This window comes from Canis lupus, chromosome 22, assembly GCF_048164855.1.
Source record: "Canis lupus baileyi chromosome 22, mCanLup2.hap1, whole genome shotgun sequence".
In the NCBI taxonomy this organism is placed as follows: domain Eukaryota; kingdom Metazoa; phylum Chordata; class Mammalia; order Carnivora; family Canidae; genus Canis; species Canis lupus.
This window is the reverse complement of record NC_132859.1, coordinates 40,341,491-40,626,522: the sequence shown is the minus strand read 5'-3', so window position 1 is coordinate 40,626,522 and position 285,032 is coordinate 40,341,491. Positions and strand designations below refer to the sequence as shown.

The following is a 285,032-nucleotide window of genomic DNA, read 5'->3' as shown; positions in this document are numbered from 1 at the left end:
CCGGCATGGGGATTCTAGGGAACTTTATTCATAGCTTGGGGCTCCATTTTTCTTTTTGGTATATAAATCCTCTATCCATCCCTACCCCCAGGCCCTGTCTCCTTTCCTGGCTATTCTCCTGTGATTATGGATCTGGATTCATGGAGTCTACAGTTTTCTCAGGCTCCTTTCTAGAATGATATCTGCTTTGTCTCAGCATTTTGATCTGTGCCTGTAATCTTCCTCTTGCGAGCAGAGAATCATGCTGCCCAATATAAACAATGTTAATATTAAAAGCAGGACCTGGGGTAGCAGGTCTACACAAGAAATTGTGGTCAGTCCCATCTTGCTAATGTATCTTTCTGTGCCTTAAGTTCCTGAGAGCTTTTCTCCATAAGAGGAATTAAATAAGCTAGGGAATACACCCCTCATAGCTTAGCCTCAGGTGAGCTTTGGTTTCTTTGATCTTCTGTCCACTTGAGTTTTGGGATAAACCAATGCAGGCACTTCAGTGAAACTGTGTCTGAAGGTGAAGATGCATCTATCTGTATTCACCAGCAGAGTAACCTCTGAGAGATTTCAGATAAAATAAGAAAGATAGGAGAAGGTGTACACCTGGCCTGAGAGGACAGGATGAATCCTGGGAGTGGGGCAGTGGCAGCAAGAATTACCCTCAGGACATGGAAATACGGTTTAGCCCTTGAACAATGCAGGAGTTAGGGGCACTGGTCCCTGCAATCAAAAATTCATGACTCCCCTAAAAGTTAACTAATAATAGCCTACTGTTTACCAGAAGCCTTGTCAATAACATAGTATATTAACACATATTTTGTATGTTATACATATTATATGCAGTATTCTTACAATAAAGTAAGCTAGAGAAAGGAAAATGTTATTAAGGAAATCATATGGAAGAGAAAATACATTTATAGTACTGTACTATATTTATTTTAAAAATCCATTTATAAGTGGTCCCGTGCAGTTCAAACCCCTGTTGTTCAAGGGTCGACTGGACTTGAAGGGCAGGCACAAACTAGTTATGGAGACTCATTCCCTTATTCTATTTTGTTATTCTACTAGCTGACATTTGACTATACTGGCGTAACACCAAAAATGTGGGAGTGTTTTAACCAACATGTATAGATTGTGTGATTGATGGGATCCCTGGGTGGCGCAGCGGTTTGGTGCCTGCCTTTGGCCCAGGGCATGATCCTGGAGACCCGGGATCGAATCCCACATCAGGCTCCCGGTGCATGGAGCCTGCTTCTCCCTCTGCCTGTGTCTCTGCCTCTCTCTCTCTCTCTGTATCTGTCATAAATAAATAAAATATTAAAAAAAAAAAAGATTGTGTGATTGATGTTTGGCATCCATCGATCACAACGCCAAACTAATAGCCAGAGTTGTTTACATCTCCCCTGTTGTCTAGCTTTCATGGGTGTGCAGGAATCATGTTACAAATGCTCCAAATACAGACTCAAACATCTGTGTTTTGCTTCCTGCCCAGTAGACCATACCCACCTGACAGCTTCCCACCACCATAGTAATAAAGGCTTTTGTCTATGTTTGCTGCTCACTCCTTTTCCTGACCGACCCTGGTACTTCCCCATGTGGCTCTGTGTGGTGTGGCATGCCACCTATCTTTTCAGGAGTTATAAATAATAAATTCTTCTTTCAAATGCAGTTATATCCTTTCCTTTCACCTTCCTATACCTGATTTTTAAAAATCCTGAGTACATTTTAAACACAGGATGAGCCCCACAATATATAAATTTTTATGCCAAGTCATGGCAAATGCCATGAAGGAGAATAAAACAGGGAAAAGGTATAGCAAAGGGTAGATAGAGTGACTGGGGACAGATTCCAGTGAAAGGACATTTGAACAAGAGATCAGACTAAAATAGGGATCAAGATGTCCTGATATTTAGGAGCATAGCATTGTAGGCAGAGGGAATAGCAAAACACTAAGGGCCTGAGGCAGGAGAGAACATGTTTGGAGTGTGTAAATAGGAAGGCAGTGAGGCAGCATTGCTTAAGAGTCAGGTGGCTTCAGAGCATAGGAGGTGGACTGATCTCCCCAAATTTCTCTGTTGAAGCCCTAACCCCCAGTACTTCAGAATGTGACTGGAGATGGGGTCTTTAAAGATATAACTAAGTTAAGATGAGGTTGTTAGAGTAGGCCCTAATCTAATCTGATGGGGGTCCTTATAACAAGAGATTAGAGATACCAGGAGTGCACATGCACAGAGGGACATCCATGTGAAGAGGCATGGGAGGATGGCCATCTACAAGCCAAGAGGAGGTCTCAGAGGAATCCAACCTGCCGGTACCTTGATCTTGGATTTTTGGCCTCCAGAACTGGAGGAAAATAAATTTTTAAGTCACCCAGTCTGTGGCATTTTGCTATGTCCTAGAGAGAAGTCACTGGAGAAAAGTCCTAGGAGTAAGGATCATGGCAAAGACTTTGCCTTCAACTCTACTTCTATTCAGACACTTCACTGAAACTGTCTGAAGGCAGAGATGCGTTCACCTGTTTTCACCAGCAAGGTGACCCCTGAGAGGACCCACCACAGGAGAGCGGTCCTATGTGTGCAAAGAATGTGGCAGGGCCTTTAGCTGCAGCTCCCATTGCACTGCACACCAGAGAATCCACAACAGGAGAAGCCTTCTGAGTGTAGATGTGGCAAAGGCTTCAGCTTCAGCTCAGGACCAGCAAGTCCACACTGGAGAGAAACCTCTCAGATGCAGGGACTGTAGCAAGGCTGTCAGTCAGAAAATTACCTGTCTTCTAATTCAGAGGACATCTACTGGAGAAAAATCCTTAAGATTTTAGTTTGAACTCACAGCTCATTCACCACCAAGTACTGCATGCTGGGGAAAGATCCTACCTTTGCAAGAGGTGTGGGAAAGGCTTCCCTCAGAACTCACATCTTCAACAGCACCAGAGAAAGCTTATCAGTGTAAGGACTGCAGCAAAGCCTTCAAGCAGAAAGTCAGCTTGAATCCACATCAGTGGATCCACCCTTAGGCAAAACCCCATGAGTATGAGAAGAGCTTCAGTAAGAGTTCATGATGAAGCAAGACCAGAGGCTCCACATTGGAGAAAAACACTATGAATGTAAGAAATGTGGGAAGTCTTTGTTTGGAACTCAAATTTTATTCATCATTGGTGAATTCATCCTGGAGAGAAATTTCTAAATGTAATCATTTGTTTTTTATGTATCCCCCCAAGTGCAAGTTAGCAGGCCCTCCCCTTCTTGGCTTGACAATCCCAGTCCAGCTGTACTTTCTGCCCCTCCCCAGAGTGCTCTTTCTGCTCCAGCCATTCCTCTCTGTTCACTGTCTGCAACACATACTGTTTCATTTTCCACCTCTGAGCCTTTGCCTTTTCTGCTCCCCAGGTACCCTCTATCCACTTCTGCCCCTTTCTTTGATCCTGCCTAGCCTTGAGACCTTCTGGAACTTATCACTCTGTTGCTGCCTCTCTTACCACAGCCTCTTTCATCTCTGTTTTCTTTTTTTTTTTTTTTTTTTTGAACTCATCTCTGTTTTCTTAAAGAAACATTTATTCTATTTAAAATTTACATGCTAGATTTTTTTATTGTTGTTTTGTATTTTTGTTTTTATTTTCCCTCCAGTTGACTCAATATCATTTCCAACTCTGCAGTGATAAGCTTCTTCAGAGCAGGATAGGTCAGGAAGTTGTGATGTCCCAAAGGAGATAAATGAATGGAGTTGTACAGTTGCTACAGTTGAAGATTGTATCAACCTGTGTCCAATAAGGAGACAGAAATTCAGTGATTTTAAACAAGCAAGGTTTAATAAAAAGAATTATTATTATTATTTTTAGAGAAAGAGAGACAGACAATGAGTGGGGAAGAGCAGAGGGAGAAGAAAGAGAGAATCTTAAGCAGGCTCCACGCTCAGCATGGAGCTGGATGTGGGGCTCAATCTCATGACATGAGATCACGACCTAAGCCCAAACCAAGTGTCAGCTGTTTGACTGAGCCACCCAGGTGCCATAATAAAAAGAATTATTAAGTTATGATGAAAGAGCAGCCTATTAAGATGTAAGAGAATGCTATGTGGTACCTTAGGGCTGATGGAGTTACCAAAGGAAGGACAAACTTAGAAGGGAGTTTTCTCCCCAAGGCTGAGGTGCAAACCTTGTTGGAGAAGGTATAGCTGTACTCCACTAGGTGGCAGAGTATTATCTGGTTTGCTCAGGCCAGCACTGGTTTATAGTTGGTGGGCAAGCAAGAAAGAACCCTCTAGGGCATGAGTAATCATCTATAGTCATTGCACAGGTACACAGATGGCACCATTGTGGGCCAGAGTACATTGTGTTCACATTGGGAGAATCATTAGGGACAAATCTGGGGTGGAGATGTTTACTGAAGATTGACATGTATATTGATGATTAGGATTAGGATTGAATACACATTGAAGTAGTTATGATCACCAGGCATATATGCAAAGAGGAAAGTGACCACCTGGACTCACAAAGATTACACTAATATTTGCCATTGATATGTGTCAGTAAATGAGTGTTTGACTTTCAGATTTATTTATCTATGACATGTGGTTTAGCCCTCTGAGATTGTTCATCTAGTATGAATTTTCTTGAATACCATGAGAAAAATTATCACAGGCTTGCACAAGTTATGAAAGCAAAATGTTTCTGCCATCTCACTATCTCTAGATATACTTTCATTTTTTAAAGTCTACGTTTAGTCCTTGTCCCATGTATATACATAATTTTTATAATCTTAATCATAACAAATTAATTTTTAATAACTGTTATCTTAAGCAACTTCCCTCTTCCCATTTGCGTATGATTTTCATGATTACTAATTGTCAGTGAGTAGCTGTATCTTTATTATCTATTCCCCTCATCAAATGTGAAAATTTTGAGCAGTGGCTTTGTCTTAGTTTTTGTTTTTTTAATTCGACAGCCATCATAGTGTCCTGTACCCTATAGGCAGTAACTTCTTGTTTTTCGAAATAGTTTGATGGACATTTAGGATAATTCTTGTTGTTAGCTGTTAATAATAATGTTGCTATAATCAACTTGGTGATTTTCTTCTTTTTTATTATTTCCTCGGGATAAATTGTCAGGAATGAGAATACAAATCCAAAAGTATGAAGATTTTTGGTTTTGAAACGTCATGAAATAATCATTGTAAAAATTCATACCAATTTATTTTGTTTCCCAGCAATGTAGCAAGTTTGCATTTGCTTGCAACCAGCAGTGGATATTACAGTTCTTTTTAGAGATTATTAGTTTAATAAGTATAAAATGGAATCTCAGGGTTTGAGAGAGTTTTTTTTTACACTTTTTTGATATAAATTCTAAGATTGAATGTTTTTTCATGTTGGATTATCAATTCTATTTCTTATAGTGTCAACAGTCCATATCATGTACCTTTTTATATGTTGGATTTTAAATATTTTTTAAAAAGAACCTGAGCTCTTTCAAAAGACAGTTGTCATCCACATAAGAAATTGGAGAAAAATGTTGGTATCAATGTGACTGTTTTTCCTTAGATTTCAGGTAAATTGCCCTAAAGTTTCAACTTTGATGTATTCAGGGGAATTTTTCAGATTATCTGGCTATTTTTTGTTATAAGGGTAGGACCATCCTCTTTAGTTTTCAACCTCTAGAGAAGAGGTGGATTTCTTGATTTTTTATTTTTCAAAGTGAACCACACTTAAAACAAACTACTAACTGTTTGCAGATAATCCCTAGCAACTAGTGCAATGTGATGATTTTTGAGAAAGAGGAGGCAGTTAACATGAATTTCACATTCACCCAGACTTTTTCCCTGAGAATATTTGCCTAGTGGCACAGAGAGTTAGAGCTTTTCTCAGTGTGTAGAGGAGGTAGAGATCAGACCCTCTATATGTTTTGTACATATTGTATTAATATGGGGAAATGTGTAGGAAGAGCACCAAGCAGTTGACAAGGGATTGGAATGTGTGACATTACTGGTTGGTTGACCTCAGAACCATTTAGGGTCTGTCCTATATGGTTGTGATAATTGTGTCATAACAAGAGTAACTGGCCTAAGGGGAAACTGGGGAGTTGAAATCTTGCCCTTGTTCCACTTGGCGTGTCACACATCCACAAGATTGTATCTGTTTAGGGGACACTCTTTCCTAATGGACCCTCAGGTGCCAGATGGGCTATTCTGGCTATGCCCAGCACCTTTCTCTCTTGCTGTCTTTCACTATACAGTACAGAAAAGCTAAAAATTCAGTTTTCTAATCTTTCATCCTATCTTACAGTGATCATGGTACGGACTGTTACTTGTCTCCTAGTCTCCATTCTCCTTTGCTTTTATAGAAATTGTTAAATTTCCCAGTTTCTCCTATAGGTATGTTTGGCCATGTGACCAACTTCGAGCCATTGTGATAAAATGGTATGTGCGACTCTCTGACCATGAACTTAAATCCATGCCCAGTACCAGCATTAGACAAAGGAAAACAGAGTCCTACCCCAAGGCATACAGGGGTTCTTACATTTTCTAGTTCCTTCCTCTACATTTTTTGTCATCTACTGCTCTGCCTGGGGGTGGTTAGCTCTAACAGTGCTATTAAATAGGATGCTCCAAGAATAGATTGACATGAGTAGGTCCTGGGCTCTGTTTCTCCCCTTTGGGGCACTCTCTGGCCTTTTACTCATCGTGTGGAGTTGGCCAGGTACACACCTTTGGGGTTGTCCCAGGGTCCTGTGGCTCAGCTTCAGTTTTAGGAGGGTGGTTGGCATGGTTTTTCCTTCACAAGATTGCATAAGACTGAGCCATCAGAATGATGGTGACAGTGATTTTGGGTGCTTGTTCATGTCACCCTCAGGTTGAATTCAGGGCTACTGTAGGTCCACTGCTAGCCCTTGGGTGTGAGCTGCATGTGGGCTTTTGTATTAGGTCTTATTCAACGGTGTTCCTACAGCAATGCTGCATATGTCTACAACACCCAAGGGCAATGGAGGCAGTAGCAAATGTCCTTCAGCTTATGTCCCTCCATGGTTAGCATCCAGGGTGGTCACTTTTCCTCCTCCACAGGCTCTGGAACCACAGTGCCCTGGGGGTAGCCCACTCCTGTCTCCTCTGGGGCTTTCTTTCTTTCTTTTTTTTTAAGATTTTATTTACTTATTCATGAGAGACACAGGGAGAGGGAAAAGCAGGCTCCATGCAGGGAGACCGACGTGGGACTCGGTCCCAGGACTTGAGGATCAGGCCTTGGGCTGAAGGAGGCGCTAAACCGCTGGGCCACCCGGGCTGCCCTCCTCTGGGGCTTTCAACAGGCTTTCTGAAAGATGTCCTCTCATCTTTAATGTACTGATGCCATGTTGTCCTGGGTCTGTCTTAAACTGTGCTGGATGGAGATGGGCATGTCTTAGGTAAACTTGAACTGCTCTTTTCACTCTGCTTATAAGCCCACTGCTTATCCCTCCGCTGGCGGTGGTGTGTGGGAGAGGTATGATCAACACTGAAGGACATCCTACTCTAGGAAGGCAGTGATTATAGCAGTTGCTGTGGTCTGAATGTTTACGTTCCCCTCAAAATTCAAATGCTGAAATCCTAATCCCGATGTGATGTATTAGGAGGTAGGGCCTTTGGGTAGCCTGGGTGGGAACTAGACATATGAGGACACCGAGCAGTGGTGGACAAATGAAGCTCACTGAGCCAATCACGATAGTCTAAGAAAGGTATGCAGGACTGTAGCTTCTAGACGCACTTCGTCCTGCTTCTGACCCTCCCCTCCCTCCTTCAAGGCGGCTCTCTCTACCATGCGGGACCGACAAGCACCGCCTTCGCACTTCTCTAATTCTCGGCTTCCATTCAAACCAGCAAACGTTTCGGGGGCTCCTCTGCGCAGAATCTCTCCCCCGTCCAGGCCAGCTCGTAGCTTTGGTCTGATCTCCCACCAGGCCGACTGCTCTTCCAGGCTCTGAAGAGACTCACCTCCAGGCGGGAAACCTGCCAGGCAGGGGGCTCCACCAGTCAGGATAGGGAACAGGCTGCGGCCGCCGAGCCCCTGGGCGACCCCAGCGGGATCCACTGCTCATTGGCCTGGCTGGGCCCCGCCCCCTCGCCTGATAGCCAATGGAATGAGTTGCCCGCTTCTTGCTTTAGCCTTAGGCTCCGCCTCCTGCTGGAGGTCCGTTAGATCAGCTCGGTACGGTGCTTGGGCTCTGAACCTGAGGCAGGGAAAGAGGCTACCTCCTCGCTAGCCCTCCCTTCTCCTCAGGCGTGTCTCGCGGGAACTAGAAGACGGGACCACCGAGATGTGGGGTCCTCCAAGCTTACTAGAGAGAATTTCAGAGAGGGTATAAGTTGGTGGGACAGTGTGATGACGTACTTCCGGCGCAGCCATATTTTCTTTAATGTGTGAGCGTTTGGTTTGTGAGGACCCGTAGTGGTTCCCCAAACCTGTTAGCTAGAAAGCGGTAGAGGCCGCCCGGAGCCCACGGTGAGTGGGTCTGGCTTGGCCTGAGGAAGACGCGAAGGACTCCGCGGGAAACGGGCGCGGTTACTGGGATCCTCACCGACCCCGTGGGCTCCGCTGGATTCCGGCGTTCTGGCCTCGGGGCTTGCCCGCTGGTCTCTCGTCCCCACGACGACTGTGTGGCCTGTTTAGATTCTGGCACTGACACAAATTCGAGTGTTGACACCGAGGTCCTCGAAACGTTTCAAATGTCTTTGCTCCGGGACACGTTATCAATAGAGAACACAACCTCGCGGTCGCTGCAGGCCCCTCTTGCCCGAGCCGTGGAGACCTCAGCCCTACCCCTCGGCCTGTACGTCTTCATGCTCTTTCCCCCCTTTTCAGGTGGTTCCAGGAAATAGGTCTGTGATCACGTCACTTACTTTATTTGCCCGGCCTGGTGTAAACCTAATCTGGAAGCTTATTACTGTCCGTAGAGCAGAGTTTTTGAGAATATTGAAATGGTAGGGCCTTTTTACCCTCGAATGGAGACTATTTACTTAATGCACACAGCGGGGAACGGGGGAGCCCTGAGTTTGGATGGTCCCACGTGAATGTTTAATCTAGAAATCTCATGACGAGTCACATCCACCAAGCACCTGGTAGGTGTCCACTGTTTAGCGTACAATTTCACGTGTACACTATTAAAGAAAATGGAGAGCTTTCTTACCCTCTTCACGTCGTTTGCCACTCTTCTCATTACGTTCTCTTAACTTTCCCTTATTGTCATAACCTCATTGTTAGGGTTTCTATCAATCAGATTAAAAAGTTGGACCCGGCTGTTAGTGAAGTGTGTTGGGTTGTGATTAGTTCTCAGCCTGAGCTTGTTACCTATGCTTCAACTCCGTAGTTTTGGTTTTCTTCGTAGGCAAGTAGGAAGGAGTGTTTTGTAGGGTGGCCTCTGCTACTGTTCTACTTCCAGAGGATTTACTTTTTACAGATTGTCAGCTGTGCAGATCGGACCTTTCTGCTTAAGCCCTTTTGCTTCATATGTCAGTATTAAGTATCCACTGTAAGGGACATTTATTACAAAGATATGATGACAGCATGATTTAAGGGAACTAGAGTACAACCACAAGGATACCTATTTACTCAGTATGAATCACTGATTTTTGTTAACTGGGACAAAAACCATCCATGAATTTAGCAGTATTACTTGTGTGGGTTTGCATTGTTTTTTTGCACATCCTGCATTTAATAACTACTCTTTCTCCGTTTTGGAATTCCCTGTAATTGCCAGAATGTGGATTTTTATCCTGTCCTGACAGCTCTTTTTCTCTGAGAGCCTCAGCTTCTTCTACCTTTATGCATGACTTTTTGGATTCACTAAGACGGGTCAGTGGAGGAATGGGCAGTGTTCTGGGTATCTAAAGTCTTGTCTGATGCTATTGTAGGATCCTGAGACTTAGAGCAAACTGCAGCTAGGGAATTGAAGTGGAAGTTGTTTTTAACATTTACAAGTCCATGCACTTTTATACTTATTAAATACTTCCACCTGATAGCAGCTATTTGCATTTAGGGGGTTACCTTTAACGTGTAAACCTTGCTGATTCACTGTACTGAATGGCAGAAGGCTTACTTCATAATGATACACTATTAACTGACCCAGAAAGGTAGTTGGAACTACTTTATGAATTTGGTTTTGCTTTTCTTATAATATTTGGAACTTGGGAGTATTTGAGATACGTCATGAAGTTAGTGGACCATTTAATATGTTTCTTCTCACGTGTTTCTTCTCACAACCTATTCCCAACATTTATAAAATTGAATGAAGATCTTATAATCAGTCTATGTATTTAGAGGAGAAACTAGTAGTGGAAGACATAAAGACATTCCTAAAAAAAGTTTTTTTCAAATTATGTTTTTGCTTACTGCTTATGTAATAAAACTGCCCTATTCTAATATTTTAAAGCACAAAAGGAAAAGCAGATCCTGAGATCTTGTGTTTGATGGATTCTTTGTACGTAACTCATTCCTAATTGTACTGTGTGGATTCTAGGGATCTTAACTGGAGCACCAGCTTTCTTTTCAGCACATGACATTCTAACCACTGACTACCCTAGTTTCCTTTTCTGTCCTCTTTCTATGATGTCTTCTCTGGATTACTGAAAATTATACTTTTCTCAGCCCACCTTCTCATCCTACATTCTTGGGATGATTTCTGTTACCTTTCTATGTTCACATCTATGCCTGCTATTTCATCATTGTGAGATGAGAATTGCCACTGATACAAGGCAGTAACTGAGAAGTAGTAGTAATTCACATAGCCTCAGAGGGGTCAGATGTTGTGTGCAGGAGTTATGGTCAGTAGAGTTATTGTTACTAATGTTTCTTTCATTACCTTTTGCTCCTGAGACTTACTTTTCCCCAAGATGGGAATAAAAGAGATCAGATGATGACAGCAGTGTCCTCAATAGCCAAGCCTCAGGTAAGCTGGGTTTCCTCTGCCTCTGCACATATGCATGTGTGTATATACATATGGATATTTCACACAAAAACCCCTCTGGTACACGAGGGACACGATGCTAAATACTTACCACTGTAGGTGCCCTTTCTATGCCTCTCAGTGATGGTTTTAACCATCACCAAAGTCCTGAGGCCCAAGAGAGCAGGAACTTGTCCTTTCGGGAACCAGTAACTTTTGAAGATGTGGCTATGTACTTCACTGAGAAGGAATGGGCAAACCTTGCCTGTTTATAGGGCCTTGTACAAAGGGTTTGATACTGGAAAGCTATGGGACTGTGGCTTTCTTTGGTAAGGCGTCTCTGCTACTTTGTCTGCCTGGGCCCTCAGAGGTTAAAGAATTCTCTTATCACTATTAGCTGACCCCAAATGGCAATGTCAAGGCTCGCCAGGCAAGGAGAGCCCTCCATAACTATTTAACCTCCAATAAAATTTTCCTTCTTTTTACTTCATAAAAGTTACCCTCTCTCCCTACCTTTTAGAGGTGATATTCTGGGTACAGTAAGGTTGGAGCCAAATCTTGGTATCTTCTCCCTAGTATTGAATCTCCAGGTGATCTTGAGAGAACTCAGCCTATTTGTTTACCTGTGGGAGATGCTCTACCATGTGTCTGTTTCCCCACAGTGGGAATTTTCTATCCTCTAACAAAGAAAGAAAGAAATTTTGTTTCTCTTTAAGTAGAAATTTGTCTCTCAGGGTGTTTCAGGCTTCCTTGGGAGCACTATGCAGACAGAGACTTCTTCCAGGACACTTCCCTGTACCTCTTTAGGGTACCTCTTGCTCAGTCCACCCTGGAATTACTCTCCTCACCTTGGCTCATTTTGCAGCCAGAGGCTGTGATTGACTGCTATAACTCTGGTTATCATAGGATATATTTCAAAAATAAGAATATTTATCTCTCACCATCTTCTTTCCTTCAAGTAGTATCACCAACTTCCAAACCAGCCCTCATCCATCAGCTGGAGCAAGGAAGAGAGCTGTGTTTCACCAGCCACAGGGAGCACTAAGCAGGAGGAGCAGGAGAGCTGGCTCAAAAGGTAAGTCAAACAAAGGATGCCCTTTTTTTTTTTTTTTTTTTTTTTTTTTAATTTTTATTTATTTATGATAGTCACAGAGAGAGAGAGAGGCAGAGACATAGGCAGAGGGAGAAGCAGGCTCCATGCACCGGGAGCCTGATGTGGGATTCGATCCCGGGTCTCCAGGATCGCGCCCTGGGCCAAAGGCAGGCGCCAAACCGCTGCGCCACCCAGGGATCCCAAGGATGCCCTTTATAACTTTTTCTCTTCCTCTTCATTTTGATGAAATGAAAGATACGTGTTCTCTGTGTCTGGTATCAGGGAGTATACTGGTACCCTTGATCACACTCTGACTGATCTGTTATTCATTGCTTCCAATCCCTTTAAATGATTAGTACATGAAAACCTGCTTCAGTGTTGCACACACTGGACATATGGAACAATTTTTCTAAATACTGGTTATATGTGATCACCTTTTTCCAGTTTTCCTCAATTTTACAAAATTGATAAGCTCAGTGCAGTATTATCTTATGCATTAACCAACAGAACATACAGAGTTTATTTTGGCTTTTCAAGATAATTAATATATTACTAATTTAAAGTAATTTATTATATTGAGATACTTCAGGGTAGCTTACAGATACGATTTTCCTTCCCTTTAGGATACATCTCAAAAATAAGAATATTTACCTACTTGAGTAAAATAATATTGTAAGCAATAAAATTAAAAATTCCTCAGAATCAGTTCTGGGGAAACAGGACAAAGGCTTCTTTACTTTTAAACACCAGTTTTCAAAATAAGTATTGAAAATCCATCTTAAAAGCTGTTAAATGCACGCTTTCGTTTTCTGTAGGCTTACGAATTTCTGTAGATTTAATGTTTTTTGATTCATTAAAATTACTCATTTTGATATACAAAACTGGCTCTCATGTCTTTTTTTTTTTAAAGTAGCTTTATTGAGGTACAACTCACAAATTATGTACAGGTACAACTCACATTTCACCCATTTAAAGTATACAGTACAGGGGTGCCTGGGTGGCTCAGTGGTTAAGTATCTGCCTTCGGCTCAGGTTGTGATCCTGAGGTCCTGGGACCGAGCCCTGTATCAGGCTCCTTGCTCAGCTGGAAGTCTGCTTCTCCTTCTCCCTCTGCCCTTCCCCCTACTCGTTCTCTCTCACATGTGTGTGCTCTCTCACTCTCAAATAAATAAATACAATTTTTGAAAAATAAAAAATAAAGCATACAATTCAGAATGGGAGAAGATATTTGCAGATGATATATTTAATGAGGGGTTAATATTCCAAAATATAAAAAGAACTTATGCAGCTTATATACTTTCTTTTTTTTTTAATTTTTATTTATTTATGATAGTCACAGAGAGAGAGAGAGAGAGAGTGAGAGAGGCAGAGGCCCAGGCAGAAGGAGAAGCAGGCTCCATGCACCGGGAGCCCGACGTGGGACTCGATCCCGGGTCTCCAGAATCGCGCCCTGGGCCAAAGGCAGGCGCCAAACCGCTGCGCCACCCAGGGATCCCACTTATGCAGCTTAATACACACAAATAATCCAATTCGAAAATGAACAGAAGACCTGAACAGACATTTCTTCAAAGAAGATCTACAGATGCTCAAAAGATGCATGAAAAGATGCTCAACATCATTAACTAGGAAAATGCAAATCAAAACCACAATGAGATATCACCTCACACCTGTCAGAATGACTAAAATAAAAAACACAAGAAACAAGTATTGCTGAGTATGTGGAGAAAAAAGTGAAACTCTCTTGCACTATTGGTGGGAATGTAAACTAGTGCAATCAATGTAGAAAACAGTATGGAAGTTCTTCAAAATGTTAAAAATTAAATTACCATGTAATTCAGTTATTCCACTACTGGATATTTACTCCCCTCCTCTAAACATACTAATTTAAAAAGATATATGTACCCCTATGTTTATTGCAGCATTATTTACAATAGCCAAGATATGCAAGCAACCCAAGTGCCTATCCACAGATGAATGGATTAAGAAGATGTGATATACATATACAACGGAATATTACTCAGCCATATAAAAGGAGATCTTGCCATTTGCAGCAACATAGATGTATCTAGAGGGCAAAATGTTAAGTGAAATAAGACAAAGACAAATACAATATGATTTCATTCAGAGGTGGAGTTTCAGAAAAAATTAAATGAAAAAGAGACAAATAGACTCTTAAGCACAGAGAACAAATTGGTGGTTGCCAAAGGGGAGGTGGGAGGGAGAAAGAGCTAAAATAAAGGGGATTAAGAGTACTCTTATTATGATGAGCACTTAGTAATGTATATAGAATTGTTGAACCATTGTGTTGTACACCTGAAACTAATATAACACTCTATTAATTATACTGCAATAAAAAATTCAAATTCGATTTAAACTAAAATAACAAAGTGTACAGTTCAGTGGTATTTAATATACTCACAGATTACCACAACTTGCTTTTAGAACATTTTTGTCACCCGAAAAGGAAACCCTATATCCATTTGCAGTCAGTCTTTATCCCTCTCTCACCCACAGTTTCAGAAAACCACTTATCTACTTTCTGTTTCTATAGATTTGCCTGTTGTGGATAGGCATGTATTTATTTTAAAAAGACTTTACTTATTTATTTTTATATTATTATTTGAGAGAGAGCGCAAATGTGAGGAGGAGGAGAGGACCAGGGAGAAGGAGGAGGGGAAAGAATCTTAAGCAGACTTTACGCTGATCTGGAGTCAATGGAGACAGTGTGGGGCTTGATCTCATGACCCTGAGATCATGACGTGAGCTGAAGCTGAATCGGATGCTTAACCGACTGAGCCATCCAGGTACATTTATTTATTTACTTACTTATTTACTTACAAATTTTATTTTTAAGTAATCTCTATACCCAACATGATCCTGAGATCAAGAGTTGCTTGCTCCACTGACTGAGCCAGCTAGTCTATTGTGGTTATTTAATTAATAGGCTCATAAAATATATGGTCTTTTGCTTTTACCTAACATGTTTCAAGGTTAGTCCATTTTGTAACATGTATCAGAACTTCATTCCTTCTTTTGTGTGAATAATATCCATTGAATGAGTAATACCACATTTTTATTTATCATTCATCAGTTGATGAGCATTTGGGTTGTTTCTGTTGTTTGGGCATTTTAAATAATGCTGCTATGAACATTAGTTAGTGTACAAGTGTTAATGTAGACATATGTTTTTGTTTCTCATGGGTACTTACTCTAGTTATATACTTGCTAGATCATATGTTAATTCTCTGTATAATATTTTGAGGAGTGACAATTTTTTTCCAAAGTGGTTAAGCCATTTAAATTTCCCACACAGCAGTGTATGAGGGTTCCAAATGCTGCATATCTCACCAATTCTTATTATTGTCTATCTTTTTTATTATAGCCATCCTAGTGAGTGTCAAGTGATATCTCATTGTGGTTTTGATTTGTATTTCCTTAATTACTAATTATGTTGAGCATATTTTCATGTGCTTTTTGGCCATTTGTGTATCTTTTTGATAGAAATGTCTATTCAAATATTTTGCACATTTTTAAATTGGGTTGTTCATTTTTAAGATTTTTGAGTTGTAAGTACTCATATTTTAGATACTAAATCCTTATCAGACACATGATTTGTAAAAAATTTCTTCCCATTCTGTGGATTGTCTTTTCACTTTCCTAGCAATCTTTTTAAAAGATTTCATTTATTTATTCATGAGAGACACAGAGAGAGAGGCAGAGGCAGAGGCAGAGGGAGAAGCAGGCTCCCCACAGGGAGCCCAATGTGGGATTCGATCCCAGAACTCTGGGATCATGACCTGAGCCAAAGGCAGACACTCAACCATTGAGCCACCCAGGTGTCCCCTTTCCTAGCAATTTTTTTGAAGTGCAAAAGTTTTTAATTTTGGTGAGGTTCCTTGGGATTGTCTATATATAAAATTATGCCATCTGCAAGTAGAGTTTTACTTCTTTCATTACAATTTGAATATCTTTTACTTCTTTTCTTGCCTAATTACTCCAGCTAGAACTTCTAGCACAATGGTATAATGTAAGTTGCAAGTGTGGACATCCTTATCTTATTTTTGATCTTGGGGGAAAACTTTCAGTCTTTCACGATTAAGTATCATGTTAGCTGTGGTTTTTCTCTTAAGTGTTCTTTATCTGGTTGTGGAAATTTCCTCTATTCCTAAGTTTTTAGTGTTTTTTAGAGTTTGTGAACTGATTTTTCTGTGCCTATGAAGGTGATAATGTGGGTTTTTTTGTCCCGTTATTCTATTAATGTGATATATTACATTGATTGATTTTTGTATGATGAATTAACCTTGCATTCCTTGGATTTTGCAATTGCTAATATTATACAATCCTTATATGTTGTAGTTTCAGTGTGCTAGTGGTTTTTTGGAGAGTTTTTGCATTTATATTAATAAGGAATATTGGCCTGTAGTTTTCTTACAATATTTTTGTCTGTTTTTTTTAATAAATTTATTTTTTATTGGTGTTCAATTTGTCAACATACAGAATAACACCCAGTGCTCATCCCGTCAAGTGCCCCCGTCAGTGCCCATCACCTATTCACCTCCACCCTCCGCCCTCCTCCCCTTCCACCACCCCTAGTTCGTTTCCCAGAGTTAGGAGTCTTTATGTTCTGTCTCCCTTTCTGATATTTCCCACACATTTCTTCTCCCTTCCCTTATATTCCCTTTCATTATTATTTATATTCCCCAAATGAATGAGAACATACACTGTTTGTCCTCCGATTGACTTACTTCACTCAGCATAATACCTTCCAGTTCCATCCACGTTGAAGCAAATGGTGGGTATTTGTCGTTTCTAATGGCTGAGTAATATTCCATTGTATACATAAACCACATCTTTATCCATTCATCTTTCGATGGACACCGAGGCTCCTTCCACAGTTTGGCTATTGTGGACATTGCTGCTAGAAACATCTGTCTGGTTTTGATATTAAGGTAATAGTTGGCTTCATAGAATGAATTTGGAAGCTCCTTCTTGTATTTTTTAAAAAATTGTGAATGGTTAGTAGTAAATCTTTAAATGTTGGATAGACTTCACAGTGATAACGTTTAAATGTTAGGTAAAATTCACTGCCATCTGGGTCTGGGATTTGTTTGTGGGAAGTTTTTAAAGTATTAATTCAATCTCCTATTCTAGGTCTGTTCTGATTTCTCGTCAGTTGTGGTCGTTTGTGTCTTTCTAAGAATCCGTCCATTTTATGTCAGTTACCAAATTTGTTGACAGTTATTCATACTATTTTCTTACAATCTTTTTATTTTCTATAGTGATGTTACTTCTTTCATTTCTGATTTTGATCATTTGAGTCTTTTCTCCTTTTTTTGGTCAGGCTAGTATATCTTTCTCAGTATTGTCAATCATTTCAAAGAACCAACTTTTATTTTTGTTCGTTTGTTTATTTATTTTAATCTCCACTGCTTTTCTGAAGATTTTATTTCTTTCCTCTTTAGTCTTTATTATTTCCTTCTCTTCTCTTGCTTTGTTTGTGGTTTGCTCTTGTAGTTTGCTCCTGTGCAAAACAAGTAGTTTTCTACTTTCTTAAGGTGGAAGTTTAGGTTATTGATTTGAGATTTCTCTTCTTTTTTAATGTAGGCATTATCATTTAAAACTTTCTTCTAAACACTGTTTAGATATATCCCATGAATTTTAGTGTGTCATGTTTTCATTTTCATTCATCTTGTATTTCTAATGTCATTTTTGAATTCTTCTTTGATCCATTGGTTGTTTACTGACATTTGCTTCATAGCCTACTATTAGGGTTTGTACTGGAGAATGTTTCATATGTGTTTGATGAATGTGTATTCTGTTGTTGGCTATAGATATCTGTTAGGTTTATAATGTTCAAGTTTTCTATTTCCTTCTGAATCTTCTGCCAAGTTCTGTCTATCATTGAAAGTGGGATATTGAAGTCTTTATCAGTAATTGCCTTCTTCCTTCAATTCTAATGGTATTTGTTTCATGTATTTGGGGTCTTTTAAGGTATATGTATGTTTATGGTTGTAATCTTTTCCTAATAGATTTACCTTTCTATCATTTTAGTGTATCCCTTTTACCTCTAATAACATATTTTAAAGTCTATTTTCTCTGATATTAGTATAGCCATTCCAGCTCACTTATAGTTGTTGCTTTCATGGTATATCTTTTTCTTCCTTTTACTTTCACCTTGCTTGTACCTTTGAACCTGATGTTAGCATGTAGTTTGATCTTATTTTTATAGCTAGTCCCACAGTCTTTGCTTTATTATTAAGTTATTTAACCCAGTCACATACTATTGCTGATATGGTTGGATTTATGTCTTCCATTTTGTTTTTTGTTCTCAATATGTCTTGTGTCTTTTATGTTCCTCTGTACTTAATTTACTTCTTTTGCATTAAGCAAATATTTTCTAGTAGGACATTTTAATTCCTCTTATTTTTTAAAGATTTTTAGTTTATTTATTTATTCATGACAGACAGAGAGAGAGAGGCAGAAACACAGGCAGAGGGAGAGGGAGGGAGAGAAGCATGTTCCATGCAGGGAGCCCAACGCGGGACTCGATCCCGGGTCTCCAGGATCATACCCCGGGCCAAAGATGGCACCGAACCGCTGGACCACCGGGGATGCCCCCTCTTATGATTTGTTAAAACTATGTTTTGAGTTATTTTTCTAGTGGATTACTCTAAGGCTTACAATGTACATCTTAACAGACTCTACTTCAGGTTTACACTAGCTTAATTCCAGTAAGATATAAACTCTACTGATCTTTTTTCTATTCCCTTCTCCCCCAACTGCAGGTTATTAGGCCCTCCTCTCTTTGGTCTGGTCATACCAATCCAGCCCTACCTCTTGCCTCTCCCCAAAGGGCTCCCTCTGTTCCAGACAGTTCTTTCTGCCCACTCTACACCATACACACTCTCACTTCCTACCTTACAGCCCTTGGAATGGCCTGGAGTGGCCTCTTTGGTTATGTGGCTGCAATGTCAGATGTCCATTTGTGATGGTATCAGCAACTCTGCCTTCAGTTGGTGGCCTTAAGTATCCTTGTGGGGTATAGTGCATAGCAGATGAAGGGGAAGTGGGAGGGCATGTTTGGAGAATGCTCAGAACAAATTGTTAGCATGGCCTACTCTTTCCTACCAAGACCCACATGATATTTTGATGCCTCCCTTATGTGAGTAGAGAGCCTTTTCTGGAAAGTAGGACTATGTAGGAAGTCCTCTTCTTAGCAACAATTGAAATAACGATAGTCATAAGTACTATTTATTGACCATTTACCATGGACTAGGTACTATGTTATAGACTTCATATGCTTTATCTCAATCTTGTCATTGTTTTGTGAGGTGAAGAGTTGTTATTGCCACCATTTCATAGATGAATACATTGGGGTTTACTGGTAAGTTGGAATTGAAACCCAGAGAGCATGACTACAGAACCCTTGCAAGGAGGTGGTTGTACCACCTCCTTTATATTCATCTACCCCTATTGGTGCTTTGTGCTTCAAGCTAAGATCTTTGAGGTCAGGGATCCTAAACTTCTCTCTTTTCCCTACTCCTGACCCATGCCACTGAAAGACCTCCCTTGATCCAGCTCTCACATATGAAACCTATGGAAGGGCTAACCACAGCCTCTGTCTATCTTCTTCAGGACTAGAAGCAGCTGAAGATCTTGCTCAAGTGCCTTCCTGCTGCAGAAGAAACTTGAAGAAAATGGGAGTAAGAGAAATAAGGGTTGGGGAGAGCAGCTGCAGCCTTGATCACAGCCTGGGCATGGGGAAGAAGGTTATAGAGAATTGTGTTGGTTGGAAACCAATGGTACATAAATGAAAATATTTATGAGGACCTGACTGTGTATGTAGCATAGCCAACTGTTGAAATAGATAAATGTGCCAAGGAGATGATAGCCACCTAGACTTATTAAAAATTAAATTAATTTTAAAGCAATACACATGGGTCTCACTTTCATTTTGATGATAAGACTGGTATTATGTAGGCTGAGCTTACATAATTCAAAGGTTGCTCATGTATTATGAATATTGCCATAAGACATGTTAAAAAGTTATTACACTGTTGTCCAAATAAATTATAACTATTTTAAGAAAAAATGTACCTCCCAATCCCATTTTAATTTATCATGTTCTTCATTAGCCCTTGTCCATATGCACATATAATTGATCATAACAGATAAAAGGCTATGCTTTGCTTTTCTTCCATTATTATTGTCTTAAGCATTTTCTCTCTTCCCCAGCTTTGTATACTTTTCATTATTACTGTTTGTCATTGAGCGAGTGTACTCTTCTTATCCTCTCTGAGTTGTGAATGTTTCTAGGGTAGAGACTATGTCTTAATCATATTTTCCCTTCTACCATCCATCCAGTAGGTGGTAGTTCATTTTTATGGAAGTTCATTAATGAAATTAGGAAATTTCTATTTGTGAACTTTGTAAATGATGTTATTGTCAACAGTACCACAAATACAGTTGTTTCCCCCTTCTTTTGAATGATTTCCTCTGAATAAATTCTCAGATTCACCAGATCCAAGGATATAATCTTTTTATGTTTTAAAAACATGCCTTCATATTGCCTTAAAAGATTGTACTAATTTACTCTAATAATAGAAATGTATAAATACTTGATTTCAGTCTTATCGGCAGTAGGTATTACAATTTTAAAAATACTTTAATTGGCATAAACTGTGACTTCTTCTTTATTTATATTTTTTATATTTGTTACTATAATTAGTAAGGCTGAATATATTTCTATATTAGTTTGGTAATTTTAATTCCTGTTGTGAAAAATTTGTTTTTATATCATGTGCCTTTCAATCCACTGACTTCTTAATGTTTTGCTTAAGAATTTAAGATCTTGAATGCAGTATATAAAAATTCATTGTTATTCAACCTCCAGAGAGGTGATATTTACTACTTTAGTAAATTCAAAATATTTTTCTAACTTATATTGTGATATATTCTTTGACTTGCTAATTATTTAAAAGTATATTCTTTAATTCCGAACACATGAGAATTTTTTAGTGGTCTTTTGTCGCTGAATGCTAGCTTGGTTGAATAGTTGTCAAAGAACATACTCTGCATTTAAGTCCTTTGGAATATCTTGATACTGCACAGTAAATACTCAATTTTGGGAAATGTTCCAGACTTTAAAAAGAACGTCTATTTTGTAATTGCAGGGTACAGTATTATACATAGATCCATTAGGGCAACTTTGTTTGTGTATTCTTTAAATATTTTATACCTTGACTTGCATATTTTGCCAGTTACTGAGAGGCATATTTTAAAATTTCATACTGTGCTTCTGGATTTGTCCATTTTTCCTCATTGAGGCACTATATCCAGGTGTGTATAGGGCCTTATGGGTCTGGATAGGCAGTAATGTGTGGATGGGTGGGCAGACCCCACTCCACTGTGGTCCTAAAATAGTGCGCTCCAGCTCCTTTTTTGCCTCTTAACCTGGGGCAGCAGTACTTTCCCATTGACTCTTGCAGGGATTCTGAGACTGAGGAAAGTTAAGTTACAAGTTGGTTAGAGAATAGAGACAGAGAAACAGAAGAGGGGTCAGGAAAGCATAGCTGCCAAAAGGTTGCCAGGGAGGAAGAAAAGAGGCTGTTATTTTGACAATATTTTTGAATATTCCCAGTTGCCAAGAAAGAAATTATTACTTTTTGGGGAAAAGTTTTGAAGGCCTTTCCCTATCACTTCCTGCCATGCTTTCAAATGCTACCCATATGCACATGGGCCTTTTGCGTCCTTCAAATCCAACATAAAGCCAATTTTCTTCTCTGCAAAGTCCAGATCCAACCCCATACACATCATTTCAGTTCCCTTTGACTAGAATGCCCCTCTTTCCCCTGTTGCTCACTTGGAAAAGTGCTATTCATCCTAAACACTCAGCTGGCCACAAGTCCTGGAAGCATTAGCTCATCTATTCAGGCAGGTTTAATATTTCCTCTTTCAGGTGTCAAGAGCAGCCTGCTCATTTCTTTCTGATAGCTCTAGTCATATTACTCACTTCCACACTCTCTCTCTCATCTGGAGATCCTTCTGGGCAGTGGACTGTGTTCTAGTCATCTTTGTCACGTTGGCCACTTACACAGTTCTTGGTATATAGGAGATACTTAATACATATAGAATCAAGAAATGAGTGAGTAAAGTGATTTCTGCAATCAGTAGATGAGGTACATATTAGACAATTCAATCACTTTAAGATTAGTTCACCCAGGAAACATTTATTAAGCTCACTCATTCTTTGTACCAAGATTACATCTGTGAATAAGTTAGTCAGGCATCTTGTCCTCATATTGCTCAGGAAAACCACAGAAGATAGGCAGCCATCTCTGGGGGACAGCAAGCACTATGGTAAGTAATACATTTTTGTGAATCCCACACTGAAAGATCAGCTAGTAGTAAAAAAACAGTGGGGTGAGGCTTGCTCAGGATAAGGTTTGTGAGATGCCTATGGCAAAGGGTTGGTTAAGTTAGAGCCTATTAAAAGGTAGAAGGCCCTAAAGACACCATGAGCACACAGCCACAGATCTTCTCAGTGAGGTACAGACTGTGGGGTCAATTGTACTCATTGCCCTAATTTGTCTTATTTCTGTCTCCACCCTTGTGAGACCAGGATATTATACAGGAGCTAGGAAAAACCCAAGACTGTGAAAAACCCACAGCTTCCCATGGAAAATTGATCATAGAGTAGAACTATTTTACTTCTTCAAATCCTTATTATTTAAAACATTTCTCTCTTATTCTTGATTCAGGGACTAGCCTGGCTGTGTCAAATCCTCCCTGCCAGCCTTGAAGCTCAGTGCATTGCCCCCTTTTCATTGGTTGTGGGGGAATTGCTATCCATGATTGGTGAGAGCAATTCAGGATACTGATTACTATGAATTCTCAGAATTTATCTTCAGATCTTAAAGGTGTGGTCAGCTCAACAGTATCTCTTGAACTTGAAAAGAAGTGATCGGCATTAGGAAGCATGTTGAGCTGAAGCTGCCCTTCATTTATTCTCTACATTGCTGCTTGGGTACAAGAACAAGGTAGGAGAATCATCATTGTTTTACTGAGGGCTCTATAAGCAAGGCCTGGGGAAGTGTGTAAGAGAAGATCCTGATGTGGGGCTCAATCCCAGGACTCCAGGATCATGACCTGAGCCAAAGGCAGATGGTTAATGAACTGAGCCACCCAGGCACCCCACAAAATTCAGTTTTAAACCTAGATTTGACTATCTCCACAGCTCCACATTCTCTTCATGTGGTTTGCAAAATGAAATTCCCACACCTGTAGCATTTATAATTTACTTAGGGAGATAAGATTCCTAAAAGTACGTTTAATAAAAAGTGACAGCAACTTAAAATAGATAAAACAGAGGCCTTTTAAATAGATAAAACAGGGATCCCTGGGTGGCGCAGCAGTTTGGCGCCTGCCTTTGGCCCAGGGCGCGATTCTGGAGACCCGGGATCGAGTCCCACATCGGGCTCCCGGTGCATGGAGCCTGCTTCTCCCTCTGCCTATGTCTCTGCCTCTCTCTCTCTCTCTCTCTCTCTGTGACTATCATGAATAAATAAAAAAAAATTAAAAAAAATAAATAGATAAGACAGACTTTCATTGACATGGAAATGTTCATAATATATTGCTAAGTGAGGAAAAGCAGGCTTGAGAATAGCAAGGTAGTCTTCACTGGAAGCAAAGAGTAAGATGGATTGTCCATCACCCAGATCAAGATGGTGCAGAGACTTCCTTGTGGTTCTTACTGGTCAACTTCCTCCCAAGGGTTAACTATTCTAATGATTTCTATTACTATAAATTAGTGTTATCTGTTCTACATACAAATAAAATAATTTAGTATAAACTTTTTAATGTTTAGATGCTTTCATCACATTTTGTCTGTGAGATTTATCCATGTTGTGTGTAACAAAAGGCTCTTAAAGTTGCTGAGTACTATTCAGTTAATGGACTATACCACTGATTGATGGATATTTTTGTGGTTTCAGATTTCATGCTATTGTGACTAAAGCTCTATGAACATTGTTTTACATGTCTTTGGCTTCCCTATTTGCTCATGTCTCTTGAATATCTATTGATCAATCGATACTTTATAAATGTGTATTAGTTAATTACTGTAGAGGTGGAATTGTTGCCTCATAGATTGGACATATGTTTAGCTTTAATAGGTGCTGCCAAAGTTTACAAAATAGTCATAATGATTTATACTGTTTCCATCAATGTATGAGAGTCTTTGTTGCTCTGCATTCTACTCCTAGCCATCTGGTGGCAGTATAGAGGTAGCTTAGTGATTTTAATTCATATTTCCCTAATGACTAATGACGTTGAGTACCGTTTTCATATCCTTTTGGTTATGTGGATATAGTTGGGGTGAGAGTTCCTAGTCTGCCTCAGGGGCTTGCAGAGTTTGAACTTCTCATTGGCACTGAGAAGAGGCCTGACCAAATGCAGGGCAATAGGAGAAGAGGAAGGGATGGGGCCTGAAAGCTGTCAGCAATGAAACATCGATAATGGAGTGATGCTTCTTATTACTTTTATTTTATCTTAGAAATATCTCTAAAATCTGTAATGGTGAGAAAATAATAAACCTACATATTTATTGAAATAATATTTACCTTGTTGCATGCACTTGGAACACTAGATAAAGAAGTATGAAAACATGATACTTAAGATGATTTTAACTCTTTGGGTTAGGCCAGGGAATTAGCCTTTAAGTGTGATTATATTTTGCTTGGTTGTACTGTGACTGTTTTATGAGCGAGAACTAGATTTAGAATTCCAGAAAAAAATACAATTTTTTTCTCTGTTTTGTTTCTTAAATTCCACATATGAATGAAATCATGTGATATTTGTCTTTCTCTAACTCATTTCACTTAGCATTATACTATCAACATCCATCCATGTTGTTGCAAATGGCAATGTTACATTCTTTTTATGGCTAAGTAATATTCCATTGTATGTATGTGTACCACATCTTCTTTATCCATTTGTTTGTGGATGAACACCTGGGTTGCTTACATATCTTGACTATTGTAAATAATGCTGCAATAAACATGGAGGTGCATATATCTTTTCAAATCGGTGTTTTCATATTCTTTGGGTAAATACTCAGTAGTGGAATTACTGAGTCATGTCATAACTCTATTTTCTTTAACTTTTTGAGGAGCCACCAGTTTTCCATAGTGGCTGCATCAGTTTGTATTCCCAACAACAGTGCAATAGGGTTCTTTTTTCTCCACATACTCACCAACACTTGTTTCTTATGTTTTTTATTTTAGCCATTCTGATAAATGTGAAGTGATATCTCATTGTGGTTTTGATTTTCATTTCCCTGCTGATCAGTGATACTGAGCATCTTTTTTATGTGTCTGTTGGCAGCTTCTTTGGAGAAATGTCTATTCATATCTTCTGCCCATTTTTAAATTGGATTATTTTTGTGTTTGTGTTGAGTTGTATAAGTTCTCCATAAATTTTGGATATTAACCCCTTATCATATATCTCCCTTGCGAATATCTTCTGAAGTAAAATAGAGATAAAAAAACACAGTTAAATGTAGAGCACAAACTGGTGGTTACCAGAGGGGAAATCGGGGGTGGTGGTGGGTGAAACAGGTGATGGGGACTAAAGAGTATACTTATGATGAGCACTGTGTATGTCTAAACTTGTTGAGGATGCCTGGGGGGCTCGGTTAAGTGTCTGCCTTCAGCTCAGGTCATGACCTCAGGGTCCTGGGATCAAGCTCTGCATCAGACTCCCTGCTCAGTGGGGAGTCTGCTTCTCCCTCTTCCTCTACCCACCCCCCAACTCATGCTCTGTATGTGTGTGTGTGTCTCTCTCTCTCTCAAATAAATAAATAAATAAATAAGTAAATAAATAAAATTTGTTGAATTACTATACTGTACACCTGAAACTGATATGACACTTATGTTAATTATGCTGGAATTTAAAAAATAAAAAATAAATGTAATTATTGACAATTTATCCATAGCAGTAAACTAAGTATGGATTCTTGGCTATCTCAACAGTTATAAACTTTTTTTTAAAAGATTTTATTTATTTATTCATGAGAGATACAGAAAGAGAGAGGCCAGAGACACAGGCAGAGGGAGAAGCTGGCTCCATGCAGGGAGCCTGACGTGGGACCCGATCCTGGGTCTCCAGGATCACTCCCTGGGCGGAAGGTAGGCGCTAACCACTGAACCACGCAGGGATCCCCCAATAGTTATAAACTTAAAGACTATGTCTTATGTAAATTATTTCCTCTCAGTTTTCACAAAGACTGTGGAATAGAGAGGGAAAGCATCCTTTCATATTTGCTTTTATAAGAAATGCAGGCTTATAAATGTGAAATGGCTTGCCCAGTTATTGCTTTCTGGAGCAGTCATTTTAGACAAAGATTTTGAAACACAATGTCAGAAAGGTATTTCAAACATTTTAATAATGATTTAGTTACTTTGACATTAAAACAAACACATTCTACCTGTGAGGCAGCTTAAGGCCTCATCCTTAGTCATGTGGCTTGGGCCTAAATCCTCTCTGGTTTGCCATTAGGGAAAAAGTTCAAGGACTACTGCATAAGGTATATAACTCTTAATAAAACAAGGTCCTAATATTCCAGGAATAAAAAGCAGTCACCTGATGATAGGGAAGGATAGATCGTAGGACTGACAGGTCCTAACTTATCCCCACTATAATTTGTTCTTTCTACTAGCTACCTAATTCTCTCCTCTTTGCCAGCGTGTCTGACCCTTAGTTTACTCAGATATGGCTTCTCTCTAGCCAAGGCAAGGACAAAAATCCATTTCTACTTTTTCTAAGTCCATAAGTGGTGGGGTTCTGGATTTTGAACCTCAGTTTCTCCATCTATAAAATGAAGACTATAAGGGCTACTTCAGGGGTTGTTGTAAATATAAATATGTATTTATATACTAAATCATATAAATATATTTATTAAATATTTATAAAACTTAAATATTTATAATATTTAATATGTAAATATATAAACTAATATATTCATATATTATCTTATACATTTATATATTATATATTATATATAAACATAATATATGAAATATCTGGATAGATTTAATATAAATATTAAATATATTTATTAAATATATTAAAAATAAACATGTATATTAAATTAAATATCCATGTAAAGACCTTGCACTATCCCTGGTGATTTTGGATACTCAGTAAGTATAGTTAGTTGCTAATTGAATTCCTCCATTCTGGAAGTGGATATAACTGATATAGATCTGAGCTTCCTTTGGGTAAGGGTTACTGTATCCCTGGTTTGCTCAGTGTTGTCTTGGTTTTAGCACTGAAAATCCAGCATTCCAGGAAGCTTCTTACCAGGTCACGGAAAAGCCTGCCTAAAATCATATTTTCAAGGTATGAAACAAGAAGGATGTCTGTTTTGGTCCATATGGGTTGTCTTGGTTTTAGCACTGAAAATCCAGCATTCCAGGAAGCTTCTTACCAGGTCACGAAAAAGCCTGCCTAAAATCATATTTTCAAGGTATGAAACAAGAAGGATGTCTGTTTTGGTCCATATGGGTTGTCATAATACCATAGACTGGGTGGCTTAAACAACAGAAATTAATTTTCTTACAATTCTGGAGCCTAGAAGTTCAAGATTAAGATGCCAGGAGGTTGCAGATTAGTCACCTCTTTGTACACACATGACATCTTTGTATGCATGTGGACAGAGAGAAAGCAAGCTCCCTGGTGTCTCTTCTTATAAGGCACTAATCCTCTTGGGTCAGGGCACCACCTATGACCTCATTTAACCTTAGTTGCTTCTTAGAGGCTCTGTCTGCACATACGGCCACATTAGGGGTTAAATCTTCACCATATGAATTTTGGGAGGACACAAATATTCAGTTGATAACAGTGTCCTTCTTAATTTGGAAATATATTGATAAGAATGGAGAAAAGGATTACAGTGAAACAATTTATATGCTGTTTCTCTGAAACAGTTTGGTTATCTTTGAAGAGGTCACAAGGAGCCTGTAAAGGCATGAACTGATTACACCTGAGTCATTTGATGTTGTGGGTGGGTTGCATCAAAAACTTCTACAGCAGGGTACCTGAGTGGCTCAGTAGGTTAAGCGCCCAACCCTTGATTTCATCTCAGGCCATGATCTCAAGTTTGTGAGATTGGGCTCCACACTGGGCATGGAGCCTGCTTAAGATTCTATCACTCCCCCCCAACCTTGCTTACTCTCTCAACAAACCAGCAAAAACCTTCTGCAGAAAAAAAAAAAAAAAAAAAAAGACTTGATTTTTGGAAGTAAGATTGCATTAGAACTCTAAAAAGTATCACCACAAAAGGGCAGCAAGGTTAAACAGGGCTTTCTCAATTTCTTTATTAAGGACTGTAACAAATTAGAATTAATTTCACAATTTCAAATTACCTGTGTGCTTTAAATCTACTTTTCCTGAGAAAGAGAGGTTTCATGTATGATGACAGCTAACTTGCTTCAGATTACTTTAAAATGATAGACATTTCAGACATAGTTCATCTGACGAATTTATAGATGCAAAGTACCTGATTGACAAACAGCTCATTTACCAAAACAAACTTGTAAATACAAAGTTGATAGACATTTTTGGAGAGCTGAAAACTAATTCCTACAAATCTATAAGCCTGATGTTACAGGTATAAGATAAACCAAATAAAATCCTCAGTATCCCATTTTCAAATGCTTTCGTTAAGAGGATATTTAGCTTCATATCATCACATTGGACTGACACTACAAATCAATAAAACATATACTTGCTAAGAGCAGAGTTATAAGTCAAAGTGAGGTTTACATGTGACTGTATTTGGTTTTACTATTACATATAAGACAAAGAAGGATGTCCTAAAGGTTGCAGGCAGTTCAGAGAAATGCCATTGGGAAAAGAACAGGAAAAGTAAAAAATATCCTACTGTATCATGGGATAGAAATATATTGCCCCACTGAACTCCCTTTTAGCAACCACCAATCTATTATTATTATTTAAGAGTCTGGTTTTTTATTTGTCTCTTTTTTTCTTTGTTTTGTTTTTTAAATTCTACATATGAGTGAAATCATATCATATTTGTCTTTCTCTGACTTATTTTACTTAGGATAATACCCTCTAGGTCCATCCATATTGTTGCAAATGGCAAGTTTACATTCTTTGTATGGCTGAGTAATATTCCATTGTGTATACCATATCTTATTTATCTATTCGTCTATAGGTAGACACTTGGGTTGTTTCCGTATCATGGGTATTATAAACAATGCTGCAATAAACATAAGAATGTAGATTATCTTTTTCAATCGGTATTTTTGTTTTCTTTGGGAAGAACTTTCTTTCAAAAGTCAACCAAATGTTTCAGACAGGTCCTCTGGAAATCTAGTTAATGTCTGTTGCAGCAACGAACTCAATCTTATTCTTCCATTTCTTGACAAAAACCTCTTGAAATAGTGTATCATCCCTGGCTCTCAGGAGATTGACAACATTTGTAGAAATAGATACAATTTTTTTCAGGATGGCCGGTAGAGTCATTGATACCAGGAGACACCACTGAATGTTGAGATGAGAAGCATATTTCTTCACAAAAGCAGCACAACCAGATGTGTTGCCAAGCATCACAGATGCTGTGTCTGAGCCCAGAGTACTAAGATTTTTATTCTGCCTGAGTTTGGCAAAGAAATTCTTTACCATGTTAAAGACATTGACTGCAGATTCTAAAAGAAGTTCACAAAGCAGCAATTCTCTCTTGATTATAAGAGCTTGCAGACAGGAGTTGGCTTTGGCTATAAAACAGAGTATCTCTTTGTATTGTTATATGCAAAAGAGAGATATTAAATAAATGTCAGAAAAATAGCATTTATGAAATAAAAGTAAATAACACAGAATAATAAGTAATTCTAAAGAACATTTATTTCTATATTTTTATGTTGAAGTGATAACACCTACATGTATAATAATTTGTTATATATTATATTATGGGATTTGGGGAATATAACATGGCTCTTTTTTTTTTACGTTTTTGTTTTTGTTTTTGTTTTGTTTTTGTTTTTTGCCTGGCAGCCCTTTTGTCCTGGATTGGCTCTCTAAAAGCCTAAGCATCCTAGCTGTATCACTCAAATTTTATCACAATAATGCTCTGTAACAAACCTCTCCAAAACTCAGTGGCTTCCAACCATAAGCATTTCTTCTCATGCCTGTGGATTGACTGGACTTGGCTCTAGACAGTGAGTTGAACTTAAGTCTGTCCCATGTGTCTTGTTTTGGGGCTCAGACTGGAGGGTAGTGGTTACCCAGGGCTTGTTCTTTACGTGGTGAATCACCAGAAAGAAAGCCATGTGATACTGCAAAATACATACAGGGCCTCTGTTACTTACATTATAGTGGTCAAAGTGAGTCCATGGCCAAGCCCAGCAACAGTGGAGCAAAAATACTTGCTGTGCTCACAGTAGAAGAAAGGGGAATGAACATTTGCTGAATAATAACCTAAAGTACACTCCCTTTAAGATCTTTTGGTGGGTCCCACTCAAAGACTTCCATTTATTTTTCATTGGTTATCCCTTTTTGCAGGGGAGGTTGTTAACATAAAATTTTTTTTGGCTGAGTACACTGCTGCCCCTTTAAATATAGGGGTTCCATGAATGAAGAGAAAAGAGAGAAGGTAAATTGGATGCTAGCATTCTTCACTGCAAAGGAATTTTCTTTCTCATATATTCATTCATGATTAAGTATTTTTCAGATCTTACCATGAGAGAAGTAATATTTGGATAATGTAATTTACACGAGCATGTTACATGATTGCAGAAGCCCAGAGAGGTGGGCTAGACAGGAATGAGGGTTCTTTGTCAGATGAAGGAAAGAAGCCAGGGGAGAGAGAAGTTGCTTTCCTGAGTACCTATGCTTTCTGAGCAGTAGATTCAGCACTGAACCCCGGTCATTTGTCCTATTTTTTCATTTAGAACCATTACTAAATAGCTACTTGCTCCTAGGCAAATGGAAACAGAAGGCCCCAGAATGGTCCCTTCCTCTAGGGAGTTCAAGGTCCATGAGAGAGATTAACAAGACCATACTGGCACTAGAATAACTTCAGGGAACATGCTGTTCTGGGTCTTCAGGATAGAGAAGATTCAGGGGCGGGAGTGAAAGTGTGGGAGGTGGAGATATGTCAGGTTAGAAGCAAGAGTGTGTTGAGAAAAGGTTTTGGGATGGAGGAAACCACTTAAAAAGTTTTAGAAGTGTGTAAGAGGCCTATAAAGGTAATTAGGAGTCAGACTTTGAAGGACCTTGAAAGCCATGCTGAAGAACTTGCATTTAATCCTGAGAGTTACAGGGAACCGGCCAGTAGCAAGTCCACATTTCAGCCATGATGTGCAGGATAGATTGGAGGGAGTAAAAGCAGATCCTGGGACTCTAGTTTGGGGTTCCCTCCTAGAGTTTTGTGAATAAGACATAAGTTTGGGCCGAAGAAGTGACAATGAGAATGGATAGAAGGAGAGAGATTCCAGGGTCATTTAGAATGGCCATTTGGACATGAGAACCAAGGAAGAGGAACTGCTTAGCTTAACATTTGTCAGTCCTGACGGTGCTTTAGAATTAAGTATGGTGTTAAAAAAAATACAGGTTCTCAAGCCTTGGAAATTATGATTGTATGTCTGGGATGGAGCCAGACAAGGACCCAGAGTAAAGAGTGAACCAGTTGGGCAGCTGCCTAGGTTACAAATTTACAAGGAACCTAAAACATCATTAGAACAAATTGGAAATCTGACTTCTTAGAACTGGCAAAGGTAAAGATAGACTCACTCCTGATAAAGTAGGAAGGGCCCTCTCATAGAAATAGTAAAATAGTCCCTGCTAGCACCAACCTATCTCAGCTAAATGTTTCCTACTTGCAAAGTCCACTGTGTAATCAGAGGCCCTACCAGCACCGTGGGAGTAGCCAATTGCCAAGCAACTTAAATTCTGAAAGAGGGTAATGCAGGAGTGCCATTTTCTAGAGAGGAGAGGTTTATTGGTTATCTAAATTTAAGAACTCTGAACATAACATCCAACAAGTTGCTCAGAAAAAAATCACAAGATAAAACTGAATGGGGATGAAGTATGTAGTCTTAAATACAGAAGTCAGGGAAGGCTTCACTGAGGGGGTGACACTTAAGCAAAGACCTGAAAGAGATGAAGGAACAAACATAGGACATTTTTTCAGTCAGAGGGAATAGTAAGTGCAAAGATCCTGAGGTGGCATAGTGCCTGGAGTTTGCAAGAAACAATAAGTAGCATAGGCAGTGAGAGAGTGCAGGTAGTGATGAGAGATAAGCAGAGTGTAGAAGGACTTGTGGAACTCCTGTAAGACTTGGGATTTCTTACTCTGAGGGGGGATGTGAAGCCTCTGGGAGGTTCTGAGCAGAGGAGTGACAAAAATCTGATTTATGGTTATTCTCAAGCAACTCTTCTCAAAGTAATTTTATTCATGTGATTCAAATGGATTAAGTTATGCTATAGCAACAATGTTTGAATCTTGATGGTTAAATACATAAATCTATTTCTCATTCACTCTCATATCTAGTGAGGTCTTGTTAGATGCTCTGCTCATCATAGTCACCCAGAGATCCAGGCTGATGGAGGCTCCATCTTTACATAAGCTTTTCAGTCCCTGCATAAGACAAGGAGCATGGCCAATCTTGCATTGGCTTTTATAGCTTCCACCCAGAAGTGATAGCACTTATATTTAACATTTCATTGGCTAAAGCTGGTAACATGAACACAGCAAACCGCAAATGGCAGGAAGACATACATCCTACTCATTGTCTGAAAGATTGGGTACTAGATGTTTGTGAATAGCTTTAGCAGCTACCATAATCCAGCTTCCTGGAAACACAACCTTACAAAATTTTCTCCCTTTCATTACAGAGTTCTGCATGACTAAGAGTTCTATGGGTACATACATGTGGGACAGTGTGTGTGTGTGTGATTGAGGGGGGTGGAGTGTAAAGTAGGTCCTGTTTTCCTGGAAAAAAAAGAATAGTTAGACCCAAAGTTATAAATCTCCACCTCTTACAATTTTTTTTTTTTTTGCCCTCATCAAATCTTCAAAGCCCACAGGGCTGAGTCTGATTCAAGTCTCAACTTCAAGGTAGGAGAAGCTGCCTGCATTCCTAGCAGCAATTGAGGAAAGTCACATCCCCAAGCACAGCCCTGAGGTGTGGGCAGTTTCCCTGGGTGTGGGAGAAGGCACAGGGCCGTCTACTTCACAGCTTCCATATTTTCTCCTACTTACTTTTTATTGCACTAATATGTTCGCCTGTCATTCTCTCCTATCACTCTGGCCACTGGTTTTCAGAATGAGACATGAACAGCCCAAACATGGTACAGGAAGACCCCTTCAGATATGGAAAGAAACATTTCAATTTCTATTTCTGCTCCCTTAATCTCACCCTTTCAAAGTTTTGTAGTTATTATTGGATATTTTATAATAGGTAGAAAATAAGATGGTATGCTTAGGTAACTTGTAAATATGTAATTCATATATTGGGGAATATCCTCAAAAACTTACTGCTACTGAGGTGAATACTTTAAAAAGTTTGGGGCCTGCTAGAATAGATTATGAGTCCTTTGAGGCTAGAGATAGGATATGCTAATTTTTGTTTCATGTATCTTATTATTGAAGTTTCTCATCATAGTCATAGACTATTGAACAGAAAGAGGCACATATCCTAAGTATTACAGCTTGATTTCTTGTCATCAGTAATTGGTACTCAAATTAGTAGCCAGATTGACAAACAAAACACTAGCAGCACCACAAAAGCCCTCTTCATATCTTCTTTTCAGTCATGACTTTCCCATGGGTAGCTACTCACCTGACTTGTAACAACAGAAGTCAGCATTGCCTATTTGTATGCTGCATATAAATGAAAGCACATGTAGGCCCATTTCTGTGGCTGGCTTCTTTCCTCCACAGAATGTTTGTGTATGGCTGTAGTTCATGAATTGACATGACTGTAAAACACTCTATTGTGTGAATACACCACAATCTACTTATTGTTTCTACTGCTGATGATGTTTGGGTTGGGTTGTTCCTTGTTTGTGACAATTGCAAATAATTTGCTGCAAAGAATTTTCTTGTATGTACATGGCTTTTGACACCCATATGTAGACATTTCTGTTGGGTAAAGGTCTAGGATTTGCTGGGTCATGGGGCACATGTATATTTAGCTTTAGTAGATAGCCTGTTTTCCTTTTTTTTTAAAAAAAGATTTTATTTATTTATTCATGAGAGACACACAGAGAGAAAGGCAGAGACACAGGCAGAGGGAGAAGCAGGCTCCAGCAGGGAGCCTGATGCCAGACTTGATCCTGGGACTCCAGGATCACACCCTGGGGCAAAGGCAGGCGCTCAGCGGCTGAGCCACCTAGGTGTCCATAGCCTGACAGTTTTGCAATGCAATGCTACTTCTTACTTGTTCTTGACATTAACACCAATCACAGAGTGTGATGCAAAAAATACATGGAAAGTCGGCAAATGGGGACAGGGAACAAAAAAGTGCATGTCAAAGATTGTCACCATGTAGACCTGTTGAGTCACAGCCACGGGCATGGCCCTATGCAGGAGGATGTTGTCAGGGAAGCAAATGATTACATCTGAGATATTATGGACAAGTGGTCTGAATCATAGCACTGCAGGGCTGGAAGGAAGTAGGAGGCAATAAAGAAAAGGGAGTTGCTTTTTCTAGGCAGGATTCTGCAAAGGGCAGGTGGAGTCATTGCAGGCAGATCCAGGTGTCTCCTCAGTTCGGCCATTCCAGAACTCAGTTTTATCTGCCTACCCAGCTGTGGTCATTCCTGGGATACTGACTGCTCACATTCAACCTGGGTTACAAAAGTGGCAGTTGTTCACTTACAAATGGAGTCCCTATATTCACCATCTGGGCACCTCTTTGCTGAGCTGGGAATCAGGTGAACAAAATGATGCTGAACTTGGGAGTCTGGCTTCAGAATGCAGGATTTTGACTCTGTTCTGATGTTGACAATTCACCTGGCTGGGCCAGGTCCTAGAACAGCTTTCCCCAAGCAGGTCCCATGAGACCTCAGAAAAAGAGGCTAGCATCCAGTAAATCTGGGAAACACTGGGCACTTTACAACTTTCTCAGGAAATCTCAATGCACATTAGCATTGATGACTCTGACAAGTCCTACTGCTAAAGAGAAAGAGAGTCTGTTTAACTGTGCTCAGTGTTCTCAAACTTGGCCAACAGAATCGCTACCTCTTTTTAAGATTTTATTTATTTATTCATGAAAGACATAGAGAAAGAGGCAGAGATATAGGCACAGGGGAAGCAGGCTCCCTGTGGGGAGCCTGATGTGGGACTTGATCCCAGGACTCCAGGATCTTGCCCTGAGCTGAAGGCAGATGCTCAACCACTGAGCCTCTCAGGCATCCTGAGTAACAAGCCTCTTAAATTCTTTTTATACATACAGATAAATTCTGCAGAATGCCACAAAACCCTTTGAAAACATTAATTTTAAAAAATATATGTCTGCTCCACTCTCCAGTGTAGTGTTTTTCAAACTGCTCTTATTAGTGGGTATTATTGAAATAAATTTAATGATTTGAGACCATCACTACTAATAATTAAAATGAAATATAATGGTAAATATCAGAGTGTGTCACATGTAATAATGTTTTATAAAACTTGGTTTTAGGGACTTTTAGACATAGATGTTTGTGTAAAGGGTCATGGCATAGAATGTACATCTTATGTGGGTCACAGGCAGAAAAGGAGGCTCAGAAGACCACACTGTTTCCTCAGATGTCTGAATGAGACAGTCTGCAGGGTCCACTTCCTCCTCCATAAGTGTCCACATCCAGTATTCGCTTAGATTCTTCTGTGCTCTCCCTACACCCTAATCCCAGGCAAGCTACAGTTTATAGCACTGCATTCTGCTTCCCTTTCCTGGTTTATCAATTTCTTCCTCTTTCTCTCCTGTTTTAACAAATAGGCCTTTTGATTTGCTAAAACTACTTACTATCTGACTTGAGGAGAGTCAATCAACTCCCTATTCCTGTTTCTTCATTTGCAAAATGATGATAACAAAATTTCCCTCTTAGGATTGTTTGTAATGTTGAAATGAAATAACCTATGGAAAGCATCCAGAACATAATAAGGACTGAAGAAATGCTTTCCCTTCCATCTGTCTCCCCACCCCCATACACAATTTAAGGAAACCTCGGTATATTTGTTCTCCTTGAGAAGTACTATCATCTCAACCTCAAATCCTTCTGTAGCAGGTGACTCCCAGAAAGATGATTTCTGTCCATCTAGTGATGATTCTTGTTAATTTCAACTTCAGAGAGTAATTTTTCAGCCTGATTCCCAGATCCTCTCAGGGTACCCTACTGCTGACTCTGCCCTCATCTCTACCTTTATGTCTATAGACTCTTAAGAATCCTGAAATTCAAACATTGGACTAGTTAGGAACATAGGTCTCAAAAAGGTCCAATCACTGGTTGAAGGTGACACAGCTGTTAACAGTTCAGCCCCCAATTCCAGGACTATGGACTCCAAGCCCAGCCTTCTCTCCAGCAAGGAGCACGCAGATCCTTAGGTCCTGCCTCAGCTGTGCCATAGCCAACTATAGGTGACCCAGGGGACACAAACATTCCATGCATCCCTAGCAGAGGGGTCGGTATCAGCCACTTAGTCCAGCGACTTAAACTGATTAATTCTCAAGGGGGGAAAAGATCCATTGTGACTGACCTTAGGTGGTAAAAGGATTTTCCTACTGTATTTCCTTCCAAATAGCCTTTGGAGACCGAACCCAAATAAGGTTACTGAGATGCCAGTGAAAGACTTCTCTTTCTGTGCTTTGCGTGGGAGAGCAATAGTTTCGGCGACCCTCGGCGGGCCAGCCAGCCCCTCCTTCCCCTTCGCCGTTCCTCCTCTCTCCAGATTGCCGGGGGTTCACCTTCACACCTTCCCACCCAGCGGGACCCGGGCGAAGGCCCTGCTGCCCGGCCCTGGCCGCCCGGCCTCAGATCTTCCCCCGGCGGGCGGACCCCTTCCTTCCTAGCACCTGGGCCCCTGCTCCGGGCGCCTGTGGCTGCCTGAGCCCGGGGCAGGGCTTTTATTGTGAAAGGAGCTCCCTCCTCCTTCGCTTTCGGGGAAGTGGGGAGGCTGGGCTGGGACGCGCTGCAGGGACCTCGCAAACGCTGCGAACGTCCCTGACTGATCGTGGAGGCTCCTGCAGAACCGCAGATCCGCAGACACGCGGATCCCCCGTGGCCTGGGGATCCCAGACGTCCTCTAACAACCCCACCTGCAGAGCATCCCTGAGCGCACCGCACACCCAGCAGTTGTGGGGCCCCTTGGCCGCCGGGAAGCTGTGGACACTCGGTCCGGGAAACCCGCGTCCTGGGAAGCCTCGGAGAGTCACGGAGCAAGGGGCGGCCCCGGGGGCGGTGGGATGAGCTGGCGAGCCGGCTGAGATCGCCGAGAAACGGGTCCAGCCACCGCAGGGGACATGGTAGGAACCTCGAGAGGGGACGCTCGAGTGGGCGGATCGGGTGGGCATCCAGACAGGTGGCCGCAGACATTGCGCGAGGCTCTGGGTGCGCCGAGCCCGCGCAGCTTCCGCGAGCCAGAATAGTTCTAGAACTTGGTGCGGCTTTTATTTCTGCACCTAGGAGGAAGTATGGGGGGCAAGGGGTGAGCGACCAGAGTTGCCACATTCCTTGACGGGGATGACCAAGGGCGCTTTCATTATGGACCCGTACACCCTGGCTGAAGCTTAATCCACTAGAAATAAATTGGTTCTGGTAAAGGTCCAGTGCCTGGCTCCATCTTCTGGACCATAGGGCAGATGTGGGAGTGCTGGTTGGTCTAGGATGTTATTCAGGATGTTGGAGAACTTGTGAACCGTTGCCTTTCCATTGATAAAAATCACAGACACCAGCAAGCAGAAAAGATAGACCCTTTGAGCATGACCCAGGCTACATGTGTAGCCTCAGGAAAGGGGCTTCCCTCAGGCCTGGCTGCAGATTAACTCTGCTTCTAGGTAGAAGCTACCTGCAGCCTCCACCCACTGCTCCTATATATAGTACACTGCCCTACCCTGAGTGAGTGGGGTGAGGGGAAGGTGTCAGACACCAGAATGAGTTTGAACTATGAAGGAACCACAAGGTTCTTTCTTCTGCTTCTATGACCCACTCTCTCTCCCTACTCCTAGGCTCACAGAAGCCAGATTGGAGTTCACTGGAGATACTTATCCGGGGAGCTTAGCTGCTGGCCTGGAGTTCAGAAGGGTGCCTTGGGATTCTCCTGTAGGATGGAGGGTCTCCAGGAGAACAGTTCCTTGGGTCCAAAGGTGTTCTGCCCTTGTGGGAGCTAGAGGCCATGAGCTGGTCAATAGGAGCTAGGGGTTCAGGGAAGGGTACCTATGAGGCTATATGTTTCACCTTCCCCTCCTAATAATGTCTCTCCAGTCCTCATAGGTGTCTTTCTCAGTGCTGCTAAAGAGAAGGAAATAATGGAATTTTAGGGTTGAAAAAGAGGGGTGATCAGAGGTATAGGATGTGAAACTGAGAACTATGGAGATTTTTTACTACAAAATTTCATGTTCAGGAGCAAGAGTATTGCCAGAAGAGGGTAGGGGCATCAACCCAGAAGGTTGTTACCAGTATGAAGGAGTCTCTTGATTTTAAAGGTGTCTCGGTGTCTCGGGCCTCCTGCAATGGAGATAGAATGCACAAGGGAGAAAGTACCTGCTTTCTGCTTTAGCAGCCTAAAGTGTGTGGATATGTTTGCTCTACTGCCAGCATGGGCTTCCTGTCCTCATAAGCCTGCAGTTTCCTGGCTCCTCATCCTTAGTTCTGGTGTGTTAGGAAGAAGACTTGAGTCAGAATTTCACTTGTGTCAGGGTACACTTGCCAGAGAGAGGGGCAGCCTGATAAGCGAACTCTGACGGCAGAATGGCCCTGGAGGTCTGAAGGTTTCCTTTGCTTCTCCCTCTGAATGAAGAGTCCTGTGGGCCAGAGGCCTGGGGGCCCAAGGTACAGCCAGATACTGACTGGAACTAGCATAGGAAGAGGTGAGGGGTCAGGAATCTTGACAGGGCTGTGGGTGGGTGGGGGGGAGCTTTAGTTTCTTCCTCTATAAAATGAGAGATTGAACTAGATGTCCTTTCAAGTTACATTTAGCTTCAAAAATGGATGATACATGAATGATTCTGAGGCTGGACCCCAATCTGGTGTTGACTTCTTAGCATAGACAATTATGATGGTGTGAGGTAGAAGTGGTTCTCAGCCCTGGCTCGCACTTCCCCCCAGACCAGACCTAGACCAAGGGATTTATTTTTCAGGCCTCCCAGGTGACCCTAGTGTGCAGCCAGACTGAGAACCACAAGGCTAGAAGGCTGAGGGAATAGGAACTGCACTTCCCCAGATCCCCCTGAATCTGTAGAGCTCCCACCCCTTGAGATAGTCCTAAAATAGAAAGTGTTGGTGATCTCCATCTGCAAATGATACATCTTATATGGCCCTCTTGCAGGATAATTTCACAGAGAAACCTCTCTTTATTCATTAAAACTGAGATGTGAACTTCCCCAACTTGTCTGAATATGGTGGCCTTTATCCAGTAATTCCTCAAGACTGTCATATTACTGATCTGAGGACATAAAATGAGAAACCAGGGGTTAGAAATATAAAGCTAAAAGTCTGGAATCCTTGGATGTCTTTCTGCAAACTGAAGGCAGAGCTGTGGGACCTGTGAGGGTATTTCTGATCATCCTGGAGTGGGTGTGGGTCTCTGATCGGGCTTGCTGTGTGTATTTCTGAAGCTAAGATTGGGACACTTGCCAATCATGGCAGGAGACTTGATGTGTGCCAAGACTTAGAACTCAGATGAAGAATATGGACAGAAGAAGTTAAGACATTATTGCCAACTTTAAAAAAAGTCTTCTTCCTGATTCTTAAAAAGACACAATGTTTTCTTCCTAATCACCTATTTGGCCACACTGCCACCTTCTATAGGTAACCATAGGTAACATTTTGGCATATTTCCTATTCTCTTTTAGTATTATTTTAAAGAGTTGAGATTATGCTGAACATGCAGTATTGTAGTCTGATTTGTTTTGCTTCACTTTTTGTGAAAGCATGTTCCATGTCTGCATCTCCAAAAAATATCCATAGCCATACTTTTAATGCTCAGTACCATGATTTTGATAATCATCTCTCTGCTTGTGGACTTTAGGTCATTTCCCACTTTGGAGCTGTTTTCAGTGGCATGCGGCCAGCTTCTGATTATCCATGGAAATGGGGATCTGAGTGCCTGGCTAAGTGGAAATCAGACAAGCTCACAAGAACAAATTGCTTCAGCCTCTTTATAAAAGATTTTACTGCAGTTACCTTCGAAGGCCCAAAGTGTGGGTGTGGGAGGGGTTTCCTCTTGTCTGTCTTCACTCTATGCTGTGGGCATGTCATCACACAGGAGGGAAGGGGGTCCCAAGAGAACCCACACACAGGGCAGTTATTCTCTAAAGAACTAAGAGCTAATAAAATCCGTGATGGTTAAGACAGAGGGGAATCTTCAGGAGAAGGAGATGAAATCATAGAAGGGATGTGACCTTCCCAAGGTCACTCAGAGCTGGGTTAGATAGAATTCAGGTCTCTGAGGTCTTTTCCTCGCTTCATGTAGGTCCCATCACAGACACTATTGCCTCTTTATAGACTTGAGGCATTTGGTGCAGGTTAGAGTGGCAAAAGAAAGGCACAGGATTTGATATCAAAATGAAGTTTGTGCCAGACTAGGCTCCCACATGGCTCTGGGTAAGCGCTCCAGTACTCTGAGCTTTACACCCCTCTGTAACGTGGGGTTATGATAATGGACTGTTATAAGGAGCAAATGCAATCATGGAGATGAAAACACTTGGTGCCCCAAAGGTGCTATAAGAATAGCACCTTCTTTACAGAAGACCCACAAAATAGGTTTTCTTTTTGTCAGAACCTAAAACAAATGGTAAGGAAGTCACTAATGCATTTTCATTCACTACCAGTCAAGGGGGGGCTTCTGGGACTCTCCTCTCAGTATGGATCACATGCAGATAGATTCTAGTCTAAAACAATTTTCTTGCTCCTTTAAATATTTCTTCTCAGCAGGCAGGAAATGCCCAGCCTCCAGATGTTTGCCCAGTTTGTGTGCTCTGGGCATCCTTGCTGAACACTGGATGAGAATGCAGCCCCCACTCAGCCACAGAGGACCCTGAAATCTAATGCTGGGGTCCTCCAGCCAATCACCTTGCCCAAGTGTGTTAGGCTTAGCTGAAGGAAAGAGGTTAAACTGGTTTTGGAATCAGAACTGGGAACCATGACATCCAGCCCTTGGAGCCCATAGGGAATTTGATATCCTTTCTCTTGTGGGCACCCCCCTTGACCTGCTGCATATGAGAGCCAGGCTCTGCACGGGACTAGCCAGGGAGCAGAGGGTTTTAAATAATCTACTGGCCCTAACCAGCCCAAGCAGGAGTTGGTTCAAAAAGCAATGGGTAGGTTGTGGGGGCAGTTAATAGGCCTCACAAGGAAATGAGTTCCTTAGCTATTTCAGGGGCTAGTGAAAGAAATGTATTTCACGTGGGCCTCAAAGATGCTGACAGCCCTCTCAGAACAGAAGGAAGACCCAGCCCTCCCCCACTCCCCACCCCTCCCCACCCCTCCCCACCAATTTAGAAACAGAGTACATTAGGTCTCCTTGAGACCCAGGTGCTGTGAGCAACCTGGGCTATCTTTGCTTGGATCCTTTTTTGATATGACTGTGGAAGAAGTATTTCCATCTGGGGAGTTTGGAGTGCTATCCCTGTATTGTCTGGATATGTCTACATAGGTCAGCATCTGAAGGATCGTGTGGCCCAAGAGTGAGGATGGAACAGTGGCTTGTGGGTAATCCCTGGGCTGCCCTTCTCTGCGTGGACCCTCATCTCCAGCACACACATATAGATACAGACACATATACTTAGAAGTGGCCTGGGATCTGGCTGTATCCCCCAAGGGCCCAGCCTGGTGCCCCTGGACCTGCTCACTGAATGGATATGATAGCAGTTGGTGAATTCCATGGTGAAGGGGTGTTAAGGGTGAAAGGGAGGGAGAAGAGGAAGTGGAAGATGAGGAAACAGTAGGAGCCTCACACTGCTCCCCAGCCTTTGACTGATTCTAAATGAACACGTGTCTCTTTTAGGCAGGGCTTAAGTCTACTCTCAGTGGCTTTGGAATTCTCGAGTAGCACATCTAGAAGACCACGAAAGGGGAATTCACAATCTATGTATAAGTATGTGGAAACAAACCAAATGTCCTCAACTGTAGATGGGACTAACAAGGTGGGATCCAGCCATACTGTGCAATCTACTGATACACCCAACAGCATGGAGGAATCTCAGAGACATTTTGCTTCATGGAAGAAATCAATCTCAAAAGGCTGCCTACTGTGTAATTCCATTTATATGACATTCTGGGCAGGGTGAAGCTATAGGCATTGAAGAATGAGTGATGGCTGTCAGAGGAGGCATGTAGAGGCTATGACTCCACAGGGAGGACATGAGGGAGGCTTTTGGAGTGATGGAACTGTTGTATCCCAGTTGTGGTGGTGGTTCTATACATGTGTGTGAAAACTCCTAGAACTATTCACAAAAATTTTAATTGTACTGTATGTAAGTTAAAATAATACAAGAAGAAGGGGGAAAGGTAGTCTAGCAGAAGGAACAGCATGTGCAAAGCCCTGGAGGCAAAAATGAGCTGTCAAAAGTTGGCTGGGAGGAGATTAGGGGGAACTTCCTAGAAGTGAGGTTGGAAGCAGAGCTTGGCATGGGTGGTTTCCCAGCTGTGGATTTGAGTTACTATACTGAGGGCAGTGGGGGCACTGGAAGGGTTTTGAGCATGGTGAGGTGGGATGTGTTTACATTTTAGAGAACAGTTTCAGAGGGAGGGGAGGCTGCAGGGGGTGGAGGGGAGTGTCTGGGAAATGACGGTGATCTGGCAGACGTGATGGGGGAATTACTTAGAAGTAATCGTGATATAGAAGTAACTTATTTAAAAATGATACTAGTCATTTTAACTCTATAAAATAGATTATCATGTTATATTCTAAAAAGCCACAGTGAAGTGTTTGACATTTCTCCCTTAATCTTCTAAATTGGTTTTGCCCTCACTATCACAAAAATGGGTTAGGGATAATTGCAATAATAAATGAGTGCAGCATTGGTTATGTTACCCTAGCCACCTTGCCTGTGGGCCCTAGTGCTCTCTGCCAGCCAGCGTGTGGCTCCTCATCTCTCTACCCCCATCTTCCCCGCCTGCCATGGGCTTCAGTTTGGGTTTCTGCTAAGTGGCCGCAGGAAGGGGCTGTGTCACATACTGTTTACTTGTGGGCAGTTTTTGTTTGGTTTTCGAGGGTGTTTGCTTGCAATGAGCAAACAGCCTCTTCCAGAACCACCTGGAGAATTCAAATCCTTTCTTTCATCCTGGCTCAGGCAGCAGGTTCATGGTTCCATGTATGGGAGCCAAGTCAGGTAGGGATTTTTTTTTTCAGAAATGCTATCAGCCAAAGAACTGGTGGAAGACATCAGAGGGGAGAGAGCTAGAAGAGAGAAAGGGAGAGAAAGAGAAGAGTCAGAGCCGGAGATGTATGGATGTGAGATGAGGAGACTGAGGCTCAGAGACAAAAAAGGTGGCCCTTCTCCCCACAAGCCCCTGCGCAGAAGGAGGAAGAGTTCCTCACAGCCTGTGAACATGGCACTCACTCAGGGGATGCAGGGCTCTAGGGCAGTACTGGGCACAGTGTCCTGGGCTGGTTTTAGCAGTGTGTTGCCCTCTGGCAGAGCAGTGATGTTTTCCACTGTCCTGACTAGCAAGGGCTCACTGCCACAGCTTCTCTGTGCTTCACATGCCCTGTGTCTCCCGGTGCTCCTGCCAGAGGAGTATTAGCCTTGCCTGTGTCCAGACTGATTTTGCACCAGTGCTGTGAAGTCACTTCTAATGCACCAGGCACTGGCAAACTGTCAAGAAATTCTGTCTCTTATATCTCATTTTCCACATTTCCTGGAAGGAGATTATCCATGTGAATCTACTCCTTCATATACATAAACAAGCAGCATATACCCCCTTCAATAATTCCTGTAATCCAGCTAAGTACTTCGGTGGGCAGTGTTGTCTATGATCGGCTTTGCATTTGGACTGTAAACTTGAGGGCAGAGGCCATGCCTCTCTTCTTCGTTCTGGCAACAATTAAAAAGAAATACTTTAGTACTTATAAATGCTTGGTGCATGCTTGAGGTAGGAATTGAAGACCCAAATAGAGTCAAACCTGTAATATCAGAGGGTCATAATTTCAAAAAGTATGGGATCCATAACCTCCTTCACTCTTTTCCCCAAAGGAGATGCCTGATCTCCAGCACCAAGGATCACGTGATAACCCATGACCACCCAGATGGAAGGAAGTGGGTTGGGTGGCAGGGAGGAGTCAAAGGCTCAAGCTGTGCCCAGGCTGGGATGGGGCTCTGGGTTGTGCTGCCTGGGATGCCTGAATCCATGAGAGGTGGAGGCTGCAGGCAATGTGAGGACTAGAAGCGGGCTGGCTAGTGAATGGGCCATTTGGATGTCCATCCCTGTGCTCTGAGGAAGGTGGGCAGGACACACAGGCTTCTTTCTCTAGGACAGAGTGGCTCTGTTGTCTGTCCACACAGAGGCTCAGTGTGTACCTCCTGGGGGAACTGGACCCCAGCTCAGGGGCTGGCGGGCAGCAAGGGTGGCCTCCTGCATGAACACTCCCTCCCAGCCTCCCCATACACCCAGCCACTGTCTGCAGGCCCCGTCCCAGTCAGCTCATATAGTCAGCCACCAAATTCTGTCTCCCCATCCTCCCCCCAACTACCCTCACTTCTCCTGGCGCTCTAGAGCTCCGGTTGCAGCTACAAAGATGCTATTGTATTCCTTTTTTTTTTTTTTTTTCTCAGAACATTTTCTCTTGAAAGTCTAGTTAAAATCCTTTCATTTCCCATTGGGGAGGGGGTGTGGATGGCTGACCGGGCAATGCTGCTCTGTTTAGTCACCTCACTGAGAGTTAGGAAAGGCTCCTGGCTCCTTCTTCACCTGCACTCATCTACCTGGCAGTGCCACTCACTCTCAGGGGTGAATGGGTTTAAATTGCAATTGTTACAGTAGCTTACCTGGTGCAGTTTTTTTTTTTTCTGGTGCAGTTTTAAAGCATGAAGCATTCGAAGGGTGATTTGTAATCAGAACTAAAGTCAAACCCTGCTTACTACCTTGAACAAGTCACTGAACCCTTAACCCCTCAGCCTGTTTCCTCACAAACATAACACTGTCCCCTTGTGAGGTTGTATGTTCCATACTATATAATGAGCATAAAGCACCTCATACAATGGTCATCATGATATACCAAGTGTTCAATTAATGGGAGCTGTCGCCAGACAACAGGGCTGCAGTTGCAGCAAGGCCTAAGCCTCTAAGTTTATTAGTAGAATCCTTCAGTGCATCAAGGGGAACAGTAGTTGGGGGTAGCCTTGGACCCTAGTTCCTATGCATAAGGGGTTTTAGAATCAGGAAATATATGCTCTAAAAGGGGTCTCCATTGTATCAGCTATGGGGATCCATCTCTACACTGGTAAGCTAGAGAAAAACAGAATCAAATGGCAGAGATAGAAGGGAAGGGAGCCTAGTTCAAGGGTTCTTGATCTGGAGTCCATATGTAAAAATTGAGTGGAGCCCTCAACTTGGTTGAAGAAAAGTTACATCTTTATTTTCCCTAATCTCTCACTGAAATGCAGTGTTTCTTTAATAATGAATGTAGGCACTCACCACAGTAGTGTTAGTAGGACGTGTTACTTTTTCATCAGCAGGAATCATAGATATTTTATTTTTTAAAGAAGACTTATCTATTTATTTTAGAAAGAGAATGCTGGGATGAGGGATATGGGGAGAGGCAGAGGGAGAAAGAGAGAGAGTATTAAGCAGACTCTGTGCTGAGCAAGGGACCTGACACAGGGCTCAATCTCAGGACCCTGAGACCACAACCTGAGCCAAAACCAAGAGTTGGATGCTTAACTGACTGCACCATGCAGGCGCCCTAGGAATCACAGGTGTTTTATATCATAACAGTGGAAGAACAGACTTTGAAATAATAGTCTTTACTCCTTACTACTTTGAAAGTGCATTTATTGTTAGAGGTGCTATTAGATCTTATTATCTAATGTATTATTAAGGAGCACATATATTATTATACCATAAATTTATTTTTTAGGATATTTTCATAACTGTAATTCAGTATATAATAAATTGAATAGAATGTATTCAATTTAATTAATCATCTTTGGAATCCTGTGTCTTTTATTTGACACATTTAAGAAAAGCATCCTGACAAGGAAACATGGATTCTCTGGGTGGCTAGAATAGTCTTTGGTACTGAAAAGATTCAGAACCCCTACTTCTGTGTAGGTATTCATCTGTGTGATCTGATCTTGAGAGCATGCCAAAAGCCCCCTTTGCCTAAAGTGTCTTTCCTCAGCCTGTAGTCCAGGATCATTTAAAAAATAGTTTTTAACAAACTTTTAGTGGGTGTGAGGTACTGTGCCGGCTGCAAGAATATAATTTCTCCTCAGTACTAATAACAGCATGTATTTGCATTGGGCCTTGTGGCTTTCTTATCTGTTATCTCCTTGAATCCTTTATCCATCAAAATTTTTTTAAATCCATCAACTGTTAAGGCTGAGATCAGTAATAGAGTAATTTAGAGATTACTGATGCTGAGTAATGGCCAGGTCACACAGTTTAAATATGCAAGACTTAAAAAAATAAAAAAAATAAAAAATAAATAAATAAATATGCAAGACTTCAAGGTGGGCCCTCCAACCATGTATGTGATGCTCTTTGCAATCAATTGGCCTGAAAATTTCCACAACTTAGATGTAGCCCTTTCATCTTGATATCTACTCTTTGGAAATTTTCTATTAAAAGTAAATATCCTTGGGAGTGCCTGGGTGGCTCAATTGGTTAAGTGTCCAACTCTTAATTTCAGCTCAGGTCATGATCTTAGGTGAGATGGAGCCCTGCGCTGGGCTCTGTGCTCAGCGCAGTCTACTTGCCCTTCCCCCAAAATAAATAAGTAAAATCTTAAAAAAAAAAAAAAAAAAGTAAATATCCTCGGATATTAGTTCATTGTTAGAGTGTTGTTCTGAGGATCTGGGTGCCAGGTGTATTTTGTTCAGATATAGGAGAAGGAAGGGCAAGGAGTTGGAGAGCCCTAGAAGTGGGCTGGATGTGGGTTTGGGAAGCCCTGGGAAGATGACAGCCTTGGGGAGTGGTGCATGGAGGCAGGAGAGATAGATGATGGGGTGTGTTGAAGCAGGATGTAGGGATAGGGGAGGCCAGGGCTGAGGGGAGAAGCCCTGATGGGGAGGGAGAAGTCTTAAGCCCAACTTGAATCTCTCTGTGTGTTTTGCTTGAAGAGCATCCACAACGTGGGGCTGAATACCAGGCATCTAAAGCAACGTCCCTTGAGGAAACGGGGAGTCCCTGTTTCTGGAAGCTTCTGACAGGACTGCCTGGAACTGGGCCAAGAGCACAGTGTGATGGACAAGCAGAGCATTTTCTTTGTATCATGAGAACAGAGACCTGCTCCCTTTCTTGGACTCTGAGAGGGTCCTTGTGGCAATACTGGGCACTTCCATTGTCTCTTGTCTTTGCCTATGGCTTTCCACCTTGTTTGTGGACCCCTGGAAGATAGCAGCCTCACCACAGAGCCCAGTGTAGATGCAGAGGATGTACTCAACAGGTGTTTTTTTGTTTTTTTGTTTGTTTTTATGATAGTCATACAGAGAGAGAGAGAGAGAGAGAGAGGCAGAGACATAGGCAGAGGGAGAAGCAGGCTCCATGCACCGGGAGCCTGATGTGGGATTCGATCCCCGGTCTCCAGGATTGCGCCCTGGGCCAAAGGCAGGCGCCAAACCGCTGCGCCACCCAGGGATCCCAACAGGTGTTTTAATTGGTTGGTAGCCTCCCATGTCTTATATTTAAATCTTCCCAGAGTTCTCCAATATAACTTTCCCAGGTGATTAAAATACTCTATTTCGTGCTGTACATCATGGTAGCCACTACTTACAGGTGGCTACTGAGTACTTGAAATATGACTAGTGGACCAGGAGTGGAAATTTCAAATTTTAACTAATTTAAATGTAAATAGTCACATGTGGATAGTGACTCTTATAGTGACTCAAACTGAAGTGTTGATAGAACCTGGGCTGCTGGCATAGTGAGTGGAGTAAGCTGGGTATAGCAGGGGAAAAAAATAAGCTGTGTTTTGTTTTCTCAAGTTTTATTGAGCCTTGGTCAAAGAAGTGTTTATCTTCTATGAAAAACAATAAAGTTAATGAGATCCCAAAGGCAAATCGCTTTCCTACTTGGTGTTGGGAGACAATAGGTGGTGGGGCCTATGATGAACTTAGAGAGCATGTTGTTGAGAGAGAGCCAAACTCTTCTCCAGCCATGTGAGAATATGGGCCCAAGCTGTGGCCAGAATGTCCTTTTTTTAAGGGAAGCAAGAAAACTGGATTTTTTATGTGAAATATCTTGATTTTTAAACATTGGCTTGAAATTATTAAAAATACTTCGGGCAAAAGTATTTTGCCTGAAGCAAAACACATTTGTAGGCCGGATTTGGCCCATGATCCCAGTTTACAAAATCTCCTCTAGGCTTTATCCTAAAGAAGTCCATATGACCTGCTATAACTGGGGTGGATTTAAGGCAAGAGCGAGGGGGAAACTTCCCTTAGTCTTGATTGGTTCAGTTTCCCCTGTTGTCTTGGGTTTGGTCAGTAGAGGGGAGAAGTGTGTCTGAAAGACAACTTTGCCCCTCCGCCTCTTCTCTCGGGTTGTGTCCTGTCCTCTGAGCAGCCAGGAAGTAGAGTACTCTTGAAGGTGGGAATGGAATGGCCCAGAGAGAAACTTGCTGGACTTTTTAAGCAGCAATCCCTATTCCTTTCCCACCCCAGCCCCACTCCTGGGTCTGAGAGCAAAATATATGGCTGTAAATACAAGGGAAGCCAGAGAAAATTTCCAAAAAATGACAGGGTCTCCAAAATTCCATCTGGCCTGTGGTGTTCCCACACTGGTGCTCTTGTGAGCTGGAACAAAATGGTAATTCAGTTATGGATATAGAGAGGACTCCTGGGGCCAGCAGGACTGCAAAAGCCACAATGTATAATCAATGTAGAGATGGCAGCAGAACAACCACCAAACAGGGAGTGAGAGATAAAAGTCAGATGTTTAACTCTCTCTCATCTCAGGAGCAGCAGAGGGTTCACATGCCCACCTATAGGAGATGCATTCTCAATGCAGATTCCAGGAGCCCTATCATGGAGGCAATCCCATGGGTGTTGCTAAAAAATTATGACCAAAGTAATAATAAGAATACTGATGCTGACTGAACATAACTATGTCAGGCCCTGTTTCGAATGCTTTACCTACAACAGCTCATATAACTCTTGCAGTACTTAGTGGAGTGTTTTTATTTTTATGAATGATGAGTCACATTATTTTCCCACCAGAATGTCACCATCACAAGGGTAGTGACTTTTGTCTGTTTTGTTCACGATGTACCTCTTCTCTCTGGAGGAGTGCTTGGCTCAGGAATATCTGCCAAATGCACTAGGGAATACTTTATCTTACGAAGGAGGCACTATTCTTATTGCCATCGTACAGATGAGGAAACTGAGGCCCAAGTTGACACAGCAAAGACACAGTGGAGCTGGACCTAACATCCAGGCAGCCTAACTCTGAGCCCATGTGTTACTAATGGGCTAGTGAGGATAGGTAAGCCTGGCAAGCTTCTGCTTCCTTCTGGGCCTAGAGATGAAGCTTGTCAAACAGTCTGGGGACTAGAGAAAGGTCATGGTTAAGCAGATATGTCTTGGGGGCTGGTCCTATGGTCAAGGGCTGAGTGGGGCTTTCAGGGGCCATTTGGATGTGGGGTGCTCAGTCCCTTGCTTAGCCTATGCTTGTGGGCTGTGGCCATCCATACTAAGCTTGAAGACTTGTGGCCTCCCTGGAGAGGGTACACAGACCCTTAGGAGATTGTTTGTCTTTCTGATGACAGGTCACTCTGTCCCTGGAACAGAGACTCAGCAACTGCTTGTCCTTCCTGCCCACCCTCCACCCTTTGAGACATATACCTTGGGTGATACCTGCAACTCCCCTTGGGAGAATCACAGGAAGAATCATTTTGTCTGTGATCTACAGAGATGGGAGACTCTTCAGATTGAAAAACAATACTTTCTTTTCCAAAAATACACCTCCCTTGGGCTTTTTGTCTATGGGCTGCTCTGATCCTCACTGCACAGACTCTTCCCTCTCCAGCCAAACCTCACATGACACTGCCCAGGGAAAACTCCTCCTCCCAGCTGACGTGTACTGAGCATATACTAGGAGACTGGAGTCCTTGTAAGCATTTGACATTTGCTTCATTTAATTGACCTGTCTTATAAAGCTGTGTCTTAGGTTGGCTTTTCCCAAAAGTAGACCTTGAGACAAGGATTCCAGTGTGAGTAATATTTTTGGAGGATGTCACTATAAGACAGCAGTGAGTGGTTCTGGGATGGGGTGTGTGGGCTAGAAAGGGAGACCAGGAAGGCAGCTGATGCGGAGTGCATGAAGGATCAGCTTTCCACTGCAGGATAGAGCTCATTCCTGCTGGGGATTTTAGGGAGACTGTGTAGAACATGCCGCAGAGTTGGCCTACCTGAGGCGTAAAGCAGATGGAACCTGTACCCAACGGTTGCTGTTTGACAGGGGTCGGGGGCTGATCCTGGGGGTATTAGCAGGCATGTCCAGCATCTAAAGCAAGCCTGAAGGTAGAGAGCCAAAGCTGCTTGTGGGAGGATATGGGCAGGGCACAGATAGCACCTACTGGGTCCTACTGCAGGTAGGTGTGTCTATTTTCCCCAATTTACAGGTGAGGAAATTGAGGCACAGTCTATATTAGTGGGTCACTAGCAGATTATTATTTTAAGAGAAGGGAAAGGAAGAGAAGGAAGAAGAGAGAAAGAAAATATGAGTCATTCTGTCTGTTGAGGATGTCATTTCATGAAACTTTAACCTCAGTTACACACACACACACACACACACACACACACACACACACAGAGCATCTGGTAGGTCAAATGTATTCCTGTGCATATTGGTAAAAAGAAGGTTTGAAAGCCAGTGGTTAAACATAGCTGTGGCAGTCAGGACCTGGCAAGAAGCAAAGAAGGTAAGTAACTTGCCAAGCGTCACATAGCAAGTACATGGTATTGCTGGGATTTGAACCCAGGTGGTCTGATTCCAGAGCCTCTGTGCCAAACTGCTACACTGTTATTGACCACTTCTGAAGTCCTTTAAGTGGTCCTGGTCATGTCCTGATTATTCATCTGTATGGGAGGATATCAGCTATGAGCGAAATTCTATAGAAGGAATACCTAGAAGAATTCAAAATTGAAGGGGTCTTTGCCCACAAGTTGTTTGGTTGAAGAACCAGCTATGGACTCTCCCGGGGACCTCAACCTTAGAGCAAGAGGAAGCTGAAGGAGAAGAGGTGGGAGTGGGGATGGGGAGAAGTAGGGACAGCAGAACAGGCTTGCTCACAACCAGTCCTCCTGGAAGAGGTAGTGGCTGGTACATGATGTCTAGGGGTTGGCCCTACAGATGGCTTCTCAGTCCAGTTTGTCCTTTGCTGTAGTTTATTCTTCATGGGATAACAATGATGGCAGCTACCATCTTTAAAAAAAAAAGATTTTGTTTATTTATTAGAGAGTAAGTGAGCGAGAGAGTACAAGTGTAGGGAAGAGAGGGAGGGGGAGGAAGAATCAGACTCTCCACTGAGCAGGGAACCCAACATGGGGCTCAACCCCAGGAACCTAGGATCATGACCTGAGCCAAAGGCAGATGCTTAACTGACTGAGCCACCCAGGTGCCCTGGCAGCTACCATCTTTTGAAGACTTGCTATGTCCCTGCAACTTCTTTATGAGTTTTATGCACATTAACTCATTAAACACTCCCATCAATCCTGGGAGGTAGGTGCCATTGTTTCTATGTTGTAGAAATAAGTGAAGAGCTAGGACACCTGCTCTGGATGTCTCCTCCAGCTGGGCCTGAAGGTTGCTGTGATGGGCATGGCCCTGTAGGGCAGCCCTCCTACTTATGGCTCTTCCTCTCTACTGCTTCACTATACCCTCCCCATGACCTTTGTCTTAATCTGGGGTTTGCTGGTGCGAGTTTACCTGATACCAGCTCTTTGGTCATGACTGGCACTGATTTGATCTCTGTGGCCACTGATGATGCCCAGATTTGCAGGGAGAAGTCTCTTCCATCAGTGTTAGCTTTCTTAGGATGCATAATCAGGGGAAAACCTCTGGTTTCTTATCAGGTCCTGACTGTCATTTAACCCACTGGCTTTCAGATGTTCTTTTACTGATGTGCTTAGCAATACATTCTGTATTGGGACTCAATAGGTGTGCATGTAACTCAAATAAAGTTTTCACGAAATGATACTTATCCCTGTGACATATAGTAACTCTGTTTCCTTTCTCACTTTTCTTTTCTCTTCTTTTCCTTTCCTTTCCTTTAAAATAAAAGTCCGGTAGTGCCCCAAATACTGCTAATGGGTTTCAAACCAAAAGGTGACAACTGACTGAACTCCCCTCTCATTTTAATAAAGCTGATCCACTTTCTTGAGCTTGGTTCATTTTCCTAGGAATGGGGTCTGTTATGGAGGCAATGTGCCTGTTACATTTTCAAATCACTGTGTTACCCTGCCAACATATACTCTGCATTCTGGACGGAGCTGGTGCACACCGGTGCTTCTCCATCGGCCAGTGCCCTCCACAACCAGCCAACTCCAGGGTGAATGTGCTCAGGAGCCCCTGACTGGACCAGCTGGGGTAGGGCTCAAGGGAGGAGCTGATTCTTTGAATCTTCCAGGCTGCCTCCACTGACTGCCCACCCTGACATAGACACTCATATTCCCAAGATGGGCTTGCTGGACATGGCCTTCTTAGAATCCTTGCTGCTGGGGTGCCTGGGTGGCTCAGTGGTTGAGTGTCTGCCTTCGGCTCAGGGTGCGATCCTGGTTCTTGGATTGAATCCTGCATCAGGGTCCACACGGGGAGCCTGCTTCTCCCTCTGCCTTGTCTCTGCCTCTCTCTCTCTCTCTCTCTCTCTCTCTCTCGGTCTCTCATGAATAAATAAATAAATAAAATCTTAAAACAAAACAAACCCTTTCTGCCCAGGGGTTCCTGCAGTGGGAAGACATCTAAAAGGAGGCCATATGGCCAATCTCTGCAGCTGGCAGGGTAGGGGTTATATTAGTTTCCTCTCGCTGCTGTCACAAATTACCACAAACTTGGTGGCTTCAAACAACATTAGTTTGTTCTCTTACAGTTCTGGTCAGAAGTCTGAAAGCAGTTTCACTGGGCTAAAGTCAAGGTGTCAGCCGGGCTGGTTCTTTCTGGAGGCACTAGCAAAGAATTTCTTTGGCTTGTGGCCCCTTCCTCTACCTTCAAATAGCTTTGCTCTAATCTTCTTCCCTCATCACATTGTCTTGTCCTCTTCTGTAGTGAGTTCTCCCTCTGCCTCCCTCTTATAAAATGACACTTGCCATTATAGTTAAGGCCCATCAAGTGATCCAGGATAATCTCTCCGTCTCAGGATCCTTAACTTAGTCATACCTGCAAAGTCCCCCCTTTCCACATAAATTTCACAGCTTCAAGGCATTAGGTCCTGGGTATCTTTGGAGGTTGTTATTCAGTTTACCATGAGAGTCATCCAGCCTCTGCTTTGAGGCCATAGTGTTACTCCTGTTCATCAGTTGGCTGAGTCCTATGAGGTCAGGCTAGGACTCTGCACTCCTAAGTGTTGAGTGAGACCAATGTGACCTTCAAATGCTTTCCCACTCCAATCTAGTAAAACAAAGCAAATCAGTAGTTACTTAACAAATAGCTGCTGTGTCCTACCATATCCAGAGTAGGTTTATAGCTCTTCAATGAAGTTCCTTTTTGGGTCTGTGAAAATACAAGGAGCTGCAGACTTTCAGAAATGGGAGGAACTTAGAGCTCACATAAACCCAGGGCATCAAACTGGGGCCAAGTCAGCTAGATTCTCCAGGCTTGGCCTTTGATGCTAAAGAGAGAGATGAAGGAGACTGGGAAATCTCTCAAGACAGCAGCTGTGCATAGCTATGCATACAAGTCCATGAATTTCCATAATTCTGTTTTGTATATCAGAGGGTGAACATTGGTCTAACCCTTTGCGTGTCTTTTGTAACATTCATTTTGTAACATTTATCCCAGGTAGATGGATATGCTTCAGCACAAGTTCTCAGGAGTGCAAGTAGGAAGACCACATTAATACTTTGTAAATTCTACTCTTCTTACATTAACAAATTTTACATTGCTCCTCCCATGAGGTTAACTATATAATCATCCAGCAAGTGGCTGGGGTTATGAGCAAATTTAGGTTCAGTTATATTGGGGAGCAAAATGGGGCATAGAGGACACCAAAGACTACTTTCTTCTACTTCTTAGATTTGTCTTTTAAAGTCTTGCTCAGGGGGCTCCTGGGTGGCTCAGTCAGTTAAGCATGCCTGCCTTCTGCTCAGATCATGATCCCAGAATCCTGGGATGGACCCCCCTGTGTCTGGCTCTCTGCTCAGCAGAGAGGCTGCTTCTGCTTCTCCCTCTGCTTGCTGCTCCTCTAGCAGCAAGTAAATAAATAAATCTTTAAAAAATCAAATAAAAGGACAAACATTATATGGTCTCATTCATTTGGGGAATATAAATAATAGTGAAAGGGAATAGAAGGGAAGGGAAAAGAAATGTGTGGGAAATAACAGAAAGGGAGACAGAGCATAAAGACTCCTAACTCTGGGAAACGAACTAGGGGTGGTGGAAGGGGAGGAGGGCGGGAGGGTGGGGGTGAGTGGGTGACGGGCACTGAGGGGGGCACTTGACGGGATGAGCACTGGGTGTTATTCTGTATGTTGGCAAATTGAACACCAATAAAAAACAAATTTATTATTTAAAAAATCTAATAAAATCTTGCTCTGGACCCATTTCCTGAACTGAATTTTACATTTTTCTTGAAGACAGGGAGATTTTCGTTCCTTTGGACCCCCACAGCACTACAGTGTATCAGTAGATGCCATCATGGGAAGCAAATGGAGTTTAGCCCACATTTTCCTGCCTGCGTAAACTTTCTCATTGGCTCTTCCTCCCCATTTCCAACTCTGCCCCTCCCCTGTGCACCAGACGCACCATTCCACATGCCCCAGTATTGGAAACACCCAGCACCAGATCTTCACTTTAGCAGAACTCTGTCTAACCAGAGCTCTGACATTGTGGAACCAATTCAGAAAGCCTGCCCTGGGTCATCTGCAGAAAGAAGTTGCACTTCATGACCCAGAAGAGGAGCAGAACCTTTCCAGCCTCTTCTCTTGGTGAAACTTGGTGATACATAGTCCAGGATAAGGGATCATTCCTTCTAACACTCGATGCAACTTAATCCAAACAGCATGTGGTCACATCCAGCCTGAAATGAGTTTGGCCCAGCCAGACCAGGGCAGGAGGCCAGAACAGAGGAAAAGGAGCCAGATGTTATGAAATATTGCTCTGTGCTCAGAGGGCTCACATAGCCCTCAGCAAGTATGTGGACAGGGATGCAATGCTTGCTTATTTGTTCCTGAACAGAAAGCTGCAGATGGGGAAATGTTGATTGACTTGATCCCTTTCAAAAGGGAAGAACTGAGATTCAAGGTGGGAGGCTATAGCTACTGCCTTCCAGGAACACCTAATTTTGCCAAGAGCCTTGGTGAGGAATTGGAGGAAGTGAGGAAGGCAGGGGTAAAGGTGGGGGCAGGTGAGCTTCTGGGGATATAATTAGAGCACTGGCATTGGACACCTCTAGGGCAACAATACATCTGCTTTAAAAAGTTTGTGTGATAGAGGGCAATCAATCTCACTTTGGAGAAAGAATTTCTGAGAGCTAGGGAGGCTTTCTACTCATTGGGTTCTCGACTCACTTCTTCCTCTTGACTTGTAGATTCCAGGGACCAGGCCTGTTGCTCTCTTCAACTGCCCTCTCTCCCACCTGAATTGTGCTTCCTGCTGCATTTGATGCAGCTCCCTGAGCCCCTTTTCTCTCATTACACACACCCTCCTTTCCATTTTGGATTCTTTTTACTACTAGAAACTTTGCTGATTAGAAATCTGGTGCCAGTTATTGCTAATCTCCTTCCAAATGTTCATGGAACTAGGTAGGCCTGTGTTTCAAACTTTCTTCTCCCCGAATCCCCTGTTAGATAGTCTGATGTGTTTCTCAAGATTGACAGTGTCAGAGGCTGAGTGTGCTACAAGAATTTCCCAACTTGAGACAAAAGACTCAACATCTGTTCTAAGGTTGGAGGAAAAACTGACATGTATCAGCTTCCTTTTTGAGGGATTTTCAGGGGTAATTTTGATCAAGACTTAATTTGTGCCTACTTTATTAGAATCTAACCTTCCTGTAATTTAGAACTCCACTATACTATAATTTTTATGCTTGCCTTTGTGTTTGTATTTACAGTTATATTGATCTAAGTGATCTGGTGTCATTTATCCTTTAGCATAGCATGTCTCAAACACTGTGGAGTGACTCCTGGGGTTCCAAGGATCTATGCGTCAGTTTTAGATCTGCGCCATTCAGGATGGTAGCCACCAGCCACCTACTGAAACATGGCTGGTCTGAACTGTGATGTGCTAAACTGTGAAATACACATTGAATTTCAAAAACTTATTAGAAAAAATGTAAAATATCTCAATTTTTATAATGACATGTTGAAATGATAATATTGTGGATATAGTTGGCTAAATAAAATTATTAAAGTCAATTTCACCTAGCTTTTTCCCCTTTTTAAAATGTGGCTACTAGAAAGTTTAAAATTTAGTATGTGGTTAGCATTATATTCTTATTAGTCAGTGCTGAGTTAAATAATCACTGGCTCAGAGCAGAACCTCATTCTTCAGTTCTTTTATTCTTGATAGTCAAGCTCAACAATTTCCAATTTCTTGTTTCCTGACCTTTTTTCTGATTTTTACTTCTGAACATTTAGGGACTATAAGAATTCACTGGACTCTGATTTTCTCATTCAAGTGTACCTGGACTCTATTTGATTCATTTATTTCTGAGAATAGTCTCTAGACTGTTGATCTCAATCTTGACATTTTTCCTAACTTACACAAGAAAATATTTATTCTACTTGGTCCTGTATCCCCTTCAAATCATCATTGTGGTTACCCACAATACATTTAAAAAAAAATAACAGATGAGCACAAACTCAGATTACTCTTTACCAGAGTCATTTTGTGTATGAAGAAGCAGACTGTTTCTAGGTTAAAGGTCTTCAAAGTGAGGCTCACTTACTTCAGCAGTACCCTAGACAATCCACTAGGTTACAGTATAAAAATATTAGAAATTCTGTTTACATTTGCTTTACACAATCCTTTTCTGACTTTTCATTTCTTGTCCATGCTTTATGCTGAACATATTCATATACAATAATCTGTAAATATTGGAGAAAATAATGTGTATTAGAGGGATGTGCTCACAAATTTTATTAGTAAGAATATGTCATCAGAGATTTTGAGACTCCTAGTCCAAAAAAGATAATCCCCCCTCCCAGTTGTAAATTGAATCCCACCACTGTGTTACTCTTTTGAATACATGCAATTCATTCTTTCCTTCATGCCTTCATATACTATTGAGGATCTACTAGGTGGCTGTTGCGTTGGTGGCATTTACCTGACCTCAGAACCTGGATTCTGAATCTGTTGTTTTCCTGCCTGCCTCATGGCTGGAAGAAGTTTTGGCAGGCTTGAGGTGTATGGGGGTAGAAGAATGAGTGATGGAGGCCTTTTTTCTTGGGCTTGCCAACATAGTCTTTTAATACTTAGCATGTCTTCACTGGGGAGAAATGTCTGCTGTCTCTAGATTTAACATTTTTCTCTTTATTGTGTTTAAAACTTGTACTTCCTAAGGCTCTTCTCCCTGTTTTAATTCTTTTCTAGACTGAGAACCATCTCTTTTTAGGACTTCTTTGGTCTTCATTCCCATTCCGAGCACCAGCTATTGCCATTTGTTCAACCAGGAATTTTCTGTCACATCACAAAGTGACTGTATCCCTGTAGTTATGTTCTGGAAGCTAGCAGGAGAACATGGCCAGACATTCATGGAATCATTTGCTTGGGGTATATGAGATTCAAACCTGAGCCTCAGGAGAACTTCAGATTATCCCCGTCATGAACCTTCAGTCTGCATCTCTGCCATAAATCCCCCAAGGTCAATATCTGTAGTGCTTTTAGCTGTTCAAAGATACTTTCCTGACTCCTAACTCTGGGAAACGAACTAGGGGTGGTGGAAGGGGAGGTGGGCAGGGGTGTGGGGGTGACTGGGTGGCGGGCACTGAGGTGGGCACTTGATGGGATGAGCACTGGGTGTTATTCTGTATGTTGACAAATTGAACACCAATAAAAAACAAATTTATTAATAAAACAAAACAAAACAAAGATACTTTCCTTAAAATGTGCCAAGGAGAGCATTTACTTGGGCAGGTTAAGGAGGAGTGGGGGAAATGAAAAGAGATTTTCATTTTCAATAAGGACTTTTTCTCATCCTTAAGAACCCACTGTGTCGACCACCATTTACAAGACTCAGCTGGCTTCTTGGACATAGCACCCACCAAATTTCAAGTAAAAACCCTGTGAAGCCATAGGAAGTTGTTGAAAGGAGCAGCAAAATCCCAGGTCCCTTTACCATGCTTAGCCACTCCTTAAACTCACCCCTGCCTCCCCAGGCTTTGTTCATCATTCTGTGATGGTGTGAAAAAATACGTGGACTCTGGGAAAAATTTAAACCCTGCCTGCCACTGACCACCTCTGTGAGCTTGAGTAAGATACTTCTCTAAATCCTTCTGGACAATACTGTATAATTTAATTGTAGAAATGGTCATAGTAGCACATACATTGTGGGATTTTGAGGGTGCCTGCCTGGCACATGGTATGTGCTTGGTAAGTGGCTATTATTAATAGCATCTGCTGTATTCATCTCTCAGGTCAGGTATGTTCAATTTCCAGGTTAGAGTCTTTTATTTTTTTTGCTTGAAGTTCAGTTGACACACAATGTTACATTAGTTTCAGGTGTACAACATAGTGATTCAACAAGTCTATGCTGTATGGTTTCCTCACCACAAGTATATTCCTGGCTTCCCTCCTAAGAGTGCTTGAGCTGAAAGGAACTTAGGCAGCATCTGGTTCTGGAAGGAGTAGGAGGCATAGAACCTGTCTGGTTTTGAGATCAAGCCCTAGACCTCATTTGAGGATAACAGATCATAAGAAACTGCTTCTGAAGTTACCCCTCAAGTATGCCCAGATTTGAGTGGGCCTAATGGCAGTGTTCTCTCATTGATATTCTTTTATTTAATTAAGTAAAACATGAGACAAAACAGTTATTTTTATAAAATAAATGTAGCCCAAAAATGTTTTTTATTTTCCCTCAATTTTCCCCTTTGCAAAAAAACTGCCACCTATCCTTGATCTCATGCAAGCTTCATTTTCCAGATGAACTGACCAGTCCCAAAGAAGTAAGCCTCCTATGAGACAAAGTGCAGTCTTTTACAATCAGGGCTGGAGCAGGGGCTTTGGGTGGCAGCCCCTTCCCAGATTAGGTCACTGGCTCTGGAACCAGACTGCCTGGGTTCATGTCTTGGTGCTACCCTTGTTAGTATACTTGTTTCCATTACCTGTAAAATGTGATGATAATATGAATACCTATCTCATAAAACTGGCATATAGATTAAATGAGTCAAGAGAAAGAAGTTCTTCAAACAGTCCCAGGTACATAGTGAACACCAAATAAGTTATCATTGTGTGTGTGTGTATGTGTGTTTCTTTTTCCTGGAAATTAGCTAGGTTTAGAAGTTACAGGGGCAAAAGTCCTTTCTTGTCTTGAAGTTGCTGATGTGGAAGGAAAATCACAACTCTCTAATCAAGCCAAGCAAGGGAGCCTCGCTAGGTGGTGGCTTAGAAGACAGGCAGCCTGGGATTCTGCCCACAGTGGGACAAACAGCTCCAGTCTCCCAGGACCCAGCAGATCTTACTTGGAGAGGGACACTGTGTGCCTGGAAGTTCTAGTGGTCTGTGCCTGTCACCTTTGCCCCCAGGCTTATGTCAGACCAAATTCCACTGCCTGGAGCCTGACTCTGGATTCAGCCAAGGAAAGCAGAGTTTGACCAGGTCTAGCATGCAGTGTTACTCACAGGACTGACATGTGGTTTTAATCCAGCCCTCTGAAAATATGCGTATGTATTCCCTTTTACTCTAGTCATGCTTTTGTTATGAAAATTATTTAACTGATCTTTAAAAAATGGAACAGAAACTCCAAATTCAAAATCTCTGCCAGTCTCACTCAGAGCCTGAGTAGTGATGAATCTGTGATCAGCCAGTGGGGATTGTTTAGTTTGAAAGAGAGCAGAGGTTGGGGGACAAAGTGGAAGGGCCTTTGACACCTTTAGTGATTACTCCAGAACCAAGGCCAAATATGAGTTTTATTATACACACACACACACACACACCACATGGCTTCCCTCTGCCCATTCTCCCACCCAGAAAACTCCCACCAAGAAACACTTTGCAAATGCTTTGTAATGTTATCTGTTTTGTTGGAAGAGGAACCTATGACCTGTGTCTTCTCTCCACCTGCCCTGCCCAGCATGTTATCCCATTATCCATGGCAGTTTAGTGGAGGACCAGGGTTTTGTCATCCTTCTGACACCTCAGAGTTGAGAAAAGATGGCTTTGCTTTGCCTCTGTCTCCACCACTACATTCCTACGCAGCAGTCAGTGAGAATCACAGCTGTTAAGCACGGGGATGTCAGGGTTCAGAGCAGGGCATTCTGGAAGGTGGTCTGGAGAAGGGAGATCTAGGGCCCAAAAGTCAATCCTGACTGGATTTTCCCAAAGTGGATGAACATTCCTTTCCCTGTGATCCTTTATAAATGAAAAAAAAAAAGTCTCCTGCTGGCTGGTACAATACAAACTGTAATCAAGTTCTTTCCTCCAACTTTTTTGTTTCTGAAATTGTCTTGGTGCAAAGGCCACCGGGTTTCTGTTGGAATTCTTCAAAAAAGTCCTTCTCAAAAGACCTCTCTGGTTTCCATTTAACAGAAGTCTCTTTGATGCCATCTGCCCATCTTATGAAAATAACTTGTTCATGGGATATATTTGTGAACAGGGTGCAGTATTAGTATCTTCATCATAACCTGAGCCTATCTGTAGTGACAACGCTATGCCCTTATTAGTCAAGGGACGGGCACTATATTTCATTGCTAAACTGCCTTACTGTTACCTGACCAAGGGCACACATTGAGCCCAACAGAAACCATCAAAGGATCTGTATTAAGTTCTGCTATGATAATGCTGCATAACAAGCAACCTCCCAATCTCAACATCTTACAATATACATCTATGCCTATGTGTAGGATGAGCCCAGTGGATGTGGCTGGTTTGGCTGCAGGCTGGGGATTGGATTCTGGTTCCCTCCAGGTGCCCAGCCTGGGGCATATGCCTCCGTAGTGGAGGATGGGTTTGCAGGGAGGCAAGTCAAACCATACAAGCATATTCAAAGCCTCTAGTAGGATGTAGCATATGTGATGTCTACTAACATTCCATTGGCAAAAGCAAGTCATATGGCCAAGGTCAACGCCCGTGGAGAGGTCTATTCTATCTTCAGTGAAACCACGGCAAAATGAAGAAGAAGGAAGAATAGTGAACAAATAATACCACCAATGACACTGACCTTTACTTCATGTTGAAGAGTGGTCCTCCACCCTCTGTGGAGGCAATGATAGGGAGTTTGGTGGTGGCTATCTCCAGCCCAGCACAGGTCCCCGGGTTCTCAGTGGGCTGGGCTCTTTTCAACTCTCCTGGCTCTCCTTCTCACAGTTGCTAAGGAACCCAAATCCAACTTTTGTCAAAATCTCAGTCTTAAAAAAACAAAACAAAACAAACAAACAAACAAACAAAAAAACCTCAGTCTTTTTCTTTTGTCCCTCCACATATTTCCTTTCTGGCTCCTACTTTTTCTCTCCTCACCTTCCAACATGCTTTTTTTTTTTTTTTTTTTTTTTTTTTTTTTTTTTTATGATAGTCACAGAGAGAGAGAGAGAGAGAGAGAGGCAGAGACATAGGCAGAGGGAGAAGCAGGCTCCATGCACCGGGAGCCCAATGTGGGATTCGATCCCGGGTCTATCGTGCCCTGGGCCAAAGGCAGGCGCCAAACCGCTGCGCCACCCAGGGATCCCCCAACATGCTTTTAAGCCAAGCAAATGCTTCCTTGATATCTTGATATCTTGGATGGAACCTCTGTAGGATGAAACCCCTTCCACTGCCAAGGGGTCTCCACTTGGCTTACACTTGAAGTTTTATTATAAAAGAGTTTCTTGTTCCACCTCTACCTTGAGCTGTGCTCCCAAATACACCATTTTTTACTCTGACATTACAACATGCCAAACCCCGAAAAGGAGGGGGCATTTTTCAGATCCCAGAAAGGTAAAGGGAGTTCAGAAAGAGAAGGCAGAAACATTGATCCCACTGCTTATTTAAATGTACCAAACCATGTGGTGGATGGACCCTTTACATATTTTAACTTCACTTACTTCTCATGACAATCCTTGGAGGGAGGAGTTATCTCATTCTCTCCCTGCCCATTTTATGACTGAGGGAATGGTCCGGAGAGGTTGTGTAACTTGCCCATTGTCACACAGCTCAGCAGGGCAGAAGCTGATCGAGAACTCCGCTATGTTTTCCCTAAATCCCATTTTTTTCTAGCTACCCTCTTCTTCAGACCTCTTCCTCTGCAGGTGTAGGTGGATGTGACTGCCAGGCCAGTGGGCATCTTCTCTGAGGAATTATGGGAGGAGTCTTGGGGAAAGGGTGGGTGCTGGGGGTTAGAGGAGGGGAGGAGAAATAGAGAAGCTATAGAAATAGACAGTGAAGGTCACACCACTCCTCTTCCCTGCCTGCCAGTGTCACTGCAGGGCAGAAAAGATAGTGTGAATGTTTTGGATGGGGAGAATGGGGGTGGGTTCAGCTGGCAAGGGTGTGGTGATGGAGTCTGTTGGATCTCATAAGCAAACTATCTAGTATATCATGCATCACTCCCCTTTCCCCTTCTCTAATGTCCTCTTTGTTATTCAGCTGAATATTTCTCTTCAGAGGATGTTTTTTTCTTTCAGTTTGATCAAAGCTGCTTTTCTTTTCCTAAAGCTTTACTTGGGTGGCCCCGTGGGGACAGCTGCTCGTGGCAGGTCTGAACCTTTCTCTCTGCAGAACTGCACAATTGCCAACTTTCACCAGGTTGTCTGAAGCCAAGTAAGGCCAAGAAGAGGATCAAAACAGTCTGTTTTCTTCAAGCATTTTAAAAAAGATGATTAATTTTTCCCTAGTGGTATCCAAAAGTTTGAGAATACAGATTATGAATCCAACATGAAAGCATATTTTTCTTTTTAGAAGAAAAAAAAAACCCCAAACAGATTTCTTTCTCTATGGCCACTTATCCTTTTAGTTTTAATTCAAAATATTGGAATTCTTGCCAGCTGTGGAACCTTGGGCAAATGTTAGCACTCTGGACCTTTAAGTTTTCTCAGCTATAAAATAGGAATGAAATCATTTCCATTTCCCTCATATGCGTGAAAATTAAATGAGATAATACCTCATATTCTATGAAAAGTTAATATCAGTAAGGAATGGGACCCAACGACTTCATCTCTCGGTGTCTCCTGTATAGAAATCCTCACAGTTATCTCCAGAGCTGCATGTGTTGCATCTTCAGTGCAACATTATTTGTTGTAATAAAAATTGGGAATGATTGAAATATTCTTCCTGTAGAGGAATGGTTATAAATATTATGGCATATTCCTACTGTGAGCTATTAAGCAGCAATTAAGTAACTCCATATAGACAGATACAGAAAAAGCTTCAGGACATCTTGGTTCTCTCTTTTATGCTAAAAGTAATTACTGTGTAGTATAAGTGAACAAATAATCTCCCAAAAGACATCCATATCTTAATCCCTGGAACCTGTGAATGTTACTTTATTTGGAAAAATCAGTCTTTACATATCTAAATTAAGGATCTTGAGATGGGGAGCTTATCCTAGATTATCCAAGTGAGCCTTAAATGCCATCACTCCTGTCCTTATAAGAGGGGAAACAAAGAGAATTCTGATGCACACAGAAAAGGAAGAGGCATTGGAGCACCTGGGTAGCTCAGTAGGTTAAGTGTTTGCCTTTGTCTCAGGTCATGACCTCAGGGTCCTGATATGGAGCTCTCTGCTCAGCAGGGAGTCTGCTTCTGCTTCTGCCCCTCCCACCACTCATGCTCTCTCTCTCTCTCTCAAAAAAATAAATAAAATCTTAAAAAAAAATAATAAAATTCCCTACCCTAAACAATTAAAAAAAAATAAAGAGGCACAGTGACCACAGATTGGAGGGATGGAGACTGAAGCCAAGGAATGTGTGCAGCCACCAGAGCTGGAAGATTCTTCCCTAGAGCCTCCACAGGGTGCATGGCTCTGTTGGCACCTCGATTTTGGCTTAGTGAAACTGATACTGAACACGTTTCTGTTGTTTTAAGCCATTGGGTCTGTGGATATTTATTATGGCAGTCACAGGCAATTAATACATCGTGACAAATGTGCATGTCTTAATGCAAAGAAAAGAAACAGGCCTGGAAAGATGTACATCCAAATTATTGATGGTGGCTCCCGCTGAGGAGGAGAAAAGATGTTCATATTTTGTTTGATTTTCTTAATATTATTTGGATTTTCCACTGTGCTTATTTATGCATGTATTCTGTGTGTGTATGTCTTTTAAATAGTAATAAAGGCCAAATTAAAAATATATCTAAGGACAAAATTTAGAATCTCACTTCAAAAGGATTATCAGGTAAAGACATCTTAGGGGGTGGTAAGAATCATCTGTTTTATAGAAGGGAGGCTCATTTCCACACTTCTCAGAATTGTCCCTCTGAAGGATGGTGACTGAGCATTTACCCACTGACTTTTGTCCCCTTTGGGCTGAGGATAGTCACCAAAGGTATTGACTTCCCCTGTGCCTCCCTGCAGAGCAGACAAGAAAGTAAAGAGTGAATCAAACACTTTAGGTGTGAAGCTGGCAGTGTGCCAGGGACTGTCCACTGTGGGGGCAGCTAGAATCAGTTGGGGGCCAAGAGGACCAAACATGGAGCACAAAAAGCATCAGAGAAAGCTCCTGCAACCTCAAAGAGGGAAGAACCCTAGAACTGGAGGAGCCTTCTCACAAGCAGACTTGTAGCGCCTTAGGCCAGGGAACAGTGTTGGTCCCTTTCTGAAAATCCCTCTTATCTAACAGCTTGTTTCATACAGAGCTTTCTGTGTGGCAGGCACTGAGATAGTCCCAAGACACAACAGCAAGTGAGCCAGTGTCCCACCCGTGTGAATCAACAGACTTTAAATGATCATATAGTAAAGCGTGAAAGGGCATGCTCAGGGAGAAGCAGCGTGTTGTAGGAGCACATAGCTAGGGCATCCAGCCCATTGAGGGGCCTCTGTGGAAGGCTTCCTGGGGAAGACCTAAAGAATGAGAATAGGGGGAAAGGAATGTTCCAGGCAGAGGAAACAGCATATGGGAAGTGGAGAGGGTCTGGTGCTGTCCAGGAATTAAAAGAAGATCAGTATGGCTCAAGCACTTCAGGCATTTAGACTTTCTCCAAAGAGGCTTTGAGGGATATGATCCTGTGTGTGGTGAGTGGATTGTAGAGGAGCAGGGACTAGAGGAAGAGACCAGTTAGGTGTCTAGTAGAGAAGGAGGCACTTCAGCCTAAGTAGACACAGAGTGGCTAATGAGAAATAAATGGATTCCAGAGATGTTTGGGAGGAAAAATTTGCAAGACTTGGGTGTATGGGGCAGAGGGAAGGGTGGAATGGAGATCAGGCCCAGATTTCTGGCTTGGATATGTGGATGGATGGTGCTACCTTTCAGTGGATTGGAAATAGAAAGAGGAGCATGTGTAGAGGTGAGGGAGATGGTGAGAAATTAGATAAAGTAGAGAGTGTCGGGTGGATCTAGTTATCGGTTGCCCTCTCTCTGACTCCTAGAAATCTCACTCTGATTGGTGGGCCACCACTCTTCCTGCTCCATGACACTCTTTAAGGGTGGTCTGTCTCTTGGGAGTGTTAAGTGGCCAGCATACCTGGAGGCTGCACTCAATTCCCACAAAGCTAGTGAATAGATCTTCTGAAAATGTACACAAGGAGCACTCTTGGACTTCCCAGAACTGTATGGGGGTTGTGGCTCCAGACCACAGAGGTTGGAAAAAGTTGGTTGTTCTGTGGCCTGGCCTAGTCACTGCATTCTGTAAGGGCATGTTCCTTTCTTCTTAAAAATGTGCCACTAAGGACTATTTCTATGAACATGGCTACATAGAAAGAACTCTGCATTCTTGCCACTGTCTCCTGGAAACCATCTGAAAGCAACAAAGAGAATGGAAGACAAAATGCAAATTCCTTTTCCTCTTTTTGAGGCAGAAGAGAGGATACATGGAGAACCTGGTCACAAGCCAGATTTGCAGGAAGCAGCCTGGCCACTATTTCAAATGCAACTTAGGCCCTTCTATAGGAACCTCATTCAATTGACTCATCTAACTCATAAAAGGAGTTGAGCATCCACAAAGAGACACTCTAAGAAAAAAAAGGAACAATGAACCGCAGAGTTTATGAACAGATGAAGGTCAGTCACCCTTTGAAGTAGGTGAAAATTTTGAGCAGTCGCTTCACTATGAATTTTTTTATAATAAATTTATTTTTTATTGGTGTTCAATTTACCAACATACAGAATAACACCCAGTGCTCATCACCCTCAGTGCCCGTCACCCATTCACCCCTACCGCCCGCCCTCCTCCCCTTCCACCACCCCTAGTTCATTTCCCAGAGTTAGGAGTCTTTATGTTCTGTCTCCCTTTCTGATATTTCCCACACATTACTATAAATTTTTAAAGTTTAATGAAAAAAGACCCTCTATGAAAGAGCACCAACAAAAAGAAATGCAAGAACTCAAGAAAAAAAATGGTAACATAGCCAGAAGAGGTGAAATACGAGCTGGAAAGAAATAGGGAAAAGTAGAAATTAAGAGGAATTTGGTAGAAATGAGAAAGTACACAAAGGTGAATGAATATTGGGGAAAACAATCTGCCAAGTAGAATATAAAAATAAGCAAAATGAGCAAATAAAAATGGTTAGAAAGGATTAGAGAGAAGATGAAAGATATACACAGGGCAGATAAGACACCCAACACATGTAATTCAAGAGCCTAAAGAACAAATAAAACAGTGGAATGGAAAATATTTAATATTTAGTCTAAGAAAACTTTGGTGAAATAAAATATTTAAATAAGGTATTCTAACAAGGTATGCCCAGAAAAATTGACCCAGGAAAGTCAACACTGAGATATATTCTATAACATCATTGGACTTCAGAGAAAACAAGATCACCTCAAACCTGTCAGAATGGCTCATATCAAAGAGACAAGAGATAACAAGTGTTGGCAAGGATGTGGAGAGGAGGGAACCCTTGTGCACTGTTTGTGGGGATGTAAATTGGTGGAGCCACCACAGAAAACAGAATAGAGGTCCCTCAAAAAACTAGAAGATAGAACTATCAAGTGATCCAGCAGTCTCACTTGTGGGTATTTATTTGAAAGAAATGAAATCAGTGTCTCAAAGAAATGTCTGCACTTCTATGCTCATTGCAGCATTATTCAAAATAACCAGGATATGAAAACGATGTAAGTGTCCACTGATAGATGAATGGATAAATATGTATATTTGTGTATATATATATCAATGTATTTATATATGTATTTGTATACATATATATAATTTGTATACACATATGTGTGTGTGTGTATATATATATATATATATATATATATATATATATATATATATCAATAGCATAATATTCTTCAGCCATAAAAAAGAGAAGGAAATCCTGCCATCTGTGACAACATGGAAGAACCATGAGGACATTATGCTAAGTGAAATAAAGCAAACAGAGAAATACTATCTGGTATTATACGGTACCATTTGTATGTGGAATCTAAAAAAAAAAAAATGTCGAGCTCATAGAAACAGAGAGTAGAATGGTGGTTGCCAGGGCCTAGGAGGGGGCAGGGGGAATGGGGAGATGTTGGTCAAAGAATATATAGACTTTCAGTTATTAGGTGAATAAGTTCTGAGGATCTAATGTACAGCAGGTGACTGTAGTTAATAATACCATATTGTATACTTGAAATTTGCAGAGTAGATCTTAAGCATTCTCAACACATACATAAACGTAACTACGTGAGGTGATGGGTGTGCTAAATAACTTGATTGTGGTGATCATTTCATAAAGTATACACATATCAAATCATCACATTGTATACTTCAAATGTGTACAATTTAATCTGTCAATTATATTCAATAAAGCTGGAAAAAGAATGTAAAGAAAAATAAAGAATTCTTACGGCAACTAGGCAGGGTACAAAGTCCCATCTATTCAGTGGAGCAGGATCCACAAGTGAGTCAGAGAAAGAAGCCGTGCCAAAATATTTTCTTTCTAGCTAAACTTCCCTTCAGGTATGAATGCTACGGAAAAATAGTTTTGAACATGCAGGAACTCAGAGAATTCTGTTCCCATGCGTACTTCTTGAGAAAATTATGCATTTCTGGCTTCAGTCAACCAAGAAATAATGAAAAACTAGGGCAAAAGGGACAGGAGTATGCAAAGAATGTACTTCACTGAAGAACCAAGACCTAAACAAATATGAGCATTGGACTAATGGGCTAGAATGTATAAAATTTTATATCCTAACAATATAAAAATGATACAAATTTGGAAGGGGAATCAGGGAAAAGGTGGGAGAAGGAAGAAACTTGCTACTCATTAATAATATTTAAGAAACAAAGATTATCTTTTCCAGATGAAACCCAAGTTTTCAGAGCCCACATTTACGAGGAAGATCTTCTCTAGGCTTTGTCTCCCTGCCCTGTGGCCCTGGGGGCCTTGACTGGAGTGGAGGGGTGGGGGTGCTGGGGCTCCACGAAGTATGCTATTCAGCATACTGTTTCTGTCTGCCTACCCCTCTGCCCTACTTCAAGCAGGGTGTTCAAGGTTGGGTCTCACAGCTGCATAAGCACCTTATAGTCAGGTGTGAAGAGGTGAGGCCTAAAAATTTGCTTTTCTGACAGACTCCCAGGTGATACTGATGCTACTGATCCAGGCACAACATGTTTAAAAGTCACTGCCCCAGAGCGTGCCCTTGCCAACACATGTGGAGCTGGTGCTACCACATCTGTGTGCTAAGAAAGGCCAGGGCATCCAGCTTCCACTTGAGCAAGTGGGGCAGACAAAAGTACCCAGGCACAGACTTAGTCACATGGCCACACCTGGCTACAAGAGGAACTGGGCAAGGTCATCTGTAGCTGAGAGCCTTGTGCCCTGGAAAATGGAAAAGCGTGCTTGTGGGAGACAATTAGAGACCCACGGAGAGGGCCCTAGAACTCACATGGGGATGAAAAGAGAACGGCCAGCATTCAGTGATGAGGGACAGATGTTAAAGGGATGCCTATGGTGTCTGGTGACAAGTGTCATAATGGCGGTTTATTCAAGGGGAAGAAACCCAGGCCGAACTGCAAGTATCAGCAAAGGCTCCCCTGGGAGGCAAAGCTCAGCTTTGAAGCAGGAGCATAGTTAGCTGTGGTTGCCCATTCCTCCCTTGAAGGCAGCTAGGTGTATTCCACCATCTCGTCTCTTTGTATACACCCCAGATGTTCATTCACTGTCCCAGTTGTTTTGTGGATTGGGTCTGACATTTTTCCCAGGTCTCAAACTTTCTTTTTCTATCTTGTCCCCCAGGCGTCTTGGCTCTGGAGAAAACTACGTGGCAAGAGGCGGTTGGTGATAGCATTCTGCCTCTTGATGACTCTGTCTGTGGTGACTGTCACCCGCTTCCCCCCGCAGCATCCAGCTACTGGCCCAGACTCTGGTCCCATGGAGCTCCAGGAGGTCATGGAAGCCCCTGGCCCCCACAATCGGCAGGCTCTGAGCTCCAGCTGGAGGCAGCAAGCAAGAGACCTAGGGTTCTGGAAAGGCTGGGCCTTGCCCAGGAATTCCATCCCAATGTGTGCTGAGGAGCAAGGCCACAGAGGGACAGTGGACAGAAGCAGGAAGTCCCCAGTAGGGGACAGTAGGCATCCAGGGAGGGTCAGGAGGGACATTACTTTGGCCTCTCTAGGAGATTTGAGACTCAGTACTTCACGTCTTGTGCTCCTGAGGGAGGATGAGGTCAGGAGTCCAGGAACCAAAGACTTGGGTCCTCCCTGGCATGATGATCCTATCGGAGAGGCACAGAATGACACTGGCACCCTGGTTGGCCCCCTCACAGGACCTGACATGACAGCTTTACAGGCTTGGAGAGCTGCTGCTGGACTAACTCTCCGGCCCCGCCCAGTGGAAGGCAGGAATCTGCCAGGAGCTAGGAACAGAGCTGTGACTGGTAGGCCACAAGCAGGGCATCCCACCCCAACTGCAGAGGCTCGTCGGTGGCCTGGCTCTGTTGGGGAGCTGCAAGGATCTGTCTGGTGTGATGCGGAGAGCCCTGGGATGTTGACCAGCTTGAGGACCAGTGGGCAGGTTCCCCCATGGTTCACAGAGCACGATGTGCAAATGTTCCAGCTGTTGGCCAAGGGAGAGGTGGTGGGCAAAGCCAGGATTCCTGGCCATGGGCAGGTGCTGCAGGTTGCCTTCTCCAATGAGGGTGTTCTTCAGAACATGTCTTCTGGGCTCAGCCATCTCTGCTCCCAGGGGCTCTGTGGCCTGATCAAGAGGCCTGGGGACCTGCATGAGGTCCTGTCCTTCCATGTGGACCGAGTGCTGGGGCTGCGCCGGAGCCTGCCTGCTGTGGCCCGAAAGTTCCACAGTTCCCTGCTGCCCTACCGCTACACAGATGGTAGCACAAGGCCTGTCATCTGGTGGGCGCCTGATGTGCAGCACCTGGGGGACCCAGAAGAGGACCAGAACTCTCTGTCCTTGGGCTGGCTGCAGTACCAGGCCTTGTTGGCACGTGGCTGCAGCTGGCCAAGCCAGGCCTCCTGCCTGGGCATCCACTACACTGAGTGGGCACGCCTGGCACTCTTCGACTTCCTGCTGCAGGTAGGTGGAGCTGGACAAGGGGAAGGTGGAGAGCAGTGGAAGTATGGGGTTGGGGATGAACCTGGGACTGAGGAATTGCCCTCCTGAGGATGGTTGGTGACTCCCCCTCCAATCCTTGTCTTTTGACCACCAAATACCTGTTTTTGTTATTTTTTCTGCCTCGTGTTTATCCATCCAGTGGTGGGCTAGAACCACCTCAGATGGGCTTACAAGAGCTGATTGCCAAAATTTTCAGGAATATTGTGACCCAGTTGAAAAACACAAGTATTATTAAAAGTGGAATAAAATCAGCTAATAATATAATATATTAGAAAAAAGTAATAAATACTCAGAATTCATTAATTCCTAATGATTTCACTATTATCTGTGCTTTTTAGGTTACTTGCATTTACATAATAAATATTATATAATGATGAGCTATTGCACATCTCCTGTCAACTCCATATTCAGTCATATTGGTAACTTGAAATTGGCCCAAGGTGGCAGTATTTACACCATGGGAGTCAGCAAATGCTGCAAATCAGGACTCCCCACTATTTCCAAGAGGTAGTTATTAAACATTTATCAGCACGTCACTGTGGATAACATTTTATCCTTGAATCAACAAGGATTCAGGATGGGTACCTAATTTTAAAAAGAAAGCAAGTGTGGTAAGAAGGAAAGACTCAGGAAGATAAAGAGATGATTTTTGGACACTGGAAAATGAGAAAGAATTCAGCCACAAAGCCAGCTGAGGTCCCTGCTGTGCACGAAGTTAACCCTGAAGTTTCTGAGGATCCCAGGAAAGGACTGGGCAGGCAGGGCACAGGGTTAACTGGGGGCTGCAAGCATTGGCTGTTGACTAACTAAACAGTGTGGTTGTTCTGGGACCTGTGCATTGGATGTCAGCCATGGAGGCATGTGTGCAAAGATGTCCAGAAAGGCATAAAGGCAAAAAAAGGGGAGAACAAGCTCAAAATGGGTGGGTATGTGTACTAAGTGCAGACTGAGCCAGCCCCCATTTCTGTAGGGATGCTTATTGAAGAAAGACACCAAGAGGAGCCCTTAGATTCACCAACTAGGGTGAGTGGATGAGCCACAAGACAGGATTCAGGCAGCCACAGGCTGATATACTGTATTCGGTCCATACAGGGTTGGTTCACAATGTGTTTTTAGAAGATTCTTAGACAACATGTAATAGTTTGGATATTTCCCATAAAAATCTAGCTTCCTTTGAAACATTGGATGGTTGAATAACATTAGGCATCCATTCCCATATGGCAGTCATCAGCCTAGGCTGAGTAGCCGTGTCTGATTCAGAGGCTGCCATGCTCTCTTTTGGGGCATATCCTCTATCTCCTTATTTTCTAACATCCACCTGCTGCCCTATCCCCAGAACCATGAATGCTACCTGTCAGCAGCTGGATGTTTGTTTCCAGTTAGTGGGCTAGCCGGTCCCCTGAGGTCCTCCAGTCTGTGTCCACAAAGGCAGTTTTGTGGAAAGAGGAGTGTAGAGCCTAGTGGTCAGCATGGGCTTTGGTATCTCCCAGACCTCTTCCTGCTGTATGACTCTGAGAAGATTCCTTTGCCTCTTGGAGATTCACTTTTCTTACATCTAAAATGGGACTGGATGTCCTGCCCTCACCCCCTTGGGTCTGACCATTATAATGTGTGGTAGCTTCTAATGGCCAGTGCCTGCATCTGTGGGCTTGCTCTGAGTGACCTGTGACAGGCTGGGTGCTGGGGAACTAATGCTCTCCAGGTAGTGTGACCAACCACCCAGCTTGGGGAAAAGTTTCTCAGACTTACACCCCTGGGCAAACAGAGAAGGCTGGTTATCTCCTTGCAGGAGCAGCCTCCAGTGACTGATGGGAGCCAGTATATAAAAGCCCTGGTTTCTGGCTAGATTAGTGCATGTTGTATGTGTCTTTCAGAGTCCCTTACTAAGAGTGAGCCCTGATTACTCGGAGGGTAGCACATGCACAATAATATGCAGGCACAGTCCCCAAAACTTTATAGGAATTAACTCATCCAATCCTCATGGCAACCTTACAAGTGAGATACAGTATTTATCCCCATTTTAAAGTTGAGAAATTAAGGTCAAGAGAGGTTAAATTACTTGCCCAAGGTCATGGCTGCTGGAGCTGAGATAAAGCCTTGGTCTGACTTCAGAGCTCACCTCTTAATCACAGAGTTACTATTCAGTTGGTCATGAATGAGTCAGGAAATGGGGACTCTTGTAGGGATGCCTTGAAGCCTTAAGAATGGATGCATTTCCTTGCAAAGTCCCAGTCTAGCTGATGTGCACACCGCAGTTTTCTGCTTCACACAGGGCCCCTCTGTCCATCCCCCAGAGTTGCTGTGTGGGACTCTTCTCTTCCTCAGGTACCAAGCCCTTGTGGGGACAGAAGCCTCAGCAGCCAAGGCACACGCAGGTTGGGTGTGTGGTCAGACACTACTTGGCTGGCCTTGTGCCACCTCTTCCTTGTTTGCTGAACACCAGTGAAGTCAAACACCCCTGTCTGGCTGATGCTGCCTTCCTAGAAGCCACTAGTAAGTCACAGAGAGGCGAGGTTTCAGGATGTGGGTTTCCCAGCCAGGAACCCAAGGTGTCTTCTGACTAGGAACTGAGTACAAATTCAGTTTGTATACAGCTCACTCTGTGCTAGGCTTGCTCATTTGCTTTGTGTTATCCAATATAAACCTTTTCTCTATTGTGTTTGTGTATCACAAATACCATTTCCCCAACACAAAATACACAAGCACTACACACATACACATTCTTTGTACTCCCCGCAAATCTTATCCTATGCTTTGCAAATCCCATCTAATACCTTGTACTAGTTAGTGAGCTGAAATGCTAACAAACCTCTCTGAAGCTCAGTAGCTTAAAATACCAGTTATTTCTCGCTCCAGGGTCTGTGGATCAGTGGGACTCAACTGAGCTTAGCTCCACGCTGTGATTTGGGTTCAGGTCTGCCTTTTGTTTCTCATTCTGGAGCCCAGGGTGAAGGGGCAGGAGTATCCAGGACAAACTCTTCTCATAGGAAATGGAAGAAGCCCAAGAGCTCGACCAAACTGCTAAAGCACATTTAAGGCCTCTCTACCAATGTCACTGCTAGTATTCATTGGCCAAAGCAAGTCAGTGCCAGGAAGGAGAAGTACAGTTTGCTCAGATTGGAAGGGGGAGAGGAGCAAATATTTGTGGGGCAATAACGAAATCAGTTACATACACCCAAACACACACATTGCACACTTATACATGAGCCCTATGTGCCCACGTATGTCACAGCCACCCACACATGCATACCATTCACCTGAACCATACACCCACATATACTCCATATCATGCCCAAACACTGTTGTGGGCAAGGGGAGCTCAGTCCTCCTGAGACCTTTGAGGGAGTGTGTAGGACATACACCAGAGTTGTCTCACCTGAGGGCCAAAGCTGGGTTATTTACCCACTAGCTCCCAACTGTCAGTGGTTGAGACTGCTCATGAGGGCGTTGACCTCCTGGCACTGGTAGCCTGGCCCACGTGCTTGCCAGCCAAACCAGATCCTTCAGCCAGAAAGGGGCTAAGGCAGAGAGCTGCAGCACTTGTAGAAAGCCATTGGTATGTACAGGAACAGTGAGTGCCAGGGGAATAGGGGTGGGGTACTAACAGCATCTGCAACTCATTATGAATAAGTCAAGAACAATTTTTGGCAGGCCAATATGACCAAGATGGTGCTCTCAGTTAATAAACTGGTTTCTCTACGAAAGATAAATTACTAATTGTGAGTAGGTATCTCCACCCCACCCCACCCCCAATCCAGGCTGTATCATAGGAAGAAGTAGGACCAAGAGAGAGTCCACTACTTCTTGATAGATCAGTGAGAAGCTGGTTCTACTCAGGGGGACAAAATGGGTGGGAGAGTGTGTATGTGTGTTTGTTGGATAGGGCTCATGAAACAGCTTAATATCACAGGCCACCTGTAACCAGGGTTGCATTCACTCTGGTAAAAGGTAGAAAGTCCCTCTCCTCTTGACAGTGATGATGACACAGCCAAGGCATGGGCAAGAAGAACTAATGACCATCACATTCACTGTAAGCCAAATCCAACCTGAGAGGAGTTGGGTCTTTGACCCAGAGGCCAGAGTGAGAACAGGAAGTGCTGGGGGGTTAGGCACATTTCTGTTTTTTCTCTTTTAAAGGGGCCTCTTTCTTCACATGGTGCTTCCTCTTAGAGGGCGTGTGATTGGCTATGTGGTGGGTGAGATGTGGAGAATTCAGACAGACTGGGAGTTCGTGATGTTGGCTCATAAAAGTCTTTCTGTAACTTCTGCTTATGAAGGGCCTTCACATCCCCAAGAGTTGAGATCCAGGAAGCTTTACCTGCCACCATCCTGGCCCAGGTCATCATCTTTTCTTACCTGGACTAGCCCGACAGCCCCTTGATTTGTCTCCCTGCCTCCACTTATGTCCCCTCCAATCCAGTCTCCTTACAGAAGACATCCCCCAGGCAGACCCTCAGTCCAGGATTCTGGTGAGGTCTTTTATCTGGGAGACGATCTCAGGAAATACCTGAAGGAACATGGGAATTGAAATGGAAGGACAGGCAGCCAGTAAAGGGCATGCTATCAAGCAGGTCACCATGCAGGTGACTCGGGCTTAGTTCCACAAGAAAATTTCTGAGAAATAGTATAAAATACATGCTCTTAGTGCACCAAGAGGTGAGGGACTCAAGGTATTTATAGCCAAATATCCCATCAATCTTTGGTTGAGGGCTGGAGGTATGGATTCCCTGGAATTTGGAGAAAGCCCCCAGACAAAGCAATATAGCAGCTGGAAGTTGGAAGGTGAGCTATGAAGTTCAGAACTGTTCAGACACAGATAGCACACTTCTACTATCATGAATCAGATCATGTCACGCTTCCCCCCATTAAAATAAGGTAAAATAAGATAAGGCCTTCTCAATGCCCTCAATATCAAGTTCTTCAGGGACCTTCAAGGATCTGTTCCCATTTCCATCTCTTGGCACCTGGCCTTGGTCAGTTTCTAAACACACCCAGCTTCTTCTGGTACAGGGTCTCTTGCTTGGACTTACTTCTGACTCCTTCTCCCCAGGCTTCAGCCCTCCTGACCACCCCTCATTATTTTTCTCTTTCTCTTTCATGGCATCCTGTCAGTCCCTTCCTGATTCCCAGCACAGTACATAAATATTTTATTTATCATATGCCTCGGTCTTGTTCATCACCACATCCTCAGCACCTAGACAGAGCCAAGCTCTTAGTTTGATCCTAGAGAAGTACTTGTTGAATGAATGAATGAATGAATGAATGAGTGATGAATGAACTTCCAGTGTCTCTGTATGATTTCCTATCTAGGCGTTGCTGTGTTTTGCTTCCTCAAACACCACTTCTTCCTCTAGACTGAAAAGAATCCCAAGGCCTTCTATATTTCTTACAGGATCCAGAATAGAATCATAGAGGTAGGGCAGCCCGGGTGGCTCAGCTGTTTAGCGCCACCTTCAGCCCAGGGCCTGATCCTGGAGACCCAGGATCGAGTTCCACATCAGGCTCCCTGCATGGAGCCTGCTTGTGTCTCTGCCTCTCTCTCTCTCTCTCTCTCTCTCTGTGTGTGTGTGTGTGTGTGTGTGTCTCATGAATAAATAAATAAAATCCTAAAGAAAATCATAGAGGTAGGAAACATTTGTATGCTCTTGCCTTCTGGCTGTTAATTAACTTAAACTTCCAGGACAGATGACAAGGTCTAGTGCTTCCTGATGTCCTCAACATATTCTTAGCTTCATTCTACATATGGGAAAACTGAGTTTTAGAAGAGCTAAGGAACTTGCCCACAGTCACAGCCTTGTTTCATCCAGTGCAGTCTGGCCACAGAGTGCATGCTCTTGCCCTCTTTGCTGTACCTAACTGGCTCCAGAAAAAAATATTTATTAAGTTTCTTCTGGGTGGGACTGACCCATTTCCTTTCCAAGGAAATTTTTCAATTATTTGTGATCCTGTGTGCATCCCTAATTTTGAGTTCAAATCTATGGCTTCAATTCATGTATATCGCCTCTAGTTTAGCCTCTTTGGGATATCAGGTGTTCAATCAATTAGAAAGGATCTCAGAGGGGATCCTTGGGTAGCTCAGTGGTTTGGCGCCTGCCTTTGGCCCAGGGTGCAATCCTGGAGTCCTGGGATCGAGTCCCACATCAGGCTCCCGGCATCAGACTCTCTCTCTCTCTGTCTATCATGAATAAATAAATAAATCTTAAAAAAAAAAAAAGAAAGGATCTCAGATCTGCCATCAATGCTGACCTTTCAGGCTTCCTATTACAGACATGACGTGTCATAATAGCCACCATTTATGAAGTGCCTACACCTATCTGGCAATGTCTGGCTGAGACCACACATATGGACTCATGTAAGTCCTATGACAGGCCCAAGTGATGGGAGCTGTATGTCCCCCATCCCCAGTTCACAGATAGTGCAGCCAACTCTGGAGATCTGAAATACCTGCCTGGGCAAGGGTGTTTAAAGGGTGATAGTGAGTACCTTTACATATATTTAAAAGCAGGGCCTCCATCAGGGTGAGGTATGAGGGGCAGAATTCTAAGATGACCCCCACAGTTCCCATCCCACTGGCATCAAACCCTGCTCTTGAGAATGGGTGAGACCTGCAAATATGATCGACTAGCATTCCAGTAATTAATTAAGTTACCAATCATTTAACTTTGAGTTGATCAAATGAAAGATTATCCTGGACGGGTCTGACCTAATCAGGGAAGTCTTTCAAAGGAGAGGAAGCATCTGAAGAATTTCCCGCTGGCTTCAGAAAGCAAACAGCCATGGTCTGAATTGCCTGATGAAAGCGGGGGGGGGGGGGGGGGGGGGGGGGGGGGGGGGGGGGTGTTCCTAGGAAGACTCTGAGATCCCTGGGATCTAGTCCTACAACCACAGGAATACTTTCTGCCAACAACCTTAAGGAGCTTAGGGGATGACCCTGAGCTACAATGAGACACCGCCCCTGGCTAAAATCTGGAATTCAGCCTGGTGAGACCCTGAGCAGAGAACCCAGCAAAAATGTGATGGATTCCTGATCCACAGAAACTATGACATAATAAATAGGTTCTTTGCAGCCACTAAAGCCCTGGTCATTTGCAGTGCTGCAATAGAAAATGAATTTATGAGCCCAATGTGCAAACATTTTAAGGAGGTGTACTGCCTTGTACTACACGACTTGGACAGTGAGTGCCTCCCTTGGTTTCTTCAGCCCCACCCTAGCCCTGTTCAGATATTTTTAACTTTTTTTAAAATTGTCTATTCATTGCCTTTGCCCCATTTCCTTCTTGATTGTTGGTCTTTTTCATAATGATCTTAAGAGCTTTTTATAGATGACAGCAATTAGTCTTTTGTTTTACTGTATTATAGTATTTCAGGTTCAGTTGTCATTAAACTTTGTTTATGGTCTTTTTGCTATGCAGAAATTTTTTAAATGTTATGTTGTTAAAATTATCAAGCTTTTCTTTCATGATTTCTAGGTTAGTATACATTTTAAAAGGTCATCCTTACTTTAGGACTATTTTTGAAAGTTTCCCATGTGTTTTCATCTGTCTTTGTTTTTTGTTTTTTGTTTTTTGTTTTTTTTTTTTCATCTGTCTTCGATCCATCTGGAAGTTATTTTGGAGTAAGGGATAAGATGCAAAAAAACAACGATTTTTTTTTTCAGATGGCAACCAAAATGTCTCAGCACATTTGTTGAATAATCAACCTTTTCCTCCATCTGAAATGTTGCCTTTACCATATAGCCAATTTCCATATGTATGTAGGTGTATTCCTGGGCTCTTTTCTTTTCCAGTAAAGGTTCTGTCTATTTATATGCCAGAATCACAGTTTTAATTGCTGTGCTTTATATTTTATGTTCATGACCAGTAGGGCTTGGTCTTTCTCATTGCTCTTAGAATTTTCCTGATATTCTTGCATACTATTCCCATAAGAAATTTAGAGTCAGCTTGTCACTTCTACTTCTCAAGTCCTCTTGGTTTATTGGGATCCAATTAAATTTGTGCGGACCATAGAGAAAATTTACATCCTAAAATATAAAGTCATTCTAGACAAGAATTGTATATTGTCAGTTCATCACCCACTCTGAACCTTCCCAGGTATAATCTGACACAGGCTGCTCTATGCAGAGGGCAGTGAGAGACCAAAGAAAGAAGCAGTCACTCCAGCGTGGTAGGTGGTAGGCTTAATAAACAAACAGAACTTACATTCAAGACTTGCCTTGGGTGGCAGCAAGACAATACATCTTGGTAGCCACCCAACAAATCTTAGAAGTTTATAAAGTGGCCTTAACTGGGTTCAGTCATGTATACCATGCAGGTGTTCTCCCCATCACATCACCATCTCAGAGCCATGTCCCTGGAGCAGCCTCTGGGAGCAGGGAAGACAAGCCAAACCCATATTCCAAGGACGGGGGCAAGGGTGAGAGCCCCCACCCCCACCCCAAGTGTCCTGGGTCCTGCTCTCAAGTCAATAGGCAGTCATGTCCTTACAATGACCTTTCCCAGCACATATGTCTCTCCATTTATTCATCTTCTCAGAAACATCTTGATGTCTTCTTCACTGTCATGTGGGGTTAGTCCTGGGCAGTTCATCTTCCTGTGGCCATTGAAAATGGGATCTTTTCTTCCATTATATGTTCTGGCCTGTTGCCCCCAGTCTATGTGGAGGCTATTATTTCTGTGTATTAATGTGGTTGCTGGCCACACACTAACTCTGCGTTGCTTCTAACACTTGCTCAGTTTATCCTCTGGGTTTTCCAGGTATACCAGCGTATCATCTGTAATGAATGCCCTTGGTCTTCTCATTGCCTCTTCATTCATTCATTACATTTGCTGACGGCTCCAAGGCAATGGTAAATATTAATGGGCTGATGGACATGAGTTGTTGCTCCAGATTTGGGACAGTTCCTGCTGTTTCACCATGAAACAGCATACTGGTTTTTGATTGAAGATCTGTTGAGGAACTATTCATTATTCCTGCTTTATTAAGAATTTCTTTGGTCAGGAATGGATGCAAAATTTTATCAAATGCCTTTCAAGTATCTGTGGAAGAGGTCACAGGATTTCCCCTCTAATGTATTGTGTTGGGGACTTTTGTGGAAGGTGTTCTAAGGGTGACTCACCCTAGCCTTCTCAGTTGGAAACTTTTCTGCTGTGGTGGATTTATCTTTTGACAGCTGTGGTTTCTGTGTTAATGTTACAATTAGGACTGTCTTTTTAGATAAGATCTAGTTCTTTTCAGTGCATCTCCTTAAAGCCCGTTAGCCACTCTATTCTCACTTCCTAAGCTGGTGTCACAACTTCTGGCTGCAGGCTTGGGGCAGATGCAGCATCCAGATGTTCCTCCTGGAAGATTGCCCTTTTTCAGGACACATGGGGAGCACTCCGAGATGAGTCTTCAGAGGAAAGTGGGAGCAGTGCCCATTTTCTTAACCCACTCCTCTCCCACTCTGACCTCCCCAAAGAAGCCTCAAGAATTCTCTAATCACTAGCTGGTTAGGGTGGGACCAGACATTGCCCTCTGTGCAGGGAGATGCTGCCACCCTGTGGCAATCTGATCCCCAGGCAGCGAGTCTGCCCAGGTGAGAGCTATCCTTTCCACCCAGAAGGACCCAGGTCTGTGACTGCTCCTAGCTTGGGAGAAGGAAGGTCCCTGAATGGGCGGGATGGGCCACCAGGGAAAGCAAGTGGCCCTCTGGAACCCAGCAGACCCAGATAAGGCACTGGCTGTGGAACCTGTCTTGCCCCAGCGGCCTGATGTGATCAGTCAGAGGACTCTGGCCACCCGTCCTGCCCTGTGCTGGCTCCTCCCACACCTCCCCTCTCCCACAGCTGGACCTGCTGTCCCTTCGTGGCAGACTACTGTGTCTTGCCCCATCCAGCTGTCCTCTTTGGGGGGCCACAGAGCCAGGCCTCCCCCTGAAAACTTCCGGGGTTGGCATCTTGGGCAGGGAGATAGGGTGTGGTGGGCAGGCGTTAAGTGATCACAGTCCCTGTGTGGTCAGCCAGCCACGCACTGCAGTCACTAATTTGTTCACTCACAAAACAAAACAAAACAAAACAAAACCCTCAACTAAGTCTCTGGTTGTGCTAAACAAGTGCTGGGTGCTGGGGATCAGACTAAACCATGGCTTCATCTTTGCCATCAAGGAACGTGGAAGCTCTGGTGCCACAAAACATGTGCTGGCCACATAGCCCCACTTACTGGTCAGAGCCAGACTGCTCAGCTCTGAGTCTAGGCACTACTTCCTTGCTCTGGGATCTTCGGCACATTACCCCAGCCTCTGTGACTCAGTTTCCACATCTTTGAAGTGGGGGTGGTAGTAATGGTATTTACATCTTGGCTCCTGGGAGGGAGTAAACGAATTGTCATGTGAAAGCACTGAGTGGCACCCAGCACAAAGTAAGGGCTTTACAACCACTTAAGTAAATATGAGCAAAAAGCTCCATCTGCATAAGGATCGTGCAACATTGCTGGGTTGGTCAGAAAACCAAAACTGCAAAGGTCTGTCATTTTTTTTCTTGGTAACTCCTCATTTTTCCGAAAAGGGGAAAAAGAATCAAATCCTGAAGGCATCTGGGAATGAAACCTAATCTTGGTCTTGTTTGGCTGCTCGCCTGCTGCTGTTGAAACTGAATTTCTCTTTAGTGGAAAAAAAATAACCAGACGGTATGAGTGGCAAAATAATCAAACTGGCAACTGGGCCTGGCCAGACCCTTCCTGTTAAACATTCAAATGGGTATAGAGTTTGAGAAGCCAGGAATATTGTATGGGCCAATATTCCTTGTGGCTTTCTCTGGAAATAAGGAGGCTGCTGCAAATTGAAATCTGTGCAGAATGGCCCAGAGTTGGGGTCGGGAAGAGTTTGGCAGGAAGAAGGAGGGCTTAGCTGGCTGTGTGTGAGGCATAATGTGAAATCCAGAGCAGTTACCATGTTTCTGCTTGCCAGAACTGCCCTGGCATTTACCCGGCCAAGGAGAACCCAGCAGGTGGGTGCCTGTCACACAGAGATGTCCGAACTCCAGAAACTAGGCATACCCACAAGAAGAGAGTGGAAAAAAAAAATAAAAGAGAGAGAGAGAGAGAGAGGTGACTGTGTTGTAAGACTTTATTTCAGACTCTGCTTCTCTGGCCTGTAGCACTGGGTGAGGCTGGGGCTTCCTGGTGTGTGTGTGTGGGTGAGGGAACCTCCAAGATTCCTGGAGGTCTTTGGGCCTGTCGCTCCCAGGGCAGGCACAACAGAAGGCTCTTCCGACACAACCACCCCCTGTGTTACATGTGTCATTATTACCCTATGCAGGCCTCAGGGCAAGCCCATAGGAGTACCACTGTTCCATTTTGTTGATGTGAAAACTGAGGGGTGTTGAGGTTAAATAACTTCCTCAGGTCATATAGCTAGGACATAGTGGAGGGGGGCACATGATACAGGCTTCAAGTGGGTTTGAAACCAGGTGGAAGACTGGGAGGTGTCTGGTGGCAAGCTGCAGGTCTCTATCCTCAGCCCTGCCCTGGTCAACACTTGTATTAATAGCCTGAGTGAGAACCTTGCAGCCAAAGTAGACTCTCACACAGAGTCCTGATGTGATTCACCTTCTACCATTCCTGAGTTCAGGGATCAGTGCATTGCCATCTTCCACTGGTCACTCCTGGTCCAGGGATAAGCCTGTGACCTGATTTGGTTGAGTCAGGTGAAAGGGAAGGTTGTTGGAGGAGAGGTTCCTTTCCCCTCTGTCTCTGTCTCTGTTTCTCTCCTCCGTGTCCTCTCCCTCCCCCAGCCCCCTGCCATGAACAAGGGAAACAGGTACCCACAGTTGCCACCTGCAGGCTTCCAGAAGTAAGACTGGGATGTTAACATGGAGTCCTTACCATGACAAGGAGCTGCTAAATCTCCAGCCTGCCCCATCTTGGGACTTGCTGCCACAAATGATTTTGATTTTCCTTATGGTTGAAGCCACTTTGAATCAGGTTTTTCTGTTACTTGTGGCTGTTGTTACCCAAAGCCTAAGCAGCCTAAGCAGTGATGGTCCATGTCCAGGGTCTTGTTCATGGGCTTACTTCATGAACAGGGAGGTAGCTGTTTGCCACCCTGGCCAAGCTGGGCCAGTGCATTGTCTCTGGGCTAAACCTGCCCTTTTTTATAGTACCTGTGGGTGTCTGGGCCACCATCCCTGGAAATACGACCTTACGTGGCCTCAACAGAGTTGCCCTCAGCCTGTTTGGGGTGGTGGTCTAGGCCCGACATGCGACTTCTCTGTGTTGAAATGTTACAGAACAGAACACGTTTTGAGACAGCAGTTGGGACTGTTGAACACTCCCATTCCTGGATGTCTAGTTTTGTGAGGTTGACTGAACCATAGTTATTTTCTTGTTTGTGTTGGAGGAGATCAGTTTTGTATTTCTTCAGAACATATGTGAATTTTCCTACAAAGGAATATGGAGGGATCCCTGGGTGGCGCAGCGGTTTGGCGCCTGCCTTTGGCCCAGGGCGCGATCCTGGAGACCCGGGATCGAATCCCACGTCGGGCTCCCGGTGCATGGAGCCTGCTTCTCCCTCTGCCTGTGTCTCTGTGCCTCTCTCTCTCTGTGACTATCATAAATAAATAAAAATTTAAAAAAAAAAAAAAAAAAAAGGAATATGGAAATGGAGCTTGACCTCTTACTGGTCAGCACTGAGCTGGGCTGAGTAGACTGGGGGTGGCTTTGATGAGTGCTATATCCTGGAGGTGACAGATTTTCCCCCACACCCCCATTTGTAGAGAGGGGTGGCTGCCAGTGGGCAGAGGGAGGCAGGATGGTGGTGTTGGCTCTGGTTGGCTGAGCAGTGACCACAGAAGAGAGACATGGACCATCCAAACACCACCATGCCTGTTGCTGCCTCAGATGTCATGGAGGATGACAGAGCCCAACTCTGTTGAGGCCACGTAAGGTCGTCTTCTTGTTCTTCCCCTTCCTCCTCCATAATTTTGAAAGCGATTCTCTAGCCTTAATTAGCAAGAGTGAGACCAAAGTAATTAAGCTCAAGAAGAGTAATGATGGAGACCTCATTTGACTTCTGTAACTAGCTCACCCTTCCTGATCTTCAGGGAGGCACAGCAAGATAACACAGAGAGCTGGGCCTCAAGCCAGGCAGGCATTGGTTCAAATCCCAGCTATATTAATTTTGCATTTATGACATTAGGTATGTCTGGGGCCAGTGTCCCCATGCGTAAAATGTGATAATAGCGTCTCCCTTGCAAAGGTTCAGTGAGGAGTGAATGAGCTAGAGGTGGACAGCAGTGATCATGATGGTGGTCATGTGAGTGATGTTTGGTTTTGACACCAATTCTCCACCACCAACTGAGTGTCCCACAATTCAATTTAATTCTGACACTGTCTACCTGGAGTCAGTGTCAGATCCCACAGTTAAGGGGCTCAGTCCTACAAGACTGTCCTACTCCAGGTACCAGTCAAAAGTCCTGTGCTACTTACACTTCTGACCAACTGGCTATAAGTGAAAGGTTCTCATGAGTTCTCCTCAGGTTGGATCATTTGCTAGAACAGCTGACAGAGCTTAGGAAAATAGTTGCATGCATAGGTTTGTTATGAAGGATACAAAGGAACGTCCTGGTGAACAGGTATATCAGGTAAGGTCCAGAAGGGTCCCAAGCACAGAAGGTTATCTGCCTCTGGAGCTGGGATGCACCACCCTCCTGACACATGGATGTGTTGACCAGCCCAGAAGTGCTCCAAATCTCATTGTTCTTGTTTTTATAATCCAATCTCCAGCTCTCCTACCCTTCCTGGAGGGAAGTTCCTATCCTCTCTCCACTTCCCTTTCTGGTGACCAGCCCCCATTCTGAAGTTATCTGGGGCTCCCCTGAGTCATCTCATCAGCATAAACACAGATGTGGTCAAAGAGGCTCATTATGAATCACTGGAAAATGCAAAGGTTTTAGGAGCTCTGCACCAAGATCGGGGACAGAGACCAAATATATCTCTGATTATACCACATCATCATCATCTCTGAGGGAGAGACACTGTCATTGCTTTATCAGATTAATAAGACCGCTGCATTTGCCGCAAGCCTGTGGCTGCTCTGCATCATCACCACCGTGGGGGAGGGAAGTGCCCCAGCTCTGGCCAGAGCTAAACTGTGTGCTGGAGCAGAATCACAGAAGGTTCCTGAGGACTTAGGAAACAGACCTTTTCTTTCTGTGGGGTTCATCACCAGCTTGGTGCCATTTGGCTTCCTGCTTCTCCCTCCCTGACTCTCACTCTCCTCCACCCTGCCTGTATCCACTCTGTCCCCATGGTCTGGACAGTTGGCCCAACCAGAGTATGTTACCTGGAGCTGATTCCTAGATTCACAGGCTGGCACCTACCTCTCCAGTGGTGTTCCCAGGCTTCCTACATCAAACTATTTGCAGGCCATTCTGCAAAGGTGGGACCTGGGTCTCCATTCTGGGTCTTCCACACACAAGGCTCTTTCAGACACTGACCTTTGCACTGAGAGTTAGCACCTGTGTGACTCATCATCCCCACTGGTAGAGTGCAGGGGTCCCTGAGCCCTCCCTCCCCTGTGACCCTGACACCACCTGGGGATTTAAGATGACTCAAACCCTGGGCCCCACCACCCAGGTGGATCTGGAAACCTTCCTAGGATTTGGGCAAATCCCAGGCAGCAGACTCCTATTTCACATGCCTTGATTTGTCCCTCACCAAACCTGAACTCAAAGCTCAGCCTATTCCCCCGAAGCCAGTAAGTATTTCACAAGGGTGGCAACTTCACTGGAGCATAGAGGGGGTCATGGAGGCCACACCCACACCCTCAGGCTCCTACTGCTCCCTGCTTCACTCTCTCCTCCTCTCCCCTCTCTCCTCCCCCTCCCACAGCAACAAATGGATTTTTCCTCTTGTCCCAAGCAAAGCGAGTCCTCCCACACCCAGACCTCTGGAGATCTCAGCTTCTGTCATTAGCACTCATCAAGGTACTGTATCAAACCAAATTTCCTTCCTGTGAGAAGGGCACACCTCCTCCCTGTAAGTGCACCCACCCTATAAGTGATGGGCACTCCCAGCTGCCCCCAACCTCACCCCCTCTCTCATCCACCTCCTAGCACATCCCAACCTTTCCCCCCCACATCCCCCTTGGACCTATCCCTTTCTGTCTTTCCCTACAGCAAGACCCTCCCTCTCCCCAAGAGGACTCTCCCACTTCTGTTTGTAGGCCTCTCCGTGCTGGACGTCTTTGCTTTTGATGCACATGACAGATGACCTCCTCGTGTAGGTCAGGCCTGGGGTGGGTCCGTGTTTCTATCTTAATTCCTGACTTGCAGGCTACAACTCCTTCCTTCTGAAGAAAGCTCCTGGAAGCAGGTGAGTGGGATATATTATGATGATTCTGTGACACTCTAGTATGTCACGTATGTCATCCATATGTGTGTTTGTAGGGGGTGGGAGGCAGAGCTCCTCAGAATTGACCCCACATCATGCTTGAGAATTCTCACTTGAGGCATCCAGTGTAAAATGAGCCTGTAGGGGGAAGGCCCTCCTCCCTCTCTGACTTTGATTCAGGCTGAGCTGCAGGGCGGAAGAGCTGTCCACTCAGGAGCTGTCTAGACGGTCATTAAAGCATTTTTACTTCCAAAGAAGGGAGGAGTCTCTGCTGTAGCATTTGCTGCTTAAAGAAAAAGTGGAGTCCTATGTGGATTTCCCCCGGTTGACAGATGGTCAGCACGGGGAGGCCCAGTGGCCTCAGGCCAGAGTTTGGGGCAGCTCCATAGAGGAAGTAGTGGGTACTGGTGGAAATCCATGCTGGCCTGAGGCATGTGAGCCAACAGCTCTGGGGTGCAGAGCAAGCTGGCTGGGGAGCAGGGCAGAAGCTCCGTCACTGGCCAGACGCCAGCAGCCGGCCAACCAGCACGCACAGCCACTGAGGATTGCCCCCAGTGTGGGGCCCCAGGGGCCAGGCCGCCTAGAGCTGGGCCTGGGGGAGGCAGGCCCCGTGCCGCACCCGTCACAGGCTGGGTGTCCTCCTAGGTGCACGACCGCCTAGATCGCTACTGCTGTGGTTTCGAGCCTGAGCCATCAGACCCCTGCGTGGAAGAGAGGCTCCGAGAGAAATGCCGGAACCCGGGTGAGCTGCGGCTGGTCCACATCCTGGTAGGTTCCCCCTGTCACCCAGACTCGGGTCTTCCTGTCTCCTTTGGAAGATGCTGCTTCTGGGTGGCAGAGATCACATGACACTGGGGGTTCCCAACTCTGTTCTTATTAGCAGTGGGAGCCTCTGTCTGAATAATGTTTCTAGGAAGCCCCAAGTGGGGCTTTGCAAATGTGATTGAGGCGGGACAACTCCACTGTCCCCTTGAGAGACTACAGGGAACCCCTAGGGCTCCTGGAAGCAGGTGTGTGAGCTGTGGGTCTTGACATCAGCCCCCACCCTGCCAGCAGGTGTGGGAACTGGGGCCTGGGACGGGGAAGGGAGTTTCCAAGGCCCCAGGGCTGGTCAGTGGCAGTGACAGGGCCCTATCCTGGGACCTGATGGCTTACAGGCTGGTGCAGATCTGAGGAACGCTCTGCTGCCTCCCGTTAAAAGAATAGCCCGAGTGGGCTCTGAATAAATATATTCAGGAATGTTCTATGAACTGCTGCAGGTACTGTAGACTTGTGCATCCCACAACGTGAAGACAAGCGGGGTGGGAAGCGATGTACCGAGGCCATCAGAGACAGGGACTGGCAGGCAGAGCAGCCGTGTCTCCTGCCCAAGGAGGGCTACTCTGTCCTCTCCTCCTGGTGAGTCCAGTGTCCCCGATGCCTTGCCCTGGCCCATCGCTTGTGGAGCGGGTAGCTGTCATCATGGTGCCCCGGGCTGAGCTTCAGGCAGGCGACACCAGCCCAGAGGCCTGGGCTGCCTCGTGAAGCGGCTCCTGTCCTCAGAGCCCGCTCTCCTCTTCCCTGGTAAAGGCAGTTCCCCTGCGGGGAGAGGATGCACTTACGGCTATCATCTACCCCGGGGGCAGCCACGTCACAGACCCCTTGGGACAGCAGTTCTCTGAGGAAGGAGTCATTGGGCTTCAAGAGATAGATGATCCCCGAAGTGTACAGAGGGGCAAGGGGCGAGGGGGCGAAGAGACAGAGAGAGGGAAAGCTAGGGTCCTGGAGGCAGAAGTTCCCAGGTTAAGCCTCCCAAGTGATGGAGAGACTTATGGGAAGATGTCATGGAATCATGTACAGGAATGGGGTGCACGGGGTGGGCGTAGGGAGCAGAAGACATGGCCTCTCATTCCCAGCCACACCGTATTTTTAGAAAGGCTAAGGTATTCTCTTTTGCTGGTTCTAGTGTTCAAAGGGTTTAGGAGTCACAAAACTCTCCCGTGGGGATAGAGTGTGCCTGAGGCTAGAAGGCATCGTGCATTCTTGGTGACACTGGGCAATGTGTGGGTGCACAGGCGCCAGCGGCACAGAACGGTGAGCGTGCAAGTGAGCGTGCGTGTACGTCCTGAGGCCATGACCTGCTGGGTAGGTTCCCTCTGCGCCTGCCGGTTCTCCCCTGTGCTCATCACCCCGTCAGCCCCCAGAACAGGAATGAGCCCTCTGCTCTGCGGTTTCATAGGACATGGCTTGGCAGTACTGGTCCAGGTCGGAACCAACCAGCTACTTAATAGCTGTGTGACTGTGTGCAAATTACTTGAGTTCTTTATGCCCCTGATTCTGTAAAAGGAAGCTGATCCTAATGGCTCCCTTCCGAGGTTGCTGGAAGGATTCACTGAGATGGTGCCTGGAAGCACTGAGCACAGCACTGCCATAAAGATTACGGCTCACATGGGGAACATCTGGGCAGGTAGCGGGGTGGATTGTGGGACTGTCAGCTCTGGGCCTCCCAAGCCACTAACCCACCTCTGTCCCTGTCCATCTTCTTCCCTGAGGTCCGGAGCAGTGATCCATCCCACCTGGTCTACATCGATAATGCCGGCAACCTTCAGCATCCTGAGGACAAGCTGAACTTCCGGCTGCTGGAGGGCCTCAATGGGTGAGGGTCAGTGGGGTTGGATGAGGGTTCGGAGACTGAGGCCTGATGGCTCTGCCATAGACCATGGAGCCTTTAATCATGGCTTCTGAGCAGTCCACAGTCTCTTAGACAAAAGCTGCTGGATCTGAGCCTTAGAAGGGGGTGGGGAGCCCTGGGAAATTTCGCTGAGGGGACACAGCCAGCAGGCGCCCGCAGTATCCAGAGGGCCTCCTGGCACTGCAGAGCGCAGGCAGCCGGCTGGGGTCTGGGAAAGCTAGCCCTTCCCCTGGCCCTGAGGAGGAGCCGGCCTGGGGAGCCTACCTTCCCTGCTCACTCATGGCAGGCAGCTCAGCCTTCTTAGGGCTCCTCCTAAGCAGAGTTGAGTCCTCCAGCTTCTCTGTGGGCCGGGACCCAGCCAAAAGCTCTAGTCCCTGCCTGCTTTCCCAGCAGAGTAGGTGGAAGGGCGCGCCCCGAGCACTCTGAAGGACGACTTTGCCAGGGTTTGCCAGCTGTGCAATTTCTGGCCATCTGGCTTCACCTGTCCTGGAAATTTTCTGAGATCACTTTTGCTTTTCCTTTCTGTTATGGGGCTCGGGGGCCCTTCCTCCAGGTTTCCTGAGTCTGTCGTGCAGGTTCTTGCATCAGGGTGTCTACACAACATGCTGCTCAAGTCCCTGCGGATGGACCCCGTGTTCTGGGAAAGTCAAGGCGGGAGGCAGGGACTGAAGCAGGCTCTGCAGACTCTGGAGCGGCGAGGACAGGTGCTGCTGGAGCACATTCGGAAGCACAACCTGACACTGTTCAAGGATGAGGCCTCGTGAACTCCTCCACTGCCCAGGCAAGGCTCTCGCCCTGCTGGCGGGGTGCCTCCCAACACAACCTGACTGGATGAGCATTCATCCTGGTGGCCACATTCTCTGGGTTCCTCCAACCTGAATACAAGCGGGGAAAGCCAGAAGAAACCAGAGGATACCATGGATGTCCCAGGTGTCCCACCTGCGTGGGATGGCGAAGGTGGTTGTGGGTATTAGGTTTTCAACCTTACCACCATCTTTTCTGCCTTTTCAGCTCTGGCTATTCATTCCCTTGCACCAATAAATATATTCAAGAATATTCTATGAACTGCTCCAGATACTGTGAACTTGTGCATCCCACATGCATATGTAGAGTAGATGTGTTGTGTGTGCATATGTAGGAGTATATGTGTGAAGTTTCCCTCTGAAGATACCAAGCCAGAATCTTGTCAGGAGGCAAGGCCCCAAGCTTCCAGCAAGCACTTCTGTGTCTTGACGTGAACAGGTCTGCTCCGCACAGAACGGTGGATGCATAAACAGTGTGTGGCCCCGCCCAGCCTGTCCAGTGCGTGTCAACCAGCCATGGCACAGGAGGACAGGCCATGCACTCTGCTCAGCCCACTCAGCACCGTCTCCAGCGCTGCCCTCGGCACTGGCCTCTTCCTCCCTCTGGGGCTGTAGGGGGTGGAGGGAGGCTCAAACCCAGCTCTTCCCAAGTCCTCAGGACTCCAGGATTGAGCCCACTCTCCTGGGCTGCCTCTCAGCCCAGAGCGGCTCCGGCTCGGGGGCACAGGCCTCTCACTGCACTACTCCTCAGCAGGTATCCCTGTGCTCCCTACCTTCTGCCTCAGAAGGTCTTTCTAAATATATGTACCCTGGAGATTTTTTTCTCTTTGATTTTCAGAGGACTGGACTTGAACGAAGGAGCTCTGGGTTCAGATCTGGCCTTGGCCACTTTATGGTTAGCAAATGACAAATGTTTATTGAGCACCCACCATAATAACAAGTAACATTTACTGAGTGACGACTGTGTGCCAGGCACTGTGACAGTGGTTTACATGGATCACAGCATTTCCCCTCACCACAACCTGATGGGTAGGTGGGATTGTTAGCATCTCCACTGTAGAGATGAGGCATGGAGGGGTTAAGTTGTTCAAAGGTACCCAGCTCGTAGGTGGAAGGGCCCAAATTCAAACCCAGGCAACAGTTGTGCTAGCATGTTTTGAGCCCAGGCCCATGACGAAAAGGTGCACCCACTGCCCTCCCCAGTCATCACTCCAATAGCTTTTCCTCCCCTAGACCCTATGGATTCAGAGCTGATGACCAGGCAGGGCCGATTCCCTGGAACAGAGCAGCACACTTGGGCCCTGGCAAGCAGTCACAGGCACCTGGCTCTCTGCCCATTGCTCTTGGCCTGTTAAGTCTGCTCAGTCTCTCAACTGTGTCTTTCCTGTGAACTCGAAACTTTCTCCACTTTCTATCCTTTTCAAAGAACACCCTCAGCCACATTCTGTCCTGCTTGCCCTCTCCTCCCCCAGCCATTGCCCCTGGAATGAGAAGGATGTGCCGAGTGAAGCTGACAGCTGGGGGAGATGGATTAGGACCCTCCCATCAACCTTAAGAAGCTTCGAAGGCAAGAGCCATGAGGGGTCTGCAGTGCAGGGGTCTGCTCACCTGCGTGCCACAGGGTCTGGTAAGGCCATCAAAATCACCAGCCACCATGCTGCCTGACTGACCTCACCCCAGGCCCGACCCTGTTTCTTTGTACTTCATCCCAAAAGAGCTGTTCCAAGGAAAATGATGGTGTTTCCAAAGGGGAGCGGCTAATGTTAGGAACGGAGGTTCACAGCTCTCTAGATGCAATCCCAGCAAGCTCCAAGCTCTGAAAATCAAAAGCCTCAGCAGGATCTGAGGTTACACCCAATAACTGAACACACTGATATTCCTGCAGTGAGATGTATGAATATTCACACTGAGTGGGACATGGGTTTTGGTACTGAATATCAGTGTGTTCAGTTATTGGGTGTAACCTCAGATCCTGCTGAGAGTGTTGCACAATTCATGGTATAACTACCATATTACATTTCTATATCTGAAAAATTCAGAATTCAGAATGACCTCTGGCCTCCAGGGTTTGGTTATGGGAGTCTAGGCCTGTGAGAACTAATTTATTACAAACCAGGCATGGTGCTAAGGGCTTTATACAAGTGATTTCATGAATGCCTTAAGACAGTCCCAGCTACGTGATCCTCTGCAGATAAAGCAGCTCAGCTTGTGAAGGGGTGTGTTGCCCGGGCCCACACAGGTGGAGGCGCCAGAGTCTGCCCCTGAACCTGGGGAGCACCACCTGGCATGAAGTGAATACAGACAAAGGCCCAAACTGTGCCAAGAGCTTTACTGTGTTCCTCATTGCAGACCTTCGAAATAACTCCAGGAGGTGGCATTACTGCTCCCATTTGACAAAACAGGAAACTGAGGCTCAGGGAGGTTGACCCAAGGTCACTGGTCACAACCGATGAGGCTGGGATTTGAACCCAGGCCCATTTAATTCCAGAGCCCCTGCCCCCACCACTGTAACATCCTTCCTTTCTTCCCTTCATTCATTCACTCGTTCGGTAAATTTTACTGAGCAGATTTTCCACACAGAATAGAGAATCTGGAAGGAATCAGTGTGTGTGGCGCACTGTGTGGCCACATGTATCAGGCATTTGGAGATAGGTCGTTTTACCTATACCGTCTGGCCACCAGAGCGTGTGTCCGGGCATCCTGTTGGTGAGCAAGGTCCCTGTAACCAGGGATATGGGAAATGAGAGGGCAGCACGGGGGCAGGAGGGAGTCAGAGAACTCTACCTCAGTGTGTGGGGGTCGGCACAAGATGTGGGAGGCAGAACCTCTGCAGACACTGAGAGATGGTTTCCCCTTGGCCAGGGCCTTCAGATAAGTGAACCCCTGAGATGCACCCTGCACTCCCCATTCGTGGCCCCCTGAAGTCAAGAGCTGCCTCTCCACGGACACTGGCCTTTCTTCCCTTCACACCTGCCCCTCCACTGCCCCAGGCCCCTGCAGTGGGGAGGAGGCTCAGGGGGCAGGAGGAGGACAGGTTTCTTACATGGCTCCAAGGGTGTCTTCCTCTTCCACCCCTCATGCCCTCCTCTTGGCTTCCCTGGCCCTCCCTGCCTCCCCGGGCCTCTCCTGGTTCACCTCGGGTTCTGCTTAGCACTGCTTAGGGGATGCCTATTTGGGGAGTGGGGTCTGGAAGGGCATTTGGGTATAGGGGCCTTTGGCTCAAGAGGTGGGATGACCTCCTCAACCCCTGGTGTTGTCCAACCGAAGAGAGAAGAGTCACTAAGCCTCCAAGGAAGTGGACCAGAGCGGGAGGCATCTCTAAGTAGAAGGCCGGGTTCCACACAGCTCACCCAACAGCAGGGCTGAGCTCACGTTCTGCAGGAAAATAGCATGGGGGGGGGCGAAGGGGGGGTCGCAAGTCGGTGCTGGCAGTGGGCTGGGGCATGCTGGACGGCAGGTCCACCTCAGGGGGGCGGAGGCAGCACCCAGCAAGGAGACACACACGGAGGTGCAGGGCTTTGATTGCAGGGGTGCGGGGGGGAGGGGGCAGCCTCCAAGATGAACCAGTGGGGAAGGCGGCACATGAGAGGGGCGCCCTGAGGAACGCTCCCTTCATTGGTGTCTACAGCTCCACTGCAGGACTTAGCTCATACGTGATTTCTGGGGAGCGTCCACCCTACCCTGGAGGGCAGCAGAGGCAGGGTGCCTTCTGGAGGGCTCTTAATGCAGGTGGCGGAGGGAAGTACAGGTCCAAGGCACCTCACGCACAGTAGAGCCACAGGAGACAAGATAAGTGAAGTAAGTCACTTAAAGCTGATGGGGGTGAGAATGTGGATTTTTTCTTTTTTAATTGATGAGAGACAGAGAGAGGCAGAGACATAGGCAGAGGGAGAAGCAGGCTCCCTATGAGACTCGATCCCAGGATCCAGGGATCACGACCTAAGCCAAAGGCAGACACTCAACCACTAAGCCACCCAGGAGCCCTGAGAATATGAATTTTTATTAAGTTTCTTGTGTGTGTGTCTCCCCAGCATCATTTACCAGAGGATCATTTGCACCCAGACCCCGCAAAACATCAAGGAATGAAGGGCCGTCCCTCCATGTGTCCGGGTGAGGGACACTGAGCATGACCGGGGAGGCTACTGCATGAAGGCAGGTCCAGCGGCAACTGCTCCTTGCACATCTGAGTGCCTTGTGCCTTGTTCTAGTGACTGCAGCCTTCATTTAAAACACACGCACTCACACACGGGGTGGGAGGACCCCCAGGCACCCCGATAACTTCCCTGCCCGGAAGGACTGGATGCATTGCTTCTCTGCCCTGCACCCTTGGCAGCTCTGTCGCCACACGAAGTCACATCTAGTCCTGGTGGGTGACACGACGGATGTGGGATGGGGACGGGATCTTCCCACCTCTGCCCACCCTCCCTAGGGAGGCTCCCTTGCACTGCCCAGGCGGCAAGCCTCAAATGTCCTTATACAGCCCCCCAGGGAGATCCCACCACCGGGGGACACTCGTGGGACGGCTGGAAGGGGTGAGGCGGAGGATGTCTTCTTGCACCAGCTCTGGGATGGCTGAGATGGCTGTGATGGTGGCAGCAGCCGTGTCAGAGACGGTGGCATTCTGAGCCTTGGACGCCAGCTCAGCTTCTGGCTCCTGAAGCCTCCAAGGCTGGGCAGTTCTCAGAACTGCTCCTCAAGGCCCAGCCCGGAGCCCACACCTCTCATTCTCCCAAGGGTTTTTTTGCCTTTCCGTTTTGGCATAATTATGAATTCACAGTAGCTGCAAAGACAGTACTGGGAGGTCCTGTGTAGCCTTCATCCAGTTTCCCCCAGTGGTGACATCACCCGTGATTACAGTACCAAAACCATGACCTTGACCTCGGTGTACTGTGCATGTGTGGTTCTGCATCATTTTAGCACACGTAGATTCAATAACCACCACGATGACCAAGATACAGAACTGTCCCAGCGCCTCGAAGACCTCCCTCTGCTACCCCTATGCAGCCACGCCCACCCCTTCCCTCGCTCCCACCCTCATCCCCGGCAGCCACATATCTGGTCTCCCTCTATAATTTTTGTCATTTGGAGAACGGTATCTAAAGGGAATCACACAGCATGTAAACTTTTGAGATTGGCTTTCTTCACTCATCGCAACACCCCTGAGATCCAGCCAAAGTGTTGCTTTAATCAACAGTCTGTGCCTTTTTGATTACTATCCCTTTTTATTCTTTAGTATCGCATGGTACACAGGGACCACAGTTTGTTTACAAGTTACCCCCTGAAGGACATCTGGGTCATTTCCAGTTTTTGACTAATACGATGAAAGCTGCTCTGAACGTTCATGTACATTTTTGTGTGAAAAGACAATTTCATGGTAATATGTTTAATTTCTTAAGAAACTTGCCAAACTGTTCCCAGGCTACCATCTTACATTCTTACCAGCAATGCATATGACAGATCCAGTTTCCCTGCATCTTTTCAGGCATTTGGTATCGTTCCTACTTCTTATTGTAGCTGAGGCCCGCGTGAGGCATTCCTCCAACTGGGCCTCTGCATTGCCACTTGGAAAATGGGAGAATGGGGGGAGGGGGGATTATTAACCTCGTGGTTATACAACAAATCTTCCTCACCTCACATTTTCTATTAGTTGGGAAAAAAAAGGTGGTGTTGCCAAATATTCCATGGTATTGCCAAATATTTGTTATATCAAATTCAAGATTGAGTGTTTTGTATTTTGTTTGCTAGACTTTAGCAGACCCTAGAAAAAGGCTGACCACACAGGGATGGCTGAGGATCACCTCTGAGGTGTTTGCTTTGGGCTGGGGTGTCCACATGCGGTCCATTTCCAGGCCGCACACCAGCCTGCTGCCACCCTCCTCCGGCCAGTGAGGTGCCCTCAGAGCTGACTCATGGGGTGCAGAGGGAGCCACTGGTTACTGTGATGGGCTTCTGTCGGAGGAGCTGCCTGGGTACCCCAGCTCCCAGTTCCCAGGCTCCCCTGCCCTTATCTTCCCCCTGATTCTTCGGTGGGCTGTGTTAGGACACAGATTGAAAACAAACAGTATCAACAAAATGTTAACACTCTTAATGTTAAATGAGCTCTTAGAACTCCTACATAATAACAAAGAAACAATTCCTGCCTGCTAAATTTCCAAAGTTTAAAAAACTGCAAATACGGGGGCGATGGAAATAATCTACATCTTGCAAGGGTGTGGGGCACAAAGAAGTAGGTATGAGTGACACTCAAGGAACTCTACACTGAAGACCTATGCGCTTCACCATAAATTAACTAAACATCAATAAAAGAAACATGATAGCAACAAAAAGCAGCAGCAAGAGAAGAACTACTCGCGCTGTCAGAGCTCCCTCAGGGCTGGGCTGCCGGGCATGGATCCAGGCTCCTGCCACTTAGCAAATGCTGTGTGTGGCCCGAGGACAGAGTATCAGTTTGTGAGTTCAGATAGGGTAATGTTCTACAGCCAACAAGAATCTTGTTTTCAAAGAGTAACCTTCAATGGCGTGGTAAAGTGTTCATGTTACACTGTTAAGAGGAAAAAACCAACCAACCAACCCAGACTAGTTTCACAAGATTATAAATTTGTAAAAGGCGATTTGGCCACAGGCAGAAATCCAGGCTTCACTGAACCAATGAACCGTCCGCGGGGTTCCTCTACATCGTGATCCACACCCCCCCCCCCCCAGCCTCTAGCCGGTGGGCCGCCCGTGGCAGGAGCAGAGTACCGTCGGGACAGGGCAGGGTGCGGAGCTAGTGTCTGGGGGACATGGCAGCCTAATGACCTGAGCTGGAGGAGACACACTGTTTTCCAGAAGAGCTGCCCCTGGAGCCGAGTTTTCCTTTTTGATTGAGGTCTAATGTATGAGGTACACATAGTAAAAGCATGTGAAATGCACCAGCCCCGGGTGTAAGCTCATGATCGCCCACACTGACGGTCACCGAGCAGCCACCAGCTGGATCGAGACACTCCCGACCTCCCGGCTCCCTCCCAGCTGGCCCGCCTTGACCCTCCCCCGGGGGGATTCTGACTTCTACCGCCAGAGACTGGTTCTCTTGTCCTGGCACTTCACGGAAATGCAATCGTACAGTGTATATGTTCTATCACTCAACACTCTGCGAGATTTACATTGTTGCCTGTGCCCATAGTTCATTCTTTAAAAAAAAAAGTGTGTCCTGGGGGCACCTGGGTGGCTCAGTAGGTTAAGGATCCCACTCTTGATTTCAGCTCAGGTCACGATCTCAGGGCTTGAGATGGAGCCCCACGTTGGGCTCTGTGCTCAGTGCAGAGTCGGCTTGGGATTCTCTCCCCACCCCCCTCATGCTCTAAATAAACAAATAAAACCTTTAAAAAAAAACCTGTTGTGTCCTTTGCACAGAATATATCTGTTGATGGAAATGTGAGTTTAGTTTTTGGTTATCTAGAGCTGTGAATATTTTACATGTGATGACATTGGCACTCATTTCTTCTGGATTTATATTTAGCAGTGGACTTGCTGAGATACAGGGTAGCCATGTGTTCAGCCATAGAAGAAACCACCAAGTGGTTTCCAAGTAGTGTTACCCTCACACCAGCAGTGGGTGAGACTTCCAACAACTGAATCTTAACGTGTGGATCAACGTGGCAGTCTGAGAAGATGGCGGATAGAGCAGTTAGGGACAAAGATATCCTGGGTAGAAGGAAGGTCATGGAAGCACCTGGTGACCATGAAAATGTGCCACTAAGATCTCCTGCTTTGAATCCACCACCAACTGGCACCGAGGCCATTCCTCCCACAGTCGCCCTCAGCCAGTGACCAGGCTACTCATCTAATAGACAACTTCGGCTGAAGAATTGTTCTGCTTCGTGTGACAATCTTGAGCATCTGCCTTTGGCTCAGGTTGTGATCCCAGAATCCTGGGATCAAGTCCCGCATTGGGCTCCCCATAGGGAGCCTGCTTCTCCCTCTGCCTATGTCTCTGCTTCTCTGTGTTTCTCATGAATAAATAAAATCTTAAAAAAAAAAAAAAAAACTGAGCTTGAGCCTGAGGCTCTACCTCCTAGACCCCTTTTCCAGCCTTCCTTCCCAGGAGTCAGACTTGCATCAGTGTCTCTCCTCTGGGGGCATATCTGATCTTGGGTTACCTTTCTAGCTCTGCTCCACAGAAGCCAGGCGACAGCGGACTGTCAGGTGTGCCATTCAGCAAGACTGCCAACAGTAAAACTGACCTCTGACAGATTAGCTACATCTGCACCGGCAGGGTCATGCGTGAACCCAAACATCTGGTAGGGGCACCAGAGCTGCAGATCCCCTTGAATGCACTGTCCCGGGAGCAGCCCTGGGAACCATGTTGTTTGAAAGACAATGGCTCCCTTGGGGCTTCTAAGCCAGTGGCCCCAACTACCAACAGGGGTCTTGTCTCATCACCCTTGAGCAGCAACTTGCAGAACAGGGCAAGAATGGCCCCCGGGCTGGTGTGAGGACTCCCCCTGAAGAAAAGAAGTGCTCAGTGATGTCCTGCTGAATGTCCTGCCCTGTGTCCTTCTAAGGGAACCTGATGCCAGGTGTGTAGCCTGTTGTGGTCTTGGGAGCCTGAATGTCCTTTAGCCTAAGAACACCACCTGGTGGACATTGCATTTCCTCACCATGGCCCTGTCCCCCCTGCTTCCAGACTTGAACCCCAATTATTTTTTTTTTGAACCCCAATTAGATGGGAATGTGATATTCATCAGGCAGTCAAGATGAAATACAACCAGCCCACATCACTTCATTGTCCTTGATGCTTTCCCATGGCCACATCTCCTCGGTTGACAGCTGAGATGAAAGAGCACCTGGGTACTGACTACCAGTCCCACTTCCAACTAACCAATAAAAAGACTTGACCAAGAGGCTCCTGGGTGGCTCAGTTCGTTAAGCATCTGGCTTCAGCTCAGGTCATGATCCCAGTGTCCTAGGGCTGAGCTCCATGTCAGGCTCCCTGCTCAGTAGGGAACCTGCTTCTCCCTCTACCCCCCTGCTCATGCTATCTCTTTCTCTCTCAAATAAAATCTTAAAAAAAAAAAAAAAAAAAAGACCAAGACGTTTATAATCATTTAATGAATGTTGCAAACACAACTCCACTGTGCTACACGTGAATTTCATGATGATGGAAGCTGATGAACCACCCACCCAAGCGACCACATGACTTACTCACAGTTTCCAGACATCTGGACAGCAACCAGAAAGATTCAGTAGCGAACAGCATGATCACTCGGCCAGAGGCTCCTTAGTTTCCTTCTTCCTTCTCCTCTTCCTTCTCCCCCTAAGGACCTTCTGTGGAGTATGGATGCTCAGGCCGGGAGAAGGGGGTTGGGAGGATCCCAGTGTACCAGTGCAGAGTGCTGGGAACTCCACACTCCAGATGCAGTAAGAAGACACAGAGGCACAAGCCTAGGGCAACCTGCTCAATAAATAATTAATTCCCAGAAGCCACCACAGGGGGCTAGAGGGCCCAGGGACACTGAACTGGAGGAGCCACCCCCCACCCCCGGCCCAGCCATGGCACACTCGCTACGTATTGCACACTAACACATCTGCAAAGGGTCCCAGGAGGGTCTTGTTGAAGATGCAGCGGACCCACACCAAGTAGGTAGTAAAAGGCTTGATGTTCTCAGTGAAGGTGTGGTTCTGCAGAGCCAGGATGTAAGGCACATAGGTGTTCTCCCCCTGCTCCTGGAGCCACACCTCGTACTTCACCTCCCTCACTTTCAGGTACTTGAGGTTCCATGGGATCTGCCAGGAGACGGTGAGGCGGGCCTCAGAAGCACCCTGCACGGACGCCTGGCACCGTGCCTCCCGAACCTTGCCTGGGTACAGGCCCACGGTCCACTTCTGCTTCCGTGGCCCTGGCCGGCCCTTCACCACACGCCGTACAGTCTGGATGAGGGATGGGATGTCCACCTTGGTGTCCTGGTAGATGCGGAAGAGCCACTCAGGGTTCCGGCAGCAGAGGTGACGAGGAACCTCACGGCTCTGTAGGATGCGGGCCTGCTCGGCCCGGTCCAGGTGAGCGATGCCCCCCTGGTCCCAGGGCCGCTCGGGATGCGTGACAGTGTTCTCCGGCATCATGTTGCGCCAGGCCACATACTGGAGGTCCATGCCAGGCAGCGTGGCCAGCGTCTTATAGGGGGTGTAGTGGTCAGGGTTGACGGCATAGGGGAAGAGCTCGACCACGGTCGCCCCGCGGGGCAGGAAGAGGGCAGTGACCAGCTGGGCCCCATGCACGCTGACCAGCATGGAGGCGTTGCTGACCAGCCGCACGACATCGGCAAAGGCCTGGTCCTCCAGGGACACCGTCACCGTCTTCATCTGGAACTCCTGGGCCAGGGCCAACAGCAGCTCCGCCTCATTCAGGATGAGCCTGTTTTGGGTTCGGCTGAAGACCAAGATGTACTCCTCCCCGAGGGGAGCGCCCGCCTGGCTCACGTTCAGCTTCTCCATCATGAACCGGGCGAACTGCCGGATCTCGTTGCCCGAGACCAGGATGTTAGCCTTGGGGCCCTGCGGCTGCACGAAGCCGTACTGGTACCAGGTGGTGACCTTGGAGAGGCCCACGAAGGCGTGGGAGAAGCACAGCAGCCGGCCCAGCGTCTTCAGCTGCGCGCGCAGGAGCGGCTGCTTAGGGCTGAGGAGCTTGTACAGGTCGAAGTGGGCGCCCTCGCTCCAGCCCTCCATGAAGAAGAGGCGGGCCTCGTGGGCCAGGCCGGGGAACTGCCTCAGCGTGTAGAAGAGAGGCAGCAGGTCGTCGTGGAAGACGTGCATCAGGTTGTCGGGGTTGAAGCGGTTGGCGACCAGGGCCACGTCGGGCACGAACACGGGCTTGGGCAGGAAGCGCAGGGCGGCGGCCGGCAGCTCCACGAAGTTGAAGTACTGGGTGTTGTGGTCCTCCACGGTGGACAGGTCGAGCAGGGCCGGCTGGAAGCGCCGGGAGCCCAGGTTGGGCAGCATGACCGAGGCGTTGCCGTGGAAGAAGATGAACTCCTCGGCCTCGTTGGAGTAGCAGAGCCACTTAAAGCGGCAGACGCGGTCGGTGTGCGTGCGGCCGGTGCACACCATGTGCGTGCCGCCCTCGCTCAGGAGCTGCAGCGCCCGGGCGTAGTCGGCCCTGGGCGCGGGGCCGGGCGCGGGGGCCTGGCGGCCGGCGGCCACCTCCTCCTCCAGCGCCGCCGCATGCTCCCGCAGCCGCACGTGCTTCCACAGGACGGCGGCCAGCACCGACACCAGGAGGGCGTTGAGCACCGCCGACAGGTGCATCCTGCCGCCCTGGGCCCTAGCGACAGGACCGCCCCCGGACAGCGCCGCTGGCCCCGCGGCCTTCACCCATCCCTGCGGGCGCCCCGCGGAACCGCAAGAGCCTGCGGGGGGAAGGAAAGGAAGAGGTCGGCACAGGCGGTCCGCAGCCCCCGGAGCCCCGCAGCCCCCCGCAGCGCCCATCCCTGCGCCCCTGCGCGTGTTCGCTCCTCCCGGCCCCGCTGCCTCCCCGGGCACTTCGGGCAGGGAGACGTCAGCAGAGAAAACCCAATCAGAGGCTCGACAAGAGCTCAGTGACCGGCCTCAGCCTCTTTACACCTACCTGCCAGGAGAAGAATGTGCTCAGCCCCAATTCCTGGTCCCGGGAGGAGCAAGGCAGGCGGGGAGGAGGGCTGCTCCAGCCAAGCCCAGTCTAGCTCGGAGCGCCCCCGCCCCCGGCCCCATCCCCAGGGTGTGAGTGAACCCAACACCCAGACATCTGGGCTGTGTAAGTGCTTACGTCACTCAAATCCCGTGGCTGTTTGTTATGAAGCACTGCTACAGCAGAAGCTAACCAACGGAGGCCCCATGATGACAGGCACAGGGCAAATCCTGCTACTGCAAGGCAACGGCCTCTCCGTACAGGGGCACAGACGGACCGAAGGCCTGTGAGCGCTGTCTCCAGGCTGTACACCAGGACCCCAGTGTCCCCTTCTGACGACACACCGAACACACATGTAGGGGATATGGGGGAATGTCTGCTCTTGCTTAAAGCTCCTGTTCAGAAACCACTCCTGCTGGCTTTTCAATTCCCATGGAAGGATGGGTGGGTATTTGCCCCCTCCACGGCCCAGTAAAAGAACTGTATCTGATACACCTACAGGGGGGCCTGGCTGAGCTGTGGGCATTTGCTTCACTTTTCTGCACTACCCAGAAGGGTAATACACTTGCTCTGAAGCCCAGGACTGCTCAGATTTGAAGGCTCTCCCCTCGGCCCTCATAGGAGCAGCATGGGTACCACCTGGTGCCCAGCCGGCACTGCACTGGGGAGGGGCTAGCTTCTGCTTCTTGGTGTCTTGCAGCTTGTCTCTCCCTGCAATCACAAAACTCAAAGTGCAATCCTGCTCAGAAAGAGGCGGTGGCTTAGGCTAGGTTCCCTCAGATGCAGAATCAGAGACAAGAGTTTGAGTCAAGAGCTTGAGAAATCATCCAAAGAATTGGGGGGAATTAAAAGGGAGAAGGAGTGAAGCCAATCAAGGCATATTAATGAGCAGGTCACTACTCTGAAGAAGCAGGGCTATTTGCCTCCCGACTCCCCTCCAGCACCCAGCTGAAGGCCATCCCTGGGGCACCGTCTCTTCCGGCCTACCCTCATCTAAGGGTTGAGCATGCACATTCATAAGTATGCATATTATACTACCCTCTAAAACATTTCAAAGGAATTACTCTAGCTATCATGTACTCCAGTGTTTCCTTTTCTAGTCCAATATTCTAAATTTGCTTTTAAAAGGAGGGCAGGGCATGTTCATCTTAATTGATTTCACAACCTAACAGGGTTGGCAATTTACTCTTTAAAAATCCTGGTCTTGGGGCACCTGGATGGCTCAGTCAGGCATCCGACTCTTGATTTCAGCTCAGGTCATGAGTGGTTGTGATTGAGCCCCGAATTGGGCTCTGTGCTGAGCATGGAGCCTGCTTAAGATTCTCTCTCCCCCTGCTTCTCCTGCCCCCACTCACACATGGGTGCTTACGCTCTCTTACTCCCTCCATCTAAAAAAAACAAAACTGGTCTAGATCACAGATTCTCTAACCTGGCTGGTTCTTGAAATCCCCAGAGGCACTTGCTAAAACATCATGTATTCATAGGCCCTAATCAAAGAGGTTCTGATTCAATAGTAGGTCTGGAGTATGGCTCAGGCATCTGCCATCTTTTGTTCCTCTGTTTCATTTTCACCATCTGCTTGTAGATTATTTGAATTCCATTTCTAACTATCGATAGTGTTTCTGAGTATATTTCTTGGTGCAGATTTTCTAGCGGTTGCTCTAGGCATCATACTGTGTATATGCAAACTAGCACAGTCTACTGGTAGTGACATTCCACCTCTCGAGCAAGTACAGAGACCTTATCTCCATCTGGGCTCTTTTATCCTCCTCCTTTATAATAAAATTATCTTCAACATTTCCTCTACATGCGTTAAAATCCGCATCAGACCACCTTATAATTTTTGTTTCAATTACCCAGTGTAATCTTCTCAAGAGGGAAAGGAGAGTCTATTATATTTACCCATATTTTTACTATTCCTGCTTTTCCTTCATCCCTGATGTTCCAGGTTTTCCTCCGTTATCATTCTCTGGAGAACTTCCTTTGGTCATAATTTTAGGGAAGTTTGCTGAGAACAAATTCTCTTAGTTTTCCTTCGGGTAAAGAAAATGCCTTGATTTCACCTTCATTCCTACAGGATATCTTCACTGGGACAGAACTTTGGGGTGACAGTGCTTCCTCTGAGTACATGGAAGCTGAGGCCTCCCTCTGACGCCATGTTTCTGATGAGGAATCTGCTGTATCTGAACACCGTTCCCCTGGACATAATGGGTCCTTCCTCTCATGTGGCTCTGAAGAGTGTTTGCCTACTTTTTAGAAGCCTGGTTATCAGGTGTCCTGGTGTGGGTTTCTCCGAGTTTACCCTGTGAGGGAAGGTTTCACTCACCTTTGAATCTATAGGTTTATACCTCTCACCAAATTTGGGAAACTTTCAGCCATTGTTTCTCTAAATACTTTTTCAGCCTCCAGGTATATGAATGCTAAATTAAAAAAATATATATTGTCCTATAGGTCAATAGGCTCTGCTCAACTTTTTCCCCTAATTTTCTCCCTGTTGTTTAGACTGGATAAAAAATCCAATTTGTTTGTTTCATGTTTACTGATTCTTTCTTTTGTGATCTCCATTCTTCTACTGGTCCATCCAGTGATGTTTTAATTTTGGTTACTACATTTTTCAGTTCTCAAATCTCCATTTAGTTCTTTATACCTTTTAGCCTTGAGCTTATATTAATTCTTCCATTTTAGCAGGGTTTTGCAAGAATCATGCTGGAGAAGGGGGAGCACTGACTCATTATCTTTGGGTGGGAGGAAATTCACACTTCCTGCTCAGCCTCCACCAACAGCATCCTGGCAGGGAGGGTGAGAGACTCTGCATACCCACTGATTAGGGGTGGAAATCTAGGTTCCTCAGTAGGTCAGGAGGGGTGCCTCATCACCACTGGGTGGGGGTGAAAGTCTAGGCTCCACTGACATCTCAAGGAGACTGTGGGGTGAGGGGACATCTTGTTACCTCTGGGTGGTGGTGGTGGGAGGTTGGGTGCTGAAAGTGGGGGGCACCTGGTTGGTTACCACGAAGCAAGGATGTACATCTAAGCTGTCCATTTGGCCTTTCTTTATTAAAGCTGAGAGGGAGGGGAGAAGCAGTTTTCCTGGTGTTTTACAGGAATAGGGTGCTACTGTCAAAAAGGTTTTGTGAGGCTGCTCCTTTTCCAGTCCTTTGATGAATGAGAGAGTGAGCTTTCTTTGGGGCTTTTTCTGGTCTCTGCTCACTGGCAATTCTGGGTTGTGGGCTTCTTTAGCACCCAGTCTAGGGTATATAGGAGACAAAAGAAAAACCCAAGAACTCACCCCTGTGTTGTTCCACATTCTTCTACCTTTCAGTCTTTGCATGTTTTATACGTAATGTCCTGTGTTTTTAGCTGTATTTGTGCATGGTGCATGGACAGGGATAAATGTGTCTGCTCCATTTTGACCAGAACCCAAAGTCTCCTTGGTGTCTGCTTTTTTACCAAGCTCCCAGGTGCTTCTGGGGTACAGCCACATTTGAGAAAAAGCAAGAAGAGGCTCTGAACCAAAGAACCAAACCATGGGGCAGCCCGGTGGATCAACAGTTTAGTGCCACCTTCAGCCCAGGGTGTGATCCTGGAGACCTGGGATCAAGTCCCACGTCAGGCTCCCTGCATGGAGCCTGCTTCTCCCTCTGCCTGTGTCTCTCCTCTCTCTCTCTCTCCCTCTCTCTCTCTCTCTCTCTGTCTCTCATGAATAAATAAATAAATCTTAAGAAAGAAAAGAAAAGAAAAGAAAAGAAAAGAAAAGAAAAGAAAAGAAAAGAGAACCAAGCCATGAGTGCCAGGAGCCCCCAAAGTCTTAACCCATTCCTGCATCAATTCAAAATTATAAGTCTAAAGTCTCATCACCATGGGATATGGTGAACTAGGGCTTCCTGAAATCTTGGGTACCTAGTGGTTTGCAGACCCTGATCCTGGGGGCTGTTAAGGCTACTGGTCAGCAACAAGGACATGAGGCCAGAGTCTTGGACCTCCATTTATCTCAAAACAAAACCAAGCACCTTTAATTTCTTATATTCAAGGGTATTATAGTGGGTTGAATAATGCCCCCCCCCACACACCATTCATGTCTACCCAGAACCTCAGAATGTGACATTATTTGAAAATAGGGTCTTTACACATAAGTAGTTAAGGATCTTGAGATGAGATCATAATGGATTAGTGTGGGCCCTAAATGTAATGAAAGTGTCCCTATAAGAAACAGGAAAGGACACAGAGGAACAGAGAAGGTGGCCACATGAAGACAAAGAAGACTCAAATGATGTAGCTGTAAACCAAAGACCACTCACGTTTACCAGGAACCATCAGAAGCTAAAAAGACGCAAGAAAGGATTCTCTCCTACAGCTTTCAAAGGGAACATGGTCCTGTCAATACCTTTATTTTAGATTTCTGTCCTCCAACAACTGTGCAAGAATAAATTTCTGTCAGGTTAAGCCACCACATTTGTGGTTAAATTAGTTGCAGCAGCCCTAGGAAACTCATACCAGTACCACAAAAATTTATTTTAAAATGGGGTTCTTTGCTTTTAGGAGGGAATTCCACTATTAGGTTAATAACCACTAAGCAAGTCATCCTCATTTTAGGGAGGTGAGGAATTTGCCTCATATCACCCAGCAAGTCTGTGACATGGTCAGGATTAAAAATGGAGGTACCCTGGTGGCTCAGCAGTTGAGTGTGTCTGCCTTTGGCTCAAGGCGTAATCCCAGTCCAGGGATCGAGTCCCACATCAGGCTCCCTGCAAGGAGTCTCTTCTCCCTCTATCTCTCTGCCTCTCTCTGTGTGTCTCTCATGAATGAATAAATAAATAAAATCTTAAAAAAAATAAAAATAAAAATGAAGGTGCCCGAATGTGCTGGTGAGTACTACCTTCTGCAGGCTGGGGGGAGCAGCAGGGCAGGTGCAGGCCTGGCTAGGCAGCATCTGAGCTCAGAGTCTGGATAAGGGAGCCGGCCCCCAGCCTCTCAGCTTCTCTGTCCTGCAGCCTCCCTCTAGGGTCCAGCTGGGTCTGATATGGATAAGCCACTCTGAACCCCCCTGGGCAACTCTGCTAGGGAGGGCAGCCCCATTCCACCCCCTGCAGCCTCCTCTGCCCGAGGAATCTCCTTTAGAGTTTCCCCTTGCCAATTCTGCCACACCTTCTGCTAACTCTCCCCATGGAAGGGACCGGTGGTCAGTGTGCCTCGGTCTCAGGGCACCAAATCCACCTTACTCCAGTATATCTGACCCACTGGTTTGCTCTTTTGGAAACACCTAATCGCCAGTAGTTATCACCTCATACCCTAAATCAACCTGACTCTGAATTCCCGTTACATTAGTGGTGGTTGACAGCTCCCAGAAGGGGATGTGTACTGTCCAGGAAAGTTTAAGGATAAGAAGCCAGAAGACTTGGGTTCGAACCGCAGCTCTGTGACTCTACTGTATGGCCTTTCTGAAGTCAGATTCCCCATCAGCACAGGTGAGGGTGCAGCCCCCACGTCCCAGGGTTGTGGAGAAGGTCAGAAATCACAGATTAGTTGTACCTCGTGAGGACTGAGAGCTGACTGCTGCTGATGTATAAAAACAGCAATTCCAAACATTGAGGTTCAAACTAGCAAGTGTCTAGCAGAGGGGGAAGGGAAAAAAATCCAGGCATCGGATGGTTAATAACGGGCCGCAGGAATGCACAGTGAAGTCTGGCATTTTCAGACATTCTGGCCACCCCTGGCTGCTTTCATCTGACTCAAAGCAAAAGCTGACCAGCGCAGAGTCAGGAACTGTCACTTTTTATTACAGTTATTTGAAACAAAGGATTTTATTTTATTTTTTAAGATTTTATTTATTTATTCATGAGAGACACAGAGAGAGAGAGAAGCAGAGACACAGGCAGACGGAGAAGCAGCCTCCATGCAGGGAGTCTGATATGGGACTTGATCCCAGAACCCAGGATCACACCCTGGGCTGAAGGCAGATGCTCAACCACTGAGCCACCCAGGCATCCCTGAAACAAAGGATTTTAAGTCTAAGAAGAGGATTCCTCCCAAAGATGGAAAGTGAGACAGGACATGCTATCATCTGTTGGCACCTTCGGCCAGAGTCAGTCACCAACTCTGCTTCCAAGTCCAGTGTACTAGTAAGTGACAGAGAGGACACTGTTCCCACCCAATGTCCATGTCCCTTTCCTCTTCCTAATAAAACCCCGCATTTGTCCAGATAGCCACCCCTCCCCGAGACCCATGAGGGGCAGAGAAAGCCAAGATCTGCCTCCCACCTCCAGAGGGCAAATCAGCAAAGAGTATGCTTCTAAAGCCAGTTACCGGCTCAGTGGAGCACGCTACTTGCATAGAACCACACAGAACAAAGTCGAGGAGTCACATTCCCTGTTTCCACCCACTAGACATGAAAGAAGAAGCTGGCCCATGGCTACTGCCTACCATCTGTGGTGGACCAGCCTGAGAACAAAGCCAGGATGCCAAGGATGGCATGAAGGAGGAGAGATACAAAGGACCCTAGTGACATCTTGAAGCCTTATACCTGGACTTTCTGCTGTGAGCTTTCCTTCCTTTGGGCGCTAGTTTTAGTTGGGGTTTTGGTGTCTCCAAGCCAAGAATAATTTAACAGAGGAGAACCTCTTTATAGGTAATTGTGTATGAAACAAGCACACGGAGGTCTAGCCTGTGCCTTTTGTTTTTGAGCTGTCCTCTAACCTAGTGGTTACCTATTTGGTAACCTATTTGGCAGCAGTTTCCCCATGACACTTCTAACTTGGGTAAACAAAGCTCCAGTGAGCCCTGTAAGCTGTAAGGGCCAGACCCCTGTGAGGAAGAAATGAGTCCTTCTGGTTTGGCCATCCCCTGGAGCTTTCAGAGGGACCAGAAATATCATCTCCAGGGTAGAAAGGAGGTGGGGGGTCGTCCAAAGACAGAAGAGACCACATAGTCCAGTCTAGTTAGGCAGATGATTCACACAGAGGAAAAGCAGAAGAGAGACTTCGAAAAATCAGCTAAAGCCAAAATGTCAATGGCCTTGATGCTAGGTCAAGAAATCTGAACTCTACCCTCTGGGCAATGGGGAGCTCCTGAAGGTCTCTGAGCAGAGTAGCCTGGAGATAGGGGAGAACAGAGGTAGAAAATCCAACGACAAGCTCCCAGCCTCAGTGTCTCTCCATTCATGCAGGAGAGGCAAGCCTGGGAGTTAGAATGGGGTGCTCAGAAGAGAGGGAGCTCTGCACAAAGGGGTACAAGGAGCATGCTCCTTATAGCAACTCAAGTCCCAAAGTCTGCAGATGACTTGAGATAATTTCCTGTGGACTCAAAGCTAGTCCTTTAACAAAACTCCCACTCACTCAATTTCATTGAGCCTTCTAGGTCTGTAGGGAAGAGGAATAAAGTCACAGCTACCTGGAGAGCCCATGAACCTCATGTCCTTCATGCAAGTCTTTGAAGCTTTTGCAGAACAAGAGTGGAGAACTTCTGGTCTGGCCCCAGAGTGAGAGGAGGGCACAGGCGGCTGCCTTCTTGGCTGGGTTTTGCCTGTGCTCTAGTCAGCCCTATTAATCTCCAGGGGAGGATCCTGGCAAGCCCAGAACCCTACAGCCAGGAAATGTGCTTCAACATCAGTGTTTCCCTGTCTTTTCAAACCCATGCACCCACTGATAAACTCTTTCATGCTCCAAACTATAAAGTCTTGGGATTCCCCAAGAATCCCTTATTCATAAGAGATTCTCTTCTACAATATCTACCCTCAGGATTGAAAGATTTCATCAACCTTTACCTTCTGAAGTTGGTATTTTATATCTATATCTACATATATAAAATCATATTGCTGCATATACTTTTTATTTTTTTTATTAAAGATTTTATTTATTTATTCATGAGAGACACACACACACAGAGAGGTAGAGACACAGGCAGAGGGAGAAGCAGGCTCCATGCAGGGAGCCTGACGTGGGACTCCAGGATCATGCCCTGGGCCGAAGGCAGGCGCTAAACCACTGAGCCACCCTGGGATCCCCCACATATACTTTTTAAAAACATGTGCTCCACCCCTACGAAATTCTCCACCCAGACCCACCAGCTAAGAACTGCTTTGGTATTAGGTAGAACCATGGTAAATTGCTGATAACTGACCAATTTTGACCAATGTCAAAATTGGTTCTGCCGTGGGCACTAACTATCCCTACCCTCAGCGTGGTACAGACAGTACCAAGGCTGCTCAGAAGAGAAAACCTTAGCAATGACATGACCACAGCCTGAGCTCTGACATCTCTCTAGGAGGTAAGTGGAGGGGAAAAAAAAAAAGACAAAGAAACCAGGAGAAGGAAGAGCTAATTCATCCTGAAGGTCAGGAGACACCAGAAGGACAGGGTGTCTCACTAGAGAGGCTACCCTGGGAGCCTCAGCTCAGACCTGGACCATGGAACTGAAGAGGGATTCACACTGGCATGACAGGAGGACTGTGAGCAGTAGAAACAGCTTGGGGTGGGGGTACACCCACACACGTACAGCTCCTAGTTCTGACCAGCGGGAGGGCCTGGCAGCAGTGACAAGTGTGCTCAGGTCTTGGTTCCTAACATCCTCTACTAAGGAACCAGGGCTCTACGGAAACATCGCTGTTTCCAGGGCTGGAGCAGGGAAAGTACAAGTTGGGAACATCTTGTAGTGCCAGAATGTAAGGAAGTTCTCAAAAAATGATGAGGCACAGGAGCTCACCTGAAGGAGCTCCCAGTGGCTAAATCTGGTGCCATGCGCAAAATTAAAAAGCAATAGTAATGGATTATAACCCATAGAATAAAATAAGCATGTATGAGTCAATATTGATATGAATAAATAATTGAATAGATAAATAAGGAAGACGGAGCAGATCTTTCTTTCTCTTTTTTTTTTTTTTTTTTTTTTTTTTGAAGCAGATCTTTCTTACAGCAGAATTCCAATTAATAAATGTAGAAGCAATGATGGAAATAGAAGATCACCATTTGGCAAACATTACAGTAATAACGGTCTCAGGCAAGATCCACTGCTGGATACTAAAATTAGTGGGTGGAGTGTGATGAGAAATAGGACATTTGAAGGGCAGTCCGGGTAACTTAGCAGTTTAGCACCGCCTTCAGCCCAGGGTGTAATCCTAGAGACCGGGGATCGAGTCCCACGTCGGGCTCCCTGCATGGAGCCTGTTTCTCCCTCTGCCTGTGTCTCTGTCTCTCATGAATAAATAAATAAAATCTTAATAAAAAGAAAAAGAAATAGGGTGTTTGAATCGTCTTGACTATCTCCCCGTGAGATACGAAGGCAAAAATCGAAACTTTACAGTAAGAAAGAAAGAAACTTACCTTACGATACAGAAGCCTGCCAGACAGCCCCTGAACCAAGTAATCAGCATTAGCATCAGCAGTAGTAACTTACTGACATCACATACCCCTTGATACAGTGTACTGGGAAGGGTACCTCACTTCCGTCATCTCCTTACCCAAAATACATCAATCTTTATTTCTAAATGGGGAAATGTGTCTAGCTCCACTGCCAGCTCTGAATATGGACTATAGATAAGCTAGTAAAGAGAACATTAAACCCAAATTGAAGGGCATTCTATAAAATCCCTGACCAGGACTCTTTAAGAATTAAGGTCAGAAAAGACCATGAATGACTGAGAAGCTGTCCCAGATTCACGGAAATTAAGGAGACATGACAATGAAACACAACATGGGACCTTAGACCAGGAAAAGGGAAATTAGGGAAAAGGACATTAGTACACAATTGGCAGGTATTAAACTGGGCCCGTGGTGGAGCTAATGGTACCATGTTAATTTCCTGGTTTTGATCGTTGCACTGTGGTTATGTAAGATTTATCATCAGGGGAAGCTGAGTGAAGCATTTTTGGTAACTTTTCTGTAAGTGTAAAATTATTTCTAAATATAAAGTCATTAAAAATTAGATAACTTAAGAAACAAGAGAATATTAAGTGTTTATAGGTAAAATGACACGTACGTGGTTTGTTCTAAAATACTCCAGCAAAGGGGCTCCTGACTGGTGCAGTCAGTAGAGCATGTGACTCCTGATCTTAGCATCATGAGTTCAAGCCTCACATTATGTTAGGCATGGAGCCTACTTAAAAAATAATAATAAATAAAATAAGATACTCCAGCAAAAAAGTATGGAGAGGGATGGAGTAAGACAGTAGCAAATAGATCACTATGAAAGATAGTGATGGGGACCTTTCTAGGATCCTCTTTTGTGTCTGTTTGACATTTTCTGTAATAAAAAGTCAAAAAGTTAACAGTAAAGAATCAAATAAATCCCTACTACAAATGACAGGATTCTAGAAAGTGGATGAGTAATAAATGAATATTTAGAAAATAGAAGATAAACAGCCCTCCCTGGAGAGAGGAGAGGCAGGCGAGGGGGGCTTGAGCTGATGCATGTTTTGCTCCGATCACAGCCAAGAATGCTTCCAACAACAGCTAAAGCTACAACAGACACACCCAGGGGATGCCAGAGAAGCAAGACCTGAAGGGAAATGAGGAAAAAAGAAAGGAAAGACCCACCTCTACCTTGCGTGGGCACCTGTCTAGTGAGCATTCAGCCACCTGTCTTCTTAGGCCTCCCTGTGGTGGAATGCAAGCCTGGCAGCAGGGAGGTGTGGTGTGGTGTGGGGTGCGGACACAGGAGGAAGGAGCCTGGGCCTCTCCTCTGGACCTAAGGCAACCCTAAGCTGGGGGGACAGAGTGCTTAGGGTCAAGCTTATGGGAACCAGAACACATGGGGCTGGGGGCTTTATAGGGCAACTAGGCAAAAAGGCAGAGGCCAGCCTTTGAGCCTGGGGAGGGGGAAGCACTGTTTCTAGTTAGATACTAAGTCAATACCCCTTCCCAGGCCAGCCAGAAGGATGCTGACAGAAGGCAGGACAAATACAGAGGATTCCAGGGCCCTTCAGCCGAGCTGCCTTCTGAGGGAGGAAATGGAAAGAAAGGTTTGCTGGGGATGGACAGAGCATTTCGCTAGAAATCATGTGATGGTTAAAGTATGCGGCCCAGAGGGATGGCCTGGGTTTCTAACTTAACGATGTACAAGGCAGGCAGCCTGCACCAACATCTGATGGGAACAGTGGCATAAATACCCCACTCCCGTGGAATTGTCGGATCACCAACATAACTGCATGTAACTAAATGGGAATTAAAATATAAGTCAGTGAATGAATAAATGAATGGTCCACATCCATCCTGCCCAGGCCGGAGAGTCCTGAGGCATGTTCTACACTGGCCCCACAGCTCCCTAACAGATTAGGTGGTTGCCCACAGTGCTCATAGGCCTGATGCATGCCCCCTTTCCCTCTCTGGTCTCAGTTCTTCACTCCCTGATTCATGCTTACTGGGACAGAGTTCAAGTAACCTACTTACACATGAATCTTTGGCTCAGGATCTATTCCTGGGGGGACACTCATCAACACAGTTAGGACTGTATTTTGCCCCTGTAAAGCCAGATGCAAAGCCACCCTGCATTTTCACCTGCTGTGAAGTAGCCAGAGTGCAGTAGGAAAAAGCCAACAGGTCCTTGGACAACCAGCGGTTATTATAAAGTCCTTTCAGCATGTTTCCCATGCTCTCCCCTCCCCAGGCCCACTAAGTGCTCTGCAGCAGCCTGCACATACCAGGGGCACTCAAGGATCCAGCTAAATGCTCAGAAGAGTTTTCAAAAGGTAAGAGATGGAGGCAAAGAGCACATAATCAGACCCCTGGCACTAAACAAGGTAGAAGAGATCTCTCTCCATCACTGTTTCAAAATGTTTCTGGATAACAAACTCCAGGAGGAAACTCAAAATGGTGAATAATTGGGCCAATTTTCACTGCTCTTGGAGAGGCCACTGGTCTCAGTGAGAACAGGGCAAGAGTAGGGAGACCAGGATGACAGAGAATTCTGCTCGCCATCCTTGGCCTGGGAGACGGAAAAAAAAAAAAAAATAGACACTCAGCCAAGTGCTGCCCTCTGCAGGGCTGCGGACACCTGCATCACTGGGTGTGCCACATCTGGTCCTGAGGTGTGACCCAGAGTTTAGTGCCATTCTGTGCACCAAGAGCCTCTTCAGAATGAGGGCGATCCCTGGATGAGGGCTCCTTCAGGCTGAAGGCCTCCATACTCCACTTTGTCACCTTGTCACAAAATGGGTAGAAGGGCCAGAATCCTAGCATCACAAGGCACCTTATTCTCAGTGACGGGGAGCTCACTCCCACTCATAAGCAGTCCATCCTTCTCTGTATTTACTCTCCTGAGACCTCAAGAGCTCAAAAACAGAGCTGGAGTTCACCCCTCCTCTATTTGCTATATCTCTAATCCTCTCTCTCGTGGTGAACCCATTTCTGAGCAGTGGGGCAGTCTCCACCCTTGTCTGCAGTCAGATGCAGAAAGCACCACATACCTGCTGAGTTCCTGCTCTGTCCCAGTGCCATGCTGGGTCCCTTCCATGTGTGCACAACCCCACTTATTCTTTCCTCACCACCACTCAACTCAGAGGGTTCGTTTTGTCCTCACTTTTCCTCTTCGGAAAGAGTCTCAGAGGCTGGGCCAACATTCACCGGCCAGGATTTGACCCTACCCATTTCTACCTAGGCTGCCTCTGAGATGAGGGCTGCCCCACAGGAGTCTTGTGATGAGACTCCTTGGACAAGGAGGAGGGGGTGGTCCTCAGAGGCATGGACCACCCAGGATAATTATCTTTTGTCTCCTCTGAGTGGCCCCCTGAAAACCTTCCTGTCTCTCTAGGATCTGTGGGTAGGCATGAAGGTTCAGTGGTTTGTGAGGAGCCAAGGAAACCACCACCCTCTCTGGGAAGAGCCTCCAATGGGAGGGGATTTGGAGAGGACAGAGAGTCTCTGACATGGGCTGTTCTACACAGAAAACAAGAAAAGTTGGATAAACCCTTTTCCTGCTTGGACAAGGATATGACAGATGTCCCAACAGAGGCCTCCAGCCCAGCCCCTGCTCCAAGCCTGCCTCACCTTCGGGGGCGGGGGGTTCCATAGCCTCTACATAGGGCATCCCATTTGGTGCTCACCTCAACCCTAAGAAGAACCATTATTCCCAATTCTCTGGTGAGGAACCTGAGGTCAATGAGGACCAATGACTTGCCCAAGGCCATGCAAGTGTCAGGTCTAGAGATCAACCCACCGTTCTCTGACTCTAAAGACTGCTCAAAATCATCAAGACACAGAAGACCTGGTTTTAAGTAAAGTGGAACAAGGGGTGAAGAAGAAAAAGAAACACCTCAGGCATTTAAAGGACTCAAATCAGGGAGGAGCAAGCCCAATTACGGGTCCACGCATCCCACCGGAGCCAGTTGAGCCAGTAGCTACAGGACTCCATTGGAGAGTACTCGCCCTCTCTGTTCTGCCTCCCTGGGATGCTGTTTCTCCCCTTGGGCAGCTTCCCCTCATGGTCAGGACAGGGCCACCAGCATCAAATGGAGCAACTCGCTTCCCTGTTTCATAATCAGCCATGGGCAGAAAGTTCACCCTCTCTGTGGAAGAACTTGTCCACTCAGCCATCTGATAGGGTCATCTCCCATCCAGTCCCCTCCCAGACCAATGACGATGAGCAGAGCTAGCACTGCTGATGAGCTGAGAGCCATCAGTTTTTGTGGCAGGGAGGAGGGCCCTACAGGAGGCAAGGGGAATGACCATGATGTTTGATGTTGCAACTTTTGAAGGAGACAGGCTTCACACGGGACCCAACAAGCTCAGCCCTCGTTTTGCTTGTTTTTCCTTTAGAAAGCAGAGGAAATGAAACTTGGAAAAACCACCTCTGCCCACTTCTCATCTCACTCCTGCCCTAAGTGGACATAATGAGGCTTCTCCATCATCTCGGGATCACCAGCCAGATGCCCCGTGGTGTACCTCCTGTCCGAACACACTATTCAAGGTGTAACCTGCACTCGAAACTCATTCCCAGATCACTGCCAACTTTCACATACATACCCACTCTGACCTCCAAAAATATAATCAAGGCCACACAAAACAAAAACCCACTGCCCATGCAAAATGGGCACATCTTGTCTTTTTTAACTTTCAAAGTTAAAAAATTTCAAAGTTAAAAACTAACCCAAATTTAGCAAATTTCTCTTTAAACCTATCTTCCTACAAGAAGAGATTTGTCACTCTTCTGCCCCAGATTCTCCTCTAAGTCCTGTCTGCTTACTGAGGGGATACAACTTTTTCAACACTAGGCACAAGGCTGTTGGAAAACAGAGAACAGAGTCCCTGCTGCCTTTTCCAGCAAAGCCTCTCACGGAGGCAGATGAAGAGCCATCCTGGGGACAGGAGACAAACCAAAGGGCTGACCTAAACCTTGATTCCACTCCTTAACAGAAATGACCCCGGTGGCACCCTCTCTGCTTGTGGGGCTGAAGGCTGATTATAAACCTGTGATCATAAAAAAAATAAATAAATAAAAATAAAAATAAAATAAAATAAAATAAAATAAAATAAAACCTGTGATCATTGGAAAGAAACTTGTTATGTAGAAAAGGCAATCCCTATTGGACTTTTAAGGTTCTGCATCAATAACTTGGGTCACGCTGTTTTCAGCATGTCTACTCCCTGGCATGAAGACCCCAGGGAGGGGAGGGGTCTGTCAAGTAGTATGGACCAGACCACCCTTGTCTCAAGTTACCTGTCAATCACTTTGCCCCAGAGGAAGGTTGGTTGGGTGCAATGGACCCTCCAGGAAAAGTAAGGAGCAGGAGAAGGCAAGGGAGGACACACATGCTCACACAGAACAAGGCTTTGGGATTTGCAACACATGGAAAGGGCACCTGCCCAGAGCTCCTATTCCAGTAAAGAGGAAAGCTCTGAATAGATCTGCAAAGGAAAACCCTCCTGAAAACATCTGCTGAGACCTGGATCCCTGGCCCATGGTAGAGAGCTGTGCCCTTGAGTCATTCATGCAAAGGTGCTTAGATTCTTTCCTTTATTCTCTTAAAAAAATAGGCGTTTGTTAGTTGTGGACAGGCATGACTTGGAATTCATTTAATGATCAATATGGCACATCCACTGACCAAGCAGAACAGATGCCCACCATAACACCTCCCTGACACAGGTGCCATAGAAGGGCCTCCTTAGCTTCTGGCTGATTCCACCTGAGTGAAGGTAAGGTGGGTGAGAGATAATCTATTTTTGTCTATGTCATTCCATATGTATATCTACCTACGAACTTGAGTCCAAAGTCTTAACAAGACATGAAGAGAATCCCGACAGACGGTCATCTAGCCTTGCTTAAAAATCCCTGCTTCCACTGGTTTTGCCCAAAGGGCTCCAGAGAGGAAGAGCAACCTCAGGTGGATAACAGAAGACTCTGCCCCGGAAGCCAGAAGCGCCTGGCTGATCTCCCACATCACCTGAGTGCACTCAATCTGAGCTAAGTGCAGGCGTCGGGACACCCAAAAGACTACCGTGGTCTTCCCAGGCCATACAGCTCACACTCACCTTCCTTTAGCCCCTAGGTGTGAGATGGTTTTAATTCCTCAAGACTCAATTTCCTCATCTGTAAAATGGGAATGATAACCTCCTTAGGGCACTGTGAGAACTAAATGAGTTAATGCACATAAAGTACCTCAATAGGCCTCAAAACACATCAGCTGTCAGAATCACATTTCACTAGGGTTCCTCAGATTAACGATGAATTAAACACAGGTACCAAGTCAGCCATACAGCTCCAAGCCAACCCTAAACGGACTGAACCCCCAATGGCTTTGGTGGCACATTCCCTGTCCCTTCCAGGTTCGCTCAATCTTCCTAAAGACTTATTTCCCTTCCCCTGGGAAGAAGGCCCCCAAGCAGGCAGCGCCCAGCATGAAATTAGTAACTTCAACAACCACCACCTCCAATCTTAAATGTTGGTGGAGTACTAGAAACTATCCTACATTTCCTCGTTTAATCCTCAAACCCACATGAAGAGGCTAGCATAGTACTGTAGTACCATCCCCATCCACAGATGCAGAGGCTAGGAGGAGGGAAGTAAATGATTCCCAAGGGCCTCAGCTTGCATGGAATGAAATCAGGATTTGAACACGGAGCATGTCAACACTACCCATGCTAACAACTCAGGCACCATTTGGCCTTCATCTTCTCGGACTCCCAGGGCACAGAAATTCAAGGGTTGCAATTATCACATTTTTTTCCTCTGGGCACCAGATTTTAGGACCCAACTGGTGTGAGGCACAAAGCTCCACAGTGACTCAGCCAGGAAAAGCGTGATAGAACATAGTGAGAAAGCAACCATCTGCCAGCCAAGGAGAGGGGCCTCAAGAGAATCCAAACCTGCCAACACCTCGATCTTGGATTTCTATCCTCCAGAACTGTGAGAAATAAATTTCTGATGTTTGTCATCCAAGCAGTGGCACTTTGTTATGGCAGCCCAAGCTGATACCAGGTACCAGCCAGGTACCACCAGGCTGCTTTCCTGCCAGGACTCCATCAGCGTGAGCTTTAACCTGGGCATCTGGCCGCCAGGTTACAGGGCCCACCCCTGGCTTCACTCTCCCCACTGGCTCTTGGCTCCAGTGAGCATGTGAGTTTGGGCCTCCCACCCTAGGCCTAGAATTCCTGGAGCTTTTACTTCTTATTAGACAATGAGGCCCTTATGCATGGCTTTTCTGTGCCTATGTCTGGAGCTGGCCAGGGCCCCCAGAAGTGGAACCTGCACCCAGCGCTGGGTGACCAGCCACAGAAGGTGAACCTCCATGGCAGGCAACCTCTTGTCCAGCTGCCTAGCTCTGTGTCTGCAGGTGTGGCAGCACCATCGACACCTTCCTCCAGCGCTTCTTCAAACAGAGGGGATCCTAGAAAGGTGGATGCATGGAGTCCACAGGATTCTAATAATATTTAGTTGCTCTAGGAGCTGAGTGAAGCAGTTTTGGGGAGCAAGCTGGCAGCACTCTTCTATCTGCCTCATTTCTGAAGGGCTTTTTTTGGCTTTTTTTTTTTTTTTTAATCTCTTATTTCCCTTTCTTTTGAAAACAACCTGACACAAGGCCTTCCTGTTAATAGTAATAATAGTGGTAATAGGATGCCTGAGTGGCTCAGCAGTTGAGCGTCTGCCTTCAGGTCAGGGTGTTATCCCAGGTCCAGAGATTGAGCCCCACATCGGGCTCCCTGCACGGAGCCTGCTTCTCTCTCTGTCTAAGTCTCTGCCTGTATCTCGTGAATAAGGAAATACAATCTTTAAAAAAAAAAAAATAGTTTTAATAGTGGCAATTCAGCAGACCAGAGTCTTCAGCCTCTCCCTGATACTTGGCTCGTGGCTGAGTACCCAGTGTCCAGCCGGGGAAGGGCCCTCTGTTACGCTTTCAAAATGGAGAAATGAAACAACTCTTAGCATTAAGACTGTACTGACGGTAGTCTACCAATGGCAGAGTGAAAGCTCTGACAGATGCCAGGCCCTACATATGCAGCAGAGAGGACAGGGGACACCAGACAAAAATGGAAGCGATCAATCAATTGCTAGAGGATGCTGGCTTCTGGGCAGAGGATGGAGGTTAATGCTACCACCAGCTTATTGAGCACCTACCATATGCCAGGCACCATCCTAAGCCCCTTTCCCTTTTCCCATAAGCCTCACAAAAGCCCTCCAATGCAGATACTAGGGTCAGCTTCAATATCTTTTAAAATGAAAAACCCCAAAGTTTAGTGAAGTTAAGAAGCTTACTTGGGGTCTTACAGCTCAGGTGGGGGCCCCAGGATACAAACCCATGTCTGACTCCAGGGGTCTTACTTATCCACAGTGCTTCAGACTCAGTAGTCAGTGACAGAGAAGCAGGGCAGACGTCAGAGCAATGAGTTTTTATCATTCAAGGGCAGAGCAGGTGTGGATGGCTGTGGAAATAAGAGACCCACAGGCTCTTGACTGTAACTTAGTAACCCAAGGCTTCCCTTGTGTAATTACTGCCCACCCAGCCAGGCAAAGATGCTCAGTGGTGGCAGGCAGCTCAAGGGAGCTGTAGCCACTCTCCTGCCCCAAGGAAAGTCTGGTAGTACATGGGGGTGATCATTATTCCAACCCTCCCTGGTGCTGTGCTGAGAGGGCTAATCCGCCAATTTAAAATTATAAAAACACCTATTTTTAGAGCTAAAAGTACCCTTAGAAATGATTTGTTCCAACTCTTTATAAAAGAGGTCGAGAGGCATGGTGTGAGCTTTCATGGGTAGCCAAGATTAAAACAGAGGGAGCTCTCAGTCCAGAGCTCCTCCTCACACCCATGGCCCAGGGGTGGCCCTCTTCCCAAAGGCAGAAATCAGGCCCAGAGAAGTACAGCTCTGGAATGCCGCCCAGCCCCCCTAAATACCACTTCTTACTTCCCCAGCCCTATGGCCCAGTGATGAGAGCCACAGGGGCCACAGGGGTGCCTCTTCCTAACACCTCCTCCCTAAGGCTCACTCGGCCTCATCCAATCTCAGGCATGGAGAGGAAGCACAAGCAACTAGGCCATAGGGTCCTGTCTCCTCTCCAAGTGGTGGGAGAAGACCCCCTGCCAAAACACTGGAGGCTGCCCCTTGGTCACAGCTGAGTCTCGAGAACCATGAGGACCACGGGCGGCAAAGGAGAAGTCAATGGCACTGGTTCTGGAGCTGAGATACCAGAAGTGAGCCCCTATTCTGTCACTTAGCAGCTGCATAACCCTAAGCCAATTCGATTTCTTCTTCTTCTTTTTTTTGACAAGCAAAAAGTTGTAAATAATTAGTGTGTATAACTTGATGTTTAGAGATAGGTATACACCTGTGAAACCATCACCATAATATATGCCATAAACCGATCCATCACCTCTGTAAGTTTCCTCCTACCCTCTTATTTTTTGTGTTAAAAACACTTAACATAAAACCTACTTTCTTAGCACATTTTAAAGTATATAGTACACTAATGTTGATTGTAGGCACGAAGCTTACAGTAGATGTCTAGGACTTAGTCACCTTGTATACCTGCAACCTTATATCCTTTGACTAATGCCTCCTCATTCCTCCTCATCCCAAACCCTAGCAACCTCCATTCCACTCTCTGCTTCTAGGAGTCTAACTAGATCCAACTGATTAGTGGTATCATGTAGTATTTGTCCTTCTGTGGCTGCATGAGCTAATTCTTAACCCCTACAAACCTCCCTTTCCTGATCTGAAAAACCAACATGATTATACCTACTTCACAGGCAAAACACAATGCCTGACGATTATTTTTACAGTATTGTTATTATCATAATGATGCTCTACCACCCATTCAGTGGCTCTTCTTCTATGCCAGAAACAGTGCTATGCTTTAGATGAACAATCTCATTTATTCTCACCTACAAATCTAAAATAGGTGCTATCAATTTCATCCCACATTTGAGGAACCGTGCTCAGAGTTGTTCAGTGAATTGCCCAATGTCACACAGCTACGAAGTGGTGGGGCTGGGATTTGAACCAGGTCTACTCCTAAGCCTCTGCTAACATCTGTGGGCTATGCTTTTCATGTTCTTTATTTTATCCAATTTAAAAAAACCTACCAGTGTTAGGCAGGTCCTAGGGGGAGAGTATCCACTGACAACCAAACTGAGAGTGCCGCAGACCCTTTGGGAATGGAGCATTTGGTAATTTAATTTTCCAGTTAGCTCCATATTCACTAGAAGCCTTGTTTACTGCTCAATATTTTCTAAACCCTGGCTCAGAGCACGAACTTGCCAACCAGAAGGACAGTTTGAAAACTGCTATAGCTGCTCTGTCACTGACACATCAAGGCCCCCAGGATGCTCACGTGGCCACAATGTGGTGTGGGGGAACTCAGTGACCAGCACCCCATCCTCCTCTTTGCTGAGGATCTCCACTCTCTGCTTCTCTTCGCACTCCTGGGGCCCAAGGCTCAGGCACTGATGTGCTGGCCATCCTTGGGGAGAACAGGACCCGTGTTCTTTTCTGGTTCTGTCACTAACTGGGACTCAGATGCCTCATCTGTAATGTGTGAAAGAATGAAATGGAAGATCTCCAAGATCCATGAGAGCCAGAGAGAGCAGCTAGGTGCAGTACAAAGAGGGTCCTGGATTCCATTCTCACTTGTAACACTATCTTAGCAACCACAAGTGCTAATATCTGCTGCGCATCCACTGTGTACCAATACTGGACTGAGGACTTGCACAGCATTATCTCATTCAATCTTCAAAGCAAGACTGTGATAAAGGTACTTTTATTCCCATTTTGCAGGAGAAGAAACAGAGGCTCAGGGAGGGTAAGGGACTTGCTCCAGGGCATACAGCTAGTAAATGAGCACCAGGATTTGAAAGCCCAGCACATGTAACAGTAAACATATGGTGAATGAATCCTGTTTTTGTCTGTGCTCCTAGCCACTAAGCCCATAACCAAGCTCACCCCATAACCTTTCCGGTGCTGGACCTTGCTCTCCCCAAGAGTATGCTCCGGCAGTTGGCTGTTATAAAGTAAGCAGACCCTAGCCGGGCCACCAACAGGTGCAGGGCCCCGGCCAGAGCACCCTAGATCTTAGCAGAGGATCCTCCTCAGTGACCAGGAGACAGAGTCTACACACATGGAAGGGATCAGGAGTCCGGTGGGTCCCTCTACCCTGACACTGTCAAGCAGGCCGTGGCAGGCTCTTATCACGGGGCACACAGTAAATATCCTATGGAGCCCCAGAGAGCCCAGGGATCAGCTGCAGGCCTGCCCAGGTACTGCCTGCCACAGGAGTTCGGGAGGCCCAGGCCCCCTCCACCACCTCGCTGGCTCCCTGCCAACCGCACTAATCGTCTCCCGAGCAAAAGGGAGTGAGGACTCGCTGCCAGTGCCAGCCGAGAGCTAAGGGAACCAAGGGCGCGCCAGGGGGCAGCGGGACCCCGAGGGTCCATCTCCCCTCACCCCGCCCCCATCCCGCGCCTCCTCCGATCTGCATCACCCGTCACTTCTTGGTTCTGCAAACTTCCCGGGCTCTCCTTCACCCGGGGGCCAGCGCTGCCGCTGGTTCCTCCCGGGGGGTCCGGGGCCGGTCCCTCACTCCAAGCCCAGCCCCGAGCGCGCGCGTCTCACCTGCAGCCCCGCAGGCCGGGCTCCGCGGGGCTGAACGTCCCGGCGGGCCCTCCGCGAGGCCGGCCTTGGCCGCAACAGCCGCCGCTGCCGCCTCCTGTGCCCGCTACGAGCCCGGGAGGCCCGCGCAGGGAGGGCAGGTCCCAGGGCGCCGTCCCGCTCGCCGCCGCCGGGCTCCCGGGTGCCCGCCGTGCGCCTGCCTGGCTGGCGAGCCCGGAGCGGCCGCCCCGGCACGTGCGTGCGCACGCTCGGGGGCTCCGCGGCCCCAACCCCGGCCAGGACCACCCCTCGGCTAGCGGGATTCTGGGAATTGCAGTTTGCCTGGAGAACAGCCCGTCCCTTCAGCCCACGGAATCCTGGAAGTTGTAGTTTCTTCCCGCGACAGGCGCAGCTTTACGTGCTGTTAGATTTATACGATTATGGGATTCCTGATGATAAATGTAAATGCAAGTTAAGCCAACAATCAGATGTCCTTTATAAAATAAAAGTGATTAATATATCACATGTTTTAAAAATATCTATTACCACAAATACAAGTAAATTCAAAAGCACTATCCACTTCCCCTCACCCACCCCCACCCCATCCCATCCCATCCCATCTGGACCCTCCTAAAGGGCAAACATTCCCAACTCTTAAAGTTGCTGCATCTGGCATTTACTGTCCACTCTCAAAATATACATATGCTCCTATTTCTTGATTTATGAATTCTAAACCCCTTGGCTTTTTACTAGGATAGATGAAAATTCAACTTATTTAAATATGTGCACCAACCATGATTACCTGCACCCTCATTGAGTTATGAGACATTTCTTTTTTTTTCTTTCTCCAAATTTTTATTTAAAATCCATTTAGTTAACATATAGAATAATATTAGTTTTGGGGGGCACTTGACGGGATGAGCACTGGGTGTTATTCTGTATGTGGGCAAATTGAACACCAATAAAAAATAAATTTATTATTAAAAAAATTAATAAAATAAAATAAAAAATAAAAAAATATTAATTTCACGTGTTGAATTTAGTGATTCATCACTTACCTACAGCACCCAGTGCTTATCACCAGTGTATACTCCTTGATCACCTATTTAAGCCACGTCCCCACCCACCTCCCCTCCAGTACCCCCTCAGTTTATTCTTTATAGTTAAGAGTCTGTTTCTTGGTTTGCCTCTCTTCTTTCCCTCCATGTTCACCTGTTTTGTTTCTTAAACTCCACATATGAGTAAAACCATATGCTATTTGTCTTTCTCTCACTGATCTCACTGACCAATTTTGCTTAGTATAATACTTTCTAGTTCCATCCATGTCATCATAAATGGCAAGATATCATTCTTTGTTATGGCTGAGAAACATTTCATTGTATACATATACCACATCTTCTTTATCCATTCATCAGTCGACGGACATTTGGGCTCTTTCCATAATTTAGCTATTATTGATAATATTGCTATAAATAAACATCAGAGTGTATGTATCCCTTTGGATCAGTATTTTTTATCCTGTAGGTAAATACCTACTAGTGCAATTGCTGGATCCTAGGGTAGTTTTATTTTTAACTTTTTGGGAAACATCCACACTATTTTCCAAAGTAGCTGTACCAGTTTGCATTCCCACCAACAGTGTTAGAGGGTTCCCCTTTCTCTACATCCTTACCAACACCTGTTGTTTCCTGTGCTGTTTTAGCCATTCTGACTGGTTTTAGGTGATATCTCATTGTAGTTTTGATTTGTGTTCCCTGGTGATGACTGATGTTGAACATCTTTTCATGTGTTTTTTTTAGCCATCTGTATGTCTTCTTTCGAACACTCTCTATTCATGTCTTCTGTCCATTTTTTAACTGGATTATTTGTTTTTTGGATGTTGAGTTCAATAATTTCTTTACATATTTTGGATACTGACCCTTTATCAGATATGTCATTTACAAATAACTTCTCCCATTCCATGAGTTTCCTCTTAGTTTTCTTGGTTGTTTTCCTTTGCTGTGGAGAAGCTTTCCATTTTGATGAAGTTCCAACAGTTTATTTTTGCTTGGTTTCCCCTGCCTAGTAAGAATTTGCTACAGTCAATGTCAAAGAGTTTACTGTTTGTGTTCTACTCAGGATTTTGATGGTTTCCTGTCTCACATTTAGGTCTTTCATCCATTTTGAATTTATTTTTATGTGTGGTGTAAGAAAGCGGTCCAGTTTCATTCTTTTGCATGTTGGCTATCCAGTCTTCCCAACACCACTTGTTAAAGAAGCTGTCTTTTTCCCATTGGTTATTCTTCCCTGCTTTGTTGAATATTAGTTGGTCATATAGTTGTGGACTAATTTCTGGGTCTTCTATTCTGCTCCATTGATCTATGTGTCTGTTTTTGTGCCAGTCTTAATGATTACAGCTTTGTAATAGAGTTTCAAGTCCAGAATTGTGATCCCTTCAGCTTTGGTTTTCTTTTTCAACATTACTTTGGTTATTTGAGGTCCTTTTTGGTTCCATATAAATTTTAGGGTTGCTTGTTCTAGCTCCGTGAAAAATGCTGGTGGTATTTTGATAGGAATTACATTAAATGTGTAGACTGCTTGCATAGCACAGACATTTTAACAATGTTCATTCTTCTAATCTACAAACATGGAATGTTTTTCCATTTCTTTGTGTCATCTTCAATTTCTTTCATCAGTGTTTTATAGTCTATGAGATATTTCTATCAAACTGGTTAAACTTTGCTTTTTATTTTTAATTATTTTAAATGATAAGGCCCCAGTGTTGAGGCACTAAAACTTAGTAAATTTATGCAGGGCCATTTGACAATACAGTCAAAAGCCTTTAAAACATGCAGACTTTTGGGGGGACTGGGTGACTCAGTTAAGTGTAAGACTCAGTTTTGGCTCAGGTCATATCTCAGGGTCTTAAGATCAAGCACTGTGTGAGGCTCCACCCTTAGCTTGAGGTCCTTTCCCCCCTCTCTATCTTTCCTTCTGGTTCTCCCCCTTTCCCTGCCACTTGCTGTCATGCGTGCTCTCTTTCTTTCAAATAAAAAAATAATTTTAAAAAAACATGCAGACTTTTAACCAAGAAATTCTTATAGTTGTGGATGAGTGCAAAGGCTAAACAGTGTTGTTTGTAATCATACTAAAAGACTAGAGCAAAAAAAAAAAAAGACTAGAGTGGCCATATTAATTTCAAACAAATTATAATCAAGAACAAGGAAAATTACTAGAGATAAAAAAAGGGGGATATTATGTAATGACAAAAATGACAAAAGGATCAATTAACCAACAAGACACAATAATCATAATTGTGAATGTACCTAATACCAGAGCCTTAAAGTAAATGTCAACAACTGACAGAAAAACTAGACAGAAATTCAGCAAGGATATAGAAAAACTCAACAAGCGGTGCCTGGGTGGCACAGTTGGTTAAATGCCTGGCTTTTAGGTTCAGCTCAGGTCCTGATCTCAGAGTCTTGAGATTGAGCCCCACATAGAGCTCCATGTTCAGTGCGGAGTCTCTCTCTCTCTGTATCTCTCATGAATAAATAAATAAAAATCTTTTTAAAAAAAGTTAAAAAGTCCTTTAAAAAATAAATAAAAAATAAATCAAGCATTTATGCAGCACCAAGCTGGGTTGGGCCTCAAGGCTGAAACCTCTCCCTCTTTCTGGAGTCGTATTCCCTTTCATTGGTTCTATGTGGATGACTCCCAGATCCATATCTCTAGTCCTGAGTTCCAGATTCACATTTGTGATCAAGTTGCTTGGGGCATAGCACCACCTGGCTGGCCTGACAGCATTTTAAAATCTCTATGATAAACATCATGATGGTAATGGTTATAAATATATCTGAAAATTATTTTATTGTCCTTTCAAAAGCTGGAGTCGGATTTCCCTTCCCTTGAAAACTTAGTGACTTACTTAGTGGCATAACTTAATGACTCACTTCTAATAAATAGACTATGTCAGAAGTAATGCTCTATGACTTCTGAAACTAGGTCATAAAGATACAGCTTGTACACTTGTCCCTCTCTTTATGTGTGTGTGTGTGGGGGGGGCGGGTGTGAGTGGGTGTGAGTGGGTGTGTGTGTGTGTATAGTCTACTTTGGAACATAGCCACTGTGTTATGAGGAAGCCCAGGCCACAAGGAAAGGACATACATGGGCATATTAGTTTATTAGAGCCTCCAAATAAAATGCCACAGACTGAGTGGCTTAAACAAACAGAAATTAATTTTCTTACAGTTATAGAGCCTGGAAGTCCAGGATCTCTCTGAGGCCTCTCTTTGCTTGCACATGACTGCCTTCTCACTGTGTCCTCACATGGCCTTTTCTCTGTGCACGTGTATTACTGGTATTTCTGCTATAAGATAGGTTAGATTGCATTGGGACCCACCCTAATGACCTCACTTTAAGTTAATTACCTCTTAAAGGCCTTGTCTTCTAATACAGTCACATTCTGAGGTACTGGAGGTTAAGACTTTAAAATATGAATTTGGGAAGAACATAGTTCATTCCATAACAGTGGGTGTACCAGCCAACAGCCCCATCTAGGCCTTCAGCTGACAACCAGTAGCAGTTGCCAGATGTAAATGAATGATCTCAAGGTGATTCCAGCCTCCAACCTTTAAGCCACACCTCAATTGATGCCCTAGACATCATAGAGCAGAAATAAGTTGTTCCTGATATGTCTCATTTAAATTTTTGACCTACAGAAACCACAATAAGTAATAAGTGATTTTTGTTATTTTCAAACCACTAAGTTTTAGAATGTGGTTATATCATAGCATTACATAATTAATAACTTCTTGTAATAGTTATCTACTGCTGCATAACAAGTCACCCCCAAATTGAGTGGTTTAAAACCACAGTAATCATTTATTGGATCTCACAGTTTCTTGAGGTCTAGAATTGGAAGTGACTTAGCTGATTGGTTCTGCCTCAGGGTCTCATAAAGTTGCTGAAAGCTGACTGAGACAGGAGGATCTGCTTCCAAGGGGGTTAGCTAACTTGGCTGGAAGGTTAGTCTTTCTCCATGTGGGCTTCTCTGTGCAGCTCTTGAGTGTCCTCATGGCAAAGTGGTTTGCTCCCCCGCGCCCCTGAACTAGTGATCTGAAAGACCAAGGCAGAAGAACACCTTTTGTGACCTAGCTTCAGAAATCACACAAAGTCACAATTAGCAATTAGTGTGGGAGAGGACCATGAAACGGTGTGAATACCAAGAGACATGGCTCTTTAAAGACCTTCTTGGAGGCTGGCTACCACAATAATTAGATATACCATCTATTCAGTACCTGTTATGTACTTGACTTTAGATGGAAATGATTCCATTTAATCCTCACTACCACCTTTATATAGCAGATTATATTTGTCCCTAGTTTATAGATGAGAAAATTGAGGGCTAATAGTCACTAAATATCTTGCCCAATGCCATGTAGCTAGCAAATGGAGGAGGGAGATGGAACGTAGCCTGAGTTGGCTCCCTACCAGCCTCTTTTCTCTCCCACTCCACTTTCATCCCTTCTACTCCCTGTCTTTCCTCCAGAAGTTGTGTAAATTCCTGCAGTGTTTATCCCGCCTTACCCCCATCTTCTAACCTTGCTTTTACTGTCCTCATTCAGCGTGGCCCTCCAGAAACCTGTTGTAACTTGAAACCTATGCATTTATTAGCATCTTTAAAAGGAATCCTCAGACTCAAAGCAAATGAAGAAACCGGAAGCCAGAGCATCTCAGTGGCATCTGTGCCCAGACCAAAAAATAAGGGAAGGCCCAGAAGAGCTGAATTGAGAGAAGAGGCAGACAAGGAGAGCCCTTCTAGCCAGCCATTAATCCAGGGCTGCTTTCTCCAGATATGGCCACAGAATGAGGTTTCGAAGGGCTTTAAAAATGCTTCCTAAAATTTAATAATTATTTTTAAGAAAATTTCATTTCTGTAAGACATTTTTATTTTATGTTTTAAATTCAGGGTTATATTTGCCCATCTCAGTGTTGGCACCATAGGCAGTTTTGCTAGCATTTGAGTTTACTGAGTCTGTTTGCCATGGAGATACTCCATTTTGCCTCCCACGATGAGCATTTACAGCTAGCTTGAGCAGGAGGTGTAATCAGGGCTTTCTTAAGGCTCCCCCACTGTGCATTGGCTCCTATTGATAATTAAATGCTACCTAGGGAAAAGGATAATTAAGACACATTTATTTCCTGAAATTGAAGCTTAAGTGATTGCATTGCCTTTAGGAACTTTAAGTTTTGGGGGAAGAATGTAAAATTTGCATAATTCAGAATCACCTCATTCCTTATTTTCTCATCACCAACACTGCCCTTTACCTTTTGCTCCTGCCAGTGACTGTTACTTGACTTGTCCAGCCTATGCAGGTTTGTGGAAGACTTTATTCTAAATTTGACAGAAAAGTAAGATACATCCTTGAGTGGCAAATGCTCAAAGTACATTGAAAAAATGGTACATTTAGTACACATACCTGGGAAATTACATGACTGAGAATGCCATGAACTGGCCTCCCCTCACTCTACAGGATTGTCCTGGGTCACTTGCTTGTCTCTGGTGGTTCTCTTGCTCAAATAGATGCAGCCACCCCCTGAATACAGCCGCTTCTGAAATCTCCAACTCAGTAATTTACTTCACTTTCTCCAGCCTCACATCTTGAATTTCTTGGAGAATAATTTCACTGGACACTTAAATGGTCAAAAATAGAGTACATCGGCCAAGTGAAATAATCAAACAGAAAAAGACAAATACTGTGTGATCTCACATATATGTAGAATCTAAAAAAAGAAAAGAATTACAGATACAGCAGACAGATTGGTGGTTGCCAGAGACTGGAAGTGGGGAATGGGCAAAATGGGTGAAGGGAGTCAAAAGGCACAAACTTCCAGTTATAAAATACAGGGATGTAATGTACAGCATGGTGACTGTAGTTAATAATACCATATTACAAACTGAAAGTTGTTAGAGAACAGACTTTAAAAGTTCTCATCACAAGAAAAAAATTCTGTAGCTATGCATAGTGATGGATAATAACTAGACTTATTGTGGTGATCATTTCACAATATATATAAATGTTGAATCATATACACATGAATGCTTTATATCAATTATACCTCAATAAAAAAATAAATGCTGAAAAACATCAGATACATCGTAATACCTAATGCCAGTGAGAATATGAAGGGAAAGGGGCTATCATACACTGTAAGTGAGAATGTGAATCGATGTGAATCAAGGACTATTTTGGGCTGTTTGCACCAGAGGACTGGCTACTTAAGGTAGCTTAAATCAATTAAGACTTTGTTCACATCTGAGAAATAGCCCAGAGCTGTTTGAAATCTCTAAGTGGGCTATCAAGGACCCAGACTTATCTGGTCTTTCTGCTCCTCTATCCTTAGTGCATGGCTTTCATCATCCAGGTCACAAGAAGGCTGCTATAGCTCTTGCCATACAATAGAGACCCATGTAGGAAGTGGAGGAAGGACTTGGAAGCAAAAGGAAATTTCCTAGAAGTCTCACTCAAAACTTCTGCTTACATCTTATTGGCCGCCTCTATCTTCAAGAGAGTTGTAGAAGTGAAGCCTTTTTTTATTAATAAGAGAGTAAGGGAATAATGAATATTGGGTCGATTACTAGCACCTTCTGCTATGAAGTTCAGCTTTTTTGGAGGACAACGCCGAAACAGCTATCAAAATTTAAAAATTTAGGGCAGCCCAGGTGGCTCAGTGGTTTAGCGCCACCTTCAGTCCAGGGCGTGATCCTGGAGACCTAGGATTGAGTCCCACGTCGGGCTCCCTGCATGGAGCCTGCTTCTCCCTCTGCCTCTCTCTCTCTCTCTCTCTCTCTGTGTGTGTCTCTCATGAATAAATTAATAAAATCTTTAAAAAAAAATTAAAAATTTATATGCTGTTTACCTCTTGACTCAGAAATTGCCCCAGCTAGGAATTTATCCTGGAGATGTGTTCTCATATGTGTGCATGTGCTTACCCCTTAACAAGGTGTTACTTGCAGCAGGAAAGGACTCATGGAAATGCATTTCACTAAGTGCAGTGTCTCAGTAAATGTCAAGCTCTGACCCACCACATTCCCAAGGAGGAGGTGGGTAGCAACAGGAAGCAGAAGTGAGGGTGGGGTCTCTAAAGCCAAAGAACAAAAGTAGGGAGAGGAGCACAGATGTTTCCCTGCAGCACCCCAACATAGCCACTTAACAGCGAGTGAGAGGATAGGCAAATCATCTCTGAGACTAAAGAGGGTTACTTAGGTCTGTAAAAAGCTGTCTTACGTTTGTACTCTTCTGGGTAGAAGAAGCAGGGGAAGCTGTTAACGCTTAAAACTCTTGAAGACAATCGAGTCAACTCTTCATCTTCAGTGGAGGAAGCGGAGATTGAGAGGTGTAGAAGCAGTGGTGATGGAAGTCTTCTGGGTCTGCTTGTTGGAGACTGCTTGCTTTATGATAGATTCTCAGACATTTTGAGCTCATCATGGTTACTCTACTGAGAGCAGTCATCCCTTAGTGTCATGCTCCATACTCAGAGGTGCAGCCAGTGGCACTAAATTGGCATTTCATGAAGGGGGCTGCTGAGTCCTCCAGAAACTTGGGCTGAGTCTTGAAGGGCCCCTGTCTGATTGTAAAGACACAGCACTAATAGCTCAGAGCAAAGGGTTTCCCTGGTGGCTCCATTCACCAAAGGTTCCTTCTAAGTGAAAACCTGAAAAGACCCTTGGAAAGAATTGTTGGAGATGTGTATGGGAATAGCTCCATCTATAAGGAGGAATAAGGCTTGAATTATCATCTAACTACAGCTTTGTATTTTCTCCAAATTAATGAGGCATTTGGAGAGGGGATCAAAGTGTTATATTATAGATACAGTGGGAAGAAGGACAGGAGGACAGGAATTGTCATTTTTATAGCCCTGACTGTTCAAATAGCCACTGTGAGATGGGCATTTTCATTGAGAGTCTTCCTGTGAAGTATTATTAATTCATACTATGTTATGCATAATGGTAGGGAACACATATGCTGAAAATAACTGGTGCCTCCCCCACCCTCCTCTCTCCCCATGGAAACCTCAAAGGCCTCAGCAGGTAGGGGCAGAGCATCATCACCTGGGACTTCTTTTCAATTTTCCTTTCTACCTGACTCAAACACTCCACTCTGGAGTCTTTTTCAGCTGAGGGATACATTTTATGAGGAAGCAGGGATGGTTTGGAAATCTTTTGGCATGTGTTATGGTGAGGAATTTCAGCAACTTGAAAGAAGCAGAGCCAAGTGAAATTCCAACACAGATGGTTCTGTCAGATGAATCTGAGGGCTTTCCCCTGGCAGTCTCGGGATAGCACTATGAGGTTGTTCTGGGTCCACTCCGTCTATGCAAAAGAGCTTGCCACTTGCCTCTCCACTTGCCTACCACAGGCACTGTCCAAATGCTGTATCTGTGCCAGGCACTGTGCTGAACACCGGGAATAAAAAAATGAGGCAGGACTGGGTAGGTCTGGCCAGCAAACCCTGGCTTGTCCCCAGAGGAGCCATGGCCTGGAAAATTCTGCTGAGAAAGGCTGTGAGCATTTAGAAAGACTGCAACAGAACACAGAAGCAAGGCTTTGAAGAGAAAACGTGATGAAGAAGAGAAGACTGGATGTGGGAAGGCTGTAAAGGGAGAACCGTGAGCATTTCTTGTTTTTGCCCACCTAGCATCTACTCTTTCTGTGAATCTTCTCCTTAGAGTTCTTACGGAAAAATATCCTTCTGGTACCTCAGTTCAGTGGTTCCAGTAGTCTGGCCTTGTCCTCAGTGCCAAGGGTGGGATACGAACCAATCATAGCAATCTACTCTTTGACCATGGTATTCAGTTCAGAAGTGGGCATTAAGCCTCATTTCTAGGACTGGTATTGTATCTCCTGGGAAAGAGAAATGGCCTCTTTCCTCTGGGGTCATTAAGGTGTAAGCTTGGAAATGCCAAGAGGTACCTTGGTGAGACCCTACTGGAGAATAAAAGAGTAGAAAGAAAGTAAGAGAGTGAAGGACCACCCAAACCCCTGGATCCAGCCAGACTTGAAGCTAAAAGTCCTGAGCTTTTCAGAAACAACTAATCAATTCCTCCTCTCCTTTTTTTTTTTTTTTTTCTTTTTGCTTGATCCAGTTAGGGTAAAACTTCCATCACGGTTAGAAATGAGTCAATCTATAAAGGTACGGTATTGGAAAGGGACAGAAAAGTACTGTTTCCCTTTTCCCATCCTTTAAGTTCACAAAAGATTAAGAAGCTACCTTCAGAGGGCTCTAGGGAGTAAAGAACACCAGCTAAGGATGTGACTGGGGCAACATAGTCGTTGTTCTCCTACAATGTTGCTGGTAGATTGTAAAAGAGGGACCCCACACCTGAAGAACAAGAAGAAAGGAGATGGGAGAGCAGAGAGTCACATCAGAGTGTGCACAAAGGCCAGGGGAAACTAGCTCAGAGAAAATCTTCAACTCTGCAATGCCCACGGGAGGTTAAGGGAGCCTTCTCTTGGGACTGCACAGCACAGTGGCTTTCCCTCTTTTCATGCATTACTTGCTGGTTTGTGTTTACCATGTGCTCTTTCCTGGTACTTTAAATTGGCTTGGTGGACAGCTCATTATGAGTAGAGTTGTTGGAAGGCAATATTTGGAGTTTAGGCTTTGAGGTCAGATTGGACCACGAATGCTGACTTGTTATGTGACCGAGGGACTTGCATCCTCATGAATCAGTCCAAACGAGGAACTTTGCCCCTTCACTAGTTTTCCTCATAAAACCTCACATAAAGCATTTGTAAGCATAACAGAGGAACAGACTTTATTAAAGAAGAAGCCTAAGTTAGGACATGCCAGGGTACCTGGGTGGCATAGTTAGTTGAATGTCTGACTCTAGAGTTTGGCTCAGGTCATGATCTTAGGGTCCTGAGATAGAGCCCCATGCTCTCTCCTTCTCTCTCTGCCCCTCCCTACATTTGCTCATGCTCTCTCTTTCTCCTTTGAATAAATAAATCTTAAAAAAAAAAAAAAAAGGAGGATGTGCCATACACCGCATGGCAAACAATATCCAAAGTAGACGCTCTTCATCTGTAACTACCAGGAAGCCTCTCTTGGCTTTTCTTCCCTTGCCCAGTGTGCAGTCAGCCAGCCCACTTCTCTTCCCCTTCCCACCCTCTCCTCCCCCTTTTCCTCTCTTCCTCTCCCATTGCCTTAGACTTCTCCTATGCAGTAATATCTTCTCTTTGTTTTATTCAGGGGAGCCACTGTTCCTCTCTGAAATCTCAGCACTAGTTAGCACCCAGGGCCTGGAGGCCTCAACTTCTGTATCAGAAGGGTTTTTAGTAACAGACTCTTAATTATAGAGAACAAACTGATAATTATGGGGGGGGGGGCACAGAGTGGGAAGGTGAAACAGGTGATGGGGATGAAGAAGTGCACCTGTGATGAGCACTGGGCGATGTATCGAAGTGTTGAATCACTTGATTGTAACCTGAACCACACTGAATATTAACTAACTGAGATTAGAATAAAAACTTTAAAGAAAAAAGGTTCATAGTTGCAGACTATGAAATCCACTCTGGTTGGCTTAGGCAGAATGGGATTTGTTAAAGGATATTAGGTGACTCACAGATTTCACTGGGATAATGGAGGGGCAGATTCTGAACTGGGCTTCTAGGAGCAATGCCCACAGCAATAGTGTCAGAACTGAGCTGCCAGGGGAATTGCTGCCTCTCCACCTCCGGGATCATGCTGCCCTGACTTGAGGCAGAAACTACCACTTCCCCTGCTTACCATAGAGAACCAGGCTCCTCTGCCACCATTCCCCCATGCAGGAGTACTACCCCAAGGACTTCCCTTTCTTATTCCAAGTTTTATAGTATGTATTTGCTTGATGGAGCCTGTGTCCCACATGGATCCCTAGCTCCATGAATGTGGAGCTATGTGGGAGATGGAGTGTGTAATTCTCCATTGCCAGTGTGGACAGCATAGGAGAAGGAGGTTGAGATGATGCTGAATGAGATGTTGGTAAGTGTGGTCTTTGGTTTGTGGTCTGCTACCCTCACCAGGTGCCTCATGTAGTTGCTTTTCAAAAGATAGTCCCTTTCATAAAAGGAATTCTACTGCCAGATTTTTAAGAGCCTTTTCTCTGTTTTATTACATGGCAATGTGAAAATGAATAGAATAAAGCTGTGAAGCAATTCACACAATATCTGTCATGTAGTAAGTGTTCAATACATGTCAACTATTAACCAGTATGGAGGCACCTTTCCAGTTGGCCCCTCAAGGTTGGGGAGGAGTTGCAACTCAAGGTGCTTAAGGAGAGCAGGCAAAAAGGTTGGGATGGGGGGAAGATCCATGAATGAAAGTGGTCATCTTTAAAATTTTTTCTCCCTGTGGTCCATTCCACTTCTCCCAGAGTGTCTTTTCATTCTGTTATAACAACAAACTTCACTTAGCATCAACTCTGTTGAAACCTCTGAACAAACCAGCCCTTCACAAGACTCCAGAGTTGTCTGTCGTCCCTGACTTGGTTTTTGCTCTGTATTTCCATCAGCCTTCACCAGTTTTTATTTAGTCTCTTATTCAGAGGCGGCATGACTGGAGAAGGCATTACATCCAGGTGAAACCTTTGAGAGCAGGATGAATGATGTCTCTGCTTTGCACGATGCCCTGGATGAGCTTGGAAGATAATAATGGAGGCTTAGTTATCTAGTTGCCCAATGAGACTTTTTACAAACAGCCTAAACAATCTGCTTGTGCCACATACAAAGTCTAGGAACAGAACGTAGACTGATCAGCGCATTAGTTTGTGGAGGCCTAGTTGCAGGCCAGTTGACTTTCCCCCAGATGCTATATGCAACAGCAGTGCCCACTGTTAGAAATCTCCCACTGAAGTCGAGAGGAAGCCCTGAGCTTCTGCTTCACATGGGAAAGAAACACTGTTCTTCAACGGCTTCCTTCATTCAGCAAACACTGTGCAGTATATTATTTTGGATATTTATCAGTATTTTGGGGGATCTTCAATGTATATTTTCAGGCTACATAACCTCAGAGAAGGCATTTGGGCCAAATTACATCATCAAAGACCAGACTAAAGGCTTACTGGCTTTGCTTCCTTTATTTTGGGAAAACTCTTCTCGTCTGATTGAATCTAGCTGATTCACAGCCAAGCTGGATGGAGGCAATCATCTCACATTTTAGATGATTCTAGAGGAAAAAGATATCCCTTGTTTGTCCTACTCTCATCAGACTGTCATCATTCCTTCCCTGATTTATAGGAAAAAATGCCAGTCCTTGGCCTGACTTTGAGGAGTGTAGGAGGAGGCCATGTTCTTGAACTTGCTGTATCCCATATTTTGTTCTTTGATCCTGGCTTGTGAAAGAGACATTTTGTAAGAGCAAAAATAGTAATAAGGCTGACTTGGGTGATGTAACCTAAAGAGCAAATAATCTCACTGGTACGTTAAGATTCACCAGTTCAGAAGAGGAAGATTATTCCTGAAGATGAGGGAGGAAATTATTATTTTTTTTTAGTTATTTTTTTTATTGGAGTTCAATTTGCCAACATATAGCATATCACCCAGTGCTCATCCCGTCAAATGCTGCCCTCAGTGCCCATCACCCAGTCACCCCAACCCCCTGTCCACCTCCCCTTGTTCATTTCCCAGAGTTAAGTGTCTCTCTCTCATGTTCTGTCACCCTCACTGATATTTCTCTCTCATTTTCTCTCCTTTCTAGGGAGGAAATTCTTAAACCAAAAATAGCTTGTTAGAACAGAAAAGTTATTCTTTCCCCAGGGCAGGGAAGGGAGTCCAATACAGGCTACTGATTTTCTGCACCTGCCCTTTGAAGGTTTGTACATAGAGCTTCCTCCATATTCCTCCCCCAATTCCAGGTCTTCAAAGCCTGATTAATTAACACTCTAGATGCTGCATAAACACTGTTCAGTTAATCCACACCTACAAGGATCTGTCACGTGTGTATGACTTCCACTTATTGTATCACTCTCTTAAGTTGGGTTTCCCCAAAACAAGAATTTGAGGGCAAGCAGTTTATTTCAGAGGTGGTCCTAGGAATCTACTGCCAGGAAATGGAGAAGTGAGACATGGAAGGGGCAGAAGCCAATATAGGATAAATTCGGAAATGGTGGTTCAGTCCCAATGGGGAACTCTGGGGACTGCATAGAACACTCCTCTAAGTTATCTTCCCCAAATTGGAGAGGAATGGAGGATATTATCCTCCAACTCATCCATTTTGGCAGGAGCTATTTTTTTAATGATTTTTATTTGTTTATTAGAGAGAGAGAGCCAGAGGAGGAGCAGAAAGAGAGGGATAAGCAGACTCGGTGCTGAGCACAGAGGCTGATGCTGGGTTTGATCCCACAACCCTGCAGACACAACCTGAGCCAAAATCAGGAGTTGGACGATTAACTGACTGAGCCACCCATGTGCCCCAGCAGGAGCTATTTCTAAGAGTCTCATCTTCACCTTCTTCACCTGTGGAGAAAGCCCTCAGATAGAGAATCCCAGGTATGTTCCTTAGGAAGCCTTCATTGTACAAAGGAATTAGGAAAGGCTAGGGGGGATGTGGGTCAGCACATGCTGTACTTTCCCTACTTTATCCACAGTCATCACACTGTATGAAGCCCTGTGCCAGATACTGTAGCTGCAATGGAGAGCATCACAGATTTACTATCTGTGATCCTCTGGATCCTAAAATCTAACAGATAAATCCAATGTTAATTAAATAAGTATGCCAGTATATAATAAAATCAGTGAATAGGTGAGGTGAAAATAACTAAGAGCTCTGAGAGATGATGATAGGAAAACATACTCTAGTTTAAGGAATTATGGAGGGCTTCTTTGAGGAAGATGTGGATGTTAGGGGTAGTAGGGGTATGGGAAGAGCATTTCAGGCAGACCAAATAGTATGTGCAAAGGCCCTGGGGTACCAGGGACCACAGTCATGGAATTGGAGATCAGAAAGCAAAAGGGAGATTTGGGGCTAAATAAGGCTAAAGAGATAAGCATGAAGTAGAGTGTGCAGTGCTATGTAAGCTGTGCTCGGGTCTTGGTTTCTAATAGCAATAGAAGCCATTGAATGTTAAGCTAGGAAGTGATATAATTAAAAATTTTAAAAGATAGATTTTTTTAAAGAAGAAAAGATAGCTGTTGGGCAGAGAATGGTTCAGACAGGAAAGAGTGGAGGAAGAGTTGATGATGGCATTTCTGCTTCAGCCAAAATAGAGGAACAGGAACCTGAATTATTCTCCAGCCTGTGATATGACAAAGCACATGAAATCAAGGTTTTTAAGACATTGGCCATCAGTCAGTAAAGCACAGTGATCCCTGAGAGAGAGTAACAAATGCTACAGAGTTTACAGTTACCCTAGCTTACTGCATAGATAGTTTATAGGCTGCAGTGCAAGGAGAAGGAAACCAGGCAGATAGTTGAGTTGAGAAGACAAGGCTGGAAGTCTTGGGAAGCCAGAGCAGCTAGAGTTCGAAGGACAGAATACTAGAAAAGAGGGATCTCAAACAGAGGGTTGGGGAGAGTTCTAGAGCACTGCATATTGTCCCCCTGGAATTTCCAGTTGAGTTTTTTTTTTTTTTTAAAGATTTTATTTATTTACTCATGAGAGTCATACACAGAGAAAGAGGCAGACACAGGCAGAGGGAGAAGCAGGCTCCATGCAGGGAACCCGATATGGGACTCTATCCCAGATCTCCAGGATCACACCCTGGGCCGAAGGTGGCGCTAAACCACTGAGCCATCCAGGCTGCCCTCAGTTGAGTATTAATCAGTGTATGAGGAAACTCAGAGGCCAAAGAAAGAACCATGTGAAAGGATTAGAGGGGAGAGCGCCCAGGCTTACAGAGGACTAGGAGATCACAAACTCTGTCTGATTAATAAGACAAATGGACAGAAAATCAGTAAAGATACAGATGACTTGAATAACCTACCAACCTGACCTAACATATTTATCAAATACCCGGCCCAACGATAGTAGATTAATTTCTTTCAAGTGAGCATGGAACATTTACCAAAACAAATAATATTCTGGTATATAAAATAAGATTCAATAAATTTAAAAAGATTGAAGTTAAAAGTAAGTTCTTTGACTACAGTGCAATTAAATCAGAAGTCAATGATGGAAACATACCTAGAAAGTCCCCCAAATTTTTGAAACTAAATAAGATACTTCTAAATAACTCATGAATCAAAAAGGAAGTCAAAAAATATTAACGGAATGAAAACAAAAACCCAACATACTAAATTTGTGAGATGCCACTAACATCCTAATTCTTAGGAGGAAATTTATAGCATGAAAGGCCTAGATTTTTAAAAAGAAATTTCAAATTGATGACTTTAGATGCAGTTGGTGGAGGGTTGGACAGGCAAGAATAGTTTGGACACAGGTCTCTGCTATAAACTGGCATCTGTGACACAGTCTCCTTTCCACAAGGCTTATACTACTCTAGATGTGCAAGTTTGGAAATAGGTTTTTTTGAAAAGTGTTTGTATTTCCTTTATTGAAGCAATAATGTGTTCATTGCAAGCAAAACTAAAAACCACTCTAAGCTGAGACGATGCAATTTTAATTACGCTTAATTTCACTAGCCAGAGAGCACCAGAATTAGCCTTTTGCTGTATCACTTTCCAAACTGTTTTCTCTGTGTGAGTACATCAATATGTAAAATGAAGTCATACTGTACACACTGTTTTGTACTCCCTTTTTCACTTGCCAGTAGGTCATGAGTGTATCTTGGTAAGAAGAGTCTTTGGGAAATGACACCAGTTCTCACAGGAATCACGGTAGTTGCTGACTCATTTGCCTTAGCCAAATCATTTTCTTTTAAGTGTCTTAAAGATGAATACAAACATTTTTAAATTAAAATGTTCTATTTTTAACAAGCCTATGATTTTCTTTGTTTCCATGGGTACATGTTTTACTTAAGGTATTGAAATCCTTTGGGGTGAATCTAATTATGCCAGTAATGGGAGCTAATTGTTCACTCTCTCAGATCATAGAGAAATTATTTATTTTATAGAGGCTCAAGAAACTTTAGCAATTGATTTAGTCTAATCCTCTTATTTTATGGGTCAGAAAATTGAGGTTCAAGATAGATGGAACTGGATTTGGTTCATAAAACTGGAATATGACACATTTTAAGACTCCAGAAATGGTTTGCACATTTTTCAAATGCTTTCATCTTGTGGGAATAGTATAATCAGAAAGATCTGAGGTGTTGTAACACTGTGACAAGATAAGGACCCCTGATGTGAACATCCAATTAAAGGCCACCCCAGATGTAACCTTCTTCCCTTTGCAGAAAGCCATACAACTCCAGTGGAAACTCCGGTCATGGGGGCTGATGACAGATTAGAATCCTGGAGGCTGGGGGTAGAGTGGGTGGGTGGGGGTGATGTGAGGTTAAGACTCGAGGAAGGGGGTGAAGGAGGGGGACTATAAAACTTACATCCAGGAGGGTGCAGTAAAGGGGAAACTGGAGAGGTCAGGTGACTATCGGATCCAGGGATAAGCCAGTGATCAGGAGCTTATACCACAAGAAACAGTAGAACATGAGGAACAAAGCAAAGCCAGGGGAACAAGTGCCAGATGTTGGAAGTATCTTTCTGAAGCACTAGTTCTCAGTGAATTGTCCCTGACCAACAGCATCAGCACCACTTGAGAACTTGGGGGCCACCCCAGAGTTACTATAGCTGTGGTAAACAGCAATCTGTTTTTTTAAAGCAGCCCAGTGGTCCAGCACAGTGGTTCTCAATCTCTGGAGTTGGACATTTTAAAATACCCATGTCTGGGCCCTACCCCCAAACATCGATTCAAGCTGTTTTCCCTGCCAAAGTTCCCAGGTGCTTCTAATGTGCTGCTGGGGGAGACCAGTAGTGTAGGTAGTTGAAAGGGGGTTGGATGGCCTCTGCTGGGTTTCCACCCTGGTTTCTCTGGGGTAACTTTCAGCTGGTACCACAAGGGACAGATGGATGATGCAGAGAGCAATTGCTGGTCCAGAAGCTCTTACCTGAGGTTTTTGGCCTTTCCCTGACTTCTTTCCTCCAGTCTCCTCTCCACAGAGTAGCACAGGGCATTTTAAAGGGGACAATTTCTCCTTACATTCAAGGAAGATATTATTCTTACCTTTCATCTAAGGAGAATTCCTGGGGGTGGCTCATGGTTTCTTCATTTGGAGAGTTGCAAGCACATGGTGATTCTCCCTGGTTCCTCATGCATAGGTAGATGAAGGCATGCGGAGATCGTGTGATGTGTCCTGAGACACTAGTCTGGCTGATGAAGGGAAACATTTATTTGAAGAGATCGGTGGCTCCACTTTTCCTTGACCTGCATTTGTCCATAGACCTTGCTGGGAAATTCCATTAATTCTCATTATATTTGTAACCAGAACAAGAAGACAAATGGATGCATCTTTAAGACATGCAGCTCAGGGAACTCAGCCCAGGCTGTCACAGCTCACTTTCAGGTTCACCTGTAACCATGGCAACTCCATTGACACAAGTTGCCATGCAACATAATTTAATCTGGATCAGATTTTTTTTTTTTTTTTTTTTAAAGAAGGAATGGAAAAACACTCAGCTTTGTCTTAAGAGACTATCAGAGATGGAATCTCTGGTGATATGCTCTTAACTACCATACTCATTTAATTACTTTGCTTGTGATTTCCCTGGGGAGGTGTTTCTGTCAGGAGTAACTTCCTGGGAAGGCTGGGGAGTGTTTGCATGCAAATGGTTGGTGTTAAGGAATCCAGTGGCTCACATGACCTTGACCTGGGCCTAGGTGGGAAGATTTTCACCATGTCCCCACAAGTCCATCTTATTTCCACTATGTTAGTTGTAATGAGGGAAATTAGACTCCTCATTTCAGAGCTGGAAGGTGCTCAAATGGGAAAGGTGAAGGAGGTTAAGGCATAGATCTGAACCTACTAAGGGTTTAGGTCTTGAGTGTATATAACCAAAATTGAGGGGGCAGGGAGTAGAAAAAAGCTTAGGAGGGCTGAGAAGAAAGAGATACAATCACAGAAATAATGGGAAAACCCTGTAATCTTAAATTTAAATAGGAAATATTAATAACTCATTATTTCTTTTGAAGAAGTTTTTCCTCAGTTGTTTGCAGAAAAGGTCAAGTAGCAATGGATTTTAGTGTCTAAATACCATTTCCCACTCAAAGGAATCAGGGCTCCTTGAGAAATGGCTGATTCCACACCTGAGGCAGAAAAGGTACCAGCTGTCCCTGAGATACATGGCTGTGCTAGAAAAGGAGGAAGCTGTCAAATATTAATGGAATCTTTTCAAAGGCACCTGAGAGTCCATTTGAGGGCCTCCCACTGGCTAAAATTGGAACTGGACGTAAGGTAGTATTGCAATAGACTATAACTGAAATTGAGAGAATTGAAAGTAAAGATCTAGGTTTATAATGACACTTAAGAAAATTTTAGTCTTAAGTTTTTATCCAGTCTTTGGATATTGCTAGGGATCCCAACAAAGAAAGGAAAAGCATCAAGCATTTGTCCTGTCTCTCTTGCATGATCTGAATTCCAGGGGAATTAAATAGTTGATGAAAGTTCATTGTAGAAGGCAGAAATGTCTCTGATATTGGCCATAACAACATTTTTCTAGAAATATTTTCTGAGGCAAGGGAGATAAAAGCAAAAATAAACTTAAACTTTTGGGACTTCATCAAAAGAAAAAGCATCTGCACAGTGAGGGAAACAATGAACAAAACTAAAAGGCAACCTACTGACTGAGAGAAGATATTTACAAATGACTTAGCTGATAAAGGATTAGTATCCAAAATATATAAAGAACTTAGACAGGGGGATCCCTGGGTGGCTCAGTGGTTTAGCGCCTGCCTTTGGCAGAGGGCGTGATCCTGGAGTCCCAGGATGGAGTCCCAAGTCAGGCTCCCTGCAAGGAGCCTGCGTCTCCCTCTGCCTGTGTCTCTGCCTCTCTCTCTGTGTCTGTCATGAATAAATAAATAAAATCTTTAAAAAAAAAGAACTTAGACAACTCAGCATGTGAGAAATAAATAATCCAGTTAAAAATGGGCAGAAGAAACAGACACTTCTCCAAAGAAGACATACAGATGACCAACAGACATGTGAAAAGATCCTCAGTATTACTATCACTCATCACCAGGGAAATGCAAATTAAACTACAATGGGATATCACCTCATACCTGTCAAAATAGCCAAAATCAAAAACACAGGAAACAACAACTGTTGGTGAGGATGTGGAGAAAAAGAAAACTCTCTTGCACTGTTGGTCAGAATATAAAAACTGGTGCAACCACTGTGGAAAACAGTATGGAGGTTCCTGAAAAAGTTAAAAACGGAACTACCTTATGATTCAGTTATTCCATTACTGGTTATTTACCCCAAAAATACAAAAACATGAGTTCAAAGGGATACAAGTACACCAATGTTAATAACAGCATTATTTACAATAGCCAAATTATGGAAGCAACCTAAGTATCCATTGACAGATGAATAGATACAAAGAAGTGGTATATATACACAATGGAATACTTTTCAGCCATAAAAAGGAATGAAATTTTGGCCATTTGCAATGACATGGATGGAGCTAGAGAGTATAATGTTAAGTGAAATCAGTCAGAGAAGGACAAATACCATATGATTTCACTCATATGTAGTATTCAAGAAACAAAACAAATGAGCAGAGCAAAAAGAGAGGCAGAGAGACAAACCAAGTAACAGACTCTTAAATATAGGGAACAAACTGATGGTTACCAGAGGGAAGATGGATGGGGAATGGGTGAAATAGGTGATGGGGATTAAGGAGTACACTTGTGACGAGTACTGGGTGATGTATGGAAATGCTGAGTCGCTATATTGTACACCTACCTGAAACTAATATAACACTATGTTAACTATACTGGAATTAAAGTAAAAATAAAATAAAATAAATGAAAAAAAGAAAACCAGCAAAACAAACAAAAAACCAACAGCAAACGAAAAAAAGTTCATTGTAAAGAATTCCAGCTAATGAATGCAGATGGAAGGATACAATTAGTAAGTCTTTTAGAGTAACTAGGTAACAATCAGCTGTGGATGCTGGAACCATTGGGTGAAATGTTGATGAGATACTTTATAAGGGATAAATCAGGTTGATAACACTTGAATCCACTGACTAATCATAGCATTACTGAAAGTGAAACAACCAGACAATATGGGCCAGAAAGCAATCTTTGTCCCCATGGGCAGGACACCCTTTCACTTACTAAAGGTTGAGATCATAGAAGCTCTTTCCACCCTTTAGGCAGTGTCAGCAGTCCTCAGTGGGAGCCTCAGCAGGACCAGAAACATCAAGCACACCAAGTTGCATCAAAGAGGCTCTGAATATTAAACAGTCATTGGAACCACAGCCCACAAAAGTAGGCCACAACTTATGTGCTAAAACTAAATAGAATGACTGCCTGCTATCACAAAAGAACTACATAGGAACCAGAGTCTTCTGACTTAACTAAAGTATCAAAGATGCAATAGAAGATCACCCGTCATATCAAAAATCAGAGAGACCCAACTCTAATGAGAAAAGATAATTAATTGACACCAACAACAAAATGAATCAGATGTTGAGATTATCTGGCAAGGATGTAAAATCAGCCATAAAAATGTTCTAATAATAATTAAAAATTTTTCTGAAACAAAAAAATAGTACATCTCCACAAAGAAATAGAGGTTATAAAAAAATCAAATAGAGGGATCCCTGGGTGGCGCAGCGGTTTAGTGCCTGCCTTTGGCCCAGGGCGCGATCCTGGAGACCCGGGATCAATCCCACGTCGGGCTCCCGGTGCATGGAGCCTGCTTCTCCCTCTGCCTATGTCTCTGCCTCTCTCTCTCTCTCTCTCTCTCTGTGACTATCATAAATAAATAAAAATTTTTTAAAAAATCAAATAGAAATGATAGAACTGAAAAATACAGAAATAAAGAGATGACAGAGGATCCATGAACTTCAGAACAGATCAATAGAATTTCCTCAATCTGAGGAACAGAAAGAAAATAGACTGAAAAATAAATGAAAAGAGCTGTCCTTCAGCAGGTGAGTGGTCAAACTGTGTTGCATCCTTACTGGTCCACAGCCCAAAGGAACAATCTACTGATACATGTGACAGAATCTCAGCAACATAATGTTGAAGACAAAAAGCCAATCCCAATAGGTGGCAGGCTGTGTGATTCCCTTATATAAAGGGAGAATTTTTCTCAATGACAGATTAGTGAAGTAGAAACACTGATGATTGCTAGGGGTTCAGGATAGAGTTAGAGTGTTGGACGTTGGCAAGACAGTGGTGGTGTGGTTATAGAAGCCAACACCAGGGATCCTTGTGATGTTAGAACTTCTTGACAGGTGGTGGATACATAAATCTACATATGGTCTAAAATTGCATAGAACCAAATAAACACACTTGACAGGATGAGCACTGGGTGTTATTTTGTATGTTGGCAAATTGAACACTAATAAAAAATAAATTAAAAAAAAAGAACCAAATAAACACACACATACACACAGGTACAAGTAAAACTGGGGAAATCTGAATAAGATTGCCGGATTGTAACAATGTCAATACCCTGATTATGATATTGTACGATAGTTTCATGGGGAGAAACTGGGTGAAGGGTACATGGGATCCCCCTGTACTACTTCTTACAACTGCAAACAAATCTATTATCTCAAAATAAAAAGTTTGATTAAAAGAAAGGCAGGAGGACAGCCCCAGTGGCGCAGCAGTTTAGTGCCGCCTGCAGCCCACGGTGTGATCCTGGAGACCTTGGATCCAGTCACACGTCAAGCTCTCTGAATGGTGCCTGCTTCTCCCTCTGCCTGTGTCTCTGCCTCTCTCTCTCTCTCTCTCTCTGAATAAATAAATAAAAATCTTAAAAAAAAAAAGGCAGGAGGAGATTGCTATGCTGGCTAGTGGTTGTGCCAATCCTTGGTCTGTTTGCCCTTCCTCTTTCCCCTTCCTTTACTCTCTCTACATATCACCAGGGTGGTGGATCCACCCTTCAGGCTGCATTTTCCAGACACTCTTACTCTCAGGCTTCAAACCAGTCTCAGTGGGTGGAAGACAAAGAGGCAGGAAGAGAAAATACTTCCTTCACCCTCTCTGTCTCAAGTGGCCTTTCCAGCAGTGACTGACATTCTTCATGGCTCTAGCTTCTGCCAGATGAGCTTCCCTTGATCCACCCACCCAGCTCTAGTATGCTTCCACTCTGGGGTGGATAGCTTCCTACTATTGATAAACTCTGGATTACATAACCAATCCATTTGGTTTCTCGCTTCTTCCTTTTTCTGATCAACAAATTCCCTACAATGAATCTCATATCTTTAATGCTTGAGTAGTTGCTGCTTCCCTAACTGGACTCTGACTAGTATGGACAGGTTGGTCCACAAGGTCTTCCTAAATCCAAGTTAGAAAAAGAAGGGAGTGGGCGGATTTGACCCTCAGGAACTCAACACAGCTGACATGTACTCCTCTAAGAGACTGTAGTGGGTTTAATTGTGTCTCCCCAAAACATATATTGAAGTCTTAACACCAGTGCTAGTGAATGCAACATTATTTGGAAATCATGCCAATGTAGTTAAGATGAAATCATAATGGATTAGGGTAAGCCCTAAATCCAATGACTAGTATCTTTATAAGGGAATGAAGAAAGAGATTTGGATACAGAGACACAGACACACAGAGAAGAAGGCCAGATGAAGAAAGTCACAGAGTTTAGAGTGCTACATCTATAAGCCTGGGGAACATCAAGGATTACCAGCTATTCCAGAAACTAGGAGAGAGGCATAGAGTGTCTTTAGAAGAAATCAAGTCCTACTAATACCTTGATTTTGGAATTCTATCATCCATAACTTGAAATAAATTTCTGTTGTTTTAAGCCACCCTGTTTGTGGTACTTTGTTATGGCCGATTTAGAAAGCAGGAATAAAGGATGGATGACCCAGTGACCATGCCTGTCTAAGCCTGGTAGGACCCCAGTGTTTGTTGTTCTATTTCCCCTGCCAAATTGGGTATGGTCATGATGGCAGGAGGCTGTGATGATCATCAATTCAGAAGAATACTTCGTAAATCTCCGAGGGACACTGGAGAATAGTGTAGAATGCTGGCTGCTACCAAAGATGAAAAAAGGATATGTCAGTGGACCCTTTATAAAAAAGACAGGAGAATCTACTTAAGTAGAGGCAAGGGTGTGTGGGATTGTGCCCTGCCTGTGTCTCCTTACCCAATCGGAGAGGACAGTTCACGGGCATGCTGAGAGTCCCACCATGTTGCCTGGCATTCTCTTATTGCAAGACTGTATGGTCTGTGGAGGGGGTGGGGGCAGGAAGTTCTAGGGAGTCACTGACCACAGGCAAACTCCAACTAGCAAGGAAAAAGAGGGGGTGCATAAATATCTCCACTTCCCAGCCTCTTGGTGGGACACTTCTGAGGTGGGCTCTGCATAGTTACTTAGAGGGTCCCTAGCAGGATTGACCCCACTTACACACAGCACCAGGACCCGTGGCAAATCTGATCATCATCATATTCTCTATAGGGTTTCCTCCTTTCTTGAATTCCCTCATGATGCTTTTTTTGGAATCACTTTCCAAATAAACTATTTGCGCCCAAATCGTAGTTTCAGGGTCTGCTTTCAGGAGAGCCCAATGTGACACAGATCCTCTGACATGTTGAGACTGATTGAAGCGGGGGCATAACCACTCTGGGTATCAGCCCTCAAAGATATACAAATGTCAGGGAAGATTTCCAGGAGGCAGTTTGTTTGTAAGACTTAATGTAAATACCGTGTTGCTACCTTTTCTTTCATTGCCACTCCTGTTTTCTGTGTGCTTTGGTCATTCTTCAACCAGAGGAATGGATTATTAATCTAAGGTAGAAGAATCATAGACTCAAAAATCCAAAATAGAATACACTTTGTCAACAGCTAGAAGCAAGGGGAATAGGAGTGTAAGGGAAAATAAACAGATATGTCTCCCCTGGGGGGAAGTCCTACTCATACAGCTGTCAGAATAACTATCTGAAGAGGGAGCAGGCCACAAAAACAGTCTGAGCAAGATAGGGTCAAATAGCATCAAATAAGCAAATCAACCAGTCAGTATTCTTTCCAATTGCTACTGTTTCATTGCAAACCACATCAAACATAGTGACATAAAACAATACTTATTTTCCTATAACAATGGATTCAGTGCATCAGAAAAGCAGAAACACACCAAAAACAGCTTCTCTCCTCTCCAAAATATCTAGTACCTGAGCTGGGATGACCTGAAAACTGAGGGTAACAAGATAGCTGGGTTTTTTAAAACAATTGAAGACTAAGTACTTTATATCTGATGATTGATGCCAGACAGTAAATGGGCACTGAGCCAGGGCTGTCAGAAAGGACAGGTACTTGGCTTTGGGCTTCCTCACACTATGATGGCTGTGTATAAAAGAAAACAACTAAAAAAATGTCAAGCAAGAGGTATATTGCCAATTAAGAACTTCACATGTTACTCATATATGCCTTTTCCACTAACATCACAAGTTAACCGAGAACCAGAGACCCTAAATGACAACCAATACTGCCAAAAATAAGCAGAAAATATGTGGACATGAAGCCATGAGAAAAACTAACAAAGTCTGCAAAGGACAGTCCACCAGAAGAAGACAACTGGGGAAAATAAACAACTGACTAATTTAAATTATAACCACACACACACCCTTTCCCCCACAGCTACAAAGAGATGGAGGAGGGTGGACTGCCTTGCCAAGACCAGCCTGGGTGGCTGCTGGGGCTCACCCCCAGCACGAGACACCACGTGGGACTCTGGGCGACTGGTCAGTGTGGGACCCAGTCAGAGAGTCTGACAGTCTAAACAGGTGGGGTGTGCCTATGGCCGACTTCAGGCTGCCATCCCAGCAGGATTTGGGGGGAAGTTGGGTTGCCACGTCCCTGAAGGCAATGACACCGTTCAGGACCTACCCAAGCTCCAGTGGCCCAGAAGGTCTCAGCTGGCCCGGGCAGGCCAATGGCAGGAGTGCTGCCTCAGGACAGACCACCACCCGGGTCAGGTGGGCCAGAGACCTGGCACGGGGCAAGTATGTGGTAAGGTCTGGTCAAGGGGAGGGCTGTTGGTGGTACAAGTCACGTGCCCCAGTCCCAATGCTACAGTTGAGCAGGGCACATGTCCTCCCTGAGGCCCCAGCTGCGAGAGTCTGGACGCCCTTGCCAGGGTGAGGCCAGTGGGCTTGTGGCTGGGGGCTGGGGCTGGGGCAGAAAGGCCCCTGGAATAGCACACGCCTGGGGGCCCCGATGGCTGGAGAGAGAAGCTGGGACCCCCAGGAGTCACCAAGCCAAGGGGAAGCTGCCTGTTGTCATTTCACTGTGCCGCCTGGGCCTCACAAAGCCGAGCTCCCTGTGCCCTGAGTCCAAGCAAGCTGGTGGGGCCCCTGCCTCCCCACCACCTGGCCATTGCTCCTGGCCAGGGCTCTGGCGCCCCCTGCCGACAAGGCCTGAGGAACCAGGTGTGGACAGGGCCCTGGCACTGCCCAGCAGGGAGCCTGGGACCTGGAACAGGGCAGCTGTAAGGGGGAGGCAGAATGCCAGGAGCCAGGCCTCCTCAGGGAGCTGGCGGATGCCCAGTTCCAAACCCTGTTTGACACCAGTGCGTGTATATTGCCCCTTGAAGGCCAGGCTGGAGGAAAGAGGACTGCCTTGCCAGGGTGGGGCCTGGGCAAGTGGCCTGGGCTTCCTGCCACAGGAGACACCTGGGGACCTTGGCTGCTCTAGGAGGACTGCCTTGCCAGGGGCCCTACTGGGGAGCTAGTTCTCATGGAACTAGCTGACTGGGACTGGCTTATAGCTGTGGCTGCAGAAGGAACTTTGGCGGTGGCTTTTGTCTGGCAAGAGACTATGCAGGTGCTTTGGGAGCTGCCCGGGGTCCCAGGTCCTGGAGGGCCTGGTGTCAGAAGGGGGGCTGCCATGGTGCCTGGAGACATTCGCCAGCCAGGCAGATTCACGGGGCCCAGGACCTGAATGTGGCAGGTGTGTGGAGAAGCCCTGTGGTGGGATCTGCCTGTGGGTGGTAAAAGACACCTGCCCACTCCAAGAGCTGAGGAACACATACCCCTCTCCCCCAACAGGTTGATAGAGGTGGAGGGGTGTGGACTGCCTTGCCAAGACCAGCCTGGGTGGCTGCATAAACAGTAAGAGACAACAGCTGAGACCCTGGTCAACTGGTCAGTGTGAGACCAGGTCAGACAGCCTAGGCAAGTGGGGCGTGCCCATGGCCGACTTCAAGCTGCCACCCTAGCAATTTTTTGGCCTAGGAAATGATCAGAAGATGCCATCTGGGAGGAATTTTTTTGTAGCCCTCATTTTCCAAAATTACTCCCAAAAATAGACTGAAAAGCAACAGCCTCCATTGGACATGTGGTAAGGTTGGTTTAGAGAAAATCGTTTCTGTGTTCTCCCAAGAAAGTGTGAGATGTCTCCAGTTTTAATTTGTGACTCCCACAACACGGGCTAATGAAATAAGACTTTTCCAGGGCTAATAAGCAATCCAAGTTAAGAGATTATTTTCCTTTTGGCCTGGGACCTCTTATGACAAACTCCTGAGACCTGGCCTGGCTGGACACAAAGCATTTTGCCTGCAGCTGCATGTATTTGAACTCTCATCCTTTTAGTCTACTTTATAGGCCACCAAGGTGCACCCAGCAAGTGCATCCTGCAGATGGTGGAGACCAGAGAGAATATTTTATTATTCACAAAGCCAAGCTCACAGGACATAGAAGATAAAAGGAAACACCTCACTTGTTTTTCACATAAGGGACACATGGCAAATGCTATACAGAGTCCAGTCTGATGAGAACTGTTAATTTACCAGTCTGTGACGCCAGCTCCAGCAACAGGCCAATACAGCCTATGCCTGTGTTCTTCCCATATGGTAATTCCTTTTTACAATGAATGACACAGAAGACAATGACAAAGAAAATGTATCTGGGTAGAAAAGGCTCAGTCAAGCCAATAGTACTTTACCAGAGTCACTAAGCTGAAGGAACCAGATCCACAAATCATTTTCTCTTACTGGTATAAATTTGTTTATTTTGAATTAATTAATTTATTTATGATTTTTAATTAATTTATTTATGAGAGACATACGAGAGAGAGGCAGAGACACAGACAGAGGGAGAAGCAGGCTCCATGCAGAGAGCCGAATGTGGGACTCGATCCTAGGTCTCCAGGATCAGGCCCTTGGCCAAAGGCAGACATCCAACTGCTGAGCCACCCAGGTGTCCCTCTTACTGGTATAAATTTAGAGCCAAAACACCTCTCACCATTCTTGCTTCTATTAGACCTGCAGGCAGTGAGCTGGGTAAAAGGGGTATAAACGGTGAAGATTCTTACTTTCTGTCAGCTTTTGTCAGATATCACAGGATTTCTCAGATGCAGCAGTGTCCAGCCGGTAAAGTTTATCCTGCTGCCTACTCCAACTGCTGGGGAGGAAAATTTTGACTGTCAAGATTCTTCTAGCTGACCTGAGAATTAAAGTGATATGAAACAGATTAACAGAAGACAAAACACAAAATTTAGTTATGTGCAAATGGAGGCCCAATGTTAAATTTGCGAACAAAAGGCAAGCAGCTTTTCCCCTTTTTATTTTATTTATTTTAAGATTTTACTTATGTATTCATGAAAGACACAGAGAAAGAGGCAGAGACATAGGCTGAGGGGGAAGCAGGCTCCTCATGGGGAGCCTGATGTGGGACTTGATCCCAGGACCCCGGGATCACGACCTGAGCCAAAGGCAGACACTCAACCACTGAGCCACCCAGGATCCCTGCTTTTTACGAAGAAACAATCTGTGAGGAATTGACAGGACAAAGAAAACTTGTGTTTGGGAGCTTCAATTAGCAAGGAAATCTAACAGAATTTGGACTAGGGAAGTAAACTAGTAAAAGTAACAAGACTGGTCTATATAGCTTTCTTAGCCCTGAATTCCCTATCTCTGGTGATAAGGATGACTCCTTCTGGTACAAGTAGGGTGCCTTCCACATGGGAGATTTATTCCTGCCTTCTGGAGACAAAGGGAGGTGAGAGAGTTGTCTTACACAGGCTGTTGTTGAAGTAACTTTAATTCAAAACAATTTGCCAGTGTGGCCCATTTGCAGTCCCCTGCCATTGGCCCCTATGTTCATTTGTATAGTGTAGGGCTTGGACTTAGGCAGATACCTTAGGACCTACAGTAGTCCTACCCATAACCCAGCCTGTCCTGACATTTGCCTATTCCAGGTCTCCAGCTACCCTAGCCTGCGGATTCACACACATGCAGACTGTACTTGGTCAGCCGCCCTTGGCTGCCAGCACCCTGCAGGCCTGTGGAACTCAGGCCATTCCAGACTACCCTTAATACCTTCAGGGAGGTAGAAAGCCTACCCTGAAATGTTTACTGAGGTGTCAGTTTTAGACTGGCCACCATCAGTCCCCATTTAGACAGGCTAATAGAATCCCAGACTTACCAGTAATTAAACCTCTCAGCTGTCTCTGATTGTAACATTCCCTGGTTCATCTGCCTGGCCCAGTCCAGTCCCAGGCAACAAAGTGCAAATTCCTCCAGCTTTGCCTTCAGAAGGAATAAACCCATCTGTGTAGGTTAAGTCTTGGAATTAGGCAAATGCTATGGACTCCCATCACGCTGTTCCTGAGCCATGGCCTCTCCAAACTCGTGTTCATTCCATTTCCTGGCTACCCTAAACTGTGCTGCCAGCACATGCCCAGCTCAGAACACTTCAGTCAGCCTGAGGGAACCTAGGACCACTAGGCTGCTTAGCTGGGGGCTGGCCCTAAATAACTGTATAGGTTTAGTGTAGAGGGGACAACCCTTGAACATCACCCTGAGGTGGCAGCTGCAAGCTGGGGACAGCCATTCCCCATCTGGACTTGCTGCCTGAGGAGTTCTAGGGCTTCTCTAGCCAACTGAGTTACCAGGGGTTTCTTATTAGATGAAGCCCTGTAACTTCAAGCTCTTTGTTTAGAGGGAATTTGTTTGCTGGGTAGGTTAGTGCTTTTGAGTATGCAAAAATTTCATCCTGTGAAAATGAGTAAAGGAAATCTCATTTTAAATGGAGTCTGGAGGGATGCCTGGGTGGCTCAGATGGTTAAGCTTCTGACTCTTGGTTTCTCCTCAAGTCATGATCTCTGGGTTGTGGGATTGAGCCCTCATGGGGCTTAGTGTAGAGTCTGCTTCAGATTCTTTCTCTATCCCTCTTTGCCCCTCTCCCACCCCAAATAGATAAATAAAAATTTAAAAAACAACAACAACAAGAAAATTTTAGGGACACCTGGGTGGCTCAGCAGTTGAGCATCTGCCTTCGGCTCAGGGTATGATCCTGGAGTCCTAGGATTGAGTCCCAAGTTGGGCTCCCTGCAGGAAGCCTGCTTCTCCCTCTGCCTGTGTCTCTGCCTCTCTCTCTCTCTCTCATGAATAAACAAAATCTTTAAAAAAAAAACCCAAAACATAAAAAATATACATATTATTATGTATATCTATATAGATAAATGGATAAAATATTTTCAGCTTTATCTATAGTTTGTAAATATTATTGATTATATGTGATTCTTTATAGTACAGCACAGAGTATATACAGAATATGGGCATATATTCACTGGCATACACTGAATATACGGAATACATTTCAGTTTATTAAACTTTTAGTTCAGGTATTTAAACATTTATTTATTTTAGAGAGAGAGTGAGTGAGTGCAGGGGGGTCAGGAGGGGGAAAGGGACAGAGAGACTCTCAAGTGGACTCCCTGCTGAGTGCAGAGCCACATGACCCTGAGATCATGACCTGAGCCAAAACCAAGAGTCAGATGCCCAATTAACTGAACCACCTAGGCACCCCTATTTCAGTTATTTAGATGGTTTTCTATAGAGAGGTATGTGCTAGACCATAAAATAGACTGATTTCTTATTATGGAATAACCCAACATATTTGAAAGCCCCTGCTCTTATATCCCAGTAAGTTGAACAACAAAAGGGTCTGTGTGGCGAGCTCAAAAGGCCAGTACAAAAACCACCACCCGTTCTGTCCTATACACACACAGCAGCAACTCCTCAAGGCCAAGCTGTAATTACTCTGTGAGAGGCCTGTTTTTTTTCTTTGTTGCCTTGTCTTTTCAGATTTGCAGCCAGTCAGCAATCTTTGTTTAAAGGAACTTCCCCCATTTCTGATAACAACTTAGAAAGTTGGAAGCTCTGTTGACAGCTTCCTCACTATTTATAGCTCTGCCACCAGTTTAGAAGTTGTCCCATTTTTTAAATCTTTACTCTGCCTACGTAACTTAGAGAAGCCCTTTCAGCAGTAATATGAGGATCCTGTTGCCCTTGCCTGTTCTATCATTCCCTCTCTATCAGAGCACTGCCACTGTCAGATGAGACCACAGACACCAGTGAATCTTATGTCATTTTTTAAAAAAACCGGTGCTGTTGTTTTTTTAACTATATAAGTTTCTATTAACCTAAGGTATTGCATAAACAATTAAGCTATTCTCTAAAAGTAAATGTGTAATTATCCTGTAACAACTACTGTACATCATTTCTAGATAAGCTAAGTTTTTGCAATTTAGAAAATAACATTTAAACTAATAAAGTTGAAATTATCAGCAAAAAAAAGTTTTAACAAGCAACCAGGGAGGCACCTGGGTAGCTTAGTTGGTTACATGTCTGCCTTCAGCTCAGCTCAAGATCTCTCTTGTTGGGCTCCTGCTCAGCGGGAAGTCTGTGTCTCCCTCCCTCTCTGCCCCTCCCCCTGCTGGTGTGCATGCACTATCTTCCTATCAAATAAATAAATAAAATCTTAAAAAGAACTACTAGAAATAATAAGGATAAAAAAATGACCATATATGAAAAGTAAGGAAAATAGGATGAGGCATGGTATGAAGGACATCAGTGTGTGTGTGTGTGTGTGTGTGTGTGTGTGTGTGTGTGTGTGTTTGGGAGGGAGAAGAAGAAAAAAAAGTAATTTTGTCATAAAATCTATTCATTGGCTCTCTCCTTTCCGCCGCCATCCTGGTTGCGTGTGGTTGACTGTGATTGCCATGTCTTCTCACAAGACTTTCAGAATCAAGCGATTCCTGGCCAAGAAACAAAAGCAGAATCGTCCTATTCCCCAGTGGATTCGGATGAAAACTGGTAATAAAATCAGGTACAACCCCAAGAGGAGACACTGGAGAAGAACTAAGCTGGGTCTATGAGAAAGCATCGCACATCATGAAATAGCAAACATAATTGGCACGCATATTAAAGCCGCATAGAGATCACATGTTCCTATCCTGTCAATATGGAAACATCCTTCCTACCTGGCCAATAGACATGTCTTATCAAGGGAATGATTTTCTCTGTTACTATACCTCTATACCACTAGGTTGGTTCAGTAATAAATGTGAGACCTTTCAGCTGAGCTGCTGTTGTGTCCTGATTTGTGAAGTACTGAATTCCCCCTCCTGTCAGATCTCACATAACACTGTCTGATAGAACTTTCTGCAGTGATAGAAAAGGCCCTTGACAACGAAGTATTTAAAGTGTGGCTAGGGGATGCCTGTGTGGCTCTGTCTGCTAAGCGTCTGCCTTTGGCTCAGGTCTTGACGGGGAGTCAGCATGTCTCCCTCTCTCTGCTCCTCCCCCTGCCTATGTGCTTTCTCTCAAATAAAATCTTTTTAAAAAAAAATCTATTCATTGTTAGAAAAATAGGAAAAACCTAAATAGACATAGAAGACTGTAGAAGTTTTATGGAAAAAGAATCTTGAGAAAGGAATTTTATATATGGTCAAGTTGGCTAAAAATTAAATTGTTATTATAAGGGTTTTAAAATTAAGCCTTACTACCAATAAGGTACTTTTGGAAAGCTAAAAATTCTCCTTTATCTATTAAAAGGACAAAGTTTTCTAGGACTATTGGTCTGCTTTTGATAAAATATTGTGAAAGGTAATCTAATTAAAAAGCAAAAATTTTGTGTTTTATCAAAATAATTTCTTCATGTTAACCTTTATCATCAGGTCTTTGATTACTCAAGTAAACTAAGTCTTCTGGATATTAAAAAAGCAAAGTTTACCCACAATGATGTAACAACCTATTATATTTGCCTTAAATCTTTTATTGTCACATTGATCAAATAGACAAGTAAATATTGTTTTAAAATGGCCTGTGATCCTATTTGGTCAAGCTTTTGGTCAAAACCTTTTGATAGTTTTGATAAACTTACCAAAATCAAATTCTAAAATGAAGTCTTTTTGACCTGGAAGTAACTTGGAAAATATAAAAGGGGAGATGTTACACTAATTAGCATTATTTGATATGTTATAGTACATGGGCAGCATTGTTAAATAAGAATACTAAGCCTTCTTCTCTCTCTCTCTCAAATAATACATAAATCTTTTTAAAAAAAATAAAATTAAAAGAAAAGGAGCACCTGGGCGGCTCAGTCCGTTGAGTGTCTAACTCTTGGTTTTGGCTCCAGTCATGATCTCATGGGTCATGGGATCTGGGCCGTGTCTGTTGGGCTCTGTGTTTAGCAGGCAGTCTGCTTGAATATTCTCTCCCTCTGCCTCTCCCTCCACTAGTGTGAGCACTCTGTCTCTGTCTCTCTCTCTCTCTAAAATAAGTAAATCAATCTTTAAAGAATACTAAGCCTTCTTTATATGGTTTTATATATGCATGTATTATAAGCGTTCTAGAGGGATGCCTGGGTGGCTCAGTGGTTGAGCATCTGCCTTGGGCTCAGGTCCTGATCCCAGAGTCCCACATTGGGATCAAGTCCCACATTGGGGTCCCCGCACGGGTCTGCTTCTCCCTCTGCCTATGTCTCCGCCTCTCTCTGTGTGTCTCTTATGAATAAATAAAATCTTTTTTTAAAAGTGTTTTAGAAATTATATAAAATTCCAAAATCTCTAATGTCCTCGTATATTGTTATCAGTCATAATTCTAGTTATCTTGAGATGTTTGTCACAGAAATAATCGAATTTCTTTATCAATGACACAATGAACTCCCCTCAGATCTCTAAACATCGCTATTTGCAAGTATTTTGTCAGCCACAGAGAGTTGTTTGAAGTGCTATCATCAAAGAGATTCACGAGGAAGACTTTGACAAGTACTCTAGAACACAGGTTTTGATCAACTGAAGATCACAACACTGCACTCATTAGAATTTCTGAAACTATAATGGAAAACTGACTACCTTCATATTCTGTTTCCCACAGTTAAAGGACCTCTGTTCTCCTCTTCTTGAAGCTATCTGCAACTTCAGGTAATCTGGTAAAGTGGACTTTTACAACAAAGATTGAAACATTTATCCTTTTCTCCCCACCTGATCCCTTTGGAACTCTGATACTCTTCTCTACTATTCTCATTTTTCATGACAATGTAGGTATCTGGATCGGTTCAATGAGAATCTGTTCTTGTAACAGAACTCCCATTGCACCTCATCCCTGCTTCTTTGACCCACAGTTGATAAAAGGAGATACACCTCAATATTGTAAAGGCCTAAGTGCTTCTGTTAAAATAATTGTGCTTTGGTCGCACAGTTCACAGCTGCTCCCAGGAGATGAAGCCCTTTTAAACATCCCATCTTGCAATCTGGGGACTTCATTTATCGGAAAAGACATCTCCAGAAAGACTCTCTTCCACTCCATTGGAAAGACCCATATCAGCTACTGTTAACCAACACTGGTGCCACCACACTTCAAGGACTAGACACTTGGATTCAACTTGTCCTGTGTAAAGGAAGTACCAAACCCCAACTGGACTCACACAAACTAGTGACCTGAAAGGAAAGATGTCCAGGAATTGAAACCAATGACAATTGAAGGAGACAGCGTTCCCAACATGGCCTGGCCAGGTTCTGCTGCTTCTGACTTTGTTACCCCACCACCCACTCTTGAAAACACAGTGCTCTTCTCTTCTCTACATCTCTCTGTCTGGTGCAAAAGGCAGAAACCTCTCTGAATGTTGGATCTGTTGAAACTCCAATCTGTTTATGATGTTGGAGGGACCCTGGCCTTACCTATAACTGTTTTCTCTTTAGTTGCCCATGCCCCTGTGCTGATTTACCTGCCAGCCTTTGGAGGTTACCTATAGAGTTAGGTTGTTATGACCAGGTGTTCCCATGCTTTTTTCAATCTTTCCCCAGTCGTAACCGTACCAGCTCAGCTGAATGCCTCCACTTCTGTCAACCCTACTTCCCTCACTCCCACATCTCCTTTTCCTTACCTGAATACAATCTGGATCCCTGACCCACGGGAAAGACAAACAGGTCTGTACTCCTTTGTGAAGTTTTCAGAAAAGGCCCCTTTAGGAAGGGATAATCTCACATACAATGTCACCTCAACTCCTCTGATCCATAATTTGAAAGGGTTGGTCAAGACATTCAGCTAATGAATCTGTCAATAACCAGATCTTAGCTGGAGTCCTCTAGGGTCCACCCAGTTTCATTTATGTTTGTGGTGGACAGCATTTCCTAGGGGCACATAAATGCCCACAGCTGGCCAAACGGAGGTCAATGTTTACTGGAATATTTCACTGTCCGTCTTAACCAGCATAACAAATCAGAAGCCCCCCACTGGTCCACTCCACTGAGCCTCAATGGCTGTCTTAAATGGAGCTTCCAGGAGACACATAGGACTCTGAGTTTTCCTCCCTAGGAAGAGACTTTCTCCCATAGATTGGAGTCAATGCCAACAAATGCAAGATCCAAAATCTCTCCCCAACATTAGCAGAGCTAGCTGACTCCACAGCCAAAGCACCAGCAGTCCAACAATGGCCACTTGGCTTCTGGCTACAGTAATTTTGGGTAATTGCACAGCCCCTGATGATCTAACTGGCTGAACAAGGAGGCCTTTGTGCAGTAGTAAATACCACCTGCTGGACATGGTAAATTCCCCTGGGTATGTATACCTACCTGCACAAAATCAGACAATAAATTTTGGCTACAAAGAATTCTACCTAATGATCTATGAGCCTTGACCTATTTAGCTGGCTACCTGAAGGGTTTGGGCTCTCGGTTGAGGACTACTCTTACTTTGTGTAATCAATTTTAAACTCTGTACCTGTTGTCTGCCAAATCCCTGTGTAGCTGATATACCCAATAGGGTGATGCTGGCTCAGTCCTTCAAGATGATCTCCAACACTTATTACCTCGATAAGACACGGACTTCAGGGGCACCTGGGTGGCTCAGTCAGTTAAGTGTCTGTCTTTGGCTCAGGTCATGCTCCCAGTGTCCTGGGATCAAGCCCCGTGTCAGACTCCCTGCTCACAGGAATTCTGCTTCTCTCTCTCCCTCTGCCTCTCCCCCCGCTCATGCTCTTTCTCAAATAAATAAATAAAATCTTTATTTAAAAAAAAAAAAAAGGTACAGACTTCAGCTGGAAGATGCCTGAGAGTCTCCTTCCTTCCCTTCCTCATTACTCAAATGTGGCCTTGGTGGTTTCCAAACAATGCACTTTCCCTCCAACATGGGACATGACAACCAGGACAAAAAGCACTAAATGCATAAAACCTTACTCTTGAACAGCAATGCTTTTGAGGAAAGCTCTTGATCAAGTGGGGCAAGTGTGAAAATGGGTAATGGAACCCTCATAAAAATAGAGCCAAGAAGCCCCAAAGGGAGGACCTCTTGTAGCACTCACTGCAGCCTGCAGAGCTAACAGGAAGGACAGGGGGAGGACACTTTTCTCACAGGAATTGTGAGTTCATTCTCCAATGAACTTTTAACTGAAACAACCCTCCTTAACTTCTTGAAATCTAATAAAAGCTGACCTTCCCTTCATGTCTTCAGACTTGCCTGTGGTTTGCTATAGTTTGCTTGTCCCAAGTTGTAATTTCTCTGCAAGTCTCAAATAAATTTGTTTTGCTGGTAAAATATTTTATTTTTAAGTTTATTTTATTTTATTTTTAAGGTTGACATCCTCAGGAGCCTCTCAGACAGACCCAGCCTCTCAGGATGATAGCCATGTCCTAGGTTCCTGGATCCCAGAGCTTTGCTACATATGCGCATGCACTTCATGCCCTTTGCCTGACCTCAGGCAGCCCAAGCAGTCCAAGGGGCTGGTACCGGAGCCAGACACCAATCCCTACATAAGCTATGGTGTGGAGGGGACCCTCCACCCCGAAAATCACTCTAAGGTGGCAGCCACAGATTAGCCAATCTCAGTCCCCATTTGTCCTCGCTGTGTGAGGTCCTGGGCTGCCCCAGCAACCAGGACTCCCAGGTTCCTCTTACTGGATTATACCCCTGCTCACTCCAGCATCCACCAGCCCTGTCTTTGAAGGGAATATGCACATTTTTATAATTTAGGGCTTAAATTGAGGCAGATAATGTCACTGGTAGGAGCCCCTGCACTTGGGCCTAACTCAATTTTATCTCTTAGAAACTAGTACATTTCTGGAAGAGAAAAAGAAACAAGCTCCAACTGGCCGAGACAAATTAAAATTCAACCATCAAGGGGACGCTGGCACAGCTGAGCCATAAGGAGCTAGACAGTTACCTCAACTTCACTATAATGTTAGGATCCCTGCCCTGGGAAGAACATAAGCCTGATTGAACAAAATACGGTGCACATATAGGTATGTTTTCTAAGTGCACATTCACAAACCTATGCCCTCCTTTTACATGCAATGATGAAATAGCCTCTGAGTATTTATCCCAAACCCCAGATTAACAGAATCTGGTTCATCCCTGCCTAGAGTCGTGGTTTAGGAAACCATTCCCCATGATCTCCTTATCTGCTGCAAATAAAGTTTCCCTTGTGTGACACCTCCATCCAGTGTAGTCCAAACCTGCCACTCACCAAGAAGAAAACATATATTTCGAGTTTGGTCACAGATATCGGCAACACAGATGGGACCTTCGTCCTTCTGAGGTCCCATCCTCTGGTCACCTGATTTCCAAAAACAGAGCAGTGGGCAGCAGTAGCTCATCTCAGGCTATCCTGTTCAGGCCACCAGGGCTGGGACGGATTCCTCAGAGGACTCTTCCTTCTTAGTACCTGTGACCGCACTCCCCGCCCCCTCCGTTCAGGGTTCTGACCTCACCTCCGAATCCAGCAGCTGCACAGAAAGCTTTTGTCTCCAAAGGAAACATCTCCCTGAGGTGAGTATCACTGGGTCTGAAGCACAGCTGGTAGAGGTTAATTCGAGTTGTTTCACAAAGTCTGGGCAAGCCAGCAAAGAAATCTCGTAGGGAAGGAGAAAGCAAAAGATGGCCCGACCTGGCCACTCAGGGGCTCGGACATTCCAGCCCAGCAAAAATGGGAGCAATCTATCTGAGACGGATTAGAGGGTGAATGGTTCTGTTTGTCAGGAACACCAGACCCTAGTTCTGGCATCAAATACTTAGGGTCTGGGAGATTGCAAGGCATCTTTAGTGTGGCTGATCTGATATCTGTGTAGTGTGTTTTTGTTCATTTAACTGTGTGAATTTTTGCTCTGTCTGAATCCCCATCCTGGCTTCCTTGTTCCCTGACTGGGAATCAAGTCTGGCTTTGGTAGTGAAAGCACTGGACAACTGTAAACCTCTTTTTTTGGGCGGGGAGTAGGGGGGAGTAGAGAGGAGACCCTAAGGAAGAATACAGAATATAGGGGTGAGGACCAGTTCCATCCCAAAGGAGACCCCGTTGGGCTGTATCCTACATCACTGGAAGGCTTTTCCCCTTTACTCGAAAGCAGATAATCTTCTTTTGCTTGGCCACAACATACCTGAGAAGATAAAGAGAAGTGGCTGGAGAATGAAACTTTAAATTTTAATACTATATTGCAATTGGACTTGTTTTATAAAAGAGCAAGGAAATGAGAAGTTTTATGTTCAGTGGTTTATGACACTATATCAGAATAAGGATCAAAATGAAGGTTGAAACTAAAATCCCTAAAATGCTTCCCATATTAAAGGATCCATCTGATGAAGAGGAACTTTAAAAAAAAAAAAAAACAGTTTATTTATTTATTCATGAGAGACACAGAAAAGAGGCAGAAACACAGGCAGAGGGAGAAGCAGGGTCCCTGCAGGGAGCCAGATGCAGGACTTGATCCCAGGACCCCAAGATCATGACCTTAGCCAAAGGCAGACACTCAACCAGCCACCAGGGCATCCCAATGAAGAAGAACTTTAAGCTAGAAAAAAATCTAGATCCCTTTCTCCAACTCTATGTCAGTCACAAGACCTAAGGGACCCCCACCTTATTCCCCTGATTCTCAGACCCAACTCTTCTGGCCCCACCTGTACCAACTCCTAATCCTTTATTAATGCCCACCCCTCAACAGTCTCTGATTTCTCCTGTATCCCTTTACCCTCCCTTGCCAGATAGCACCACTAGATTAGGGACCAGTTTTAAGTCTGGGACTGGAATATTTCCATGAAGGCAAGTACCTGATGGTGACGCACATCTCATTAATGTGCAAGTCTGGTTTACAATCTCAGACTTCCACAGTTGGGAGGCACACACCAAAGGGCTGTGGGCTAACCACTGTGAATCTAACACAGGGCATCTTTTCTACACAAACCCAACTTGGGCAGACATCCAGGCTTTGTTAAGGCAGAAGTGTCTGCCATAGTAACAAAAGCCAGAGAAGAGACTGATAAGGCGTAATCACCCCAGGGACACCTGGGGGCTCAGGGGTTGAGCATCTGCCTTCAGCTCAGGGGCTCAGGGCATGGCCCCAGGGTCCTGTGATGGAGTTCACATTGGGCTCGCCCCACAGGGAGCCTGCTTCTCCCTCTGCCTGTGTCTTTGCCCCTCTTTCTGTGTCTCTCATGAATAAATAAATAAAATCTTTAAAAAAAAATTTTTTTTGGGATCCCTGGGTGGCGCAGCGGTTTAGCACCTGCCTTTGGCCCAGGGCGCGATCCTGGAGACCCGGGATCGAATCCCACGTCGGGCTCCCGGTGCATGGAGCCTGCTTCTCCCTCTGCCTGTGTCTCTGCCTCTCTCTCTCACTGTGTGCCTATCATAAATAAATTTTAAAAATTAAAAAAAAGAAAAAGAAAAAAAAGAAAATACATAAAAAATTTTTTTTTAAAAAGGAGGAATCACCCCAGGTCAGGTTTCAGAAGACCAAGTGAGGAGGCAGTATCAGGAGCTGATCCTGAATGGGATCCTAACTCTTTAGAAGGGAAGAAGAATTTGGGGGCATTTCTGGAGTCTGCTTTTGAAAGTTATGCAAGAAGTAAGATCTGCAAAGTGGTCCAAACTAAGAGAGCTGCAGCAGAAAACAGATGAAGCTTTCTTAGAAAGGCTACAAGAGTGCCTGAAATGGAATACAAGGTAGGCAAGGCCCAAGGTAGGCAAGTGGTACTCAATACCTAATTCATATCTCAACATGCTCCAGATATCCATCTGAAACTTCAAAAATTTGCCATGAGTCCTGACACTAACTCCACACAGCTTATAGAGGTGACCTTCAAGGTGTTCAATAACAGGGAGGTGATGGAGCTCTCCATTCCACATGTGGTAGCCCAGGGGAAGAAATGCAGACACCATAGGTGAGTGCCCCAATGGGGACCATGGTACCAAGAAACTGCAACACCGTTAGAGTCTAACCAATGTGCATACTGCAAGCAAGAGGGGCACTGGAAATGGGATTGCCCAAATCACCCCCAAAAGAGGAAGGGGATAAATACAACCAAATCATTCCAGTTGCCACTCACTTAAGATGAGATGTGTTGGGGCCATGGGGCTCTCTGTTGTTTCAGACAATCGGATTCTCATCTCCCACGAGGAGCCCAGGGTAACCTTAGCAGTGGGAGGAAAGTAGTTCAATTTTTGCTTGATACTGGAGTCACTTTCTCTGGGTTGAACACCCGAAAGGGAAGCCTTTCTATGGAAAATGTAACATAAAAGGAGTCTCAGGAAAAGGAGATACCAAAAGATTTCTGGAGCCTTTGACCTGTGAAATAGATTACTAAAGTTACTAAAATTATTAAAATTAGAAAGTTATTAAGGCTCTCTTTTCTTTTTTTTAAGATTTTATTTATTTATGAGAGACACAGAGAAAGAGGCAGAGACACAGACAGAGGGAGAAGCAGGCTTCCCACAGGGAATCAGATTCGATCCCAGGACCCCAGGATCATGACCCGAGCCAAAGGCAGATGCTTAACCACTGAGCCACCCAGGCATCCCATAAAGCTCTCTTTTCTTTAGGCACCAGAGTGCCCTGTTCCTCTTTTAGGATAAGACATTGTATCCAAAATAGGGGCCTTGATCAGTTGGGAACAGGACACTATAGAAATCCAAGTCCCTAGGAATTGGGGAACTGAACTCATGGTGCCATTACAAGATACGCCAGTACCTAGAAGAGATGTGATGTGGGGATCCCTGGGTGGCGCAGTGGTTTAGCGCCTGCCTTTCGCCTGGGGCGCGATCCTGGAGACTCGGGATTGAGTCCCATGTCGGGCTCCCGGTGCATGGAGCCTGCTTCTCCCTCTGCCTGTGTCTCTGCCTCTCTCTCTCTCTGTGTGACTATCATAAATAAATAAAAATTAAAAAAAAAAAAAGAGATGTGATGCTACAAAATGTTGCAAGCCAAATTCATTGAGAGGACTGGGTGCATGGATGTGTGGGGTGTGCCATCAGCACCATACCCTAATTCTACCCAAGAAGGTAGAATTAAGTCAGCTAGATCACTGACCTCGGGTAAAGCAAGACCCCCTAAAACCAGAAGCTTTAAGAGGAATCCTCCCAATAACAAATAGGCTCTTGGAGCAAGGGTTCATCAGGCCATGTAGGTCTCCATGCAACATCCCAATTTTACCTGTTAAAAAAAAAGCCAGGTAGTAAGGAATACAAGACCTCGGAGCTGTTAATGACAGTGACGGTGTTCAAGATGTAATATATATCCTGTAGCACCCAATCTGTATATCTTATTAGCCAATTTGCCAGTTAATAATATATATTACACTATGCTAGATTTAAAAGATGCCTTTTTCTGTATCCCTTTAAATCTGCATCACAAGAATCATTTGCCTTTGAGTGGGAAGACCCTGGGTCCCATCATAAACAATACTTCTGGACTGGCTTCCCCCAAGGATTCAAAAGTCTCCCTTCTATCTTTGGGAAATTTTAGGACAAGATCCAAAAGAGCTAACTCTAGCAAAGAGCACTGTATTACTGTGTGTGGAGGATATCTCAACAGACCACCCTACTCAGGATATTTCTGACGAAAATATTATATTTATGTTAAATTTCCTAGCCAGAAAAGGATACAAGGTATGAAAAGAAAAGCATAGATTTCCTTTTATTAAAAAAAAAAAAAAAAAAAAAGACTTCACTGGGAAGCCCGGGTGGCTCAGTGGTTTAGTGCCGCCTTCAGCCCAGGGCGTGATCCTGGAGACCTGAGATCAAGTCCTAAGTTGGGCTCCCTGCATGGAGCCTGATTTTCCCTCTGCCTGTGTCTCTGCCTCTCTCTCTCTGTGTGTCTCTCATGAACAAATAAATAAATAAAATCTTAAAAAAAAAAAAAGACTTTACTTATTCATGAGAGACACAGAGAAAGAGGCAGAGACACAGGCAGAGGGAGAAGCAGGCTCCCCACAGGGAGCTCGATGTAGGCTTTGATCCCAGGACCCAGGAATCATGGCCGAGCCGAAGGCAGACGCTCAACTGACTGAGCCACCCAGGTGCCCCAAAAGGCCCAAATTTCTAAGGAAACTGTAAAATACTTGGGTTTTTTTTATTTCAAAGAGACAATCAGGCCTTCCTCAAGACAGAAAAATGGCAATACACCAGCTAGCCCCAACAAAAATCCTCAAGCAATTCCACTGGTTTTGAGGAATGGCTGGGTTTTGGTCTATCTGGATTCCTAATTTGGGGTTAATTGCAAAACCCTTGTATGATAAACTCCAGAGAGCTGAGACAGATCTGAGATAAATCATATGATCCAGTCTTCAAAACTCTTAAAGCCCTACTTATGAAAAACCCCAGCTGTAGCAATATCAGACCTTGACAAGCCATTTGATTTGTATGTGCATGAAAGACAAGGAATAGCTATGGAAGGGGGGCTGGTGGCTCAGTCAGGTGAGTGGCTGGCTGCCTTTGGCTCAGGTCATGATCCCACGTCCATCCGGCTCCCTGATCAGCAGGGAGTCTACTTCTTCCTCTCCCCGCCCCCCCCCCTTGCATGCTCTCTCTTTTGCTCACTCTCTCTTTCAGATCAATAATTAAAATCTTAAGAAACAAACAAAAACGGAATAGCTGTAGTGGTCTTAGCTCAAATGCTAGGGCCCTTAAAAAGAATGGTAGCTTATTTCTCTAAGCAAATGGACACAGTGACCAGGGCTTGGCCTCCCTGCCCGAGAGCCACAGCAGCCACATGCCTTGATGAAAGAAGCCAAAATCCTAACCATGGGTCAGCCTCTGACAGTCTCTGGTTTACTGGTAACCAAGGTACATCTGTGGCTGTCCCGACCCAGAAATTTGCAGTATCAAGCCACACTGATAGATACCCTTCAAGGGGCACCTGGGTGACTCAGCTGGTTAAGCATCTGCCTTCAGCTTAGGTTATGATCTTGGGGTCCTGGGATCAAGCCCCGCATCAGGCTCCTTGCTTATCCCTCTCCCTCTGCCCCTATCCCACCCTGCTCGTGCTCTCTCTCACTCACGCATGCTCTCTCTCTCTCTCTCAAATGAATAAAATCTTAAAAAAAAATTTTCAGAGGGAATAAAGGGAAATAAAGTGGCTAATGCAGCCACCATCCCCTCCGAGTTTACTCTCATGCACTCTTGTAGGGACTCAAAAGGCCACAAGCAGCCCCCAATAATCAGGATGGATGGTTAACGATAATGGCAAAGTCTGGGTACCCAAGCACACTGCTTATGGGCTTCTTAAGAATACACATGACTCAACTCATTATGACAAAGCAGCTTTACGCCCACGGCTAATAAAGGTTATAAACACTCCAGGAATAAAAGAGACTATTGAGAAAATAGCAAATCAATGGGTCCTACTGCCAGACAATGTACAAACCAAACGTCCTGTACCCCCTCCAGCCAAGGCAGCTCAGACTTGTGGAACACTCCCGGGGAAAGCCTGGCAAATAGATTTTACTGTCATGTCAGTGGTCCCTGGAGTTTCAAACACCTCTTGGTAGTTGTAGATACCTCCCCTGGATGGGTTGAAACCTTCCCCTGCAAGACAGAAAGAGGAAATAAATAGCAAGGGCCTTATTAAAAGAGATTAATTCCCCAGCTTGGGGAATTGCCCAGGTAAGCATTCCAAAATCACTTCTAAGGTGGCCAAAGTCTTGGACATTGAATGGTGGTTACACTCCACCCGGAGACCTCAGGACTCCAGAGAGACAGAACGGGCTCATAGAACCCTGGAAAAGACCCTGGCAAAGTTATGCCAGGAAACCCAGGAAAAATGGCTAACATTATTGCTAATAGCTCTCACTGGGATAAGAGCCTCCCGAAAGGGTAAAGCAAAACGTAGCCTGTTCGAGAGGTCTTCTGGGAGGCCCTCTCCTGAGGGCCCTGCCTCCTCCTCGCTGTCAGACTCTGCAGCTTCCCGGGCCATCAAACACGTAACGGACCCACACATGGCAGCGGCGCTCAACAAGTCCCGAACCCTTTGCCTTCCTCTACCTATTGAAATTAACCTCATTCCCATGAATCTGGGAACTGGATGTCCCTCAAAACCTGGGGGAATGGTCACCGCAGGACCAACCACACCCAGTATGGACAGGGCTTCGCTGGGACTGTCAACCACACACTCTTCTCTAAAACTAGAAGGGCCAGTGTCTTAGATGCCACCACCACCACCCCACCCCCGCCCCAGTAAAAGTGGCATCCGCACCCGCAGTCGGGAGGAGATGCTACCAGCGCCGGATGACGACAAATACAACTGTGAGCCCCTCACACACCTGGAACTTCTGGTTCGGAGCAGTAGCGCTGCTGCTCTGGTTTCTCCAATCCTATTGTCCATTCTGAAGCCCCTGAGTGGAGGAAATCATTTCCTCGGCAGTTACTAGCAGTAAACACTCCAGCTCTTTGCCAGTACATAGGAAAAGGGAGAATACAGATGGTTTTCTAGTCCTCTTTGCTCTGCCCCCACCACCAACAGCATGGCAGCCTAATTGTTTTTTTTAAATAATATTACTAAGGACATATAAAAACGATGGAATTTACTAACTATTGGATTTTCCCAAGCAGCTGGAGATGAGAATTGGGGCTTATACTTCCCTAAAAGGAACACCTGTTCCTCTGGATGAGGTCTTAAGGAGTAAAGTTTATAAATGAAATCCACAGAGTCCCAACCCATTAATAGGTGTCCAAATTACACCTTCAACACCATTGGGGCCACAGCAAAGGAAGCCAATAAATCTCTGCTTTGGAGCCATTCACATGGTATACCAACATGGCTCCTCAAATGGATTAATCTGTAACTTGAACTGTGAATTGGGTAACATCAACATGATCTTTAAACGGGGACCTCAGTCCCCATTTGGACTAGCTGCCTGATGGCAACCCAGCTTTCTCCAGCCATCAGGGCTTGCCGGGTGTCTCTCACTCCAGGGAACCCCAACATCTTCCTGTGCGGCCCCACCCTGCCAGGACAGTCCAGATTGTTCCACATCTGCCCAGAGCAGGGGAAGGGGGGTGTCGTGTCACGGTACCCACTGGTGTGGACTGACACTCTGCATCACACATGTGCCTTGTACTCCCAACGACCCCCGTGACCCAATCTCTCCAGACCCTTGCCTTGTTCCAGGTCCCTGGGTCCCCTGAACTTTGGGGCTGGCACACAGGCAATACGCACCCCTTCAGCCTGCCAAGGACAGGCCATCCCTTCCAGGACAGTGTAGCTCGGTGGAGCCAGAACCCCTACCTTTCCCCCCACCTAGGAGGAAGCCCACCTCCCAAAACTGGTCCTGAAGCAGCAGCCTCAGCTTGGCCCTGTGAGTTCCCATGTGGTCTCACTGCCACATAGGTTCCCAGGCTGATGGGTCATCCAGCCTCCCTGGTGTCTCCCCATGGAAGCTACCCTGGCAGCCCTCCGGGTGGAAGGCAAAGGCAGTCCACACTCCTCCAGCTTTGCTTTCATACGGGAACTCATGCAGTTTGGTTTACTGCACTTAGCTTTCTCTTGCTGGGGAGATATTTTGTTTTCTACAAATATGCGTTGTGTCTATTATATGGTTATCAAGTCTGTGCCATTTTTCTAGGAGCATTGCTTACTTTCTGTTTTTGGTGACACTCCGGTAAATTTGCAATCATCTCCAGCTTTTTCATTAATATTATTTGTAATGTGATGTGTCATCAATGATTACTATAGGTGGAAGTTCAGATATATTTACCTTTTTTTAAGGAATAAAGTAATTAAGGTACGTACCCTGTTTTTTTTTTTTTTAACAATGCCATTGCACACTTAAAACCCTTCATATATTGCAAACATGACTCTTACATGTACCAGGAAACCAGATATGTCATTAGACATCTGTATTAGGATAATTGCTTTATTGTGGTTTTCTGGAATTGTACCTACAACGTCTCTGACATAATCTTCTAACAGTGCTGAAGGCTTTTCTGATACCCTATTACTCAAGATTCTTAAGGTTGCACACCCAGTTGGCTTAAGCAAAAGGAGATGTTTTGGTTCACTTGATTAAAAGGTGTAGAGATTGAGCTGACCAGATTTAGTTTCTCAGAAGATGTGGGTGTGTCTTTCTCAGAGGATGTGGGTGTGTCTTTCTCAGAGGATGTGTCTCTATGTTTTGTTTTTTCTTCCCAAAAGGCTTCATTCCCAGGCAGTCTGTTCCTTCCATTGTCTCCAGGTGAACCACGTGTACTCCATATTTCTGTTCTATCAGCAAGGTATCCCTACTGAGAGGTGCTCTTTCTCAGTAATTTCAGCAGTCTGAAATGAGGGAGCCTTGTATTTTTCTATATTTGATTATATACTGACATATACAGACATATTTGACTATGTACTGACATATTTTTTTAAAAAAAACTGTTTCAGGTGTCTGGGTAGCTCAATCAGTTGGGTGTCTGCCTTTGGCTCAGGTCATGATCCTGGGGTCCTGGAATCAATCCCCGCATGGAGCCACCTGTTCAGTGAGAAATCTGCTTTTCCCTCTCCCTCTGCCTGCTACTCTCCCTTGCTAATGCTCTCTCTCTGTCAAATAAATTAATTAATTTAATTAAAAAACAAAAAACCTGTTTCTCTCTTTACTATGCTTCTAACACCAAGTGAGTGTTTCCCCAAAATCAACCAATTTTCCAAGTCTCCAGACTCCAACTTTTAAAATTTAATTTTATTCTATCTCTTACTATCCTGTCACTAATACTATCTAACACTAATACTATTCTATAACTTGCTAAAAAAATATTATATTTTAGACTCCTTTCAAATATTGGCCATAAGTAGTGGGTTCCCAGGCCATCCACCTTCTGTCCAACTTGGCTACAAAGTCAGGGGCTGGCACAATCCCCATCCTCAGGTTTGCTAATTTGCTGAAATGGATCAAAAACTCAAGGGAACATTTAGTTCCTTTACACTTAGTTCTTTTACAATAAACTAGTTTATTGTAAAAGATGTAAAATATACAGATGAACCATCAGAGAAAGACATACAAAGGATGAGATCTGGAAGGGTCCTGAGTGCAGAAACGTCTGACCTCATTTTGGGATGTGTAATCTCCTCCCATGTGGATGGATTTGGCAACCTGGAAGCTCTCTAATCCCCCATAGTTTAGGGATTTTTAGGGAGGCTTCATCACAGAGGCCTGATTGATGACCTCAACCCCTAGTCTCTCAATTCTCCAGAGAGGATAGAAAGGATGGGGCTGAAAGTTCAAACTTCTAATCATGGCTTAGTGTTTCTGGTGACTAGATCCCATCCTGAAGCTATCTAGGAACCCACATTGCCTGATTAATACAAAAGTTTCCTCTATAAGGAAATGCTGGGAGATTAAAGAGCTCTGTAAAAGACATTCCAGTCACCCCCATTACTCAGGAAAATTATAAGGGTTTTAGGAGCTCTAGGAACCAAAGGCAGAGACCAAATATTTATTTTTTTATTAAGTCACCATATGTATATTTTTGTACATATATATTTGAGTCCCTCCTTCCGAATAGATACAATATTGCATACTCTACACATTTTTCCATCTCTCTTTTTGTGTGTAATCATATTTTAGATATCATTTCATAGCCCTTCTAGAAATCTTTCTCATTCCTTTTTATAGCTGCATAACACTCCATCGTGTGGATTTATCATGCCTTCTCTTATAAATATTGGGTGGTTTCTCATCTTTTGTGCTGCAATGAGTAGCTTCACGCATATGTGTGTTCACATTTTTGCCAGAGTATTCTAAGACATATTCACTGAAGTTGGATTACTGGGTCACAAAGTAAATTCTTATATACTTTTACAGGACAAATTTCCCTCCATTTGGACTTTACCAGTTTGCATTTTCACCAGCAAGATCTGAGTGCCTTGCCAAGAGAATGTGTTGTCAAACCTTTGGATTTTGTCAATATGGGGGATGAGAAATTGTATATCAGGATCATAACAAGATTGAGCCTCTTTTCATATGGTTAGGGGACACTTGCATTTCCTTTTCTTGTCAACCATCTTTTCAAACTTCTAGTGCATTTTTCTCTATGTTTCTTAATATTTCTATTAGAGCATGTGTGTATATGCTTGCTCTCAAATAAATAAATAAAATCTTTTTTTAAAAAAAAGTGTTCAGAAGTCAAAATGAAGAGGTTGTTACTGGTAAAATAGGAGACCATCTGAGCCTTAAAAAGTGCAATGGATCAAAACACATAAAATAAATTAAATCCACAAGTCCATTGTGATTCTCAAAATATCATTTGGTGACTGTTGCAAGGTGTTAGTAAACAAACTCATTTGGAAACCTTGAAAATAAAGGTAAAGAATTAGCTATGTTTGTCTTTCTAGTACCTCTACCTGGGGAAGTGAGGTACAGGAAAGGAAGTGTTCTTTACAGAAGTATTCCAGTTAATGCATCAAGAAGAAATAACAAAGTGAGAATATCACTAATTTGTAATGTCTAATGGAATAATGGATCTATTATTGATTATCCATAGCTGATCATAAGAGGAGCAGCCAGTCATTATGAACCTCCTAGTTGAAGAACACAATATGACTCATGAAGTAGGCTGGGCAAAAAACCAAACACAAAGCAGATTGAGCCTCCAGATGCAACTACAGGAAATAGAGCAGGCAAAGGAAAATGTCAAATACACCATGAGGAATACAATCAACAAATCTAGCCAGCACTAATAAACTTTCTCCAGTGACAGAAATATATCTGCACTAAGAGCTCAGTGGCTCAACATATCCTGAAGACCAAACTGTAAACCAAGAATGAGCTTTTTTTCTTTCTCCAAAGTTCATCCTGGGAAACTCCACGAGGTGATAGGTGTGGATTGATGCAGGGGCAGCAGAGCAGCAGGGGCAGATGTCGAAGGAGGAACAGGTGTTGGCCAAGTCTGAGCCATCTGCTTACTCACTTTGTTTATGCCTTCTAGATCCACTCTAATCTGATCTTGTAGAGACCACAACCATCTGAGGAGGGACTGATGCTTCACATGACTGACCTCATGTCTTGGCCAATCAGAGTATCCGGTTCATAGAGTTACTTGAGTTCTCATAGTCAAGCATTCAGTTTCTATTCAGGGTTTAGTGGCAAATCAGAAACTGTTTCTGGAAAGAATAGTTAGAAGCAGAAGAGGGCATGGCTTGCTCCTAAACCATACCTATCCATGTTATGATCCTCCTATTGTGGCCATTGGGGGCTTTGTCTGGTACTTTTATTTAGTAAAGAATATTCAAGTGTTATATCAAAAGTACCAACCAACAGGGGGGCTTATACCACAGCCTGGATTTGCTGCATAGTGTTTTATTGCTCTGAGAGCCCACTCAGAACTGCCTTTTTTATAGCCAGTGGTTTGGAGCATTGCACTCAGATACAGCATAATTTTGCCTTCAAAATCCAAGGAGTCTAAAACTATAAAACTCTTAAAGAAAATATAGACATAAATCTTTGGGAACTTGGATTAGACAATGACTTCTTAGAAATGATCCTTACGGCACAGCAGCCAAAGGGGGAAAAAACAGATAAATGACTTCATCAAAATTAAAAGCTTTTGTGTGTGGAAAGACACTATCAAGAAAATGAAAATGAAAAGACCACTCACAAAATGGTAGAAAATATTTGCAATCATTTGTCTGGGAATAGTCTAGTATAAAGTTGTAAAAAGTTCTAAAAAGAATAATTCAACAACAATAAAAAGAAAACTCAATTTAAAAATGGACAAGAGATCTGAACAGAAATTTCTCCAAAGATATCCAAATCCCCCATAAGCACATTAGTCATTAGAGAGAGGCAAATCTGAACCATAATGGGATACCACTTCTCACCCCTAGGATGGCTATCATAAAAAGATGGACAAGACAAATGGTGGTGAGGATGTGGAGAAACTGTAATCTACAGTTGGGGTGGAAATTAAAAGCAGTTTGACAGTTCCTCAAAGACTGAGTTGCCATATGACGTTACAGTTCCAACTCCTAAATATATATATACCAAGAGAACTGAAAACAAGTTCCGGCCAATACTTATACATAATTGCTCATAGCAGCATTCTTCATAATAGCCAAAAAATGGAAACAACATGCATATCTGTCAAGTGATGAACAGATAAACAAAATGACATTATCCAATGAATGTCATTTAAACATAAAATGGAAGAAAATATTGATACGACAACATGGATGAGCCTTGAAAACACCTAAGTAAAAGAAGCCAAACACAAAAGACCACATATTGTATAATTCTGTTCATATGAAATGTCCTGAATAGCAAATCCATTGATACAGAAAATAGATCAGTGGTTGCCAGGCACTGGCAGGGAGAGAGGGAGGGAGGAATGGGGAGGGATTGCTAGGGGGGCTTGAGAGTTTCTGGGGTGATAAAGATGTTCTGGAATTAGATAGGAGTGATCATGCACACTCTTGTGAATATAATAAAAGCCACTCAATTGCACTTCACTCTTCTTTAATCTGAAAACAGTTCTTCAGTCTTTGTCTTTCATGACATTGACACTTTTGAAAAATAGAGACCAGTTATTTTGTAAAATGTCCCTCATCGAAGTTTATCTGAAGTTTCTTCATGATTAGATTGTGCATCTTGGGAGAAAGATGTCTCCCTCACCATATCACTTCAGGAGGCATCTGATGTGTTTTCCTGATGTCGGTTTGTCCCAATATTGGTGATGCTGACTTGAATCACTTGATATAAAGTAGGTCTTGCCACAGTCAAGTTACTATTCTCCCCTTAGAATTACTATGTAATTTGCAGAGACAACTCTGATACTATGTAAATAACCTATTCCTCATCAAACTTGCCTTTACTAGCTTTAACATCCATTCATGGTTTTCTAAATCCTCAATGGTTTAAGATGACTTGTTTCCACTCAGACTAGAGCCTTTTTAAATACATTATTGTCTTACTCCGTTTGCCAATTCCTCTAAAGAAAAAAAAAGACTTTTTCAAAAAGTCCTGATCACAAGGAAAGCATCCAGGCGGAGAAAAAGTTTGACACAAAGAATTAAAAAGTAATAAGATGCTCTTTCTTTTATGTTCTCTTTTGTTTTCAAATGTGAGCTCTGTGTCTAGACATGGAAATAAACACCCGGTCGTTCAGTGTAATTATATCTATTGTTTCTGGGGTTGAATCAGGCTGGTGGGGGAGGACTGACTAATGAAGCTTAACACTATTTCTTCCTTCCCACTCTGGCACAGATTAAAAGAAGTACAGCTTTGGAAGTGTAAAATTATGTGTTTGGTGTCTTTAGTAAACCTATAATTTTATTTCCTTTTATTGTGGTCTTGGTGATGGTGAGTATAGATTTATGGTGAATTGAGCAGCTTGGGAAGCATTCTGGAAATAACATGCAACAGGAGCAAGTGATACGGCTCCTCTGATCTCTTAGTAGCTTCCTGGCTGCCTTCACTTCTGTCCTCTGAAGCCTCAGTTTCCTCATCTGAAAAATGGTAGTGTGGGTAATAACAGGACTCAACCGACTGTGTAGCTGATTAAATGAGATACTGCATGGGAAGCACTTGGTACAGGTTTGGCATCTACTAAGCACTCTGTTGTTTGTTTTTATTATCATTATTATTAAGAAGTCCTAACTTGGGGGAGAAGGGTAATTGCTGTCACAATGTTTTTGGGAGGGAGATCAAGAAGTTGCCAGGCTGAATGCTTAAGCCTAAAACCTTCACACCTCCGCCCTCTATTTTCATTCATATAGCTTCATCCCTGTGGGCTTTGGGGGCCTTTGCAGCTCCAGGTCTTGTCAATCAAAAAGCAAAGGCCTAAGGAACCATTCACCCTCCTGCCCTACCTTAGGGAGCAGGACCTTGGGAGGGACAGAAAGAGAAGGGAGTGACTAGCACCAAGAGGCTTGGGTTTAAATCTCACCTCCCTGGAACCAGAGGTGTGAGTTTCATTATTTATATCACTCTTTGATACTTCAACTTCTTCATTTAAAAAAAGAAAAGCAGGGATCCCTGGGTGGCGCAGCGGTTTGGCGCTTGCCTTTGGCCCAGGGCGTGATCCTGGAGACCCAGGATCGAGTCCCACATCGGGCTCCTGGTGCATGGAGTCTGCTTCTCCCTCTGCCTATGTCTCTGCCTCTCTCTCTCTCTCTGTGACTATCATAAATAAATAAAAATTTAAAAAAAAAGAAAAGCAATATTTATAGTAAAATTTTTAGATGTTGCCCTGTGGGGAATTTTAAAAAGACAACAGCTTCTAGCTTTGTTAAATTCTCAAAAGCTAGAAGCACACAGTTTTTCCTCCCATCCAAGGAGGAGGGCAGCCAGACTTGACTGCAGGGCACATATGAAACTGGACTCTTACCAAAGGTGGGTGCTACTAGTAGATGTAAAATAGATCTGAGTTAACCTGGACAGAGAAGGAGAAATACTAAGTGGCCTTGATAATAATGGCCAGTTTTTTTTAATAGCTCTTACTAAATGCCAGGCACAGTTTAAATTCTTCATAGAATTAACTCCTGACTCTCTGCCAAGAGCCTAATGATGTAGGTTGTATTGTAATCTGTTTTACAGATGAGACAGCTCAAGCAGAGAGAGTCCACAGCTGGTTAGAGGTGGAGCCAATTCAAACTTGGGCAAGTTCATACTTTTCAGCAACAAGTTGACTTTTAACACCCCACGAAATACAAGGAGTGTAGAACTTAACATCACTAGTTAGATCATCATAGAGTGTACTAAAAATGAGACAGTAGGCCCCAATGGAGTCTCTTGTGCTAAGCCCATGTTACCAAACTGAGACCTACTACCCAAATTAATTAGTTTCAGCCTCTTCCAGGAGTGGAATGTGGACAATCTGGAATTACCTGGTCAGCACCAGTGAGGCAATCTGCCTGAAGGACCCTCGTGGTTCCCTAAAAAAAGGTGACCTTGACACAAACAATCCACTTTTCTCTAATAACTTCCTTGTCCCACCCCATTCTGCCCATGAAAGACTTTTATGATGTGCAGATCCTTGGAGCTCCTATTTGCCAGATGGGATGTCACCTGATCCATGAATCACTAAATGAAGCCACTCAGTTGAATTTTCTTGTTTAACAACAGAGAGCAGGCACTTCTGTCTTGATTGATGGAAGCCTGGAACTTTCTACAGCGTCTCCGTGTCCTGGGAATTCACTGACTGCTTGTGGATTTAGTGTAAGCTAGAGCCTCTGTGCAGACATCACCCATCATTGCTCTTCTAGCGAAGGCTTGTGCACACGATGGGAGGAAAAGCCTCTGGTGCTTTCTTTGAAAATAAAAGCTTTCAAAGTCCATGGCTCTGGGTACATTCTCACAGATGAAAACAATCTCACTTCATTTGCTAAATCTGGCAACCATAGGCAGACGCTGTTCTGCTCTTCTGCCCCCTGTTCTCTCCTCTGGCCTATCTTCTCTTCTAGCAGCTGCTGCAGAAACCTGCTGTGAGCAAGTGTAGTCTGACACTGCCTTGCCTTAGCTGCCCTGTGTCCCTCTTGCTTTCTGCCCCTTCACTGAACATAAATAATCAGTTTTATCAAATTTTTTCCCTAGGGCATGTACTTCTGAGTTCCTTTGAAGACCTTCTCAATATAGATTGTCTCCCACATTTTTTCATTTTAACTTTATGTATTGATTCTCACATCCATCTAGAGCTCACCTGTGTATGTGGCATTATTGACGCAGGCTGGCCATCGGAGGACCCAGAGGGGGTCCTGCAGAACCAGTCAAGAGGGTCCTCGGCTTCACACAAATGCAAGCCAGCAGGGAGTAAGAGCAGTTTACTGAAGATACAGAGAGAGCAGATGCAGGATGGAGCATCTGGGAGACGCAGAAAGGAAATGGAGGATGAATCTCATCCTTGCTTGGGGGTCTGGAGTTTTTACTGAAGACCGTGACCTGGTGTATATGCCCTCTCTGGCATCCAGGAACTGGTCAAGCAAGGACAAGTGCTCAGGTGTCCTCAATAAGTCACTTATGCCCTAGAGTCAGGGGTCTTGGTGTTCAAGGTGTTTGGAGTCAGTGGTCTTGAAGGACATTCATGCCCACCTGGCCCTGTCACTCCTTAGATATTATCTATTGTGCTGGAGAACTCCAAAGAAATCATTAACTCCTTGACCTTTATAAGGAGGACATACACTAAGGCATGTGTAATGCAGTAATGCAGGGGTGCACATCCTAGCAAGAATAGAAGCAGGAAAAGGAGCAAAGAAAAAAATGGCTTTTTGTTTTCCCCATGAAGTCCCTTTAGTTTCCCTGTCTCTGTATTGTGGAGGAACTCAATTTTATTTCTCTCCAGAATACAAGCCAGTTTTTCTAAGACCACTCTTTCTCCATTGCTTTGTGATACCAGAAGGTGTCCTGTTTATCAAGACTTTGCAGAGCCTACTTGAGATTATGGACAAGCCAGAAGAAAGCAGAACTGAGGGGAGAGAGAGAGAGAGATGCTCTGGTTTGAGCTTCAGATATTTTTAAAGCCAGAAACCTCCCCACTACTTTTGTTTTTGCATGGGTTTTTGTCATTTGCAACTGAAATGACTAATTCAACCATGATGCCCTAATTTAGCTAATCTCTAGAAGTGAATTCCATATCCTGCTAAGATTCAAATGATAATGATAATTCCAATCAACTAATTTATTCTTACTTGTATCAATTAATTGAATCTGTATTTACTTGGATTCTTTTGTTCTCTCTGAACCTCTGGCAGAAGAACATTACGCAGTTGAAAAATGTGGTTTCATTCTGAGATAACTGGAAAAAGTTTTGAGGAACTGACAGCAAAACAGTTCACCAGGAAAACAGAGAGGGAAAAAATCTTTGAGCTAGGTAAAGATTTCTTAGATACAAAACTGAAAGCTTAATCCATAACCAAAAAAATGGTAAATGAGAGTAACTCAAAATTAAAATGTTTCTCTCTTTGAAAGATACTAGTGGGAGAAAGAAAACACAAGCAATAACCGGAAGAAAATATTTGCAAAACACTTATTTGATAAAGGATTTGCATTTAGAATACATAAAGAACTCTCAAAACTCAATCATAGGAAAACCACTTACCCAATAAAAACTAAGGAAAAGATTTGAACAGACACTTCACTAATGAAGATGCACAGATGGCAAATAAGCACACTTGAAGAGATGTTGAAAAGATGCTTACATCATTAGTCATTAGGGAAATTAAGACCACAATGTGATACTACTAAACATTCATTAGAAGAGCTAAAATAAAATGATTGATGATACCAAGTGCTAGTGAAGATGTGGAACCACTAGAACTCTCATACACTACTGATGTGAGTGTAAAATCATTCAGTCCTAACTGTTCAGCCTAACTTCCCCAAAAGACATTGTATTTGTTTCCTAGGGTTTCTGGGAAAAAAGTATCACAAACTGGGTGGCTTGAAAGAACAGAAGCCTATTCTTTCACAGTTCTGGAAGCTAGAAGTCTGAAATCAAGGTGTAGAGAGGGTTGGTTCCTTCTGAGGGCTGTGAGAAAGAATCTATCTGTTCTCTTTCTCTTCGCTTCTGGTGATGGTCAGCAATCCTGGACTTTCCTTCACTCGCAGGTGTATGACTCTAATCTCTGCATCTTCACAGGACCATCTTCTCCTCTGTGTTCCGTCTGTGTCTCTCCTTCTCAACTTACACCCTAATCAAGTATGACCTCATCTTAACTTTGCATATTACACCTGCAAAGACTATTTCCAAATAGGGTCCCATTCACAGGAACCAGGGGTTAGTACTTCACGTATCTTTTTGGAGGACACCAGTCAATACATATTCTACACAAGCTAGAATATTCATAAAAGCAGTATTTGTAACAGTATAAAACTGAAAACTATTCAACTGCTCATCAACAGTCAAACAGATAAATAAATCATGGTATATTCATGCAACGGGATCCCATAAAGCAATGAAAATTCACAACCTATAACTACAGACAACAAAACAGGTGAATCTCACAAACATAACATTGAGCAAAATAAATAAGTAAATGAAACAGTATTTATGGTATGATTCTATTTACACAAAACATAAAACCAGGCAAAGCTATTCAGTTAGAAATTAGGAGAGTGTGTATACTTGGGGAGGTTAGTGACTGGAACAGAGTGTGTGGAAGGCTTTCTGGGGTGCTGGAAATCTTGTTTCTTAGTCCAAGTGCTGGTTATGTGAGTGAGTTTAGTTTGTGAACATTCATTCAATGATAAACACTTATACTATATGTCCTCTGTGTGTGTTATACTTTGATTAAAAGACTTTTAAAAGTCATGGTTATGACTTGAGGTTTTCTCTTATATATCCATGTTTAATTTCTACACTATTTTTTTTCAAAGAAGCCATCAAGCATTGTTAATAAATCTACCAGGAATCAAGTGACAAATATTTATTGGCATCAACTATGCTCACTTTGCTACCTTTGAAGATTACTAAGAACCTAAAGGGGTTCTGATATAAAAACTGAATAAATGGCTGAATAACATATACATTTAACAATTTTTGGCAATAGGGACACCTGGGTGGCTCAGTGGTTGAGCATCTGCCTTGGGCTCAGGTCCTGATCCCAGGCCTGGGATAGAGTCCCGCATCAGGCTCCCTGTGGGGAGCCTGCTTCTCCCTCTGCCTGTGTCTCTGCCTGTCTCTCTGTGTCCCTCATGAATAAATAAATAAATAAATCTTTTTTAAAAATTAATTTTCGCAATAAAAATAATCAGGATTCTAATTGGTTTAGCTGTCTGGAATATTCAACTTGTAATCAAGTAATAAATAAGGACATTTTTTACACAAATAATTCCAATATTAAGGTTTCTAGAAAATATCCCTAAAATCAAAACCAAAGGGGGAAGAAGTAAAACTTTTAAAATTACTATATATTTTTTGAACAGATAATTCAGACATATGGTACACAATCCAAATGGTCAAAAGGGTATTAAATAACTTTAAAACTATCCTGGGTTCTCTAGCAATAACAATCCTGGTTGAGGTGAAGCCTGGGAAATTACAAGTACTACAAATGGGCATAAACTTGGCTCACAAGAAAATAATTCTTTTTCACAAGAATTCTTAAGAGTCTTTGGATATTAAGAAAGGCCCAGGTCACTATTTTTCAAGGAAATACGTACACATATATTTTTTAAATTTCCAAACATGGGGCACCTGTGTGGTGCAGTCTGTTAAGTAAACGGCTCATGGTTTTGGCTCAAGTTGTGATCTCCGAGACCTGAGGTCAAGTCCTGTATTGGGCTTTGCACTCTGCACAGAGTCTGTTTGGGATGGTCCCTCTCTCTCTCTTTCTCTCAAATAAATAAATAAATCTTTAAAATGCCCAAACAGGTAACAAATTTAATAATTTTAACACTAAATGATCCCAAACAACGTAACGGTGCAATTCACTACAGATAATGTCAAAAGTCATAATGTAGGTTCTTCGGACTATGAAAGTACTATCCTAGATGGTGGGGCTACATTAGAGAACAGAACAGACAAAAATCTCTGCCCTCATAGAGTTTATGTCCTAGGTGGAAGGAGATAGACAATAAACAGTAAATATACTAAATATGCTAATTCTATGGTATGGTAGAGGTGAAAAACTCCCATGAGAAAAGAGCAGAGCAAGATAAAAATACTTAGGGGAGAGTGGGGAGGGACTGTAATTTTAATGAAGTGGGCAGACGAGGCTCCTTGGGAAGGTGACAATTGAGTGAAATCTTTTCTTTTTTTTTTAATTGAGTGAAATCTTGAAGAATAAAAGGGACCGAGCCATCTGGATACCTGGGAGGAAATCACTTCAAGTAGAGGGCACAGATGTTGAAAAGGCACTGAAATGTAACCACATCAGCATGTTTTAGGAATATACAAAGACATATTCCTAAAACATATTCCAATGTCTGGAGAGGAATATGTGCACGGGAGAGTATGGGGAGATGAAATAAAGAGGTAAAGGGGGCCCAGATGATACAGAGCCTCTTAGGCACCATCAGGACTTTAGCTTTCACTCAGAGAAATGGGAAGTCATTAGAGGGATTTGGGCAGAAGTGTGACTTTAACGTGACCACTCTGGCTGTCATGATAAGAATAGATTTTAAGAGGCAAGAATGAAATTAGTGAGACCAGAAAGGAGGCTAATTCAATAATCCAGGTGAGAGATTATGGGGGTTTAAGTCAGGACCATAGCAGCACAAATGGTAAGAAATGATTGTATGTGGACATACTCTGAATGCAGAGCCAGCAGGATTTGCTGACAGACTGGATGAAGGTGGAGGCCGTATGAGAGAAAGACAAACATCAAGGAAGATGCCAAACCAAGGATCAAGAGGTGAAAGATGGAGGCCTGAGTAGGATTGGAGTGGAAGGTAAGGAACTGTTTGAATTTGATAAGACTGAAATGCACTCTCAGTCTCAAATACAGCTGTCCAGTGGGCAGTTGGGCACAAAGTTCTAGACCTTAAGAAAGAGATCTCAGCTAGAGATACTTGGAGAGTCTTCAGTGTGCAATGCTATTGAAAGCTATGGGAGTAGGATGAGTTTGCCGTGACAGTGAGTGTAGTAAAGAGGAGCGGTCCAAGGTCCAAGCTCTGGAGCCTTCTATCATTAAAAGAGTTGGGAGATGAGGAAGAACCAGGGACAAGGGAAAGAACCTCAGGACTCATGGGGACAACCTGGGCACTGCGGAGACACAGAAGCCAAGTGAAACAAGTGTTTCCAGGAGCTAGGAACAATCAGCTAGGTTACCCACAGCTCAAGAAAGGGAAAGACTGAGAATGACCAGCAGGCTGACAAGGTGGAAGGTCACTGTGACCTTGATGAAGGCAATATGGTGGGGAATGAAAATCTATGGATTTAAGAGAGACTGAGCGGAGAGGAATTGATACCACACCCTTCTGTAAAGGGAAGCAGTGAATTGGGGCAACAGTTGAAGGGGAAGAGTCCTTGGGAGGGATTTTTAAGATGGGGGAAGTAAGAGCACACCCAATGGGGCCCTTGGGTCCTTTCCCTCCCCACTCCTATAAGCCTTGTATGAACTTATGTTGCAATAAAGATGAAATACTTAGGGAAACTCCACAAATCTTAGATATCCTTGCTATTCAGATCAGTATCCAGAGAAATCTTACATATTTCAAGTTTCAAGTTTGTTCAGATAGCCAGATTGGGTTTTGGGGGATTTTCTTTGATAAAAAGCCAAATCTTATAAAACTCTAACTATGAATTCTTGCCTCAAAATAGGAACCAGTTCTGCATTCTTCAGAGGATTTAAGAGGAAGAGTCTAATTTCAGTTTACAGTAATTATTTTAAGAGCATACCTTCTTGATTAAGGCTGCTGGTGTTGGAATCCCAGCTCAACCACAAATTAGCCAGGTTATTTTGTATAAGTTACACAATCTCTCTAAGTTTCGGGTTCCCCATTTGATAAAACCAAGATAGTAATCACACTTAATCCATAGGATTATAGTGAGGATTAAATAAAATAATACTTTAGAACAGAACAGTGCCCAGACTGTGGTCAATAAGAAATGTTCTTCACTTTTCATAATCCTGTATTCCAATGAGCAAGGCGTAAATCATGTTTTGGTATATTTAATTACACCTGAGAGGCCATTTAGTAAGATACATTTTTGGCATATGAATAAATGACCTCTTAGTTAATCTGTTTAATTTTTAAAAAACTATTCTCCACAAAGGCCTTCTTGGGAACTGTGACAGTTTTGTCACTAGGTGGCACCTGAGTGACTCCAGGAGAGTGAAACAAGGCGTCTTAAAGAGCATCTGACTCAGCATCAGCTTATATCAGCGGCCAGAAGGATTCACAGGTGTGGTTAAGTCGTCCTGCAAGGAATTCACAGAATGTTTCAAAATTCATTTGCCAATATTAAAAAACCAGATCTCCTATGAAAACAGATTCCCAGTCTCTCAATAAAGTGGAAGATCTGGCAAGTCTGGGCTTGGAGTGGTGCCTTCTTTAGGCTGGGCTGGTATTCACTAGCCAGCACAGATCCCACCAATCCAGCCCACCTGCTCTCTCCTCTGTCTCTCTTTGGCTCCTCTAGGCCTTTGAGTTTGTAACCTCTAATTCATCCAGTCCTTCCTTTCCAGATGTAGAGTCAGAAGTCCTACAGAGAAGTTGAGGGTTGGTACTAGAATCCCAACCCTCAGGCCAGGGCTCCTTTTTTAGACCTTGTATTGTTTCTTATACATCTGGTTGCTTTCAGAGAATGACTGGAGCTAAAAACAGGGAAGCCACAGTAGAACTGAAATTTGGGGATTTGGGGGCACCGCTGAGATGATTAAAATGGGGTATGGGAAAAAGTAGAGGTCATAGGATTCTCTCCTTTTCTTTGTGAAAAATAGCTTCATTATATTTTGGGGGAAATAATATATGTTCAGTGCAAAAGATTCAAACAATACAGAAAAATACAAAGCAGAGGAAAAAGATTCTCCAAGATTCTACTTTCATTTATAACTTCCATTTACATTGTAGTATATATCCTTCCAGCCTTCTTTCTGTATATTTATAGATATACTTAACATAGGCACTTTATGGGCCAAGGAAGGCCTGGGAGTATGGGGCTTTAGAATTCACATATAGTCTTCATTGGCTTCCCTCCAGCCAATTCTTTGATGTGGCCAATTGGGAGTTTCTTCGGTCATATGAAAGCACTATGCAAATGCAGCAACAAGCCTATTTGTTCACCCCAATTCTCTTCCAATCAGATTGTTATTCAGCTCACATATATAGAAATTCTATATGGAAATTCCGGAACTGCCACAGTGAGTGTTTGAAATTTTCCTAAATGAGAACATCCAAGTTGTTCTGTAAATTGTTTTTTTCCACTAATAGTATTCTTAGACTATCTGTCCCTAGTTTATAAATACAGATTTTTTAAAAGATTTTATTTATTTATTCATGAGAGACACAGAGAGAAAGAGAGGCAGAGACATAGGCAGAGGGAGAAGCAGGCTCCTAGCAGGGAGCCCGATGTGGGACTCCATCCAGGGTCTCCAGGGTCATGCCCTGGGCTGAAGGTGGCGATAAACCACTGAGCCACCCAGGCTGCCCTATAAATACAGATTTTAAAAAATATATATATTTCTCACCTTCCAGAACATCCTAAGCATCCTCAAGATAAGCTCATTGATCTCTTCAACAGATTTTGTTCATCCAATTGGTGATTAAAAAGAGGAGGCCACCTAATTGGAATCTGGAGTATAAATTCTAAAGTCTATGTAAATGCTCATGGTAGACATTAATAGGAACAATTAGTTTCTCAATGATTCTATTGATCAGGTTTTGCTGCAATAATGTTATATAATAAACAAACCCCAAAATGTCAGTGATTTATAACAACAGACATTTGTTTTTCTCTCAATGGTCTGTGTGCTGTATGTGGGTTGATCAGGCTTGCCTTGGCCTTAGATTCTGGTCTGCTCTACTTGATTGCCTTCCAGGAGCCAGGCTGAAGGGGCAATGGCTACTTGCCAGAATGCAGAAGGTTAACACAAATTTCACAAATTCACATACAGACATGTGAATGGTCAGACACAGCATATGTTACATCCACACACATTCTATAAAAACACTACCTATCACAAGGACCAACCAGGATAGAATGAAATTTAGGCTGAGACCTACTCTTAAGCCCTATAAATGCAGTTTGAACTCATACTACTTGAGAATCACAACAGTTTTGTCTAGTATGCCCCTTAATCAAAGACCCTTTGTCATCGGAGATCCATAATGACAGGTCCTCTCTGATCATACTCACTCTACCTTTATGTTTTATATGCTCTATGCTCTTCTATCTGTGCTTTTTATGCTGTTTAGAGTTATACACTTGGGTTTTTAACAAACGAAGGATTAAACTGCCCGTCAATTTTTGAATGTGGAAAGAACTATTTTCACCTTTGTTTTTCCTTACCAAAGCTGTACCAATCAGCAAAAATAAATCTTCCTGTGAATAAAAACAAAGAGTACTGTTGCCAGGCAACAAATAAGAGCATTATTTTTATAGTTTTTTTGGAAGGTATAGCATCTTGCTCCACAGTTTCCATGGAGAATCCCAATTGTCAGGATTAATCAAATGCTGGAAAATTGAAATTTATGCAAAGAGGTTAGCTTAATAAGCAATTACCTATGCTAAGGGACAACTAGGAGAAATATTTAGATAAAACCTCTTACCACAAATGAAGCATTATCTCCTGGCATCAAATGACTCAAGTGAAGACTTTTATGTGTGTCAACTGTTTTTCTAAAGGTATTGCAATCACATTTCATTAAAATTACAAATTACATGTATACCATTTCCAGTATAAATCACCACTGAATGTTTAGAGTGCATATGAACTGCATCAGAATACTGTGAGAAATAATATACAAAGAATGGTTGTAAACCAACATGTCTCTATTTTGTAAGCATGTGAGCAGTGTGTTGATTTCTAAAGTTCTTCCTAATAAATTGATGAGAGAATACCCAAGATCATTCAGAAGAAGTAAATGGAGGGAGGGCAAAGTTCAGAGAGTAGTCCTATCAGATATTAAAACATGCAAAATAAGGAGAGAAATGTGTGGCTCTGATGCAAGAACAGGCAGCCAAATAGAATGGACTATGTAGGCACACTTGATAAAAAAGACATACAATTAATTGGGTAAAAGAAGATATACAGGGCAGCCCAGGTGGCTCAGTGGTTTTAGCGCCGCCTTCAGCCCAGGGCCTGATCCTGGAGACCTGGGATCGAGTCCCACATCAGGCTCCCTGCATGGAGCTTGCTTCTTCCTCTGCCTGTGTCTCTGCCTCTCTCTCTCTCTCTCTCTCTTTCTGTCTCTCATGAATAAATAAATAAAATCTTAAAAAAAAAAAGAAGATATACAAGTGACCAATAAGTACATGCAAAGATGCTCACCATCATGGACACATCAGGAAGATCAAAATCACAATGAGATACCACTTCACATTCACTAGGAAGTCTATAATAAAAAAAAAATAATGAGTATTGGCAGGGATGTGGAGAAATCATAACACTGTTGGTGGGAATGTAAATGATGCAGCCTATTTAGGAAATAGTCTGGCAGTTCTTCAAAAGATTAAACATAACTGTTTGACCCAGCAATTCCATTCCTGGGTATATCCTCAAAAGAACTGAAAACATATGCCCACATAAAAACTTGTACACAAATATTCATAGCAGATCAGACCTTTAATCAATATTAAACTTGAAAATCATTCCCAAACAAGCCAGAGTTAAAGAAAAATGTTAAAACAAAAGGGTAGTTTTGGCATGTAAGCCAGCACTAAGGACAACAGGAAGGAAGGTGGGGAGAAGCCTGGGCTTTGTGTGATCACAGAACTGCCATACCAGTCCTGAACTACTTAGCTCTGGACTTTTATGTTTAAGCCACTCCTATTTGAATTTTCTGTAAAATTGGCCAAATTCTAATCCCAAGTGGTATAGTGTCTTATATAACTTTTTAAGTATCCTCAATACTTTCTTTCCAGAAACTTACAAGAACTCTTAATAAATTAAGGAGGAAAACTAGATATTCACATTCAAAAGAATGAAGTTAGGTCCCCTAAGATCTAAAACTATGAAACTCAGGATCCCTGGGTGGCGCAGCGGTTTAGCGCCTGCCTTTGGCCCAGGGCGCGATCCTGGAGACCTGGGATCAAATCCCACATCGGGCTCCCGGTGCATGGAGCCTGCTTCTCCCTCTGCCTATGTCTCTGCCTCTCTCTCTCTCTCTCTGACTATCATAAATAAATAAAAATTAAAAAAATAAAATAAAATAAAACTATGAAACTCTTAGAAGAAAACATAGTGGAAAGACTTCATGACAATTGGATATAACATCAAAAGCACAAGTGACAAAAGGAAAAAAACAAATAAACTGGACTTCATTAAATTAAATATTTCTTATAAAAGAAAGGATACTGTCAATAGAGTGAAAAGGCAGCCTATCGAATGGGAGAACATATTTGTAAATCATATCATCTGATAGGGGATTAATATCCAGCATATATAAAGAAGCCCTACAATTAAACAACATGAAATCCTGATTTTAAAATGGGCAAAGAACACAAACATTTCTCTAACGAAGATATACAACCAATAAGTACATGAAAAGATGTTCAATAGCATTATTCATTAGAAAAATGCAAATCAGAACTACAATGTCATACCACTTCACACCGATTAAGATGGCTATTACCAAAAACAAAACAAAACAGATACCAAGCGGTGAGGATAGAGAGAAATTGGAACTCTTCAGCATTGCTGGTGAGAATATGAAATGTAAGCTCTGCTGTGGAAAACAATATAGTGGTTCTTCAAAGAATTATGGGCTCATGGGTGGCTCAATAGGTTAAGTATCTGCCTTTGGACCCAGAAAAACTCAAATGCCTTTTTTAGACCATTTGCAATTCTTCCACCTGCTAGATACTTCTTGAGCTAACAAATATGCACAAATAAGCTCACTTCTTGAACTAACATATACTCAGGGCTAAGTGTTTTGGTGAGGGTAGTGTTAGTTGTTGACACTACTTTCTGAGGGTTAGTTTAACAATTTGTTTTCCTAAAATTGAGTTGGGGTTCAGTGAGGTAATGGGAATTTAGAAGGGCAAGGAAAATAAGGAGGGGAAAGAGGAGAACAGAAAATGAGAGGCAGGACAGAAAAATGTTCAAAGAGGAGCATTTCAGAATAGGACCAGGAAGGAAGGTAGGAAGAAAAGGCAAGATGGGCTATGTAAAGGGTAGGAGATAGAAGTATATCCACAAGATTTTTGTTCAAATGGATCTGCCTTACAACACCCACACAGCAAGAATATTATTTAAATCTTGACTTGTATCCTCCACATTAGACTAACTACAGTGTCTATAGTAAGTCTATAGTTGTATTAATACTATAGAAATTGGATTTCTGTGTTTTCTATTTAGACAAATATTTCAGCCCATAAATGTATTATTTTCAGCTATATGACAGAAAAAAAACAACCTAAAACAAAAATCTTGCTTGGTTTCATATTTTTCCTCATAAAATAAAAGATCCAGGCACCCATGATGGTCTAGAAACTGTCACAAACCTGGATGAAAGCAGAAATTGGCTTTGGAGCAAAAGGGATAGATGCACACCAAATAGCTGAAATAATCTTGAAAAAGAAGTACGGAATTGGAGAATTCAACTGTCCTGATCTCAAAAATTACTACAAAAATACAGCAATCAACATAATGCAGTATTAGCATAAGAGTAGACAGCAGAACCGGTGAAATAGAGAATCCAGAAATAAACCTAAACTTTTATGACCAATTGATTTTAAACAAAGGTGTCAAGACCATTCAATGAGGGAAAGAATAGTCTCTGTAGACTGAATATTCACATGCAAAAGAATGAATATGAGTCCCTATATCACACCACACACAAAAATTAACTCCAGATGGGTCCATGACCTAAATGTAAGAGCTAAAACTATAAAACCCTTAAAAGAAAAGAAAGGCGGGGGGGGGGGGGTAAATCTTTCTAACCTGAGATTTGGCAGTGGATTCTTAAATATGACACCAAAAGCACGAGCAACTCAAATACATTAGATAAATTGGACTTCACCAAAATTAAAAACTTCTGTGCATCACAGGACATTATCAAGGAAATGAAAAGACAACCTAGGGAATAGGAGGAAATGTTGTGTGATAAGGGTCTAGTGTCCAGAATATATGAAGAACTCTTACGATTCAAATGTAGAAAGACAAACAATCCAATTTTAAAATGAGCAAAGGGCTTACATTTCTCTAAAGAAGGTGTACAAATGGCCAAGAAGCACATAAAATGATGTTCATCATCATTAGCCATTAGGGAAAGGCAAATCAAAATCACATGAGGTACCACTTCACATCCATAAGGATAGCTATAATTAAAAAAAACACACACACAAACAGAAAATAACAAGCATTGGCAAGGATATAGAGAAATTGGAACCCTTATACTTTGTGGTGGGAATGCAAAATAGATCAGTCCTAGTGGAAAACTGTCAGTTCCTCCAAAAAGTTAAACATACTGTATGACCCTGAAATTTTACTCCTAGGTATAGACCCCAAATAATTGAGAACAGGCACTGAAACAGGTACATGTACCCACTCACAGAAGCACTATTCATGATAGTAAATGGAAACAGCCCAAATGCCCATCAGTAGATGAACAGATAAACAAATTGCAGTGTATACATACAATAAAATATCACTTAGCCATAAAAAGAAATTGAGTGCTGATACATGCCACAGCATGGATGACCACTAACACGTTATGCTAAGTGAAAGAAGCCAGATGCAAAAGGTCATATGTTAGAGGATTACTACTTATAGGAAATATCTAGAATAGATAAATTCATAGAGACAGAATGCAGATTGCTGGTTTTGAGGAGCTGGGAGCAGGGCAGGAGGGAGAGGAGAGCAAGTTGTATTTGATGGTTAAAGGGTTTACTTTAGAGTGATGGAAATTTTTTTTACAAGTAGATAGAGGTAGTTCTTGTGCAATATCATGAATGTACTGAATGCCACGGAATTTTTCACTTCAAAATAGTTAATTTTATATAATGGAAATTATACCTCAATATATTATTTTTAAAAAGGGAAATATCCATTACAAATAACATATTGCATGTTATCCTGAAAGGTTAGAGTCAATGTCTGACTAAAACCTAGTGACCTGAATTGTCAAAAACTAAACTCACAGACTTCATAAAGTTGATTGTCTTTTCTCCTTGTGCCACTTTAAATTCTTTCTAGGTCTCTGTGAGAGATTAGGGTCACTATGACACAAGTGGGGGAAACACGGAAGGGAAAGAATTCCTGGTAGGGCGATTCCTGACTGCTGGTCACATTATCAGTAAAATCTCTGTGATTCTCTAAGTCTAATGACAAGCGGAACCCCTAAATGAAGCTTTATAAGTATGACATCTTTTATAAACATAATGACTTCATACTTTATTAGTATAATAGTATTCTGTATTACCTAAGACATTCTATAAGAATGTCTATAAATTACTTTAAAATGCTATGACCTAAGGTGTGATATATCAGGTTGAACAATGAAAAACTGCAGATACTCAAGTTTTTGCCCTACAAATTTGGCCATTTCATATCATTTCGTGTCTAATAACTGCATGCATTAGCTTTGAACTACAACAATAATGTCCTACAACATTAAGGAGTCAATAGCCTTAATCATACCTCAGAAAGGCATTTAATCACTTGATCAGAAAGACATACTTATCAGGTTTAGTTTTATACATGTTGGGTTGGAAGTACTTGCAGAATAGCCAAGTGGAGATGTTCAGGAGGCCATTGGGTATAAGCCTCTGGAGCTTAAGAGAGATTTAGGCTGCAGAATAGGTTCCAGAGAAATCAGAACAGATTTGGTAATGGAGCTGTGGGATTAGATGAGTTTTTTCAGAGAGAGTATCTTCACATAACCCTGTTGAAAAAGAAGGTAAAACAAAACAAAACAACCAATTGTCTCTAGATACATAAATCACCAATTTGGCAAGGCAGTAAACTTGGTGAGTGACTCATATTTTCTTTGAAATGTTCTGCTTTTAATCTTCAATAAATTGGTAGCCTAGGCTATCAAATGGTCCATATGATAAATTACATATATATTATTCTGAGGTTACCCAAGTGTTAATAATAGTGGCTGTGGCAGAGATTAATAGGAGCTCCCTGCAATCTTTCTCTTTGTCTTCTTCCTTAGTAATAAGAACCCTGATGTTTAGCAAGGGACATTGGTGCCCAAATTACTAACTCAATCCCAATAGAACTATATTACTAGGGTTCTATTCAGATTTTCCATTTCTTCTAGAGCTAGTTTTAGTAGTTTGTGCCTTTTCAAGAATTTTTCCAATTCATCTAAGTTATCTAATTTCTTGCATATAATTGTCTATAGAACTTCCAATACTTTTTATTTATGTTAGGGCTATAGCAATGTCCTCTCTTTTATTACTGATTTTAGTAATTGGAGTCTTCTCTTTTTTTCTTAGTCTATCTAAAAATTGTCAATTTTGTTGGTCTTTTCAAAAAACCAACTTTTAGTTTTGGTGATTTTCTATTTTTATTCTATATTTCACTTATTTCTATTTTAACCCTTATTATTTCCCTCCTCCTGCTTGTTTTGGGTTTAATTTGCTTTTCTTCTTATAGTTTCATAAAATAGAAGGATAGGCAACAGATTTGATATCTCTCCTTTTTGAGAATGTAGGCATTTAAAGCTATAAATTTCCCTGTGAGCACTGCTTTATCTGAATCGTGTAAGTTTTAGAATATTGTGTTTTCATTTTCATTCATCTCAAAGTATTTTCTAACTTCATTAGTGATTTCTTCTTTGACCCTTTATTTATGTTGTTTAATTTCCACATACTTGTGAATTCCACAAAAATTCTTCTGTTATTGAATTTAATTTCATTCCATTGTGATTGAAGAAGATACTTTGTATGATATCAATATTTTAAAATTTATTGAGTTGTGCTTTACGGCTTAACATGAGTTCTATCCTGGAAATGGTCCATGTGCACTTGAGAAGAATATATATTCTGTTGTTGGATGTAGTGTTCTATAGATGTCTAATAGGCCTAGTTGGTTTATAGTATTGTTTAAGTCTTTTAATTTTTTTTCTGACCTTAAGTCTTCTATTTTCTTGTTGATCTTCTGTGTAGTTTTTTGTTCATTGTTGAAAGTAAGATATTGAAGTCTCCAACTATTATTGTTGAATTGTCTATTTTTTGCCTTTAATTCTGTCAGTTATTTGTTCAATTATTTTTTGGCTCTGTTATAAGGTGAATACATATTTATAATTACTCCATCTTGAGGGATTGATTCTTTGATCCTTAGAAAATTTCCTTCCTCATTTCTAGTAACAATTTTTATCTTAAAGTCCATTTTTGTGTGATATCAGTACAGCCATTGCAGCTTTCTTTTGGTTATTCTTTGCATGGTATATCTTTTCTCATCCTTTTGCTTTCAACCTATTCAAGTCTTTGAATCTAAAGTGTTTCTTGCAGATACAACATAGTTGGATCTCTTTTTTAACCATTCTGCAATCTCTGTCTTATATTATTTAAACCATTTACATTTAATGAAATTATTACTAAGACAGAATTTATGTCTATCATTTTGTTGTTTCCTATTTGTCTCATGTATTTTTTTATTCCTCCATTATTACCTTGTCTTGTGTAAAATATTTTCTACTGTACCATTTTTATTCACTTGTAGTTTTTTTTTTAGAATATATATATATATTTAGTCGTTTTATTAATGGTTGCCTTGGAGATTATAATTAACATCTATATTTCAATAATCTAGTTTGTACTAGTGACAACTTTTTTTTTTTAATTTATGATAGTCACAGAGAGAGAGAGAGAGAGAGAGGCAGAGACATAGGCAGAGGGAGAAGCAGGCTCCATGCACCGGGAGCCCAACGTGGGATTTGATCTCTAGTCTCCAGGATTGTGCCCTGGGCCAAAGGCAGGCGCTAAACCGCTGCGCCACCCAGGGATCCCTACTAGTGCCAACTTAATTTCAATAATACAGGAATTTTTCTCTGATATAAGTGCATTCCCTCTCTCCTCCTTTGTGCTATTATTGACATATAAAGTACTTTGTTAGATATTATATGCCCTATGACACATATTTATAAATATTGCTTTATGCAGTTGTCTGTTAAATCAGATGGAAGAAAAGAGTTTCAAACAAAAGTTACATTTATACAGTCTTTTATATTTATCTATGTGTTATCTTTTTTTTTTTCTATGTGTTATCTTTACAAGTGTTCTTTATTTCTTCATGTGAGAAGTGGGAGATGTGAACAGGACAAATTAAAATGCCACAAAGCTCATTGTTCTTACCATAATTCAGTGATATTTCTTGAATAAATATTTCTTGGATTATTGCAAGTCTTTGATTTATATCCAGCATTCTGAAAAAGATTTTGACAATTTCTGCCTGTGTTCTCATTACTTTCATGGAGGAATGGATTTTTTGGAGATCTTTATTTTGCCATTCCCACTGATGTTATTCTAGTGCCTAGCTAAAAGTTCTGTATTCCCTATCTTTCCTGGTAACTATTATGACTGTGTGACTAAGTTTTGGCCAATGAGCTCTAAAAAGTATTGTGTGGCAGCTTCTGAGGAAACTCACTTAAAAGACAGCTGTCAGGGCACCTGGGTGGTGCAGTTGGTTGAGGTCAGGTTCAACTCCTGGTTTCAGGTCAGGTCATGATCTCAGAGTCCTGGGATCCAGCCCCATGGCAGGCTCCAGAAGTGCTCAGATCAGAAGTCTGCTAAAGTTTCTCTCTCCCTCTCTCTCTGTCCCTCCTCCTTGCATTCTCTTTTTCTAATAAATAAATCTTAAAAAAAAAAAAAAAGACAGCTGGAATGTGCCCTTTCATCCTTTCCTGTTCCCTTCCTCCAATCTCCTACCTGGAATATGAATGTAAGGTTAGAGCTCTGACAGCTATCTTTGACCCTGAGAATGACAGCCACTCCCTAAGAATGGTGCACTGGAGAGCTATAAATAGATGTCCCATGATGATTTTGGAGCTACCATACAAGCTCTAGAGAGCCTGTTCCCAGATATATTAGATAAATATTTTCTGTCTTGCTATTATTTTTAATATTCTCCCCCCCAAGAATTGCAGCTGAAATTAATTCTGACTCATATAGTACTTACCATGGATTACAGGATTATTACTTACATGGATTACAGGAATATTAGTTGCTTTTACTTTTTAAAATATTTTGTGTATTATATGGTTTTTCCTTATTAGCAGTTATTATTTTATGCAAGAAAAAAGCTATTTGCACTATAAATAGTGATATTAATGTATATACTAAAACATATATATGAGTTTAATACATAATACAGATTAAAATAAATATATGTCACATTTGTGTGTATATCATATGTATATATGGACATACATATGTTTCCATCTTTTTATGTTTTAAAAGGTTAAAAACTGTCTTCTTTTACATGGTCATATATATCAGATTGATGCATTTCCAAAATAATTGGAACACAATCACAACTAGTCAATCAAGTAAATCAAGAGTTCAATCTCAAGACTTTGTTTCAGTTGCTAGGTTAGGGGGAAGTGAGGATGAGTTAGAGGTGGGGGAGGAGATTACAGCTTATGAGAGATGGAGGTAGATACAGACTGAGGAAAGACATGCTAGTAAAATAAGGAGCACTGACACACATCATCAGCACAGCAGGGTCTGAAACAGCCCCCCTCCCCTGCTCCTGTTTTTGGAAGGAGAGAGGGAAGGACATTTTGTTGTCACAAATGGGTGGAGATATATATATATAATATATATATGTATCTTCAACAATTTTTAAGTTTATATTATATTCAGATCATTAAGAATGTAGAATGTTTACTCATATTATCGTTAATCATAATGTAATGAATAATGTTTATTCATGTTGTAAATCTTATTGTTTCTATTCTTGTGTAACTTTTGGGTTTTTTTTTAAGATTTTATTTATTTGTTCATGAGAGACACTGAGAGACAGAAGCAGAGACATAGGCAGAGGGAGAAGCAGCTCTATGCAGTGAGCCAGATGTGGACGCAATCCTGGATCTCAGGATCATGCCTTGAGCCAAAGGCAGATGCTCAACCGCTGAGCCACCCAGGCATCTGTAACTTTTTTGTTTTTTTTGGTTTTTTTGTTTTGTTTTGAGAGAGAGAGAGCATGTGTGAGGAGAGAGCGCAAGCAGGGAGAGAGGGAGAGGGAAAGAAAGAATCCCAAGCTGATTCCATACCTAGCATGGAACCATCACAGGGTTCAATCTCACGACCCTGAGATCATGACCTGAGTCAAAATAAGTATCAGACACTTAACAGATTGATCCACACAGGTACCCCCAATTTTTTTTTCTTAGAGTTAAAATAGCCTCTCTTTTGTTTGCTTAGTTTTCTTCATGTGTATCATGAATTAGTCCCAAACTCTGCATTAGGTCTCTATAGCACCCTCAAAATTGTTTTTGGTGCATTTCTTCTCATGCATTAGAAAATCTACTTATTTCTATTTTCTTTTCAGTGATCTCCTTCTTGTAATCTTTTTTTCATTAGATATATCCTTTGAATATATTCATGTTTCCATATCTTTTCCTTTTAAAGAAATTTTACCTCTTCTTATGCTGTCTGTTGGTATTCGTTAATTACAGTATTTTCCTAGTGAGACAGTCACACAATAAATAATCAATCTCTTTCATGTGATTTCTCCCAGAATTAGTGGTAATCCCAGGATGCTTGTGCCAGTCTACAGATGGGAAGCTCTGGACTTAGTAAATCAAATCCAAATGTCTTCCCTATATTACTGTGGTAGTAGTAGACATTGTTCATGTCCTGCCCTGATCCACTGTACTGGGCTGGTGCTCTATCCTCAGTCAGCTATTGTAAGGGTTGCTGCTAATGGCTCAAACGTATACCTTTCCCTGGAGACTATTCTTGGCCAATGAGAGCCACCTTACAGGGAAATGCCTGAGAGGCTATATCTTCCCTCCAGGCATCATGCAGCCAGTATCTAACTGATAAGGGGATAGAAAAGCTGAGCCCCCTTGCCCCAAAGAGGACAACTCTGTGGTGTCATTCATACTCCAGAACTCCCCCATAGGATCAGGCTTAGGTTAGACCTCAACTGAAGCCTCATCTGTGCTTAGCCACTTTCCCTGCTCTATCCTGCTTCCCTTACCTTCTTCCAGGTTTCTCCTGAAAGCACAATTTCAGTGTGTCTCTTGAATAAAAACCCTGCCTCAATCTCTGCTTCTGGAAACCCAACCAAAGACGATGGTGAACATCAGACATTTTTTGGCTTCTTAGCATGCATTCTCCCTTCTTAAGAGCACCAGAGTTGTCCATTGTGAAATGATCTCCCCACCCCACCCCCCACCCCTTTGTGAACAGTCTTGATATGACTGAATCTGGGTACATGCTCTGCCATCATTAAGCTGCAGGGGTTTGTGAAGGTCCCTTCTACTAGGCCCTTCCTCTCACTGCTTTGGTATAGCAGGCCTGGGCATGTGACCTAAATTCAGCCAGTTTGACATTTTGTCCTGAGATTATAAATCTTAAGCAAGTAATGCAAAGATAGAATGGCTCTTTGAGGTTCATTTATACCATTACAGACTTCTGGTAGCCTGTTTCTCCTTCTCAACTTTTCTGTGACCTTTAGCTTCCAAAGCCTTGGTTCCTGCCTATGCTACTTGGTTAGCCTTTTGTGAGTGTGCTCCAAATCCTTCCAGTAACTTCCCCCTTGTGTAAATCTCTCGCCCAGGTTCTCTTGCTTATCACCAAAAAATAATAAATAATGCAGGTATCTGTCTTTCATCTAAGTGCAGAGTGAAAACAGATCTGGGACAGGACCACTAATTCTGAAGAGGATAGACACAAGGCTTCTGAATTTGGTGAGTAATAGCCTACCTGGACAGCTCTCCTGGCTTCGAGGAAGAGGTAGGAGTAAATGAAGCATTTCTCAACTGGGTAAATTACACTTTGATCCTATGTGAGATGCTGGATGAGTCTCTTCTCTTAGAAAGCAATTGTCTGGCTTTCAGCATCCAAATATACATACACCTTAATGCGAAATGTCCCTTCAGTTGACATTTTTCTTTTTCTTATATGTTGTTGCATTTTTCCATTTCTTTTCTTATATGTTCACATAACAATCCTGAAAATAGAGGAATTTATTGGCATGAAGACAGCTGTACTCCCTAATAAAAGTATCTTCTGGAGGAAAATTTTTTCTTATGAGTGGAATTTTCCCCCAAAGATTGTTCACTTTTTGGATTATAGGGAAGGAAATGAGCTCAACAGAAAAACCAAAATAGACACACATGATTCCAGAGGAATCTAAAGACAACCGTCTGGTCTGAGTTACCAGGCAACTGTCTCTCCAAAGATGCTGTCATTTTGACTATATAGAATAATCAAGTGATTGAATTTCTGATTCAAGAGATCTTGGGATCATAATAAATTTACATGATTTTTAAAGAGCATAAGCAGAAATCTCTCTCTTTCTTGGCACACATGTTCCAGTGATCTGTTTTGTTTTTGTTTTTGTTTTTTTCCACAGTTTCTTTGTTGTGTGTCTTCAAACCAAACAGGTTTTCATCTGTTTGTGATGTTTTTGTTGGATCCTGTTGAGAGTGAAATGATCTGGGAGGGAGGAACGGAAGACCATTCAAGATACTGATTACTAGTTGCTTTAGATTCTGATCTTATGGTCAGGAACATGTTTTATCCGTAAGAAACAAAAGAAAAAACTGCACATAAACATCACCTTAAACAACAGTCTGGAGGTGAAGATTGGAGGTGAAATCATCTGCCTTAAACCTTTTATTTTATAGTTAAGGAAACTTATGCTTCAGGTGACTGTGACCTTCTACTGTCATTCAGCTAGTTCTCTTGGTTTTCAGGTATTCAGACTTGGACTTGAACTATACCACTAGCTTTTCTGGGTCTCCAGCTTGCAGACCACACATCATGGTACTTTTCAGCCTCCAACATCATGTGAACCAATTCCTTAAAATAAATTTCTAACTTCAGATATATATATGTTGATTGAACATATATATTTACATATATACATATATACACACACACACACATACATATATATATATTGATTTTGTGTCTCTAGAAAACCGTGACTAACACAGCATCCCTGCTTGCCTTCCTCTCCTTCCCTGTCCTGCTTCATTCACTTTCTAAATGGCCTTCCCTGGAAATGTTTCCGTAATAAATCACTTTCGCATGAATACACATCTCAGAGTCTGCTCTAGGGCACCTGACCTTCTAAGATAATTCCCCAAATCCCCTTTCCCTTTTCAAGGCCACTCCTGCCCCTCCCATAGAATGCCCCACATCTCCCCATGATCTGGTAACTACAGGGTTAACGTTTGATTCAGCAGGGGTCCTCCTGGATCCTGTTCCTGGGCTACAATCAGCACTTGTCTGCTTAGTCTTGGCCTGGGCCATGGCAGTAGTTAAATATTTTGAATACCAACCCTGAGCTTATTTAAGTGTTCGGGCTATATGATATAAAAACTAACTAAAGTGTCTGCTCCATTCATAAAATCTCCCAGTTTTCATATAGATTTAATATATAGGGGAGGTCCTCCTGTCATGTTTGAGCCACATAAGCCTGCCACTCTGGCCATGATTGATTAGACCAAGGATAGACACCTGGGCTAATTAGATTCTCTCCCCAGAAACTTGAACTGAGGGATGGAGGGTTGGTATTAGTTGGGGCTGAATCACTATAACGGCATCATCACCCTAAGAGGAAGGTTTATGAACGCCTGGTCTTGCCCTATTCAGGGCCTGAATGTTTAACTCTTCTGGTAGTAGCTTTCCAATAAATTACCATTTTTGTTTACATTTGCTAGAGTAGCTTTTTGTTTCTTGTTACCAGAAAACTCTTAGCTAATATCCTATATTAACATCTGGAATGAGCACTACTTGTTTGTCTTGTGCACCACCTCTGGCACTTAGCATCGACCAGCATGGATTAGGCGCTAACCTAATAAATATTTGCTGCCAAATATAAATACACAGGTCTCCATTTATTTATTTTATTATCACTTTGGTAGGAAAGAGAAGAGTACCTCATGTGCATGTAAATATACAGGCTTGAAAATGGGAAAATTTCATTAATATCACTTGAGGATGTGTGATCTATAGAGGAAAAATAAATTTAAATGCCTCCTGCTTGCATTCATACTTTTTCTTTGTCAAAGTTTCCTCCAACTAATTAGCCTATCTCCTGGCCTATCTTTGTTTCCTAAATGTAACATAGTTATTATACTGATCAGTGTTAAAAATTTTTTAGGGTTAAAAATCTTAACTTAATTTAGGAGGTCTCCAAAATCCCTGTCAGGCTGGTGAACATGGACTCACTGGTACTAAAGTAAACCATTCAGGCACCATCTCTGATTTTCCCATGTCATTCTTCAACGTTACTCCATTCATTTTCTTTCTTTCTTAGCTCCATATTCTATACCTCCCAGTACTCCATTTTGATCTATTAGGTTAGAAATTGTAGCAACTGCAGGTTAGGATTTTTGCCTAAATGAAGAGAAAATGACTGCGCTCAAGATACAGTCTTCTTTACTCTGCTAACATGAAGTAGTACTTTAACTAGGGAGACGTCAATTTGGGAATCTAAGTTGTTAACAAGTTAACCATCCATCCTGTTGCTACTAGCGTCTTGAGAGAGAAAATCCCAAGTTTCACGTCCAAAAATCAGGTTGTTGTCATCATCACTGCCAGAGAATCAGACCAGCAAGAGGGCGTTCTCAGACACAAAACAACTGGTTTTGCTCCTGATGGCTTCTGCTGAATCATCAGTAACAGACAACATGTGGGTGCCAACAGTGACAGTCAAGACAGGCAGAAACACACAGAGGGAAAAAGTTGAGTTCTATCTCTTGCTTGTCAGCAGACCTGTCAGTTGTTACTCTGAAGTGATTTGAAAGTTCAAGCAAACAGAATAAGCCTTTAAAGGATTTGTAGGTATTGCTGCTTAACTATGAAGTCTGGGCAAGCCAGAAGCTTAGGAATGGAGCACATGGACCCAAAGAAAATGCTTTTGTGTGTATAAGGTAAGAAAATGGACTTGAACCCATAGGAACTATGAAATGTTTTCATTTTCTGCCACTTGAGAAAGATCCATGACAAAGGTGTCACCTGAATTTAATAACAGAAAAGTCTATGAACATACCTTTAACATCTGAGGGTGTGACAGCTAATAAGAAAGAAGCCTTCTCATCACGACTCCAAAATATTACTTCATTTTGCCCTAGGGTGATTCAAGTGTACTCATCAAAGCAGAGAAACTGTCTGAACATGGGGAGCACACCCACTAACCTGCTGTTTATTAACTTTGAACTAGTGAAAACAAAGCCAAGTCCTTACCTTGAATATAGAAAAGTTTAAGACAGCAGGCTCTTGTTTAGTTAGATCTCTTGGTTCCATCCTTGCAATAGTGAGACATGGCACCATTTACTGAGAGCCTAAATGTGCCAGGCATCCTCCTAGGCCGTCATATGTATGTCACAAAGTCTCCTGGACAACTGAGTAAGACAGGTATTACCTCCATTCTCTGTTTTACAAATCAGGAAACTGAGTCTCAGAGAGGATAAATGACTGCCCAGGACCACCCAGAGGGTGGAAAGCAAAGATTAGAATAGAATTTTGTCTGTCCCAGAAGCCCAGGCTCTTTGCTACAAGGAAATGCCTGGAAAAATCATGAGTTGTTTACTGCTCCTCTGAACTGCAGAAAGGTGTCCATAGCCTGTCCCTCACCTTCCTTGCTACTTAGCATTTCCTTGCTAAGTGTGGTTTCCAGATCAGCATATCAGCTCAGTATCTTCTGGAAACATCTTAGACAAGCAGAAACTCAGGCCCCACCCCAGACTATTAAGCCAGAATCCACTCTCTAAACTTGGAAGAGAACTGATTACCTTCCTCACTAGTACCTATATTGTCGGCTTTTAATAACACACTTATTATCCTGTGGCAGAGAGGAACTCCGAGAAACAGTTTATGTGCCCTTCATCAAACCTCTGACTTTCAAAGTGAAAGAAGGATGTCACTTCTACTAACCCCTTGACAAAACAGAAATGTTCATTAAACAAGCAGGGGAAAGCAGCAAGAGAAGCATTTCAACAGGTTTTGCTGATAAGGCGGTGGGCAGCTGCACTCACTGGCACCTGGATAGTACAAGGTAATGCTAAATATTAACATCTAAGAAGATTAGTGGGGATTATAGGAGGAGAGTCTCATTGGGTTAAAGGTCCTTTGCTCACAAATCTCCTCAATACAAGGGAGCCTCAAACAGTCCTTGGGGAGGAGCCTCACAGTTAAAGTGACAAAGCAAAAGGCTAGAGGAAGGTTACTGTTCTAGGGGTCTCCTTTGGGGTATGAGTCCTATCTCTCCAGAGTGGGTGGTGACCAATCATGGAGACTAGGCTTAAAGGGACTTCTCTTCTATAGGAGAGGGTGGACCTAAGTGAAATAAGTCAGACAGAGAAAGACAAATACTGTATGATTTCACTTACATGTAGAATCTGAAAAACAAAGCAAATAAACAAATGGAAAGGACTTCCTCAGGCTCCAGGGTTTGGAGAGAACAAAGGGTTACTAGGCAGAGAAAATTAGTAAGAGAGACAAGAAAAGGAAGAGTAAACTTGAAATAGAGTGAAGAGGTTGGTAAATAAAAGAAAGTAACTCAAAATGGAAGAGAGAGAAGAAATTCTTCACCCCTAGAACCATATGATAATATCTTATTTTTCTGAGAACACTTTTTTTTTTTTTTTTTTAACTACCATTGGCTCCAACTTCTTGATCCTTGGAAACCTAAAGCCCTCCCAAAGGTGTCTTCAGGTTACCAGGAGCTTATTCTTGTGGGTCCATCAGCTTTACTGTTTGCACATCTTTTTTTTTTTTTTTAAATGATGAATGTATTTTTATTTCTCTCCTGATTTTAAAAATGTGAGAATTCTGTAATTCAGTCAAAGCCTTTACTTCCAGTTGACTCCTTCATTGCATCTCAATTCCCTCTTAAACAACAAACTCTTGTTCCAGAAAGCAGTTAGCTTTTCATCATTCTTTCTATCTAGATAACATCCGATGACAAATCCCATAGGCAGAAGTGTATACATCCAGTGGTCACAAACAATGTAAATTACATTATGAGGGCGACAGCCTTGATGCCAAAAATGACTCCATGACCACTCTGCACATCTTTCTAACACTCAAGTCCCTTCTATGAAACACTATGCAATGATTGCACCCAGCACAATATTTATCTTATTCAATGCATAGAGTGATTCTGCCCAGGTGGACTTATATACTAATTACTTTACAGATAAGGAGGGATATGGTGGCTCAGAGAGGTTAAGAAATTATGCCAAGGACCTTAGCAATATTTTTCTAGATATATCTCCTCAGGCATGGGAAACAGAAACAAAATGAACTATTAGGACCTCACTAAAATAAAAAGGTTTTGCACAGCAAAGGAAACCATCAACCAAATGAAAGGGATATCTACTGGATGCGAGAAAATATTTGCAAAATATATCTGATAAGGGGTTAATAACCAAAATATATAAAGAACCTATACAACTCAACACCCAACAACCAAATAATCTAATTAACAAATGGGTAGAGGACCAGAGTAGACATTTTTCCAAGGATGACCTACAGTTGGCCAACAGACATATGAAAAGGCGCTCAACATCAGTCATCATCACAGAAATACAAATCAAAGCCACATGAGATATCACCTTACACCTGTTAGAATAGCTAGTATCAAAAAAAAAAAAAAACAAGAAATAACAAGTGTTGGTAAGGCTGTGGAGAAAAAGGAACGCTCATGCATTATTGGTGGGAATGTAAATTGTTGTAGTCACTGTGGAATACAGTACGGAGGCTCCTTAAAAAATTAAAAAATAGAAATAATATATGATCCACTACTTCCACTATTGAGTATTCACCCAAAGAAAATGAAAACACTAATTCAAAAAGATAAATGCAGCCTCATGTTTATTGTTTTTTTTTTTTAAGATTTTATTTATTTATTCATGAGAGACACAGAGAGAGGCAGAGACACAGGCAGAGGGAGAAGCTGGCTCCATGCAGAGAGCCCGATGTGGGACTCGATCCACAGACTCCAGGATCACACCCTGGGCCGAAGGCAGGCGCTAAACTGCTGAGCCACCCAAGGATCCCCACCTCATGTTTATTGTAACATTATTTACAACAGCCAAGACTGGAAGCAACTCAAGTGTCCATCCACCGATGAATGGATACAGAAGACATGGTACACACACACATGCACACACACACACACACACACACACACACAGAGGAATGTACTCCATCATAAAAAAGAATGAAATCTTGCCATTTGTGACAACATGGATGGACAAGTGAAATAAGTCAGACAGAGAAAGACAAATACCATACGGTTTCACTTACATGTGGAATCTAAAAAACAAAGCAAATGAACAAACAAAGCAGAAACACACCCATAAATAGAGAAAACAAACTAGTGGTTGCCAGAGGGGAGGTAGGTGGGAAGATGGACAAAAGCAGTAAGGAGAGTAGGAGGTACAGGCTTCCAGTAATAAAGGAATAAATCACATGGATAAAAGATACAGGATAGGGAATATAGTCAATAGTATTGTAATAGCAGTCTATAGTGACAGATGGGGAGCTACATGTGTGGTGAGCACAGCATTATAGAGTTCTCAAATCACTGTGTCGTACACCTAAAATGAATATAACATTGTGTGTCAAAACCATACTTAAAAAAAACAAAAAACAAAAACCCTATACTTCAGCATAAATAAATAATAAATAATTTTGAGAATTGTACTTGCTCATATTAAGCCCCTTTAGAAGATTTGCTTATAGATTTAATTGCCTGTAGCTCAAATATTGATCTGCTTCCTGAATTCTAAAGATGGATAGTACAGGACTGTAGTGTTTGGGTTTACAATAGTTAACCTAAAAGCGTTTTTAAAGGTGACCTGAGAAAATTGTTGAGTGGTAAATATCAAGAGCTTTTTTTTTTTTTTTTAAATTTTTATTTATTTATGATAGTCACACAGAGAGAGAGAGAGAGGCAGAGACATAGGCAGAGGGAGAAGCAGGCTCCATGCACCGGGAGCCCGACGTGGGATTCGATCCCGGGTCTCCAGGATCACGCCCTGGGCCAAAGGCAGGCGCTAACCCGCTGCGCCACCCAGGGATCCCTATCAAGAGCTTTTTAACCATGGAAATGTTTTCACACTTACTATTGTGTGTGCTTATGTGTGCTTGTGTGTATATTATTTGAAATTTGTTATCGATGCTTCTATACTTCAAAATCCAAGAGAAGGGCTAATGCTAAAAAAAGCATAGTGGTAAAATAGAAAAAATGCATAATGATGATGTTGATTTTATTTCTGTATGTATATTAATGTGATAAATCCTAGGAGAGGGGAGTGGGAGAAACCTGTCTTTTGTGTTACTTGAAGCTCTATAGCTACTAGACTTGATTTATTTTATAGTTTATATGATTAAAGAGTAATGCTCATTTGACTTTATAGTCAATGTTTTAATTTAATAAGTGTTTTCATCTTCAAAATAAAAAAAGAGAGAGAACAAAATCAGGCCAAGGAAATATAGTTAGCAAGAAGCCAGGATTTGAATTCTTATCCATGTGACTCAGTGGCAATCTGTTACATTGCTGGCCCCAGTGACCCATGCATCTTAGTATTCATGCCCTATGTGTTCCCTTCCCCTTGAATCTGGACTGGGCCTGTGACCTGCTTCAGCTAACAGAATGTAGATAGAGTTCTAGGCCTAAGTTCCTGAGCTCCCATGCAAGAAGGCTGACTATATCCCTGGAGAGAACATGTGGAGAGGAAAAAGCATTGACACCACATGGAGAAGCTAGGCACCTAGCAGCCAGAGTTAATGTGAAGTGCCATATATGATCCCAATTAAGCCATTCCCATCAGCGCTCACCCCTCACCCTTGAAAAATAATCCTACTGGAAGCATCAGACATGATGGACATTATGCCCCAGCAGACATCATGTGGAGCAGAGATGACAGTGGTTTGCTTCGTTCAAATTCCTGATCAATAGAACTGTGCAAAATGATAAAAAATGGTTGTTATTTTACATCACTAAGTTTTGAGTAGTTTGTTATGTAGCAATAGGTAACCAAGACACACCTCTCTCCTGTGGCTAAGGAGAAAGACACAGTAATGAACTTACAATGTCCTTGAACAAGAAAGATGGGCAGGATAAGAGTAGGTATAAAAAAAAAGAGTGGGTATAACACAGTTCCCTGGGGTGGAAAGAAAAAAGACAAAGGGCATAATTATGCAGATCTCTAAGTAGGGGAAACAAGAAGCAACAGAATCTTTAGGTCACATATCTCTGCCAGGCAGTATTTCTACCCCAGAGCAATCCTCACAATAGAATTCATGCATGGAAAATAAAAGGGCAAGATTCAGAACCGCCTATTCTCAACAAGAGGGTAATAGACCAAAATGTTCATAGCAGCTTTCTCTGGGTGGTGGTATCACAAAAAAGCTTTCCTAAGTTAGCTTTTTGCTCTTTTCTTGTTCTTCCATATTTTCTACAATGATCGTTTTCAACTAAATCTTACCAAAATTTTAATATCTAAGATATTAAAGTACATGGATTTTAAAAATCCCCCCTCAAGTGCCACAGAAAAGCACTAAGTGTCCAACCCCTATTTCCTTTCTCCTCTTACACCCCACAGGCAACTAATTTAACTATACAGATACAGAAAGAGGCAGAGACACAGGCAGAGGGACAAGCAGGCTCCATGCAGAGAGCCCGACGTGGGACTGGATCCTGGGTCTCCAGGATCACACCCTGGGCTGAAGGCGGCGCTAAACCGCTGGGCCACCAGGGCTTCCCTAGATTTCATTCTTTTTTATGGATAGGTAATATTTCATTATATATATTATAGATTATAGATGCTCATTATATATATATATATATATATATATATATATATATATATATATATACCATTCATCTATGTAGACACTTGAGTTGCTTTCATATCTTGGCTATTGTAAATAATGCTGCAATAAATATGGAGTGCATATAAATTTAACTATTTCTAGTTTTAGTTCTTTGAGTAGTTATGTCCTCATCCTTAAGTAATGTGCTCATACTTCCATTACTTGGTTTATTAACCTGAAGCATCTCTAGTTTCCCTGTTACAAAACCCTTATTATTTTGTTCAACAAATGCATTGAATACCTACTGTGTGCCATCACTATTCTGTATCAACCTCTCATGCTAAAGGAACAGAAAGCAGGTAGTGTTCATTTAGTTCAGCTTTTCTACCTCTTCCTCATCATTGATTACCTTTGCAACTTTAAATAACATATTTAAACCTCTGGTTGTTGTTCCATCAACTTCTGTCAATAGTTCTTGCTTCTACTAAGTAAGATGAACACTTTGGGGCTTCTATGCTTATTCCACCTTCTTCTGCAGCCCCTCTTTCTCTTCCCAGTTGTTTTCAGCTGGCTTTTATATTTCTTAGATCAATAAGAGTTACATTCTGTTCTGTAACCTTAATGAAGCCTTCTGGGTTTTAAGTTATTCCTAAATGTTGAAATCCAAGAAACAAAGTTTACATTATTGTGATAAGATAAATATCGTTCTTGGCTGAATCGAGTGGGATGGGTAGAAATACATTTTCTTGACAACAGGACCAATATAATACCCTCTTTATCACTTGAAGAAGAATATTCTTAGCATCTAATAAATTTTCTTTTACTTGTGTGTTAGCTATTGCTGCGTAACAAATCACTCCTAAACTTAGTCCTTTAAAACAATAATGATCCTATTATTTCTTATGAGACTATAGGTCAGTTGAGTGCTTCTGCTCATCTGACTGGACTTGGCCAGTCTCCAATGGACTCACTCCTATGGCTGTATTTGGATGCTGAATTAGGCTGAGAATTGATTGGTCTAGAATTGCTGCAGCTTTGATGACTTAGTTTTCCTCTATGTGTTTTTCAAATCCTCCTAACAGTTTAACCTGTGTTTGTTCTCATGGTGGTGGCAGGGCTTCAAGGAGAGCTAAAACATGCAGTACCTTTTCAGGTTTTCTTCTTGGATCATTTGCTGCTGTGGCATTAGCTAAATCAAATCCTATAGCCCAGAGTTGGGGTGTTAGTAGGGGGTTTACAGAAAGTGTGGATACAGGACAGCCATTATTAATTGAACCATTAATGCAAGTCACTAAGTCTGCTACACTTACATTATCAATGCTTCAAAATTATTACATTTTCCTCTGCTTTGTTTGTACATTTATTTTCTAGTGTTTCTAATTGGTTCCTTTTTTTGCTATTGAATGAAGAAACATATGATTTCTTCACTACATGACTGATATTATAAATATTTATTATTATTATTTGTTATTTATTCCTTTTTCCTATTTTTTGAAATTTATCCCATGCTTCTTAAAAGCATTCTTGTGAAAGTCCACTATTTTATTTTTGTTGTTGTTGTTGTTTGTTTGTTTGTTTTATCTATTACGAACTGATTGTGTTTAGGCTGGTTAAACAGTTGATATGCTAGGATGTCTTTTTACAGCACTCCTTGGGGAGTTCTTCTGTGTCATATATACCACATCTTCTTTTTGCAGAAAGGATACTTGAGAGACAAAATTTCTAAGCCCTTTCATGTCTGATAGTTAGTTTGACACCTTAAGCTTGTTTCTTTATTGATGACCTGATGTTTCCCAGGAAGCTTGTAGGTTCTTCTCTCAATCCATGATGTTCTAAAGTTTCACTCTAGGCTTGGGTTTTTTAAAAACACTTATTATACCAGGCACTGAGAAGGCCTTTTCAAACTAAAGACTTACATCTTTGTAGAAAATGTTGTTCCATATTTCTTTAATAACTTCCTTCCTTTGGTTTCCAAAATCTCTCTTTACGGACTTCCTATTATTTAGAGATTAAACCTTGTAGAGTGGTTTTCTATGTTCATTATCTCTTCTATTTCCCATTTATTTGATTTTGTTCCATTTCCTAGATGATTTCCTCTTTACCTCCAAGCTTTCTATTGATTTTTTTTTATAACTGCCATTATGGTTCCAAAGATTTTTCTTGTGCTCCTATTTCCCACCACCACACACAATATTCTGTTCTTGTTTTATAAATGTAATAGCTTCTCAAATCTCTTTGAAGTCACTTAAAGTTTTTGTTGTTGTTGTTGTTGTTGTTTTGTTTATGTATTTGTTCACGCTTCCTTCTGTTCTCTGATTTATCCCCATTTCTTCTGGGGCTAATTTTTCCCTGGACTTGGTCTTTCTTTTTCATGATTTAAATTTTCTTAATATTTTTGATAGTCCTTGTTAACTGTACATACCTAAGATGAAGAGACTGGATAGATTTTTCAAGATAGTTGATACTGATTTCCTCTGCTAGTTTATGTATTGGTCTCTTTCTTTTGGCCTCTCTCTCAACTGAGAGCTCTGTTTAGGTGGCCAGGGCTTATTTATTAGCAGGCTTTGCTTTTGAATGAACAAGAAGGGAGTAGGTTTGAGGTTTTAAGATCCAAAGGTCCCAGAATGGGGAAGACTTCATTCCTGGAGTCCTCCAGGCAGGTTATTTAGTTTCTTTAGAGGGTCTATGGTAGATTGTTAACATGGTTCCTGATGAATCACATCTCCCTGTGTCCATGCCCCTTTAACAATGGCTTTGCAGCAACCCAACAAAAGTGAAGTCTAGGGGCAGGTAGGTAGCTCAGTTGGTTAAGCAACTGCCTTTGGCTCAGGTCATGATCCTGGGGTCCTGGGATCAAGCCCTGAATTGGGATCCCTACTCAGCAGGGAGCCTGCTTCTCCCTCTTCCTCTGCCACTCCCCCTGCTTGTACTTGTGCTCTGTCAAATAAATAAATAAATTTTTTAAGGAAAAAAAAGGTCAAGTCTATTTCTCATCTCTTAAATCTGGTCTGATCTGTGACTTGCTTTGGCTAATGGAATACAGCAAAAGTGACAATATGCAAGTTCTAGAGCCTTGGTTTCAAGAGGCCTTGCAGCTTCATCCTCCCATGTCTTAGAAGGTTTCCACTACAATGAAAGAAAGCCTGAGCTGGATAACTGAATGATGAGAGACCATGTGGAGAGGAACTCAGATGACAGCCAGAACTAAGGCCCCAGACCATCTTAGACTCTTCAGACCCAATGAAGCTGCCAATTGACTGCAGCTGCATACATGACTCTAGGTGAAAACCCAGCCAACCCATAAAATTGTGAGAAATAATAAATGATTTTTAAAAAATTTTCAGCCACTAAAATCTGGAGTGGTTTGTCATGTGGTCGTGGTAACTGATGCAGGGCTATTAAAATTTTGTTTCTATTTTTTCGGGATTGTCTTTGTTCTGTATGTGTGAAATAGATGCAAAGTAGAGATCTAATTGGTTCTGTTGTTCTGAAAACATAACTTCAACTAACCCCTGTTTTCTGTCTTTCTCATTCCAGCCCTCATACCAAACATCTCAAAGCCTTGAATCTTTCTTGCTGGTCACCTGACACAATAACCATTCTCTTCTCCCTACTTAGTAACATAGCTCTGATTTTAGCAACATATCCAGCTAAGACGATATATCTCTTTTTAAAAAACTTATTTATTTATTTGAGAGAGAGCGTGAGGAAGGGAGAAGCAGTGGGAGTGGGAGAGGGAGAAGCAGACACCCCTGCTGAGAGTGGGGCTCATTCTCAGGTCTCTGAGATCATGACGTGAGCTGAGGTCAGACCCTTAACTGACTGACAGTATATTTCTAAGCCTTGCATGTAGGGGCTGCCACATGAAGAAGTTCTAAGCAATAAGATCTAAGTGGAAGAGTTCTGTGGGATTTCCAGACACACTGCTTAAATGGAATTAACCTGCTAGGAAGGGTCCCATTTTTCTCTTCTGTTCTTCCTTCTGTGTGCTGCCTGGAATGTGGATGTAATGGTTGGAGCTCTAGCTGCCACCTAGGAAATGACTTTGAGGATGAAAGATGCACGAAGGGTAATAATATAGCTGAAGAGAAGACTGAATCTCTGATGATAGGGTAGAGGTACCCTTTCAGCTATATACTGCCTACCTCCAGATTTCCTTTACATGAGGCATGAATAAGCTTCTCTCTTGTTTAAGGTACTGCTAATTACCCCTCCCCCCAAACACATACACACACCCTGTTTTATGTATCTGAACTTAATGCTAACTATAATAATTTGGCTTCTGCCTGTCAGCTTGGGATCCTCCTCCACTGCATCCATAACATATATGTATCTTGGGTTGCTTCTAATTCTAGAAGTTCTGTTGGGCTTTAGAGTATCTTCCATGTCTCGTCTTAATATCTTTTTGAAAATATAGAATACAGTTATAATAATGGTCTTTATGTCCTTGTCTGATAATTCTAACATCTGCATCAGTTTGTTTTTACTCCACTAACTGAAGTTTCCCTTTTCAGGATTTCCTACAATTAATTCTGAAAGGGCTACATTGCCTTAGGTTGGGCTTCCCTAGGAGCAGACACAGATGCAAGGATCTGACTTGAGGGTGATGCCAGACTGGGAGGGGAGTAGGAAAATGAGACAGGGAAGGAAAAGGAACCCACTACAGAGTGTGTTAATGAGCAGGTTATTGCCACGGACATCTGGGACCTCCTTCCACTGGGGCCTGGTGAGATGGCATAGAAAAAAGATGTCCTACCCAAGGGGCAAGGAAACAGGGATATTTAAACACTGAGTCCCATAGGTCATTGGCTGGGAGTTGCTCCAGAAGGGATCTTCTTGCACTTCTAGGCTGCCTGTCCAGATAGGATTGAACAAGATTCCTTTAGCCAGTGAAAGCCCTCAGGCAAAATTCAGGTGCTTGTAGTAGGAAGTGGTTGACATATCTGGGAATGCTATGTGCTGAGGGACTCTGACAATGTCTGTAACATACATCATCCCTGGAGCCCCAGCATCCATTCAACAAACAAGGAAAGAACTACCTGCTCTCTCGAAAGTGCTTTGCCTTTCCCAGTGTGGGTTTCATTGACTTGCTCTGATTCAATGGATTGTGTTCCTTCCGGTTTTTTTTTTGTTGTTGTTGTTGTTCCTAGGCACTTCACCAAACCTTGTGGTCCTTCCAAATTTAGGAAGAGATATTTTATCCTTTTATGTATAGTCAGCTGATGGGGAAGGCAGTGCTCTTTCAGGCTCCCAGGCACCAGAGGAACATAGCCTCACTTCTGGCTGGGCAGCTAGCCATCTGGCCATTCCATTTTCAGTGCCATGATGTAATTTAATTTCTAAAAACAACCCAAGTCTGGAGTCTGATGGCATAGCCACATCTGGCAAATCTTTGCAACTCAGTTTCCTTATCTGAAAAACAACAAAGAGGGTGTGGGCAGAGGTTAACTCTAGGGTTCTGCAAGCTGAAGGACTCTGATCTCTATGTTGGCAGGCCTGGCCTACAACTCCACAGCCAAGGAGAGTCATCTTCACATGTCACCAATTTCCACCAGGGACTGCTGGTAGGAGTCTTCCCCTCAACTCTGTCCTTTCTGGTTTCATTCCATTTTGAATCTGTAGTCCCGCACCTGAGAGTACATCCCAGTGAAATATCCAGAGGTCAAGTGGTCAGCACAAAGGTGTTCACCACAAGTTCAGAGAAGAATCGTGAATGGTTTACAGCATATTCAGGTGACGGAATATAGTTCAGATGACAGAAGCATTTTGAAGAATTATCAGTGACTTACAGAATCATACAACCCATGATACACTATATAAAAGGCAGATACCAAATCATATATGTAGAAGGATCCCAACTGCTTCTAATATATGATTGTATTATAAAAGATCTGAGTTGTAATTACATATTTATAAGTTAATCTATTTTGTTTACATATTTGTAAAAGATTGGAGCATAGAATTACAGACTTTTCTCTTCTTCACCTTTTCCTATATTTTCTAACTTTTCTACAATTACCAGAAGTATATGTTATTTTTATGAACAAAACGAAAACAAGTGTTTTCTCTTTTCAGAAGAAGAATTAAAACAACATATTTGAGCCTTCTTATTTGTTTGCAAGAGCTCTAATATGGGCACTGGCACTCTGCTGGGAATCTTCTCCTCACTGGATTTAATCGTCATAGCCACCATAGGTATCAAACACTGTCACCTGCATTGTCTACATATAGATGATGGAGTCTGAGCTCCTGTTCTTTCCTGTGTCTTGCAAATGCTGCTGTCTCAGTTTTCAGTTGAGTGTCAATGGCATCATCTTTTGCCCAGACTTGTGCTGACTGACTCTACAGGGAGAGGGTGACCTCATTTGGGTACAGTTGTAGAAGGGGGTTGGGAATTGCAAATGGTGAAGGCTTCAGTTCCTACTTGCTTTTGCTTCACAGCTGATAGCTACAACTGGATTTTCTGCTACTTTACTTAAAAGGCAAACAGATCCTGCAAGGCAAAAATGGATCTTTCAAAAGACCAAACTGTCTTAAATAAGGAATACACAGCCCATTGATGAACCTGACTCTGACTCTTGCATCAGAGTCTGTCTCAGTGCCCCACCCCTATGTTCTTTGCCTCCCTGGAGGACTGCCCATGTCTCTCTATTTGAGGACATTTTCTGACCTTAGGGAGTGGGCATTATTGAGTCCACTCTAGGCAGGCCAGAAATGTCAAAGAGCTAAGACCCTGGAGCAACCTAAGACATTGAGGGATAAATGTATAAATACCCCAACTCTCATCCCCCACCCCCCAGTGGGACAGTTTGCTGGCATGTCCCAGCACACTCTCAGATAGGCCTGGGCAAGATTAAGCCCCAGTTGCTGACAGCAGCAGCCTGCTGATTAACATGTGTCTTATTGGCCCTTCACCCTTCCATTCTCCCTTATCCCTTCCCTCACTACAGTCCTGAACAAATTACTTGCACTGAAATCCTTGTCTCAAGGTCTGCTTTTGGAGCAATCCAAACTAAGGAAAATTCACCCTTTGTGTATCTGACATTTGCTCTGGGCCCATCTGGAACAAAAGATAGCATCTTGATCCCCCCAAAACCAAAATGGATGCTGGTGAAGGAATGAATGAATGGAACTTAGGATACTAAGTTTATCTACTGCATAGGCCATAATAGTTATATATATAATAATTTAGGAGTGTGCCCTAAATTCCAACAGTTTAAAGGTCTCTAAGTTGGCTATATTTAGCACTGATTAAAATCCTAGGTGCCAGTAAGCAGTGCACTGTTTCCTGTACTACAAAGAAAGAACTCATTCTGGACACTGGCTACAAAAGAAAAGACAGAACCCACTTCATTTCCCTAAAGCATTAAAATTTCCCCCCAGGCCATCAAGAGCTTTTAAATTACTGTGCCCTAAAAATAACATTCTCACTCCTGCATGGGTTATAAAAACTGAAATGGCGGGTTATTTCCATCCACCTCCAGAGCAAGCTGCTCAGGAGCTCTGGGTGTTGGGAGGGATTATGTAATTACTGGGTGCTATCTTACACTGGGCAAAGCAAATCACTCTTCTGTGATGGGCTTTCAAGGTAATGCAACAGGGCATTTGAGGATCTACACAGGAGGGAAGGAAGGGGGTGAAGAGGGAAGAGAGGATTAGAAATTCTGGATCACCAGAGGCCTGCCTACAATCTCTCTACTTGTGTTGGGGAGCCTCCTGCACTCCCTACCGGGACCATACTTCAGAAGGCATTGATCCTCTCTGCCTGGTTCTTTCCGACTGGGAATTTCCCCACACTATGTCTGGAACTGACTGCTGACATAGACTTGACCACTGACCTGGATTTCACCATTGACAGGTATTTGGAGAACACACAGGCTTTTAAATTGTCTACTGATAGGGAATCAAACACTTTCAACTTTGTGGAAGAAGCCAGAGGCCACAGTTGATTCCAATTCAATTTACACTAAGAGTTTTTATGAGTGACAATTATGCAGCTATCACTGCTATTTATCATGACTAAAGCACCAGACCAGACCAGCACCTCTACGGGAAGTAGTGAATGCTTCTCAGTACTTATTTAAAATAAAGCATTGTCATTAGCTGTGACCATCACTCTGCTATCCATCACTTTCTAAGAAGATTCTAAACTTCTGAACAAGGCTGCCATTACATTATAGGACTACCTAATTATAAAACATATAACTAAAAAACTAGTGGACATACGATGTACCTGAAAAAAAAAGCAGAGACGAGGGAATTGTACACAGATGGTGGAGGAACACTTCTTTACCATGTCCCACTTAATATGGGATTGATAAATGTTCATTTGAGTTGGAAAAAAAAAACAAGAAAAAAGAAAATCTGGATAGAACTACAGCTCTCTGGGATGCCTGGGTGGCTCAACGGTATAGAGCCTGCCTTCAGCCCAGGGTGTGATCCTGGAGTCCCGGGATTGAGTCCCACATCAGGCTCCTGCATGGAGCCTACTTCTCCCTCTGCCACTGTCTCTGCCTCTCTCTGTGTCTCTCATGAATAAATAAATAATCTTAAAAAAAAAAAAAAAAAAAGAACTACAGCTTTCTGAGTCCCTGAGAATACGATGACCCAGGACTGAACAGACTTATTCCTGTCATCCCAGCATAACTATTAATAGCATCCCCTTTCACCCTCAAAAGTGTCGTGGTTTGGAATAAATTGTATGGACACTCAACCTAAGAATGATAGTTCAAAGAGGCAACTGACTTATCTGGGACTATTCATACATGTATCTCTAGGGTAGCTTCTGCTACTCATTGCCCAACTCTGTGAGCACATCCAGAAACTGTTCATCCTTATCCCTAGTGCCTGGCAAATGATGGAGAAATAAAGATGCTGGCATCCCTGGATGGCGCAGCAGTTTAGCACCTGCCTTTGGCCCAGGGAGCGATCCTGGAGACCCGGGATCGAATCCCACGTCGGGCTCCTGGTGCATGGAGCCCGCTTCTCCCTCTGCCTATGTCTCTGCCTCTCTCTCTCTCTCTCACTGTGTGCCTATCATAAATAAATAAAAATAAAAAAATTAAAAAAAAAGAAATAAAGATGCCAGGAAGGGGTCATATGGCCTGTCCCAAGTGTAAGGGATACTGGGAGACTAGAAATTTTAGTTAGCATGTTGATCCTCAGGCAAAATTGTAATTTTGTTGGGGAGGAAGAAGAGAAGCCTGGATATCAGATAGACTATTCATGGCACAGAGCCCACCTGAACACATTGGGAATGGGGAAGGAGGATGGATATCTGTCCCAAAGCTGCCCAAGGCTTATAACAAGCAGCAACGAAGGCCACTGGCTTTGGCCTCATAGTCACAAGGGCCCTCAAATTTTCTTTTGACCTTATATATGTTCAATCATTGCATTTTGTATACAGTTGACCCTTGAACAACCCAGGTTTGAGCTGTGTGGGTCCATCCATATGGTGATTATTTACAATAAATGTACTTCCTATTATGATTTCCTTAATCCTTTCTGCTCTTTAGTTTACTCTGTAAGAATATAATATATAATACACATAACTTTTACAAACTGTGTGTTAATCAACTATTTATCAGTGAGGCTTCCTATCAACAGGATATGCATATTAGTATGGGAACTGGTCCGCTTAGGAGCCACAGCTTGCACAGCAGCAATGGTCTTAAATCAGCACATGATTACCTCTGGAACCTTGAGTTTATATTTGAAAAATGCCTAAAATCACTCACTACATAGCTTTAGTCAAAAATATTACTCTATTGAGATACAGACACAAAACCAGTTTTCTATGTAAGCCCAAAATAGCCAACTTTTCTTGCAGTATAGGAACATCCAGCTGTTTCTTTGGCTGAATGTCAGATGAAGAAGCTAAGTTGAAATTAGGCTTCACATGGTATGAAAAAAAAATACATACCTTTAGATACCAGAAGCACCTTCAGTGTGGCCAGAGTCTCCACTGCAAGAGGCAGGATAAGCAGTGATGTGAGGTGCTGGTCAGCCAGCTATCTAAAATAAAGCATTCCCCATTTGTAGCATTTACTGATAAACAACCAATTTCAAGCTACTAACTTAATGTTACTGCACACAGGGTTGGGAAGAGGTGTGTACATTTGCTCCATCACCCTGAGAGGCAAGGACCAAGACAGATTGGAAGATCAGTCATTTCTCTCATTCTAGAGCATACACTCCATGTCCAGACTATGAGACACAACTGGCTAAACTATTTAACATGTTTGGTCTTTACATGTTTTGTTTTCTGGTCAAATTCATTTAATCAAGCCAATGCAAGTGAAATGTACTTCTGATCTTTTGCTCCCTTAGTAGGGAAAAGGCAAAATCCTTCATACTTTCATGCTCAAAGTTGACCACCTGGATGATATTCACCCAGGTTATTTGGTGACCAAAGGTTCCTTGATGACCAGGCTGAACTTATGAGACACAGAAGAATGTGCTCTCCCATCTCCACCTCAACCTCTGCAATACTCCTAGATTCCTTATTACCTTAGTCTCTGAAGGTAAATAAAATGTGGAGTCATGTTCCTGCTGGTAGCAGTTTTAATACCCTTTACCTGTACAAATGTGTGGTTGTTAAAACTTAATTTTCCATCACTTTTTATTATGTTGGTGAATATTATTTGTGCAAGGCAATAAAAAGAAATATTAGTTGTATCACACTAAAAATAAAAATCAGAATTAGTAAAAAAAAATCAGAATTAGTGTAAAAGCATTTACCTTTTATTTTTAGCAAGAAGCATATTCTTGACCTTTTTAATGAGGCAAATATGCATATGTATGTATAGTGTATATTAATCTTAAATTAATACAGCTTGATGAATTTTTACCTAGGTATACACACATAACTACCATCCAGATCAAGAACTAGAATGTCCCTAGTATCTTCCTCATGCTCCTTCCCAGTCAATATGCACCCCTTCCATTAACCCCAGGTATTTTAGAGTTTGTTGATTTTTTTTTTATAAAGATAGTTCCTAATCCTAGAATCATAAACCAAGAGAACTGATCCAAAATACTTACTGTATTAATGATGCAATGAAAACTCAGAGGCCAACTTATTCTCCCAGGATGATTAATTTGTTGTCGGGCTCATTCTAGAACTTAGGACCTAATTCTAGGCCACTGGTTCTTAAAATGTCCCCCAGGCCAGCAGGACAACATCACATGAAAACTAGTTAGAGATGCAAATTCTTGGTGCACCTGGGTGGCTCAGTCAGTTAAGCATCTACCTTCAGCTCAAGTCATGATCTCAGGGTCCTGGAATTGAGCCCCATGTTGTCGAGGCTCCCTGCTCAGTGGGGAACCTACTTCTCCCTCTGCCCCTCCCACTGTTCATGCTCTAATAAGTAAAATCCTTTCTAAAAATGAAATAAATAAATATGCAAATTCTTATCGAACACTCACTCCTACCTACTGAATCAAACTCTGGGGTGGAGCTCAGTAATCTGTGTCTGAATATGTTCTCTAGCTGATTCTATGCTCCCACAAGTTTGGGACACTGGACTACACCAAATTTGTAAATCAAATATTAGAGTTCATAAAGTTCTTGTTAATTGTGAAAATTTATATAATATCAGACACAGACTAGTTTTAAGGGATATGTAGGAAGTATAGATGCCTATCTGTACTAGTCAATCGATTAAAAAATACCCAGCAGTAGAATATTAAAAAGAATATAAAATTTAAACTTTATATTTTAAATTTAAAATTTACCTTGTGAAGCTGTCACCTCAACACATGGTTTCCAAAGTCACCACTGCAGAGGAAGAAAGAGATGATGCACAGCAGCTCTTAAGTCTCTGTGAGCCCTAGTTGTTTCCAATTGTAAAATGACTCTAGTACATTAGCCCGTAGATTTAATCTAGTTGCACTTGTATTTAGTTTGATTTGCCCAGAGATTTTGCTGGTTTATTCTGCTTGTTTTGAACTAATTGCTATGATAGAGTGAGCAGTCATCAAATATCCACCTTCTCCCCTTCACTTTCCTGCCTTCTTTGGAATCAAGCAGCTCCATCTGATCAACGAACTGTGAAATGAAATGATGCGTGTCATTTCCTGGCCAAAGCACTTAAGAGCTGGTGTGCATCATCACTTTTCTTCCTCTGTAGTGGTGACCTTGGAAACCATTTGTTGAGGAGGCAGCTTCACGAGGTAAAGGAATCCCAGTTCCCTAAGGCACCAGCTGGAGAATTCTGTTCACCTGCATCTAATTTTGTATTCTGTACTAAACTAATGATATTTTGGTGATTGGTGATATTTAAACATTGAGAATTTTACATACAAAAAAATCTGGATTCCTGACTTGTCTAAAGAAAGAGAAGGTCTGGCAATGCTGGGCTTGAATTCCTAAATAGCAATAATTGCCTAGACAGAGTGATGCCGCCCCATATTGCACTCTATTTCACCACTGTCTTTACCATTTCCTATAGGACAGGTTTCCTTTCATAAGCCCCAACAATATAGCTAAATGTCAGTTGCCACTTGACATCACTCTTGTGTAGTCATTTTCTTATATCAAGAGGAAAGTGAAATATCTGTGTATGCATATTCCTAACAAAAATGGGAAAATTAAATTTAGGTCATAACAGATACGTATTTAAATAAAATTAAAAGAGAGCAGTGTTCTTTGTGGAAGAGATTTCTAAGTGTTTAGTGTGCAAAGTGTGTCCATGTCTAAAGAAGGCAATTTAATGGGCTCTTCTGAAGTGGCCCATAGGAAAAACTGGTGTACAGCAAAAATGCCAGCTGAAACCTTAGCTTAAAAATGGGGCTTAAATTTCAACAGAGAAAAAAAAAATTTCAACAGAGGTTCTTTTTGATTGAGACTAAACAATACCGCTGTGAAATAGTTACATATTAAGTGAGAAAATTATCTTACTTGCTTTACTCATTGCCTGCCTACTCCTTAGAGGTATTTGATTTTGAGGATTGAAGGGGATAACATACGAAGAACACCTAAAATGGTATGAAGAATATAGAGCTTGGTGCCTGGCATGTAGCTGACTCCAAAAATGTTCCTTTCATTTAGTTTATTCATCTTGATCACAGAAAAGAATATTGGAATCTATTTCCAACTTTAAAGTTCAATATGTACATGTAATCAAGAAGACCAACAAACTGGGTTACTTCCAGTTTGGGTAGAAAGATCAGAGAGGGAAAGCAAAGCAGGAAGGGAGTGACTTATTTATCAGGAGAGAAGAGACTTGAATTCTTCAGTCTGAAAAAACAAAAGCTGAGAAGAGACATGATCAAACCTATGAAGTCTTAGATGGAAGTTGTAGAAGATAAGACTGTTGTTCCGTATATATTCCCCCCTTTCCCTGCCCACCTCCATGGGAAAACAGTACTTCCTCATCCCTTGGATGTTGGACTTGGCCATGTGGCTTGTTTTGGCCAATGGAATATGGCTTCTGGAAGCTTCTGACCTCCACCAGGAGAAGAACATGGTCCAGGTGGCCATTAGCCCTCAGTCTGGACCACTGAATAAGCCTTCTGGAGCAGATGTGTAGTCTGGAACCAATTCTTATTGACCTGCAGACCCACAGTAATAAATATGTGCCTAGTGTTGTATACCATTGAGCTTGAGGCTACCTTCTTATGCCACATTATTGCAGCAGAAGCTTACCACTATGGTATACATGGTGAAGAACTTTTCGAATCCCCCCCAATGCCAGAAATAGGCATCTAGACATTGTTCTATGTAAAACTTCAAAAGATAATACATCTCTATTTGTTACCTTATCTCCAAAGCCCCCATTGTTACTCTAGGTGCCCCTTCTCTCCATTGTCTCCAACTGTATAGTTTGTCACATGCTGTAGATAGATTTTCCCCATCTCATTATTCCTTCAAAATGATCTGTCTTTTGGGCCATTTCTTCAGGGTTTTGCTTTTCTCTAGTGATACTAATAATTAAGGCTAATAATAAATAGCACTTTCTATGTGGCAGGCACTGTTCTAAGTGCTTGACAAAGTTTTTTTAAAAGATTTTATTTATTCATTCATAAGAGACACACAGAGAGGCAGAGACATAGGCAGAGCGAGGAGCAGGCTCCTCACAGGGAGCCTGATGCAGGACCTGATCCCTAGACTGGGATCACACCCTGAGCCAAAGGCAGACGCTCAACTGCTGAGCCACTCAGGCATCCCTGTGCTTGACAAAGTTTAACTCACTCAATCTTCACAGCCTCTCTACGTGGTAAGTGAGAGCTCCACTTCACAGATGGGTAAACTGAGGCACAGATGGGTAAACTGAGCAGTTAAGTAATGGCCCCAAATAACATAGAGTTAGTAAATGGAAGAGGGAGGTTCAGCTCAGGTAGTTTGCCCTTATGCTCCAAGCTCTCCCCTCATTGTCTTCTCCTTCTCCCATAGCAATGAGTTGAATACATAAGCTAATGTACATGAACAATAATTTGTTATCTAATATTAGTTTACTACTTCCTCAGCTAATATAAGGCTCTAATTCCTTATATGTGTAGAGGGCCCTGAGGAAATGATCTAATGATGGAATTTTGCCCTAATGACAAGCCATTAAGGAGATTAATTTGAGAGTGATATTTTTTCTCATGCTCCTCAGATCACACTCTAATTTTAATGAAAGCCAAAAAATCAGCAAACTCACAAAACTTGAAAGAAGAAATGTGTGTGTGTGTGTGTGGGAGGGGAAGTAAGTGAATCTTTTGACAGCGTGTGGGGGAACATGCAGCTCAGGTGCCGTCAATGGAAACTCAAGTATCACTTAGGAACTTTCCTACCCTAAAAGGATAAGGAAACTTGGCTTAAATTCTCCTTCTGGAGGATGGGCAATAGCTCTGCAGGATTTCAGGTTCCACCTCCTCAGGCTTGAGTCCTGGCTCCCATGCAAGCTTCAGGCCTACCATCCTTGCATCATGTCTAGATGCAAAACATTTCTTTAGAAGTTCCTGCAAAAATATCAGTGAGACCAAGCATGTGATTGTTTTCATTTTTGCTAAAAACACGTTAAGACACAGAGGAAGGGATCATATCACAGATTATGCAGCCATCTGTCATCTCATGAGGCCCCAACCAGTTCTGCAAGTCTCGCTCCTTTCAAAAACCCTTCCACCCTCTATGAGTGAGCTTTTGGTGGGCAGTCCCCCAGGTCTGGCTGCTTCTCTCAAGTGAGAACCCATCTGTTTCTTTAGCTTTCAGTAGCTCTTACCCTAGAATTCTGATAAATCCAAAAATCTGTATATTGTTACAGTAAAAATATTAAGGAAAATAGTGAGCTGAGAAAATCTGATTCCCGATAGGAAAATCTACTTATAGGTAAGCTATTGGAATAAGAGTTCAGCAAAACTGGTGGATATAGGATCAATACATAAAGATCAACAACAGGCTCACACATATAGCCAACAATTATATAACCTTAATTTTTATTATACTAATAAATAATAAATGAATCAATATATATCTACAAAGATGCCATTTATTTGCAAAGACTATAGGGCACCTAGTGATAACTCCCAACAAAAAAAATGTCTAATAGAATAATCTGTTTCTCTGAAGGACAGTGAATTAATTAATAAACTGGCTTATTTATACAATTCTATATATGGCAATTAAAATGAACAATTCAAAACCTACCTATATACATCTATATGGCTCAATCTTGAAAATATAACACTGAGTGAAAAAAGCAATTTGCAAATTATACATGTAGTACATAATTCATGTAAAAATATAAAACACACAAAACAATTGACTTAGTTAATTAAGTTAATTGACTTAAAGGGAATTAAGTTCACCTATTTTTAAGACAAAGACTAACTCTAATGAAGAAAAGATTGGAAAAGTATGTGAGTAGAGTGGGCTTTCTTTAAAAAATTCTAAGAGAGGCACCCAGATGGCTCAGTAGGTTAAGCAGTTCAGTGTCTGCCTTCGGCTCAGGTCATGATCCTGGGGCCCTGGGATTGAGCCCCACTCAAGCTCCCTGCTCTGTGGGGAGTCTGCTTGTCCCTCTCACTCTGCCCCTCCCCCTGCTCTTGCTCTCTCCCTCTCTCTCTCAAAATAAATAAATAAAATCTTTTTTAAAAATTTTATTTATTTATTCATGAAAGAGAGAGAGGCAGAGACATAGGCAGAGGGAGAACCGGGACTCAATCCTAGGACCCCAAGATCACACCCTGAGCTGAAGGCAGGTGCTCTCAACCACTGAGCCACCCAGGTGCCCCTAAAAAACATTCTAAGAGGATTATATACCCTATATCTATGTCATGCATCAAAAATATTCAATGAAAGAAAATTGTAGAGGGGAAAACTTTCTGTGGTACTATTATATTAATTTTATATAATGTGTATATTATTAATGCATATTAATGTCAACAGATATATTTTTTGATATTCATATACTTGAAATATTTTATAATTAGAAATTAAAATGGAAGTTTCATGAGTTCAAGGAAGATTTTAATGAGATAACATTGAAAAGCCTTTCTTCTTCCTTAATAACTTTATTTTTACTGATTTGTATATTTTTAAGTGTCCGAACCAAAAAAGAAAGTTAGGCCCTTAGCAGGAAGTTAGGCTAATCAAATGCTGTAAAATAAGGATCAAACTCCTTGATCAAAATTTCATCATCACAGAAAGGTCAGATTAGATGTGCAATAATTTGCTTGTATTTTGAGAGGTTTTTAGGTAATCATAAGACAGTGCAAGTCCCTTACCATTCCTACCCATTTTCCTAACTAGTGGCTGTAACTGAAATCTCTTCCAGCTCTAACGTTTTTTGTGAGAGCCTAGACCTCAGAGCAGCTTGTCAGGAGTGCCCTGCTCCTGGCTAAAGTGAAAAGCAATCTCTCTCTCCTCAGCTATAAACAATTAAGCAGGGGAAGCCCAAGAATATAGAGGACAATATGAGTGGATATCAATACCTAGACTTAGCAGACCAATTAGAACCCACAGGGAGCCCTGAGGGATGCTGAAAAGGTCAGTCCTGTATATGAGACAATGATTGTTCTGCCTCCTTTGACAATAGCAATGGTTAGGAAACAAGTGTATTTATTTTGTTCTTAAGTGTTGGGCTATTTTGAATTCTACTCTAACATCCTATTGCCTGTAGTAAAAATTGTACGGTAATTTATTTTTTTTAAAAGATTTTATTTTTTTATTTTTTATTTTTAAAAATTTTTATTTATTTATGATAGTCAGAGAGAGAAAGAGAGAGAGAGAGAGAGGCAGAGACACAGGCAGAGGGAGAAGCAGGCTCCATGCAGGGAGCCTGATGTGGTACTCGATCCCAGGACTCCAGGATCACACCCTGGGCTGAAGGCAGGGGCTAAACTGCTGAGCCACCCGGGATCCCCTTGTATGGTAATTTAAATATAAATTCAATAGTTGCATTTTTGTTTGAAATGATTTTTATAATGGTAAGGTTGATTTTTTTTTTTTTTTTTTTTTTTAGAAAAAGAATCCTTGTTTTTAAAGATATATATTGAAGGGTGTCTGGGTGGCTCAGTGGGTTGAGTGTTCAACTCTTGACTTCAGCTCAGGTCATGATCTCAGGATCATGAGCTCCAGCCCTGAGTCGGGCTCTGCCCTAAGCGGGGAGTCTGCTTGAGATTCTCTTCCTTTCCCTTTGCCCCTGCTCCTCCTCAAATAAATCTTTAAAGATATATATTGAAATTTTTTAAAAAATTTTTTTTACGATTTTATTTTATTTATTCATGAGAGATACAGAGAGAGAGAGGCAGAGGCAGAGGGAGGAGCAGGCTCCATGCAGGAGCCCGACGTGGGACTCGATCCCCGGTCTCCAGGATCACTCCCTGGGCTGAAGGCAGGCACTAAACCGCTGAGCCACCCACCCAGGGATCCCCTATATTGAAATATTTATGGATGTAATAATATCACATTCTGGATTTGCTTTAAAAAAACCTCAGAGATGGAGGAAGAAGGTGAGAGTCAAACTAAGATTGGCCATGTGCTGATAACTACTGAGGCTTAGTAATGGGTATGTGAGGTTCATTAAACCTCTATATTGTGATGTATGTTAATTTTCCATACTAAAACAAAGTAAAAGTCATACTAGTAAGACACAATACTTCATGAGCTAGCTTCTTTTCTGTTAACTACACTTACAGAAATTCTATCTACCGTGACCTTAGGCCCACTGCTTGCCTGCAGCATTTCCTCCCATCTGTTCCCAAAACATCGGTTATAAATTGACTTGCTTGCCATGTACTGACAAACTTTTAAAACAATGTTCATGTTGATTTCATAACAATAGAATTTCAATTAAGTGTTCAAAGAAAATAGGAATTTTCAGCTCTTTCAGGAAGGGAAGCTATCAGTATCCCATACTAGAGGGAGCACTAAAGCATTTCTTATAAACTGAATTTAGATTTGTGAAGCACATACAATATGCAGGTCTTGTGTGAATACACTATTTTTCATTTAAATGAAAACTGATGTAATTAGAAATGCATATTATTCCTTTCATCTCAGAAAGGAGGAAGCTTGACCTTGGCCAGGTCATACTGTTAACATGTGTGGAGGCAGGATTCCAGTCCATGGATGGATAAATCCAAAGCTTGTGTTCTTTCTCCTGCATACCCTTGGTTTGTGAACAAGCAGTATGGATACCAACCTGGAAGCTTTTAAAGATGTAGACTCACAGGCCCCACACAGGCTTACTAAACCAGAATCTGCATTTTAACAAGGTTCCTGGGGGATTGGGGAATATTTAAACCATTTGAACAGAGAAATTCTGCTCTGTAAAACATGTTATACCTCAAATAAGAGTAAATATTCTTTCAACATTTATGGAGTCCTCACAATATGTCAGATTTTGTTAACTCTTCATGACAATTCTATTTGGGTTGAGCAAACTGATGTTTCAAAGTTTAAACAACTTCAAGGTCAAACATTTAGTAAGTGGCAGAGTTGAGATGTGAACTCAAATTGGTCTGATTCCAGAGCCTGGACTGTGAGTGACCATGACTCGATGTGCTGCACTCCAAACATTTTATTTCACCTAAATGATGCAGATTAGCTGTCTGTATCACTCAATTTATCATTAATATTATTTTAATCTGCTACTAGGTTTGATGGTATGGATGGAGTCTAATATGATATTGCTGCTATTTAAAATTTTAAACCATGAGATCATATGGTCAATACATTTCTTAGAGCTAATTTATGAAAAAGATGTTTGTGTGTGTAACATATATATGTCAAGGTGCAAATTCTAGTGGGTTACCTAGCTATTCTTCATTTACCAATGCATAAACTGAAATACAAGATAAGATTAAATGAGATTTACTGAGGAAGGATCAGAAGGACATTCTGCTTCTTGATTTCACTTTCACATTACTAGGCAACTCTTTGTTTCCTAGCAATAAAAAGTTTAGGATCATCAGACTCTACTTAAACACCTTCAAATAAACAACTGTTTGATCTTATAGAGTGTCAAATAACTGATTGATTTTGCTTAAAAGAAATCTCCCACTGAGCCATGTGGGGAAAAAAGAGAGACATATAATGCTTTTGTTGGTAAAGAATATAATACGTTATAATTCTAGGCTTACTTTTATTAAAAGTTATGAGACCATAATTAGTTCTAGACTAAAGCAGACTAAATTGTCATGAATATGGTATCACCGGCAGTTACAAAAGATAGCACATTTCCAAAAATACCAGGGAATTTCATATTTTCCATTTTGCCTTATGTAGAGCACCAAAAGCAGAAAAACTTAATGACCTTTATGACTAATGTTTGCAGGTCTCGATCTATAAAATCAGTTAATGGTTATCTTCTCTTTTAGGAAGGAGGGTGGCAGAGTAACACTGGAAATCTAAGAATTAAGTGACATTAAAATCACTATTTTTTTTTAAAAAGGTAATAATGGACTTTGGGGGCACCTGGGTGGCTCAGCCAATTAAGCAGTTAAGTGTCTGCCTTTGGCGCAGGTCGTGATCTCAAGGTCCTGGGATCAAGCCCCATGTGGGGCTCCCTGCTCAGCAAGGCATCTGCTTCTCCTCCTTTTGCCCCTCCCCTTGCTCATGCTCTCTCTCTCTAATAAATAAAATCTTAAAAGAAATAAAAGTAAATGGACTTGAACTTCAGAGTGTTTAGTTATAAGGAGATTCACCAAAAATATAAGTAATAAATATCTAACTACTATAATCAGTGAACCTTTCTTCTTTTCAGTGGTAAAGAACAGATTAAAACAACAATGACAACTAAGCATTCTAAAAATCCTATTTATTCTGTATTTAAAAATGTATAAGTAGATAATTACAACACTTATATGAAGAAGAAACATTCTACCAGCCTAAAAGATAAGTCTTGTTTTCCCTGTGCATTGCAGTGACTGTGAATGCGAATTGATCTATATGCTGTTCCCCTTTCATTCATCATCATTTTCCAGAAATGGATACAGATATCGTGGTGAGGAGCTGATCCTGAAATGAAAAGGCAATTCTAATTATACCCTATCCAGGAATTTTGAAAGTATTCAAGAGGTATTTTTTTTCAATGATACATTTCTAAGCAAATTAAAAAGAAAAATTTAGACCTAGGAATAGAGTTGTTTTTCTTTCTAGTATTTTCTATGAAGGAAAAACAAAAACACTAAGAAAGTCTATTTCTCCTGTCAGGTATTTATTTCCCCAACCCTTTCTTTAAGATATGAAGTTCTGTGAGGGGTGACCTGATAAAAATCCTAGGTGAGTAGAAGGAGAGAGGTTAGATCTGTAATTCAAAGATCTGGTGACTGAAAAATGAATTAGATACCCATCATTTCAATCATTCTATGTAGGTATCTAGAATGAGATAAACAGGACTCAAAGGAAAGCAAAAATAAGCAATGCTGGGCATCTGTTTTCCCTCTAATTGGATCCCTGGATCTCCTGCTGGGAGAGTTTGTAAGCAAGGACTCAGCCAGTTCTAACATTACCATTTTGTTTGGCGGAGGGAGGGATACATACATTGAGCAGTGGATGGGGACTACTTAATTACTGAACTTCTTTCCAACACTATTTTAATTATTTTAGTTACTCACAGAGTCAAACTTCAAGGGTCCACTCATCTCCTTGCTTATTTCTTTTCTTTTTCTTTTGGCTCTTCAGCTGGCATTTCTATCAACTGTGATTGCCAGGGTTTGGCACAGTGGGTGAACAAAGTCTTATTTGGAAATCTGTTGGAGGTAGCCTGTAGGAACTGGTACAACAGGAAGCAGCTCAAGGGGTGGCTGCCTTGTCCCAGTTCTCAAACACAGAGGAAGCCATCCCCAACAAAAAGAGGAAGTAGCCAGTATCACCTCACTTCAGCCCCATAGAAAGCTCCCCTCCCAAAGTGGTTTTCTGCAGAGCTCTTGTGCCAGCCAAATGATCCCTTTCGAGATAAAGACTATCCAACTGTGGCCTTTAGGAAGTTGATGATAGTCAACAGAGGCATGCAGCCTCCTTTAGGTAGGAGAAGAAAGCTGGAGAAAGGAATGGTCTCTCCTCTGGTTAGTGTTCCATTTCCCACTTCCAGGCCACAAGGCTCTGCTAAATTAGAAAACCATATTAAAAAAGACATCTGTGGTACACCTCAGGGGCATTCTAGTAGGATCTAAGCACTTCCTCATACAATAACAGAGGCCTATTACTGATGAATTTAATGAAGTTGAGGGCCTCCAATTATAGGTAAATCTGTCTTCACATATAGGCAAAGGGAGAGGAAGAAGCAGACTCCCTGATGAGCAGGGAGCCTAATGTGGAGCTTGATCCCAGGACCCCTAGATGGTGACCTGAGAGGAAAATAGATGCTTAACCGACTGAGCTACCCAGGCACCCTAAGTATTGGTCTGGCTTATATTTTTAAAGGAGCCCTCTAGTTGCCATGTTGAAGAGCTTTTTAAAGTAATTTAGGAAAAAGATGATAGCTCACCCAAGGTGGTGTCAGTGTATGAATGATAAGAAGTTGGACTGTGGGTAGATTTGTAAGGTAGGGACTACAGAATACTTAATGGATTCAATATTTGAATTTGGGGTGTGAGAGAAATAGAGAAGTCAAGAATAACTTGGGCAAAAAGGAGTTGCTACCCAGTGGGAAGATCTTGGGTTGACGAGCTTTTTCTGGGGAAGTCAGAAGTTTAGCTTGGGGGGGTGCCTAAGTGGCTCAGCCAATTAAGTGTCTGCCTTCAGCTCAGGTCATGATCTCAGAGCCCTGGGATTGAGCTCTCTGTTTAGCAGGGAGTCTGGCTCTCCTTCTCCCTCTGTCTTCTCTCTCAAATAAATATATAAATCTTAAAAAATAAAAAGTTCAGCTTGGAACATGTTGAGTTTGAAATGTACTATTAGACATCCAAGTGGAGATGTGGTAATAAGCAGATGGATATATTAATTTGGAGTTCCACATGGAGCTCTGGGCTAGAGAGATAAATTTGGGAGTTTTTATGATACATTTGAGATTTAAAGTAATGAGACTGGATGAGATCACCAAGAGAGTATAGATGGAGAAGAGGAACAAAGATCTAGCCCTGCAGTCCTTCAACATTAAGTGGTCAGGAAAATGAGGAAATGGTGAAAACTGAGAAAGAGCAGCTAAGGCAGCATGGAAACCAGGAGAAAATGATGACCTAGAAGCCACGTGAAGACAGATATCCACAAGGAGTGACCAATTATACCATGCACTGCTGATGGGTTAAGAAAGACAAGGATAGAGAATTTACCACTGGATTTAGCAAAAAGGAGGTCATTGATCATAAGTATAAGAACAGGCTCTGTGGAGTTAGATGGATAAAAGTCTGACTGAAGTGTTTCATGGGTAAGGGAAGGAGGAGTTGAAGGCACCAAATAAAGAACTATTTTAAAGAGTTTTGCTGTTAAAGAGAGAAAAGAAATGTAGCACTAGATGGTGAAGAAGCAGAGTTGAAAGACACTTCTTTTCTTTTAAATAGGAGAATAGCATGTTGGTATGCTAATGGAAATGATATAGTAGAGATCAACAAATGATTATATAGAAAAAGGGGGGAGAATAATTGGAGCAATGTCCTAGAGTTGAGAAGAGATGGAATCTAGTGTGTAAGTGGAGAGACTGCTTTATATAAGAGTATAGATTATTCTTCTGTGATAATTATTCGCAGGAAAATTGATAAGTTATAGACAATGGTGGCGTGGGGGGTGAACGTGTTAGTGGAAATCTGTGGAAGGTCTGGAGGCATACAAGGAGAGAGAAAAAAAGAACACATAACAAAAAATCAGAAATCAGAATGGCTTTGAATTTCTCAGTGGCAACATTAGAATCTAGCAGAAAAGGGTCAAGGCCTTTAAAAACCTAACAGAAGATAATCTGCAACATAAGAATTCTATACCCAGCCAAACTATCACTAAGTGAGTACATACTAAATGCATTTTCAAACATATAAGGTCTGCTGCATAACTTCGTTTGCCCCTCCAGATCCACTTTCCACCCTTCTCCATCCTTCTTTGTGCTCTGGGAGGTAGATCTGCATGGACTTCTTTACTTGAATTCTCTTGTCCTCTAGCTTCTGGTTGGGTTTGGCCAACATGAAATACTGACAAGATACTAGGGGGCAGAAAGAGAGACGTCAGTGCTGTATTCCTTTACTGAAGTCACAGACCTTATTGAGAAATTCTTTCCTATAACTGCAGCTCTCTCTGGATTCTAATAAACACTCCTTCCTCTTTCACCTTTGGGCCTAAATCTTCCTGTTCTTGGTAGCCCTAGCTTAATACCATTCACATCTTTGTAAATAGTTCCTTTGTTAAGCTTTCGTCTAGCACTACCTTAAGAAAGCCACTTTTCCCTTGGCTAGACCCTGGCTGGATACCCAGGGTCTCCAAAAATGTATCCATACACCTTTCCTCATAAAAACTATTCAAGGAAGTTCTCCACTAAAATAACAGAAGGCACAGGAATGAGGCAAAGGAAATCCCCAGTACAATGGCGCGAGAAGTTCCCAAGATGACAGCTCTGAATTAGGCACACAGAACTAATCCAAGTTGAAGCAGGTTAGAAAGATGTCCAAAAGGTACATCTTTAAAAAGATGTCTTTAAGATAAATTGCCTAAATACCTAATGAGAAGACAAGAATTTGAGACTGAATCAGAGGTATGGGCATAGAAATCTAAGCAAATGAAAAACCAAGACAATTGTTAATTTTGGATGTAACAAAATCTGGGGAAGAAAAAAAAGTAATCATAGTATAGGAAATAGCTCAATTGTAAATAGCATTTATATAACAAAAATTCCAAGGGACTACTGGATTCTTTTCTTTTATAGACTTTTTTTATACAAAAAAGGTTCCCTATTCTTGTTAGGTAGAGATTTCTGTAGAAGATATTTATCATAATACATCTAAATTTGCCAGGATATTTATTCTAATGTAATTTGACCTGGGCCATTTGGTAGGTTGGAAAGCCAAAATCTCAGTTTATCTACCTTCATCCTGTGGGGTAAATTACTTAATTTCACCGATTCTTTAAAAAGTATGAGGATCGCAAACCATAACATGTAGTGTGCCTGGCACATGATAGGCACTCATAAATGACCACTCTTGTCAGCCATCTTAATGGAACAATTCTGGATAGGGATATTATAAAACCACAAGGAATACAACTTTAACCTCAGTATAAGTGGGTAGTTGGGCATTTAGAAGTCATAGGGCATTAGAAGCCTGATACCAAGTTAATACTTTCCAGCCTAAGGAAGTATAATATGAAACTGACAACTCTATATAGAAACAAAATTGAGGGCGGCCCGGGTGGCTCAGCGGTTTAGCGCCGCCTTCATCCAGATCGTGATCCTGGAGACCCGGGATCGAGTCCCCTGTCAGGCTTCCTGCATGGAGCCTGCTTCTCCCTCTGCCTGTGTCTCTGCCTCTCTCTCTGTGTGTGTCTCTCATGAATAAATAAATAAAATATTTAAAAAAAAGAAATAAAATTGAGGAAAATAATGCTCTGACAAGAAAAGATGAGAGAGTAAAATACGGAAAGTAGATCAACTCTCAGAGGGGCCAAGTGCAGTATACAGCTCTCCTTTACAGCAGTGATTTAAACACCCAGTTTCCCCCAGAAGTCCCTGTTCTGCTTGTCAGCATAGAAAGCGTGGGGTCCCAAGACTGAGTTCTGGTTCCTTTTCCAACCATATAAACAAACTAACAAAAAATGGAAGAGTTTTTGCTGCAGGGTTTCATTAGGCCTAACAATTTTAGGGGTTAGTCAGATAGGAATGGTTTAAACGGTAAAGGAAAACATTAGTCTTGAAAAATAAGTGTGTACCAAGCACTCAAGATTTGTCAGTCACTGTTCTAAACCATTTTACATGAATCATCCCATTGAATCTCCATAAAAATTCTAGGTCCTTTTAACCTCATCTTACAAATAAGGTGGCTGAGACTTGGAGAGGTTAAGGAAATGGCCTATGGTTACTGATAGAGCTTAATTTCAACTCAGATTTGACAGCCTCCAAAGCCTTCTAGGCTTCTAACTGCACTGTTAACGTGTAACAAATACAACCTTTAGCTGTGGATTTTCTCACCAGCCTAACAGCAATGATCAAATCACATATTAGCAAGTGATCTTTAAATATGACAGCAATAATATACAAAGGGCCACACTATTTTAAGAAAAAGCTCTGACAAGATGTACTAGGACAAGCCTTAAAACCATCAACTCTTTCTGGAGGTGGGGCTCAGACATTCAAATCAATTTAATCAGCAAAATCTTGATAGAAAATGAGTTATCTTAGGGCTACTTTAGGTTCTTTTCCATCTGCGCCAGTGTGCCTAGTGCCAACTGTGCCTGCCATAGTAAGGGCTGAATAAACGTCTGTCGACTGGATGTATAGATAACTCACCTACTGGGTCCTGTCAAATCTCACGCGGAGCATCTCCTACGAAAACATCGAGACTGTTACTAAAGCAAGCCCAGTCAGTACTTTTTCTGCCACCCAGCTACTTAGCGGCCAGTGGAACCTGCTTCACATGTGGGGCCAGAATGCAAAGTAGAGAGCCCCGGAATCCAGGACCCCAGTCACGCTCCGGACTCCGGCTGCACAAAGCCTCTTTTGCGGCGGGGTGGCCCAATTTCATCCTGGCGCGGGTGAAGTGCGGGTGTAGGCGGGTGACCGCCGCTCAGCTCCCATGGGGGCTGGAGGGGGTGGGGGACGGCAGTGATAGTGCAGGAATTCCACGCCGGCTGCGGGGTTTGCAGACCCGAGTGAAGAGTGGGAGGGAGCACTGTTCACCTGACACACCCCAAGCCGCTCTGCTGCAGCCCAGCGCTGCGGGCCGGGGGGCAGGAGGCTCGTCTACGCGCCGACTCCTGCAGGAGCCGGGAGGCAGCGCAACCGCCCGCCGCGGGCCCGCGCACGCGCATTGCAGACGCGCGCCCGAGAGACTGCAGCGCACGCGCAGTGCGCCCTCCCCGGTTCCGGCAGTCCCTGCAGGGCCCGCGGCTCCGCCCCCGCAGGCCCCGCCCCGCTCCCGTGTGCCGAATGCTCCATATCCGGGTTCCCGCCGCCGCCGCCGTCGCAGCCGCCGCCGCCGCCGAGCTCATTCAGCTTTGCCGGGAGTGGTGTGGTTCCCGACCAAGATGGCGGCCGTGGGGCGAGTCGGCTCCTTCGGTTCCTCACCGCCGGGATTAGCCTCGACTTACGCGGGGGGCCCTTTGGCCAACGACCTCGCCTCGGGCAACGGCGGCGCCGCCGCGGGCGACGACGAGGACGGGCAGAACCTTTGGTAACGGCCCCACCCATCCCTGGGTCCCCACTGGCACTTCCGGCCCTGCGGACCCCTCGGGATCCCGTGCGGAGGCCCCTGCGTTCCGGGCAGCCCCCGCCCCGCCCCGCCCCTGCGCGCCGAGCCCGGGTCGGTCCCTCCCGCCGTGGGGCGCTGGTGCCCGGCCTCAGCGTGCGCCTTTGCTCCCCGGTAGGTCCTGCATCCTCAGCGAGGTCTCCACCCGCTCGCGCTCCAAGCTCCCCGCGGGGAAGAACGTGCTGCTGCTGGGTGAGTGTAACCTGCCTCGCCTCGCCCCGCCCCGCCCCGCGGCTCCCCCACCCAACCCCGGCCCGGGTCAGGGTCCGCCCGCCTCCTGCCCCCCGCCCCCCGCCCGCCGGCTCGGCCGCTTTGTGCGGACCCCGGGGCCTGGCCCCGCCCCGCCCGCCGCCCGACCGGCCGCTGACAGCTGGGGTAGAAGGGGACCGGGACCCCGGGCCCGGGACCTGCAGGGGGCCCGCCCTCCCCTGCGTGTGGAGGTGGCCCTGGCAGTCTCCCTTGGGAAGGACGAATGCTGTAGCCCATCGGAGAGATTCTAGAGGTTGGGGTTTACCCAGAAAATAAGGACGGGTTTTCTTTCATAACGAAAATTGGTAGCGGGAGGCTCGTTGGCAAGAGCTCCGGTGCAAATGGTATGCCATTAATATTTAATAGCTGACTCTGTATAATTGACAGAGAAGCGAGAAATTGAGACCTGGTATTCGTGGTAAACGTTCTTATTTGATTCAGCTTTTTCGGGTACAATGGACTCATGTTGCAAATGCCTTTAACTGTTCCTTATAATTCTGAAATTTGTAAAGGGCAAGAGAACACCTTACTCGTCCAGTCCCTTCCACCAAATGATTGTAATTAGGAGAAATGGTCTAATGTCTCAGTTCTCCTGTTCTGTAGCTCCTTTGCTCTCTGGAAGTTATGTATGTTGCTTCTTTACTGATTCTGAGGGTGGGCGTAGAGGACATTGAGGGAGAATAAATCACAGATTCACATTTTTTCCAGGTTTAGCTCCTGAGTCATTTACAAAAGACATTTCTTTCATATTCTTTAAATGGGAGATACTGACGTCTGGCTTATAAAATGTTTAAATTTTAAAGCTTTGGTATTGGTGTCTCAAGACTATTTTTATGTATATCTAAAGAACAGGAAAGGAAACAAAGAAGTCAGATGCTACATGACAGGGTCTACTCTTAATAAAAATGTTTAGATAGAAACAGATTGCTAATTTTTTCTGAATTTCTGCCAATCTAGAAAATGTGATTCTTGATGTTCTTTATTACACGGAGGTAGTTGGAAAAATTTGCTTTACCTCGTTTTTAATGTGATTGAAGTACCCACTGCATATTAACCTGGGTTCAGTTACGGCCCTATGATCTTAAACAAATTAGTTTCTCCATCTTTAAAGTGGATATTACAGAAATAATAATGCTCCCTCCTAGAGTTATGGGGTGAACTGAAGGAGGTAATACTTACAAAGTGATAACAGCGTGGTGACTTTTTGTGATGGATTTCTCTCAACTGAATTAGAAAATGTTTTATCAGAATTCTCTTTTGGAAAATTGAATTAGTGTCCACATAAGTGATATTTATAGAGCAGAGATGGATTAGGATCCAAATGCAAGGGAAAAAAATCCTAGAAAATGTTTTAAGTTTACTAATTTAAACAAATTACTATTAATTGCTAAACTAAAGTGGTCTTAATGTGACTTCATTGAAGTCACATTATACCATCATTATTTTTTTAATGACTGTAAGTTAAATAAGACTTCTTTGCAAGTAATGCCATTGTAAGGTTAAGACTCCTGAACTTTGTTTTCATTTTGTAAGTTCCTCCCAATTAGTCCTGTGCACTAGATCTTTCTTAGATGATTCTGTTTGTAGTGAAACAAAAGTGACAGTTTTGTTCATTTTTGATGTTCCTAATTTGTGCTGAGGTTGCACCATACTTTTTTTTAACCCCTTTTTTAAACTTGCCTTTGACACTGGATCAGTGGATGTGACTGAATGTACTTAGAGGCCCCAGACACTTCTATCCTTCCATACTTAGAGTAGATTAAATTTCTTTTTTTATGAGCTTAATAGTTTGTAAGGTTCCATCTAGTATCAAGTTATACGAATATATATGAAATTTAAATTTTTCTTTGAGTGCTATTGAGATTTTCATCAGAGTGCTTTTCAGTTTTGGAAGAACAGATTTTTATACTGATTACATAAATAGGGTTAATTTTTAAAAATACTTGTAAAGATTTCTTAAAGACATTTTACTGTCACATGTTATGGCAGCATTCACTCTGTGCTAGTGGAGGGAAGAAATATATAAATAGCCATTGTGTTTTTCTTTGTTATGAATTTGAGGGTGCTAATCAGGAGGATGCTTGGCCCTAATGTGTCTTTCATGAATCATGGTGATTTCTGGAGTCCTATATTTAAAAAATAAGATCTGAGACTGTAACAAGGTTTTACATTTCTAGAAACAACCTAAAATAGGAACAATGATCAAGCCTTTGTCCCCTAACATAGATCGCAATTTAGGCTTAGCTGGCTACATGGCTTCCCTCTCACTGCCAATGGGAGAAGAGGATGAGGACCCGCAATGTATATATGTGTATGAGCTATTCTCAAAGCGTTTTCAAATAAACATTGGCTTATCTCTGCTGCCCCCCTTCTTTCACCACCTCCAACTCTGAGAGGCTGGTGTTAGCACCAATTTATAGATGAGATAATGAATTTTAAAGACCTGTTAAGTGAGTTTTCCGAGGTCACACAGCTATTAAGACCCTGTAGTCCATGACTCTGGCATCGCTCTCCAGCTTGATCAAAGTCCTTGCAAGGGAGTGAGTGCCCTATATTCTTCCTACTGTGTAACTTTTTTAAAAGGCTATCTTTGAGTAAAAATACTAGTAATTATTTTAAAGTGAAGTCTAAATATTTGTTGGATTCTAGGATGCAGCTTATTGAGAGACATCACTGTGGCCATGTCACTTGTGTTTAAGCAGTCATTTAATCTACCTAGGCCTGACCCGTAGTGAAATTGAGAAACACCTATGACATTAGTGCTTAACTATTTTCTTTCTTGAAAGATTTTGAGAAAGTTCTTCGATAAAGTTTGTTTCTAATATTAAAGGCAAAACTTCTCGTGTATATATTTTAAGTAGGACTTAGCTTACATATTGCCCTTTGAAGAACTATTTTTTCGTCTTTACCCTTTATATTTAATCAGCTTTTACGGCAACGATTGTAATTATATTTTAATCACTGCTTTCTCCATATCTTGGTTAATTTCCTATGTTTTGTTAAGAAAACTCCCTAAGGAAAATAATAGTGCTAACATTTATAGAGCACTTGTATGTACCAGCCGTGTAAGGATTGTTTACAGAATTTGATTATCCCCTTAAAGATCATGAAGCAAACACAGAGTTATTAGTAAATTGCTGTAGGGTTACACAGCCAGAAAGAGTCAACATCAGGAGTCTTAAGTTGTATAGCCTACCTCCAGAGCCAGTATTCTTTCTTAACCTATACCCTGGACTGTCTCCCTAAAGGGAGAGATCTCTTTGTAAAAAAACTTTGTGGGGCAGCCCCGGTGGCTCAGCGGTTTAGCGCCGCCTTCAGTCCAGGATGTGAATTTGGAGGCCCGGGGTCGAGTCCCACATTGGGCTCCTTGCATGGAGCCTGCTTCTCCCTCTGCCTCTCTCTCTCTCTCTGTGTCTCCCATGAATAAATAAATAAAATATTTTTAAAAAATGTATTGTGTTTAATGGTTTATATTAAAGGAATTTTATGTGATTCCCCTGATATATCTGTTTCATTGCAAAATCATTGATTTAGATTAAGTGAATTCATTATTTACTAATATGCATATATAATCTTGGCCCCCAGCACAGTGCCTGGCTTATAAATAGAACATCAGTGTAACTTTCTGATTAGGGACCAATATAAATTAATGAAAATTAGTTGGCCCTTTGGTAAATGACATAAACCTCATCTTTCTCATCTATAAATTAAGATATTTGGATTTAGTGATCTCTGAACTCTGATTCCACATTCTTTAATTTGCTTAAATTCTAAAGCTTGTGGTTATTAAATATTTATAAAGAAATATTTTGAGCACATATTTCAGATGGACTAAAATTAAAGTATTTTCTTGTAGATGTGGGCTGTTTGAATCTACCCAGGGAAGAAATCTAGAGTCTATATTTTTCGCTGTTTGAATCTACCCAGGGAAGAAATCTAGAGTCTATATTTTTCCCTGAAAGCACTAGTCCAGAATTATGTGCAGCCAGCAAAGCTTCACAAAATGCTGGGCATCTTCAGAAAGTATGTTTGAAATAATCTTTCTTATTCAGGAATAAAACTAGCTTCTATTATGCTTGAATTATTGGTAGGAAACCTCAAGATACATAGTGGAACTAGAGATCTGTTCACAGAAGTAACTCATAATGTGAGGACTGACATTGAAAACAATGAGACTGTTCATTCAGAGAATTAATTTGTGAGGAACTGGGATCCATGACTTCTGGAAAACACAGATTTTTATCAGTTGAAGTATGTTAATGCTGTTTTCTGAAATGATTGGTTATGGAAATATGCTATAAGGAGTAGAATGTTACCACATATTGGGTATGGATATGGATGGTATTGGATTGGTAATTTTCAAAGAATTAACAATATTATTTACTGTATGATATGTTACCATATTAAAAATATACCAAGTGTGAGAGTTTTTGAGACATCAGTGGCATATTGGTGTTTTACAGTGGTTAGAGCCAGTGAAGGACCAGATAGTAAATAATTTAGGTTTTGTGAGCTATATGGTCTCTGTTGTAACTATTCAGCTCTACCTTTATAGCCCCAAAACAGCCATAGACAATACACAGATGAATGGATGTGGCAGTGTTTAATAAAACTTTATTTACCAAAACAGGCAGCAGACCAGATTTCTGTACTCATTTGTGGAGCCCTGCTTTTGGGTATCATGGGCATCAATTTTATCAATAAGCACAGATGCCAGTTTAATAGAGTTTTCTGGCTAATGGAATATGATGTTTGGTGCATAATAGGGGCTCAGTAAATAACTGCTGAATGAATGATGATGAGCTTTTACTTAAAGTGTCATTGTTATTCCAGCTAGAATATAGTCTGAGCATAGGTTTGAGAAGTGTTAAGAGGAGTTCATATATTTCTTCCAGCACTGAGAGAGAGCTCGAACACAAGTGAACAAGGGCACAGCTTGAGTTAGGAAAAAGAAAAGACCCAGAAAGTAAGTGACCATGGACTAATCTTTTTGGGCCTTACTTTACTTAAAAATAGGGGAGTAGCTTTTTTTTTTTTTTTTTTAAGATTTTATTTATTTATTCATGAGAGATACAGAGAGAGAGGCAGAAACACAGGCAGAAGGAGAAACAGGCTGCATGCAGGGAGCCGGAACGTGGGACTCATCCTGGGACTCCAGGATCACGCCCTGGGCCAAAGGCAGGCGCTAAACCGCTGAGCCACCCAGGGATCCCCGGGAGTAGCTTTTAGAAGGACCTTACACATTATTTCTTTATTCATTTGTTCATCAAATATTTATTAGAATATGCTGTGCATAAAATGGTTTGCTAAATCTTAATCTGTGGAAAACAGAGGTAAGTAGGACTCTGTCCCTGCCCTCTAGGAGCTTATAAATTCTTGGAGGAAAAGACTCAAAGTAGTAAAATCAAATATGTCAGTATGAAATAATTGCTAAATAGGTCACGTAAGATTTTGCTGAAAAGGTGGTATCTGAGTAAAATTTTGCTAAGATAGGGAGGAGAACACTGTGGGCTGCAAACTAAGGAAGCATGTTGCAGTAGCCATAAAAACACAGTGGAAAGGCCAAGGCACAAGGCAGCTCAGGTGTGGTAGGATCCTTACCTAGAGGCACCCGGTCTGGGAATTAGCCCTTCCTACCATTTGAAGCTGTGGGATTGTGGATGAATTACAACCTTCTGATCTGTTAACTAAGATTCTTTCATACTTACTGGGATTAAAAGAACCAAAAAAAATTGTCTTAAATCACTGTCCTCTCAAAATTGGAAGTCACTGTTTTAAATTGTAAAGTAATACATGTTTCTTGTCAGAGTAAGAGAAAATATTATGAAGATAAGAAAATGAAAATAACACATGATCCCACCACCTAGAGACAGCAGTGTTCATTTTCTTTGTGTATATATTGTTTTTTAAACAAATAGGCTTGTGCCTTTTTTTTTTTTTTTTAATGTATCAGGGTTGGGTTTTTTCTTCCCTTTTAATGACTGAATAATATATATAGTTATGACATAATTAAAATCAATGTGTATACAGATTATTATTATTATGTCTAATTTTCCATTTGCCCAGTATTACCTTTGGGATAAATTCCTATAAGTTCAATGGCTGGATCAAAAGTATATATCTTTAGAGTCTTTCTGTATATTACCAAACAGTCTTTTAGGAAAGTCGTGCCAGTTTACATTCCTACCATTGGTATGTGAGAGTACTTGTTTACTTAGCACCATTAGTAACAGTAAGGATGGGATCCCTGGGTGGCACAGCGGTTTAGCGCCTGCCTTTGGCCCCGGGCGCAATCCTGGAGACCCGGGATCGAATCCCACGTCGGGCTCCCGGTGCATGGAGCCTGCTTCTCCCTCTGCCTGTGTCTCTGCCTCTCTCTCTCTCTCTCTCTCTCTCTGTGACTATCATAAATAAATAAAAATAAAAATAAATTAATCTTAAAAAAAAAAAGTAACGGTAAGGATTATGCACTTTAATCTTTACCTATCTGGTAGATAGGTTAAAAATTGGCATCCTAATTTAAAGGCAGTTTAACTATAGAATATATACCATATTTGTTGATTAAAAACTATGACTTTAGTGGAACTTTGGCTTACTGGAACATAGGAACTGTTAACCTTTGGGATTAGCATTTATGGCTGTGATGAATGTTTATTGAATTAAACTCAGTGATTTTCAGTTCATGTCTAGTCAGTCTATGAGAGTGAGGGAAATTCTAAAGGATAAATTCTATTTTTTAATGTGAATTACTGAATGATGATGTTCAAAGGTAGGGCTTTGGCCAACAAATGGGATGGGAACATCATGTGTTACATGTTCTGCTTTATTATACAGTGTGTTCACTTTTACAGAAGAGGTTATTGAGCCCCAGGTCATACAGCTGAACTAGGATTCAAAATTGAGTTTGTCTGACTTTCCACTATGCAGATACTCCTTGATGTATTAGAGGGATGTAGTTTTGAACAGCCATGCATACATGTTTACTTAGAACCACTGGGTGCAGGGGCACCTGGGTGGCTCAGTGGTTGAGCGTCTGCCTTCCGTTCAGTTCAGGTCATGATCCCAGGTCAAGCTTCACATTGGGCTCCCCGCAGGGAGCCTGCCTCTCCCTCTGCTTATGTCTCTGCCTCTGTGTGTATCTCATGAATAAATAAATTTTAAGAAAAATCTTAAAAAAAAGAACTACTGGTGCAGATGTTGCAGCTGATTAACAGCCTCTCCCTGTTCTTGCCAGCTGAGGCAAGGGAGGAGATGCTCTTTGAGAAATGGGGAGCAGACCAAAAGACCCCACCCTGCCTGGGTCATCCTGATAACCTATGGAAGGCCACATAGCAGGTATGAACCCAAAAGTAGTTCCAGTAAAGACCCCTCATGGCTCTTGTCACCAGAGCTTTCAGATAAAATAGATTGATTTGTTTTATATCATGCTAGGCCAAATAAAAAATGTCAGCTTCACAATGTTGGTATCTCACTTGGATAAAGAAGGAACATGGAAGGCTAGAATTCTTTCTGTTCTAATTATCATGATGCTGTGTAGGCCATAATGTTTCCAATATAGCTGTGGAGATGTGAATCAAAGCTCTACGTAGAAAGCAGGTATCAGGTACACAAACCTGTGCAAAGCAAGAAGAGTTTCAGCCTTCCACCACAACTGGAGAGGAACCTGGGAGAAAAGGGAGGCAGAGTACCACTTAATTTTACCTTTTGTCATCCCTGTTTATCTTGAGTGAAGACTAGAAGCTGCTCCAAGTACAATGGCAATGTCTATAGTGTTTAGGAGCATTGCTGGCTTTTAATCCTGACCCTTCTTTATTAGATTGCTTAATCTTTCAGATTATACTATTTACCTTTTGGGATTATCATGTGGATTATAGGAGATAATGTTTGTGAAACACTTCTAACAATGGCATACACTGGAAGTGTTCAAGATAGCTATTAGTGTTTTGCTTTGCTCATTTTCATGTGATTCTTGTTTTTATGTTATCTTTTTAAAACAGTGTTGATGTCTTATAAAAGAACTTTATTTCTTGTGTATCATTAACCAAGAAGTAATGAATTGATAATAGTCATAGAACTTTAAATCCATCACCATAAATTTTGTCTGCTTTTATTCCTCTCTGCTTAGAAGATGGGAAGCAAATGGAAATACTTGACTTGTCCAGGTTCAAACAACTAATTGTGATACTATGACAGTTAGAAATCACATCTTCTGAATCTTCCCATTTCTAAACCTGTTAATTAAATTGTCATTGTGGGACTCCTGGATGGCTCAGTGGTTGAGTGTCTGTCTTTGGCTCAGGGCATGATTCCAGGGTCCTGGGATCGAGTCCTGAGTCGGGCTCCCTGTGAGGAGCCTGCTTCTCCCTCTGCTCCTCTTTCTGTGTCACTCATGAATAAATAAATAAAATCTTTAGAAAAAAAAATTGTCATTGTAAAGTTTTGGACTTTACCTTTGGTGTTGAAGTAGAGATCTGTTGGGATGATAAAACAGTAACATGAGCACATCTTTACCCCTATACTATTTTGGTGGAGTTTATATAGTCTTTGTTTTGTAACCAATATGGTTTTCAAATTTGAGCTGAAAAAAAGTAAGAATTGATGGTTGTTATTGCTTTATGCTAAAACTGAATTCTTTGTGGGGGCACCTGGCTGGCTCAGCTGGTAGAGCATGCAGCTCTCAATCTCAGGATTGTAGGTTCGAGTTCCACATTGGATGTAGAGATTACCTTAAATCTTTAAAACATTAAAACAAGTTATTTTAAGTGTGTGGATCTTATACTTGGCTTATAGAGAGTGGCTTATTTGAATAGCGCTCACAAATAACTTAAAATACAGACTTATTTGCTATGAGGAATTTCACTGTAATTGAATCAACAAATCTTTCTTATCTTGGTCCATCCATTAGGGCAGGGTTTGGCCTGTAGACTATTTTTGTATGGCCAGCAAGCCAAGAATGGGGTTTGTTTATTTATATTTTTAAAGATTTGGGGTTAAAAAATCAAAGATAAATAAGTGACAGAGACCTTCTGTGAACTGCAAAGCCTAAAATATTTACTTCCTGGTCCTAAAAAGTTTGCCAGCACCTGGATGAGGACATGAAAATGGCCCTATTAGAATATAATATCTAACGAAATATTTCAGTTTGTTTTAAAAACATCTGTAAAATATGTTTAAGAAAATCTAATATAAAATGCAAATTTAGATAAAATATTTAGAGAATAACTTTAATATCATCATTAAAGGGTTCTTTATAGAAGGATTTCCATCTTAGTCTGTTTAAACAGGAACTCTCAGTACTTGTGTTAAGTGTATGTTTACAGATCATTAACTATTTGGCTGGCACACTTAAAGCTAGTATGTCTTTTCACTGCCAGCTGAAGGCCCAGGAACTGAAGATAAAGCTTTCTTATAGTTTATGCATGACAGATAGATTCTTTCAATATTTTTTGAAGCCACACAGGCCTTGTTGCCCTACTTGCCACTTTAAAGATATATTAATTGCATTGAATGAAATATATGTATAATGTATAGTTATTCTTTTATTCTACTGCTCAAGCCATTAGGCTCTGTGTTTTTTCAAAAATAACTTGGAATTTAGTGATTTTTGTTTCCAGACTGTTTTGGTCATTAGAGATGGTTTTTATTTTTCTCCATGCTCACCATGGTTCTTTGTGGTTTTGATAATGTAAGAGAATTTTAAAATCTCATTCTAGGTGATTCTAAGAAGTGTTTATGTGATTTTAATCGTTTGTATTATTGATTGACGTAATGCACCTTCGTCGTAAAAGTCACCCAAATATTCCTGTATTTCTGGGTTATTGGGTTCTTTTTTTTTTTTTTTTTTTTTTTTTTTTTTGCTTTTGTTTGTTTTTGTCTTTGCTGCTTTTATTTATGTGTTTGGCATTGAATACTTTTTTTTTTTAATTTTACTTTTTCACACCCATTACCCATCTTCCAATCCCCCCGCAACCACCAATCTGTTCTCTGTATCTGTCTGTGAGCTTGGGTTTTTTTTTTTTTTAGATTCCACACATAAGAGAGATTATACAGCATTTGTCTTTCTCTATCAGACTTATTTCACTTAGTGTAATGCCCCCAGAGTCCATCTATGTTGTCACAAATGGTATCATTTCATTCTTTCTTATGGCTGAATAATACTGTGTATCTCACATCTTCATTACCCATTCATCAATGGACACTTAGGTTGTTTTCTTTGGGCTATTAGAAATAATGCTGCAATGAACATGAGGGTACATATATCTTTCAAGTTAATGTTTTCATTTTCTTTGGAAAAGTACCCAAAAGTGAAGTTACTAGATCATATGGTCAAAATATAATTTAAAAAAATTTTTTAGAGATTTTATTTATTCATGAGAGATACAGAGAAGGGGCAGAGACATAGGCATCTGGAGAAGCAGGCTCCCCTTGGGGAGCCTTATGTGGGACTCAGTCCTGGGATCATGCCCTGAGCCGAAGGCAGATACTCAACTACTGAGCCACCCAGGCGTTCCTATGATCAAAATTTTTAATTTTTTGGGAAACCTTACAATGTTTCATCAGTGGCTACACCAGTTTACACTCCCACCACCAAGGCACAGAGGTTTCCTTTTCTCCATATCCTCCCCAATATTTGTTTTTTTCTTGTCTTTTTTTTTATAATAGCCATTCTAACAGGGATTAGGTGATATTTCACTGTGGCCTTGATTTGCATTTCCCTGATGATTAGTAATGTTGAGCATTTTCATGTGCCTGTTGGGCATCTGTATGTCTTCATTGGAGAAATGTCTTTTCCTGCTTTCTGCCACTTTTTAATTGTTTGGTTTTTTGCTAGTTGAATTGTATGAATTCTTTATGTATTTTGCATTTTAATTCCTTATCATATATGTGATTTGCAAATATTTTCTTCCATTCAGTAGGTTGCCTTTTTTATTTTGTTGATGGTTTCCTTTGTCATGCAGATGTTTTTTAGTTTGATGCAGTCCTACTTGTTAATTTTGTTTTTGTTGCCTTTGGAATCAGATTTTTAAAAAATCATTGCCAAGACCTCTGTCAAGGATCTTACCACCTATGTTTACTCCTAAGAACTTTGTGTTTCCAGATTTTATGTTCAAGTCTTCAATCCATTTTGAGTTAATTTCTGTGTACAGTATAAGATAGTGGTCTAGTTTTATTTGTGTATGGCTGTCTAATTTTCCCAACATCATTTATTGAGGACACTATCCTTTATCTATTGTTATTCTTGGCTCCTTTGTTACAAATTAATTGACTATATATGCTTGGGTTCATTTTGGGGCTCTTTGTTGATATATATGTCTGTTTTTATGCCAATACCATGACTGTTAACTTGTAATAGAATTTGATGCCTCCAGTGTTGTTCTTTCTCAGGATTGCTTTGGCTTATCCAGAGTCTTCTGTGGTTCCGTACACATTTTAGAATTGTGTGTTCTATTTCTGTGAAAAATGCCACTGAAATTTTGATTGGGATTACATTGAATCTGTAGGTTACTTTGGGTTTGAAGCCACCTAAGCCCCATTGCCCTGCTTGCCACTTTAAAGATATATTAATTGCTTAGAATTAAGTATGTATATAGTCATTTTTCTTTTGTTTTATTTTAGTTTTCAAACTATTAGGTTCTGTGTTTTGTTTTCCAAAAATGACTTGAAATTTAGTGACTTTTGTTTCTTGAATGGTTCGGCCACTAAAGATGGTTTTTAAATGTCTGCCAATGCCAAATATAGATATCCTGCAGTTAATATTTTTTAATCCTTTTAATTGCATAATCAAAGAGAAAAAGTTCATAATGGACTTTTTAATATTGCCAAACATAGTTCATCTTGAATGTGGCAAGGAAGCTTTGTATTGATAACTCAGTCCAATGACTAGAAAGCTTTTCTAAGTTTAGTGAAAGGTATGTATTATGAGCTTATACAATTAATCAATTATTGATGAGAGGTAGCCACTTGAGTTTTATAGACATGAGTGGATTTTAATCTATCTTAATATATTGTGGGTAAAGGCCCAGGACAAGTGATTATAGATAAGGTATGGTTACAAAAAATAGAGACTGTAGTTGTGATTGAGAGATAATGAACATTGGTAAAGGATATTCTGACTATAGGATGCGTGCTATAGGGTAAAGGTGTACCTCCCAAATTAATGTGTTGAAATCCCACCCCGCAGTGGGATGGCATTAGGAGGTGTGGTCTTTCGTAGATGATTAGGTCATGAGGGCAAAGGCCTCATGAGTGGGATTGGGGCCCTTATAAAAGAAACACCAGAGAGCTCTCTCACCCGTTCTGCCATGTGAGGACACAGGGAGAAGAACCTGGAAACAAGCCTTCGTTAGATGCCAGATCTGCCAGTGCCTTCATGAACTTCTCAGCCTCCAGAACTGTGAGAAATAAATTATCTTGTTTAAAAGCCACTTAGCCTATGGTATTTTTGTTATAACAGCCCAAAGAGACTAAGACAACATGGTTTCTTTCTTTGTTGAGCAAGCAAGGAGAGGGCCTGTTAAGAATAGGATAATTTCTTACCTGCAAGTATCCTAAAAGCAAGGACTTTATACCCTGTTTCTATTAAGAGAACTTGCTAAAAGAATATTTGTTGAATGAAGGGGGACAGACTTGGCAGACTTATCTGCCGAAGGAAACCCATAAATGACCTGACACACTACAGTAAAGTGTCTTTAGAGTTCAGTGTGTTGTTGGTGTATGAGGGAGAGCTCTTAACCAGACTTGTGGAGGCAAAGAACACTTGCTAGAGGAAACTAAAATGAGACCAGGATAAACTGGGGTTCTCCCACATGTGAGGAGAAGGGGGAAATATTCCAGAAAGAAATGACAGCATGTGAAGACTCAGAGTTGAGAGAGCACAGAGGGTGCTCTCTCTCTTGCAGTGTTCTGCAAGAAGTTGTGAATGGCTGGAGCCTAGTATGTGGATTGTGGGATATGGTAGGAGAGAAGCAGAAAAATTAGGTGGCTTTTGTAAGGAACGTTGGGCTTTATAGTTTGTGCTTTGTGGCAAGAGCAGCAGGAAGATGCTGAGGGTTTTTCCTGGCATCTTAGGTATTGAAGGAATACCTAAACATGTTGAAGGAATGTTAGAGTGAATACTCATATACCTAAACCTAGACTCTACCATTAACACTTAACTGTATTTATTTTATCACATTAGCTTTTCACTGTTCCACCTGTCTTTTTATGCATTACAAAGTAAGTTGCTGATACTAGTTTACTTCACTCTAAGTACTTGAGCTTTTGTGTATCATTAACTAGAATACCTTGAAGGGTCTTAAGAGGAAAAGTAGTATGAGGAGATTGTTTCAGGAAGATCACACAGCTGCAGGATGGGGAATAGATTGGAGTGTGGTATAAATTTTCGTGAATGTTCATTTTTGAGTAGCATGTTTATATACTAAGAAGAGAATCAGGCAGAAGCCATGGGTAAAATGCCTAATGACATAAAAAGAGAAAAAAAATAGTCTAAAAAATAATGTGATTAGAAGATGTATATAAAAGTTGAACAAGACTACATCTTTGTAATACCAACAGCATTTTTCACAGAATTAGAATAAACAATCCTAAAATTTGTATGGAACCACAAATTGACCTTGAAAAGCCAAAGGAATCTTGAAAAAGAAAAACAATGAGGCATCACAATTCTAGACATCAAGTTATATTACAAAGCTGTAGTAATCAAGATAGTATGATACTGGCACAAAAATAGACACATAGATCAATGAACAGAATAGGATACCCAGAAATAAACCTACACCAATATAGTCCGTTAATCTTCTATGAAGCAGGAAAGACTATCCAATGGGAAGAAAGACCGTCTCTTCAACAAATGGTATTGGGAAAACTGGACAGCAACATGCGAAAGAATGAAACTTGATCACCCCCTTTACACCATACACAAGAACTCACAATGGGTTGAAGACCTAAATGATGTGAGTCCTGAAACCATAAAAATCCTGGAAGAGAGCACAGGCAGTAATGTCTCTGACATTGGCCATAACATTTTTCTAGATACATTTCCTAAAGCAAGGGAAGTAAAAGCAAAAGTAAACTTTTGGGACTGGATCAAAGTAAAAAGCTTCTGCATGTTGAAGGAAATAATCAACAAAACTAAAAGGCAGCCTATCAGATGGGAGGAGATATTTGCAAATGACCTATCTGGCAAAGGGTTAGTATCCACAATATAAAAAGAACTGATACAACTCAACATTTAAAAACCAAATAATCCAATTGAAAAATAGGCAGAAAAAAAAAAAGGCCAAAAGACATAAACAGACATTTCTCCAAGGAAGACCTACAAATGGCCAAAAGACACATGATTGATCATCAGGGAAGTGCAAATCAATACTGTAATGAGATATCACTCCATACCTGTCAGAATGGCTGCAGTCAACAATGCAAGAAACAAGTATTGGCAAGGAGGTAGAGAAAAAGGAGCCCTCTTGTGCTGTTGGTGGGAATGCAAACAGGTACAGCCACTGTGGAAAACAGTATGAAGGTTCTTCAAAAAGTTAAAAATGTAATTGCACTACTGGGTGAGTATTTACCCAAAAATACAAAAGCATTAATTCAAAGGGATACAGACGTCCCAATGTTTATTCCAGCATTATTTACAATAGTCAAACTATGGAAGCAGGCTAATGCCTGTCAATAGATGAAAGGATAATGAAGATATGGTATATACACACACACACACACACACACACACACACACACACAATGGAATATTATTCAGCCATAAAAGAATGAAATCTTGCCATCTGCAACAACATGGGTGGAGCTAGAGAGTATAATGCTAATTAGCAAAATAAGAGAAAGACAAATACTATATTTCATTCATTCATATGTGGAATTGAAGAATCCAAATAAGGAGAGGAAAAAAGACAAAGCAAGAAACTCTGCTTATGTCTCTGTCTCTCTCTGTGCCACTCATGAATAAATAAAATCTTTTTAAAAAATAAAACCTTATAATAAAAGAAAAAATGGAGAAGTGGGTGTGGGGATGGGCTAAACAGGTGATGGGCATTAAGGAGGTGCATGTTGTAATAAGCACTGGGTATTACATATGAGTGAGGAATTGCTAAATTCTCCTAAAACTGATACTACACTATATGCTAACTTGAAGTTAAATAAAATCTTGGAAGAAAAAAAGAATCGCATCTTTGTAAATACCTCAGATAAGAAGTGTTTCCTAGGGGTGGCCTGTGGTCTATTAAATGTCTGCCTTCGGCTCGGGTCATGATCTCAGGGATTGAGCCCTGCGTTGGGCTCCCTGCTCTGTGTAGAGCCTGCTTCTGCTTCTCCTTTTCCTCCGCCTGCTGCTCCCTCTGCTTGTACTCTCTCTGTCAAATAAATAAAATCTTTAAAAAAAAAAAGTATTTCCTATAAATAGTAGGTAACAAATGAGATTTTGTCTACAGAATATGTCTTCATTGACCTCTCAGAGGTTTTTTGAAACAGGTCTATTTTCAGATGTTTGCATTTGCCATTAAGACAAATCATGTCAGAGTTCACTTAGGTGTAGAAAAAAATGACAGCTGCAGAAAATGGTCATTTTAATGAAGGCTTAAGACTTATGAAAAGAAGAATTGGGCTTAAAATATATATGTCAATTTTCAACCAACCCTAACTTCCAAATGTTGTTAAAGTTGGAGAGAAGAGTAGTTGATAGAAGCTTTGCTCCCAGAAAAATTTTGTTTCAGTTAGCAAAGTGCTTCAGACATCTTAACAATCTTCTCTGTACCAAGCACTATGTTAGAATATTCTTGGGAATAAGATATTCTTCTGTTTTTGCCTTCATTCCATTTTTTCCCGAGAGCAAATGAGAGTCACACTCTTGAGAAGGTTGATTTGGATTCTCTTGCAAGACTTGGATTATTGCCATGCTCCCACAATCTTTGTGACTAGTCTCAGTTTTCTCATCTCTAAGTAGAGAGGATTTCATTAGATTTCTTTACAGCCTGTGTGTGTCTATGATATATTATTTATTCTCAATGTGAACACTTCCATTTTGTTACCAGAAGTGAGAAATTTGAAATCGCAGGATGGGAAAAAATCTCTATCGTATTTACCATATTACATTTATTTGACAGTATACTGTTTTTCAAAATCAGTGTTGTAACATTTATCTTAAAATGGCGTTTCCAAGGTGCTAAATATTAAGAGGCACAGCTATCAGCGTCTAAATTTTCAGGAGAGAAGTTACTAGCATAATAAAACAAACTTTATTCCCAGTTCTTAGAGGTAAAATTGAGAAAATAGGAACATAACCACCTATCACTCAGAGATAGCTCACAGAGAAGAATGCATGAAGTCATTTTCTTTTTCTTCTGAAAATAGCAATGACCCCTGGAAGCAGAAATATCTTTTTCTTTCATGAGTCATAATGCAAAAATAATAAACAATATTGTTTTAATGGCTCTAAAATAGCAGCACTGTTAAATATTGGAAAGAGTATGCTTTGAGCTTAAATTCATATAAATTTAGAACTTGACCTTGTCATTTCCTACCTGTGAAACTTTGAGTAAGATACTTACCTTTAGGAGTTCTGTACTCCAGTATCATCATCTACCATTATGGAAGATAATTACCATTCGCCATTACAGTCATGATTATGTTAGAATTACTGTTGCTGGAATGCATGCAGCAGGCACTCTGGAAATGCTGCTCCTGCAGGAAGTTACTGATGATTCCATCTGACTATGTGGGCAAAGGGAGCAGTTACGGTACTTTATTTTTTGTTATATGGAAACACATTGATAGGCTTGAAATTTTATCCTTTTTCTGTCCTAACTTCTTAGGCTTTTGTATTTCAAACCCATTAATACACAATAAAGTTTTAAAATACTCCCAAAGAGGGTAAGGGAACAAAACTTATATCCTTCATTCAGGGATTTGTGAAATGCATTAATATTGTGGCATGACTTTTGTTGTTTGAGACCAGATGTATCAGTGGCTGTCCTGTAAGAAGCTTATGAATGTGCATGTCACTATGGAAACCACAGAGTTAACATGCACTGTAGTCACCGGTGCTTTCTGGACACTGGGGATATAGCAGTAAACAAAACACAAAAATGCCTGTTCCTCTAGAGCTTTTGAGGGTAGGGGATGACTAAGTAAAATACATACTGTATTAGTAATTTCAATGGAGAAAAATAAGAAGGCATTGGAATATTGGGAAGTTGTAATTTTATTTATTTTTTAAATATTTTATTAATGAGGCAGAGACACAGGCAGAGGGAAAAGCAAGCTCCCCATGAGGAGCCCAATACAGGACCCTGGGATCACACCCTGAGCCAAAGACAGACACTCAATCACTGAGCCACCCAGATGCCCAGGCGGTTGTGATTTTAAATGAGGTGGTTAGGAATGGCCTTCCCAAGGAAGTGATCATTGAGAAAAGGTAACAGTTTAGACAACCTAGAGATTTCTGAAGAGAGACTGTTCTAGGCAGAGGAAACAAGCATATAGAAAGGCTTTGAGGTTACATTAATCATTATATAAGCAAGAGTTTGGGGGAAAGGTGGCAAGAGAATGATACTGGTTTTGTGCATATTGAAATCTGAGGTATTTATGGAACATCCAAGTAGTGAAGACCAGTAATCAGTTCAGGAGAGGCCGAAGCTGGAAGGAAATCTGTGGGTCACCATGGGGTATTGAAGTTGTACATGGAGCTGCTTCTGGAATTATGTTCAGAGTGAGAAGAGTAGAAGGCTGAGAAAGGAACCCTGGGAAACACAGACATTGGGTGGGGATGGAAGAGCAGCCTGCAAGGAAGACTCAGGACCAGCCACCTCAGAGGTCAGGTCAGGTAGGAGAGAGCGGTGTTACTGAAGCAATGGTGAGGGGAGGGCCTTTTAACTTCAGTGTCTTCCTCCTCCTCCTCTCTCTCTGCCAACTCCCAACTAAGTCAGCCTGGAGTATAGCAATTCCCACCACTAGCTAATACCTACCTCATTTCTTGCTAGGACTCCATTAATATCTAGTTACCTAGTTTCCTTACTCTTAACCTTACCCTTGTCAGGCAGCCTTCTGCACTTCTGCCACAACAGTCTATCTGAAATACTCAACGCTGCCGGAGGCTCCCCATTATCCTCAGGATAAAATCTGACCTTCCCAGCCTGGCATAAGATGCCCTTCATGATCTGGCATGCCGTACTTGTTCTCACTTTCTGCTCCTTTTTCCCTGACATCCTCAAGTTCATGCATTCAAATTATTTGTCCTTTATAGAAGGACACTTCTTTGCCTCCAGGCCTCTATAATGATTTCCTTACTGCCTGGAATGACTAACTGTCCATGGCTCATTAAACACCACAAGATTTGGCTAAAGTATTACCCACCGTCTCTACAAAGCCCTTTCTGACTTCTAGACAAAACCAGGATATTCTCTTAGGGCTGGCTTCCTGGTTTGTAGCATATCTCTAGTGTAGTCCTAATGACAGTATCTTGGAATTATCTCCTGTTTGTTTTCTCTCTCCAGCTTATGAGCATCTTAGAGGATAGTGGCTTGGAGAATAAGGATCTTTGTATTCCTAGTGTTTAGTGTAGTAAATGTCCAATGCAATGGTTCTCAAAGTGTGGTACCTACCTTAGCAGCGTCAGCAACACCAGTTACCTGTTAGAAATGCAGATTCTTGGACCCTACCCCAAACTTATTGAATCAGAAATCCAGGAGGGGAGGCCCAGCAATATGTGGTGTTTTTTTTTTTTTAAAATATTTATTTATTCATGAGAAACAGAGAGAGAAAGGCAGGACACACAGGCCGAGGGAGAGAAGCAGGCTCCATGCAGGAAACCTGATGCGGGACTTGATCCCAGGACTCCAGGATCACGCCCTGGGCCAAAGGCAGGCGCTAAATCACTGAGCCACCTAGGGATCCCAGCAATATGTGTTTAATAAGCCCCCCAGGTGAGTGTGGTACCTTTGAGAACCATTAGTCCAGTGAAATGAGTGATAGACATTGTCTCAGGAATAAACTCTGGTCTCATAAGTAAGAGAAAATCCTTCAGCTTCAGTTTTTAGAAAAAGGAAACAGTCATGCTCTACTGATGGCTACAGGAACTTAAAAATACAGCATATATAGTTAAGATTGACTTTTTTTGATGTCATGAATTTTGGTTCAAAGTGTATTTGGAGCATATGGATTTAAACCTTTATAATTAGAATTAGATGAATTAAAAAGAAGACACAAACTTGTTATTTAAGCACTCCATATTTTTTTAATTTAAAATTCAATTAGCCAACATATATTACATCATTAGTTTCAGATGTAGAGTTCAGTAATTCATCAGTTGAATATAATACCCAGTGTTCATCACACGTGCCTTCCTTAATGCCCATCACCCAGTAATCCCATGCCTCTACCCTACCCAAGCAACCTTCAGTTTGTTTCCTGGAGTTAAGAGTCTCTCATGGTTTGTTCCCCTCTCTGATTACTTCCCATTCAGTTTTCCCTTCCTTCTCCTATGATCCTCTGCACTAAAGAACCACTTAATAATATTACCAACAGAAAAAAAAAAAAAATTACCAACAGAGATAACCAAATCAGTGACTATTTCTAGGTAATATTATTGTGGTTTGGATTCTTTTGCTTATGCTTATCCACAAGTATGTTTTTTTAATTCAGAAACCTTTATATTTAAGTCATTTGAAATATTAAAAAGAAGTTGAAATAAATCCATCTGATTTTGGGTGTTTTTTAAGATATCTTTTTATTTTCTAACATCCAAAATAGGAATTAAGGAGAAAAGATAAATTCTGCGTTATATATATTTTATTTTTATTTTTATTTTTATTTATTTTTTTATTTATTTATGATAGTCACAGAGAGAGAGAGACAGAGAGACAGAGACAGAGACACAGGCAGAGGGAGAAGCAGGCTCCATGCACCGGGAGCCTGATGTGGGATTGGATCCCGGGTCTCCAGGATCGCACCCTGGGCCAAAGACAGGCGCCAAACTGCTGCGCCACCCAGGGATCCCAATTCTGCGTTATATTAAATGAAATTTTATCTGACTACCACCTATTTTTGTGGATGCGTATGCACTATAAAAAATTCTCATTGAACATTTCATTGCTAATTTAAGCTTCTATAATATGTAACATTGTTTCTGTGGGATAATCAGTTTTCAGTTGGTGTAAATTTCACTTATAGGACTCCTTTCAGGAAAGTAGCCTGTCCTAAGAGAAATCTTTTTTTTTTTTCCATAAGAGAAATCTTGATTATTTTCTTTCTAGTTCTAGAATGAACTCAGATTTTTTTTTAATTAATAAATTTTGGGGTTTTTATTTTTTAGAGAGAGAGTACATATGCACAAGTGGTGTTGGGGGGAGGTGGTGCAGGGGGAGAGGGAGAGAGAGAATGGTAAGCAGATTCCACGTTCAAAACTGAGCCAAAATTAAGAGTCAGACACACAACTGAGTCTCCCAGGTGTCCCAATAAACTGTTTTTTAGAGCAGTTTTAGGTTCACAGCAAAATTGAGTGGGAAATTCAGAGAATTTCTGAATATCCCCTGTCCCCACATCTATACAACCTCTCCCTGACCTTGACACATCGTTATCCCCTAAAGTCCATTGTTTATGTGAGGGTTCATTGTTGGTGTTGTACATTATATGGGTTTTGACAAATCTATAATGACACGTAGCTGCCATTGCAGTATCATGCAGAATAGTTTCATTGCCCTAAAAATTCTGTGCTCTGCCTATTCAGGCTCTTTAAAAAGAAGTTTTCACAGATCTCAACACATGGTGATTTAAATTATTGTGTCCAGTGCTCTTGCATATGACAGAACTAGATATAAATGCTTTAAATTCTTTTTGTTTATAGTTCTTGAACAACTACTTGAAAACATAAATGCCATAAAAATTATAGGGTTGATAAAAACCAAATTAGCAATCAGTATAACAAATGATGTTTTGCTGAAATTAAATGCCAGTATTAGGTTTAATAGGAGCACTTACATATTTTTCACTGGTTTACTTTATTATTTCCATTTTAAGCATGGGGGGATCATCATGGGAATAATCATTGTTGTTATAGATATTACTATTTTCAACCCAATCTGTTCTTTTGTTGGACTATTTTAATGGTACACTGCAAAAGTAGCACTGAAAAAATATTTATTTAATGACAAGTTCTTTATTGCCAGTTTAAGGTGATATTTATTGCTATGAAGTGTTTGGAAATCATTCATAAATGTAGTCTGGCCAGTACAACTGAATATAGTACTAACCACTCTGGGATATTATTATTATTTTTTTTTTTTTGAGTTTGACAGGTGTGTGTGTCCTCTCTCTTCTCCATGCTATCTGCATTACTTGGCTTCAGCTTGTCACTAATAGGATTATAAATACATACGCAGAAGTGAGTACAGCAATCTTGTGGCAGCATTTACATCTAAAGATGGTCATTCAGAAGATCTGAGATATACATAATTTTTTTAAGTTTAACCTGAAAATTAAAACAACTTTTAAATTTTCAGAGAACTCATGAATGAATATTCTCTAGGAATAAGTCCTTAGATCTAAGAAACTCATCTTTATTATAAGTACTATTAAAATTATATTTCTTTTTTAAAATTATTTATTTATTTATTTATTTATGTATGTATGTATGTATGTATGTATGTATGTATGATAGTCACAGAGAGAGAGAGAGAGAGAGGCAGAGACACAGGCAGAGGGAGAAGCAGGCTCCATGCACCGGGAGCCTGATGTGGGATTCGATCCCGGGTCTCCAGGATCGCGCCCTGGGCCAAAGGCAGGCACTAAACCGCTGCGCCACCCAGGGATCCCTTAAAATTATATTTCTAATAACTAAGTTCATGAGACAATAATACATAGTATTTAAATAGATTTACAATATTTTAAAAATCCACACCAAAACATTGAATAGCTAGCCTAGTTTTAAACTTTTTAAGCTTGTTCCAAGTGTAAGTCACATACTTTTTTGCTATCAATGTTCTTAAGTTCTTTATTTTAATTCAAACAGTATTAACATACTGTTATATTAGTTTATTAGTGTTAGTTTATATTAGTGTTAATTAGTGTTAGTTTATATTAGTGTTATATTAGTTTCAGATGTACAATAGAGTGATTCAGCAATTCTGTACATTACTCAGTGCTCATCATGATAAATGTGCACTCTTAATCCCCTTCATCTATTTCACGCGTCCTCTCTACCTCCCCTCTGATAACCACCTGTTTGTTCTCTATAGTTAAGAATCTGTTTCTTGCTCTCTCTTTTTTTCCTTTGCTAATTTGGATTCTTAAATTCTACATATGAATGAAATTGTATGGTATTTGTCTTTCTCTGACTTATTTTGCCTAGCATTATACTCTCTAGCTCCATCCACATTGTTGCAGATGGCAAGATTTCATTCTTTTATGGTTGAATACAGTTCCACTGTATGTATATATGTACCACATCTTCTTTATCCACTCATCAATGGGCACTTGGGCTGCTTCCATAGTTTGACTATTGTAAGTAATGCTGCAATAAACATAGGGGCGTCTGTATCCCTTTGAATTAATGCTTTTGTATTTTTCGGTAAACGCCCAGTAGTGCAATTACTGGTTGGGAGACTAGTTCCATTTTTAACTTTTTGAGGAGCCTCCATACTGTTTTCCACAGTGCTGTCTATACCAGTTTGTATTCCCACAACAGTGCAGTGAGGGTTCCTTTTTCTCCATATCCTTGCCAACACTTGTTTCTTGTGTTTTTGCTATTAATCTGTTTTAAGTCTACATTTTGTCTGTTCTACATTCCCTCTACCCTTGTTCTTGTTCAATTTACTATCCCCTTTCCTTTACTAATATTTCTTATGACTTCATGGTTTTGGTGAGGCTATAGTCTCAATTCCCCGCTCTGGTCAGTTTTGATATACTATCCATCCTCCATGAGTGGCTCATGGCTGAGCACATGACCCAAACTGGGGCAATTAAGAGTCTTTACCTAAGATTCTTCAGACTGAAAGCCAGTGGAGAGTGTCTTTTGTTCTTTGTGAATTAACCTGGGATGGCATAAGAGTTGAATTTCCTGAGGGGCACCTGGGTAGCTTAGTGGTAGAGCATCTGCCTTTGGCTCCGGTCATCATCCTGGGGTCCTGGGATCGAGTCCTACATCGGGCTCCCCATAGGGAGCCTGCTTCTCCCTCTGCCTATGTCTCTGCCTCTCTCCATGTCTCTCATGAGTAAATAAAATCATTTTTTTTTTTATTGAATTACCTGAAAAATACCCACAGTGGAAGCCATTTGTAATAGGATAGAACAAGACTTAACAGGAAGGGCAAAGATACTAGGACAAAGAATCTTGGAGATGAAGTCTGCATCTTCAGCTGTATAATTATTTAAGTATCGTCCATCAAATTACCTTTTTGTTAAAGTTAGTTCTAGTTGGGTTTTTCACTTGACACTAAAATCATCCTTAAATAATCCATATTATAATTAAAAAGAGTTGTTCTTTTTTACAGGTGAAGATGGAGCTGGAAAAACAAGCTTAATAAGAAAAATTCAGGGAATAGAAGAGTACAAGAAAGGAAGAGGGTTGGAATATTTGTATTTAAATGTTCATGATGAAGACAGGGATGGTGAGTATCATTTATATGTAAAACAAATTTCCTGAGGCCTTTCTGAGAGCACTGCTGCTCATATTAGTGACTTTTCTTAGTGTGTCATTTTTCAGTAGGAGTCCTAGTCTTTCATGCTAGTCAGTGAATAGTTATGTGCAGGCATATTTTAATTAGTTTGGAATTGAAATTCATATAGTGATTTTTTTTTTAACATCTTAAGGTAGTCTGGTGTGCAGACTAGCTTTCTTGCTATCCTTGACGAATCTAAATTTTTCAGTTAACTGCCCCCTCAGATAGTGAAATAATAGTATCCTAGTGTTGTTTTGTTGACTCCCTTTTCACCATCTCATTTTGTCACAAAAATGTCATCTACTCCCCAGCTTTTTTCAGTCAGCCATTTTTTCTTGTATACATCACTTGCCTTCTCATTTTTGTGTATGATATCTTGAATATGAATGGCTATCTCTGCTGTTAAGAAGAGAGAGATATTTTGATGCTAAGAATAGAAACGTAATGCACTCTGTTCATTTGGCGTGAGAAATAAGTAGAGGCTGCTGGTGTTCTATGTTGGCAGTTAAATCATTTTCCTGAATGTTTGTTAGGCCTTTACTAAATTGTTGGATGGGACCTAAGTGGTTGAACCTGTCATCTAGGTCTGACTTCTAAATTGGGGACCTAAGTGGTTGGACCTGTCAGAGGAGACCTCTTCTGTGGAGGTGCCCTAAAATACCAAGTAGTATTGTTAGTTGGATAATGAAATAACTTAATCTTGTTGCCTTGGTAACTTTCTTTTGTCTGTTATAGATCAAACAAGATGTAATGTATGGATCTTAGATGGAGACTTGTATCACAAGGGCCTCCTTAAATTTTCACTGGATGCCATTTCTCTGAAGGACACTCTAGTTATGCTGGTTGTGGATATGTCAAAGCCTTGGACTGCTTTGGATTCTCTACAGAAATGGGCAAGTGTTGTTAGAGAACATATTGACAAATTGAAAATTCCTCCTGAAGAAATGAAAGAAATGGAACAAAAGTGTGAGTAGTCTAGAAATACTAATACAGATTTCAAACACTTGATGTCCTAGCAACCATAATTGTAGGAATTTTTGACTTTGAATAAGGTTCAATGAAAGACATGTGACTACTGCTTTTGAAATTCAATTTGGTGTGCTAGGTGTTTTTTTTTTTTTTGCTAGGTTTTAATGTAGTTTTAAATTGGAAACCTATACATAATGGTAGACTCTTTAGTAGAGGTGCCTTTTCTCCTTTGCCAAAAGGCCATAAATGTTTGTTTTGAGAAGTAGGTCTTTAGGGTTAAAAAAATGTTTAAATCTTTCTTCAGCTGTTCATTTTCAGCAGTTTTCATTTCTTAATAAGTGGAGCAATTTTATCAGCCTTGTCAAAATGAAATGTGCCCCCAAAATGTTAACACAAAGATGTTAAGCTGGTTTTATGATTTACAAAATACATATTTTGTACCTACCCTTCTAAATTGGAAATTTTCAAGCGAATTATGAAAACGATATAGGTCATTTCTAACAAATCATAAGCCAGTTGTCACAGTTCTTAATTTCACTGAGAGCTCTTCATTTGCCAATGTTGTACTTTGCTTAAGAAAATGTAGAGATGGAATGCTGCTTTTCTTTGTTATGTGAGCTGATTATAATTTTTAGGGGAAAATTGACAGCTTACTGGAATTTGTATGCTAGGAAATTATAGAGGATTAGGAGAACATAGGTCCTTAGTCACTGAAAAAAAATGTGTAACTGCTTTTACTCTATAGACTGTCTTTCCTGTCGGCCATTGCCTAGGTCTTTTATTCCCTAAATTTACACAATAGCAGCGATTCTCAATTTATGGGCCTGGGACCAGCAGCATCAGCATCAATCAGTACAGCTGGGAACTTGTCAGAAATAATGCATTCTTGGGTCCCACCCTAAACTCAGTCAGTTACTCTATTGCCTTCTAAAACTTGAGAACCACTGTTAGATTTCAGCCTCTGATTTGAAGGGTAATAGCTACCAGGTCTGCTAAGGTTGTATGCATGCTGCTGTGTTCCTGGAGGAACTGCACTCAGCTGTTCAGGGTTCTCTTTTCCCTGACCCCATGTAAATTTAAGACAGTTTTCCTCCTCTGTGGCTCTGTGTAGAATTCCCTCATACACTGTTTTAATCCTGTGCTATGGATAATTTGTTTCCAGTTTGTTATTTTGCTTTTAAACATGGAAAGCAGCCTTATATAGAAATCCTGCATCGCTGATTATTTCCTTGATAATTGCTCAAAGAGTAATAATCATTGAGTCAAGGTATACGTTGTTAAGGCCCTTAATACATTCCCATTAACTTTTTGTTAAGTGAAAGTTTTGACAGACTTGCAAATGAATTCTAAAAATTTATCAGCATTGGTAGTATCTCATTAATTCTTACCAGGGATACAGAGTGAATATGGCCCAGCATTACACCTAGGTAAAAAGGAGACCTGAGTAAAGGATTTAGAAAAAAGAATGTTGGAAAATCACCTAGGTCTGACTTCTAAATTGTGGAACACTGCCCCACCACCACACACACACTATTTGTTTATCCCCTTAGTGCCCTCTGTGAATTAGAGAACGTAGAGAGGCAAAACTAGATAGTGACGTACCTAAAGTAATTCGTACAGACAGAATCAGGCTTGCATTGAACCCCAACTCATTGAAGCCACTCAGTGTAATAATCTGCCTCCTCATAATTAATGTGGATCTCCTCTTTCTGTCTTATCTTTGAAACAGATTTCTCAAACCCTTTTTGTTTCTTAACATAAGACTGTATATAAAGCCTCAAAATACATATTTAGATTATGGTAGAAAAAACTACCTGCTGAAATAAAGCAGTCTCTAAACTATGTGTTAAATTGTTTACCTTGATTTTCAGTGATTAGAGACTTCCAAGAATATGTAGAGCCCGGAGAAGATTTTCCAGCCTCTCCTCAGAGAAGAAATACTGGGTCACAGGAAGACAAAGACGACAGTGTGGTTTTACCCCTGGGTGCGGATACACTTACACATAACTTGGGCATCCCAGTACTAGTAGTTTGCACAAAGGTTAGCTTCCTTCCTAGAGATTCTACTACTGGTGTTAACCAAGGGTGAACAACTGTTTTGTTTTCCAGCCTCCTTTTAGAGTTGTCACACTAACTTTTCTAGATAATTTTTCTTAACAAATAGAAATAATATTTTAAAATATTGAATGATAATCACATGTTGGTTATGTGATCTTAATCATAGTTTCCTTTTTTTTTAATCATAGTTTCCTTAAAAGAAAACGTTACTTCAGATATTCTGTGATTGAGTTTCATATTCCTAATTTCAATTAGACTTCAATGTCCAGTCAATTGAGTAGAAATAAATACAGGAAAGATGATAATTTCAGTATTAATTTTTATAAAATACTTTCCAGGGATCCCTGGGTGGCGCAGCGGTTTGGCGCCTGCCTTTGGCCCAGGGCGCGATCCTGGAGACCCAGGATCGAATCCCACGTCGGGCTCCCGGTGCATGGAGCCTGCTTCTCCCTCTGCCTGTGTCTCTGCCTCTCTCTCTCTCTCTCTCTCTGTGACTATCATAAATAAATAAAAATTAAAAAAAAAAAAAATACTTTCCACATTAAATTGTGATATACTAATATCCTAATAGCAGAAGATTATGCACTTAAAATCGACTTAAACACCTACTGGCACTCATTATGTAAACTTAATATGCAGTTATCAAGGTCTTTTTATTTATTCACTAAGGAGGTTCTGATAAGATTGCTGTTACCAAATTCTGTTTAGTTCCATCACTGTATATACTTTATGATAACATCAAATCTCCTTTAAAAAATAATTTCTAACTCAAGTTCATCTTCTTCCCATATGGTCCTAAGTAGTATCTTTATTGTTTGTAAGTCATGGAATGGTTTAGGAAATGACAGAACATATAAACCTTTTTGTGATCTAAAATTATTAATGTTTTTTATAACATGTAACAATTTGCACATGTAATTGAAGGGAGGTATGGCACTTACTCATCTTTGTAATGAAAATGATAAAAAAATTTAATCTAGCTTAAGTTTTATTTTAAACACTACAAAAATTATAACAAAGGGATGGGGTAGCATTTAAAACAAAATTTGTTATCTGCTTTTCAAATAGTGGTTGTGCTTTTCAAATAAGTAGTTGTTACTTGCACCTTTTCTGTAAAACTTTTTAAATTCACACACTAGAATTATTTTGTGTGTGGTTTTTGTTTTATTTTGTTTGACAAAGAGCTGTTTATTGGTAGATACTTCCCCATTTTACACTACAACTTGCCTCTTATAAAAACCTCTTATTTTTCAAAGGAAAAATGTTAAGTTTAAAGGGACCTGAATTAGTATCAAATGAGTCAGATTCATAAAATTTTCAAGCCAAAAGAGCTTATTAGCCAGCCATCAGTTGTGTATTAGCTCAGAACCTTTTAAAATGTGTAGGGGGATGGGAGAGGTGTCTTAGGATGGAGAAATAATGGTGGTTCAATTCTACCTAAAGAGTCTGGAAACTGAGATTCAGAGAGACTAAGTGTCTTGCCTTAAGTCCAGATCCTCATATTTCATTTAAAAAATGTTTTTACTAAACTATTATGTTTCACCAAAATTGTCATAAGTCAATATAATTATAAATATATAACTATATATAATAATTATAAATATCTTTAGTAATATGAAATAATTACTCTGTGTTCTATAAAATGGACAAACATGCTGTATCATGATTATACAGAGACTCTTGTATGATGTATATATGCATAGCAAAAAATTACATATCAGATTTGACCCCAAATTAATATTAAATATAATGAACATTATTAAATGGTTACTTTTAGATTTCACACCTTCAATTCCAAAAGGTGTTGAAGTAATTTGTATATGTTTTATTTTTTGTAACATTTTTCTGTAGCTAGCAGAATTAAGAATTGTTTCATTGACTGTACAAGTGACAGTTCAAAAATAGCCTGTCATTTCCCCTACCTTCTTTTTTTTTTTTTTTTTTTTTTTTTTTTTTTTTGCTGTTGATAAGATTGTAGTAAGAGTAAACAAAAGAACCAGAAAAGAGGGCAGCCCCAGTGGCGCAGCGGTTTAGCGCTGCCTGCAGCCCAGGGCATGATTCTGGAGACCCAGGATCGAGTACCGCATCGGGCTCCCTGCATGGGGCCTGCTTCTCCCTCTGCCTGTGTCTCTGCCTGCCTCTCTCTCTCTCTGAATGAGTAAATAAATAAATCTTAAAAAAAAAAAAAAAAAAAAAAAAAAGAACCAGAAAAGAAATGAAGGTCAATTAAGAAGTTACCAGATAAACAGGAAGCAAAGAGGAAATAGAGAAAGGTACAGACTCCTAGATATACCGTGTTTTATAGAACTGGCATAGAGTTTAGATCTTTAAAACTTCAAGTCAAAAGGAGTTGAGTCAGCAAGTATGAGCGACCATTTGTTTGTCCTGTTACTCTTCATTCCTTTATGTACCAAAACTTTGATGTTTTCAATATTCAATAGAACGTGGACATCAATACTTTTTTTAAAAAATTATTCGTTAGTCTTGACTGCAACTGAAAGAATCTAGACAGATAGGAGTAATTGATATTCTAATATTCAGTCACCATATCAGAGTGGTAGTTTTGTGATATTCCCCCACCCAAAACTGAACTGTTTAAATCATTATATTTAACTTTGATTAAAGTTAATGTTGTTGGTTTTTTAAAATTATTTTAACTCAACAGTGTGATGCCATTAGTGTATTGGAAAAAGAACATGACTACAGAGATGAGCATTTTGATTTTATTCAGTCACATATCCGGAAGTTTTGTTTACAATGTATCCTTTTACTACATTGATCGGTGCAGTTGTACCTTAACCTGTTTGTTTGCTTTTTTTAATTAAGAGAATTACATTGATGGACTTTAGAAATTCCATAAACTTTTTTCCTTCTGCTTCTGGTTTGAAATATCATTTTAGCTCCCAAATCATTTACATCTGGGTATTTTGAGTTATAAAAGCAAGTGTTGAAATATATAACTTTGATTTGCTGTGTTTTAAAGGATTATCAGTCTTTTGTGGAAAATTTTAATGAGTTGGTGTTGTAAACATTCTGATTGCAAAGCAGTGTTCATTTATTGGGAGTGGTGGTCGGGCAAGATCAATATTTAGGTTTGTGTGTTCTCATTTTTTAATATGTTCGCTATGTTACCATCTCCACCCATAGTCTAAAGCAGTGGTTTCAAAATCTGACTGTACCCTGCTTAAGGTTTACTGAATCGGAACATTTCAAGATGAGGCTGAAGAATCTCTTTTATTTATTTATTTTTAAGACTTTATTTATTTATTTATTTATTTATTTATTTATTTATTTGAGAGAGAGTGAGAGAGCACAAGTAGGGGGAGCGGCAGAGGGAGAGGCAGAAGCAGACACCCTATTGAGCCTGATGTTGGGCTCAATCCCAGGACCCTGGGATCATGACCTGAGCTGGAGGCGGACGCTTAACCAACTGAGCCACCCAGGTGCCCCGAATCTCTGCTTTTAAAAAAGCTTTCTAGGTGCTTTTGATGATCACAAAGTTAGAAAACCTATTACAAGGCATCTTGTCTAGGTTGCAAGGATTAGAGGAGCCACTGAATAACAATAATGATTAAAAGAAGAATAAAGTGAGGGTTGTAAATGAAAGCTTTTAAGAGAATTTGCTATTGAAAACTTTGTCACTTGGGAATCCCTGGGCGGCTCAGCAGTTTGGCGCCTTCCTTTGGCCCAGAGCATGATCCTGGAGTCCTGGGATCGAGTCCCACATTGGGCTCCCTGCATGGAGCCTGCTTCTCCCTCTGCCTGTGTCTCTGCCTCTCTGTCTCTCTCTGTTTCTCTAATGAATAAATGAATAAAATCTTTATAAAAAAAAAAAGAAAGAAAGAAAACTTTGTCACAGCTTGAGTGCACTGAGGAGAGCTGTTCTCACCTACTCCTCCTGGTTGCATTCCTGAAGCAAAGCTTTTGGGTCTGAAAAATGAAGAAATGACGACATTAGGAGAAGATAGGAATCATAAGTAATGTATACATGTTTATAGGGTCTGTAGTTTTTCGTTTTCATTAATGGACACTTAATTAAAGGACCACTGAAACCTAGCTGGATAATGAATAAGATCACTTGACACTGGCAGTTTCCCTTCCCCCTTTTCACCTCAGTACTTTGTCCTTTCCGTGGCCCTTTCTTTTCTCCTGTCATTTAATAGTTGACTTGGATTGAATTGAAGGGTATTGGTCTACAAAAAGAAGACAAAAAGTGGGAGTAATTGAAGTAGATGTCTATAGAGTTTTTTGTTATCTTTGAAGATTAGCACATTTGGCAACAGGCAGTCTTTTTTTTTTTTTTTTTAAGATTTTATTTATTTATTTGACGGAGAGAGTACAAGCAGGGAGAGCAGCAGACAGGGAGAGGGAGAAACAGGCTCCCCACTGAACAGGGAACTAAATGTGGGGGCTCCATCCCAGGACTCTGAGCTCATGATCTGAGCTAAAGGAAGACACTTAACTGACTGAGACATTTAGGCACCTCAACAAGCAGTCTCTTTAAACATTTATTTAATGCTGTTCTTGAAAATGTACATACAGAAATGTAATCAGGAAGGAAGACTGTCCACTAAAATAACTACAGACAGGGTTCCTGGGTGGCTCAGTGGGTTAGGCATCTGCCTTTGACTCAGGTCATGATCCCAGGGTCCTATGATTGAGTCCCATGTCAGGCTTCCTGTTCAGCAGGGAGCCTGCTTCTCCCTCTCCTGCTCCCCCTGCTTGTGCTCACTCTCTTTGTCAAATAAATAAAATCTTTAAAGGGGCACCTGGGTGGCTTAGCGGTTGAGCATGTGCCTTTGACTCACGTCATGATCCTGGGGTCCTGGGATCGAGTTCTGCATCAGGCTCCCCACAGGGAGCCTGCTTTTCCCTCTGCCTATATCTCTGCCTGTGTGTATCTCTCATGAATAAATAAAAAATTTAAAAGTCTTATAAAAAATAAAATATTTTTTAATAAAATCTTTAAAAAATAAATTAACTAAAATAAAATAATTACAGACCTTGAGTAGAGCCCACTGATTTTAGAATACAAACTGAGAAGTCACTTCAAGATGGTGAGGGGTGTGTGTGTTTATCTGTGTGAAGGCAACAGTTCAAAATCATCTTTAAGTTTTGTAAATGTTTCCTGCAATGCAAATTTGTCAGCTATTTCATAAATTGGTTCTCATGAGAAAAGATCACTCGTTAATGAAAAGTTCACACAGTTAAGCTTTTACTTAAGATGTTTGTTTCTATCAAGTTTTATAAGCCATATTTAGCGATACCACTCATAGATTCATAAGCCTTGGTTCATACTCATGAGTAGCCCAGCTCAGAAGTAGAAGTTTGACCATTCCCAACATTTCTCCTTGATCTGAGTCATCATCTCAGGACATAGTGGGCAGTACTAGAGCATGGTCCTTAGCAGTGGCTGTAGAATTTCTGATAGCCACTCTGACCACACCTCATCTGTCAGTAGTCATGTTGCCCCTTTTCCACATGCCTCTCTTGATCTTTGGATCTACTGTATCATTTGGCTAAGAGGTCCAAGTTAGAGTCTGCTTTAACTAATACATCCTTATGTGAGGTGGTGTTACCTCAAGTTTTGATCATGAAATCAACTTTTGCTTTGAATCTTGCCTGAAAGTTTCCTGAAAGTACCTCTTGGTTAATCATCTCTCTTCAGTGGGTCTCCTGAGCTTTGCTCTTCAAGTCCTAATTCCTGTGACTAGTGAAAACCACAAGAGATACTAGTGGACACCATTTTTTTTAATATGCAAGCAAAATAGTTATCGATAAATAATAGTTCTCTTCATGAGGATTAGGAAGGTTAAACACAAAGCAAATTACCTCTTGTGCTTTAAACGTAGAGGTAGTAGCAGTGTCAGTATTACTAAATTTACCTTTATTTTCTTGGCTTAATGAGACTTTTGCCTCCTAAATTAAGTTTTGTAAAGATTGCTGTTTGCATTTTAGTCTTTCTGTATTCTGTGCTTTTGAAATTCTTGATTACCCTCTAATGTACCTTTGGGAACTATTTTTGAAATCAATATGCATGTAAATGTTAAGTTGAGAACACAGAATTTTATTGTATCTGTTCATGGAATTTGTCCAAAAATTTCTTTAACAGCATTATTCAGATGGTGCAGCGCTTATTTACACTTCAGTAAAAGAAAATAAAAATATAGATTTAGTATATAAATATATTGTTCAGAAACTGTATGGATTTCCCTATAAAATTCCTGCTGTTGTTGTGGAAAAAGATGCAGTATTTATGTAAGTATACTCATAAGTGTATTGTTTTATCATGTGTCACTGCTGCAATTTGATGGTGAATCCTCATGTTTGGTTTTGAGGTGAGACTCAATAGACCTTTCCATGATGCACAGGTGAGAATCTCTTCCTAGATTGATTTATTCATAACCTGCCTTGATCAATTTATTTTTGCCTGTTAGATTTGTTGCTGGCCTAACCCCTTTTTGGAAGGCCTTACTATTATATATATAGCTAAACTGTTGAGTGCATATATCAGTGTATTTACTTACTCTTTGATTGGTTTTGATACATAAAGGACCCAGTGTATAAACATGCTTTTAAAAAGTTACGTGAAGGGCAGCCCCGGTGGCTCAGCGGTTTAGCGCAGTCTACAGCTCAGGGCATGATCCTGGAGACCCAGGATCGAGTCCCACGTCAGGCTCCCTTCATGGAGCCTGCTTCTCCCTCTGCCTGTGTCTCTGCCTCTCTCTCTGTCTCCTCTCTGTGTATTCTCATGAATAAATAAAATCTTTAAAAATAAGTAAATAGTTATGTGAATACATTGAGAGGTAATAATAATTAACCCCCCACCCCCCAAACTGTGTGTTTTTAAAATCAGGAAGATTAAGAACCTTTTTAAGTAGAAATCAGTAAGCTATAACTTGAGCATTATAATAAAAAAAGAAACTGATTAGTTTTGGATTTTTTTTTTAAGATTTTATTTATTTGGAGTCGAGAGAAAGAGAGCATGAGCAGGAGTGAGGGGCAAAGGGAGAGGGAGAAGCAGGCTCTCTACTGAGCAAGGAGCTGGATGCAGGGCTCAATCTCAGGCCCCTGGGATCGTGACCTGAGCTGAAGGCAGATGCTTAACCTTCTGAGCCATCCAGGTGCCCCAAAAGCTGATTACTTTTTCATAATTGGTTAGATACATTCCCTTTAATGTGATCATGGGTTTAATGAAGGAATGACAATATAAATGTTTGAGATTTATCATATGCATTTCTTTTCCAGTCCAGCAGGGTGGGATAATGATAAGAAAATAGGAATATTACATGAAAATTTTCAAACATTAAAAGCAGAAGATAATTTTGAAGACATTATAACTAAACCACCTGTCCGAAAGGTAACAGTTTTAGTATGTATAGTCTTTTAAACTTGGTGGTGGTGGGGGGAGTTCCATAATTTTAAGTTAGGTAAGAGGATCCTTTCCTATCAAGAGCTTTTCTAATTATAATTTGGATGTTTCCAATGTCAATTTAAAATAAAGATCTGTGTTATCAAAATATAAACTAGCTATTCAGTTAATGAATTCTTAGCCTTTGGCATATTTATATTAGAAAATAGTACAGATTCCATATTCTAATGGAAATAATGGATTGGTTGTAGCGAATATATGGATCTTGAAGAGTTTGAGTAGGTTGAAGCTGTGAACTTTCCATCCTAGAACTCAGCCAAAACCCAAGAAAACATTGTTAGAATAAATATTAGCTTCTATCTGTTAAGGGAGATCTGGAATCTTCTCCATAGTTACTAGTTAACCTGTGGTAGCCCACAGCTATCCGCAAGCTTCCAGTTTAGTCTTAATTGTTTGTTGTATGTTATTCATAGGACTATTTAATCTTTCAGAAAGTGCTCCTCTTTCACATATTTTGATTTCATGTTAAATAATAGGTCATGTTCTATAGTCAGATATTACAGATGTTTCCAGAAAGTTGTATAAAAATAAGTTTATAAAAAATAATAATAATAAGTTTATATATAGTACTTCTCAGTGGCTTTTAAGTGGATATGCTTTAAGAAAAATAATTTTCATTTAACATGTAATAAGATTTTTACTAAAAATCGAAACATTGATATTGAGCATCTGTCCTCTGTGGGTAATTAGAAACAAGAGAATTAATAACAAGTGAAAAATCACTTGGCATGCTATTTGGTATAGAAGTCTCTTAAAAGAAATGCACACGTCAAGGAAAAAAAACCAACAGCTGTTTTTCGCATTCTCTTTTACCAGGAGAATTACGCTGTAGGTTGTCTTTTATTCATCCCACTAATATCTCCTGAGCCCCTGTTTAGGCACTAGGTGCTAAATAGGGCAATACTGCAATAGTAAATCGGTGTACGTGCCAGTTCTCAAGTGCTGATAAGTGCTGTGGCTATAAAGCCCAGTGGGGGAGAGTGAGGGAGTGCAGTGGCACATGGAGGGATGCTGTTTTAGAAGGGGTTAGGGAGGGCAGCCCCAGTGGCACAGCAGTTTAGCACCGCCTGCAGCCCAGGGTATGGTCCTGGAGACCCAGGATCGAGTCCCGTGTCGGGCTTCCTGCATGGAGCCTGCTTCTCCCTCTGCCTGTGTCTCTGCCTCTCTCTCTCTCTCTCTCTCTCAATAAATAAATAATCTTAAAAAAAAAAAAAAAAAAAGGAAGAAGAAGGGGTTAGGGAATGGCTCTGTATGCTGATGGAGCAGAAAATGCCCATGTCCTGAGGCAGGAATGTATTCAGAGGGCAAAGAGGTTGGAAAAGAGTGAAGAAGAGGGCCGGCCAGACTGATAGGAGAAGGAAGGCGCAGTTAGGACTTTGAATTTCATCTTGAGTGAGGTGGAAAGCAACTGGAGGCAAAGTTTGAGCAGAGGAGTGATAAAGGAAAAGGATTGCTCTGGCTGCTGGTGGAAAATAGACCCATGGCATGCATTGTACAGAAAGAGTAGAAGTGGGAGATGGTTGCTGCTGCTTTTTGCCTGATTATTCTGCAGGTAGAAGAGCCATTATATTTTTATTTCAGAGAAACCAGGGGCAAGTTGCTTTTCACTTTTAAAACACCTAACTATTGGTTAGCATATTTTATAAGCATGATTAATATACCTAGGACTCTAAGGTTGTGCTGTCCAATACAGCAGCTACTAGTCACATGTAGCCTAAGAACTTACTAAGTAAAACTGGGCAGCCTGGGTGGCGCAGCGGTTTAGCGCTGCCTGCAGCCTGGGGTGTGATCCTGGAGACCCGGGATTGAGTCCCACATCAGGCTCCCTGCATGGAGCCTGCTTCTCCCTCTGCCTGGGTCTCTGCCTCTCTCTTTCTGTGTGGGTCTCTCGTGAATAAATAAATCAAATCTTTGAAAAAAAAAAAAAAAGAACGTATTAAGTAAAACTGAATAAAATTAAAATGTCAGTACCTGAGTCACAGTAGCCACATTTTCTCTCCATCTTCCTCTCCTCTCCTCTCCTCTCCTCTCCTCTCCTCTCCTCTCCCCCCCCTCCCCTCCCCTCCTCTCCCTTCCTTCTCTCTCTCTTTTTCTTTCTTTCTTTCTTTCTTTCTTTCTTTCTTTCTTTCTTTCGAGAGAAAGGGTGTGAGGTGGAGGAGGGACAGAGAGAGGAGGAGAGCGAGGTAATCTCAAGCAGGCTCCACGCTCAGTGTGGAGCTGGACGTGGGGCTCGATCTCACGACCCCAAGATCATGACCTGAGCTGAAATCAAGACGTGACTCAGATGGTTAACCTATTTAGCCACCCAGGTGCCCCACAGTAGCCACGTTTCAAATGCTCAGTGGCTATAGGTGACTGGTGGCTACAGTATTGAACAGCACAGCTATCAAACGTTCATACTTTTGCAGATCATTATTGAACAGCTTTACTGTAGGAACTTGGGTCAGGCAGCTCACTTATGTAAATATAATTTGATAATGTTTATATTGAAAAATCTTTTTTTAATCTAGAGAATATGTTATTAATGGTTTCAGCATAATATACTAGACTTGCTCATTTATGCATTGCTCATTTCAGTTTGTGCATGAGAAGGAAATTGTGGCAGAAGATGACCAGGTGTTTCTTATGAAGCTACAGGTATGAAATTATATCAGAAGCAGGTTTAGTATTGTTAGTGGGTAAACTGCTCTTACATATTTCTAAAACTACAGCAATACATGCTGTTAGTTTCTAACCTAGGACTCTCTTGTGTTTTTCAGTCCCTTTTAGCAAAGCAACCACCAACTGCAGCTGGAAGGCCTGTGGTCAGTATTACAGATTTTGACAAAATTATTAAAGTGCCATACATTATTGGTTTAGTTTCTTTTTTCCTTAATCATAGACATGTCTCATATGGGTGTGCTTTGATATAAATTTGAATCAAGAATTCTTTTGGAATTTGTGACATTTTAAAGGATAAACTTCACTCATTTTAAAAATATTTAAATCCAAAAAAAAATATTTAAATCCTAAAGATCCATTTTGTCTTGTCACACAGCAGTTACTATGTGGAAACATTTATATGTGTTACTGTATAAATAAATCTTCACAACAGCCCTGTGAGGCAGGTACTACCAGCCCTATTCTGCAGGTGGGGAAGTGGAGGCCTTGGAGGACCTTATAGCTTGACTGAGATTTTATCTAGTAGGATGAAAGTTCAGATTGGAACCCGGATCTGACTCCCATGCTTATACTTGTAATCACACTCCATTATTCAATATGTTCTTTTTTCATTGAAGGAGAATTTGTATTCTAAATGTGATGGGTCTCTGATATTTTCTGATACTGAGGACATGATTGCTAAACATTTCTAGCAGTGGCTTGTAGAATAAAAGTACCAGTAGAACAGATGGGGGACAGTTAAAAAGTAATTTCTTTTTATAATCACTTTTGTGAAGTTGGATGTTTCAGGTTTTGATAATTATGGCTTTCTTATTTTTACATAGGATGCCTCACCAAGAGTCCCAGGAGGCTCCCCTCGAACACCAAACCGATCTGTGTCATCCAATGTTGCCAGCGTGTCACCCATCCCTGCTGGGTCCAAAAAAATTGATCCAAACATGAAAGGTACATTTTCTCTATTCCTAGGAAAGACAACACAGTACATTTCACACTAAAAGGAAATCTACCTACCTTCCCACCTTTTCCATAGCTGTTTTCATTTTTGTGCAATAGCTTCTAATCTTTGTCTCTGTTGATATAATCTCATAGTTAATCAAAATTCAAACTTTTATAATATGTCTATGGTATAAGCTTTATGAAAATTTTGTATTACATTTAATCTTTCTCCTATGTAGACCATTGAAGAAATTCATGTTAATACATAAAAAAGCTATAAACATAATAAATTGCCATAAGTGGGATTAATAGGTGAGAGTTTGTACATGTTTTTGTCTTTTAATAATGTGTTTCGAATGGCTTATTCAATTTACAAGTCAACATTGAGTGTTGCAACTTTGCCACAACCTAATCAGCATTCTTTAAATACTAGTAAGAACTTTGTCCCTGGTATTTCCTTTCTACTTGTATTTTCCTTCTGTGAATTGTTTCATGTTATCCTTTACCCTTTTATCTCTTGAAACTTCTACCTGTTTTCATGAAGGCTTAGGTAGCGTTTTGTAATATTTGAGGCAGACATTTCTCAACAATTACATGTTTGAAGAACCTTTGTCAAAAGGAAAGTATAGCAGCATCTAACATCCATTTAAATGCTTTTGGTTTTTAAAAATAACATTCTGGGGAAGGCTGGGTGCTTCAGTGGTTGAGCATCGGCCTTTGGCCCAGGGCGTGATCCCGGGGTCCTGGGATCAAGTCCCGCGTTGGGCTGCCCACAGGGAGCCTGCTTCTCCCTCTGCCTATGTCTCTGCCTCTCTTGTGAATAAATAAATAAAATCTTTAAAAGAATAATTAATAAATCATTCTGATTTTTTAAAATAATTATATTCTTAAAGCTTACTGATATTTTGTTTTACATATGAATAGACGTTACCCTGGCTCAAAACCAGACTTGAGTTTAGAATACACAGCTCTTGGGACACCTGGGTGGCTCAGCGGTTGAGCGTCTGCCTTCAGCTCGGGGCGTGATCCTGAAGTTCCAGGGTCGAATCCCACATCAGGCTCCTGCAGGGAGCCTGCTTGCTTCTCCCTCTGCCTCTCTCTGTGTCTCATGAATAAATAAGTAAAAAAAAAAAAAAAAAAAATACACAGCTCTTAAATTTTAAGTATTAATTAATTTTAAGTATTAATTATTATATGTGATTACTATAATAATAATATATAGAAGAATCTGATGTTTTGAGTGAAAGTTTTTTGGCTTTTGTTTTTTCAATAGCTGGAGCTACAAGTGAAGGTGTCCTGGCAAATTTCTTCAATAGTTTGCTGAGTAAAAAGACTGGTTCTCCAGGAGGCCCTGGGGTTGGCAGTGGTAGCCCTGGAGGTGGAGCTGGAAGTGGAAGCAGTGGTTTACCACCATCCGCCAAAAAATCAGGTATAGTTACCAAGAGCTTTTTTTTTTTAAATAGCTTTATTGAGATACAGTTTACATACCATGAAGTTCATTCATTTAAAGTATACAGTTCAGTATTACAGTATATTTACAGAATTATGCAAACCATTATGATCTATTTTTAAAACATTTTAATCTTCCCGAAAAGAAACCTCTACCTTATTTGCAGTAATGTCTTTTTTCCCTCCTAATCCCCTAGTCGTAGGCAACCACTGATCTGCTTTGTCTTTGTGGATTTGCCTATCTGGAGATTTCATATAAATGGAATCATACAGTAGATGCCTTCTTTAATGTTTTCAAGGTCCATTCACATTGTAGCATTTATCATTATTTCATTCCTTTTTAATACTGAATAAAATTCCATTTATGCATATGCCACATTTTCTTTGTCTACTCATCAGTTGATAGACATTTAAACTGTTTACAATTTTGGCCCTTATAAATAGAACCACTGTGAACATGTGTTTTTGACAAATATTTGAAAATGACATATGTTTTCATTTCTCTTGGGTATATACGCAGGAGTGTAATTGTTGGGTCCTGCGGTAACTCTGTGTTTGAGTTTTTAAAGAACTGCCACAGTGTTTTGCAAAACACTGCATTGTTTTATATTTTCAATAACAGGGAACAAGGGTCCCAATTTCTCTACATCTTCTCCAACATTTGTTTTTGTCCATCTTTTTGATTAGAGCCATCCTAGTAGCCATCCTAATGAAGTCATATCTCATTGTGGTTTTGACTCTTGCATATCTTTGATAGCTAATGCTGTTGAGAATCTTTTCAAGTGTTTATTGACCATTTGTAGATCTTTGGAGAAATGTCTATTCAATCCTTGCCCGTTTTTAAGTTGGATTATTTGTCTTTTCATTGTTGAATTTTAAGTGTTCTTCATATATTTTGTTTACTAGACCCTTATCAAACGTACAGTTTGTAGATGTTTCCTCCCATGTATTGTCCTTTCACTTCTTGATGTCTTCTAAAGCACAAAAGGGTTTAATTTTGATGAAGTCCAATTTATTTTTCTTTTGTTGATTGTGTAACTGCCCTTTATCAGACTTTTTAACCCATTTTCCTTTTAAATCCCATCTTCTTGCCACCGTTTTCACAAATACCATTGTGCAGTTACAATTTTTGGTACCTTTTACAGGTTTTTGGGTGTAAAGTGAATTACTTCTTGGCTTTTCCCACTGCCAGTATAGAAGAGTAAGCTTTCCCAAGACTGCTGATATAGTTACCACACATTCATATTCTTTGTGCATTCTAAAATTTTGTTGCTATTTTCTGTTTTACTGTTCTTATTGTTCTGTGCCTTTTTAAAAAATATCTTTATGAGATTAAGTGATAGGTGCTAGTTTTACTTCCATTTGTTAACAGACCCTATGAGGGTTTTTAAAAAAATTTTCTTCGAGAAGATTGATTTTTAAGGATGTTTATATGACTTAGTAGTAGGCTAGATAAAGTTAATGAAACTGTCGGCAGTTTTTAAATGAGGAGACATTGACGTAAAAGATACTTTGACTTCTATCTAAATCTTGATTTTTTTTTTCCCTTTAATGTAGGCCAGAAGCCTGTCCTATCAGATGTTCATGCAGAACTAGACAGAATTGCACGCAAACCGGTTACAGTTTCTCCTGCAGCACCTACATCTCCTACGGAAGGAGAAGCTTCTTGAAGATACCAAATAAAGCCATTTATTCAGTTTTCTGGGATAATGTAAACTTGCCTCTGCCTTCTCCTTCAAAAGTGGAATTAGGGAACTGGAGTGCTTTTTCAGATGGACTAAATTTATTTCTTTTTTCTTTCTTTTTTTTTTTTTTTTTTGTGTGTGTGTGTGTGTGGTTGCCCATTTTTATAAAAGGAAGCTATACAGAAGAAAAATTATTCTACACTATGTAGGATTGCTGTTTGCATTGCCACTTTGCATAAGGAGATAATTTTGGATTTTGAAAAACTCAGAATTTATAGATCTGAAATACAGCCGTGTGATCATACTTTAAAGGCTATTTAAAACATAGGAGGGTTTAGGAAAGGGCAGAAAATAATATGCTTTGGGCATTTGACTGACTTGGAAGTCCAAGCATACTTTAGTTAAGACTATTAAAATCATTTGAAAAATTATGTATTAGTTTTGCTGGAAAGGAGAAAATGACCAATTGTCAAATTTTCCACACCAGTGTAAACAACCACCACACATGGGATATGCTGAGAAAACTATCACTATCAGATAGCATTTTATACACTAGTCATTGTCTCAACCCATGATCCTGTAAGTTGTCATCAAAATATGATTTTGAAATATTGGCCAAGATTCATTTCTTTAACTGAGAAGAAAAGAAAGCACACTGCCTAAATGCATAAAAGAAAAATGCAGAGGTTATTAAAATGTAAAGAGGTAACAGTCTTTGGATTTGTCTATCTATATCTGTATTAATATATAGATATAGATATATATATGGCTCTGCCTTAATATACCCCTTTTTTGTTTGTGACTTTCAACTGTAATCAGTTAATAAAATATTTATTCTCTGCATTCAGGTTCAAATAACTTGTTGCATTCTCTTATACATAATTTGTATTTATCAGATAATGAATATGATTCATTAGTATTTTGAGGTGTTTGACGTAATAGGATTATTAAGCATTCTGATCTTTGTGAGAGACAAGTGAATACATGGTATTCACTATCCTGTAAGTTTCCTTAAGTCGGAAGTTTACCGTGATCAGCACATCTTCCCCACAAGCATGTCTTAAACTACAGAATCTTATGTCAGCATTTCTAGTAGATAAAAAGGTAGCCTTTTATCATTATTGGGCAGAAGCTGTTTTAAAAGCTTGGCAAATGCACTGACACATAGGTCCTCTCTTACAGGTGAGAACACCTGTTAGTAGTTAAACCTGATTTTTCAATATTGTTTTTAAATGCTTGTTTTAGAACCTTCATAAGAACAGTTTGACTTCTTACTGAAGTTCAGCTAGAGAACACATGCACATTTAACTTACATTACATTTAACTTATCATTACAGATAATGGGAAAAAATGGCCACTGCCCTTTACATTGGCCTTTGTTATTATTTTATATATTCCAAAGATTTTTTTTTTCAGCAAAATGTTTGAGGACAATACCTCTACTATCTAACGTAATCCTTTCATTAAAATTTTAAAATCTTTACTTTTGAATAGCATTTGGCTCCTAATAGTTGAATATAAATGCTAAAAATACATGAGAGGGTAATAATTTGTTTCAGGGTGGGAAAAACTTAGGCTGTTCATGGGCATGGAAAAATTAATTTGTAAAAACATTTTGTTTGAGGAAATAGATGAAAAATGCCACTGATAGAATCTTTAGTCTGGAAAGGGTTCTGCAGTCATGGTGGTGTAAAGACCAATTTTTCTAAAGTAGTACGTGATGAAGTAAGCAAGACTAATGAAAGAAAAATCTCTGTACATCATGGTATACTTTGATATGTCTGCTGTGTTTGCATGTCTAGGTCAACTCGTTCTTTTCTGTATGACATTGGAGATGTACTAGAAAATCCTTGGAATTGAGTCATTAGCTGAAATAATTGTAATCGTTCACTTTATAGGGTATTCGGTTTTAAAACCTTGTGATACCATGTTTAAATCTTAAACTGATTTTTGTCCCTATTTTTTGCAAGGAAATTTGTTTTTAAACTATTTAAAACTTTTTTGTTTTTAGGCACTTGTTATTGAAGTATACAATAGAGAAAAGTATACAGATATCAGGTTATATGGATTGAAATACAAACTAATCACCAAGATCAAGGACATTACTGGCATCCATATGCTTCCTCTGTGCCCCTTATCAGCACCTCTACCCACCAAGGGATCACAGTCCCCACTTCCACAACCATAGATAAGTTTTATTTATTTTTAAGCTTTATATACATGGGATCTTAGAGTTTATATTCTTTTTTGTGCAAGGCCTCTTTCAGTATTCTGTGACACATCAACAAATGCATGTAGCAGTAATTATCCATTCTCATTGCACCATAATATTCCATCCTGCAAATACATTATAATTTAGCCATTATCCTATTGATGGATGTTTATTAGTTTCCTCTTGCTGCTGTAACAAAGTTACCACAATTTAGTGGCTTAAAACAATACAAATTTGTTATCTTACTATCTGGCGGTCAGAAGTCCAAAATCAGTCTTACTGGACAGAAATTAAGGTGTCAGCAGTGCTGATTTCTTTTGGAGGCTCCAAGGAGCATATCTATTTCCTTCCTTTGCAGCTTCTAGAGGCTGCTTGGATTCTTTAGGTTCTCAGTCCCTTCTCCATCTTCAAGGCCAACAGCATAGCATCTTCAGCTGGGTGCTTCCATCTCATTGTCTCTCACGCTGAACCTGCTGCCTCCCTTGTGTCAGCATCCATGTGGTTAAGTTGGGCTCACCTGAGCAATCCAATGTAAGCTCCCTCAACACTTCACTCTCCTTACTAACATGATTTCTGAAGAGAAATTGAGTCTAATTCTAATCTTAGCTCCTCTATGGGCATTTTTCCCCCCTTTGGCTTATTTCAAGATTTTGTATCTTTGATTTTAATGCAGTTTGATATATTATGCCTAGGTGCAGTTTTGGGATTTATCCTTCTTAGTGTTCTGTGAACTTTCTGGATCTGTGGTTTAGTGTCTTGACTAATTTGGGGAAATTCTCAGTCATTATTGCTTCAAATATTTTTGCTGTTCCTTTCTTCTGGTACTTTCATTATATATATGTTACATCTCTATAGTTTTAGGATATTCTGTTCCTTGTCCCCTCCCCCTCTGACCTTTTTTTCTCTGCTTTTTAGTTGGAAATTTCTATTTATATATGTTGTCACTCAGAGATTCTTTCTTCAACCATGTTCTGTCAACTACCCCATAAAAAGTATTCTTCATTTCTGTTTCTTTTTATTTTAACTCTAGCATTTTTTTATTTCTTAGAATTTCTCTCTGTTTATATTATCCATCTGTTCTTGCACATTGCCTACTTTTTCTGTTAGAGCCCTTAATAATCATAGTTGCTTTAAATTCATAGCGGGATAACTCATTTTTGCCATATCTGAATTCAATTCTGATGTTTGCTCTGTCTCTTCAAAGTACTTTTTGCCTATTTCTATGCTTTGTAATTTTCTGTTGATAGCTGGACATGATGAAAAGAACTCTGGTGAATAAACTGTTAGTAATGTGGTGGGAGAGTGTTAGGGGGAGGGGAAGCATTCTGTAGTTCTGTGATTAGGTCTCAGTGAGCCTGTGCTCCTGGGCTGTGAACTTCACCGTGCTTCTCATACTCCCATCTTCACCCCCAAGCCCCTTTTCCGGTGGGACAGGATGGCTACATGCAGAACACCAGGGGATTTTTCTCTAATTTTCCCTTTGAGATCCTGGAGAGTGAAACTCAAAAAAGTGTAGGGAACCCCCTATGACTGGGGGATTTCTAACAGACTTACCTACTCAGTCTCCAGCAACTTGTCAGTTACAATTCAGGCTTTCCTACCCCAGTACTGTCTCCCTCATATTTCTGCTTGGGAGTTTCTAGTTAAGCAAGTTGTTATTCTATGTCCACTTGCAAATCTCCCACCTGGGGATAGGGCTTGGCCCTGGGATTTCACTTCTCTGGCAAATCAAAAAAGAGTTGTTGATTTTTCAGTTCAGCCTTTTGTTAGGATGGAGAGATGACTTCCAAACTCCTTGCTTGCTTTCTTGGAAACTGGAAATCTGATTCCCCCTCTCAGAATCCTAAGCATATCTGCAAAGTCCCTTTGCCAAATAAGGTAACATTCACAGGTTCTAGGGATTAGGATATGGACAGCTTTGTAGGATCATCATTAAACCTAGCAGCTTTCAGCTTTTCAATTGCTATTACAAATTGTGCTGTTACGAGCACTCTCAAATGTGTGTGGTGGGAAATATGTTCTAATTTCTATTGAGTATGTATATAGATATGGATTGCTGGGTCCATGGCTATGTGTATATTCAGCTTTAGTAGATAAAGCCAAACAGTTTTTCCAAAATGGTTATTGCATATTGCAACAGTTTGCAAAATGCCAAAATACAGGAGTTCCTCTTTCATGTAACACCTTATTAATGTCCAAACAGTTGTTCCCCTTTCTGAGAGAAGATATATCTAATAAGAGTCTAGTGTCCGGATTATATAAACAATTCTTACAATTCAAAACAAGTAACCTAATGTTAAAATGGCCAAAGGATTTGAATAGACATTTCTCCAAAAAAGATATACATTCTCATTAGCAGTTGGGGAAATGCAAACCAAAACCACTTCACAGCCAAAATTTAAAATGAGTATTGGCAAAGATGTGGAGAAATTAGAATCCCCATACTTCGCTGGTGGGAATGTAAAATGAAAACTAGTAACCACTTTCAGGAACAATGTGGTGGTTCCTCATAAGAGTAAACATGTAGTTACCATATGACCCAGCAATGCCACCTCTAGATAAATACCCCACTGAATGAGAACATCCGTCCTCACAGAAACTTGTATACAAATGGCTGTAGCAGCATTATTCATAATAGCAAAAAGATGTAAACCCAAACACCTACCAACAAATGGATAAACAAAATGTGGCATATCCTACAATGGAATATGTTAAGTTATAAAAAGGAATGAAGTATTGATACATGCTACAACATGGATAAACCTTGAAAACATTGTTAAATGAAAGAAGCCAGTCACAAAGTCACGCTATAGGATTCCATTTATACAAAATGTCCAGAATGGGCAAATTCATTGAGACAGTAGATTAGTAGTTTGTCTTTAATTTTAGACATGCTGGCAGGTATACAGTAGGATCACCTAGTGGTTTTAATTGTATTTCCTTGATAACTAACAAAGTGAAGCATGTTTCATGTTTATTGGCCATACAGATACTCTCTTTTGTAAAGTACCCATTTAAGAATCTTAGAAGTCTTGACCTTTTTATTTTCTTTTTCTTTTGGGGGGAGAGAGGGTGGGAGGAAGATAAAGGGGAAACTGACTTTTTCTTAACTGACTTATTCTTTATGTATTCAGGATGCTAGTCTTTGTCAGATGTGTATTGTAAATATCTCTCATTTGGTGGTTTGCCTTTTCACTCTTACTGGGATCTTTTGATGAATAGGAGTTACTGATTTTAATGTTCCATTTGTCAGCTTTTCTTTATGGTTTTTGCTTTTATGACCTGTTTTAAATCTTTTGCTGCCCTCAAGATGATGATATTCTATGATTTTTTTTTTTCTAAAAGATTTATTGTTTTACTTTTCTACATTCCTGGGATTTATTTCTATGCATGCTGTGAAGTAGGGGGCAAGATTTTTTTTTTTTTTTTTAATGTAGGTATTCAGTTAATTCAGTACCATTGTTGGGAGAATCATCCTTCTTCACTGCGGTGCCCCCTTGGTCATGTTTTGTCCATTTGCATATACTTATGTTTCTGGGCTTTCTACTTTCTTCTCTTTGCCGGTTTGCCTATATTGTACCAATACTACAGTCTCAATTTCTGTCCTTTAGCTGGTAAACAAGTCCTCCAGTATTGTTTTTCCTTAAGATTGTTTTGATTCTTGACTCTACATTTCCATAGAAACTTTAGAATTAACTGTTCCACTCACACACACACACATATTACCCTGCATTTTGATTGAGATTGCATTGAATTTATAGATCAATTTGGAGTTCGCAGTCATCTTTAGGACATCTTCCAAACTATACACAGGAATATTCTTCCACTTACATAGATTTTCTTTAGTTTCTCCTAGCAGTATTTATATTTTTCAATGTATTATCTTGCACCTCCTGTTGATAGATTCTTAAATCAGTGAATTATTTTACGCTATCATAAATGGCATCCTTTTAAAATTTTATTTGTTGCTGGTGTAAAAAAATACAGCTTTATCATATTATCCAGAAACCTTATTCAAATCCCTTTATTAATGTAATAGGTCATGTGTAATTTATTACGTTTTTTTACATGTCGTCTGCAAATAGTTTTATTTCCTCCTTTTTAATGTTATCTTGCTTTCTGACACTTGTACACAAGTATAGAATACTATAGAACCAATGAGAGGAAGCATCTTTATCTTGTTCCCCATCTCAGAGTGAAAGCTTTTAATATTCCACTATTCAGTGTATTTGCTGCATGCTCTTTGTAGATACTCTATCAAAGAAAGAAAGTTCTCTTTCCTAGTTACTTTATATCATGAGTTTTATCATGAATGAGTGTTAAATTTTATAAACATTTTTCTTTATTGAGATAATCATTTTCTTTTCTTAATGTTATCATTTACATTACCTTTTAAGAATACTAAGCCAACTTTGTATTCCTGAAATAAATCTAATTTGATGTATTAGTTTTATTATATTGCTGGATTTGGTTTGCCAACATTTTATTAGGATTTTGCATTATGCACCTGAGAAAGATTGGCCTGTAATTTTCATTTGTCATCATATTTTTGTCAGTATTTGATATCAAGATTATGTTGACCTCATAAATCAAGTTGGGAAGTATTCTCTTTTTGTATTCTTTGTAAAGAGTTTGTGAAAGATTGGTGTAAATCTTGTCAATTTGTTTCTTTAAAACTATCAGACATCAATTTTTTAAGGCCCTTTGTGGAACTTGACAATAGCCCAAACAGTAATAGCCATTACAGTTTTCTTATTTGGGCTTCATTTTTCAGAGAAATTACTTTTACAGTTTGCAAAATGCCAAAATACAGGAGTTCCTCTTTCATGTAACACCTTATTAATGCCCAAACAGTTGTTCCCCTGCTGAAATAGGATGACAGTTGATGATGTCAGGGAATTCTTGCAGAATGTTTGATGAGACTTCTCTTCTCCTGTGGTCATAGTTATTTTAGGAAAAATTATAATCCATACATTAATAAAAAATACATGAAGTAATTAATGTGAAGAAGTACATGGAATTCAAGAATATGTTTAAAGATATTTCTCAGATAACTAGAGAATAGATACGATCATACTTTGAGGAATAATAGTTGATACTGTCCATTTTCTAAAAGTATGGCTACATAGGGAAAGAGAGGTATATACACATACATATATACACACTTACACATAAATTTGGGGCAGAGGGCAGCCCCGGTGGCGGAGCTGTTTAGTGCCGCCTGCAGCCTGGGGCGTGATCCTGGAGACGCTGGATCGAGTCCCACGTCAGGCTCTCTGCATGGAGCCTGCTTCTCCCTCTGCCTGTGTCTCTGCCTCTCATTCTCTCTCTCTGTCTCTATGAATAAATAAATTAAAATCTAAAAAAAAAAAAAGATTACAAAAAATTGAGGCAGAGTTGTACCTTGATCCCATTGTATCACCAAAATCTTTTTTTTTTTAATTTAATTTTATATTTATGATAGGCACACAGGGAGTGAGAGAGAGGCAGAGACATAGGCAGAGGGAGAAGCAGACTCCATTCACCGGGAGCCCGACGTGGGATTCGATCCCGGGTCTCCAGAATCAAGCCCTGGGCCAAAGGCAGGCGCTAAACCGCTGCGCCACCCAGGGATCCCCCAAAATCTTTTTAAAATTAAAATTCTTTCCTGTCTTTTCTTGTGTTAAGATTTTTTCTGAACTTCAAATACCATGATTCTCAAATTTGATCATTGGGCTCCTTTACATGTGTATTTAATAAGGAGACTCCAAAGAATTATGTGAGTCATATTTTAAAAATAAATGATAATATGGATCATACTTATATTTGCCATGATAAATAAAAGCTGGAAAATGTTAAATATTCATTTACAAATAACAATAAGTACGTTATGTTAAATAACATTTTTTATAGAAAATAACTTTTATAAAACAAATGTATTGAAGAGTGTCATTGTTTTACATTTTTACAAATCTCTGTAATGTCTAGCTTAACAGAAGACAGCCGGATTCTAATATCTGCTATATTCTATCTGATGTGATATGTTGTATGAATTCTATGTTGTCTGCATTCTATGAAATGCAGCCTCATAAGTATATAGGTAGAAAAGGTAGAAGTATTATACTTTTTTTTTAAAAGATTTTATTTGTTTATTCATGAGAATACACAGAGAGGAGAGAGAGAGCCAGAGACACAGGCAGAGGGAGAAGCAGGCTCCATGCAGGGAGCCCGACGTGGGACTCGATCCTGGGTCTCCAGGATCATGCCCTGAGCTGTAGGCGGCGCTAAACCACTGAGCCACCGGGGCTACCCGGTAGAAGTATTTTAATAGCTCTTCCAGATAATTGCAGATTTTCTTTTTGGCTTCTAAAATGCAACAAGTCTTAGTTTTTTAAAGGTTAATTGCAGTATGGAATTCATTGATCTGACTTGTACTTTAAATGGATTTTTCCCCTTTGTGATTTTATAACGTTATTTACTGGTCTTTTAGAAAATATCAGTTCACTGGGTTACAGAGTTCTTCCAGGTATTGACATGGAACTATACACAAATTTGACATGTAGAATATCAAACAAATCACATTTTTTGCAAAGATCTCTTTAGAAAAGTTTAAGTGTGGGGCACCTGAGTGGCTCAGGTCATGATCCCAGGGTCCTGGGATTGAACCCCTTGTCCAGCTTCCTGCTCCATGGGAGTCTGCTTCTCCCTCTGTCCCTCCTCCTGCTCATGCTCTCTCTCTCTCTCTCCCTCTCTATCTCTCTCTCTCATTCTCTCCTCTCTCTCAAATAAAATCTTTAAAAAAAAGTTTAAGTGATAGGAAACTGTCAGGCTTAGTGACGGATATAAGTTTTCCAAAATCCTAATTTTTTCTGGAAAGTTCAAGTTTTATGAATGCAATGAATATTATCAGTTGTATTCCTTGTACTGACAAGCTCACTTCATTCATTTTAGAGAAAATGCTGCCAGATTCTAAAGTCTGAAAAACCAGTTAGCCTAAAGTAGTAAATATGGTAAATTTTGCAAGTAAATATGGTAAAATAAAGTGTCTAGTTCAGCTTATAACTATTCAATAGCACAAATGATTTTCCTTGAAACACCATTGTACTTCAGTATACAGCAAAAGTAATTATGTACACTTCCCATTTCCTTATACAGCATTTGAATAAGACAGGTACTAAATGATTACAACTTAATAAAACTAATAATTTTCACTTCATCAAGGGAATTCTTAAGTAAAATTGGGTTTATTTTCACACGTGAAGAATACAATGGCTACAAATTCAGTTTTATGCTACTGCCTTGCTTCATGCTGGAATGCCAGTAGTTTTATTCTATCAGCAGTGCAAACAAATGTTCATACAGTGAAAAAGACAAATGAACTCTTAGTAGTCTTATGAGCATAGTTTTGACCTCACACAAATGTTGCAAAGGTCTCCAGACCTCTAGGGGTCCTCTGATCCCCCTAAGAACTACTGTTATAATCCAAAGCCAAATTACTCCTTGATTTTGCCCCATATTGGCTTAGAATTTAAAACAAGGCTTTGATTCAGAAGTTTTGGTTGATATACTGTAGAATGTGACTCTTCCAAGCATTTTTTTTTTTAAGTCTTTAATTCATGAGAGGCAGAGACATAGGCAGATGGAGAAGCAGGCTCCATGCAGGGAGTCTGATGTGGGACTCGATCCTGGGCCTCCATGATCACGCTCTGGGCCTAAGGCAGGCGCTAAACTGCTCAGCCACCCAGGTGTCCCATTTTTCTATTGAAATATCTTCAGTCTGTAATGCGACAACTTTGCCATAGCTGAGTTAGTCTTGTATACTGTGTTTTGTGTACGTGCACTCTGCTCTCTCCCAAGTTTTGCTCAGCCAGAAAGTACTATTTAGATGGTAGGTGATGATCTTTTGCTGCTCTACCACTGCCTGGTATTTGGAGCACACTTAATCTTCAAGTAAAATAGATATACTTCAGCCCTGCTTTGCAAGATGTCTGAATATCTTAGCCGCCACCTCCATGAGTATCTTAATGTACAAGATTTGCAGTGCCCATACACTGTGGAAAGAGCCAGAAGAGCCGGGCTACCTCATTTACTAATCACATGACTGTAGAAGAGTCATTTATTGTCCTAAAGCCTTAGTTTCATCACCTGGATGGTGGCAAGGACAACTTGTTCAGGTATAGAGTTACAAGTGAGGATAAATAAGATCGAGGGTGTGGAGGTGCTATATAAACTTTGTGCTACACAAATTTAAGTTTTTATAGCCCCAAAGGAAGGCATTTTAATTTACACAAACTTCATAAGTACTAGTCCCATGCATAAATTATTTAGATAATTAAGCAGTTTTAGATACTACCCTAAATGTATTAGTGTAATTAGACCACTTCTGAAAAGCCTGCTGCCTTGTGTGCTTGTTTCTACAAAAACCAGTTTATATATATATATATATCAGTATTAGATCAACTGCTAGCTATTTGTAAAGATGAAATTAGATCCATACTTGACATAAGTCACAAGAATAAACTCCAAATGTATCAGACCTAAATATAAAAGATGAAACCATAAAAGTACTAAAAGAAAATAGAAAATTCTTTTGCATCTGAGTGGGAAAAGACTTTCTAACTTTAATTCAGTCTACATGCAATAAAAATTTTAAATTCAAGTACATAAAAATGATTGAAGAAAACATGATAAAAAACACTCTAAGCAAAAAGGCTTTGTAATATATCATAAGGCTTTGTAATATATCATAGATAAGGAGCTAATATTCCTAGTACACAAGGAACTCAAAATAAAGGTGAGGGAACCAAAATCCCTATAGAGTATAAATAAATAAGCAAAAGACATGAACAGACAAATAAAAAATAATATAGAAATAGCCCTTGAACATATATAAACATGTTTAACTAAGGAAGAAATGCAAATCAAAACTATATTGAAATATTATTGCTTCCTATTGGA

General features: G+C 42.0%; 4 protein-coding genes across 22 annotated transcripts; 3 read left to right on the top strand and 1 right to left on the bottom strand.

The window, feature by feature from the left end:
* Positions 1–8,144: 8,144 nt before the first annotated feature.
* Positions 8,145–90,469, top strand: GASK1A (golgi associated kinase 1A). 5 transcript variants are annotated; one of them, XM_072793133.1, is made up of 6 exons: positions 8,145–10,894; positions 11,854–11,966; positions 70,033–71,328; positions 87,379–87,501; positions 89,265–89,368; positions 89,958–90,469. In XM_072793133.1, exons 3-6 carry the CDS (start codon positions 70,096–70,098, stop codon positions 90,166–90,168), a joined length of 1,671 nt encoding a protein of 556 aa, XP_072649234.1. In that variant the 5' UTR covers positions 8,145–10,894; positions 11,854–11,966; positions 70,033–70,095; the 3' UTR covers positions 90,169–90,469. The 5 variants fall into 5 exon arrangements, 4 of the variants coding, with proteins under 4 accessions (XP_072649234.1, XP_072649235.1, XP_072649233.1 ...); XM_072793134.1 differs by having other exon boundaries at positions 11,851–11,966; XM_072793132.1 differs by lacking the exons at positions 8,145–10,894; positions 11,854–11,966 and adding an exon at positions 22,743–23,023.
* Positions 90,470–99,278: 8,809 nt separating this feature from the next.
* On the bottom strand, positions 99,279–232,360 carry POMGNT2 (protein O-linked mannose N-acetylglucosaminyltransferase 2 (beta 1,4-)). Of its 15 annotated transcripts, none has more exons than XR_012015071.1 (15): positions 232,217–232,358; positions 231,827–231,862; positions 226,293–226,422; positions 220,755–220,922; positions 215,899–215,990; positions 204,999–205,121; positions 200,397–200,583; positions 196,902–197,148; positions 190,657–190,900; positions 186,346–186,409; positions 183,170–183,273; positions 166,873–167,033; positions 151,270–151,400; positions 140,991–141,137; positions 128,533–129,617 (listed from the first exon to the last, which is right to left on the bottom strand). XR_012015071.1 is itself a non-coding variant. In XM_072793122.1 (12 exons), exons 11-12 carry the CDS (start codon positions 140,995–140,997, stop codon positions 99,751–99,753), a joined length of 1,851 nt encoding a protein of 616 aa, XP_072649223.1. In that variant the 5' UTR covers positions 140,998–141,137; positions 151,270–151,400; positions 166,873–167,033; positions 196,902–197,148; positions 200,397–200,583; positions 204,999–205,121; positions 215,899–215,990; positions 220,755–220,922; positions 226,293–226,422; positions 231,827–231,862; positions 232,217–232,340; the 3' UTR covers positions 99,279–99,750. The 15 variants fall into 15 exon arrangements, 7 of the variants coding, with proteins under 7 accessions (XP_072649223.1, XP_072649224.1, XP_072649225.1 ...); XR_012015070.1 differs by lacking the exon at positions 128,533–129,617 and adding an exon at positions 134,961–135,511; XR_012015072.1 differs by lacking the exon at positions 128,533–129,617 and adding an exon at positions 136,034–136,205.
* Positions 154,909–155,405, top strand: LOC140614171 (large ribosomal subunit protein eL39-like). The gene has a single exon (XM_072793129.1). The coding sequence runs from the start codon at positions 154,963–154,965 to the stop codon at positions 155,116–155,118; it is 156 nt and encodes a 51-aa protein (XP_072649230.1). The 5' UTR covers positions 154,909–154,962; the 3' UTR covers positions 155,119–155,405.
* On the top strand, positions 232,349–280,699 carry DYNC1LI1 (dynein cytoplasmic 1 light intermediate chain 1). Its single transcript, XM_072793128.1, has 13 exons — positions 232,349–232,709; positions 232,903–232,976; positions 256,526–256,642; positions 257,429–257,659; positions 259,534–259,703; positions 262,386–262,479; positions 265,843–265,978; positions 266,969–267,080; positions 269,730–269,789; positions 269,912–269,956; positions 270,638–270,758; positions 272,023–272,178; positions 273,756–280,699. Exons 1-13 carry the CDS (start codon positions 232,564–232,566, stop codon positions 273,866–273,868), a joined length of 1,575 nt encoding a protein of 524 aa, XP_072649229.1. The 5' UTR covers positions 232,349–232,563; the 3' UTR covers positions 273,869–280,699.
* The last annotated feature ends 4,333 nt before the right edge of the window (positions 280,700–285,032 follow it).

Excerpts from the sequence above, each read along its gene's own strand:
- LOC140614171 (XM_072793129.1), top strand. The coding sequence starts at position 154,963 with ATGTCTTCTCACAAGACTTTCAGAATCAAGCGATTCCTGGCCAAGAAA.
- DYNC1LI1 (XM_072793128.1), top strand. The coding sequence starts at position 232,564 with ATGGCGGCCGTGGGGCGAGTCGGCTCCTTCGGTTCCTCACCGCCGGGA. Across the intron at positions 262,480-265,842 it reads CCGGAAGTTTTGTTTACAAT|ATGGTGCAGCGCTTATTTAC; the intron begins GTATCCTTTTAC and ends AGCATTATTCAG. Across the intron at positions 265,979-266,968 it reads GAAAAAGATGCAGTATTTAT|TCCAGCAGGGTGGGATAATG; the intron begins GTAAGTATACTC and ends TTTCTTTTCCAG.
- GASK1A (XM_072793130.1), top strand. Across the intron at positions 87,502-89,264 it reads TGCGGCTGGTCCACATCCTG|GTCCGGAGCAGTGATCCATC; the intron begins GTAGGTTCCCCC and ends TTCTTCCCTGAG. Across the intron at positions 89,369-89,957 it reads CTGCTGGAGGGCCTCAATGG|GTTTCCTGAGTCTGTCGTGC; the intron begins GTGAGGGTCAGT and ends CCCTTCCTCCAG.